At 41.2% G+C, this 223911-nt stretch overlaps 1 protein-coding gene across 1 annotated transcript; it reads left to right on the top strand.

The window, feature by feature from the left end:
* Window positions 1-37122: 37122 nt before the first annotated feature.
* LOC124556732 (molybdenum cofactor biosynthesis protein 1-like) lies at window positions 37123-174504 on the top strand. Its single transcript, XM_047130731.1, has 7 exons — window positions 37123-37230; window positions 115439-115659; window positions 119819-120074; window positions 133760-133984; window positions 143186-143331; window positions 152037-152122; window positions 174449-174504. Exons 1-7 carry the CDS (start codon window positions 37123-37125, stop codon window positions 174502-174504), a joined length of 1098 nt encoding a protein of 365 aa, XP_046986687.1.
* The last annotated feature ends 49407 nt before the right edge of the window (window positions 174505-223911 follow it).

The following is a 223911-nucleotide window of genomic DNA, read 5'->3' as shown; positions in this document are numbered from 1 at the left end:
CTCGTAACACTACCATTATGATATTAGTATGCTTTTATGTAAATAACAGAAACCCTGTCTCTATGTTGCCACGTATAACCCTCTTACTAAAATTTAGTTTAGTTTCCAAATAAAATACACTGTGGACGGATAGTCCTGTTTATAGGAAAAGATAATCAATAGAGTTATCCTTCTTACAGGATTTACCGTGTGTTCCGTCTAATGGATAAGTAAATTGGACTGTTCACTTCTTTTCCTAAGATCTTACCCAGTGGCTAGATAGAAACACAGTATGAATAATAATATACTGAAGCTAGGACAACTCATTTCCAAGTTCATTTAGTGGTTTAAAACATGTACTTAATGGTCACCAACCTATCCTGGCAATGAAATAGTGAAGTATTGGAGAAGCAGAAATGTGAATTTTGCCTACTTTCTTGCTACTGTTTAGTTTGGCTCTTCGAATAAATTACCCCACTTAAACAATTTTGGGCTACATCTTTATACATTATGATTTAAAAAAAGAAAAAGCCCAGTAGATAACTTCAAGGAAGGTAAAAAAATTAGCCGGGGATGGGGGGAACAACCTTTAGAAAAGCACTTTCCATAATCAAGAAACTTAAATACTTAGACACTAAAGCACACACTTTTTAACTGAACATTTCACTTAAAGAAAACCTCTTTCTTGGTGGAATTTACTTTCAAAAGCTATTATTCTTTGAACTAATTCTGTATAGCCATCTAACAGGTTCTAGTAACTTGGCTTCACTCTGATTGAATTTTATGTAAGCAAACTATAACACTTTGCAATAGTTAAGAAAACATTTTTATTATTTACACTGTCCGCCCTGGTAGCTGAGTGGTCAGTGTGACAGACTGTCAATCCTAAGGGCCCGGGTTCGATTCCCGGCTGGGTCGGAAATTTTCTCTGCTCAGGGACTGGGTGTTGTGTTGTCCTAATCATCATCATTTCATCCCCATCAACGCGCAGTTCGCCGAAGTGGCGTCAAATCGAAAGACCTGCACTAGGCGAACGGTCTACCCGACGGGAGGCCCTAGCCACACGACATTTCCATTATTTACACTAAAGCAATTTAAATGGTGCCTCTTTATATTAACTTGGCACTTCACTCTGATTGAATTTTATGTAAGCAAACTATAACACTTTGCAATAGTTAAGAAAACATTTTTATTATTTACACTAAAGCAATTTAAATGGTTCCTCTTTATATTAACTTGGCACTTCATAAGTCTGTAAAACAGGACACTCGGATCAATCAAACACCAGGAAGGAACCCTATACAGATGTATGATTAGGATGAAATGACAGGGTGAGCCAGTTTCCGTAAATTTCAAGAATGATTATTAAATCACAGTTTAAATTAATGGTTCATGCTGTACAAAGGTAAAAATAGAAAAAAATCTTATCTGGTGGCTACAGGCTTGGGTTTGGCGAACAGTTATGACGGCTACACTACCCACACTATGGCCTGCAAGTTTCTTGCTGTATGGGCTCAATTTCTCTTCTTGGCTTCATTCAGTTTTACATACAGTAGCTCAACAACTCGCAGCTATGCTGTAAGCTGTTTGCAGTCTTCAACCGAGGCATTTTTATGAAAATTTGCAGGCAAAGCTTCTGCTCCACAAAGGAGTTACCTCAATCACTGCTGCCTACAGACTGTGTGACTTACTTCCCACACTTGCTCAAGGTAGCACGCCAATTCGCCTTTCGCACCTTTTCCACTCCCCACAGCTATTTTCGTTTCAAACAAAAGCACACTGGCTTTTACATAACACCTATTTCTTACATTGTTCCTAAGCATGACCATTTCTTAAATTGTCAAATTTACATCAACATGAACAATTTATACACACAAATATTTTTAAATACAAAATGTTATCAAAACATTATTTAGACCCTTGGTATCCTTTGTAGAGGACTTGGGCAGGTTTGTCCCATCCTAGTACACATTATTTTGTTACCTCCCTTCAGATATTCCATTTAGCTACATCTACAATAATTCCCAATGTTCTGCCTTTTGAGGTGTCCAGTGCGGGTTGTTTTTATTTTTTATTTGATATGCGTATTCCATAGATCCGTACATGCGAGTGATTCGCCTGGATGTGGAACGTGTCAATACAATTGTACAAATACAATTAATGCTACAGAATAGTAATATAATTCAATGATATAGATATTACAAGCTGTCATTAAACTAGTATAGCAATTCTCAATATAACATTATAACTATAACATTAACACTATAACATTAACATAATATTGTATCATCCATCTAATAACTAAGAGACTAAATACATCTATTATTAAGGGAGGGCATTACTTCTGGAAAAGAATTCATCTAACGAGTACAGTGGATGGTCGAGCAGGTATTTTTTTAACATACCTTTGAACAGCGTTTCATTTTCTATTGTACATTTAATATAATTAGGCAATGCATTAAAAGTCTTTATAGCCGCATACTTTACTCCCTTCTGTACAAGTGTTAAATTTTTTAGTTCAACATGTAGATCATCTTTACCTCTAGTATTGTAGTTATAGTATGAACAATTTGTTTCATACTGAGCATAGTCTTTATTAACTACATTCATCAGAGAGTATATGTACTGACATGTTGTGGTCAGAATACCTAACTGTATAAAAAGTTTTCTACATGAGGTTCGTGGAGGAACCCCACACATGATTCTGACTGCTCTCTTCTGAGCATTTAAGATTTTTTTTGAGGCTGGTGAATTACCCCAGAATATTATTCCGTAACTCATTAATGAGTGAAAGTACCCAAAGTAAGACGATTTTAAAATGTTGATGTCCCCAAAATGAGTAATTATTCTTAGAGCAAAAGTTGCTGATGAAAGCCTTTTTAGAGTAAGGGACACATGCTGTTCCCAGTTGAGCCTACTGTCAATGTGAACCCCCAGGAATTTAGTGGATTGCACCTGTTCTAGTTCCTGGTTGTCATGAGCAATTACTATACTTTCTAGAGTTTTATTTTTGTGTGGAACTGTATAAAATTAGTTTTTTTAATATTAACTGAAAGAGAATTAATTGAAAACCAAGCTGTAACTTCTCTGAGTATATCATTAACATCAGTCTCCATATCAGCAGTAGACTGACCATCAACGACAATGCTTGTATCATCAGCAAACATTGTGAATTCACAATTTTTACTAATGGACAAGGGTAAATCATTAACATATATTAAAAACAGCAAGGGTCCAAGGACAGATCCCTGGGGAACTCCATGCTGAATTTTGCCCCATTCAGAATCCACTAGATTAGGAGATCCTTTGTTGCAGCCATGTAGAACCACCTTTTGTTTCCTGTCTTGAAGATATGATTTTAGCCAGTTACCTATAGGCCCTTTGATTCCGTAATGATAGACCTTCTCCAAGAGTATCTTGTGGTTTACACAATCAAAGGCCTTGGAAATATCACAGAAGGCACTAACTGGTGACTTCTTACTATTAATAGACTCCAAGACATCATTTGTGAGTGAATATATGGCACACTCTGTGGAAACCCCTTTTTGAAAACCAAACTGTCTGTGGTTAATAATATTAAGTTTATCAAGATGTGCCACAATCCTGTTATACACTGCCTTTTCAAGAACCTTTGAGAATGTTGTTAAGAGAGAGACAGGACGATAATTTTTTACATCTGTAGCATAGCCAGACTTGAAAAGAGGTCTCACAGTGGCATATTTCATTCTCTCTGGAACAACTCCCTCATAAAGAGACATGTTGCAAATGTGAGCAAGTACTACACTTACATCATTACTGCAGGCTTCCAACAGTTTATTAGAGATGTTATCTATACCTGAAGATCCTTTACATTTCAATGAGTGAATTATTTTTTTTATTTCATTAACAGTTATGGGTGTTACATTTATATCATTAAAACATTGTGGGAGGTTAAGTTTCAGAATATCTAAAGCTTCTCTTAGGTCACCACTGAACCTATTTGAGAGGTGACACTTAGAAAGTGGTTGTTAAATGTGTCTGCTATCTGTTTACTATCAGTTATTTCCAAATCGTTAATTTTTAGGACAGCAGATTTTTCATTGTCAGATGGTGAAGTACCTGTTTCCCTCTTTATTACATTCCAAATCGTTCTGATTTTATTGTTTGAACAGTTAATTTTAGATTGCATGCACATACTTTTAGATTTTTTAATGACTTTAGTTAAGATTTTGCAGTATGTCCTATAATATTTCATCTGCAGGGGATTATTGGATTGTCTAGATATTATATACAGTTCCCTTTTTCTCTGGCGTGATATTTTTATGCCCTTGGTGAGCCATGGTTTTTTGCTTGATTGCCTGTTCTGTAGTCTACAGACCTTTTTTGGAAAGACATTTTCAAATATACCTGATAATTCATCAGTAAATAAATTATATTTTGTATTAACATCATTTGCAAGATAAACATACATCCAGTCAGTCTCCCGAATGCATGATTTGAATTTTTGGATATTTTCCTCATTCATGTTTCTAATGGTTTTCCACTGTGCACTAGCTTTGTTCTGATTTGTATTAAAGTTGTCAATTGTGAGTATTTGCCCATCATGATCAGAGAGTCCATTTATGACTTTTTCAACTTTGATGTGATTAGTTTTACTCATATCTACAAAGATATTGTCTATTAGAGTGCTGGAAGTGGCAGTAGTTCTTGTGGGAAAACTGACAGTGGAGACAAGGTTGTAGGTATGCATTAAGTTTGCAAACTCTGTCTTAGAAGATGAGCTTCCTAGGAAATCTATATTAAAATCTCCAGTCACTATAATGTCCCTATTTTTTCTTGTGAGATACAATAGCACAGAATCTAATTGTTTCATGAATACTTTAAAATTACCAGATGGAGCCCTGTATACTGCTACGATTACCAGTTTCTTGTTACCTTCTACTATTTCTGTGACACATGCCTCAAAGTCTTTCTCTACACAATATTTCTCTACATCTATTGTATCAAAGGACAGGCTGTTTTTCACATAAATAACTGCCCCACCTTTGCACATATGCTTTCTACAAAATGAGGTAGCTAAAACATAATTTGGTATATTGAGCATTTCAATGCCAAAAGTGATATGGTGTTCTGTCAGACAGAGAATATGAGCACAATTTGCGCCTGTTGGTTCATCAATATTTACAATAAATTGGTCTAACTTACAGAGCAGGCTTTGAATATTTTGGTGAAAAATTTTGAGCTCATTTTTAATTACATGATTAGTTGTGGTGTTACCATTGCTAGGACTGAGTTTTATTACTTTTGACATACCAGTATTACAGGAACAGTTTTCTGCAGGGAAGAGGGAGCTGTTGTGCTGGTAACACCCACATTTGTTGTTATTAACTACATTACTTACATTCTGATTGGAACCTTCCCCCTTCTGCCCCAGTACCATAAAAAATCCCCATTTGCAGCTGAGGACTTTCTTGATCTCAGGCACATCCTATGTGGAGCAGCTGCAGTCACTACTGTGCTCCTTTTTGCCATAGAGGGTGGATCTCCTGTTGGTGAGGTTTCTACACTGTCGGCTTGTACACTTGATCCTGTGGGGGTTGGTGTTGCTGTTTCTGCTATTGATGACTGTTCTTCCTCCTTAAATGCTGCTGCTTCACAAGTTGGCGGTGGACTAACGTTTCCCACTTGAGTTGTAACTGCTGGTGCTGTCTTGCTTTTGTATAAAAGACCTGTTTGTGTTGATTCACATACAGGTGCTGCTGCATATGAAGTCTTCCCTTCAGCTGTTCCATTAGGTTTGAAGGAGTATTTTGATGACACTGTATGTATTTCTTCCAATGGTACAGTTTCAATGGGCACAGGTGCTTTTAGAATGATTGGAGGAGTGGTGTTTTCAAATAGTTTGAATGTTTCTGCTAATAATGCTTTAGCGAGTACACGTTTTCCTAGCCAGTTCCTGTGCATTCCATGCCGAGTAAAATGGTTTCTCTCTTCGGAATTACTGTCCAAAAACTTCACGTCCTTGAATGCTTTGCATACCTTTTGAAACATTCTGTTTGTGAATTTTATTTCATTATTTACACATGAACTGTTTATTAGGTCATGTCTATATGGGATGCTAATGATGATTGTTTTTCTTGGCGAGATTCTTTCCAGTGCATTTCGCAATGCTGTGATTGCATTTTTCGACTCATTTTTATAAACATCGTTAGCTCCAGCAATAATTACACAAACATCGTTTGGTTGAGGGCTTAAATCTTTAATTATTTGCTGGAAAGGAGCCCCGGGTTTTACTGTGGCAGTAACGGAAAATTTAGATTGCATATTCGTAAGAATAGTGGCTAAATCTTGTCCATGGCTGTCTGCAAAGATATAAACTTTTGGTTTTGTCTCGTCTTCTCTCAATAATTTCATTTGTCGGTGTTTCTCTTGTGCAATGGGCGCAAACGAGTTTTTCGTAACTATAGCAGATATTGGAGCACTTTAAATTTCAGTAACGGTTTCTTTGAGAGTGTTGTAGTTTTCACTTTGTACATTTTTCACAAAAGGATTAAAATCGACATTCAAAGAATTAATTAACGATTCGATGTCATTCATATATTTTTTAGCTATTGCGAGTTCTTCTTTCAGCACATCAGAGATGAGTTCTTCAGTACCAGCATTATACATCTTGACTGCACTTTTTCGACCACTGCACTGAACAAAGCCACATACACAATTCGGATTTATCACTTTTCTGTTGTTCATACACGATAGATGGATCCATATATGTGAAAAAGAGCACAAACAAATACCGCTATGAATACTGTTTTGGCAGACTATGCACTTTAAACTAAATGTAATACGATTTTCTACGGCACGATTTACTACTGCTTGCATACTCGACGCCACTTCCTGGGTGTATTGTATCGAGTTAGCTTTTTCAAATTTCCATGTGGGTTTATCAATGTATTTTGTAACTGATATTTCAGCACCAATGATAACTTTTGTGAGCCAATGTACACTCCTTGAAAAATGTTTCAGTACTACTATTGAGTGATTCAGTGGTAATTTGTTCTCATCAGTGGAAAAGATGGATGGGTAAGGTTTTGTATCAGTTTCCATCTGCCTGCCCAAAACGTTTTAAATTCCTTGGCATCAAACTTAGATAATTTCTTGTGTGTTGATCCATTCGAACAATGGTTCTCTATTTTTGTCTCTATTTATGTATCTCCGGGTTGTGTTTTGGAATTAAAATCTTAAACATATACGTGCTGTCTAGTTGCTGTGTGTAAGACTAGTGTCAGACACTTTCCGTTAGGTGATTTGTGGACTGATGTAATAACCAGGCCTTTGAGTTTTATTCTAATTACTTCTACATCACTAATTTTCTGACAGCTTAAGCCAGCATAATCCAAGAGCTGTTTCTTTTTTCATTTATTGTGGTAGCACCTAACAATTGAGAGGAGTATTGATATTGCTTTATATTGCGTAATCTTGCATGTAGCTGCTGAATTATCACCTAAATGCATTTCCTATAGAGCTATAATACTGATGGCATGCTCATCATCTAATTTGCTTTGGTAACTGCATTTGTAACTTGTTAATCCTACGTTAATTTGCATAATATGGACACCTTGCCTGATAATTTTTGACTGTAAGCTCTGAGAAGTGCTGGACCATCTTTTGTGTAGAGTTTTTGCTGTATGCTCCTGCAGTCACACTGCCTTGGTGGACCATCTCGGGGGTTGTCTACATGCCACACAACAGTCTTTTTGGTGTCCCGTGTGAATGATTCACTGGTAAATATCCTGTCCCATACACTTTTGTTTGTAGACAATACTTCTGTGTTAGCTGAAAATAGAGCCAGGAAGCAGTAGTCTCAGTACCTCAGAGAATTAGTTTCAGGTAAAGTATATGGATCTAACATATCTAAAATGCACATGGTTTAGTTTGGAAACCACACAAACACCCAAATGTACACACCCGCAGTAGCTGCACGGGGTGGGGTGGGGGGGTTGGGGGGGGGGGGGGGGAGGGGGGGGGCAGAGTGATTGGAGAAGACAGTACATTGTCTGAATGGGAAAAGATTGGTGGGTACAGAAGAGAGAAGGGAAAAGGTGAAGTGATACAGTGGGAAACAAATTAGCAGAGGTTTAGGTCAGGTGGATGGCACTAGATGTGCTGGAGAGACAATTTCCACCTGCGTAGGTCAGAGAAACTTGCACTGGAAGGGAATATCCAAATGGTATGTCTAGTGAAGCAGTTGTTGAAGTGGTGTACAGCCTCTTGGCAACTGCAATGTCAAGTCTGTGGTTTGCCACAGTTTGGTGCTGAACATTACTGCGAGTGAACAGTTGGTTACTTGTCATCCCTACATGGAAAATTGTATGGTAATTGCAGCATAGCTGATTTTTAACAGGTTGCTTTTGCACATGATCATGCCTTTTATATGGTGGGAGATTCCTGCGACTGGACTGCTGTAGGAGGTGGTGGGTGGATCTGTGGGACAGGTCTTGCACCTGGGTCACTCACAGGACTAGGGGCGGACAAGGATGTTCTCTAGATTGTGTGGGCAGTGGAACATTACTTTGCAGGAATAGGGTAGTATCTTGAGTACAGTATACCCCATCTGAGATAGCCAAAGCCCCAGTGAAGGATGTGGTTGAGCTTTTCAAGGCCTGGGTGATTAGGTGAGTGCTGACCATTGTCTGGTTAGCAGGGTTACAGGTGTGAAATGAGGAGATGGCACGGGAGATCTATTTATGAATGAGACGGATAGGATACTGTGGCTCTGGTAGTGCTATTGCCATATTTAGACAACTCCTGCTTTCCACTGGGGATAGTGAGTCCACGTGTGACAAGGCTGCATGGAAGAGACTTTTTGACATGGAATGGGTGACGGCTGTCAAAGTGGAGGGAGGTACTGTTGGTGGTTGGTCCACTTGACATGTATTTATGGATATCGATGTCTAGTGATATGGCGCATTGAGTTGAGAATAATCAGGTTAAGGTGATTTGGGAGTAGGTTTTTAGGTTATGGAAGAAGCAGTCTATACCATGAGTCCAGATCATGAAAATGTCTCAATTACTCTGAATCAGACAATGGGTTTTAGGTGTTGACAGGATAGGAAGGACTTCTCCTGATGGCCAATATAAAAGCTGGTATAGGATGGCACCATGCGAGTACCCATGGCAGTACTACAGATTTGTTTATACAGGGATAATCTCTTAAAACCTGCACCGCAAACATTGCAGAAATGGAAAGTGCTATTGATGTGTGGTTTTCACAGAATGGATTGGTAGTTGGGGGCTTATGCTAGTAACCAACCAACAGGTTGTAGTGATATTAGAAAGTGCATTTTTTGAGCAAACATAAACTATTTTAAATGAAACTATGCCTATCGTTATTAACTAAATGTAGGGTAAGTTAGTCTATCAGCGGTGTTTGTTGCAGGAGTCTAGTGTGAGCCATTCATGAGATATCATATTTTGAAAAGATCCCACGCCAACACTTGTACATTAGCTGTAAAGTTCCCACACCAACACTTGTACATTAGCTGCGGTAGCACACACCAAAGAACAGTGCAAGTCCATACACTAGTTATGTGGATTGTGACCAGTAATGAGACAATTGACCATCACAGGCTGTGTTCAAAATGACCACTGGCAGCACCAGTATATGCTCCCATTCTGGTATGGAAAGACTGCTGCACACATACCAGTATTTCAGCAGGGACAATCTGACAGGCTGCAGTAATACATCATTGCATATCATCAGATGTAGTTGGTATGCCCTTGTAGACAGTCTTTCAGCTTCCACCATAGAAAAAAAGTCTCCAGGCATGAAATTTGGCGAATGGATCAACCGAGATACAGGTCCTCTGCATCCAATCTAATGATTTGTAAACAGTTTGTGAAGCCATGTTGTACTTCGTGCACTGTGGGTTGTACAGCCATCGTATTGGTACCACAAGTTGCTCCTAGTCTGCAGAGGAATCTCTTCTAGCATCCGTGGAAGATGATTTGTTAGGAGGCTGTGATACTTGTGCGCATTCAGTGTTCTTTCTAAGAAAAACGGGCCTATGAGCTGATGGTTCACTGCCTCACACCACACGTTTACACTCCAAGGATGCTGAGATTCCACCTGCCACAGCCAAAGACAATTGTTAACAGACCAATTGTGCTTATTTCAGCACTTTACCAGGCCACGATTGTTAAAATTTCCTTCACCGCTAAACAAGATACATGATACATCTGGAGTATCCTGTCTTAATGCCCATGTATGGAAGTTAACACAATTCTCTTGATCAATTCCATGCAGCTCTTTATAGAAAGGGATAAACCTATATCAATGGAGAATGCATAGAACACTTGCCCGATTAATGCCATTTCCACATGCGATTGTGCAAGAGGTAACATGTGGATCAACTACTTGTTTCATCTGTTATGTTGCTAAGAGTTAGGCTATGACTTCCACATAACTGGTTGAAGAGGTTGCCTAGCAACTACCCACACACACAAACACACTGTAAGCAAACAACATCATACCTAGCAACTACCCACACACACACACAAACACACTGTAAGCAAACAACATCATACCTAGCAACTACCCAGATTGAGTGGCACAAACTAGTATTGGTGTGGAAACTTTTAAAAATACTGTATCTCATTGACAACTTGTACTAGAATCCTGCAACAAACCCCACTGACATTCTGATTTACCATATTTTTAGTTTGTTAATGTCAGTAAGCACAGTTTCATTTAAAAAGTGTACATCTGCACAAGAAAGGATTTTTACAATCTGTTGATTGGGTAACAGTAATGAGTCCCTGTCTACCAATCCATTCAGTCAAAGCCGCAAATCAATAGCACTTCATACTTGTGGTGCGAGCTTTAGGCATTTCACCCTGTGACTTGGTCTTCGAAAGTGAAATAATTGTGGGTCAGGATGTGTTTGGGGAAGGGGATTTGGAAAGAGGTGGTGGGTTTGGTATCAGGAGGATGTTTGGAAAGTGAGGCCATGGGCATGGGGGATGTTGTAAAATGATGTTGCATCCATAGTAACCAGCAAGGAGTCATGTGGTAGCAAAACAGGAACTGCAGAAAGGCGGTGAAGGAAGTAAGCATTGTCTTCACTGTAGGATGGGAGGTTACAGACAATGGTTTGCATGTGATGTTCAGTGGGAGGATTGTACCCAGCCACAGTTGGGCAAGTGGAGAGACCTGTGTAGTTGGGTTGGCGAATAGGTAAAAAGGAAGGAGTGGTGTGAGGAGGGAGATAGATCCAGGAGTCAGGTTATGGGATGGACTTAAGGTCTTGGAGAGCTGCTGGAGTCTTGTTGGAATTCACGGATGTGATCATGGTTGTAAGGTTTGTATGCAGAGGTGTTAGAAAGTTGGTGAAGACTCTCAGCCACATAGTCACTATGATTCATGAACACTGTGATGAAGCTTTTATCTGTAGGAAAGATGATAAGGCACGGATTGATTTTAAGGATATGGGTAGCTGTGTGTTACATAGGAGTGATGTTGGTCTCACTAGGGAGGATTTAGGAAAGGAAAGTAAGGCCGGGTTAGAAGTGATGAATTCCTGAAAGATAACCAAGAGATGACTGGCTGGAATGGGAGGTTCAGGGAGGGAGGGAGGCTGGAACTGTTTTAAGCAAGGTTCTATGTGAGGTTTTTGTTGGCTGTTATTAGTGGGATGCATCATCATCATCATTTAAGACTGATTATGCCTTTCCGCATTCAGTCTGGAGCATAGTCTTGATCTATTTCAACAGTTTTTATACCCCTTCCCTTCCAACACACACACACTAGCCACCGAGGAAGAGCCTACAGCTTTGATTCAACCCCCCACCCCTCTTCCAGTCATACCCTCATACCTCTCTAATGCACATTGAAGAAATTTCAGCTGCAGAGATTAGGTAAGGAAAGAAGGTCCTTTACAAGTCCAGCACACTTGAATTCAGGTTTTGGGCTAAAGGTGAGGCCTTTAGAAAGTACCAAGACTTCTGCAGGGCTAAGAGTTGTGGCAGAAAGGTTGACAACAGTTTTACAGGATTGGTGCTTAGGATGTATATATCTCGTGGAGGATGGAGGAATTCGTAGTGATTGTGGAAGATGGAGTAATGAACAAAGCATAGTTAGGGAGGTATGAGGGTATGACTGGGGGGAGGTTGAATCAAAGCTGTAGGCTCTTCCTTGGTGGCTAGTGTGTGTGTGTGTGTGTGTGTGTGTGTGTGTGTGTGTGTGTGTGTGTGTGTGTGTTGGAAGGGAAGGGGTATAAAAACTGTAGAAATAGATCAAGACTTCACGACAACTAGCAGGTTTAAATGGGTGGGTGTTGTAATAGATATGTAGAGGTGGAGGTGATGAGGCTTGCACAGGATAGATTAGTATTGAGAGCTGCAGCAATCCAATCTTCAGACTACCACAGCAACAACAAAAAGGTCATAAGATGGAAACAATTTTGCATCGTAGTATCTCCCTGTATCCACTCCATGTAGTTTTCACTTGTGGTAATGTGGCGTGTGTACAGAGATTTATCGGGTGTTGTTATTTTTATTGTACTGTATTAACAGGATTTATCAAGAGTGGTGATAACATCAATTTGTGACAATAAATCTTTGTCATGTGCAATCTATAATACTGTTGTTCCATTTGTAATAAACAATTTCTTTGGTGCTGTTTTCCCAAATAAGCCTAAATTTTACTGTTATTCACATGGACAGAGGCAGAGTAAGACATGGGAGATAACTTCAGCTGATCTTCGAAGATCAGTTTCTTGAGACAGAGACAGTGTCATTATTATTATTGTTTCTTTACTTTCTCAAACATTAAGTCCGGTTAAAAATGGAGTGACGCGGACCTTGATCAAGCGTCACTTCCTTTTAACTGTACGGTATGTGTTATATTGCATTTAGGAACTTTCGGGTAATTGAACATGTATCAGTAATTACGGATTTCTGTATTTGTATATATATGTTTGGATGTAGCTGTATTGCATTGATGTACTGGTGGATATTGTGTGGTATGACTCCTGTAGTTGATAGTATAATTGGTATGATGTCAACTTTATCCTGATGCCACATGTCTTTGACTTCCTCAGCCAGTTGGATGTATTTTTCAATTTTTTCTCCTATTTTCTTTTGTATATTTGTTGTATTGGGTATGGATATTTCGATCAGTTGTGTTAATTTCTTCTTTTTATTGGTGAGTATGATGTCAGGTTTGTTATGTGGCGTTTTTTTATCCGTTATAATGGTTCTGTTCCAGTATAATTTGTATTCATCATTCTCCAGTACATTTTGTGGTGTATACTTGTATGTAGGAACATGTTGTTTTAAAAGTTTATGTTGTAAGGCAAGCTGTTGATGTATTATTTTTGCGACATTGTCATGTCTTCTGGGGTATTCTGTATTTGCTAGTATTGTACATCTGCTTGTGATGTGATCTACTGTTTCTATTTGTTGTTTACAAAGTCTGCATTTATCCGTTGTGGTATTGGGATCTTTAATAATATGCTTGCTGTAATACCTGGTGTTTATTGTTTGATCCTGTATTGCAATCATGAATCCTTCTGTCTCACTGTATATATTGCCTTTTCTTAGCCATGTGTTGGATGCGTCTTGATCGATGTGTGGCTGTGTTAGATGATACGGGTGCTTGCCATGAAGTGTTTTCTTTTTCCAATTTACTTTCTTCGTATCTGTTGATGTTATGTGATCTAAAGGGTTGTAGAAGTGGTTATGAAGTTGCAGTGGTGTAGCCGATGTATTTATATGAGTGATTGCTTTGTGTATTTTGCTAGTTTCTGCTCATTCTAGAAAGAATTTTCTTAAATTGTCTACCTGTCCATAATGTAGTTTTTTTCTGTCGATAAATCCCCTTCCTGCTTTCTTTCTGCTTAATGTGAATCTTTCTGTTGCTGAATGTATGTGATGTATTCTATATTTGTGGCATTGTGATCGTGTAAGTGTATTGAGTGCTTCTAGGTCTGTGTTACTCCATTTCACTACTCCAAATGAGTAGGTCAATATTGGTATGGCATAAGTATTTATAGCTTTTGTCTTGTTTCTTGCTGTCAATTCTGTTTTCAGTATTTCTGTTAATCTCTGTCTATATTTTTCTTTTAGTTCTTCTTATTATTGTTATTGTTATTATTATTATTATTATTATATTGAATTATTGTTAATTAATACCCCCTTAAGGAGAGCACCATCAATTTTCAAGGCTTTTTTTCTGTCTCTTTCATTTGTCTTTCAAAAACTTCTCATATATTCATTGTGATTCCTCTCCCTCTCTTCTGTACCGTTCTTCCCCATTTTCTTCTCTTTCAATATCTGCTGAAATTTCTGTTTTCCAGTTTTTTACTCTGTATTTTTTCCTGTCTGTGATGTCTTCTGTGGAGAGGTTTTGTTTCTTGAGGTCCTCCATGGTTTCCTATACCCAGTTGGTTTTCACTTTATTAGTCATAACTATAAAAAAAAATATTCTTGGTAAGTCTGTTTTTGTGCATAATTTGTATGTGTCTCTAGAACCTTGTCCTTCTTTACCTGGTGTTGTTTTTAATCCTCTGTTTGTATTTGTACAGTTCTTTTGTCAATATGTTTATCCAGATCCCCTCTCTCTGAACTGGCCTGTAGATCTTTCCTTCTGTTTTTCCATCTCTTTGATTTTTGTTCTTCCCTTCATGGCTGTTGTTCTGAGGTGTACAAGGCCTGTGGTAACTACTGTACTACAGTGTCTTAATTTGGCATTGATGGAAAAACTTCTTTTGTTATAATTGTTCCATATAAGTCTGAATACCTTATGTAGTTTTGTGATTCTTTTTTCATTGGATGTTGAGTTCAGTCTTATTTTCTGTGTAATCTCTTCCAGGCACTGGAAACTTTCTTCATGTGATATCTTCCCATACTTTGTTACCAGTGGGTGTCTGTCTCTTTACATTGTGTCAATGTACAAGTTTTTTTCATTTGAGATTTGTAGTCCCGTTTTGATTGAGATTTGATAAAGAGTTTGTAGAGCTTTTTTGTCTTCTTTTCTGTTATTTGTTATGATAGCTATATCATCAGCAAAGGCCAGACATTTTATCTACATGTGCATATATATTTCGCAAGTCATGGTGTGGTGTGTGACATGATCTGACTACACGTAGAGTGCAGTCTTTGTTTGGCACGGCACTTGGAGGGCGACAGTTCAGTCTTCACCCATCTGTCTCTTTTGTCCCATGTCCTGATTATTTTCTCCAAAACTGAGTTAAATAGAGTGGGTGATGGCCATCCTCATGCCTCACTCCTGTCTTTACTTTGAACGGTTCATAGATCTCTCCCATGAACTTCACTTTCAATATTGCATTTTTCATGTTTCTTGTCATATTAACATCAAAGATAATGATAATGTGCAAGAATAATGTAAGGCTAGCATCTTTTTAGTCACATGTTTCTGCTGATACAGCTTATATTGTACACCTGGAAACACAATGTCAATTTTGTTCTGATGACAACACATGTCACCTGGGAATAGTAGCTGTACTTGCAATGGTTTCAGTGTCATCCGCCAACAGATAGTGTAATGGCATAGCTATCAGAGTGCTATATGTGTCTACCCTTTAATAGGAAATGCTCACAGCCAGTGTGATGCAGACATGTGAAGCAAGCAGGCAACCATGCCAGGAAGGCACACTCGTGATTCTTATAGCCAACGAGTGAGTTTAAAATGGGGTCAAATTGTGGGCTTCCGAGTGGCAGGATGGTCCTTTCGGGGGAATTGCCACACAAGTTGGATGTGCTGCGTCAGTTATGCAACATTGCTAGTATCAGTAGTCACGTGAACATTCTCACACACGTAGTCGAGGTTCTGGACATCCACACAGCACAGATGCTCACTAGGATTGTTGTACTGAAAGGGCAGCAGTTGCAGATCGTACGGCTACCACAGCACAGATAAAAGGTCTTGTGAGCCCCAGATGTGTCAACACAAACTATTGCGAAGCAGTTATTGCCAGTTGCGTTACGGACATGCACACATCTATCCTGTCTTCCAATCGTGCCTCAGCACTGACATGCATGGTTCGAGTGGTGCCATTAGAGGATCTCTTTGAGGATGGCATGGCACGCCATGGTTGTAAGTGATGAAAGCAGATTCCGCTCGCAGACAAGTGATGGTCGTATCAGCAAATGACATAAATCTGGTGAGCACTCTCTTGTAGAGTGCATTAGTCCAAGATACAGTGGCCCCACCCCAGGCCTTATGGTCTGGGGTGCGATAAACTACAACTCTCATTCGTCTGTGGTGTTTCTGCACTTGGTACATACAGAATGATGTTACACCCGTTATTTTTGCATTCTTGCAACTGGAAGGTAATGTACTGTTCCAACAGTACAGTGTTGACCCACACACTGCCCACGAAACTCAGTGTTCTCAGAAAGATGAACAGTGACTTCCCGGGCCACCATGTTCTACGAGTTTGTCTCCAACCGAGCACATGTGGGGACATGGGATGAGAAGTGACTCGTGCAACTTGTCAACCAACAACTCTTACATAACTATCTGAACAGATTGAGCATGTGTGACATAATTTATCTCAGGACAGTTTTTGCCATCTGTACTATCGACTGAATGCTATAGTCAGTGCCTGCATTGTCACCAGTGAGGGCTACACCACATACTAATGTGTGTGTTTTGGCATGGGTCGATACATGCTAGCTGAGAAGCATTTGCAGTATTGATCTGTAAATGTGATCATTTCATGTACTCCATATGCACTGTTGCAACATTAAATCTGGAGTGAATTTTCTTCTGGCAGTGGGCACAAACTTTTACCTCACAACTTTGATACATTTTACTTTTTCTTTTTCTTAGTCTTTATCCCCTGCTATCACAGTCTCAGCATGTTAATGTGGATTTGGCAGTATTAGTGGTAAATTGTGGCCAGATGCCCTTTCCATGCCACCTCCCCCCTCCCCCCCAACCTTCCAACCCACACCAGGGTGAAAGGTATGTACCCTGTATCTGTATGTATCTAATATTATCGTGTGTGAAAGTGTGAGAATGTTTTCAAAATGTTTGAGGATCATGTAACTGATGTGGGGTGTGCATACCAGTCTGCTATTCATCTAGTTGGATGTGGACAACAGCCTAAAAATCATGTCAACACTGGCTCTAGCTGCATGCTAATGTTGGCATCTACCCAGGAGTATTACAATTTCGATAGAGTACAGTAGAGTTTTAATGATTTATACAATACTTTTATGTCATGAATTTTAGAAAATTAATTGAAGATGTCTTTCTGTTGTTGTTTAATTTATGATATAGCCGCAACAGAAAATCCAACAGAATATGTTAATTATTCTGGTCTTGTTCATTTCTGTATTTGTTCTGTGTTAAAGTAATTGTTCAGACGCATACAACATAAAAGTTAAAGTAAGGTCTATGATGGCAGGCAGTGACTGGGCTGTTGTCCTGACAGCAGGTAGGGTGCAGCCTTTGTTCACCGTGGCACTAGGAGGGAGAGGGTTATGGCCGATCACCCCAGCTTCCTTTTACCCCTGGGAAACATCCCCAGGAGTCATCTGATAGCAGGTTGGTGTCACCTGGGGCGATCCTGCAGTCACTGGAACAAGGAAAAATCCCCACCTTTTATGTATTATGGGGAATCGAGCCCAGGACCTCCTGATTGGAGTCTAGTGCGCTACCCACTAGACCACCACAACCACCGTGCTTATGGGATATGAAATGTCTGCATCTATATGACTACTCTGCATTTCACAAATCAGTGCCTGACAGAGGATTTATCAAACCACTTTCATACTGTTTCTCTACCGTTCCACTCTTGAACAATGTGTGGGGAAAAGTAACACTTAAATTGCTTTGTGTGATCTCTGATTTGTTGTGTTTTATTATAACGATCATTTTTCCCTATGAAGGTGAGTGCTATGAAAATTAAAATGTTTTTGCATTTGGAGGATGAAGTTGGGACTGGAATTTTGTGAAAAGATCTTGCCACAGCAAAAAAGTATTTCTTTTTGTGATTACCATCTCAACTCGCATATCATGTCCGTGACTCTCTCTCTCCTAATATTTTACAATAATACAGACTGAGCTGCCCTCATTTAGACTTTGATTTCCTCCATCATTCATATCCCATGGTGTACTTGTGCATTGTCATCTTGAAACACAACCAATGATCATCCAAATGTCGACTATATGACAGGTCAGTAGTTTCGAGGATCCTGTCATCAAATTGCACAGCCCTCAAATAGCCTCATTAGAAATGATATGTGTCAGACATCTGTATACCATACTGGCCCAAAACATGACTGATCCATCTGCCTGCTAAACTTAAAAGACTGGACTGCAGGTCTGAAACTCATTTTTCACTGGAGCGGACACAAATGAACAAGAATTCTCTGTGGCTCTGAACAGTAGCTGAGCACAAGCAGACACCATTCTGTTGCATTTGGTTAGCATTCACAGGTGTTCACTCATGTTCTGCCCATTATCAGTCCTTCGATGAACTGTCAAACGAAGTCTCCATCATCTCTGCATTGGTGAGAGCAGGAGAGAAAGAGCTAAATTTTGGTGTTTCATGAGTGAACTTTTGTCTTCAACTCAAGATCTTTGAGCAGCAGAATGGTCTGAAGAGAATGTAATGTTTCTGATAACAGAATAGATGCTCGTGAATTCCAAGATGTCCACACCATAAATGCCAAATAAAAAGAAATGCAATTGACAGAGAGTTTCCGAGGTACTGGGAACATGAGAAAGATGATAATTACAATAGATACTTTCATCAGCCAGGAATGGAGTGAATAAGCACGAGCTTCATATTTGTTTTTATTAAAAAAGAACAGCACAACAAAGTTCCTTGAAAGTAAACATGTACAAAAATGTATCCATCATGCTGATTAAAATTATGTACATACCCCACATGAGCTTTGTATTTGTTTTTATTAAAAAAGAACAGCACAACAAAGTTCCTTGAAAGTAAACATGTACAAAAATGTATCTATCATGCTGATTAAAATTATGTACATACCCCACAAGCCACCTTAGTAATTTCTTGCCCTGTTCCACTGACAAATAGTGCTAGGAAAAATGATAGTCTATATACCTCTGTACAAGCCCTAATTTCTCTTGTCTTTGTGGCCTTTACATGAATTGTAAATTGGTCGCTGTAGGATCGACCTAAAGTCAGCTTCAAGTACGAGGTACCTAAATAGTTTAATGGTGTTTTGTGAAAAGAATATCATCTTCCCTCCAGGGGTTGCTATTTGAGTTCATGAAGCATCTCTATAATACTTATGTGCTGGTCAAACTTACTGGTGACAAATCTCTGAATTGGTTCAATGTCTTCCTTTAATCCAATGTCGTGCAGATTCCAAACACTCAAGCAATGCTAAAGAATGGGTCACACTAGTGTTGTGTCCTTTAGAGATAAGCTACACTTTCCTAAAATTCTTGCAATAAACCAATTTGTCCATTTGCCTTCCCTACAACCAATTTTGCTTGTTTCATGTTTTACTGCTTTGGAACATTATGCCTAGGTATTTAATTGACATGACTGTCAAGCAGCATACTACTGATGCTGTATTCAAACATCATGGGATTTTTTTTCCTTCTCATCTGCATTAACCTACATTTTTTTATATTTGCAGTAAGCTTCCATTCATCTCACCAATCACAAATTTTGTCCAAGTCATCTTATATCCTCCTATAGTCACTCAATGGCGACATTTGCTCATACACATTAGCATCATCAGCAAACAGCCTCATAGTGCTGGCCACGTTGGCTGTCAGATCCTTAATGTACACTTATTAGCCAAAACATTATGACCACTGCCCACTGCGAGTTGGATGCTGCCTGGTGGCATTGGGGGCATGTGATGCAGTAACAAAAATATGTAAATAGAGCAGACGCAGATGGGGGCTCACTTTAGGGAAGATATGGGCTGCAAATGGGGAAATCAGTTGAGATAAGTGATTTTGATAAATGGCAGATTATTATTATGCTGAGCCTGTGACACACATCTCAAAAGCGGCAGTGCTGGTCAAATGTTCATGAGCTATCTATCACTAGGTGCTAAATGGTTAGACATCCATGACTCTTCACAGTACTTGGGGTTTGGAGGCATGTCTGGCTGCAATGTGGATAGATGGTGATTTGTAGCACAATGCTGGTGCACACACAAGTGTTCCATAGCACACTGTTCATTGTAAATTCTGGAACACGGAGCTCCGCAGCAGACCACTCCTACATGTTCACATGTCTACCCAACAACATCATCAGTTGTGATTGCAGTGGGCACAGGACCATTCGGATTAAACCATCAATCAATGGAAATGTTGGCTCTTTGGGTGAATCCCATTTTTGCTACACTAGGTTGGTAGGTGTCTCCACAAAAACCATCATTGAGGTGAATGGCAGCTCCAAATGTGCAGCACACCACGGATGCTGGCCGGTGGGAGCAGCATTATGCTTGGGAGACATTCTCCTGCACTTGCATGTAGTAATCGAAGACATGCTGACAGCTGTGAATCACCTATGTCCCTTCATGCTTGATGTCTTCCCCGACAGCGATGTAATCTTTCAGCAGTGTAAATGTCTGTGTCTCAGAGCCAGAATCATGCTACAGAGGTTTGAAAAGCATTATAGTGACGTCATGTTGATGTCTTCGTGGCCAAATTTGCCTGATGTAAACCTAAAGAACCCATCTGGATCGCTATCAAGCATCATTACCACGTATGCAAATCAGTGATATGCTATTTACGTGAATTACAAGACCTGTGTGTAGACATCTAATGTTTCATACCTCCTCAAACCTAACAACAAGCTGTCTGATCCCTGATATGCAGAATCAGTGATGTATTTTGTCCCAAAGATGGACAAACAAGCTATTAAGCAGGTCATAATGTTTTGGACCACCAGTCTAAACAGGATATTACAAAAAGGTACAGCCAAACTTTCAGGAAACATTCCTCACACACAAAAAAAGAAAATATGTTATGTGGACATGTGTCCGAAAACGCTTACTTTCCGTGTTAGAGCTTATTTTATTACTTTTCTTCAAATCACATTAATCATGGAATGGAAACACACAGCAACAGAATGTACCAGCATGACTTCAAACACTTTGTTACAGGAAATGTTCAAAATGTCCTCCATTAGTGAGGATACATGCATCCACCCTCCGTCGCATGGAATCCCTGATGCGCTGATGCAGCCCTGGAGAATGGCGTATTGTATCACAGCCGTCCACAATATGAGCATGAAGAGTCTCTACATTTGGTACCGGGGTTGCGTAGACAAGAGTATTCAAATGCCCCCATAAATGAAAGTCAAGAGGGTTGAGGTTGGGAGTGTGTGGAGGCCATGCTATTGGTCGGCCTCTACCAATCCATCGGTCACTGAATCTGTTGTTGAGAAGCGTACGAACACTTCGACTGAAATGTGCAGGAGCTCCATCGTGCATGAACCACATGTTGTGTTGTACTTGTAAAGGCACATGTTCTAGCAGCACAGGTATGAAATCATGATAACATGCTCCATAGAGTGTAGGTGGAAGAACATGGGGCCCAATCAAGACATCACCAACAATGCCTGCCCAAACGTTCACAGAAAATATGTGTCGATGACGTGATTGCACAATTGCGTGCAGATTCTCGTCAGCCCACTCAAGTTGACTGTGAAAATTTACAATTTGATCACGTTGGAATGAAACCTCATCCATAAAGAGAACATTTGCACTGAAATGAGGATTGACACAATGTTGGAGAACCATTCGCACAAGTGTACCCGTGGAGGCCAATCAGCTGCTGATAGTGCCTGCACACGCTGTACATGGTATGGAAACTACTGGTTCTCCCGTAGCACTCTCCATACAGTGACGTGGTCAATGTTATCTTGTACAGCAGTAACTTCTCTGACACTGACATTAGGGTTATCGTCAACTGCACGAAGAATTGCCTCGTCCATTCAGGTGTCCTTGTCGTTCTAGGTCTTCCCAGTCGCTTAGTCATAGGCTGGAATGTTCCGTGCTCCATAAGATGCCGATCAATTTCTGCGAACGTCTTCCTGTCGGGACACCTTCGTTCTGGAAATTTGTCTCGATACAAACGTACCGCGCCATGGCTATTGCCCAGTGCTAATCCATACATCAAATGGGCATCTGCCAACTCTGCATTTGTAAACATTGCACTGACTGCAAAACCATGTTCCTGACAAACACTAACCTGTTGATGCTACGTATTGATGTGCTTGATGCTGTTACTGTAGAGCAATGAGTCGCATGTCAACACAAGCACCGAAGTCAACATTACCTTCCTTCAATTGGGCCAACTGGCGGTGAATCGAGGAAGTACAGTACATACTGACGAAACTAAAATGAGCTCTAACATGGAAATTAAGCATTTCCGGACACGTCCACATAACGTATTTTCTTTATTTGTGTGTGAGGAATGTTTCCTGAAAGTTTGGCCGTACATTTTTGTAACACCCTGTATAGAGAATGAGAGTGATCCTATCATACTTCCCCGGGGCACTCCTGAGAATAACCCCAATACCCCTGCCTCTGATGAACACTCACCATCAAGGACGACATTCTGGCTTCTACTACACAAGAAGTCATCTCGAGCGATTCACATATCTTGAAACCTAATCTGTAATTTCAGACCTTCATCAACAGTCTGCAGTGGCGCACTGTGGCAAACACTTTCTGGAAGCAGCAATGTGGAATCTGCCTGTTCCCTTCATCGCTGATTTGCAGGATATCTTGTGAGAAAGGGGCAAGTCGAGTTTCACACGAACGATGATTTCTAAATCTGTGCTGATTTGTGAACAGAAGCTTTTCTGTCTTGTGGAAATCAAAGTGAAAATACATTCAAGAATTCTGCAGCAAACCATTGTTAAGGATATTGGATTGTAATGTTGTGGGTCCATTTTTTTACTCTTCTTATATACAGGAATTACCGTGCTTTTTTCCAATTGCTTAGGACTTTGCATTAAGCAGGAAATTACAATAAATGCATGCTAAGAACAGGACCTATGCCATAGTGCACTATTAGTCGCGAGACCCATTGCTGAAATTTTGACATTATGTTGGCTAGACAGTAGGTTGGAGGATTCAGTTCTGATACTGCACAGCTCTCAAATTATACTTACTAGTTGTTAGAGGCATTTGATATCCATAGGTGACACCAGACCAAAACCAGACTGACTCAACTATGTGCTGAATCTGTGGGTCTTCACACTTGAGACATGCATTGGTACCTGGCCATTTCCGCACCCTTCTACAAGGATCATCAGGTATCAAAGAAATGCTTCACTTATTGTGAAAGGAATACAATACCACTGATCCAAGTTCCGCTGGAGGACACCCTGTATCACCACTAGTAATTTCCTTTCCTGTTGCACCACAAACAGAGTGAGGGCAAAATGACTTGTCTATATGCCTATTAGTCGCAGTAGATTGTTCTGCAGTCAGCGTCAACAGCCATTTCTCTAAATTTTCTCACTAGTGCTCCTTAAAAAGATTGTCGCTTGCCATCCACCGGTTTCCATGTACACCACGATTCTTTGTGCACTACATTCCTCGGGGGTTTGTACTGTAGTACATAATGGACACCTAGAGACCCCACTGAATGTGTCGAGATGGTTGTGTACCGTGTGAGTCAACACAGCTCTCCCCATTATCTGCAAAAAAAGTCACAGTGCAGTTACAGTAAGTTCCCGAGGTATTACCTGTCAGCTATAATTTGAAGTTAGCAGTCGTCAGTTGTTGTTGGCTCTGAGCAATCTCTGTAGTGCTGATTTTTAACATTTTGTTACTGCAAAGGCTGTGGAACGTTCATTTGATGTCGCTGTAGCGTTTGGCAATTGTGTGGTAACTTTCCATGCTGACAAGCATTCTTACTGTAAAGTAACAATGCCTGGGCAGTCTTTAAGCATTAACGCTTTAATCCCTTTGCAACGTCAAATTTTTTGATGTTATATTGGACATGTGATCAGTTTGTTTATTTATTTATTTTTGTAATTTTATTTTTGTGGTTTAGTACAAAAACTGTAGTGGTAGTGTATTTCTCCTAGAGCCCTTTTGTGAGCTGCTATTTTCCTCTGTGAAAATGAGGCAATTTTTTTTTCCAACTACACAAGTGACGATAGTAGTGATCTGACAATAAACAAAAACTGTTTGTTGTAGCAATTTTTATGCATCTGGTACAGTGTACTATCACAAGATACCAGGTACATCTACAGATGGTAATATATATTCCCAAAAGCTTTGTAAAACCACTAAGTGGTTGGCAAGTATGCTTCCCGAGATTCACAAAAGACATAATTGTGTTTACTCGAATCTAAGCTGCACTTTTTTCCGGTTTTTGTAATCCAAAATACTGCCTGCGGCTTAGAATCAAGTGCAAAGTAAGCGGAAGTTCTGAAAAATGTTGGTAGGTGCCGCCACAACTAACTTCTGCCGTCGAATATATGTAGCACTACACAGGCGTGCTTTGCAGGCACAAAGATAAATACTGGCGCCAAAACCTATGCGTCAGTAAACAAACTAAAATAAAACAGGGGTGGGGGTGGAAGACGAGCTTTTTTCTCTGCCCCAAGGTTCAACCACTGCATTTCCATACTTTATCCAACGAAGTAAATACAAATTCCGTATTCTTCATCTCCGAATGTTGCAGCCTTTCAATGTACTATGAAAATCCGACTGGAAGACTGTTTGGGATGTTTGTCAATATGGCCAAGTCTATGTTCTGAATTTTTGTCCTACCTGTGACAAGAGATGGTTGTTAATAGCAACTTTTATGAATTGTGAATCACATCCAGTATTCTCTTCACCATAAGAATAATTCGAATGTAAACATTTTGCCATGTATTCCTACATGTTTCCTGCTATCTCATTTAAATCCTGTCTTCCTAATAAACTACGAAACTAGAGTGAGACGACAGCAAACGCGGAAGAATATATATATCATGTCATGTTTATATTCGTATTATTCCTATGCTGAATAGTGATACAGTCAGAAATGAAGCACGGCAACTGACTAGATTTTTAAACCTAAGATGGCTCTAATTTCTGTGCAGAATGTAATGCACTAAAGAGGCGTCTGCAAAAATTTTCAAACGGAGAAAATTTTTCGCTAAACTTTCGTTTGGAACATCTATCATATGCAGTCTATTATATGGTTCTTGTTGATCATTATCAAAGAAACCAGCAGTGTAAGTAACAACAAATAGCAGTCTCTTGCCATTGTTTCACTGATGAGATGATTCCTCTCTCTTTTTTTTTTTTTTTAATTGTAAGCGGCAGTAGCGAACGCAAAAGCAAGCCATCACGCGAGCGGCGACAGGCCGTAAACACGCATAATCAGAATGCGACAAACAATGCATGGCACAGTATGATAATGCGTTTTGAGCTTAGAGTGACGGAAACACCTATAACAAAGAGAACGGCACTTATCAGATCAAAGAAAAATAAGCAATCAATTCAAACCAGACGACGCACGTGAAAAAGGCTCTCTAGTATAAATATGGATGGAGAGCCTGACGCATAGCAATGACTACGTGGTAAAGCTTAACGGCTATGTTTACCACACGCACCAAACTACTGTAGCTGTATCGTCATTCATTCGACCTACATTGTCTCAGGTTGAAAGGGCTACTCTGAGATGAACAGGTTGCCACAGGAGAGTAATGCATGGACTTTAACTGTTAGTTGCCCTGAATGTGAGTCCAGTGAGCTCACCACTGTGCCACCTCGCTCGATATATTTTGAGAGAAGTTCCCGATTTAACCATTTCACAGGATGTGGGAAGTGTACTTCCCATCAACTGTATTTCTTTACTGTATTCCTGAGAACACATCATACGAGCTCTGTATGCACCTGGCACCTGATGTTAGTTTGCTGCACCAGCTGAACTTTCTGTCTGTTATGAAATGTAGCTTTTAATTGTCATTAAATGTCACTTGTTCCTTTCAGAAGCAGTTGCAAATATACGTGCCACCAAATAATGTTGTTTTGAAGGCCACTGGGAAGTATGCTTACTACCAAAGTAATTTTTCCGTGATACAAGGGGAATATACTTACCACAAAATTAATTTCTTTTTTGGACTGCAGAAAAGATACTTACCACCAACTGACCATACTTACCACTAATTTAGTTGTTTTACTATGCTCTTGGGAAAATGTTGTACCTCCTCTGGATGTGGTTGACCTTTTGTGATAATATGCTAAACAACTGGTGTCTGTTTGTCATGACATCAGTGCTGTTGTCACTTGTTACAACAGAACACATTGTTTCATTCTGCAATATATGCTATTGTGACTTGTCTCAGCTCGTTTCTTTAAGCAGTGTTAAATGAAGTTTCTAGGATTGTAAAATAGATAGTCAAATAAAAACAGAAAATTCCTTTTTTTCACATGTAGTAGTAACTCATAACAGCTTACTAAAGACAGTGGGAAGTATACTTACTACTATAGTTTTTTGTTCCTAAATCACAAAAATAAAATAATCAAAAATTAAATTTAGTTGAAACTTCTAAAATGATACCAAAACAATTAACTTTACAGGGCTGCTACAAAAAATGTGCCTACAAATGGGTTACAAACAAAGTATGCAAGCTGTGGGGGCAGTGTGAAACTTTTTTAAGCACTGTATTTGAAAAATATTATTCATTTTGTTCCACTTCTAGAATGTTAGGTTTTGTGGATTTTTGCCTGTACATTAATGGGTGTGGATGCGTTCAGTGGAGGCAAGTGTGTCGTGTATGATTTTTCTCAGTAAATATGTCCTACTGACGTTGCAGTATATCTCCAATGTTCTGGATGCATCAAATGAAGTTTAAAAGACAGCTAACTGCTGCTGCTGGTATGCCTCTTCATGTAAATGTCAGAGTTACTATTATTATTCAATACAAAAAGGAAGATTACCAGCTTAGCAATTTGCTGAAAATGAGTTCATTAAAGGGAATATTACAATTAACATCCTGTTAACGACAAATTAATTAGAGATGGGAAGCAGCCACAGATTGGAGAAGGAAATTAATACATTTCATACTGTGCTCGAGCACAGGCAATAAAAAACAGTGTGCAAACATGATGCGTGTACTTTTTGCCTCAGGGTCTCCTGCGAAGCTGAGGTGCTTGAGTAAGCTACATCACACTGCTTCGTTGTGTGCTTGTTGTCAAGCCAGTTTATGAAGTACACATCCCTCTTCATTTTTATATAACTTTGTTTTGAATGCACTGTACAAGAATATTGAATACCTTGAAAATTATCGAGTTCAGCCATTCATTCACATGTAATATTCCAACAGCTCCATCACTGATGAGAGCCTTCAGGGGTGTAAAACGAGTAAGTGAGAAGTGCCACTGAACTACTAACAACCATTTTCATCTACTACTAATCTGCTCACATTAATAATTATTCAAGGGGATCAGTTCTACATCATTTTATTTTTATAAATATACAGAGAAGCAACTACTTGAAAAAAGCCAATGCTCTGCTACTTAAACTGCTCTGCCACTATTTTGATTTAATACTTCATGCTAAATGGGCATTTAATTTTACACAGGACACTGTCATCTAAACTTATTCTGATAAATTCATATACTTCCTTCCTGTGCAATGTCCTTTATGCTGTCAATGCCACGTTGGGACCAGTACAGTAGTTTCTGTTCCGTGGAGAACCAACCGTACCTGCACATAGGCTATTATTATGATGGAATCACCACTTCAAAAGGCATTCCAAAGCTGCTGCCAGCTTCCCTCTGTGGAGTAAACCATCTACCATTCCTGTCTGCTCCTAGAGAATATGTTGCATGGCTAAATATGGTTTTCTGTTAGAAAGTGTTTGTGCGTTGTGTATCTGAGGTGGGACAGGTAGGTAAATTCACATATCCAGGTAAATTATTGGTGGACTGGCTAATAAAACATTTTTTACTTTAAATTTGAATGTTTGGGGATTTCCAGATTGCTCCTAATTTCGGCTGGGAGATGTTAAAAGGGTGTTGCACCTGAATATAAAACAGTTTTCTTAACCCTAAGCTCTTTACGGGTGTCAGTCCTAATGAGGAGGGGTACTCCTGGGCTGTGCACCTGAGTTTCTCCTGGGCCACCTGCAGCATCTGTACTTGTAACATGCCAAGGTCATTATACGAGTGGTCAATTGGCCATAAAGAGGTTTGGTTGGATATGTTTATGTTTAGTGTGCAATACTGCTTTCCCGTATTGCCAGTTGGTCAGCTAGATATTTGCAGCTGGCAATGCCATTTAGTTTTGCTGTAATGCAGGGATTCACCAGTGTTTATTTTGTCTGTGAGCTTGTGCTGTCCACAGGTGATTAATTGTCCCTAGATAGAAGTGTTTTTCAGCAGTTGTGTTTTCACCCGTGGTTGTGGTCGTAGTTTCCCAGGTTAAGAATGAAGTGATTGTCAGAGTGTCTCAAGTTCCTGTACAGTCGTGTGGTGAGTTTTTTGAATATCTGTGTGTGAGTCTCAAGGCAGTATTCTCTGTGAAGGTCGACAGTGTGTGTGGACTGTGGTGCACTTCGTTGTGTATCACCTGTAGGCGGCACAGGCGGTCAGAGCCACGTAACCCCAGACTGCAGCTGCATGTATCATCATGGGTCTAATCAGTATCATGTACACGGACCTCGATATCCTCCTATTCAGTGTGCTTTACCTGTTGAGCTTAGAGTAACACTGTTTGAGCCTTGCATTTGCTCAGTTGGCCTGTCACTGAAGTATTTGACTTTCACACTGAAACGTATTGGGCGTGTGTGTAGTGTTATTTGTCTGCAGTCTTAATGTGGGGTCCTACCCACTCATCTCATGTAGGGTGCCTAAAGGATGCTGCATTCTCAAAATGCTATACAACAATTCAAGCAAACAACATTAATAGTTTTTATTACAAATAAGAAGCTTGACAATGCTTGACCTGGAATTTACAATGGTGTCGCAAGCAATAGGCGACATGCAGTATAAATCCGAGTCCTTTGCTATATACAATGTTCGTGCAAGTTTCACACACAGCTTGTGGATCACTAGTAACTGTTATTGTAGCATTCTGCGCTAGGCCTGTCCGTATACTGTCCTAATCCTGTCCAAATACTGAGTGGCCGAGGCTGGCAGGGGTGGCACTTATATTCTCTTTGTCTAGGGGCCTGCTCCCATTGTGGTGTGGTCCTTGCCAGTGGGCTATTCGCTGACGGTGTGTTCACTGCCTTCTTTGCTCTTGCGATCTTAATTTTCATTCCAGTGCTTGTGGGTATGCCAGAACACTTAATGATTGTGCAGTTGTTATGGTTTGTCAGTGAACAGAACTGCTTCACACTTGTCAGCATTTGCTTTAACACACTGTCGTTCCAGCTAGGCAGTTTTGTTTGCAGTTGCGAATTATGCCTGATGGTTTCCAGTCTTGCACTAGGATGGTAGTGTCATCTGCGTAGATGGTTGCCATTGTGTTTTGTTCAGTTGGAAAGTCATTGACGTAGAGATTAAACAAGAGGGGCCCTTGGATGCTGCCTTGAGGTACTCCCACTTGTATACTGTGTTGTGTTGACTGTTTGCCCTGAATGTCGGTGTTGAAGCTTCTGTGAGTGAGATATGTGTGTGTAAGGTGTACGAGCTCGTCGGAGAGACTAGCAGTGCAGAGTTTGTGAATGAGACGATTGTTCCGTAAATGACTGAAGACCAGGAACAGTGCTCCTGTAGCTTTATGGTGTTGGGGGTGTGTGTAATATGTTCTACTACACGGAGGAGTTGTTGTGTTGTGGAGTGGTGATTGCTGAATCCAAATTGCTCCAGTCTCAGCGAGTCATTGGTGTTGCAGTGCATAGTAAGATGTTTGAGAATCATCTTCTCAACAATCTTATTCAGGGAGCTCAGCAGGCTGATGGCTCCATAATTTTGTGGTAGGGAGTGGTATTTCCCTGGCTTCCTGAACATCAGGACAGGGAAGTGTTGATGTTGTAGAATGGTATTCGTCATATGTGCGAGATGCTCTATAGCTTTATTCGTGAACTCCTGGGTGACATGGTTTTGAAAGTGATTGGGACCAGGAGCTTTTCTAATTGTTTTGTGCTTAATAACCTGTGTAATTTCATGTGTAGCAGTATGTATTGTTACATTGCACTTGGGCTGGGTTACAGGCCATGTAACCTCCTGGTCCATTTCAAGTAGCAGTGCTGGATTGGAAGGAGCCAGATTCAGTGTGAATGATGTTGCTAGTGTTCTGGTCATCAGCTCATGCTTCCCCTCCATGGAGTATGCTGGTCTGTAAGGTATTTGTAAACTTGGTGTGTAGTATTTCTTCTTGGTGGAGTGGACAGCTATTTGCCACACTCCAGGTCATGTGGTGTGCAGCCCTGCGAGTGTATTGTCCCAGTTTGTGGTTTTAAAAGTTTTAATTTAGCCTGTATGATCCCCTGGAGCCTGCTAATATGCTGTTTGTACATCCAGTATCTCCCGAGATGATCTCTCATTGACATTGGCAACTGTATTTCTGGGAGCAGGGCCATTGAGCATTCTTGTGGTATAAGTACTGTAATGGTACCTGCTATTGCATCCTGAACTGCGGTGGTAAGGGCTTTGACAGCTTCAACAAGTTTCCTGCTTTGTGTAATTTTGGGAATTTGTGGGATACGACTTTTCAAGCATTTCCTTGAACAATGCCCAATTCACACGCTTGTAGCTCAGTATCCTGTGAGATTCATCATACTGCTGTGTTTCTTGCGAGTAAAGTATTACAGGTGTTTGATGAGGCCAAATCGTGTATAATTTCAATGTTGATTGTGACTATAATGCCTATCACATCTAATGTCTATCACATTTAGTCTCTGTTCCCTGTTTTAAGTGTCACCTCAGCTGGCACTAGTGTAATGTAGTTTGGGCGCAGTGCATGTTCGCATAGTTTTCTTGCTATTCGTGTTTGATCTTTGTTAGTTCCAAGCAGAGTGTTTAGCATTAAGATCACCAGTGGATATTAGTCACTATGCTATGTTGAGTATTGTGCTGATATCGCTTGTTATGATATTACCAGATCAATTGTATATCGATATCAATGTAGTGTTCACTCAGTTGACTTGACCCTAACAGCTTCTAGTCTTTCAGGTTCAGGGATCTTAATATTTGTGTATTCTTTGTCTCAATATATGAAGATTGCTGTTCCACCCACAGTTGTGCCTTCAGGTGGTCAGTACAGTAGATGTAATATCTTGAGAAGAGTAGTTGTTTGTGTGACTGGAGCTCAGCTTCGTTCATGAGAGCATTCCAGATTCCCTTCTCCTCCATAAATGCAGCTAGCTCTGCCCTTTTGTTGCCAATCCCATCTGCATTCCAGAATAGCATCTAGGTCAAAGTACTGTTGTTTGTGTTTTGTGGTGTATTATCTATGGAAGTGTGTGGGCAGTGTGGTGATAGCAGTTTGTATAGCAGCCATGCACTGGCTGTGTGTAGCCGTCATGAGTTTGTGCATGTGTTACGATGAAGAGCCTCAAGAGGATCTTAAGTCATGTGAGTGGGGTTTAGTGTCTCCACTATGCCTCTGATTGTGGTGAGAATGTTTGTTATGTCAGCCAAAGTGCTGGCGGTGGTGTTGGTGGCTGGTGGTCCTTATGTTGGTGTACTGGATGGGCTGGCTTGTGTGTTATTCATGGTTCGTATTTCATCTGGGGTCACCTGTGTTATTGCTGTGGTGAGGGGGGCAAGAGTGTGAGTTACGGTTACATTGTTCCTTTTAATGTGTTCCTATGTTTGACTGGTCTGTTGTTGGTGTATTTGTTGTGGTGTGATAGTGTCCCCTCTTTTGTTTTTTGGGTACCTCTGTTTTATTTCGTGTGTTTGTGGTTGCCCTAGTTTGGGTGTGTCTTCTGTGATATCACGAGTGTCACAATCTGGCCTAGACAGAGTTGACTTGGTGTTGTCTGGGACCGGCAGTGTTGTCATCAGTACAGGGGCAGTTTCTAGCATTGCAGGTGTGGGTTGTGGTTCTGTAGTTGTGGGAGTGTGCCGTGAGTTTGTGGAGCTCTGTGCATCCTCTGTTCATCCACTTCCACTGACAATGCCAGTAAAAGAGATTCCACACCTTACTGGTTGGGGGGTGGGGAATGTCTTGGAGCTGTTCTGGTTACCACTTGTCTGTCTTTGGCACTTTTGCACCTTAGAGCTTCTTTGTATGCTGCACACCATCTGTAGTTTGCACATGGACCCCTCCACATTTGGTACATTTGATAGTTGTGCCAAGTTTAAAGTGTCGTGCTACACGGTTACCAGTGCATTTGCGGCACCGTGTGCCAGATCACATCGGGTGCCGCATGGCCAAACTGCTGGCAGTGGTGGCACTGTTGGGGGACACACGGAAGTGTGTATATTTCTACTACGACCATGTGAAGCAGGAGCATCTGCATCAGAAAGTTGCAGGAGTAAGCTGTGTCATCGAACTCCACTAAATAGTTTGGCTGCAATCTGTGTGTCACGAATCCAAGAATTCATCTCATGCTCTCACAGTCCCAGCTGAGAGCTGTGATTATACCATGAAGAATGTCATTGAGGGTTGTGGTGTCAACTCCTTTCACGATGTACATTCGAGTTTTCCCCCCTTGGGTGTTATATTTATGATACTCAATTCCCCCAGCTTTGACGATTTTCAGGAGATTTGTGCAATCTGTTTTGTTGCATACATACAGTGATACATGGTCCCTTGTGAGTTTTGTGTTTGGTATATTGTGGGGAGTGACATTCTACAAATGTCTTGTTTAGCTCGCCGAGGCAAGTGTAATTGTGTATTATGACCAGTGGGAAGCCAGTCGGTGTAGTGTTCTGCGTAGCGGCTGGGGTAGTGTTGTGTAGTTGAGGTGCTGCAGAATTGTTTGTATGGTCCCTCATATTACCAATGCTCAGAACTGGTATTGGTAAAAGCACGCTGCATTTGCCGTGTGAGTCAGTAGGCTCAGTTGTTCGTGTATGTTGCTGCTGATTGCATTTTGGACCCACCAGCTTCGAAGGTCCATCTTTGTTCCACGGAGCTGTCACTTCCAGCTCGAGGACTACTGCGGTGATATTAAGGGCCTCTCTAGTATATTCACTGGTGGTGTGACTGGTGTTGGTGTTGCTGTTGCTGTTGCGTTGCTTCCACCCGTCAGTTGGACAATGAGCTCATGCTGTCTCCGAGCCATTGCTTCTTGATTTGTGGCAGCAAAGTCCAGATTTAGCTGGTTCATCACTTACTGATAGGTGGCAAAGCAAGACAGAAACGTCAAAGGGAACAGATGGCACTCCGGCCTCTTGTGCTGCAGTCTTGCTACGGGTCGTCGGGTGGGATCTGCTAGGTGGATCTGCGTCTCCCAGACATAAGGATACTTTTAAGGATAGAATGTGGATATGAGACAATTTTACTTTTTCGTCTGAAAAGACAATTTTGCTTTTTTAGTGTACATACAGAAGAGGGGAGTCCTTATGACTCACTTGTGCAAGATGCAATGCTCAGTGCAAGAGAGCACGGGTGGAAGACAGCAGCCTGTACTGGACAGTGTTGTCCAATGTGAACATGCCCCGGACACTGAAATACCCTATTAAAGAATGGGAGAGTCACACTGAGGAAGTTCCAACCACAGCTGCAGGAACTTTGAGCCAGAACTCATGGCCACCTAGCACTGTCAAGTGTGTAGCAGCGTGTGCTTGTAGGTGACACTCCAAAGAGTGTCCTGTGGCATCTACACCAGTTTTAGCGTATGTGTAACACAAATATCCTCTCGCAGCTACTGCAGGTACAGGGGAAAGGCAGCTGCTCAGCTGCGACTCACCCGTAGTACTGCCCGAGGTTTTCCTTGGTGGGAGGACTGGAACGAGGTGCACCAAGCCTTGTGATGCCCATTGAGGAACTGTTGGAGTGAGACGTAGTGACTCTGAGGTCAAGAAAGCTGGCAGTGACCAGAACAGGGTGTGCTGACTCCCACCCCTCCCCCTCCCACCATACTGCTTTCAGTGATGCCATTGCAGAGGATTACACTGTGGTTGGTCATCTGGTTTTTATGTGGGCCAGAACATGAAGCTTTCCTTTGCTTTTTTTTGCTAAATTGACTCATACTTCTGGACACAAACACCTATACAGAGCAAATGTATTGGCATCCAGGGTTGGGTTATTTGGGGGGGGGGGGGGGGAGTCACAGTTTGTTATTGTTTCCGCCCCCCCTCACCCAGCTTCCCTCAAAAATGCAACTCGCTAGCAACCTCGCTGTTAGCATACGACAGACATCTACAATTTTAATAACAATAATAAACACACAAAAATATATTAAATTATTCAATATAATAGTAACAATACAAATAGGTGGGTCAAAGAAGGAAGAAAACATAGAACAAACAAAAGAACTTCAGAAAGTGTACAAACTGACATGGACACACTGTAATAAAAGAAACATTTCAGTACAAGGCAAACACATGCGCTATAATACAGTTATAGTATCAGAAGCACTCTTCGCATCAGAAATGACCACAATCTGTGGACCAGGCACCACAAAGCAGAAAGAATACAATGCAAAATCCTCAGAAAATTTTTTGGAGCAGTGCACAGAGATGGCATATGGATGAAGAGATCAACCAGAGAATTATAAGAACACAGAGGCAGATTCAGTCACAATCAGAAAACACCGACTAACATTCTGTGGACACATACACACAATGAACAGCGACAGATTCACAAAGGGATGTAGGATGTAGTAAATGCCTTAATCAAAAAAACCAGTTGGTTTCAAGAGATAGAAGAATGCCAAAACGAGCAGGAATCAGAATGGAAATGATGAATGAAAGAGACAAATTCAGAATCAAAATTATGAACATAAAACTTGAAGTAAAGGGAAGGAAGAAAACAGAGAAAATATGTACATATCAAAGGAAACAGGAACACAGTCAAAGAATGAAAAGATTTTGGGAAGAGAAAAGGGAGGAGGAAAGAAGGAAAAAGCTGAACAACCATGTAACAACGAAGTTGAACTCTGTCAGATTGTGTGCTCACCATCATTATTTCAATAAACATTATGACTGAACAGAGGTCTGCAAACACATGTGAATGAGGGGAATACTGTTTCTATCAATGATTTCTAACTGTGTTCGGGAAGTCATTCTTTCTGTTGTTGTTGTATCGGATCTGTTGACAGCTGGTATGTTCAACCCAGTGGTGTGCAGCTTTACCCGGCTGGAATGTTGTCAATCAGACCAAAAGCATGTCCTTGTGGGCAGACCCTAGCACGAGCAACTGAAAAGTGTCCTTTATTAAATGTAGCTTGTCATTGCTGGAAGAACTTGGCATTTTTGACACACTTCTGTTTCCACGCTACCTCCTTCTCCAAAAGTTATGTGTGCATTTGGAAATTGGTGAAGTAAAAAATATAAAGACATCGTGTCATTCTGCCACATCTGTCTGTAGTGTGCATTTTGGGGTGCGTGTACGATACAAGGCATTTAGGTATGATGAGGTTACTTAGCCATTAATGCTCACAATGGCTGGCATAAAGGAAACATGACAAGTATTACATTAGAAAGCAACAGCGATAGCTTTCCGACCACATAAATTCTACTAGGCAGAGTCAGAAGCAGACACAGTGGCCTGTGCCAGATACGAGGGTTGGAAGTGGCTGAAATGTGAGTCGTGGGACAAAGAGAAAGAGAGAGAGAGAGAACACACAGACAGCACCATAAAGCATTCCCCATCTCTTTCTGCACAGAATGCACCACACTGCTGCCTTCTTAAGTGCACCCCAGTATAATATGTTGTTTGGGAAGTGGGTGGTAGTTATCACCATTGCCACGACCTCCCCTTATATCCACTCCTGCAAGATTGTGAAATCTACAGCCACTGAGGAGATTTATGTGAGATGTTCCTATCAACTTTGTGTAATATTCATATTGCACACTTCTGCAGACAAAACAGATTTTCGACCTTAGCTTAGGAAAGAAAATGATCATCACAGATCATTAAGGTTCAAAGAACTTGTCTTGAACACTGTAAGGGATCCGTGATCCCACAAACAAAGATGCTAGTATCTGACGCCCAGGTCGATAGCGGACAGGAGTAGATTGTCGAGCGCTGCAGTAGGCAGTGAGACTAGTGCTGAGTGTGCAGTAGTATGGTAGAGTGTCAAGTGAGAAGTAGAGCAGGAAAGACGGGCAAGAATGGTGGTCGAGTGAGTTGTAAATGGTAAAATTCACTGGAGTATGACGAGTGAGCACGTCCCCCTGATCGTCGTGGGGTTGACTCTCACTAATGCCGATTCGCAAGTGATAAGAAACAGAAAGTGACAAGTGCCGAATTACGTGTTTCACGTCAACTGTGTCGGCCAGCAACAACCATGGATTGCAGTGAGGATTGTTGTGAATGTTAACCATCAGCATTGCGTGTGACAAAGTACTGAAAATCAGCAATCAATAAAAAGAGATAACCACAATTAGACGTGTAAGGCAAAGGTAGCAACTGCCTCAGAATTTGTGTGTTAGTAGGAAATATATATCAGTTGTACATCACAACCTTTGTGATTCTTAACAATAGACAAACTTTCAATCATTAGCTATTCCATCCCAGAACAGCCGCATTCGGTTGAAATACTCCTGAAACCACACCAGAACAACCAATAGCCTTTCATCCATTAAGCACACGGTCATATATCATAATAATTAACTGTTTGGTGGCTTCGGTAAATTACCCAAAATCCAGTAAAGGAATTAATCGGGGGTGTTTCAACACGAATGCTTAAAAATTCTTTTGTAGTTAACCTATTTTCAGATTATGAAGAGTTGTTTGTTACAGCTTGTATTTTTGTTCCAGGTGGCCCTGAACTTGATGGTTGTAGTGATGTCGTGAAGACACAAAGTCGGAAGTTGTTAAACCTTCAGAAACAAGATTTTCAAAAGTACTTCTTCTCAGATACCAATATTTCGCCCCTGTTTGTGTCGGATACACAGATGTCTCAGTTGTTGTCACGTAATTTGAGTGTAGTGACTGAATCTAGAAAACAGTTTCTTTTGCTTCCCTGTGCCCCAAGCATTATGTGCAATGCAGGACTCCTAACAAAACAAAGACACAGAGCACAGCCCTTTGTCTTCTCTTGCCGTTTCTGCAGTTTGGGAGCACAGTCCGAAAGTCGGACTCATGTTGACCGGTCTGGCAGGGCGAAAATGGTCAACGTGGGTTCGAAGCTGGTGACAGAACGGACTGCTACAGCACGAGCAAAGGTTTTTGTGGGACCCGAACTGATGAAACTCATACGAGAAAATGGCCTGAAGGTACTTAGCGTTGCTCGCCTGGCGGGAATTGTGGGGTCCAAGCAGACGTCCAGCCTTATCCCTCTGTGTCATAACATATCTTTATCCTCTGTGGCTGTGGACATTGAACTGGACTCTGCTCTCAACTGTGTGATTATAACTGGCACGGCAAAGTGTAGAGGGCAGACGGGCATGAAGATGGAAGCTCTCACTGCTGTATCGGTGTCTGCCTTAACAGTGTACGATATGTGCAAAGCTGTGAGTCATGACATTGTGATATCTGAAATAATGCTTCTGGCCAAAAGTGGGGGAACTAGAGGAGACTTCCACCGGACATGAGCATCTGTGTGGGGCAGTGAAATAACTTAAGTATACCAGGTGTGATGTAGGCAAATTTCAAAGTCTGTTCATAGTTATCATAAATTATATACACATCGAATTGGCCTGAATATAAGTTGCACCTTTAATTTCGAAAAAGAGAGAAACTTAATTAAAAATAATTTGTCAAGTTGCCCATTTACAAAAGCTTTTCAAAATGTGATTTACCCTTAACCAGTTTTTTTGTAGTACACTATAGATAAATTACACACAAAAACAAAGCTTTCAGTTGCAGTTTTCATGTAAGACACTCTTAACTTCACTAACATTCATTGTTTTGTCACTGTCAGTATTTTTGTCACTCTCCTCCCAAAGTACAGTGGCATCGCTACAATCCCGGGCATTGCATGTGCAGCATTTCTTGAACCGTACCTTTAAAAAGCACATCTGTTAGATGAATAACTGTGAGTTTGAAATTTGCAACGTAACTGTACCGAATTCCAAAATTTTCTCTCAATGTTGTGCTTCATTGGTGAAGAATAAATTATATTCTTTAGTTAGAGAAAAACTGTGCCTGTTCCATTGTCTAAAATAGTGAAACTGTGAGAATGGGAATACAGAGGGGTCCAGAAAAATGTAGACTCTCTTTGATAGTCAATATTGATGGAACAAAATGGCATAGTGTCAAAATTCTTGCATGGGAGGAAGATCATTTTGTGTGTTCAAAGTGACACCTGTTAGCAGCCAAGCAACATCAATGTTGCTGAATTGTTGACTGAAGTACAGCTGTCAATGTTGCCAGTGTGGTAGCTGCACAGGATGTCTTGATGGTTTCTCATATCTCATTCAGTGTAGCTGGGTTCTGTTGGTAAACTTTGTTTGTCAAGGTCCCCCATTGGTAGAAGTCGAGAATTGTAAGGTGGGCACTTGATAGTTCCTCTTCGTTTTATCTGTCGTCCAGGTATATTTTCATCTAAGTAGAATCTGATATCTCTGTGGTGGTGAGGCGGAGTACAGTCTTGTAGGTAAAAATCTTTTGTTTCCAAACACCACTTGGATGGCTAATAAAATCAATGTTTGCAGCATATGATACACCTCACCAGTTATGTACCTTCAAAGAAGAATGGGTCAGAGAAACAATACTATGACGGACCACACCACACATTAACACCATGTGAAGTAACATGTTTGTCCATGTGAACATGAGAATTTTCAGCAGCCCAGTACATGCAGCTATGACAGTTTACATTACCATTCAGGTTGAATTGTGCCTCATTAGGCCAGATAACCTTCCCTGCAAACCATTCATCTTCGTGAAGCATGCCTTCAGACCATCCTTCGATTCGAGTTGTCCTCATTCATAGTGTGAAACAATCTTGGAATGTACACTTTCCACTTTGCAGTCTTCAGAATTTATCATGCACTTGATCAGCTTATCCCACTTCCCCATACACAATGCTTCATAGATTTTTGGGATGATCTAGAAAAATGTTGCAATACAGCAGTGCTGGAACCTGGAGGTTGATGTTGTTGTTCAGAGGACCTTTCCTTCTGCACATTTTAAACAGCATTGTCGGCTTAAAATTTATACCAAATACAATAAATTGTTGTTTCAGTACAGCCTTGCATTGCTCAAACAATAGTTGTACTTCATTCAGTGCTGCATTGTCATCTGCTGGAAACCCACACGACAAGATCTGTTGGGAAAACAGTGGTTTATGCTACCACTCAAAATTGCAGCCATATAACACTTTGTTCCAAAGGTAATAACTATCAGAGAATGTCTACATTTTTCTGGATCCCTCCCTTGCATTGCTCAAACAATAGTTGTACTTCATTCAGTGCTGCATTGTCATCTGCTGGAAACCCACACGACAAGATCTGTTGGGAAAACAGTGGTTTATGCTACCACTCAAAATTGCAGCCATATAACACTTTGTTCCAAAGGTAATAACTATCAGAGAATGTCTACATTTTTCTGGATCCCTCTGTAGTCACTACCTAAATGGGATAGCAACAAAGAGAATGTTTGCATTGCTACCTCATACACAACAATTGATTTACAAACTGTAGTGATATTTTTGTTTCATTTCAAACTTAAGAAAAAGCACTACAGTTGAGGTTTCTATGATTCATAAAAGTCCCAGTTTTTATGGGAGATTTTTTGTAGAAATGGTGTATCTTATATTCAGGCCAGTATGGTACCCGTTTCCATCCTGTTTTAAGTCTTAATTCAAAATATTTCTCTTTCTTTTTCCAATACCTGATCAGTTTGAGAGAGATATTTAAAACAAAAAATAAGCACTAGCAAGTACGTTAATTTGCTACTGTTAAAACTTTTTCTCGTGCATGTTCTCTACAATTTTGATATGACACCACCTGCACTCTTATCTTGTTGCCAGTAAAAAGTGAGTAAGTAGGTCATTAAACTCTCTCTCTCTCTCTGTGCCCTCCCCCAGCTGTGTGGTAGTGTCCTCTGTGTTGCTCTATTGTTTCAATTTTTGATGGTCCCGTGCTGTGAAAAGTTGAGGTGAAGTGTTCATTCTTAAATAAATAGTGTGTATCAGCTCTTTTCTCCTAGGATCAGGTTGTCATTGCTGTGTTCATTGATGTAAAATGACACTTTTTTAACAGTTCCTAAAAGGTGCACCACTTCATTGACACTTTTGCTCAGGTGTAGAGCATATTGGCCAAACTAATTTACATGTTTCAGCTTTACACTGTATGGTATCCTCTTTTTTAAAGGCCTATTATCTTTCTTGTGTGTGACTAGTCCAGAGGTTGAAAATGTTTTATTTTGTAAGTTACCAATCCAGAACAGGTTTCTGTCAATTTAATTCTTCAGGTTTTTCCAGAAGTTTGCTGAAATTCCTGAGTTGTCCTTTGCACAGTCGGACATCATTGTCTTCCTCGCATATTTCGGTGACATTAGTTGTTGCTTTTACAAAGTGCTACTTGAGACTGACCGTCAGATGGAGCAGGTCTGTAATTTGTTCCCTCTGCCTTCGTGCTTCATCTGCAATCTGCTCTGACAGACATCATCCTCGGGTATCCGTGTTGCGTGATATTCCGAGTGTCATCTACACTCACGGGCACGATTCTTGTGTGTTATGTTTTCAGTCCAAGCTGGTTGGTAGAATTCTGTTTGCGGGCTGTCCCCGTTTGGGGACAAGGATCGGCAGGGCATGAAACCCTAATCTTTCATCTTTCAGTTAACTCAAATGTCGAGTGTCACTTTTTTCATGTACTGCGGTTACAAATATAAGAAAATACAAAATGAAAATTTCTCAACATAGTCATGTTTCTTTTCAGTATGTTTCTCAGATCAGTACACTGCAATGTAAATATTCCATTAAAAGAATATATTTTTGATTGTTTCTTCAGTCAAAGATGCATTGCCTTTTTGACTTAACAATCAATGTCAAATCATTGTCCCTCAAACAATCCTGCAGGGGTTTGACAACGTGAGACCATGGCTTTATGGAGGATCACCTAGAATTAGCTGCCGTCTTTTCTGACATGATTTTAAATCAATGCTATCATCACTGTTTCTTTTGCTTAGGGTTTTGAGTCTAGGAATGATGCAAACAATCAGCAGTTTATTTCTTTCTTACGTGATCTTGTTTTCTCCACCCTAGCCCCCTTTCTTCTTTCATTTGGTAGCCTCGAGCAAATTGAATATTCCTGCTTTTGTTTGTATTTATTAATCTGTTTGTGCCTCTAATTCTTAAAAGACTTCATTATGACGGTAATACTCTGAAGCAGCAAATTTGGGGAAAAAGAGCTGCATTCATTTATGCTGTTGTAAAATGGAGGAATTGGTTGTAGTTGGAAAAAAATCTGCCTTTTACAGCTGCTGATTTTTGTCATTTATTTTACATAGCCCACCCATGATCTACAATCAGGTCTTCCTTTTTATGTTGTATTTTTTATAAGAATGTTGAAACATAGATGATTGTTATGCATCTTTGCAGCACCTAAACTTGAATATTGTACTTAAAATGTTATTTGTTGTCTTTTTTAAATTAAATTGTTATGTTTAAGAAGTGAATTAAATAATTGTTACCTGTGACACAATTTTGTAGCAGCTAAACTTAGATGCTGGTCTTCAATATTTTAATTTTTATAGTTTGGGGTATGATTGTTGTAATTAGAAAATGAATGTGTGCTTTGTGCACTATGTTGTTACAGTAATTTGGAGTTTATTTTGTACATCATCTGGTGTAAATTATAAGAATTTAAGCAAAAACTTCTGTCTCTCAACAGCTTTCTTAATAACACTATTCCAGTAACTGGATATGCATATTGAAATATCTGTGTTGTATATTAGATTCTATGACCTGTACCGAGGCAATATTTTGCGGTTGCAAATTTTCTTGACTATTATTAAGTGTGTGTGTGTGTTGCTTATGCCCTACATACGAGTCCTCCAAGCTACTGATGATCTGACCAATGTACGACATGCCAAAATGCTACGGCTGCATGGGGAGATACAATTAAATCCCATCCCCCCCCCCCCCTCTCTCTCTCTCTCTCTCTCTCTCTCTCTCACTCTCTCTCTCTCTCTCTCTCAAAGATCAGCAGGTTCAGGAATCTAACACAGAAAGAATTTAATCACGGTTTCTTTTTCATCTCTATCATACAATGTAGTCCAATTTTTTGCTAATACAGAAATAACATTTTGTGATTTATGTAGTGTACTCTTCAAAAGATCTAATGATGTCCTCATTCCTTTCTTATAAACAAAACAAGAAGAAACTGACAATAATTGTCATTAAAATGAAACACAGAACAGTGTCTCCATAGCATCAATGAGCACATCCTTTCAGCACCTTTGACCCAGGCAGTGAACACAGCAGCGGTCAGTCTATGACTTGCAGCAGGTGAATCCCAGTCAGCTGCATTGCTCATACACCCCACATAAATAATAATAAACAAAATCTAACAATACACATAACCAAGGCTTGATTTGTGACAGTATACCGCTGATGACAAAAAAAATTAGACCCAAAGATTTTGAGATGTGGTACAATAGAACTTTTGCTCTAGTTGAAGCGGTAAGATACAAATGTTGTATTCACACTGTTAAAAAGCTCAGACAAGTGTTATAACTTTTTCAGAAGTCTAAATCAAACTATGGAAACTCTCGGTAGGAACTTAGAAATATAGGAAATGATAGAGTGCTACTTACCATAAATACATGTTAAGAAGTCTATTTTTTTTTCTTTTAACAAATCTAGCACTGCATATTACTGCCAAATTAGTCATTACCTATGATTGCCCCAGTGGCAGAAGTATGTATAATAATGTCAAAACGTTTGTGACACTACACACTAGGAGAAGCTCAAGTTTCAGATACACGTTGATTGCGTTCTGGATGATGCTATCTACATGTTCATCCACACTCTGCAAACCACTATGAAGAGTATGACAGAGGGTACATCTCACTGTACCAGATATTAAAGCTTGTTCATGTTTCCTTTCCTCCATCTTGTACTTCAACTTTTCTTCCTTAAACTTATCCTGTTTCTAACTACTCTGATTTGCTTTTGTGGTTAGTGTGAATTTAAACTCAGTTGCCATAAATATCTAATATCTTTTATTGAACAGTGAATGGATTATTTTATATTTCATTTAATGCTGTTCTGCTCTTTGTTACGGCACAAATGGTGTTCCCTACTTTTGTGCAATTTTCACACAACTTGAAAAAATGGTGAGATAAACAACTAGCTTCATTATTTATTTATGTTTTGAATGTACCACTAATGTTTTGAATGTAACCAAAAATGCTTGTTGTTGTAAAATATACTTTCAACTTGCCTCCTTCACTAGCTGGAAACCTTTTTAGTTTCTCATGTTACCCCTGATGTCTTCTTTTTGGTTGATTCATTTATGATAACATTTTACTGTCCTGAGTAGTACCTGTGTATAAATATAATTTTATTTTTATTTTTAGTGATGTGTGTTTTTATGTGCATATTCTTTCAGTCCTGTGTAATGTGAGTCTCTGTTTAATGGTATGGTTATGTTGTCTTCAGACTTAAAGAATTGATGTAGAAATTTATAGTTTTCAGCATGTGGTTCAACAGATCCTTATTGTGTTCCTAAATTGGAAAAGTCCTAAAAACAGAAACTAGAAAATAACTGTATAGAAATTTTGGACCACCATTGGTTAAATATTTTATTACCAACCCAAGAAATAAATTGGGAACAATGTGCAGCATCTTATTCAGTGTAAAAGAAAACTCAAATTTAGTTAAAAGTGGACCACTTGAGTTTGCTAAAGGCATAGAATCGTGTGTTTCTAGTGTTCTTAAATCCATTCAAAACCCTCGAAAAGAACAAAAAAGTAAGAGAATATAATATTGAACTTACAGGCCTAAGTCTGGAAACAACATTTTAATTGTGTGTATTTGGTTTTGTTTCTATGCTGTTGACATCCTGTACTGTTGATTTGAAATTATATGTGAGAGTTGATGTTTGGAAGCTAAATGCAGGAAAGAAGACCATGAAGTGAAATCCACCCTTCATGTTCTCAGTTGGCGGAGAATGTGGGCAAAGAACTGGAAATCTTTGAGGTACCAAATTGTCAAGGGCTGTGATATTGCCCTTTTAACGTCACTTAGAGTAGACATAGTTCTCTTAGTCCCAAGTGTAAGACAACATTTTTGGTACCTTACAATTTCAGTGGTTTCCATTTACAATTTCTGTTTACAGTGCTCATCATCAAATGTTTTGGTGTTGTTATTTGATTTCATATAAATAACATAGAGGTAGTTATTTTACATACTATTATGTTTCTGATAGCTTTTTCTCACAAAGCATACTTTAGGCTCGTATTTTATTGTAAAATATTGAAACTGACAGATATAAAGACTTGCATTTTCTGCATGTCTTCTGTCACCAGTTTCGCCTCTAATATTGACTGCAAAGCAGAAGTGATCGGCATAGAAAATGATGGAGTGAGGGTGGAGAGGGGGAGAGGTGGGGGGGGGGGGGGGGGGAGAAATGTAATATTGAAACTAAAATCAAGAAAGAGAGCAGTCAATTGAGGATACAATGAAACATTTGGGACCTCATTAACTGCAGGATCATTCTAGTAGAATAGAATTGTATAAAAGATTACTGCCAAAGAGAAGTGTTAGAACTTCAAGTTTAACACATATATTTAGGAACAACACAACAACACATATAAGTCACTGAGTAAGTTGACCTGTGTACAAGTCGGCATTCGATTCAACACTGAGTCTCAGTCTAGCGGCCGCTGCTCGGCTGGCCGCTTAGGTGGCGCAGCTGCTGCATGGCTGGCAGACAGCGCCGCACGTAGAGGACGCGTGTAATTGCGTGGCAGCACTTTGAATAATCGGCGAGTCACAACATTTTTCCCCCCTTTGAAATTGTTGCACTGGTCTTGATGGAGGTGTCCTGGAGATGGCTAATGTAAAGTCTCGAGGAGGAGGCTTCCCGTACGGACGGAAGTGTCCCCGATGATAACGGGTCGAGATGACAGGAGACGTGGGTGATGTGTCGGCATCCATTGAAGGAGGAGGCGAGTAGATGTACTCTGACAGAGGATGATAATCCGGTTCCTGCATGGGCACGTCTCCTGGTGGCGTCCGTTCTGGTGCTGGCATCGCGATGACGGTGAGAGGGCTGCGTTGTGAGTATTGAGAGATGCCAAGATCCCGGGCATCAGGTAGAGCCAAAAGTGGTGTGGCAGCATTCGGAACAGGCGTTGCTGGCACCCGAAGCCGAAGCTGGTCCGAATGACGCACTGCAACACCCGTGTCCATCTGGATTTCATACAGGCGTCTACCACGGTGTCGTAAGATGCGGCCCGGGCTCCTTTTTGGCCGCCTGCCATATCCGCGTACCCAGACGAGGTCGGCGGCGGTGAACCAGCCAAGGGAAGGCACCCGCGGCCATGAGGAGGGAGGCCGCAGAAGATGAAGTAGCGTGCGGGGCTGTCGCCATGTAAGAGCTCAGCCAGGCTGTGATCGCCCATGGGGGTGAAACGGTAAGACGCCAGGAACTGGAGAAGCGCATCATCATCAGCAGAAGAAGTCAGAAGTTTCCGCATCTGAGCCTTAAATGTGCGGACCAGCCGTTCAGCCTCACCGTTGGATTGTGGATGGAACGGCGGGGCCGTGACATGAGTAACGCCGTGACGAGCACAAAAATCTGCAAAGTCGGAAGAGGCAAATTGCGGACCATTATCAGCAACAAAAGTAGAGGGGAGGCCTTCCAAAGAAAAAATGCGGGTGAGAGCACTGGTGGTTGCCGCGGTGGTAGGTGACGTGCAATGGACAATGAAAGGAAAGTTAGAGTAGGCGTCAATTACAAGGAGCCAATAAGTACCTAAAAAAGGTCCCGCAAAGTCAGCATGAATGCGCTCCCAGGGCTTCTCAGGCGAAGGCCACGGTGACAAAGATGACTTCGGGGCAGCGGCCTGTGACGCACAAGGGCCGCAGGCAGCCACCATGTGTGCAATTTCAGAGTCAGCACCAGGCCAGTACACATGACGGTGCGCCAGAGATTTTGTGCGAGACACACCCCAGTGCCCCTGGTGAAGGAGGCGCAAGACCGCAACACGCAAAGATGCAGGTACCACTACACGCGGTGAAGCATTGTCAGTGGAGAGGAGGATAATACCATCCCTAGCCGTAAGGCGGTAGCGCAAAGTGTAGTAGTTCCGCAACGGATCAGAAGTCTTAGCGGATGGGCGATCTGGCCAACCCTCCTGAATACAGCGTAAAACCCGGGAGAGGGTAGGGTCAGAACCCGTAGCAGCTGCCAGCCTGTCCCCAGTGATGGGGAACCCGTCCACAACCCGCTGCTCGGCAACATCCAGGTGGAAACACAAAAGTTCGTCCCTATTGAATGCCTGATCAGGACCCATGGGAAGGCGAGACAAAGCATCAGCATTCGCATGTTGAGCCATTGGCCAGAAATGAATCTCATAATTGAAACGGGACAAGTAAAGAGCCCAACGCTGGAGGCGGTGTGCAGCCTTGTCGGGAAGTGACGTTGATGGATGGAACAAGGAAACAAGTGGTTTGTGATCCGTAACAAGATGAAATTTTGAGCCATAGAGAAAAACACCAAACTTATGAAGAGCATAAATAATGGCCAAAGCTTCTTTCTCAATTTGGGAATACCTTTGTTGGGCATCCGTGAGCGTTTTGGAGGCATAAGCGATGGGTTGTTCTGAACCGTCAGAAAAATGGTGTGCAAGGACTGCACCGACCCCGTATTGAGAGGCATCTGTGGCAAGAACAAGATGTTGGCCAGGTCGATAAGTAGCCAGGCATAGTCTTTAATTTCCGGAAAGCCGCGTCACATGACGCGGACCAGTGAAAAGGCACGTTTTTATGCAACAGGGGATGCAACGGCTGAGCCACCGACGCCACAGATGGTAAAAACTTGTGATAGTATGCTATTTTCCCCAAGAAGGCCTGCAGTTCCTTAACAGATGTAGGGCGAGGAAGGGCATTGATCACAGCGACAGTGTGTTGAAACAGACGAATACCATCGCGAGAGAGTTGGAACCCAAAGTACGTTATAGATGCCTGAAAAAATTGTGATTTCTGAAGATTACATTTAAGACTGGCAGTCTGTAAGACATTAAAAAGTGTGCGGAGATTTTGAAGATGTTCGTCAGTGGTGGAGGCAGTGACAACAATGTCGTCCATGTAATTGATACACCCAGGGACAGGGAGCAATAATTGTTCCAAGAATCGCTGAAAGAGAGCAGGGGCACTAGCAACCCCGAATGGCAAGCGTTGGTATTGATAGAGGCCGAAAGGCGTGTTAAGGACCAGAAACTGCCAGGAAGCAGCATCGAGAGGAAGTTGATGATAAGCTTCTGACAGGTCAATTTTAGAAAAATACTGTCCTCCAGCGAGTTTAGTGAACAGTTCTTCAGGACGGGGCATAGGGTAAGTGTCAATGAGGCATTGAGCATTTACAGTGGCTTTGAAATCGCCACAGAGACAAATATCACCATTGGCCTTAGCAACTACAACAACAGGAGAGGACCACTCATTGGAAGTGACGCAGTGAGACGATCCAACTCCCGTTTTACCCGATCTTGAAGGGCCACAGGAATGGGCAGAGCCCGAAAAAACTTAGGCCGAGCAGTGGGTTTGAGCATGATATGAGCTTCAAAGTCGTTCGCACAGCCTAAACCGGGAGAAAAAAGGGACAAAAATGTAGTCGACAAGGAATCCAGTTGAGCATAAGGAATAGCGTCAGAGACAATATTGACAGAGTCAACTATGGAGAACCCAAAAACGCGAAAGGCATCGAAACCAAAAAGATTTTCTGCATTGGCAGAACTCCGGAGATGGGAACTTGCCCTTCAGTATATCCTCTCTTCTCGTTATCCGCCAGGCCTCAACCTCTGCTAATTTCAAGTTGCCGCTGCTCATAGCTCACCTGTCTTTCAACAACATCTTTGCCTCTGTACTTCTGCCTCGACTGACATCTCTGCCGAATCTCTTTGCCTTTACAAATGTCTGCTTGTGTCTGTGTATATGTGGTTGGATATGGGCGTGTGTGCAAGTGTATACCTGTTCTTTTTCCCCCTAAGGTAAGTCTTTCCGCTCCCGGGATTGGAATGACTCCTTACCCTCTCCCTTAAAACTCACGTCCTTTCGTCTTTCCCTCTTTCCTGATGTAGCAACCGTTGGTTGCGAAAGCTAGAATTTTGTGTGTATGATTGTGTTTGTTTGTGTGTCTATTGACCTGCCAGTGCTTTCGTATGGTAAGTCACATCATTTTTGTTTTTAGATATATTTTCCTGCATGGAATGTTTCCCTCTTATTATGCGTTCAGTTAACTAAGTAGAAATCAGTAATATCTTATCTCAGTGAGGAACTTGAAACTTTCAGCACAGGTCAGGAGCATGTAGAGGTGCTCTTCCTCTACTTGAAAAGAACAGTTGACCACGCACTGAGTAGATAGGTTCCTAGTAGAACAGTTCATAATGGGATGGAACCTCCGTGGTATACAGTCACTGTAAAGAAAACTTCTAAAGGAACAGAGATTACTGCATAATAGGTGTAAAACAAAGTGTAGGATTATAGACTGAGAGACGCTGGATGAAACATGTTTGGCTGTCAAGAGAGCAATGCATGAAGCCTTCAATGACTACTGTAGCAGAATATTGTCAAATGACATTTCACAAAATCCAAATAAATTCTGGTCGTATGTAAGGGCTGTTAGTGGCAAAAAAGTTAGTGTCCAGTCCCTAGCAAGTGAGACAGGAACTGAAATTGAGGGTAGCAAAGTAAAAGCTGAAATTCTGAACTCGATTTTCAAATGTTCCTTTGCAAATAAAAACCCAGGAGAACTGCCCCAATTCAATCCTCGTACACTGAAAAAATGAACAAAATAGGTATTAGTGTCAGTTGTGTTGAGAAACAGTTGAAATCATTAAACAAAGCTCCAGACCCCAATGGAATCACAGTCAGATTCTATATTGAATTTGTGGCTGAGTTATCCTCTCTTCTCACTGTAATCTATCCAAAAAACCTTACCTAGTTTTTGGAAAAAGTTACAGATCACACCCGTCTACAAGAAGGGTTGTAGGAGTGACAAAACTACCATCCAGTAGCCATGACATCAATTTGTTGTAGATTCTTAGAAAATATTTTGAGCTCAAACATAATGAGATATCTCGAACGGAACTACCTTCTCGAATCAACCAGCATGGTTTTCAAAAATATAGATGATATGTAATCCAACTCTCACTTTTCTCACATAACTTGCTGAAAGCGTTGGATCAAGGCAACAGGTAGATTGTGTTTCTTGATTTCCTAACAGTATTTGATTCTGTTCCACACCTACACTTACTGTGAAAAGTACGATCATATGGGGTATCAAGTGAAATTCGTGACTGGATTGAGGACTTTTTGATAAGAAGGACACAGCATGTTACCTTGGATGGAGAGTCATCATCAGATGTAGAAGTAACTTCAGGTGTGCCCCAGGGAAGTGTGTTGGGGACCTTGCAGTTCTTGTCCATTAATGACCTTGCTGTAAATCAGGATTTTTGCAGATGATGCAGCTATCTGTAATGAAGTGCTATTTCAGAGAAGCTGCATAAATATTCAGTCAGATCTTGATGAGATTGCAACATGGTGCAGTGATTGGCAACTTGCTCTGAATGTTTAGAAATGTATAAACTTAGTATCCTGTGACTATAATATTGGTGAGTCACTGTCGGAATCTGCCAACTCGTACAAATACCTGTGTGTAACACTTTTTAGGAATATGAAATGGCATGATCACATAGGTTCAGTTGTGGGTAAAGCAGGTTGCAGACCTTGGTGTATTGGTATAATAATGGGGAAGTGCAATCAGTCTACTAAAGAGATGCTTACAAGTCATTCGTGTGACCCCCCCCCCCCTCCCGCCCCCCCTAGACTATTGCTAAAGTGTGTGGGACTTGTACCAGATGAGACTAGCAGGAGACATTGAATGTATACAGAGAAAGGCAGCATGGTCACAGGTTTGCTTAATCCATGGGAGAGTGTCACAGAGATACTGATGGAACTGAAATGCAGACTGTTGAAGACAGGTGTAAACTATCCCAAGAAAGTGTATTAGCAAAGTTTCAAGAACTGTCTTTAAATGATTACTCTAGGGATATACCACAACCCCCCTCCCCCCCCCCCCCCCCCCCCCCCCCCGCCCCCACATATTGCTCTCACAGGGGTCGTGAAGATAAGATTAGAATGATTACTGCTCACACGGAGGCATTCAGACAAATTCAGACAATCATTCTTCCATGCTCCATACATGAATGAAACAGCAAGAAACCCTGATAACTGGTACAATGGGACTTACCCTGTACCATGCACCTCCTGGTGGATTGCAGATTATAAACGTAGATGTGAACTGACAGTCTTTTACATGTGCATAAGGGAAACATCTAATCACCTTTATTTGACCAAGACAAAATTTATGATTTTCTAAAGTTTCAAACCTTGACCGGAAATAATGGATTAGGCTGTCCGTAAATTATAAACTAACATTATTGTGATGATGGAAAATCTCATATAAAGACGTGAAACAAATACTAACAAAGAGATAGAGGGGCTGGCCAGTACAGCCAATAGATACACAAAACATAACAGAAAATTTACGTATCCTAGCTTTTGGAACTTTGTTCCTTCGTCAGGGAGGAGAGAGGGGAAAGAAGGGGAAGAAGAGAAAGTGGATTCAGTTACTCACAACCCAGGTTATGAAGCAACAGGGTAGAGGTAAACAGGGAGGCTAGCAAAGATGGAGGCATGGGTGTATACTCTACAGTATGTCAACATGTTGCCTTGACCTGTTTGATAACCAGGTCTGGCTCCAATTTAGTGCACACGGGATATCATCGAACAACTCCAGTGTCTCCCAAAAACAGCATTAACCATCCCTGTTTTGATGACAATGTGAAACAGGCATGGAACTTCATCCCACAAACTCATAACCAGCACAATGCATGCACGTTTGCATGCTTACATTCGGGCAGTTACACTGGATTTCAATGCATTAGTGTATCACATTTGCAATGGTGTATCTCGCACTTATATTATCCTGTGATCTTGCAATGTTAATCACTTAAATAAGTTACTTAGACATATATGTTCCTGAAATTTCATTACTCTACGTTAATTACTTTTTGGTGTTGCAAATTATTTTTTTTTTTCAGTGTACATGATGACTACAATAATACATTATAATGTTTCTCCAGTGGTTTCAACATTAACTTTTTAACAGAAAAGATTTTGCTTACAGTTCATTTTTAAGTTAACATTTCTAAACTTTTTAACAATCCATATTAAAGCTAGCAATAGTAACTATATTAATAATTGCTACTGTAAACAGTTACACATATGGACATCAGTTTTGAATAATGGGTTTTGAGTGTAAATAATGTTTTATGTAAGTGTTTGTATTGATACTTAAAATTAAATGTCATGTAATGAATGTCCACTGTTTTGTTGGATCAAGTTATTTACGAACGCGATGTACTGTGTTCTTCCATTAGAGAATGAGACTGTATTGTTTATCGGTTTCATTACAAAATGCTAATAAGCTTTTAGTTAGAAAACCTTCTATAACTAGAATTATTAATATGAGAAAAATAGGAACAATGAAGGAACGGAAGATCAGTTCCAGAAACAAGAGTAGCTCTGAGTTGCAAGAGTGGTTGCTTTTCCCACCCATGTAATTAACTGGCATTATCACCACTATTAACTTACCGTGGTTTCACATCTCATCTGTTCATTGTTCCCCATGTCCTGCCCTTGTGTTCACCCTTCCTATTAGACCATATATGCCTCTGTTACTGTAATCGATATGTAAACAATATTTATCACATGACCTTTTTTTTGTTACAGGTTGTAATATTTGACATTGCAGCTTTTGAAAATGGAGCAGGATGTTGTGCCCTCTTTCCTATTGGAGTGTTTCTCTGTGATCAGAATTGGAGGCAGACAATTCACTTGAACTTCCATTGCTGTTGTTGATGTCTTTGAATCATGTTGTTTCTTTGTGATTAATAGAAAAATTATACAATCCAATGGTTTCTTCACCTTGTCTTTAAAAATTCCAGACCTATTGTTCAAACACATATTTTGAGAGTTATGCATCTGAGCATTTTTGTGGAAAGTGCATTTCACACATACTTTCAAGATAAATTGAATAATGACCCCCATTTTGTGTGTTGGGGAAGATAATTTGATACAGCTAAATGCATATACAGGTACACACATTTGCTCGTGCCTGAGACAAAGTGAGAGTGATTCAAAGGAAGAATTCACTACTTTTTACCTACTTTCTGAATAACTCGTACTTTCGTCAGAAATGTCACAATGCAAAGTTGATTAGATAAAGGGACAAAAATGAGAGCAAAATATAATTTGAATATCAGAAAAAATAACCAATTAGTGTTTGTGTAATACTTTACGGCAAGCCTAAAATTAATTTTTAAGCATTGGGATATCTGGGATGGAATAACAATAATATGGAATAGGATAGCTTTCTGCTCCCCACCTAGAGGAGACACTGAGTGGCAGACTGGCACATTGAAGGAAGATTTTTAGATATTAGAAAGTATGGGACAGTCCTCATCTAGCAGGTGTGGTGGTGTGAGGCCGGGGTGGGAGCAGGTAAAGGCCTAGATATGTGAGACAGAGAGACTAGCAAAGGTTTAGGTAACGGGGTTTACAGGAGTGAAGAATATGTCGCAGCTAGAGTTTCTAGGCTTCGTTCCTGTGGCCCCACACCTCAATGCCCTCCCCTGCTCCCATTCCAACCTCACACACTATTACGTCCCCCTAGTACACCTCTCTCTGTCTGTCCACCTCCACACTCCCAACCAGCAGAGACTCCCTATGCTGAGGTGGGCTCTGTCCATTAGATTACACTCGTAAGATGAAAATAAACATTATGCAGCATGAAAGAATTATCTGTGTGGGATGGAAATATGTAGATGTGATGTACGTGCACAGACAAAAAAAAATAAAATAAAATAAAATAAAATAAAATAAAAATTACAATGTCAGAAAAATTGAATGATTTATTCAAGAGAAAGAGCTTCACAAATTGAGCAAGTTGGTCCACTTCTGACTCTTGAGCAAGTTTGGCATTGATAGATTTGTTGGATGTCCTACTGAGGGACATCAAGCCAAATTCTATCCAAGTGGCACATTGTATTGTCTAAATCATGAGCTGGTTGGGTGGCCCTGCCCATAATGCCGCAGACATACTCAGTTGGGGAGAGATCCCGTGACCTAGCTGGCGAAGATAAGGTGTGGCAAGTATGAAGACAAATTGTGTGTGGGCAGGCATTATCTTGCTGAAATGTAAGCAAATGATGGCTTGTCATGACGAGAAACAAAATGGGGTTTATAATATTGTCAACAGATGTCTGTGTTGTAATGGTGACACAGATGACAACCAAAGAGGTCCTGTTATGAAAAGAAATGGCACAGTAGACCATCAGTCCTCGTTTGGCTGTATGGCAGCCAGCAGCCGGGTTGGTATCGCACTGCTATCTGGTGTGTCCCCAGGCACGTCCCTGGTCTGGAATTGCATTGACTGGAATATAATTGGCTTCAGTGATGAGTCCCACTATGAACTGAGCCTCAATGATCATCACAGATGTGTCTGAAGACGCCCCAGATGGTGGGATACCACCGTGAATGCCACATCCCATACGGTCCAACTACCAGGACTGATGATCTGGGGTGCGATTTCTTTTCGTAACAGATCACTTTTGGTCAACAGACAACTATGCTGTAAGGGTGACATGGATGTCACCCCTACAGCATAGTTGTCTGTTGACAATACTATACATCCTATTTTGTTTCCCTTCTTGGCAAGCCATACATTGCTTACATTTCAGCAAGATAATGCCTGTCTGCACACAGCTTGTCCTCATGCTTGCCAAACCCTACCTTGGCCAGCAAAGTTGCTGGATCTCTCCCCAATTGAGAATGTAAGGAGCATTATGGGCAGGGCCGTTAGACCACCTCGGGATTTTGACTATCTACAGTGACATTTGAATAGAATTTGGCATGATGTCCCTCTGTTGGACATCCAACAACTCTATCAGCCAGAGCCAAGCTTGTATAAGGGCCAGAGGTGGACCATCTCATCCAATTTGTGATGCTCTTTCTCTTGAATAAATCATCCAGTTTTTTCTGAAACTGTAATTATTTTTCTGTTTTCACATGTATGTCACATTTACTGATTTCAGCCCTATTTGGAATTTCGATAATTCCTTCAGTACCTAAGTGTTTTTTTGAGTATATAGTATCTGACAGTTTCTTTTTTTTCAGTATGCTTGTCTGCTGCCCATTGCCTGCTCTAACTGGTGAGTAGCAATCTGTCCTATTTCATATTGTTAGAATTATCTTTTGACACTCAATATTTATGATGCAAGCAAACTGTTATTGCCACTTGACATGATGGTGAATGGTACTCTGTTAGCCATTGGCACAAATGGATTGACATGATAAAACAAGGGTCCACAGCTATTACAAACTTTTTGAATGTGATAAATACAGCTTACTGCTGTCAATACTTCTGTTAATTACATTTTTGATCGTTTGTTATTTTCAAGCATACATGTCAGGTGCTACGACACCTTTGAATTACTGCAAATGGACAAAGATGACCAGACTCATTTCTCTTCAGTAGAAACAACTATCGACAAGAGAAGAAACTTAATGTCATTCAAATCTACTTTTTCATTGGTAGAGATCTTTCACTCATGGGATTAGCAGCAGAGATTAAAAAGAAGCAGCAGCAAACAGATCCAAGGCATCCATTGTTTGGAACTCATGTTCTTCCATCACAACTCCTTATAATAGGATCAGCTCTGGAGAACTAAGTCCCAATTCATTTTCTTGTAAAAAATAGATTGCCATTACCTTGCAGTTAAAAATGGGAAGCTTTACATGAATGTCCTACATGCAGTTTTTTTATACTTGTGCTCTTTGAGTTCCTGTCCTAGAATACATTAAAATATTAAAAAATGTGTAAATTAATCTTTGAAACAATCCAAACCTTTCAATGGAAACCAGGAAAGACTTAGAAACATTATCATTAAAAAAAAAAAAAAAAAAATCAAGGAAAGATAATGTAAGGAACAATCAGGGAAAGTCTGCTGTACCCTTCCTGTTGTGTACTGTGTTATTGTTATTCTTAATTTTTTAAAATTTGATAATGGCCATTAAAGACCATGCAGAATAGCAATTGCACATTACTAGAAGCTGCCTTTGCATTCTTCCTCCAACAGCCCGTTGTATTTGCTCAGCGTAGAAGCCTTTAAAGTTGTAACTCTGGTCGGTCTGAGACGCCGCCTAGATTTAATCCAGCCTGTCAAAGATCCCTTTGTCATTCCCCTGAACTACGTCAGAAACTTAAAGGTTGTTTCCAAGAGTATTAAAAATCTGTTTTGTCAACCTGACCTTCAAACTTTCGTCTTCCTGGCTCGACTGGTGCAGGCAGTATTTCTCGATTTCTGAACAGCTTTTGACTTAGTGCCAGATTGATGCTTATTATCAAAATTGCTACTGTGAGGGGTATCGAGTGAAATTTGTCACTGGAATTGAGGATATTTTGGTAGGAATGACTTACATGTTATCTTGGCTGGGGAGTCATCATCTGATGTAGAAGTAACCTCAGATGTGTCATAGAGAGGTATGTTGTGACCATTGCTGTTCATGTTCATGTACATTAATGACTTTGCAGACAATATTAATAGTAAAGCACTCTTTTCACAGATAGTGCATTTATCTAGAATAAAGTACAGTCTGAAAGAAATTGTACAAACATTCGTCAGATCTTGATAATTTCAAACTTTCTTTTAAATGTTCAGACATGTAAAATTGTGCATTTTGCAAAATGAAGAAAACGCAGTGTGGTATGACTACAGTATCAGGGTGTCTTGCTTGGATTAAGTCTATTCATACAATTACCTGGGTGGAGCACTTTGTAGGGATATGAAATGGAACAGTCATATAGGCCCACTCAGGGGTAAGGCAGACGAAAGACTTAGATTTTTTTTGGTAGAATACCATAGAAATGCAGTCATTCTACAAATCATTTGTATGATCCATCCTAGAATATTGCTCAAATGTGTGGGACCCGTATCAAAATGGATTAATGGGTGATTTGAACGCATGCAGAGAAGGGCAGATCAAATGGTCACAGGTTTGTTTGACCCAAGGGAGAGTGTCACAGAGATGCTGAAATAACTGAATTGGCAGACGCTTCAAGATAAGATGTACACTATCCTAAGAAAGTATGCTTACCAAAAGACGACTCTAGAATATGTTACAACCTTGTAACTATTGCTCCCATAGGGACCGTGAGGACAATATTAGATTAATTACAGCATGCAGAGAAAGATATAAATGGTCTTGAAACATGAACAAGCTTTAATATCTGGTACAGTGAGATGTACCCTCTGTCATACTCTTCATAGTGGTTTGCAGAGTGTGGATGAACATGTAGATAGCATCATCCAGAACGCAATCAACGTGTATCTGAAACTTGAGCTTGTCCTAGTGTGTAGTGTCACAAACGTTTTGACATTATTATACATACTTCTGCCACTGGGGCAATCATAGGTAATGACTAATTTGGCAGTAATATGCAGTGCTAGATTTGTTAAAAGAAAAAAAAAATAGACTTCTTAACATGTATTTATGGTAAGTAGCACTCTATCATTTCCTATATTTCTAAGTTCCTACCGAGAGTTTCCATAGTTTGATTTAGACTTCTGAAAAAGTTATAACACTTTTCTGAGCTTTTTAAAAGTGTGAATACGACATTTGTGTCTTACCGCTTCAACTAGAGCAAAAGTTCTATTGTACCACATCTCAAAATCTTTGGGTCTAATTTTTTTCGTCATCAGCGGTATACTGTCACAAATCAAGACTTGGTTATGTGTATTGTTAGATTTTGTTTATTATTATTTACGTGGGGTGCATGAGCAATGCAGCTGACTGGGATTCACCTGCTGCAAGTCATAGACTGACCGCTGCTGTGTTCACTGCCTGGGTCAAAGGTGCTGAAAGGATGTGCTCATTGATGCTATGGAGACACTGTTCTGTGTTTTACTTTAATGACAATTATTGTCAGTTTCTTTTTGTTTTGTTTATAAGAAAGGAATGAGGACATCATTAGATCTTTTGAAGAGTACACAACATAAATCACAAAATGTTATATCTGTATTAGCAAAAAATTGGACTACATTGTATGATAGAGATGAAAAAGAAACTGTGATTAAATTCTTTCTGTGTTAGATTCCTGAACCTGCCGATCTTTGAGAGAGAGAGAGAGAGGGAGAGAGACAGAGAGAGAGAGAGAGAGAGAGAGGGGGGATGGGATTTAATTGTATCTCCCCATGCAGCTGTAGCATTTTGGCATGTCGTACATTGGTCAGATCATAAGAACCTTGGAGGACTCATATGTAGGGCATAAGCAACACACACACACACACAGACACACACTTAATAATAGTCAAGAAAATTTGCAACCGCAAAATATTGCCTCGGTACAGGTCATAGAATCTAATATACAACACAGATATTTCAATATGCATATCCAGTTACTGGAATAGTGTTATTAAGAAAGCTGTTGAGAGACAGAAGTTTTTGCTTAAATTCTTATAATTTACACCAGATGATGTACAAAATAAACTCCAAATTACTGTAACAACATAGTGCACAAGGCACATATTCATTTTCTAATTACAACAATCATACCCCAAACTATAACAATTAAAATATTGAAGACCAGCATTTAATTTTAGCTGCTACAAAATTACGTCACAGGCAACAATCATTTAATTCACTTCTTTAACATAACAATTTAATTTAAAAAAGACAACAAATAACATTTTTAAGTACAATATTCAAGTTTAGGTGCTGCAAAGATGCATAACAATCATCTATGTTTCAACATTCTCATAAAAAATACAACATAAAAAAGAAGACCTGATTGTAGATCATGGGTGGGCTACGTAAAATAAATGACAAAAATCAGCAGCTGTAAAAGGCAGATTTTTTTTCCAACTACAACCAATTCCTCCATTTTACAACAGCATAAATGAATGCAGCTCTTTTTCCCCAAATTTGCTGCTTCAGATTATTAGTGTCATAATGAAGTCTTTTAAGAATTAGAGGCACAAACAGATTAATAAATACAAACAAAAGCAGGAATATTCAATTTGCTCAAGGCTACCAAATGAAGGAAGAAAGGGGGCTAGGGAGGAGAAAAAAGATCACATAACAAAGAAATACACTGCTGATTGTTTGTATCATTCCTAGACTCAAAACCCTAAGCAAAAGAAACAGTGATGATAGCATTGATTTAAAATCATGTCAGAAAAGACGGCAGCTAATTCTAGGTGATCCTCCATAAAGCCATGGTCTCACGTTGTCAAATTCCTGCAGGATTGTTTGAGGGACAATGATTTGACATTGATTGTTGAGTCAAAAAGGCAATGCATCTTTGACTGAAGAAACAATCAAAAATATATTCTTTTAATGGAATATTTACATTGCAGTGTACTGATCTGAGAAACATACTGAAAAGAAACATGACTATGTTGAGAAATTTTCATTTTGTATTTTCTTATATTTGTAACCGCAGTACATGAAAAAAGTGACACTCGACATTTGAGTTAACTGAAAGATGAAAGATTAGGGTTTCATGCCCTGCCGATCCTTGTCCCCAAACAGGTACAGCCCGCAAACAGAAGTCTACCAACCAGCTTGGACTGAAAACATAACACACAAGAATCGTGCCCGTGAGTGTAGATGACACTCGGAATATCACGCAACACGGATACCCGAGGATGATGTCTGTCAGAGCAGATTGCAGATGAAGCACGAAGGCAGAGGGAACAAATTACAGACCTGCTCCATCTGACGGTCAGTCTCAAGTAGCACTTTGTGAAAGCAACAACTAATGTCACCGAAATATGCGAGGAAGACAATGATGTCCGACTGTGCAAAGGACAACTCGGGAATTTCAGCAAACTTCTGGAAAAACCTGAAGAATTAAATTGACAGAAACCTGTTCTGGATTGGTAACTTACAAAATAAAACATTTTCAATCTCTGGACAAGTCACACACAAGAAAGATAATAGGCCTTTAAAAAAGAGGATACCATACAGTGTAAAGCTGAAACATGTAAATTAGTCTGGCCAATATGCTCTACACCTGAGCAAAAGTGTCAATGAAGTGGTGCACCTTTTAGGAACTGTTAAAAAAGTGTCATTTTACATCAATGAACACAGCAATGACAACCTGATCCTAGGAGAAAAGAGCTGATACACACTATTTATTTAAGAATGATCACTTCACCTCAACTTTTCACAGCATGGGACCATCAAAAATTGAAACAATAGAGCAACACAGAGGACACTACCACACAGCTGGGGGAGGGCACAGAGAGAGAGAGAGATTTGGAATTCGGTACAGTTACGTTGCAAATTTCAAACTCACAGTTATTCATCTAACATATGTGCTCTTTAAAGGTATGGTTCAAGAAATGCTGCACATGCAATGCCCGGGATTGTAGCGATGCCACTGTACTTTGGGAGGAGAGTGACAAAAATACTGACAGTGACAAAACAATGAATGTTAGTGAAGTTAAGAGTGTCTTACATGAAAACTGCAACTGAAAGCTTTGTTTTTGTGTGTAATTTATCTACAGTGTACTACAAAAAAACTGGTTAAGGGTAAATCACATTTTGAAAAGCTTTTGTAAATGGGCAACTTGACAAATTATTTTTAATTAAGTTTCTCTCTTTTTCGAAATTAAAGGTTCAACTTATATTCAGGCCAATTCGATGTGTATATAATTTATGATAACTATGAACAGACTTTGAAATTTGCCTACATCACACCAGGTATACTTAACTTATTTCACTGCCCCACACAGATGCTCATGTCCGGTGGAAGTCTCCTCTAGTTCCCACACTTTTGGCCAGAAGCATTATTTCAGATATCACAATGTCATGACTCACAGCTTTGCACATATCGTACACTGTTAAGGCAGACACCGATACAGCAGTGAGAGCTTCCATCTCCACACCCGTCTGCCCTCTACACTTTGCCATGCCAGTTACAATCACACAGTTGAGAGCAGAGTCCAGTTCAATGTCCACAGCCACAGAGGATAAAGATATGTTATGACACAGAGGGATAAGGCTGGACGTCTGCTTGGACCCCACAATTCCCGCCAGGCGAGCAACGCTAAGTACGTCACCTTTCTTCAGGCCATTTTCTCGTACGAGTTTCATCAGTTCGGGTCCCACAAAAACCTTTGCTCGTGCTGCAGCAGTCCGTTCTATCACCAGCTTCAAACCCACGTTGACCATTTTCGCCCTGCCGGTCCGGTCAACATGAGTCAGACTTCCGGACTGTGCTCCCAAACTGCAGAAACGGCAAGAGAAGACAGAGGGCTGTGCTCTGTGTGTTTGTCTTGTTAGGAGTCCTGTATTGCACATAATGCTTGGGGTACAGGGAAGCAAAAGAAACTGTTTTCTAGATTCAGTCACTACACTCAAATTATGTGACAACAACTGAGACATCTGTGTATCCGACACAAACAGGGGCGAAATATTGGTATCTGAGAAGAAGTACTTTTGAAAATCTTGTTTCTGAAGGTTTAACAACTTCCGACTTTGTGCCTTCACAACATCACTACAGCCATCAAGTTCAGTGCCACCTGGAACAAAAATACAAGCTGTAACAAACAACTCTTCATAATCTGAAAATAGGTTAACTACAAAAGAATTTTTAAGCATTCGTGTTGAAACACCCCCGATTAATTCCTTTACTGGATTTTGGGTAATTTACCAAAGCCACAAAACAGTTAATTATTATGATATATGACCGTGTGCTTACTGGATGAAAGGCTATTGGTTATTCTGCGTTGTTCTGCTGTGGTTTCGGGAGTATTTCAACCGAATGCTGCTGTTCTGAGACGGAATAGCTAATGATTGAAAGTTTGTCTATTATTAAGTATCACAAAGGTTGCGATGTACAACTGATATATATTTCCTACTAACACACAAATTCTGAGGCTGTTGCTACCTTTGCCTTACACGTCTAATTGCGGTTATCTCTTTTTATTGATTGCTGATTTTCAGCACTTTGTCACAGGCAATGCTGATGGTTAACATTCACAACAATCCTCACTGCAATCCATGGTTGTTGCTGGCTGACGCGGTTGACACGAAACACGTAATTTGGCACTTGTCACTTTCTGTTTCATATCACTCGCGAATCGGCATTAGTGAGAGTCAACCCCACGACGATCAGGGGGACGTGCTCACTCGTCATACTCCAGTGAATTTTACCGTTTACAACTCACTAGACCACCATTCTTGGCCGTCTTTCCCACTATACTTCTCACTCGACACTCTACCATACTACTGCGCACTCAGCACTAGTCTCACTGCCTACTGCAGCGCTCGACAATCGACTCCTGTCCGCTATCGACCTGGGCGTCAGATACTAGAATCTATGTTTGTGGGATCACGGATCCCTTACAGTGTTCAAGACAAGTTCTTTGAACCTTAATGATCTGTGATGATCATTTTCTTTCCTAAGCTAAGGTCGAAAATCTGTTTTGTCTGCAGAAGTGTGCAATATGAATATTACACAAAGTTGATAGGAACATCTCACATAAATCTCCTCAGTGGCTGTAGATTTCACAATCTTGCAGGAGTGGATATAAGGGGAGGCCATTGCAATGATGATAACTACCACCCACTTCCCAAACAACATATTATACTGGGGTGCCCTTAAGAAGGCAGCAGTGTGGTGCATTCCGTGCAGAAAGAGATGGGGAATGCTTTATGGTGCTGTCTGTGTGTTCTCTCTCTCTCTCTCTTTCTCTCTGTCCCACGACTCACATTTCAGCCACTTCCAACCCTCGTATCTGGCACAGGCCACTGTGTCTGCTTCTGACTCTGCCTAGTAGAATTTATGCGGTCGGAAAGCTATCGCTGTTGCTTTCTAATGTAATACTTGTCATGTTTCCTTTATGCCAGCCATTGTGAACACTAATGGCTAAGTAACCTCACCATACCTAAATGCCTTGTATCGTACATGCACCCCAAAATGCACACTACAGACAGATGTGGCAGAACGACACGATGTCTTTATATTTTTTACTTCACCAATTTCCAAATGCACACATAACTTTTGGAGAAGGAGGTAGCATGGAAACAGAAGTGTGTCAAAAATGCCAAGTTCTTCCAGCAATGACAAGCTACATGTAATAAAGGACACTTTTCAGTTGCTCGTGCTAGGGTCTGCCCACAAGGACATGCTTTTGGTCTGATTGACAACATTCCAGCCGGGTAAAGCTGCACACCACTGGGTTGAACATACCAGGTGTCAACAACAGATCCAATACAACAACAACAGAAAGAATGACTTCCCGATCACAGTTAGAAATCATTGATAGAAACAGTATTCCCCTCATTCACATGTGTTTGCAGACCTCTGTTCAGTCATAATGTTTATTGAAATGATGATGGTGAGCACACACTTTGACAGATTCAACTTGGTTGTTACATGATTGTTCAGCTTTTTCCTTATTTCCTCCTCCCTTTTCTCTTCCCAAAATCGTTTCATTCATTGACTGTGTTCTTGTTTCCTTTGATATGTACATATTTTCTCTGTTTTCTTCCTTCCCTTTACTTCAAGTTTTATGTTCATAATTTTGTTTCTGAATTTGTCTCTTTCATTCATCATTTCCATTCTGATTCCTGCTCGTTTTAGCCTTCTTCTATTTCTTGAAACCAACTGGTTTTTTTTGATTTAGGCATTTACTACATCCTAAATCCTTTTGTGAATCTGTTGCTGTTCATTGTGTGTATGTGTCCACAGAATGTTAGTCGGTGTTTTCTGATTGTGACTGAGTCTGCCTCTGTGTTCTTATAATTCTCTGGTTGATCTCTTCATCCATATGCCATCTCTGTACCTCTGTACACTGCTCCAAAAAATTTTCTGAGGATTTTGCATTGTATTCTTTCTGCTTTGTGGTGCCTGGTCCTCAGATTGTGGTCATTTCTGATGCAAAGAGTGCTTCTGATACTATAACTGTATTGTAGCGCATGTGTTTGCCTTGTACTGAAATGTTTCTTTTATTATAGTGTGTCCATGTCAGTTTGTACACTTTCTGAAGTTCTTTTGTTTGTCCTATGTTTTCTTCCTTCTTTGATCCACCTATTTGTATTGTTACTATTATATTGAATAATTTAATATATTTTTGTGTGTTTATTATTGTTATTAAAATTGTAGATGTCTGTCGTATGCTAACAGTGAGGTTGCTAGCGAGTTGCATTTTTGAGGGAAGCTAGGTGAGGGGGGTGGAAACAATAACAAACCATCACTCCCCCCCCCAAATAACCAAACCCTGGGTGCCAATACATTTGCTCTGTATAGGTGTTTGTGCCCAGAAGTAAGAGTCAATTTAGCAAAAAAAGGCAAAGGAAAGCTTCATGTTCTGGCCCACATCAAAACCAGATGACCAACCACAGTGTAATCCTCTGCAATGGCATCACTGAAATCAGTATCGTGGTGGTGGGGGGGGGGGGGGGGTGAGTCAGCACACCCTGTTCTGGTCACTGCCAGCTTTCTTGACCTCAGAGTCACTACGCCTCAGTCCAACAGTTCCCCAATGGGCATCACAAGGCTTGGTGCACCTCGTTCCAGTCCTCCCACCAAGGAAAACCACGGGCAGTACTACGGGTGAGTCGCAGCTGAGCAGCTGCCTTCCCCCTGTACCTGCAGTAGCTGCGAGAGGATATTTGTGTTACACATATGCTAAAACTGGCGTAGATGCCACAGGACACTCTTTGGAGTGTCAGTAATAAGCACACGCTGCTACACACTTGACAGTGCTAGGTGGCTAAGAGTTCTGGCTCAAAGTTCCTGCAACTGTGGTTGGAACTTCTCCAGTGTGACTCTCCCATTCTTTAATAGGGTATTTCAGTGTCCGGGGCACGTTCACATTGGACAACACTGTCCAGTACAGGCCTGCTGTCTACCACCCGTGCTCTCTTGCACTGTGCATTGCATCTTGCACAAGTGAGTCATAAGGACTCCCCTCTTCTGTATGTACACTAAAAAAGCAAAATTGTCTTTTCAGACGAAAAAGTAAAATTGTCTCATATCCACATTCTATCCTTAAAAGTATCCTTATGTCTGGGAGACGCAGATCCACCTAGCAGATCCCACCCAACGACCCGTAGCAAGACTGCAGCACAAGAGGCAGGAGTGCCATCTGTTCCCTTTGACGTTTCTGTCTTGCTTTGCCACCTATCAGTAAGTGATGAACCAGCTAAATCTGGACTTTGCTGCCACAAATCAAGAAGCAATGGCTCGGAGACGGCATGAGCTCATTGTCCAACTGACGGGTGGAAGCAACGCAACAGCAACAGCAACACCAACACCAGTCACACCACCAGTGAATATACTAGAGAGGCCCTCAATATCACCGCAGTAGTCCTCGAGCTGGAAGTGACAGCTCCGTGGAACAAAGATGGACCTTCGAAGCTGGTGGGTCCAAAATGGAATCAGCAGCAACATACACGAACAACTGAGCCTACTGACTCACACGGCAAATGCAGCGTGCTTTTACCAACACCAGTTCTGAGCATCGGTAATATGAGGGACCATACAAACAATTCTGCAGCACCTCAACTACACAACACTAACCCAGCCGCTACGCAGAACACTACACCGACTGGCTTCCCACTGGTCATAATACACAATTACACTTGCCTCGGCAAGCTAAACAAGACATTTGTAGAATGTCACTCCCCACCATATACCAAACACAAAACTCACAAGGGACCATGTATCACTGTATGTATGCAACAAAACAGATTGCACAAATCTCCTGAAATTCGTTAAAGCTGGGGGAATTGAGTATCATAAATATAGCACCCAAGGGGGAAAAACTCGAATGTACATCATGAAAGGAGTTGACACCACAACCCTCAATGACATTCTTCATGGTATAATCACAGCTCTCAGCTGGGACTGTGAGAGCATGAGATGAATTCTGGGATTCGTGACACACAGACTGCAGCCAAACTATTTAGTGGATTTGGACGACACAGCTTACTCATGCAACTTTCTGACGCAGATGCTGCTGCTTCACATGGTCGTAGTAGAAATATACACAACTCCGTGTGTCCCCCAACAGTGCCACCACTGCCAGCAGATTGGCCGTGCGGCACCCGATGTGAACTGGCACACAGTGCTGCAAATGCACTGGTAACCATGTAGCACGACACTTTAAACTTGGTACAACTATCAAATGTACCAAATGTGGAGGGGTCCATGTGCAAACTACAGATGGTGTGCAGCATACAAAGAAGCTCTAAGGTGCAAAAGTGCCAAAGACAGACAAGTGGTAACCAGAACAGCTCCAACACACTCCCCACCCCCCAACCAGTAAGGTGTGGAATCTCTTTTACTGGCATTGTCAGTGGAAGTGGATGAACTGAGGATGCACAGAGCTCCACAAACTCATGGCACACTCCAACAACAACAGAACCACAACCCACACCTGCAATGCTAGAAACTGCCCCTGTACTGATGACAACACTGCCGGTCCCAGACAACACCAAGTCAACTCTGTCTAGGCCAGATTGTGACACTCGTGATATCACAGAAGACACACCCAAACTAGGGCAACCACAAACACACGAAATGAAACAGAGGTACCCAAAAAACAAAAGAGGGGACACTATCACACCACAACAAATACACCAACAACAGACCAGACAAACATAGGAACACACTAAAAGGAGCAATGTAACCGTAACTCACACTCTTGCCCCCCTCACCACAGCAATAACACAGGTGACCCCAGATGAAATACGAACCATGAATAACACACAAGCCAGCCCATCCAGTACACCAACATAAGGACCACCAGCCACCAACACCACCGCCAACACTTTGGCTGACATAACAAACATTCTCACCACAATCAGAGGCATAGTGGAGACACTATTCCCCACTCACGTGGCTTAAGATCCTCTTGAGGCTCTTCATCATAACGCATGCACAATCTCATGACGGCTACACCCAGCCATTGCATGGCTGCTATACAAACTGCTATCACCACACCGCCCACACTCTTCCATAGATAATACACCACAAAACACAAACAACAGTACTTTGACTCAGATGCTATTCTGGAATGCAGATGGGATTGGCAACAAAAGGGCAGAGCTAGCTGCATTTATGGAGGAGAAGGGAATCTGGAATGCTCTCATCAACAAAGCTTAACTCCAGTCACACAAACAACTACTCTTCCCAAGATATTACATCTACTGTACTGACCACCTGAAGGCACAACTGTGGGTGGAACAGCAATCTTCATATATTGAGACAAAGAATACACAAATATTAAGATCCCTGAACCTGCAAGACTAGAAGCCACAGCTGTTAGGGTCAAGTCAACTGAGTGAACACTACATTGATATCGATATACAGTTGATCTGGTAATATCATAACAAGCGATATCAGCACAATACTCAACATAGCATAGTGACTAATAGCCACTGGTGATCTTAATGCTAAACACTCTGCTTGGAACTAACAAAGATCAAACACCAATAGCAAAAAAACTATGCGAACATGCACTGCGCCCAAACTACATTACACTAGTGCCAGCTGAGGTGACACTTAAAACAGGGAACAGAGACTAAATGTGATAGACATTAGATGTGATAGGCATTATAGTCACAATCAACATTGAAATTATACATGATTTGGCCTCACCAAACACCTGTAATACTTTACTTGGAAGAAACACAGCAGTATGATGAATCTCACAGGATACTGAGCTACAAGCGTGTGAATTGGGCATTGTTCAAGGCAATGCTTGAAAAGTCATATCCCACAAATTCCCAAAATTACACAAAGCAGGAAACTTGTTGAAGCTGTCAAAGCCCTTACCACCGCCTTACAGACCAGCATACTCCATGGAGGAGAAGCATGAGCTGATGACCAGAACACTAGCAACATCATTCACACTGAATCTGGCTCCTTCCAATCCAGCACTGCTACTTCAAGTGAACCAGGAGGTTACATGGCTTGTAACCCAGCCCACGTGCAATGTAACAATACATACTGCTACACATGAAATTACATAGGTTATTAAGCACAAAACAGCTAGAAAAGCTCGTGGTCCCAATCACTTTGAAAACCGTGTCACCCAGGAGTTCACAAATAAAGCTATAGAGCATCTCACACATATGACGAATACCATTCTACAACATCAACACTTCCCTGTCCTGATGTTCAGGAAGCCAGGGAAATACCACTCCCTACCACAAAATTACGGAGCCATCAGCCTGCTGAGCTCCCTGAATAAGATTGTTGAGAAGATGATTCTCAAACATCTTACTATGCACTGCAACACCAATCACTCGCTGAGACTGGAGCAATTTGGATTCTGCAATCACCACTCCACAACACAACAACTCCTCGGTGTAGTGGAACATATTACACACACCCCCAACACCAACAAAGCTACAGGAGTGCTGTTCTTGGTCTTCAGTCATCTACGGCACAATCGTCTCATTCGCAAACTCTGCACTGCTAGTCTCTCCAACGAGTTCATGCATCTTACACACTCATATCTCACCCACAGAAGCTTCAACACCGACGTTCAGGGCAAACAGGCAACACAACACAGTATACAAGTGGGAGTACCCCAAGGCAGCATCCAAGGGCCCCTCTTGTTTAATCTCTACGTCAATGACTTTCCAACTGAACAAAACACAATGGCAACCATCTACGCAGATGACATTACCATCCTAGTGCAAGACTGGAAACCATCAGGCATAATTCGCAACTGCAAACAAAACTGCCTAGCTGGAACGACAGTGTGTTAAAGCAAATGCTGACAAGTGTGAATCAGTTCTGTTCACTGACAAACCATAACAACTGCACAAACATTAAGTGTTCTGGCATACCCACAAGCTCTGGAATGAAAATTAAGATTGCAAGAGCTAAGAAGGCAGTGAACACACCGTCAGCCAATAGCCCACTGGCAAGGACCACACCACGACGGGAGCAGGCCCCTAGACAAAGAGAATATAAGTGCCGCTCCTGCCAGCCTCGGCCACTCAATATTTGGACAGGATTAGGACAGTATACGGACAGGCCTAGCGCTGAATGCTACAATAACAGTTATTAGTGATCCACGAACTGTGTGTCAAACTTGCACGAACATTGTATATAGGAAAGGACTCGGATTTATACTGCATGTCGCCTATTGCTTGCGACACCATTGTAAATTCCAGGTCATTGTCAAACTTCTTATTTGTAATAAAAACTATTAATGTTGTTTGCTTGAATTGTTGTATAGCATTTTGAGAATGCAGCATCCTTTAGGCACCCTATATGAGATGAGTGGGCAGGACCCCACATTAAGACTGAAGACAAATAACACTACACACACGCCCAATACGTTTCAGTGTGAAAGTCAAATACTTCAGTGACAGGCCAACTGAGCAAATGCAAGGCTCAAACAGTGTTACTCTAAGCTCAACAGGTAAAGCACACTGAATAGGAGGGTATCGAGGTCTGTGTACATGATACTGATTAGATCCATGATGATACATGCAGCTGCAGTCTGGGGTTATGTGGCTCTGACCGCCTGTGCCGCCTACAGGTGATACACAACGAAGTGCACCACAGTCCACACACACTGTCGATCTTCACAGAGAATACTGCCTTGAGACTCACACACAGATATTTAAAAAACTCACCACATGACTGTAAAGGAACTTGAGACACTCTGACAATTATTTCATTCTTAACCTGGGAAACTACGACCACAACCACGGGTGAAAACACAACTGCTGAAAAACACTTCTATCTAGGGACAATTAATCACCTGTGGACAGCACAAGCTCACAGACAAAATAAACACTGGTGAATCCCTGCATTACAGCAAAACTAAATGGCATTGCCAGCTGCAAATATCTAGCTGACCAACTGGCAATACGGGAAAGCAGTATTGCACACTAAACATAAACATATCCAACCAAACCTCTTTATGGCCAATTGACCACTCGTATAACGACCTTGGCATGTTACAAGTACAGATGCTGCAGGTGGCCCAGGAGACACTCAGGTGCACAGCCCAGGAGTACCCCTCCCCAATAGGACTGACACTCGTAAAGAGTGTTTTAAGCTGCGACAATGGTATCGAGCATCGCATGATACCCAAAACTAACGACAACCTCACCCTTGCAGACAGAAAGAAACTGTTACTGCTCTTACTATCTGTCCAGACTATTGCAGAAGTTCTTTTCCTTTGGTGCTTGCCTCGGCTCTTTTCTCCCTCTGCCCTTAAAACTGCTACCTTCTGCTCACTTCTCGACCACTTCTATCGCCTCAAAGTGCCTGTATTAGTGGGTAATCCTACGGACAACATCATGACCCCACATCCTGTGCACTTCTCAATTGTAACGAAGCAAACGGAGGTGATGGTAGAACTTTGGTGATGGTCACCATGTCAGTGTGGGTGTGGAGTAGCTTCGCCCCTTAAAAAAAAAGGCATTACCACAAATTGGACCTGGGTCCTCCACATAGCAGCAAGATACGCTGACCTTGAGCTGCTGAAATGGACAAGAGAGAATTTAGCATTAATTGCAAAGTTTGCAACCATAACAATCACAATATAAATAATTTCCATAGAGAATATGCATTGAAGCTTAGGGTTAAGAAAACTGTTTTATATTCAGGTGCAACACCCTTTTAACATCTGCCAGCCGACATTAGGAGCAGTCGGGAAATCCCCAAATATTCAAAATTAAAGTAAAAAATGTTTTATTAGCCAGTACACCAATAATTTACCTGGATATGTGAATTTACCTACCTGTCCCACCTCAAATACACAACACACAAACACTTTCTAACAGAAGACCATATTTAGCCATGCAACATATTCTCTAGGAGCAGACAGGAATGCCTTTTGAAGTGGTGATTCCATCATAATAATAGCCTATGTGCAGGTACGGAACAGAAACTACTGTACCGGTCCCAACGTGGCATTGACAGCATAAAGGGCATTGCACAAGAAGGAAGTATATGAATTTATCAGAATAAGTTTAGATGACAGTGTCCTGTGTAAAATTAAATGCCCATTTAGCATGAAGTATTAAATCAAAATAGTGGCAGAGCAGTTTAAGTAGCAGAGCATTGGCTTTTTTCAAGTAGTTGCTTCTCTGTATATTTATAAAAATAAAATGATGTAGAACTGATCCCCTTGAATAATGATTAATGTGAGCAGATTAGTAGTAGATGAAAATGGTTGTTAGTAGTTCAGTGGCACTTCTCACTTACTCGTTTTACACCCCTGAAGGCTCTCATCGGTGATGGAGCTGTTGGAATATTACATGTGAATGAATGGCTGAACTCTATAATTTTCAAGGTATTCAATATTCTTGTACAGTGCATTCAAAACAAAGTTATATAAAAATGAAGAGGGATGTGTACTTCATAAACTGGCTTGACAACAAGCACACAACGAAGCAGTGTGATGTAGCTTACTCAAGGACCTCAGTTTCGCAGGAGACCCTGAGGCAACAAGTACACGCATCATGTTTGCTCACTGTTTTTTATTGCCTGTGCTCGAGCACAGTATGAAATGTATTAATTTTTATGGAGTCAGCTATCCGTCCAATTTCCTTCCCCAATCTGGGGCTGCTTCCCATCTCTAATTAATTTGTCGTTAACAATATGTTAATTGTAATATTCCCTTTATTGAACTCATTTTCAGCAAATTGCTAAGCTGGTAATCTTCCTTTCTGTATTGAATAATAATAGTAACTCTGACATTTACATGAAGAGACGTACCAGCAACAGCATTTAGCTGTCTTTTAAACTTCATTTGATGCATCCAGAACATTGGAGATATACTGCAACGTCAGTAGGACATATTTACTGAGAAAAATCATACACGACACACTTGCCTCCACTGAACGCATCCACACCCATTAATGTACAGGCAAAAATCCACAAAACCTAACATTCTAGAAGTGGAACAAAATGAATAATATTTTTCAAATACAGTGCTTAAAAAAGTTTCACACTGCCCCCACAGTTTGCAAACTTTGTTTTTAACCCATTTGTGGGCACATTTTTTGTAGCAGCCCTGTAAAGTTAATTGTTTTGGTATCATTTTAGAAGTTTCAACTAAATTTAATTTTTGATTATTTTATTTTTGTGATTTAGGAGCAAAAAACTATAGTAGTAAGTATACTTCCCACTGTCTTTAGTAAGCTGTTATGAGTTACTACTACATGTGAAAAAAAGGAATTTTCTGTTTTTATTTGACTATCTATTTTACAATCCTAGAAACTTCATTTAACACTACTTAAAGAAACGAGCTGAGGCAAGTCACAATAGCATATATTGCAGAATGAAACAATGTGTTCTGTTGTAACAAGTGACAACAGCACTGATGTCATGACAAACAGGCACCAGTGGTTTAGCATATTATCACAAAAGGTCAACCACGTCCAGAGGAGGTACAACATTTTCCCAAGAGCATAGTAAAACAACTAAATTAGTGGTAAGTATGGTCAGTTGGTGGTAAGTATCTTTTCTGCAGTCCAAAAAAGAAATTAATTTTGTGGTAAGTATATTCCCCTTGTATCATGGAAAAATTACTTTGGTAGTAAGCATACTTCCCAGTGGCCTTCAAAACAACATTATTTGGTGGCACATATATTTGCAACTGCTTCTGAAAGGAACAAGTGACATTTAATGACAATTAAAAGCTACATTTCATAACAGACAGAAAGTTCAGCTGGTGCAGCAAACTAACATCAGGTGCCAGGTGCATACAGAGCTCGTATGATGTGTTCTCAGGAATACAGTAAAGAAATACAGTTGATGGTAAGTACACGTCCCACATCCTGTGAAATGGTAAAATCAGGAACTTCTCTCAAAATATATCGAGCGAGGTGGCACAGTGGTGAGCTCACTGGACTCACATTCAGGGCGACTAACAGTTAAAGTCCATACATTACTCTCCTGTGGCAACCTGTTCATCTCAGAGTAGCCCTTTCAACCTACAGCCTCAATTATCTGCTGGATGTATTCCAATCTCTGTTTTCCTCTACAGTTTTTGCTCTCTACAGCTCCATCTAGTCCACCCAGACTTGGGATTCCTGAGCTTTCTCTAAATCAGTACAGGCAAATGCCGAGATGGTTTCTCTGAAAGGGCACAATAAATAGCCTTCCCATCCTTGAAACAATCAGAATTTGTGCTCAGACACTAAAGACCTCAGTGTTTATGGGACATTAAACACTTATCTTCCTTCATTTCTCCTTTCTCAATATTCTTTTGTCCACCAGAAATCACTAAGTACAACTGACTGTGTAATGTAGGTGAAAGCGAACCTGCACTCTCATTTACTTTAGCAGAGTGCACTGTGTCTCCATTCGTTAATGGGACAGTGTGACTCACGTGAGCTGTACAGTCTGTCGACCTGCTGCAAAGAGTCACTTAAGGCTTTTACTGGTCATGAGAGATATACTTAGCAGTAGCTGTGTTTCTTTACTGCATTTATGGGAATACATTGAACCACTTCTGCATGCTCCTGGCATCCAGTGATAGTCCGCTGCACCAGTTTACTTTCTTTTTGTTATGAAAAATAGCTTTTAGGGCTGTGAGAAGTATACAGCCCACCAAATAACAGTGTTTTAATGGCTCTTGGAAAATATGCTTTCCATGAAAATAGTTTCTCAAAATGGTTTGGGAAGTACACTTACTGTATTTACCCGAATCTAAGCCACACTGGAATCTAAGCCACACCTGAAAAATGAGACTCGAAATCAAGGAAAAAAATTTTTCCCGAATCTAAGCCCCACTTGAAATTTGTGACTCGAAATTCAAGGGGGAGAAACGTTTTAGACCACATCTCCAAACCGAAACAAAGTTGGTCCATTTAGGTCGAATGAATGACGATACAGCTACAGTAGTTTGGTGCGTGTGGTAAACTTAGCAGTTAAGCTTTACCACGTAGTCATTGCTATGCGTCAGGCTCTCCGTCCGCATTTATACTAGAGAGTCTTTTTCAAGTGCTTCGTCTGGTTTGAATTGATTGCTTATTTTTCTTTGATCTGATAAGTGCCATTCTCTTTGTTACATTACAAATGTAATGTATTGCGAATATATAGAAAGAAGGATCCTTTATTGTATGATTATATGATAGCGGAACAAACACTGGTAGCAGTTACTTCTGTAAAATATCTGGGAGTATGCGTGCGGAACGATTTGAAGTGGAATGATCATATAAAATTAATTGTTGGTAAGGCGGGTACCAGGTTGAGATTCATTGGGAGAGTGCTTAGAAAATGTAGTCCATCAACAAAGGAGGTGGCTTACAAAACACTCGTTCGACCTATACTTGAGTATTGCTCATCAGTGTGGGATCCGTACCAGATCGGTCTGACGGAGGAGATAGAGAAGATCCAAAGAAGAGCGGCGCGTTTCGTCACAGGCTTATTTGGTAACCGTGATAGCGTTACGGAGATGTTTAATAAACTCAAGTGGCAGACTCTGCAAGAGAGGCGCTCTGCATCGCGGTGTAGCTTGCTCGCCAGGTTTCGAGAGGGTGTGTTTCTGGATGAGGTATCGAATATATTGCTTCCCCCTACTTATACCCCCCGAGGAGATCACGAATGTAAAATTAGAGAGATTAGAGCGCGCACGGAGGCTTTCAGACAGTCGTTCTTCCCGCGAAACATACGCGACTGGAACAGGAAAGGGAGGTAATGACAGTGGCACGTAAAGTGCCCTCTGCCACACACCATTGGGTGGCTTGCGGAGTATCAATGTAGATGTAGATGTAGATGTATAGGTGTTTCCATCACTCTAAGCTCAAAATGCATTATAGTACTGTGCCATGCATTGTTTGTCGCATTCTGATTATGCGTGTTTACGGCCTGTCGCCGCTCGCGGGATGGCTTGCTTTTGTGCACGCTACTGCCGCTTACAATTAAAAAAAAAAAAAAAAGAGAGAGGAATCGTCTCATCAGTGAAACAATGGCAAGAGACTGCTATTTGTTGTTACTTACACTGCTGGTTTCTTTGATAATGATCAACAAGAACCATATAATAGACTGCATATGATAGATGTTCCAAACGAAAGTTTAGCGAAAAATTTTCTCTGTTTGAAAATTTTTGCAGACGCCTCTTTAGTGCATTACATTCTGCACAGAAATTAGAGCCATCTTAGGTTTAAAAATCTAGTCAGTTGCCGTGCTTCATTTCTGACTGTATCACTATTCAGCATAGGAATAATACGAATATAAACATGACATGATATATATATTCTTCCGCGTTTGCTGTTGTCTCACTCTAGTTTCGTAGTTTATTAGGAAGACAGGATTTAAATGAGATAGCAGGAATCACGTAGGAATACATGGCAAAATGTTTACATTCGAATTATTCTTATGGTGAAGAGAATACTGCATGTGATTCACAATTCATAAAAGTTGCTATTAACAACCATCTCTTGTCAGAGGTAGGACAAAAATTCAGAACGTAGACTTGGCCATATTGACAAACATCCCAAACAGTCTTCCAGTCGGATTTTTATAGTACATTGAAAGGCTGCAACATTCAGAGATGAAGAATATGGAATTTGTATTTACTTTGTTGGATAAAGTATGAAAATGCAGTGGTCAAAACTCGGGGCAGAGAAAAAAGCTCGTCTTCCACACCCCCCCCCCCCCCACCCTCCACCGTTTTTTTTTTTTAATTTGTTTACTGACCCAGAGGTTTTGGCGCCAATATTTATCTTTGTGCCTGCAAAGCATGCCTGTGTAGTGCTACATATATTCGACGGCAGAAGTTAGTTGTGGCGGCACCTACCAACATTTTTCAGAACTTCCGCTTACTTTGCACTTGATTCTAAGCTGCAGGTGGCGTTTTGGATTACAAAAACCGGAAAAAAGTGCAGCTTAGATTTGAGTAAATACGGTATTACACAATTATGTCTTTTGTGAATCTTGGGAAGCACACTTGCCAACCACTTAGTGGTTTTACAAAGCTTTTGGGAATATATATTACCATCTGTTGATGTACCTGGTATCTTGTGATAGTACACTGTACCAGATGCATAAAAATTGCTACAACAAACAGTTTTTGTTTGTTGTCAGATCACTACTATCGTCACTTGTGTAGTTGGAAAAAAAAATTGCCTCATTTTCACAGTGGAAAATAGCAGCCCACAAAAGGGCTCTAGGAGAAATACACTACCACTACAGTTTTTGTCCTAAACCACAAAAATAAAATTACAAAAATAAATAAATAAACAAACTGATCACATGTCAAATATAACATCAAAAAATTTGACTTTGCAATGGGATTAAAGTGTTAATGCTTAAAGACTGCCCAAGCATTGCTACTTTACAGTAAGAATGTTTGTCAGCATGCAAAGTTACCACACAATTGGCAAAAGCTACAGCGACGTCATATGAACATTCCACAGCCTTTGCAGTAACAAAATGTTAAAAATCGGCACTACAGAGATTGCTCAGAGCCAACAACAACTGACGACTGCTAACTTCAAATTATAGCTGACAGGTAGTACCTCAGGAACTTACTGTAACTGCACTGTGACTTTTTTGCAGATAATGGGGAGAGCTGTGTTGACTCACACGGTACACAACCATCTCGACACATTCAGTGGGGTCTCTAGGTGTCCATTATGTACTACAGCACAAACCCCCAGGGAATGTAGTGCACAAAGAATCGTGGTGTACATGGAAACCGGTGGATGGCAAGCGACAATCTTTTTAAGGAGCACTAGTGAGAAAATTTAGAGAAATGGCTGTTGACGCTGACTGCAGAACAATCTACTGCGACTAATGTACATTCCATGTAAGGGCCATGAAGACAAGTTTAGAGAGATTAGGGCTCATTCAGAGGCATATAGACAAGTCATTTTGCCCTCACTCTGTTTGTGGTGCAACAGGAAAGGAGATTACTAGTGGTGATACAGGGTGTCCTCCAGCGGAACTTGGATCAGTGGTATTGTATTCCTTTCACAATAAGTGAAGCATTTCTTTGATACCTGATGATCCTTGTAGAAGGGTGCGGAAATGGCCAGGTACCAATGCATGTCTCAAGTGTGAAGACCCACAGATTCAGCACATAGTTGAGTCAGTCTGGTTTTGGTCTTGTGTCACCTATGGATATCAAATGCCTCTAATAACTAGTAAGTATAATTTGAGAGCTGTGCAGTATCAGAACTGAATCCTCCAACCTACTGTTTAGCCAACAAAATGTCAAAATTTCAGCAATGGGTCTCTCGACAAATAGTGCACTATGGCATAGGTCCTGTTCTTAGCATGCATTTATTGTAATTTCCTGCTTAATGCAAAGTCATAAGCAATTGGAAAAAAGCATGGTAATTCCTGTATATAAGAAGAGTAAAAAAATGGACCCAAAACATTACAAACCAATATCCTTAACATTGGTTTGCTGCAGAATTCTTGAATGTATTTTCACTTTGATTTCCACGAGACAGAAAAGCCTCTGTTCACAAATCAGCACAGATTTAGAAATCATCGTTCGTGTGAAACTCGACTTGCTCCTTTCTCACAAGATATCCTGCAAATCAGCAATGAAGGGAACAGGCAGATTCCACATTGCTGTTTCCAGAAAGTGTTTGCCACAGTGCGCCACTGCATACTGTTGATGAAGGTCTGAAATTACAGATTAGGTTTCAAGATATGTAAATGGCTCGAGATGACTTCTTGTGTAGCAGAAGCCAGAATGTCGTCCTTGATGGTGAGTGTTCATCAGAGGCAGGGGTATTGGGGTTATTCTCAGGAGTGCCCCGGGGAAGTATGATAGCACCACTCTCATTCTCTATACAGGGTGTTACAAAAAGGTACGGCCAAACTTTCAGGAAACATTCCTCACACACAAATAAAGAAAATACGTTATGTGGACATGTGTCCAGAAATGCTTAATTTCCATGTTAGAGCTCATTTTAGTTTCGTCAGTATGTACTGTACTTCCTCGATTCACCGCCAGCTGGCCCAATTGAAGGAAGGTAATGTTGACTTCGGTGCTTGTGTTGACATGCGTCTCATTGCTCTACAGTAATAGCATCAAGCACATCAATACGTAGCATCAACAGGTTAGTGTTTGTCAGGAACGTGGTTTTGCAGTCAGTGCAATGTTTACAAATGCAGAGTTGGCAGATGCCCATTTGATGTATGGATTAGCACTGGGCAATAGCCATGGCGCGGTACGTTTGTATCGAGACAAATTTCCAGAACGAAGGTGTCCCGACAGGAAGACGTTCGAAGAAATTGATCGGCATCTTATGGAGCACGGAACATTCCAGCCTATGACTAAGCGACTGGGGAAGACCTAGAACGACGAGGACACCTGCAATGGACGAGGCAATTCTTCGTGCAGATGACGATAACCCTAATGTCAGCGTCAGAGAAGTTGCTGCTGTACAAGGTAACGTTGACCACGTCACTGTATGGAGAGTACTACGGGAGAACCAGTAGTTTCCGTACCATGTACAGCGTGTGCAGGCACTATCAGCAGCTGATTGGTCTCCACAGGCACACTTCTGCGAATGGTTCTCCAACATTGTGTCAATCCTCATTTCAGTGCAAATGTTCTCTTTACAGATGAGGTTTCATTCCAACGTGATCAAATTGTAAATTTTCACAGTCAACATGAGTGGGCTGATGAGAATCTGCACGTAATTGTGCAATCACGTCATTGACACATATTTTCTGTGAACGTTTGGGCAGGCATTGTTGGTGATGTCTTGATTGGGCCCCATGTTCTTCCACCTACGCTCTATGGAGCATGTTATCATGATTTCATACCTGTGCTGCTAGAACATGTGCCTTTACAAGTACAACACAACATGTGGTTCATGCACGATGGAGCTCCTGCACATTTCAGTTGAAGTGTTCGTACGCTTCTCAACAACAGATTCGGTGACTGATGGATTGGTAGAGGCTGACCAATACCATGGCCTCCACACACTCCTAACCTCAACCCTCTTCACTTTCATTTATGGGGGCATTTGAATGCTCTTGTCTACGTAACCCCGGTACCAAATGTAGAGACTCTTCGTGCTCATATTGTGGATGGCTGTGATGCAATACGCCATTCTCCAGGGCTGCAACAGCGCATCAGGGATTCCATGCGACGAAGGGTGGATGCATGTATCCTCGCTAACGGAGGACATTTTGAATATTTCCTGTAACAAAGTGTTTGAAGTCATGCTGGTACATTCTGTTGCTGTGTGTTTCCATTCCATGATTAATGTGATTTGAAGAAAAGTAATAAAATAAGCTCTAACATGGAAAGTAAGCGTTTTCGGACACATGTCCACATAACATATTTTCTTTCTTCGTGTGTGAGGAATGTTTCCTGAAAGTTTGGCAGTACCTTTTTGTAACATCCTGTATAGACTGGTGGTCCAAAACATTATGACCTGCTTAATAGCTTGTTTGTCCATCTTTGGGACAAAATACATCACTGATTCTGCGTATCAGGGATCAGACAGCTTGTTGTTAGGTTTGAGGAGGTATGAAGCATTAGATGTCTACACACAGGTCTTGTAATCCACTGATTTGCATACGTGGTAATGATGCCCGATAGTGATCCAGATGGGTTCTTTAGGTTTACATCAGGCAAATTTGGCCACCAAGACATCATCGTGACGTCACTATAATGCTTTTCAAACCTCTGTAGCATGATTCTGGCTCTGAGACACAGACATTTACACTGCTGAAAGATGACATCGCTGTCGGGGAAGACATCAAGCATGAAGGGACACAGGTGATTCACAGCTGTCGGCATGTCTTTGATTACTACATGCAAGTGCAGGAGAATGTCTCCCAAGCATAATGCTGCTCCCACCAGCCAGCATCCTTGGTGTGCTGCACATTTGGAGCTGCCATTCACCTCAATGATGGTTGTTGTGGAGACACCTATCAACCTAGTGTAGCAAAAATGGGATTCACCCAAAGAGCCAACATTTCCATTGATTGATGGTTTAATCCAAATGGTCCTGTGCCCACTGCAATCACAACTGATGATGTTGTTGGGTAGACATGAGAACATGTAGGAGTGGTCTGCTGCGGAGATCCGTGTTCCAGAATTTACAATGAACAGTGTGCTATGGAACACTTGTGCATGCACTAGCATTGTGCTCTTTCAGCAGAGTTGCTACAAATCACCGTCTATCCTACATTGCAGCCAGACATGCCACCAAACCCCAAGTACTGTGAAGAGTCATGGATGTCTAACCATTTAGCACCTAGTGATAGATAGCACATGAACATTTGACCAGCATTGCCGCTTTTGAGATGTGTGTCACAGGCTTAGCATAATAATAATCTGCCATTTATCAAAATCACTTATCTCAACTGATTTCCCCATTTGCAGCCCATATCTTACCTAAGTGAGCCCCCACCCCCCTCTGCTCTATTTACATATTTTTGTTACCGCATCACATGCCCGCAATGCCACCAGGCAGCATCCAACTTGCAGTGGGCAGTGGTCATAATGTTTTGGCTAATAAGTGTACATTAAGGATCTGACAGCCAATGTGGCCAGCACTATGAGGCTGTTTGCTGATGACGCTATTGTGTATGAGCAAATGTCGCCATTGAGTGACTATAGGAGGATATAAGATGACGTAGACAAAATTTGTGATTGGTGAGATGAATGGAAGCTTACTGTAAATATTAAAAAAATGTAGGTTAATGCAGATGAGAAGGAAAAAAAATCCCATGATGTTTGAATACAGCATCAGTAGTATGCTGCTTGACAGTCACGTCAATTAAATACCTAGGCATAATGTTGCAAAGCAGTAAGACATGAAACAAGCAAAATTGGTTGTTGGGAAGGCAAATGGCCAAATAGGTTTATTGCAAGAATTTTAGGAAAGTGTAGCTTATCTGTAAAGGACACAACACTAGTGTGACCCATTCTTTAGCATCGCTTGAGTGTTTGGGATCTGCATGACATTGGATTAAAGGAAGACATTGAACCAATTCAGAGATTTATCACCAGTAAGTTTGACCAGCACATAAGTATTATAGAGATGCTTCATGAACTCAAATAGGAACCCCTGGAGGGGAGATGATATTCATTTCACAAAACACTATTTAACTATTTAGGTACCTCGTACTTGAGGTTGACTGCAGGATGATCCTACAGCCACCAATTTACAATTAATGTAAAGGCCACAAGGATAAGAGAAATTAGGGCTTGTACAGAGGCATATAGACTATCGTTTTTCCTAGCACTATTTGTCAGTGGAACAGGACAAGAAATTACTAAGGTGGCTTGTGGGGTATGTACGTAATTTTAATCAGCATGATAGATACATTTTTGTACATGTTTACTTTCAAGGAACTTTGTTGTGCTGTTCTTTTTTAATAAAAACAAATACAAAGCTCGTGTGGGGTATGTACATAATTTTAATCAGCATGATAGATACATTTTTGTACATGTTTACTTTCAAGGAACTTTGTTGTGCTGTTCTTTTTTAATAAAAACAAATACAAAGCTCTTGCTTATTCACTCCATTCCTGGCTGATGAAAGTATCTAATGTAATTATCATCTTTCTCATGTTCCCAGTACCTCGGAAACTCTCTGTCAATTGTATTTCTTTTTATTTGGCATTTATGGCGTGGACATCTTGGAATTCATGAGCATCTATTCTGTTATCAGAAACATTACATTCTCTTCAGACCATTCTGCTGCTCAAAGATCTTGAGTTGAAGACAAAAGTTCACTGATGAAACACCAGAATTTAGCTCTTTCTCTCCTGCTCTCACCAATGCAGAGATGATGGAGACTTCGTTTGACAGTTCATCGAAGGACTGATAATGGGCAGAACATGAGTGAACACCTGTGAATGCTAACCAAATGCAACAGAATGGTGTCTGCTTGTGCTCAGCTACTGTTCAGAGCCATAGATAATTCTTGTTCATTTGTGTCCGCTCCAGTGAAAAATGTGTTTCAGACCTGCAGTCCAGTCTTTTAAGTTTAGCAGGCAGATGGATTGGTCATGTTTTGGGCCAGTATGGTATACAGATGTCTGACACATCTCATTTCTAATAAGGCTATTTGAGGGCTGTGCAATATGATGATAGGATCCTCGAACCTACTGTCCTGTCATATAGTCGACATTTGGATGATCATTGGTTGTGTTTCAAGATGACAATGCATAAGTACACCATGGGATACGAATGATGGAGGAAATCAAAGTCAAAATGAGGGCAGCTCAGTCTGTATTATTGTAAAATATTAGGAGAGAGAGAGTCACAGACATGATATGCGAGTTGAGATGGTAATCACAAAAAGAAATACTTTTTTGCTGTGGCAAGATCTTTTCACAAAATTCCAGTCTCCAACTTCATCCTCCAAATGCAAAAACATTTTAATTTTCATAGCACTCACCTTCATAGGGAAAAATGATCATTATAATAAAACACAACAAATCAGAGATCACACAGAGCAATTTAAGTGTTACTTTTCCCCACACATTGTTCAAGAGTGGAACGGTAGAGAAACAGTATGGAAGTGGTTTGATAAATCCTCTGTCAGGCACTGAGCTGTGAAATGCAGAATAGTCATATAGATGCAGACATTTCATATCCCATAAGCACGGTGGTTGTGGAGGTCTAGTGGGTAGCGCACTAGACTCCAATCAGGAGGTCCTGGGCTCGATTCCCCATAAAACATGAAAGGTGGGGATTTTTCCTTGTTCCAGTGACTGCAGGATGGCCCCCAGGTGACGCCAACCTGCTATCAGGTGACTCCTGGGGATATTTCCCAGGGGTAAAAGGAAGCTGGGGTGATAGGCCATTAACCCTCTCCCTCCTAGTGCCACAGTGAACAAAGGCTGCACCCTACCTGCTGTCAGGACAACAGCCCAGTCACTGCCTGTCATCATAGACCTTACTTTTACTTTTATGTTGTATGCATCTGAACAATTACTTTAACACAGAACAAATACGGAAATGAACAAGACCAGAATAATTAACATATTCTGTTGGATTTTCTGTTGCGGCTATATCATAAATTAAACAACAGCAGAAAGACATCTTCAATCAATTCTCTAAAATTCATGACATAAAAGTATTGTATAAATCATTAAAACTCTACTGTACTCTATCGAAATTGTAATACTCCTGGGTAGATGCCAACATTAGCATGCAGCTAGAGCCAGTGTGGACATGGTTTTTAGGCTGTTGTCCACATCCGACTAGATGAATAGCAGACTGGTATGCACACCCCACATCAGTTACATGATCCTCAAACATTTTGAAAACATTCTCACACTTTCACACACGATAATATTAGATACATACAGATACAGGGTACATAACTTTCACCCTGGTGTGGGTTGGAAGGGGGGGGGAGGGGGGGGGGAGGTGGCATGGAAAGGGCATCTGGCCACAATTTACCACTAATACTGCCAAATCCACATTAACATGCTGAGACTGTGATAGCAGGGGATAAAGACTAACAAAAAGAAAAAGTAAAATGTATCAAAGTTGTGAGGTAAAAGTCTGTGCCCACTGCCAGAAGAAAATTCACTCTAGATTTAATGTTGCAACAGTGCATATGGAGTACATGAAATGATCACATTTACAGATCAATACTCCAAATGCTTCACAGCTAGCATGTATCGACCCGTGCCAAAACACACACATTAGTACGTGGTGCAGCCCTCACTGGTGACAATGCAGGCACTGACTACGGCATTCAGTGGATAGTACAGATGGCAAAAACTGTCCTGAGATAAATTATGTCACACATGCTCAATCTGTTCAGATAGTTATGTAAGAGTTGTTGGTTGACAAGTTGCACGAGTCACTTCTCATCCCATGTTCCCACATGTGCTCGGTTGGAGACAAACTCGTAGAACATGCTGCTCATCTTTCTGAGAACACTGAGTTTCATGGGCAGCGTGTGGGTCCTCACTATACTGTTGGAACAGTACATTACCTTCCAGTTACAAGAATGCAAAAATAATGGGTGTAACATCATTCTGCATGTACCAAGTGCAGAAACACCACAGGTGAATGAGAGTTGTAGTTTATCGCACCCCAGACCATAAGGCCTGGGGTGGGGCCACTGTATCTTGGGCAAATGCACTCTACAAGAGAGTGCTCACCAGATTTATGTCATTTGCTGATACGACCATCACTTGTGTGTAAGCGGAATCTGCTTTCATCACTTACAACCATGGCGTGCCATGCCATCCTCAAAGAGATCCTCTAATGGCACCACTCGAACCATGCATGTCAGTGCTGAGGCACGATTGGAAGACAGGATAGATGTGTGCATGTCCGTAACGCAACTGGCAATAACTGCTTCGCAATAGTTTGTGTTGACACATCTGGGGCTCACAAGACCTTTTATCTGTGCTGTGGTAGCCGTACGATCTGCAACTGCTGCCCTTTCAGTACAACAATCCTAGTGAGCATCTGTGCTGTGTGGATGTCCAGAACCTCGATTACGTGTGTGAGAATGTTTACGTGACTACTGATACTAGCAGCGTTGCATAACTGATGCAGCACATCCAACTTGTGTGGAAATTCCCCCGAAAGGACCATCCTGCCACTCGGAAGCCCACAATTTTACCCCTTTTTAAACTCACTCGTTGGCTATAAGAATCACGAGTGTGCCTTCCTGGCATGGTTGCCTGCTTGCTTCACATGTCTGCATCACACTGGCTGTGAGCATTTCCTATTAAAGGGTAGACACATATAGCACTCTGATAGCTATGCCATTACACTATCTGTTGGCGGATGACACTGAAACCATTGCCAGTACATCTACTACTCCCAGGTGACATATGTTGTCATCGGAACAAAATTGACATTGTATTTCCAGGTGTACAATATAAGCTGTATCAGCAGAAATATGTGACTAAAAAGATGCTAGCCTTACATTATTCTTGCACATTATCATTATCTTTGATGTTAATATGACAAGAAACATGAAAAATGCAATATCGAAAGTGAAGTTCATGGGAGAGATCTATGAACTGTTCAAAGTAAAGACAGGAGTGAGGCATGAGGAGAAAATAATCAGGACATGGGACAAAAGAGACAGATGGGTGAAGACTGAACCGTCGCCCTCCAAGTGCCGTGCCAAACAAAGAAAGTTGATGATTGAAATTTTAAGAACCTGCTCCAGCAAAATGCTTTTGCTTTATTGACTGCCACCCTAATTCACATGCGATATCTGTGGCATGCACTTTCCTGTTTGCCAATAATACAAAATGAGCTGCCCTTCTTTGAACTTTTAAATGATGTCCTCTGTCAGTCCTATCTGGTAAGGATCCCACACCATGCAGAATACTCCAAAAGAGGACTGACAAGTATAGTTGTAGATAGTCTCTTTAGTAATTCTAATCTTCTAAATGTTTTACTATTAAATCACAGTCTTTTGTTTGCTTTCCCACCGCATTATCTATGTGAGCATTCCAATTTAACTTATTTGTAAATGTAATTCCTAAGTATTCAGTAGACTTCACAGCCTTTAGATCTGCGTGAATTATCGTGTAACCAAAATTTAGTAGATGCCTTTTACTACTCATGCGGATGACATAACAATTTTTATTATTTAAGGTCACTTACCACTTTTTGCATCATATGGATAGGTAGCCTAAATCATTTTGCAGTTCATTTTGATCATCTGATCGCTTTACAAGACAGTAAATGATTTGCAAGACTGTAAATGATAGCATCACCTAAGAGGACTGCTCAGATTCTCTCTTAAATTGTTAATGAATATCAGCAACAGCAGGTGGTCTATAACACTTCCTTGAGGAATGTCAGATATCACTTCTGTTTTACTTGACGATTTTCCATCAATTAATATGAACTGTGACCTTTCTGACAGGAAACCACACATCCAGTTGCACAACTGAGACAATACACCATAGGCACACAATATGATTAGAAAATGCTTGTGAGGAACTGTTTCAAAAAGTCTTCTGGAAATCTACAAATATGGAATCAATTTGAGATCCCCAGTCGACAGCACTTATTACTTTGTGTGACTAAAGAGCTAGCTGTGCTTTAAAAGGTCGATATTTCTGAATCTATCTTGGCTATTTATCAATGAATCATTATCTTTGAGATAATTCATAATATTCAAACACAATATATGTTCCAAAATCCTAATGCAAATCAACATTAGTGATATGAGTCTGTTATTTAGTAGATTACTCCTCTTTTCTTTCTTGAGCATTGGTGTACCTGAGCAACTTTTCAGTCTCTAGGTATGGATCTTTATCAAATGAGCGGCTATATATGATTTCTAATGGAGCTATTGTATCAGCATTCTCTGAAAGAAACATAATTGCTTTATGACACTGAGGAGAGCTACTACTAAGTTACTCACAGTTGCAGTTGTTCTTGATTTGAATACTGCAATATTTACTTTGTTGTCTTTGGTGAAGAAATTTCAGAAATCCGTGTTTAGTAACCCTGCTTTAGTAGCACTGTCATCAGTAACATTACCACAGCTATTGCACAGTGATGGTATTGGTTGTGTCTTGACATTGGTGTACTACACATTCAACCTGAACCTCTTTGGATTTTCTTCCAGATTTCAAAACGAAGTTTCACTATGGGAACTATTAAACACATCTTGCACTGAAACCCACCCTAAGTTTCGAGCTTCAGTAAAACATTGCTAATCTTGGAGATTTTGCATTCTTTTAAATTTTGACATGCTTTTTTTCATTGCTTCTGCAGCTGAGTTTTGACATATTTTGTGCACCACCCTTTTAATTTATTTGGTATCCTTTCAATTTATTTGGTATATATCTCTTAATTGATGTCGATACTATTTCTCTGAATTTAAACCATCTCTGGTCTACACTTACATAGTCAGACTTGAAGGAGTAGAGACTTAGTAGAGACCGTCTTCTTGGAAGGCATCAAGTTAATTTTTATCTGCTTTCTCATTAAATGCCTTATTGTGTAGGGCTGGAAATTAATAGAGATAAGGCAAACAGAATGTGCAAAGTAAGTGGAAATTACTCGTCTCTTCCCCGATTACAGTGCAATAGAAGATATTACAAGATGTTGACAGATTGCCATATCTCGGTAGCTTTATATGTAATAATGAGGTCACAGATGCAGAAATCACCAGCAGAACTGGAAAATCGGTCCATATGGCAATTAGGTCTGTAATATGTCAACAAAGCTTTGACTGTACTCCTTTATTGTTTATATGTGTGAGACTTGGAAAATGTCAGTAAAATCAGCACACAGTCTCCATATTTTTCACCAACAATGCTATAGATGAATTCTGAAGATGTTAACCCAACCAAGTTACATACGATGAAGTGCTGAGAATACGGGGTCTACACAGCCTGCACAAAATTAATGTTGAAAGAAGACTGAAGATTGCAGGTTATGTTCTACGCATGTAAGGTGGAAGAATCCCAAAATCAACACTGTTGTGGAAATCAATGGACAGATACAGATGTACAGGAAGACCTTTTAACACCTGGAACTTTTGCAATGAATCTTCAATGCATGGACACAAACTTGGAGGAAGGTGAGAACTTGGCAGCTGATCGAGTGAACTCTGTGAAACCAGTTCCTTGTATGGTACACAGCAAATCTGAGTAAGTTAGTAAGTAAGTAAGTAAGTAAGTAAAGTAAGTACAACTGGGGATTTTGCAAAACTGTTGGATGATCGATATTATTGTCTAGATTTGACACTGTTGGACTTCTACCTTTTCCTTGATGTGTATTCTTCAAATTGTGAGTTTTATGAGAAAGCTGATAGGTACTTACCAACCAACCTTCCCTCACATGAACTGACATTGTCTCTTTATAAATTCTACTGTGCTAACAATCATCCACTGAGAATCCTCGACTAGGTCTCCGCAGCTCAAATGAGCCAGTTTCTTTTAAATTTCTGTCTTTGGCTATAATTGTCTTCCAAGTATGGTGACACAACATCCTGTCATGAAACTTTTGGCTTTACACTTGTTTACTTTTCTGGACACTGCCTTTTTCTGCACTGTGCACTAAATACACTATGTGAGTAACGCCCAATCTCCAACAACCAATCGTGAACTGTAAACAGTTGTAAACTCTACCAGGGCACATAACAAACAATTAACATTTGTGTTTTAGTGTTCTAAGCTGTGAGGTCATCAGTGGACAAATAATTTAGTACTTATTCCTGGACAGCCAGATTGGCCGTGCGGTTCTAGGCGCTACAGTCTGGAACCGAGTGACCGCTACGTTCGCAGGTTTGAATCCTGCCTCGGGCATGGATGTGTGTGATGTCCTTAGGTTAGTTAGGTTTAATTAGTTCTAAGTTCTAGGCGACTGATTACCTCAGAAGTCGCATAGTGCTCAGAGCCATTCGAACCTATTCCTGACGTGCTGTTGTTTGGAACAACAACTGACATGATCCAAAATATTACTTTCTTTTATTATAGCTTCACTTTTATTTTGTCTAATGATTACTAATTTCAGTATCAAATTCCATCATCAAGCCACTATATGATCAGAAAGCATAGTGTATCGTTAAAATATTGTTTAATAAACAGATTACCATTATATCATCATTCCTTAAAATAATGTCCAAAGTGGAAGGACAGATGATTAAGTTTGAGTATATACAAAAGTCAGAGTACTGAACCGGATATGAAAGAAGGAAAACCAGAAGGGCAGTGAGAGACGGGTGCCTTCTATCACCTTACTTCCTTAATATGTTCATCAAGGAAGTAATAACAACAACAAAGAAAAGATGACCAGAATCAAAAGGTAATTTCTGGAATACGCCAAGGAAATGTGATAGGATCATTACATTTACAATGTATATAAATGATCCAGTAGAAAGTGTCAGAGGCTCCTTAATATTGTTCACAGGTACTACACTTGTCCATCAGAAAGTAGCAACAACAGATGGCAGTATCAATTTGCACAATGACCTGCAGAGGATTGGTGAATGATGCAGGCTCTGGCAGTTGACCCTGCACATAAATAAATGTAACATATCACACACACACACACACACACACACACACACACACACACACACACACAGGAAAAGAAATCCAATACTGTACAACTACACTATTAATGACAAATTGCTGGAAACAGAATCTACCATAAAATATCTAGAAGTAACTATCCAGAGCAACCTTAAAGTGGAATGACGACATAAAACAGCAATAGAAAAGCAGATGCCAGACTAAGATTCTCAGGAAGAATCTTAAGTGAATGTAAATTACCCCCGTGTCCTTACCCAGTAGGACTGACAGAAGAGAGAAAGAAGATCCAATGAAGTGCGGAGTGTTTTGTCACAGGATCATTTAGTCACTGTGAGATCATTACAGAGATGCTCAGCAACTCCAGTGGTAGATGCCATAAGAGAGCAGTTGTGCATCACGGAAAGATTTACTACCCAAATTTTGAGAGAGTAGTTTCCGAGAAGAGTCTGACAACATAATAGTTTCTCTCATATACAATTCACGAAATGATCACGAGAAGAAAATTTGAGAAGTTAGAGATAATACAGAAGCGTACTGACAGTCATTCTTCCCAAGCACTGTTCACAAGTGGAACAAGGCAGAGGGGATCAGTTGGTGGCATGAGACGTACCCCCTGCCACACACAGTTAGGTGGCTTTTGGAGCATGATGTCGATATGGAAATTTAATTGCATGCATATACACTGCAGATTGATGACATCACAATAGTAAATCAAAGTAGGAACTAAATAAAATGTTTCAGGCCTTAAATCAAGAAGTGGTAAAACTAAAGCTAAAAATGAATACAAAGAAGACAAAAGTTATGGCTACGGACAAGAAAGGAAGTGGAGGTAGAACTGACACAAGAACAGGCAATGAGCAACTCAAGAAAGGAACTGAAATTCAGTATCTCAGTAGCATTTTGCAAGAAAACAATCAATATTTCAAAGCATTCAAGAAAAGAATAGCACAGGTGAAGATTTCCTTCCAAAATAAGAAGAAGCTGCAACTGAATAAACATATCAGCTTCCACATTAAGAAAATATTTGTAAAGACCTTTGTGTGGAGTGTTCTGACACACAGATGCAAAATCTGTACATTAGAAAAGCCAAAGGAAGCTCGCCTCAAACCTGCTGAAATGTGGTTCTGGAGGAGAAATACAAGAACTAGCTGCATTGACAGAAAAATTAAAGGAAATAGGAGAGAAGAAAGAACCACTGAAAGTTATAATCCAGGGCAAAGCAAAATACACTGGACACTTAACTGGAGATGATAATCTTTTAAAAAACATTTCTGAAGGCAAGATCGTAGGTAAGAAAACAAGGGGATGACTGAGAACATCCTACTTAAACAATATGATCAATGAATGGGATTTTCTTCACGCATGGAGATGAAGACAACTGCTGGAGAGAGGAAGCTGTGGCTGCAGAGACAAGGTTTAACCTTTTGGAAGAGTAAGGACAAACTAATACAAAATATGAGTCTGCATGGTAGCTACATATGGAATAAATGACAACTTCTTGTGTGCAGTCATCTAGTCTCTTACCCCAGTAGGTGTCTTATCTACTAAAAGTAAAGGTCACTGTTGTGCTTTCAATAGATGTGAACTGCACCCTGAAAATGGTATGTCTAGTTTGCAGTTGTAGAGAAGCTTTTTATTTTGCAAAATGGTTCAAATGGCTCTAAGCACTATGGGACTTAACATCTGAGGTCATCAGTCCCCCAGACGTAGAACTACTTAAACCTAACTAACCTAAGGACATCCCTGCCTGAGGCAGGATTCGAACCCGCGACCATAGCAGCAGCACGGTTCCGGACTGAAGTGCCTAGAACCGCTCGGCCACAGTGGTCAGCTTTTATTTTGCAAAGAAATTTTTGATGATAAGATGAACTGATGCTGGTACTCGCTACTGAAACCAGTAGTACTTAGACACAACAAAAATGTGACTACAGAATTAAGAATAATTTTTCCAAACTATGGAGTATTTTTTTCAAATCAACACCACAATAGAGGAAACTTATTTTAAACTAAAGACACAAAAGAAAAAAAGAGAAACTGTAAAGATCTTGAGTCTCATAAGACTCTCTTGGGAGGAAAATATAAGATATTTAATTGGTAAACTTGCAAGGCATACTTTTTTATGTTGTATAAACTATGAAACTGTTAGCATCGTCGGCTAAAATTTACTTCTTCTGTCTTAATATACCTTCCTTCACTTACAGCTGCAGTGTGGAGACAGGGGTGAGGGTGGGAGCAGGGATGGGGGTGAGGGTGAGGGCGTACTGCTTTAAAATGGTGATTATTGTATTGATATTCTTAACAACAGATTTATATCTTTTGCTTGTGAAAGTCTGCATGCGATGACAGCTGCACTAGTAATACCTTCACAGGGTCGTATTCAAGTTGCAAGGCTAGATCTATGCCAGCCATGACACGCTCCCAGCCTTTCCTCCTCATGATCTGGTTGTAGTGTCGGGTCTGCAGGGTGTCTAAGCTGATGTTCAGACCGTCAAGCCCTGCCCTCTGCAAGGCAACCAGCTGTCTTGTCAACATGAGGCCATCGGTTGTCATTAAGACACTTTTGAGATCTTTCATTTCCTTCAAGGCACCTGTGAAACAGCAAATTATTCTAAAGAAACTGAAACAAATATTTTGTAACATTGCTGCTGCATATGAAACAAAACTCCAGTTGATAAATTGAAAATACAAATTCCTTAAAAGTTAACTGTACATTTGCCCTAATACCGAGAGATATGAAGGGTAAATAAACTGAAGTGAAGAATGCAAGTTAAGATAGCAATGAAAAAATAATTAGAGGCATAAGATCACCTACTGCAACAGGGAAATGGGAATCAATATGAACCATTACCCATCTACTGTCAACTCATTCCATGTCTCCATGCACACTGTATAAACCACTGTGGGTTGTACGACAAAGTACATTGTTGTACCACACATTACGGTTTTTCCCAATTCAATGCTCATATGGAGTGTGGGAAGAATGATTCTTTAAATGGTTCTGTGCATGCTGTAATTAATCTTGCCTTCATGGTCCCTATAGGAGTGATACATATGCAGTTATTGTATAATCCCTAAATACCTCACTTAATACATGTTCCTGAAATTTCATAAGTTAGGTTTTGTCATATATTTGGCGTCTATCTTCACTTGTCTGGCATTTCCAATTTTTAGTAGCTTCTTGATGCTCTCCCATGCATCAAATAAATCTATGATCAATCATGCTACACTATTTTGTATACATTCAATGTCTGCCATTAGCCTTATTTGTTATGGGTCATACTTAAGCAATATTCTAGAATGGGCCACACAAGTATTTTGTAAGCAATGTCCTCTATAGACTGATTGCATTTTCCAGTATCTTACCAATGAATTGAAGTCTGCATTCTGCTTTGCCTACAAGTGAGTCTATGTCACCATTTCATTTCATCCAGATATTTGTATGAGTTGACCAATTAAAACTGTGATTATTTGATAATGTAGTCATACAATACTGTCTTTTCTTTGTTTTGTGATGTGCTCCAATTTACATTTCTGAAAACTTAAACTCAGTTGCCTATCTTTGGACCAAATTGAAATGTTATGATCTGACTCAAATTTGTGCAGATTTTTTTCAGGCAATAATTCATTATAGACAACTCTATCATCCAGGAAAAGTATGAGGTTCCTTATAATATCGTCTTCCAGAACATTAAGGTACAACATAAATGTAATGGTATAAATTACTATAACTGTATAAATAAGTTTATAAGTGTGTAAAATACATTGAACTATTTGTTACAACAAAACATTGTACTGGTATACTCAGCAAGATGTTAAATCAGCAGATAGCTACATTTTATGTTCAACATTTTGTGTACAGCATATATGCTGGAAAGGATTTATACCCAAATTAAATAAATCTGAAGAAATGGTAGTGTGTGTCTGGAAAAAAAATCCGTAAAAACTCATACAGTCCAATTTGCTATTATGTCACTGTTACTGAAATATAATACAAAGTAACTGAATTTGATGGACATTCTCAGAGTGCAATATGCCTCAGAGTGAAATGCACAGTAATGTCAACATTATTTTTCAAGGCTATGTTTGTGAAATTGGATGAAAGCAAACCACACATTTTGTTCTCAATCTGCGGAAGCATTATGCACTGTGAAACACTGTACTGCTGTTCTACATAAAAGCTGTCTCATTGCCAACATCTTTCCCCTGCTGGCTGTTCTACACTTCTCATCACTGATTCAACACGTTGTAAGATATTTTATGCTGTATGACACCACAGTCCAGTCTGGTTAGGACAGCATAAAAATAATATATGAATTTCAATATTGAAACTGGAACAGCAGAACAGTTCTCATCACACTGGATATCAAATCGAGGTTGGATTACAGCCATGGGTACATCATTTCATGCTACTCAACTGTATGTCATATGTCAGAGTTCTTCAACTGTAGTGGCTGGCAACTGGTGGCTGGCGACTGGTGGCATACCCATCTCTTGGCATCCTGTGAACAGACGTTCTCCACAGGTGACAGATTTGAAGAAAATGCTGGATACGGCAACAGTGGAACACTCTCTGTATCGAGGTAGCTCAGTACAGCTCAGGTGATGTGTAGTCTTGCATTATCTTGTTAAAAGATAACATCACGGAGCCCTTGAAAATAGGGCACAGTGATAGGCCTTAACAAAACACAAATGCAATGGCTGCTGTCCAAATTACTGGCTATGTGAACCAGAGGTTGTGACATGTATCCAGTTGCACCCCATACCATCACATCACATGCTGGACCCGCATGAGAATGACAGGTACAATCTGGCCAGGTCTGTTAGCATCAGAGCCTCCACACACAAGGACATCAATTGTGACGATGTTGCAGAACCGAGACTCATCTGATACGATGACACAGTGCCATTCCTGTGTCAGGTATTGTTGTCAGTTGCACCGCTGTCAGTTCAACTCTCTCTAGAGCTGCATTAATGGCTTGACAGTCTGTGCTGCTCCAGATGCCATCACATTGTATGTGTGGATACTTGTCTCACTGTATACAAGCCCACTTCCTGACTAAATGTACACAACTTCACTGCAGGATCATGTACGCATGAGCGAACACTTGTCTGCCCTCTCAGGTGCTAGTTGGATGGCACTACGGAGGCCCTGCAAGGCATTTAGCATGGCCCTCCTGAACCTACCAATTCTATGTTCACACAAATTGAGATTCTGAGCAATGCAAGCAGCAATATAGTGAAACAATAAACCAGAGTCTCAGCCGACCATGAGCCTGCAACTGCCAAATCTGGAATGCTGATAAACATTTCTCCTTCTTCCATTATGCTTAACACGGTCATCGTGTAAACAACCAACACTGAAATAGAATTTCTGAATGAGAAACCTGCTGCATAAGCTTTTCTTGCATACAGAATATGCATGGGAGTGCTGAAAAGTAATGCCTCTGAATTTTTTATTCTGTTCTCAATATCGGTCGAGGTATGACACATCACGCATATTACTTGGTCAACTTTCCCACTTCACTGACTTGTGGCACACCTCCCTCCCGCAAACAGATGGTGTCGCAATAGGCAGCCCACTCTGACCAGAGATTGTGAATATGTTTACGGTGCGCTTCGAAGAAGAGGCTCTGATGTCATCCAAATGGAAATCCATCTTCTTCTTCTTCTTCTGTTATGTGGATAACACATTTGTCATCTGGCCTCATGGAAGAGACAAACTTCTTGACTTCTTTGTACATCTGAACTCCACACGCCACAAAATCAAATTCACAATGGAGACCAAAGAAGAAGCAAGACTACCATTCCTGCACATCATAGTCAGGAGAATAACGGATAGCACCTTGTGCCACAGCTTGTATCTGACTCTATACAACACATAAACTCAGTTCTCCCTATGGCACTGTGAATAATTTCAATAACAAAAAGTGAGATGAATGTTACAGCATACATTTAATTTCCACTTTGGCTTTGCATTCAAGATCAGTCTTACCTGAGAGTGCAACATTACATCTTTGGTTAATTTAATTATATGTTCATTAGATTTTGGTTATAAGGCACGTTTTGCTGCCTAATGTTTCATCTCCAAATGCTGGAAACAATCCATGGAGGAAGAGGAGTATGTAAGACATTGGTGGACAAGGTTGGAAGAATCTGTGGATTTCAATACTCTGTAGAAGAGCTCAATCATTTGAAAATAACTTTCAGACCTTGTGGCTATTCTAACAGATATACATAGGGCACTACATTCTAAAATATTTGCATCTTTCAGTGAGAAACAAGCAACTAGAGGAAAAGTTCTGTTGCCATTTGTAAAAACTGTCGCAGATAACGACCTCCGTGTGCTATGAAGAGAAGGTATTGACGCAGTGCTTAAACCAAACTGAAGACCACAACAGCAGCCATACTCAAGTAAATTGCTATGCAGTAGTTTCAGTGAATTTGACAATGATGTGGCTGCTTTCATTGTGGCCCAGTCATATTGTGGGGTAGGGAATGCCAGTGACTGGGCTGGATTTGTAGGTGACAGATGGATTTTTGGCAAAGCCTTGTATCAATACCTCCTTAATTATTGAGCTGAAAAACTGTAAAAAACATTCATACAGTAAAATCGCACAAAAAAATTTCCTATTTCCGCAGGTATTGTGCCTTCTGTTTCTTTTTCATTACAAAAACATATTGATTCAAGTTTATAGAGTCACAACTATGTCACTGTGATTTGTGTAACACACATTCTGGAACATGTTCCAGGAATGTCATGAAACAAACAGCTTTAAATACTTACTCTTGCTCATCTTTCAAGACGTGCATGCCAACAACAACACCATCTATCCAATCTGTTTTTATTTCACTTTCAAGTTAAGATTTCTCCACAAAGGATGTCATCTGCCATGTAGGCAGTGCAAGAGGAAATTCCACACTCACATTTGGGTAATCAAGTGGATTCTGTGTCTTGGCAGAACCAAGTACAGTCAACCCAATATCATCTTTACCACTGGTAAATATCTGGAAACATATTAAATGGTAAAAATAAGTTTTGTTTATAACAAGTTGTATACCAATAGAAACATCACACACAGATACTCTTTATAAAATTATTTAATTGGATAGATAAAGAATCTACTCACCAAGCAGTGGCAGAACACACACATAAAAGACTGTTGTGATAGTCAAGCGTTTGGAACCAGTGACTCCTTCTTCAGGCTGAATGGTTGCAGGGGAAGCAAGAAGGGTGAAGGAAAAGGACTGGAGAGGTCTAAGAAAAGGGTTAGATTTTGGGAAAGTTACCCAGAACCATGGCTCATGGGTGACTTACCGTACAGGATGAGAAGGAAAGACTAATTGTTGGGGACTGCATCGGGCAAGATTCGGAAACCTGAGAGCTTAAAGGTGGAAGACAGGGTAATATGCAAGACAGAGATTACTACTAAAACTGTACATGAGTTAATAAGAGTGAGAAGCTAAGTGTATTGTATGCAACAGTTGTGGGAGGGGGCAGTGAAAATAGACGGAAAAGACAATGAAAGATGTAGAAAGCTAAAACGGAGTGAAGCAAAGAGTAATTACAGTGAAGAATAGCTGAGACAGGAGAAATTAACGTAAATTAAGGCGAGGTGGGTGGTGAGAACCAAGGACATGTTTTAGTGCTAGTTCCCACCTGCGGAGTTCTGAGAAACTGGTGTCTGGCGGAAGAATACAGGTGGCATGTGTGGTGAAACAAGTGCCGAGGTCACGTATGCCATGTTGAAGAGCATGCTCTGCAACAGGATATTGCAAGTTCCCAGTATATACACTACGCCTATGCCCATTTATCCTAACAGATAATTTGGTGGTAGTCATGCAGATGTAGAAAGCTTAAAAGTGGTTACATAATAGCTGGTATATGACATGTGTCGTATCTATTTCTCGCCTGATCCGCAGTTCTGTGTGACTTTCCCAAAATCTACACCTTTTCCTGGAACTCTCCCGGCCTTTTCCTTTACCCTTCTTCCTTCCCCTTCAATGCTTCTGTCTGGAAGAGCCACTGTCTTTTATGTGTATGTTCTGCTGCCGCTTGGTGAGTAGATTTTTTATCTATTCAATTAAATAAATTTATCAATAATTTATTGTTTTTGTTGTTATAGTTACTCTTTATAACCTACTTAAAATACATCACGTACCCTCCTCTCCACAATTCTTCGAACACATAGTTTTGCCTTTTGTAAAAAATCACTGCGCTTCTGTATAACATACTTGGGGTCAAAGTGTCCAACATCTATTACAATTATAAACAGATGAAAGAAAGTCATTGTATTTATTGGCAGTATTACGCATTCAAATATTTTGAAAGAGTTCCAGTGGTATAAATTTACAATATCTTACAATTAAATATATACGTTTATTCTTTATATCAATTCTTAGCAATAATATAATAGTATAAATTGCAGAATCAATATAGCCAATTTTAATGTAATGACTGCAATACAAATACAAAATAACAGCGGTAAGTTATAACAAATGAGAGAGAGAGAGAGAGAGAGAGAGAGAGAGAGAGAGAGAGAGAGAGGCATTTAGACAATGTTTCATTACAGTGTGAAACTTATTAGAATTAAAATGAAGCCATAGTGAATTATTACATTCCAAAAATAATAATTATTGTGTTCTTTCACCCCAAAATAACACATTCATTAGGCAATGTATACTTTTAATATCAGAAATTTTTACAACAGCTCTGAACTTCACTGTTTCGATGAATTTATTACATGTGTCAATGAATGAGGGTTGATAACATTGCTTTAGTCATTCAATTGTTCATCATGTGATATTCGCAATGTTCTTAATAACTTCTTATGTAAAGTTCTATCATCAAAAAGATAATCTACGTAAGTTTTAAAAGTCACGAATCTTTAAACAACAACTTGAAAATGGGTATATCAGTATTTTGTATACATTCTAGCATTGCTAGATTTACTTTTAAATTTTAAAGTATATGAGCAGATTGAGCGACTTTCCATCCAGAAAACTGCTGTTGGCAAGACCTCACTACAAAGAAAAATGGTCTTTCCGGAGTCAAATGCTAAAAAATTCATAAATACCAGCATTGTAAGTGATACAAACAGGTATTAAGAACTGGGCATAAATATTGTTCTGCTTGGCGAGAAAAAAAGTATGTAGATGAAAGAGTAAATAGGGTGCAAGGATTGAACATAAACTCACCCAAATTGCAAAGGTTAAAAAAAAAAAAAAACAAGAGGGTCACTGCTCAAGAATTGAGAACTGCCCCCCCCCCCCCCCCCTTTTCTTTTACAGGCTTGCTTTCACTTTTCAGATGAGACCATGTCCCCCATATGTGAAGAAAATAGCCAATATGTAAAGAGAATTACAGATAAAGCGTTTTCTAGAATGAGATTTTCACTCTGCAGCATAGTGTGCACTGATTTGAAACTTCCTGGCAGATTAAAACTGTGTGCTGGACCAAGACTCAAACATGGTGATCGTAAACACAGACCTGTGTTGCCGTTTTGGGAGGTAGATCTCGTATCTGGAAAGAGGAGATGACAGTTAGGGTACTATGGGTGACAAGCTGCCATCAATTTTTGATGGTGCAGAACCCACAATAGTGGAACTGCTGCCTAGTCCAAAGGCACCTTTTACCAGTCTTACCCCACAATAGTGTATCGAATCCAGATGTAATGTCGAAGCTGATAAAAAGTCATATGAGAGATTCCTGTAATCTAGGTGTGACTGCACCAGTGCTGCATACAGCCATATCAAAGTGGAGTGGACCACACCGTGGTCGGTGTCGCTGAGGCATAGAAGAGCATTCAGGTGTGACATACATGTCTGCTTTAGTTGACAAAGACGGGGAAGCCATGTCACCTAGGCATCAAAGACCGGTCCTAAAAAACACAATGACAGAAATGCATAACGTAGGTCATGGCAGCCAAAAAATGGATGCTATGAGTGAAAGCCCAGGATTGTGCTTGGTGTATTGCTAGCTGCATTCTGCCTCCAGCAATAGCCGTCGCGGACGAACAGAAAAGATGGGGACACCATATGTCATGCAGCTGCCGCCAGATCATTGATAGCCACAAAAAGGAGAGTGACACTCAAAACAGAACCTTGTGCAAGCCCCTTCTCCTGCAGGGGGGGGGAGGGGATGCTACAGGAGGCACCAACCTGTACCCAAAAAGTGTGACATGGAAGTAAGTTCTGGATAAAAATCAGGAGTGGGCCATGGAGGCCCCACTCCTTTAAGGTGGCAAGGATGTTATGGCACCATGTTGTATCATAAAATATATATGCAGATCAATGAAAACTGCAACAAGGAACTGATGCTGAGCAAAAGCTGTTCAGATAGCACACTTCAAGTGGACTAAATTATCTTCAGTAGAGCGCCCTTGGCGAAAAGCACCCTGGATCGAAGCCAAAAGATCCGGGGATTCAAGGACACAATACAGCCTTCGACTAACCATATGTTCAAGTAACTTGCAGGACACTGAGTAAACAATCTGGACGACAGCTGTCCGTTTGAAGAGGTAATTTATCTGATTTCAAAATTGGAGTATCGGCATTTTCTCGCTACTGGGAAGAGAATTCTGCATTGCACCAGGGATGGTTAAAGAAAGGCCAGGTACACTGATGGAAAAATTTGCAACACCAAATAATAATTTATGTAGAGTAATGAAATACCAGGAATATGTGGTGTCACCGCCAGACACCACACTTGCTAGGTGGTAGCTTTAAATCGGCCGCGGTCCATTAGTACATGTCGGACCCGCGTGTTGCCACTGTCAGGGATCGCAGACCGAGCGCCACCACAAGGCAGGTCTCGAGATGCGGACTAGCACTCGCCCCAGTTGTACGGACGACGTAGCTAGGGACTAGCAAGTGTGGTGTCTGGCGGTGATACCACATAAAGAAGTTTTGGCTCTCGTGTTTGGTGTTACTAAGTTCCATGATTTCTTGTATGGTCGTCACTTTACCATCATCACCGACGCACAAACAGTTTGTAAATATTGCTGAAACAATGCAGGGGCGGATGCACACCCAAATGGCAGTCTTTTGAATCGGTACAAGCCAAGATGCGTGTTAACCACCAAGACGCGCTAGGATTCGGCGTCCACTGGGATTTGCAAGTACGCATCTGCTAGGTCCAACTTCGAAAAGTATTTACCCCATCCTCCGGGCGCACTGCACGGCCCAGTAAACTGCCCTCGCACGCGTCCGCGCAGCTGCCGCCTCGCTCTAAACCAGGTGTGCCGTGACAGCATACAACTGCAGTGAAATCATGCCCGCGGTGTGCTACTAGACATTTGCATGAAAATTGCCCGTCACGCCAAGCTATTTGTTTTTAGTGTAATAAGAAAGGACATGTTCCAAGTGTTTGCCAGAAAAAGCTCAGATCAGACACTCTTAATCATTCCAACCCCTTTGCTTCGCGCCGGAATCGAACCAAGAATACTCAGGCTCGTGCACCTTCGCCCATGGACATTCATGTAGTTAATTCCACTTCGTCCAGTGCCACTGTCTCTAACAGTGACTGTGTTCGTCCCACAAATGCTGTGCGTCGACGTTGCCGGAACTCGCGTCAAGTCGCAAGTGCTTCTGTACCAGTGTCAGTTCAAATTGCACGAGACAGTCGCTCTTGTCGTCACCAGGACAATAAACTTTTTGTAGATTTGGACTTAAATGGCAAGGTCATACCATTCCAGCTCGATACCGGAGCTGCAGTTTCATTGCTCAATCATGACACGTACAAACAACTGGGCAAACCTCTGTTGCGTGCCGCAAATGTTAAGTTAAATAGTTATTCAGGTCAGAATATCCCTGTGTTAGGACAGTGCACCCTTCTTGCAACATACAAGGGACAAACAAAACTTGTGTCATTTTACGTTCTTCGTTCTTCTACTGCAGTGAACTTGTTTGGTTTAGATTTATTTCAGTTGTTTAACATGTCTATAGTAAATCAGGACCTATCAGTGAACCAGCCTGTACCTCCGTGTACAGCACAGAAATTCATTCGCTGGTCTATTTTCCTCTCGGATTACCGCTACGATATCTTTTATCGGTCCACTGCTAAGCACGGAAACGCCGATGCGTTGTCCTGTTTGCCTGTTGCTGAGGATAGAGCATTCGACTCTTCCGAACTTGCTTGTATGCTCATTGATTCGGAAACCGATGACGTGGTCAAATCGTTTCCGATTGATTTTCGTCGTGTAGCTACAGCCACAGCTGCTGACCCGGTCCTTGCTACCGTTTTGCGTTTTGTTGCTACGCAATGGCCTTTGTCAAAGTCTCGGATCGAGGATCCGTTGGTTCGCCGATTTTTTGCTCACAAGGAGAGACTTTTTGTTCGACGTGCTGTTTTGTTGTTGCGTTCTGATAATGATCAGTCCAGAGTCGTGGTCCCACGTTCGTTACAGTCCTCTGTTTTACGGCTTCTTCACCAAGGACATTGGGGTATAGTGCGAACGAAACAACTTGCTCGTCAGCACTGTACTTGGTTCGGCATCGATGCTGCGATTACGAATATGTGTTCTTCTTGCATGGCGTGTGCCGAACAACAATCAGCACCGCCGCGGAAAATATTTGCATGGCCAAAAGCCACTTCCCCTTGGCAACGCTTGCACATCGATTTTGCTGGTCCATTCTGGAATGCTCGGTGGTTTATTCTGGTAGATGCCTTCAGTAATTTTCCTTTTGTTGTCCGGATGTCTTCCATGACTCAACTACCACCGTCCAAGCGTTGTCTGCTATCTTTTGCATTGAAGGTCTTCCGCAGACTATTGTTTCTGACAATGGCCCACAATTCATGTCCGCAGAATTTCAGTCATTCTGCCAGGCCAATGGTATTCAACATCTGACATCAGCGCCGTTTTCGCCTCAGTCAAACGGTGACGCTGAACGATTGGTCCGGACTTTCAAGTCACAGATGTTGAAGTTGAAAGAGTCGCATTCTCGGGAGGACGCGTTGTTGCTCTTTTTGTCTTCGTATTGCTCTCAGCCCCGAGATGGTCGCTCGCCGGCTGAGTTGCTCCACGGTCGTCCTCATCGAACCTTGATGTCTTTGCTTCACCCGCCGCATCAGGTTCCTGTGCAGCGGCAGACTTCTGCTTTTGCTCCAGGCGACGTTGTATTTTATCGCAACTATCGAGGTTCACGGCGTTGGCTCGCAGGGCGCATTCTTCGCTGCCTCGGCCGCACGATGTATTTGGTTTTGGGGGCCTCTGGTGAGGTGCGTCGGCATCTCAATCAGCTGCGCCTCTGTCGTCGCACGGGTTCTGCCGCTCCCCGTCTGCTTTCAGCGACGGTGCCATCCGGTCAGCGCCCTGGGGACCCATCTACTGGCTCGCCTCATCCCCAGGTGTTACCGACGATGCCTTCCATTTTGCCCCATGGCGACGCGCCGCTGCCGCCTCCGCCGCCGCCGCCTGTCCTCCAGCCGGCGCCGCCCACAGTGGACGCTTCGCTGCAGCCGCCAAGCGCCTCCCTGGGTCACGCGCCGCCGATTGCTTCCCGTGACCAGCTGTCCTCCACCATGGAACTCTTGCCCGCTCCGGACCACATGGCGTCTTCGCGGTCGACCCTTCGGCCCCTCCTGTCTCTTTACGGGCGCATACACCGCATGTTGACGTGCACCCTGGACTAGGTTTTCAGGCGTTTCCTAGATCCCCTCGCACCGAATGGCTGGGTGTGGGTGGCACAGCCTCGCCTGTTGTTAGTTTCCCCACCTCATCGCATACGTCAACATGGGGTCCTCCCCACGGCGGGCGGAAGCCTTATAACACGACCGTTCGCCAATTTGTGGGGGAGGAATGTGGTGTCACCGCCAGACACCACACTCGCTAGGTGGTAGCTTTAAATCGGCCGCGGTCCATTAGTACATATCGGACCCGCGTGTTGCCACTGTCAGGGATTGCAGACCGAGCACCACCACAAGGCAGGTATCGAGATACGGACTAGCACTCGCCCCAGTTGTACGGACGACATAGCTAGCGACTATACTGATGAAGCCTCGCTCCTTTGTCGAGCCGATAGTTAGAATAGCCTTCAGCTAAGTCAATGGCTATGACCTAGCAAGGCGCCATTAGTAACATTGCATGTATCTAAAGAGTCTCACTTGTATCACCACATTCTCCAGATGTACCAAAAGGATGGATTAAAGTTAAGTATTACAGAAGCTACGTACTTTTCTGTATAGCATTCATTACGTATCCTGTTTCAGACCTCACGCCCATCTGCGTGAGCGTAGCGCATGCCTTTCGGCTTCCTCTCATTGTGTCTAGGCTGTCTTGTCTACACACAACAGAATATATTTGTTGAGTCAACGTATGTAAAGTGATTAACGTTGCAGGATCAGAGATCAATGTGAGTGTGAGATAAGCCACTGCAAATGTAAATGCAAATGCTGGTACGCTGTTGTACACTGTCATGTGTCAGTTTGTGGGATGGAGTTCCATGCCTGTTGCACTTGGTTGGCCAATATAAGGACAGTTAATGATGTTTGTGGATGGGTTGAAGCTGTCATCAGATGATGTCCAATATGTGCTCGATTGGAGGTAGAGCTGGTTATCGAGCAAGCCAAGGCAATATGTTGACACACTATAGCATGTTGGCTTACAACAGCAGTATGTGAGCAAGTGTTATCCTGTAGGAAAACACCTCCTGGAATGCTGTTTGTGAATGGCAGCACAACAGGTCAAATAACCAGACGGATATACAAATTTGCAGTCAGCGTTCGTGGGATTCATACAGACAGTTTTGTCAGTGGAAAAGCGAAAGCCATTGTTGATGCTCCAGGAGTAAAGACAATCAAGACATTGCTGAAGGTGCCACTAAGTGAGACAGGTTCATAGAGAACTGCAATAGAAGGCAAAATCGTCAAAAAAAAAAGGGAGCCGGAGATGCCCAGTGGGAGACAAGCCATTATAGGGTTAATGGCGATAGCAAAGAGAATGACACTCAGAATGGAACCCTGAGACACACCATTTTCTTGGATAAAGGTGTCCGACAAGGCAGACCCTTCATGCACCTCGAAAACTCAGTCTTTTAAAAATGTCTGAAGGAAACAGGGTAGGTGGCCATGGAAGCCCCACATGTGAAGAGTATGGAGGGTACTAGCTCTCTAGCAGGTGTCATAGGCCTTCTCCAAATCGAGAAACACGGCGACAATCTGGGATTTCTGCAGAAATCCATTCATGACTTGGGTGGGCAAAATAATGAGACGGTCCACTGCAGAATGCCGTGTTGAAAGCCACACTGTGCATTCATCAAAAATTGTGAGACTCGAGCCACCATATCATCCGGGCATGAATCATATGTCCCATCACCTTGCGAACACACTGGTAAGAGAGATGGAGTGGTAGCTAGAAGGAAGAGTGTGTGTGTGTGTGTGTGTGTGTGTGTGTGTGTGTGTGTCAGAGAGAGAGAGAGAGAGAGAGAGAGAGAGAGAGAGTGAGAGAGGGAGACAGAGAGCTAATTTCGGCAAGAGCTGGATTTCCATCAATAAATTGAGTTGAAGTCTGCTGTTGTGGTCTTCATCCAACTACTGGTTTGGTGCATCTCACCAGCCTATTCCACCCTTTGTAAGCCTCTTCATCTCTGCATAGTATTTCAACCTAAATCCACTTAGAATGGTGAACCACCATTCAGAGAATAACTTTTTAACAACACAGTTTGACTTCTGTAAAGGCTTCTATACTGAGAATCAAACATAATATCTCACAAATTCAATTCCAGTAGAATTAAATAGTGGAAATTATCCCCTCTGTAATCTTGCCAAAGCCTTTGACTGTTTAGATTAAAAAATTCTGTGAGGGGAAGCTAAAATAGTATGGCATTAAAAGTCTTCCCCTTGCATGGATTGAGTTGTACTTTAACTACAGAAAATGGAAGGTCACATTAACAAATGATAAGACAGGAATAAGATTAAACTCAAAAAGGGAGAACATAAAATATGGTGTGGCACACAGTGTTTGCTGCCAAGTCCACAAAAATGATTTACTTGCGGCATTGGAGGGCTTAGGAAAAACTCTAATGTTTTGCAGTGCCACAAACTTATTGATGCAAGATCTAAACTCATCCATACCAGAAACATCCAGGAGAATAACAGAACATGCGTGTACTGATCCACAGGTACCAGCTTAATGCCTAAAAACTTGTATTGTGCAGTTCTAAAGAAATAAAAGTGACTTACAGATACGAATATCAAAAGTAGGGATAAATGGGCAATTAGGCTCCCGTGTTCTAAGTTCTTGGGTATGCAGATACCACTCACGTGTGAGTTTAGGATGAACTCAGCAATTCAGAACTGCAATACTAGAAGCAAAAATAATTTCCATATATAAAAACCTAAAATCAGGGTTGCCACAAGTTTCTCCAAGTGAAATTCCTTGATATCTCTGATTCCACAGACACATTTTAGAATTTTTCCCCGACAAATTTTGAGGTCTCAAGGGGAGGTAAAGACATAAGTCGACAAAAGAATGTAAGGGCTTTGTATTTCCCCCAATTTTGTTTCAGGGTGCAAAAACAACTAGGGTCATATGTGTCCATGCCAAAACTGTGAAACACAAAGATGAAGATAGGAGTTAAAAATGATTACATGTCAACGTTTAATGACAGAATAGAGGACAGCTACAAACAGGGGACATGGAGAAAGGTCTATGAAGTACGCAATAGGGAAATGGAGGCCCAGAACTAAAAATTAAATGGCCTTCACCATATTGCTACAACTGATAAAAAGTAAAACAAGGTCGACAGCCCACGCATTGTTCACTAAAACGGCCAATAACTCAGATGGCAAACCCAAACGGGAACGTAAACCGTAAAAAAAAGGGCATCCCCTCAGGAAACAGCAGACATTTAAAAGTTGTGTGCAATGTCCACAAAGTAGTGGGGGATCACCACTTAACAAATGGTGATGGCTAAAAAGGCAGTGCCCAATATGCAACCTAGTTAAAATGACCTCATCGCCGCAGGAGGACTGAGTGGAGGTTGTCCAAGCCACTGGAAGAGGCTTAATAACCCAGAGCTTATTCCTATGAATGGAGGACCAGTGGCGATGCCACAGTGACACCACCTCCTGACAGAAAGCAACAAGAGATCATCAGAGGGAATGCAAGAATTATTGGGCTGAAGTACGAGGAATGCAGCTTTGGCAGCAGTGTCAGCAACCTCTTGGACCGATATGACCTGGAACCGACGTAAACATCACAGTGGCTCCATAAAAAGTGAGCAAGTGGAAGCTTTCCTGGAACCGGTGCACTAAGGGATGGACAGTCTACAGTGCACAGAGGCTTTGAAGGATGCCGAGAGAGTCTGAGCAGTGACACAGTTGAAAAGAGTATGTCACCAGATGTACTCCATGATCTGATACAGGGTGAAGAGCTCTGCTGTAAATACTGAGCAATGTGCCGGAAGTCAGTACCAAAAAATGTTGGTTGACGTTGAAGCCACACCTGACACCATGGTCGGTCAAAGAGCCATCAGTGTACACAAAGATACTGTTGCGAAATTCCATGCATAGGTCGTGAAACTGAAGGCAATAGAGCAAGCCTGGTCCAGTGTCTTTAGAAAGTGAATGAAGGTCAAGGTGAAGATGGGCTGCCGCACGAAGCCAAGATGGTGAAGGGTTCACACCCATCGAAAAAGCTACAGGGACCAAGATAGTTTTGTATAAAGCAGGAGCCTCAGGAATTTTGTAGTTTCAATGAATGGAAGAGCAACAGGCCCAAGATGTAAAAATGGTGGGAGAAACCAGCTGTGCTGCCAGAAATTCATACAAATGTTTTTGTCAGTAGAAAAACGAAAGCCACTGTCGATGCTCCGTGAGTAAAGACGATCGAGACATTGCTGAAGACACCACTCAACGAGACAGGTTCATGAAGAGCAGCAGTAGACAGCAAAATTATCAACAAAAAGAGAGCCAGAAATGCCTGGCAGGAGACAGGCCATTGTAGGGTTAATGGTGACAGCAAAGACGACGACACTCAGGACAGAACCCTGAGGTACACCATTTTCCTGGATAAAGGTGTCCGAGGAGGCAGACCCCATACGTACTTCGAAAACTTGTCTTTTAAAAATTCCTCAAGGAGATGGGGCAGTGGGCGCCATGTGTAGAGAGTACAAACGATACTAGTCCCCAACAAATGTCGTAGGCTTTCTCCAAATTGAAAAACACAGCCAGTGTGGGATTTCCACAGAAAACCATTCATGACATGGGTAAACAAAGTGGGTGATAGCCAGAAGGAAGTTGTTTGTCCTTACCGGGCTTAGGTGTGGGTATAACAGTGGCTTCACAACAGTGGCTTAATAACATGCCCTCTGCCCAGGTCCGGTTGTACGTATTAAGCAAAAAGTGCTTGCCCACAAGAGAAAGGTGCTGCAACATTTGAAAATTAACAGTGTCTGGTCCAGGGCAGAGGATTGAGATGAAGTGAGAACGTGAGCTAGCTTCCTCATAGTAAAGGCAGCACAGTAACACACACGATTCTGAGAAGAGAAGGGTATTGCCTGAGTCTTCTCTGCCCATTTCCAATAGAGGTAGGCAGGATGATAGTGGGAGGAGCTCAAAATTTCTGCAAAATGGCGACCCAAGGTGTTGGAGATAGCAATATGGTACACGATGATACTGTCTGCTACTGTCAGGATGAAAATTGGGGAATGGATCTTGCTCCCAGAGAACCATCGGAAGTTGGTGCACACGATGTAAGAGGGGGGTGAAACTGTTAAAAGAACTAGTGAATGAAGTTCAGCTACCTTTTTGGTTACCCTGAAGAATGCGAATTCCATCGCAGCAGGCTTCAGTCCACCAAAGGATTGGGACACAGCATGGTAAAGAGGAAGTGTGAGGAATGGAATGTTCTGCGACGGTAAGGATAATGTTTGTAAGAAATTCCACCTGTGACAACTGTGGAAATCATGTTCGTTGAAGGTCGCCAGGGCGGGGTAAAGTCTCCAGTCAGCCTTAGTGTGCTGCCATTTCGATGTGCACGGAGGTGGGGTAGGAGTCAGCAAATGGATAGCACAAAGGAAATGGTCACTCGAGTAGGTGTCAGAAAGAACGGACCGTTCAAGATGATGTGCAGGACGGGCAGTGAAGAAGGAAAGGTCCAAATGGGAATAGGAGTGCGACGAGTCTGAAAGCAACATGGGTGCTTCTGTGTTAAAGATGAAAAGGTTAAGTTGATTAAGAATGGCAGCGAAGAGGGCACCTCTCGGATAGGTTCTGGAAGAGCCCCAAATGGGATGGTGTGCATTAAAGTCCCCAAGCAGCAGAAATCGGCGAGGAAGCTGTCCAATAAGCTGGAGGAAGTCGAACCTGGTGACATCAAATGATTGAGGGATGTAAATGGTAGAAAAGGAAAAGTTCAAGTGAGGAAGGAAAAGACAGACTGCAACAGCTTGATGACAGGTAGTCAGGGAGATGGATGGGTTGACTATGAATGTCATCCCATATGAGCAGCATGACTCCTTCATGAGACAGAATGCCAACCTCGAGCGGAAGGTCAAAACAGACCAGGAAGAAATACAAAAGCTCAAAGCAGTCGTGAGGATGCAATTTTGTTTCCTGAAGGCAGAGTACAAGTAGAAGCTGCGATTCTAAAAGCAGTCATAAATCCTCTTTGTTGGATCAAAGTCTGCAAAAGTTCCATTGGAGGACAGTCACGATGAGGACAATAGGAAGGGGTGTCACCTCGGCAGCTGCCAAGTGTCAGTCTGCGAAAACTCACTGCTACAGGGCACAGAGGCAAGAGGATCCTGCTCCATGAGGTCCTACAGAAGTGTCGGCTTTCTTCTGCTGTCGACATGAGGAATCCAGGGCATGTTGTCAGTAGTTCAACAATGCCTAGATGATCCTTACTGCAGTTCGATTGCATCTGCATTATTACACTTTGCCAAGAAGGGCTCTCAGCAAGGGTAGTGTCCAGACATCGTGGAGTGAACCGTGGCAATGTTGTTCAGACATGGAAGAGATAGAGAGGGACAGGAACTATCAGTAACATACCTTGCTCAGGCCACCCGAGGGCTACTACTGCAGTGGGTGCCTGCTACCAACGGATTATGGCTCTGAGGAAGCCTGACAGCAATGCCACTGTGTCGAATAATGCTTTTCGTGCAGCCACCGGACGTCTTAGGCCTGTTGCTCTTCCATTCATTGAAACTACAAAATTCCTGAGGCTCCTGCTTTATACAAAACTATCTTGGTCCTCCCACTTCATGCTACCTGCAGCTTTTTCGATGGGTGTGAACCCTTCACCATCTTGGCTTCATGCGGCAGCCCATCTTCACCTTGACCTTCATTCACTTTCTAAAGACACTGCACCAGGCTCACTCAATTGCCTTCAGTTTCACGACCAATTCATGGATTTTTGCAACAGTATCTTTGTGTACACTGATGGCTCTTGGACTGACCATGGTGTCAGGTGTGCCTTCAACGTCAACCAACATTTTTTGGTACTGACTTCCGGCACATTGCTCAGTATTTACAGCAGAGCTCTTCACCCTGTATCAGATCATGGAGTACATCTGGTGACATACTCTTTTCAACTGTGTCACTGCTCAGACTCTCTCAGCACCCTTCAAAGCCTCTGTGCACTGTAGACTGTCCATCCCCTAGTGCACCGGTTCCAGGAAAGCTTCCACTTGCTCACTTTTTATGGAGCCACTGTGATGTTTACGTCGGTTCCAGGTCATATCGGTCCAAGAGGTTGCTGACACTGCTGCCAAAGCTGCATTCCTCGTACTTCAGCCCAATAATTCTTGCATTCCCTCTGATGATCTCTTGTTGCTTTCTGTCAGGAGGTGGTGCCACTTTGGCATCGCCACTGGTCCTCCATTCATAGGAATAAGCTCTGGGTTATTAAGCCTCTTCCAGTGGCTTGGACAACCTCCTCTCAGTCGTCCTGCGGCGAGGAGGTCATTTTAACTAGGTTGCATATTGGGCACTGCCTTTTTAGCCATCACCATTTGTTAAGTGGTGATCCCCCACTACTTTTTGTACATTGCACCCAACTTTTAACTGTCTGCTGTTTCCTGAGAGGGTGCCCTTTTTTTTTACCGTTTACGTTCCCGTTTGGGTTTGCCATCTGAGTTATTGGCCGTTTTAGTGAACAATGCGTGGGCTGTCGACCTTGTTTTACTTTTTATCAGTTGTAGCAATATGGCGAAGGCCATTTAACTTTTAGTTCTGGGCCTCCATTTACCTATTGCGTACTTCATAGACCTTTCTCCACATCCCTGATTGTAGCTGTCCTCTCTCCTGTCATTAAACGTTGACATGTAATCATTTTTAACTCCTCTCCTCACCTTTGTGTTTCACAGTTTTGGCATGGACACATATGACCCTAGTTGTTTTTGCACCCTAAAACAAAATGGGGGAGAAATACAAAGCCCTTACATTCTTTTGTCAACTTATGTCTTTACCTCCCCTTGAGACCTCAGAATTTGTCGGGGAAAAATTCTAAAATGTGTCTGTGGAATCAGAGAAATGTCAGGGAATTTCACTTGGAGAAACTTGTGGCAACCCTGATTTTAGGTTTTTATATATGGAAATTATTTTTGCTTCTAGTATTGCAGTTTTGAATTGCTGAGTTCATCTTAAACTAAATCTTGTTATTAATCACAAATACCATTAGGGAATATAACTTCTACAGGCATGTAAGTGTGAGAATCCATGGGTCCCTGAAGAAGCTTTTTCAAGATGTAGAATAAATATTTTTTTCCACTTAGCTGAAGTACCTCAGAAGATTATGCCATATGAGTAAACTGAGTGAAAGTGTGTTAGCAATCCTTTGTCCAGTTTCATTCAGTAAGAGATTTCTAAGCACAAATTTGGCAGAACTGAGCTTCTCGGTTTACTGACCCACATGCTGGTCTCACACGTGAGTAGTATCTGCATACCCAGGCACTTAGAACACAGGGGCCTAATTGCCCATTTATCCTTACTTTTGATATTCTTATCTGTAAGTCACTTTTATTTCTTTAGAACTGCACAATACAAGTTTTTAGGCATTAAGCTGGTACCTGTGGATCAGTAAACGCCTGTTCTGTTATTCTCCTGAATGTTTCTGGTATGGATGGGTTTAGATCTTGCATCAATAGGTTTGTGACACTGCAAAACATTAGAGTTTTTCCAAAGCCCTCCAGTGCTCCAAGTAAATCATTTTTGTGGACTTGGCAGCAAACACTGTGTGCCACACCATATTTTATGTTCTCCCTTTTTGAGTTTAATCTTATTCCTGTCTTATCATTTGTTAATGTGACCTTCCATTTTCTGTAGTTAAAGTACAACTCAATCCATGCAAGGGGAAGACTTTCAATGCCATACTATTTTAGCTTCCCCTCACAGAATTTTTTAATCTAAACAGTCAAAGGCTTTGGCAAGATGACAGAGGGATTAATTTCCACTATTTAATTCTACTGGAATTGAATTTGTGAGATATTATGTTGGATTCTCAGTATAGAAGCCTTTAGAGAAGTCAAACTGTGTTGTTAAAAAGTTATTATCTGAATGGTGGTTCACCATTCTAAGTGGATTTAGGTTGAAATACTATGCAGATGAAGAGGCTTACAAAGGCTGGAATAGGCTGGTGAGATGCACCAAACCAGTAGCTGGATGAAGACCACAACAGCAGACTTCAACTCAGTTGATTGATTGAAATCCAGCTCTTGCCGAAATTAGCTCTCTGACTCTCTCTCTCACTCTCTCTCTCTCTCTCTCTCTCTCTCTCTCTCTGACACACACACACACACACACACACACACACACACACACACACACACACACACACACTTCCTTCTAGCTACCACTCCATCTCTCTTACCAGTGTCTTCGCAAGGTGATGGGACATATGATTCATGCCCGGATGATATGGTGGCTCGAGTCTCACAATTTTTGATGAATGCACAGTGTGGCTTTCAACACGGCATTCTGCAGTGGACCGTCTCATTATTTTGCCCATCCATGTCATGAATGGTTTTCTGCAGAAATCCCATATTGTCGCTGTGTTTTTCGATTTGTGAGAAGGCCTATGACACCTGCTAGAGAGCTAGTACCCTCCATACTCTTCACATGTGGGGCTTCCATGGCCACCTACCCTGTTTCCTTCAGACATTTTTAAAAGACCGAGTTTTCGAGGTTCATGAAAGGTCTGCCTTGTCGGACACCTTTATCCAGGAAAATGGTGTGTCTCAGGGTTCCATTCTGAGTGTCATTCTCTTTGCTATCACCATTAACCCTATAATGGCATGTCTCCCACTGGGCATCTCCAGCTCCCTTTTTTTTGACGATTTTGCCTTCTATTGCAGTTCTCTATGAACCTGTTTCACTTAGTGGCACCTTCAGCAATCTCTTGATTGTCTTTACTCCTGGAGCATCAACAATGGCTTTCGCTTTTCCAGTGACAAAACTGTCTGTATGAATCCCACGAACGCTGACTGCAAATTTGTATGTCCGTCTGGTTATTTGACCTGTTGTGCTGCCATTCACAAACAGCATTCCAGGAGGTGTTTTCCTACAGGATAACACTTGCTCACATACTGCTATTGTAAGCCAACATGCTATAGTGTCTCAACATATTGCCTTGGCTTGCTCGATAACCAGCTCTACCTCCAATCGAGCACATATTGGACGTCATATGATGACAGCTTCAACCCATCCACAAACATCATTAACTGTCCTTATATTGACCAACCAAGTGCAACAGGCATGGAACTACATCCCACAAACACACACACATGACACATGTACAACAGCGTATCAGCATTTACATTTACATTTCCAGTGGCTTATCTCACACTCACATTGATCTCTGATCCTGCAACGTTAATCACTTTACATACATTGTCTCAACAAATATATTCCTGGTATTTCATTACTCTACATTAATTATTTTTGGGTGTTGCAAATTTTTCCGTCAGTGTACCTGGCCTTTCTTTAACCGTCCCTGGTGCAATGCAGAATTCTCTTCCCAGTAGCGAGAAAATGCCGTTTTTCCAGTTCTTAAATCAGATAAATTGCCTCTTCAAACGGACAGCTGTCGTCCAGATTGTTTACTCAGTGTCCTGCAAGTTACTTGAACATATGGTTAGTCGAAGGCTGTATTGTGTCCTTGAATCCCCGGATCTTTTGGCTTCGATCCAGGGTGCTTTTCGCCAAGGGCGCTCTACTGAAGATAATTTAGTCCACTTGAAGTGTGCTATCTGAACAGCTTTTGCTCAGCATCAGTTCCTTGTTGCGGTTTTCATTGATCTGCGTGTATATCTTATGATACCACATGGTGCCATAACGCCCTTGCCACCTTAAAGGAGTGGGGCCTCCATGGCCCACTCCTGATTTTTATCCAGAACTTTCTTCCATGTCACACTTTTTGGGTACAGGTTGGTGCCTCCTGTAGCATCCCCCCCTGCAGGAGAAGGGGCTTGCACAAGGTTCTGTTTTGAGTGCCACTCTCCTTTTTGTGGCTATCAATGATCTGGCGGCAGCTGCATGGCATATGGTGTCCCCATCTTTTCTGTTCATCCACGACGGCTATTGCTGGAGGCAGAATGCAGGGAGCAATACACCAAGCACAATCCTGGGCTTTCACTCATAGCATCCATTTTTTGGCTGCCATGACCTATGTTATGCATTTCTGTCATTGTGTTTTTTAGGACCGGTCTTAGATGCCTAGTTGACATGGGTTCCCCGTCTTTGTCAACTAAAGCAGACATGTAGGTCGCACCTGAATGCTCTTCTATGCCTCAGCGACACTGACCACGGTGTGGTCCACTCTACTTTGATATGGCTGTATGCAGCATTGGTGAAGTCACACCTAGATTACAGGAATCTCTCATATGACTTTTCATCAGCTTCGACATTACGTCTGGATTCGATACACTATTGTGGGGTAAGACTGGTAACAGGTGCCTTTGGACTAGGCAGCAGTTCCACTATTGTGGGTTCTGCACCATCAAAAATTGATGGCAGCTGCTCACCCATAGTATCCTAACTGTCATCTCCTCTTTCCAGATACGAGATCTACCTCCCAAATCGGCAACACAGATCTGGGGTTAAGATCACCAAGTTAGAGTCTTGGTCCAGCACACAGTTTTAATCTGCCAGGAAGTTTCATATCAGTGCACACTATGCTGCAGAGTGAAAATCTCATTCTAGAAAACGCTTTATCTGTAATTCTCTTTACGTATTGGCTATTTTCTTCACATATGGGGGACATGGTCTCATCTGAAAAGTGAAAGCAAGCCTGTAAAAGAAAGGGGGGTGGGGGCAGTTCTCAATTCTTGAGCAGTGACCCTCTTGGTCTTTTTTTTTTTTTTTTTTTTTTTTTAAACCTTTGCAATTTGGGTGAGTTTATGTTCAATCCTTGCACCCAATTTACTCTTTCATCTACCTACTTTTTTTCAAATCAAGCAGAACGATATTTATGCCCATTGCTTAATACCTGTTTGCATAACTTACAATGCTGGAATTTATGAATTTTTTAGCATTTGACTCCGGAAAGACCATTTTTCTTTGTAGTGAGGTCTTGCCAACAGCAAATTTTCTGGATGGAAAGTCGCTCAGTCTGCTCATATACTTTAAAATTTAAAAGTAAATCTAGCAATGCTAGAATGTATACAAAATACTGATATATCCATTTTCAAGTTGTTGTTTAAAGATTCGCGACTTTTAAAACTTAATTCACTATGGCTTCATTTTAATTCTAATAAGTTTCACACTGTAATGAAACATTGTCTAAATGCCTGCCTCTCTCTCTCTCTCTCTCTCTCTCTCTCTCTCTCTCTCTCTCTCTCCTCTCATTTGTAATAACTTACCGCTGTTATTTTGTATTGGTATTGCAGTCATTACATTAAAATTGGCTATATTGATTCTGCAATTTATACTATTATGTTATTGCTAAGAATTGATTTAAAGAATAAACGTATATATTTATTTGTAAGATGTAAATTTATACCACTGGAATTCTTTCAAAATATTTGATTGCGTAATACTGCCAATAAATACAATGACTTTCTTTCATCTGTTTATAATTGTAATAGATGTTGGACACTTTGACTCCAAGTATGTTATACAGAAACGCAGTGATTTTTTACAAAAGGCAAAACTATGTGTTCGAAGAATTGTGGAGAGGAGGGTACGTGATGTATTTTAAGTAGGTTATAAAGAGTAACTATAACAACAAAAACAATAAATTATTGATAAATTTATTTAATTGAATAGATAAAAAATCTACTCACCAAGCAGCAGCAGAACATACACATAAAAGACAGTGGCTCTTCCAGACAGAAGCATTGAAGGGGAAGGAAGAAGGGTAAAGGAAAAGGCCGGGAGAGTTCCAGGAAAAGGTGTAGATTTTGGGAAAGTCACACAGAACTGCGGATCAGGCGAGAAATAGATACGACACATGTCATATACCAGCTATTATGTAACCACTTTTAAGCTTTCTACATCTGCATGACTACCACCAAATTATCAGTTAGGATAAATGGGCATAGGCGTAGTGTATATACTGGGAACTTGCAATATCCTGTTGCAGAGCATGCTCTTCAACATGGCATACGTGACCTCGGCACTTGTTTCACCACACATGCCACCTGTATTCTTCCGCCAGACACCAGTTTCTCAGAACTCCGCAGGTGGGAACTAGCACTAAAACATGTCCTCGGTTCTCACCACCCACCTCGCCTTAATTTACGTTAATTTCTCCTGTCTCAGCTATTCTTCACTGTAATTACTCTTTGCTTCACTCCGTTTTAGCTTTCTACATCTTTCATTGTCTTTCCCGTCTGTTTTCACTGAACCCTCCCACAGCTGTTGCATACAATACACTTAGCTTCTCACTCTTATTAACTCATGTACAGTTTTAGTAGTAATCTCTGTCTTGCATATTACCCTGTCTTCCACCTTTAAGCTCTCAGGTTTCCGAATCTTGCCCGATGCAGTCCCCAACAATTAGTCTTTCCTTCTCATCCTGTACGGTAAGTCACCCATGACCCATGTTTCTGGGTAACTTTACCAAAATCTACCCCTTTTTTTAGACCTCTCCAGTCCTTTTCCTTCACCCTTCTTGCTTCCCCTGCAACCCTTCAGCCTGAAGAAGGAGTCACTGGCTCCAAACTCTTGCCTATCACAACAGTGTTTTATGTGTGTGTTCTGCCATTGCTTGGTGAGTAGATTTTTTATCTATCGAATTAAATGATTTTATAAAGAGTACCTGTGTGTGATGTTTTTATTGGTATACAACTTGTTATAAACAAAACTTATTTTTACCATTTAATATGTTTCCAGATATTTACCAGTGGTAAAGATGATATTGGGTTGATTGTACTTGGTTCTGACAAGACACAGAATCCACTTGGTTACCCAAATGTGAGTGTGGAATTTCCTCTTGCACTGCCTACATGGCAGATGATATCCTTTGTGGAGAAAGCTTTACATGAAAGTGAAATAAAAACAGATTGGATAGATGGTGTTGTTGTTGGCATGCAAGTCTTGAAAGATGAGCTAGAGTAAGTATTTAAAGCTGTCTGTTTCATGGCATTCCTGGAACATGTTCCAGAATGTGTGTTACACAAATCACAGTGACATAGTTGTGACTTTATAAACTTGAATCAATATGTTTTTGTAATGAAAAAGAAACAGAAGGCACAATACCTGCAGAAATAGGATTTTTTTTTTGTGTGATTTTACTGTATGATGTATTTTACAGTTTTTCAGCTCAATAATTAAGGAGGTATTGATACAAGGCTTTGCCAAAAACCCATCTGTCACCTACAATTCCAGCCCTGTCACTGGCATTCCGTACCCCACAATATGACTGGGCCACTATGAAAGCAGCCACATCATTGTCAAATTCACTGAAACTACTGCATAGCAATTTGCTTGAGTATGGCTGCAGTTGTGGTCTTCTGTTTGGTTTAAGCACTGCATCAATACCTTCTCTTTATAGCACTCAGAGGTCGCGATCTGCGACTGTTTTTACAAGTGGCAAGAGAACTTTTCCTCTAGTTGCTTGTTTTGTCACTGAAAGATGCAAATATTTTAGAATGTAGTGCCCTATGTATATCTGTTAGAATAGCCACAAGGTCTGAAAGTTATTTTCAAATGATTGAGCTTTTCTACAGAGTATTGAAATTCACAGATACTTCCAACCTGGTCCACCAATGTCTTACATACTCCTCTTCCTCCATGGATTGTTTCCAGCATTTGGAGATGAAACATTAGGAAGCAAAACGTGCCTTATAACCAAAATCTAATGAACATATAATTAAATTAAACAAAGATGTAATGTTGCACTCTCAGGTAAGACTGATCTTGAATGCAAAGCCAAAGTGGAAATTAAATGTACGCTGCAACATTCATCTCAGTTTTTGTTATTGAAATCATTCACAGCGCCATAGGGAAAACTGAGTTTATGTGTTTTATAGAGTCAGATACACACTGTGGCACAGGGTGCTGTCCGTTATTCTCCTGACTATGATGTCCAGGAATGGTAGTCTTCCTTCTTCTTTGGTCTCCATAGTGAATTTGATTTTGTGGCGTGTGGAGTTCAGATGTACAAAGAAGTCAAGAAGTTTGTCTCTTCCATGAGGCCAGATGACAAGTGTGTTATCCACATAACAGAAGAAGAAGAAGAAGATGGATTTCCATTTGGATGACATCAGGGCCTCTTCTTCGAAGTGCACCGTAAACATATTCACAATCTCTGGTCAGAGTGGGCTGCCTATTGCGACTCCATCTGTTAGCGGGAGGGGGATGTGCCACGAGTCAGTGAAGTGGGACAGTTGACCAAGTAATATGCGTAACACGTCATACCTTGACCGATATTGAGAACAGAATAAAAAATTCAGAGGCATTACTTTTCAGCACTCCCATGCATATTCTGTATGCAAGAAAGCAGGTTTCTCATTCAGAAATTCTATTTCAGTGTTGGTTGTGTACACAAAGACCGTGTTAAGCATAATGGAAGAAGGAGAAATGTTTATCAGCATTCCAGATTTGGCAGTGGCAGGCTCATGGTCTGGTGAGACTCTGGTTTATTGTTTCACTATATTGCTGCTTGCATTGCTCAGAATCTCATTTTGTGCGAACATAGAATTGGTAGGTTCAGGAGGGCCATGCTAAATGCCTTGCAGGGCCTCCGTAGTGCCATCCAACTAGCACCTGAGAGGGCAGACAAGTGTTCGCTCATGCGTACATGATCCTGCAGTGAAGTTGTGTACATTTAGTCAGGAAGTGGGCTTGTATACAGTGAGACAAGTATCCACACATACAATGTGATGGCATCTGGAGCAGCACAGACTGTCAAGCCATTAATGCAGCTCTAGAGAGAGTTGAACTGACAGCGGTGCAACAGACAACAATGCCAGACACAGGAATGGCACTGTGTCATTGTATCAGATGAGTCTCGGTTCTGCAACATCGTCACAATTGATGTACTTGTGTGTGGAGGCTCTGATGCCAACAGACCTGGCCAGATTGTACCTGTCATTCACATGCAGGTCCAGCATGTGATGTGATGGTATGGGGTGCAACTGGATACATGTCACAACCTCTGGTTCACATAGCCAGTAATTTGGACAGCAGCCATTGCATTTGTGTTTTGTTAAGGCCTATCGCTGTACCCTATTTTCAAGGGCTCCGTGATGTTATCTTTTAACAAGATAATGCAAGACTTTACATCACCTGAGCTGTACTGAGCTACCTCGATACAGAGAGTGTTCCACTGTTGCCGTATCCAGCATTTTCTTCAAATCTGTCACCTGTGGAGAACGTCTGTCCACAGGATGCCAGGAGATGGGTATGTCACCAGTCGCCAGCCACCAGTCGCCAGCCACTACAGTTGAAGAACTCTGACATATGACATACAGTTGAGTAGCATGAAATGATGTACCCATGGCTGTAATCCAACCTCGATTTGATATCCAGTGTGATGAGAGCTGTTCTGCTGTTCCAGTTTCAATACTGAAATTCATATATTATTTTTATGCTATCCTTACCAGATTGGACTGTGGTGTCATACAGCATAAAATATCTTACAACGTGTTGAATCAATGATGAGAAGTGTAGAACAGCCAGCAGGGGAAAGATGTTGGCAATGAGACAGCTTTTATGTAGAACAGCAGTACAGTGTTTTACAGTGCATAATGCTTCCGCAGATTGAGAACAAAATGTGTGGTTTGCTGTCATCCATTTTCACAAACATAGCCTTGAAAAATAATGTTGACATTACTGTGCATTTCACTCTGAGGCATATTGCACTCTGAGAATGTTCATCGAATTCAGTTACTTTGTATTATATTTCAGCAACAGTGACATAATAGCAAATTGGACTGTATGAGTTTTTATGGATTATTTTTCCAGAGACACACTACCATTTCTTCAGATTTATTTAATTTGGGTATAAATCCTTTCCAGCATATATGCTGTACACAAAATGTTGAACATAAAATGTAGCTATCTGCTGATTTAACATCTTGCTGAGTATACCAGTACAATGTTTTGTTGTAACAAATAGTTCAATGTATTTTACACACTTATAAACTTATTTATACAGTTATAGTAATTTATACTATTACATTAATGTTGTACCTTAATGTTCTGGAAGATGATATTATAAGGAATGTCATACTTTTCCTGGATGATAGAGTTGTCTATAATGAATTATTGCCTGAAAAAAATCTGCACAAATTTGAGTCAGATCATAACATTTCAAATTGCTCCAAAGATAGGCAACTGAGTTTAAGTTTTCAGAAATGTAAATTGGAGCACATCACAAAACAAATAAAAGACAGTATTGTATGACTACATTATCAAATAATCACAGTTTTAATTGGTCAACTCATACAAATATCTGGATGAAATGAAATGGTGACATAGACTCACTTGTAGGCAAAGCAGAATGCAGACTTCAATTCATTGGTAAGATACTGGAAAATGCAATCAGTCTATAGAGGACATTGCTTACAAAATACTTGTGTGGCCCATTCTAGAATATTGCTTAAGTACGACCCATAACAAATAAGGCTAATGGCAGACATTGAATGTATACAAAATAGTGTAGCATGATTGATCATAGATTTATTTGATGCATGGGAGAGCATCAAGAAGCTACTAAAAGTTGGAAATGCCAGACAAGTGAAGATAGACGCTAAATATATGACAAAACCCAACTTATGAAATTTCAGGAACCTGTATTAAGCGAGGTATTTAGGGATTATACAATAACTACATATGTATCACTCCTATAGGGACCATGAAGGCAAGATTAATTACAGCATGCACAGAACCATTTAAAGAATCATTCTTCCCACACTCCACATGAGCATTGAATGGGGATAAACCATAATGTGTGGTACAACAATGTACTTTGTCGGACAAACCCACAGTGGTTTATACAGTGTGCATGGAGACATGGAATCAGTTGACAGTAGCTGGGTAATGGTTCATATTGATTCCCATTTCCCTGTTGTTGTAGGTGATCTTATGCCTCTAATTATTTTTTCATTGCTATCTTAACTTGCTTTCTCCAATTCAGTTTATTAACCCTTCTTATCTCTTTGTATTAGGGCAAATGTACAGTTAACTTTTAAGGAATTTGTATTTTCAATTTATCAACTGGAGTTTTGTTTCATATGCAGCAACAATGTTACAAATTATTTGTTTCAGTTTCTTTAGAATAATTTGGTGTTTCACAGGTGCCTTGAAGAAAATAAAAGATCTCGAAAATGTCTTAATGACAACCGATGGCCTCATGTTGACAAGACAGCTGGTTGCCTTGCAGAGGGCAGGGCTTGACGGTCTGAACATCAGCTTAGACACCCTGCAGTCCCAACGCTACAACCAGATCATGGGGAGGAAAGGCTGGGAGCGTGTCATGGCTGGCATAGATCTAGCCTTGCAACTTGAATACAAACCTGTGAAGGTATTACTAGTGCAGCTGTCATCGCATGCAGACTTTCATAAACAAAAGATATAAATCTTTTGTTAAGAATATCAATACAAGAATCACCATTTTAAAGCAGTACGCCCTCACCTTCACCCCCATCCCCGCTCCCACCCTCACCGCTGTCTCCACACTGCAGCTGTAAGTGAAGGAAGGTATATTAAGACAGAAGAAGTAAATTTTAGCTGACGATGCTAACAGTTTTGTAGTTTATACAACATAAAAAAGTATGGCTTGCAAGTTTACCAATTATTGTCAACATGAGGCCATCGGTTGTCATTAAGACACTTTTGAGATCTTTTATTTTCTTCAAGGCACCTGTGAAACAGGAAATTATTCTAAAGGAACTGAAACAAATAATTTGTAATTGGTATCTTATATTTTCCTCCCAAGAGAGCATTATGAAACTCAAGATCTTTACAGTTTCTCTTTTTGTCTTTTGTGTCTTTAGTTTAAAATAAGTATCCTCTATTGTGGTGCCATTTTGAAAAAAATACTCGATTGTTTGGAAAAATTATTCTTAATTCTATAGTCACACTTTTGTTGTATCTAAGTACTACTGGTTTCAGTAGCAAGTACCAGCATCAGTTCATCTTATTATCAAAAATTTCTTTGCAAAATAAAAGCTGACCACTGTGGCCAAGCGGTTCTAGGCACTTCAGTCCGGAACCGTGCTGCTGCTACGGTCGCAGGTTCGAATCCTGCCTCAGGCAGGGATGTCCTTAGGTTAGTTAGGTTTAAGTAGTTCTAAGTTTGGGGGACTGATGACCTCAGATGTTAAGTCCCATAGTGCTTAGAGCCATTTTAACCATTTTGCAAAATAAAAAGCTTCTGTACAACTGCAAACTAGACATACCATTTTCAGGGTGCAGTTCACATCTATTGAAAGCACAACAGTGTCCTTTACTTTTAGTAGATAAGACACCTACTGGGGTAAGTGACTTGATGACTGCACACAAGAAGTTGTCATTTATTCCATATGTAGCTACCATGTAGACTCATATTTTGTATTTGTTTGTCCTTACTCTTCCAAAAGGTTAAACCTTGTCTCTGCAGCCACAGCTTCCTCTCTTCAGCAGTTGTCTTCATCTCCATGTGTGAAGAAAATCCCATTCATTGATCACATTGTTTACGTAGGATGTTCCCAGTCATCCCCTTGTTTTCTTACCTACGATCTTGCCTTCAGAAATGTTTTTTAAAAGATTATCGTCTCCAGTTAAGTGTCCAGTGTATTTTGCTTTGCCCTGGCCTATAACTTTCAGTGGTTTTTTCTTCTCTCCTATTTCCTTTAATTTTTCTGTCAATGCAGCTAGTTCTTGTACTTCTCCTCCAGAACCACATTTCAGCAGGTTTGAGGCGAGCTTCCTTTGGCTTTTCTAATGTACAGATTTTGCATCTGTGTGTCAGAACACTCCACACAAAGGTCTTTACAAATATTTTGTTAATGTGGAAGCTGATATGTTTATTCAGTTGCAGCTTCTTCTTATTTTGGAAGGAACTCTTCACATGTGCTATTCTTTTCTGGAATGCCTTGAAATATTGATTGTTTTCTTGCAAAAAGCTACTGAGATATTGAATTTCAGTTGCTTTCTTGAGTTGCTCATTGCCTGTTCTTGTGTCAGTCCTAGCTCCACCTCCTTTCTTGTCTGTAGCCATAACTTTTGTCTTCTTTGTATTCATTTTTAGCTTTAGTTTTACCATTTCTAGATTTAAGGCCTGAAACATTTTATTTAGTTCCTACTTTGATTTACTATTGTGATGTCATCAATCTGCAGTGTATATGCATGCAATTAAGTTTCCATATCGACATAATGCTCCAAAAACCACCTAACTGTGTGTGGCAGGGGGTACGTCTCATGCCACCAACTGATCCCCTCTGCCTTGTTCCACTTGTGAACAGTGCTTGAGAAGAATGACTGTCAGTACACTTCTGTATTATCTCTAACTTCTCAAATTTTCTTCACGTGATCATTTCGTGAATTGTACATGAGAGAAACTATTATGTTGTCAGACTCTTCTCGGAAACTACTCTCTCGAAATTTGGGTAGTAAATCTTTCCGTGATGCACAACTGCTCTCTTATGGCATCTACCACTGGAGTTGCTGAGCATCTCTGTAATGATCTCACAGTGACTAAATGATCCTGTGACAAAACACTCCGCACTTCGTTGGATCTTCTTTCTCTCTTCTGTCAGTCCTACTGGGTAAGGACACAGGGGTAATTTACATTCACTTAAGATTCTTCCTGTGGATGTTAGTCTGGCATCTGCTTTTCTATTGCAGTTTTATGTGGTCATTCCACTTTAAGGTTGCTCTGGATAGTTACTTCTAGATATTTTATGGTAGATTCTGTTTCCAGCAATTTGTCATTAATAGTGTAGTTGTACAGTATTGGATTTCTTTTCCTGTGTGTGTGTGTGTGTGTGTGTGTGTGTGTGTGTGTGTGTGTGAGTGATATGTTACATTTATTTATGTGCAGGGTCAACTGCCAGAGCCTGCATCATTCACCAATCCTCTGCAGGTCATTGTGCAAATTGATACTGCCTTCTGTTTTTGCTACTTTCTGATGGACAAGTGAGAGTACCTGTGAACAATATTAAGGAGCCTCTGACACTTTCTACTGGATTATTTATATTCATTGTAAATGTAATGGTCCTATCACATTTCCTTGGAGTATTCCAGAAATTACCTTTTGATTCTTGTCATCTTTTCTTTGTTGTTGTTATTACTTCCTTGATGAAAATATTAAGGAAGTAAGGTGATAGAAGGCACCCGTCTCTCACTGCCCTTCTGGTTTTCCTTCTTTCATATCCGGTTCAGTACTCTGACTTTAGTATATACTCAAAATTAATCATCTGTCCTTCCACTTTGGACATTACTTTAAGGAATGATGATATAATGGTAATCTGTTTAATAAACAATATTTTAACGATACACTATGCTTTCCAATCATATAGTGGCTTGATGATGGAATTTGGTACTGAAATTAGTAATCATTAGACAAAATAAAAGTAATATTTTGGATCATGTCAGTTGTTGTTCCAAACAACAGCATGTCAGGAATAGGTTAAAATGGCTCTGAGCACTATGCGACTTAACTTCTGAGGTCATCAGTCACCTAGAACTTAGAACTAATTAAACCTAACTAACCTAAGGACATCACACACATCCATGCCCGAGGCAGGATTCGAACCTGCGAACGTAGCGGTCACTCAGTTCCAGACTGTAGCGCCTAGAACCACACGGCCACTCCAGCTGTCCAGGAATAGGTACTAAATTATTTGTCCGCTGATGACTTCACAGCTTAGAACACTAAAACGCAAATGTTAATTGTTTGTTATGTGCCCTGGTAGAGTTCACAACTGTTTACAGTTCATGATTGGTTGTTGGAGATTGGGCGTTACTCACATAGTGTATTTAGTGCACAGTGCAGAAAAAGGCAGTGTCCAGAAAAAAAAAAACAAGTGTAAAGGCAAAAGTTTCATGACAGGATGTTGTGTCACCATACTTGGAAGACAATTATAGCCAAAGACAGAAATTTAAAAGAAACTGGCTCATTTGAGCTGCGGAGACCTAGTTGAGGATTCTCAGTAGATAATTGTTAGCACAGTAGAATTTATAAAGAGACAATGTCAGTTCATGAGAGGGAAGGTTGATTGGTAAGTACCTATCAGCTTTCTCATAAAACTCACAATTTGAAGAATACACATCAAGGAAAAGGTAGAAGTCCAACAGTGTCAAATCTAGACAATAATATCGATCATCCAGCAGTTTTGCAAAATCCCCAGTTGTACTTACTTTACTTACTTAGTTACTTACTAACTTACTCAGATTTGCTGTGTACCATACAAGGAACTGGTTTCACAGAGTTCACTCGATCAGCTGCCAAGTTCTCACCTTCCTCCAAGTTTGTGTCCATGCATTGAAGATTCATTGCAAAAGTTCCAGGTGTTAAAAGGTCTTCCTGTACATCTGTATCTGTCCATTGATTTCCACAACAGTGTTGATTTTGGGATTCTTCCACCTTACATGCGTAGAACATAACCTGCAATCTTCAGTCTTCTTTCAACAATAATTACGTGCAGGCTGTGTAGACCTCGTATTCTCAGCACTTCATCGTTTGTAACTTGGTTGGGTTAACATCTTCAGAATTTATCTCTAGCATTGTTGGTGAAAAATATGGAGACTGTGTGCTGATTTTACTGATATTTTCCAAGTCTCACACATATAAATGATAAAGGAGTACAGTCAAAGCTTTGTTGACATATTACAGACCTAATTACCATATGGACTGATTTTCCAGTTCTGCTGGTGATTTCTGCATCTGTGACCTCATTATTACGTATAAAGCTACCGAGATATGGCAATCTATCAACATCTTGTAGTATCTTCCATTGCACTGTAATCAGGGAAGAGACGAGTAATTTCCACTTACTTTGCACATTCTGTTTGTGCAATTGAAAGGATACCAAATAAATTAAAAGGGTGGTGCACAAAATATGTCAAAACTCAGCTGCAGAAGCAATGAAAAAAAGCATGTCAAAATTTAAAAGAATGCAAAATCTCCAAGATTAGCGATGTTTTACTGAAGCTCGAAACTTAGGGTGGGTTTCAGTGCAAGATGTGTTTAATAGTTCCCATAGTGAAACTTCATTTTGAAATCTGGAAGAAAATCCAAAGAGGTTCTGGTTGCATGTGTAGTACACCAATGGCAAAACACAACCAATACCTTCACTGTGCAATAGCTGTGGTAATGTTACTGATGACAGTGCTACTAAAGCAGGGTTACTAAACACGGATTTCTGAAATTTCTTCACCAAAGACAACAAAGTAAATATTGCAGTATTCAAATCAAGAACAACTGCAACTGTGAGTAACTTAGTAGTAGCTCTCCTCAGTGTAATAAAGCAGTTATGTTTCTTTCAGAGAATGCTGATACAATAGCTCCATTAGAAATCATATATAGCCGCTCATTTGATAAAGATCCATACCTAGAGACTGAAAAGTTGCACAGGTCACACCAAAGCTCAAGAAAGAAAAGAGGAGTAATCTATTAAATAACAGACTCATATCACTAATGTTGATTTGCATTAGGATTTTGGAACATATATTGTGTTTGAATATTATGAATTATCTCAAAGATAATGATTCATTGATAAATAGCCAAGATAGATTCAGAAATATCGACCTTTTAAAACACAGCTAGCTCTTTAGTCACACAAAGTAATAAGTGCTGTCGACTGGGGATCTCAAATTTATTCCATATTTGTAGATTTCCGGAAGACTTTTTGAAACAGTTCCGCACAAGCATTTTCTAATCATATTGTGTGCCTATGGCGTATTGTCTCAGTTGTGCAACTGGATGTGTGGTTTCCTGTCAGAAAGGTCACAGTTCATAGTAATTGATGGAAAATCATCAAGTAAAACAGAAGTGATATCTGACATTCCTCAAGGAAGTGTTATAGACCACCTGCTGTTGCCGATCTACATTAACAATTTAAGAGAGAATCTGAGCAGTAGTCTTAGATGATGCTATCATTTACAGTCTTGCAAATCATTTACTGTCTTGTAAAGTGATCAGATGATCAAAATGAACTGCAAAATGATTTAGGCTACGTATCCATATGATGCAAAAAGTGGTAACTGACCTTAAATAATAAAAATTGTTATGTCATCCGCATGAGTAGTAAAAGGCATCTACTAAATTTTGGTTACATGATAATTCACGCAGATCTAAAGGCTGTGAAGTCTACTGAATACTTAGGAATTACATTTACAAATAACTTAAATTGGAATGCTCACATAGATAATGCGGTGGGAAAGCAAACAAAAGACTGTGATTTAATAGTAAAACATTTAGAAGATTAGGATTACTAAAGAGACTATCTACAACTATACTTGTCTGTCCTCTTTTGGAGTATTCTGCATGGTGTGGGATCCTTACCAGATAGGACTGACAGAGGACATCATTTAAAAGTTCAAAGAAGGGCAGCTCATTTTGTATTATTGGCAAACAGGAAAGTGCATGCCACAGATATCGCATGTGAATTGGGGTAGCAGTCATTAAAGCAAAAGCATTTTGCTGGAGCAGGTTCTTAAAATTTCAATCATCAACTTTCTCCTCCGAATGTGAAAATATTTTGTTAGAGCCCTCTTACATAGGGAGAAATGATCATTGTAATAAAATAGAGAAATCAGAGCTTGTACGGAAATATTGAAGTGTTTGTTTTTCCTCAAATGCTGTAGGGGAGTGGAATGGTAGATAAAGAGGTTGAGGGTGGTTCTCTGAACCCTCTGCCAGCATTTAATTGTGAATTACAGACTAGTCATGCAGATATAGATTATGTAGATAGGCTTTCAATATTGTGCACTCATTCTCTAATTTTATACATTGCTCAAATACTTTCGTGGCGCTTTGGAGTGACCCCTTTAAAATAACACTTTACCAGTGTTCTTAATATGTATTTTGGTAACCAGGTTGATAAGAAGTTACAACAATACTCTCTTATTACTCCCCAGTTTTGGGTTTTATTAATGAACAAAATCGCCGCAGTGTTCCATAACAATTACGGGCTGAAGTTTCCTGCTGATGGAACCAATATGATTTTCTGTGTTTCTGAGCATACAGGTTGTGTACGCTGTTTGGAGTCTGGTGTATGCTGAATCAAATGTGTTGTGATCTTCCATCTGAAGATTGGTTTCATGGAGTTGACCATGCTAGCCTATCCTGTGTGACCCTCTTCACCTCTGCATAACTACTGCAGCGTACAATAACTTGAACTTGCTTACTGCAGTCAGTTTTTGGTCTCCTACAGTTGTTACCCCCATTATATTCACAGAGGACCGCATATTGTGGAAATTGCATATTGTAATGTAGGATGCAATAATAACGTACGGAAAGTTTCTGTTGAAAATTACGAATTATTTAGGAATAAAGTAGATGGCTCACCAAAAGGCAGAAGCACTGTCTCATCGATAGGCACATGAACAAAAGGTATGTAGAATGAGATTTTCACTGTGCAGTGGAGTGTGCACTGATATGAAAATTTCCTGGCAGATTAAAACTGTGTGCCGGACCAAGAGTCGAACTTGGGACCTTTGCCTTTCATGGGCAAGTGCTCTACCATCTGAGCTATCCATGCACGACTCACGACCCGTACTCACAGCTTTACTTCCACCAGTACCTCGTCTTCTACATTCCAAACTAAAAGGTACGTTGCTTGGTGAGCTTCCAGAATGCACTTTCTTTTTCTAGCTGTAGGGAAAACATGCGCACGCGCACACACACACACACACACACACACACACACTCACACACACACACTCACATGCGCATGCACGTCTCCTTATTTTGTGGTCGCTCAACTGCCAGCTCTTTACTGGCCCACGGTGAGTGTTCTGGAGTGAGGTGGGGCTTTAGAGTGGGGTAGGATGGGGTGGGTTGAGGCAATGTGAGGGATGGAGAGAGATGGGAGGGGTTTGGAGGGAAGCATTTAGTGGCTCGTGGGAGAGTGGGGAGCCATCTGTGGGCTAGCTAGGGGTGCAGGTAGAGGGGTCAGGTGACAGACAGCTGGGTACTCATAGACTAGGGTGTGACGTGAGATAACAGCACACAACTAGCTGATTGGGAGGGGGGGGGGGGGAGTGGGTGGGGAGGGGTGTGTGGGGGGGGGGGGGAGGGGGCTGGGAGTTAACTTGGATTTAGACCAGGAAGCAAAGGATGTGCTGTAAGTATGGCTATGAAAGTTGAGTATTCTTAAATAAGATCAGCTGGTGCCAATGTATTGGAAAGTAACTGGCACACAAAGTGCAATTGTGGCTCCTTTTTCTTTATGTATTTTAAATAGTCTGCAGAGCAAATTGAATTAGGAGGATCAGGCATTTGTGTGGGTCTAGGAAATTAAATTGTAGGGCCAGATAAAAGGCGCGCAAGACAGGAGGGGTACTACTACTCATCACTGCTGTATCGTGCTACTAGTACGTGTCTGTGTGAGTGCACCGAGAGTGGTGTTGCCGTACTTGCGTCTTTAAATTGGTCACCGACTGATCATTGCAGGCTGGCTGCTGGAGGCCGTCTCTGGGAGCCAAGCGTGCCGTGCGGTCCCTGCCATGCCATCTGCTGGCGACTTGCACATATGTAAGTGTGGAACAGTGCTGACTGACTCTCTGTGTGATTCTAGTTTGTAATGTGCACATCAGCGTTCTGTGTCTTGTTGAGTCCTTAGAGGCATATTGTTCGGAGGTTATTATTAAAGCCATATTTGTGCGACTTGGATCACACTTCAGTATTACTTGGTTAGTACATCACCACAAACATAAGGACCGGGGATGTACATGCTTTGACAGTTTGCTACGTCTCTTTCTTCTAGGACTGACGTGGTAGCTGCCTTGCATTTCTTAATGACTCTGACCTTGTCAACCACAAACCGAATCTTAGTACAGTCATGATTTCCCTGAAGAGATTACATGACAGCAGAGACTTGTAAAATTGTGTTACCCATTTCTCTAGCCAGTGAAGATTCATTCTATACCTTCAGATACAGTGTCATGTAGGAGTAGAACAGCAAGAAATACGTAGCTCCTCTAACAGTAATGACAGTTTATCACCTCCCAACACTACATGTGCCAATGTTTCAGTGCACTTTTGAATATGTTTGTTAACAGATTCATCAACACAAGAAAAATTTATGATCTCAGTAGCATCTTATTTCTTAACTCATACTTTACTATTCATCAGAATCTTCATCGCTGCTCTTTGATTCATCAGAGCTCCCTGCTGTACTTTGTTTTATTTCATAGTCAGAATTAGTTGAAATACCACCTATCGTATTTACTCAAATCTAAGCCGCACTCAAACCTGAAAAATGAGACTCGAAATAAAGGAAGGAAAAAAAAAAATTCCCGAATCGAAGCCGCACCTGAAATTTGAGACTCGAAGTTCAAGAGGAGAGAAAAGTTTTAGGCCGCACCTCCAAATCAAAACAAAGTCAGTCCATTGTAATATGAGACACAATTTAGTTCGAGTGAATGACGATACAGCTACAGTAGTTTGGTTCGAGTCGTAAGCGTAGCACTTAAGCTTTACCAGGTAGCCATTGCTATGCGTCAGGCGCTCCGTCCGTATTTATACTGGTACCCTTCCTTTTTCACGTGCTTCATCTGGTTGGAATCGATTGCTTATTTTGCTTTGATCTGATAAGTGCCATTTTCCTTGTTATAGGCGTTTATGTCACTCTAAGCTGAAAATGCATTACTGTACTGTGTCATGCATTGTTTGTCGCATTCTGATAGTGCGTGTTTGCAGCCTTTCGTCACTCGCGGCATGGCTTGCTTTTGTGCACGCTACCGCCGCTTACAATTAAAAAAAAAAAAAAAAAAAAAAAAGAGAGAGAGAGAGAGAGAGAGAAATTGTCTCATTAGCGGAACAATGGCAAGAGACTACTATTTCTTGTTACTTACACTGCTGCTTTCTTTGATAATGATCAACAAGAACCAAATAATAGACAGCGTATGATAGAACATGTTCTGAACGAGAGTTAGGCGAAAATTTTTCTCCATTTGAAAATCTTTGCGGCCGCTTCTTTAGTACATCAAATTCTGCACAGAAATTAGAGTCATCTTAGATATAAAAATCTAGTCAGTTGCCATGCTTCATTTCTGACTGTATCACTATTAGGCATAAGAATAATACGAATATAAACATGACACGATACGTATATTCTTCCGCATTTGCTGTTGTCTCACTCTAGTTTCGTAGTTTATTAGGCAGACAGGATTTAAATAAGATAGCAGCAAACACGAAAGAATATGTGGCAAAATGTTTATATTCGTATTACTCTTATGATGAAGAGAATACTGCATGTGATTCACATTTCATCAGGTTCCTATTAGCAACCATCTCTTCTCACAGGTAGGAAAACATTCAGAACGTAGAGTTGGCCATATTGACAAACATCCCAAACAGTCTTGCCAGTCGGATTTTCGTAATACATTGAAGTTCTGCTACATTCGAAGATGAACAATACGGAATTTGTATTTACTTCTTTGGATAATGTATGAAAATTGTCTTCCACCTTTTTTTTTTTAATTTATTTACTGACGCAGAGGTTTTGGCGCCAGTATTTATCTTTGTGCCTATGAAGCATGCCTGTGTAGCGCTACATATATTCGATGGCAGAAGTTAGTTGTTTCAGCACCTACTGACATTTTTCAGAACTTCCACTTGCTTTGCACTCGATTCTAAGCCGCAGGCGGTTTTTTGGATTACAAAAACCGGAAAAAAAGTGCGGCTTGGATTTGAGTAAATACTTCTTAAGTATTATCTTTCAAGTCAACACCTGCTAATCTGTGAGACCGAAATGATGAGCCATACCTCTATTTCACTGTGCCTGTTTGTTTCATTTGTATAACATTTTATTCCATCATAGATGCTGCACTTACAGTTTCATATATGCATTGCAGCAGCAGACACAATAAAAGTAGCAATCAGCAGTGCTTAGTTTGTTGAATGGGTAAAAAATATGCCATTGTCCCAGTTCCACATATCCCCAAAATTTGATTCTGCCAAATTCTGCACTCTCTGAAATCGAATGTTTAATCCAAAGATGAAAGTGAACAAGTTTGATGCAGTATTGCTAATATTGTTTATTACACATCTTGCTGAATGAAGAGCATACCGTGTCTTTTCTGAAAGGTTTGGAGAAGTAATGCACATACCAGTTTTCTAAAAACTTACATTGAGATTGTGCTCTCCTTCCTCTTGTACAAATTAGTAGAGCCCTTCGGATTACTCCACAATATGCCTCTTGGCAAGGTGGTAACGACAGTATTATGAAAAGGATAGATTGGCACTCACTGTATAGTGTAGATGTTGTGTTGCTGGCAGGGGGGGGGGGGGGGGGGGGGAACACCACCTATTAAACACGTAAGCTTTTGGTGCAAACCCCCCCCCCCCCCCCCATTCCCACACACACACACACACACACACACACACACACACACACACACACGCGCGCAAATGCAGATCACACATACATGACCACTGTCTCTGGCTGCTAGGGCCAGACTGGGAGCAACTGCGCATAATGGGAGAAACAACGGTCATGGGTGTGTGTGTGTGTGTGTGTGTGTGTGTGTGTGTGTGTGTGTGTGTGTGTGTGTGTGTGTGCGTGTGTGTGTGTGTTTTGTCCACTTTGGAAGAAGACTTTCTGATCGAAAGCTTACTTGTTTAGTAGTCTTTTTGTTGTGCTTGTCTGTGACCTAACATTTCCTGTATACAGTGAATAGCAATGTATCTTTTTTATAATATGGTCATTATTCCAGCCTAGATTTTCTATTGTTTGTTTCCTTTTAAGACCTTATAAAGACAGTTACTGACAATTTCTTTTTTTCTTATTGGAGAAAAGTAAAACCATATGGGGGCCAGACGTAGATTGTAAATGAATATGGAATAGAGTATTTTTATTCTCCCTGTATGCAGTGTCAATAACGTCACCTCACACACTTCATTTCTGGCAGCACCTCCTTCTCAACACATGACTGTCCCCCACCACCTCACCATAGTCTTCAAGTTATAACCTATAGCACTTCTGGGTGGACAAATAGATGAAGGATGTAGTTTAAAACAGTATAACTAAACTTAAAAGTCAAACTGCCCTTTTATAGAGACTGCCATCATTATTTAAACATACTAAACAACATCAAAACAGTCAAAAGAAATTTTTTTTCAAAAGAGCAGAAAATTGTAGTGAAATTCATGAAAGGATTGCTTTAAATTGTTATATCTTAAATCTGTCAGCATTTCCCAAGATTTTCTGGCTTAATTAAGACTAGGTCATGCCACCACAGTGGTCAGACAGTGGACTTGCCTTCGAGAGGACAACGGACCCGAGACCCATCGGGCCACCAAAATTTGGGTTTCCCTTGATTTCCCTAATTGATTTAAGGCAAATGCTGGGATGGTTCCTTTGAAAAAGATGACATTCGGTTGAGGAAGCTAATTTCTGTGGCAGGTCTGATGACACAGTGCTGGTGGAAGCACGAGTATTTCAGAGCACACCATTCATTGCACATTGTTAAACATAGGGCTCTGCTGTAGACAACCCCTGTATGTTCCCATGTTGACAACACTGTTGAATTACAATTTCTGTGGCTCAGGAGCATTGAGATTGGGCAGTGAATCATTAGAAATGTGTCATCTGGTTGAATCATTCGTGTTTCGCATTACACCTGCTTGACGGTTTTGTGCACATACACTGTCAACAGAGTGAATTGGTGCTTGAAAGGTGCACTTTGCTACAGACTTAGGCCAGTGGGAGCAATATTATGCTATGGAGGACATTCACCTGGTCTTCTATGGGTCCTGTGGTAGTAACTGAAGGCTCCATAACAGCTTTGTTCTGTGTGAACATTGTTGTGCACTGTCCGCACCCTGTCCCTAATGAAGGTGACATGTTTCAACAATATGACTTTCAGTGTCACGAGGCCAGAATCAAATTCACCCCTTCTGAATCTGATGGAATACATCTGCGATGCTATCCGATATCAGTTCTGCACCCAGAAACCACTGATCTCCAATTTATGGGAATTACATGACCTGTGCTTAGACATGCGGTGCTGCATAATGCTGGGAACATACCTCACATAATGCTGGGAACATACCTGAAATTTATTGAACTTGTCCCACACAAAATCACTGCTGTATTGTGTTCCAACAGTGGACAAACACATTATCAAACAGGAGGTCATAGTGTTTTGTCTCATCAGTTTATATATTCAATGCTTGAATGAAAGGTGTGCTCTTTTTCTTTTTTCTGCCATTGCGTGTATGTGTAAAGCAGGATGTTCTACCATATGGGCTTGTTTATATGAAGGCTGTCAGTGTTACTACCTGCACAGATACTAAATGCTCCTTTTGTGAAGACCTTTTATCTTGAGAACACTTTTAACTTTGTTTCACAAATGGCAGCACAGTTTCAAGAAAGCTTCATAATTTAATGTAATAGTTAAAATAATACCTTCAGCAAAAGATGTGTGCGTTGGAGTGGGAAAAAGGATTGGAGATGTATGTAGTTTAATTTTCTTAAATTGTTAAGAAGGTTAACAGTTTGGCATGCTAAGATAAATTCCCACATTCTCTAAAAAGAGAGAAAAAGATTAATTTAACAGAATCAGTGAGGTATACAAATATAACAACAGACTTGTAGAACCATTATTTTGTAGGTTAGATTAGATTAGATTCAGCTTTTGTTCCAAGACCCAAAACATGAGATGATTCTCATGGGTGAGTAACATGCCAGAAAGTATAACATAAAAAATATAAAACATTTGAATACCCTGATCATTTGTCAGGAGATGGTCAAACTAGGTGAATACAATACAAACTGTAACAGCTAATATTTTCAGAATTGATACGCTGTCAGACTGAAACATTGTTATGCACTATTCATAAATTTATCAAACAAAAAGTACATAATCTTGACTGTTATGACAAAGTGCTCTCAGAACTGAAATCTAACAGACATTCTTATTTAAGCTGGCCTAACAGCCACTGTTAAGATATTCATGTATAGAGTAGGATGAGTTGCCTATCAAAAAGTCTTTCAAACTCTGTTTAAACCATGCTTTATCTGATACCAAGTTTTTAATGGTGTCTTTCTTCCACAGATAATTTGTGTTGTAATGCGAGGTTTTAATGAAGATGAAGTGTGCAGTTTTGTGGAGTTAACAAAAGAGAAAAATGTTGATGTAAGATTTATCGAGTACATGCCTTTCAGCGGCAACAAATGGAATGATGGGAAGATGGTCTCCTTTAGTGAAATGCTCCAAATAATTAGAAAGCAGTGGCCTGATTTTGATCCTCTTTCCAATGGGCCCAATGATACCTCAAAGGTACGTGCAGTATTACATATGAACATACATTGAAAATAATTTAATGTCTATGACTTACTACCGATCACAAGAATACTTCACATCTGCTGGTGGTATGAGAGATGGACTGGTTTAGTTACATATTTCTCATCCCATTCAGTAAGTCTGTCCTGGCCTGGGTTTCTCTGCAGCTTCTCCGCAACTCTCCCCATTTCCTAAACCTTGACAATCCTTTTATTTCTTCCCTTTTCCTTCCCCTTCATTGTTTCTGCCAGAAGAAGAAGCCACTGACTCCAAAAGCTTGCACATTTCCATAACTTTAAGGGGAGTTAGAAGGGGAAAACATTCTTTTTCACTTTTTTGGGTTTTTATCTGATTATAAAATTTGCAATTCTCCAACTAAAATGATATGTATATTACTTATAAACTTGTGTGGGAAGTATTTTATTTTATTTTCTAAACTATAATCTACACCAGTTGAAAATGTTAAAATTTTTACATGCATTACGTCAAGACCTAATAAAATCGGTAATTTCTTATATACAGGGTAGTCCATTGATTGTGACCGGGCCAAATATCTCACGAAATAAGTGTCAAATGAAAAAACTACAAAGAAAGAAATTTGTCTAGCTCGAAGGGGGAAACCAGCTGGCGCAATGGTTGGCCTGCTATAAGGCGCTGCCATAGCTCAAACTGATATCATCTGTGTTTTTTTAAAATAGGAACCCCATTTTTTATTACATATTCGTGTAATACGTAAAGAAATATGAATGTTTTAGTTGGACCACTTTCTTCGCTTTGTGATAGATGTCGCTGTAATAGTCACAAACATATGTTTCATAATTTTAGACGAACAGTTGATAACAGGTAGGTTTTTTAAATTAAAATACAGAATGTAGGTACATTTGAACATTTTATTTTGGTTGTTCCAATGTGATACATGTACCTTTGTGAACTTATCATTTCTGAGAACGCATGCTGTTATGGCGTGATTACCTGTGAATACATTAATGCAATAAATGCTCAAAATGATTTCTGTCAACCTCAATGCCTTTGGCAATACGTGTAATGACATTCCTCTCAACAGTGAGTAGCTCGCCTTCCGTAATGTTCGCACATGCATTGACAATGCACTGACGCATGTTGTCAGGCATTGTCGGTGGATCACGATATCAAATATCCTTCAACTTTCCCCACAGAAAGAAATCCGGGGACGTCAGATCCAGTGAATGTGCGGGCCATGGTATGGTGCTTTGACGACCAATCCACCTTTCATGAAATATGCTATTCAATACTGCTTCAACCGCACGCAAACTATGTGCCGGACATCCATCATGTTGGAAGTACATCGCCATTCTGTCAAGCAGTGAAACATCTTGTAGTAACATTGGTAGAACATTACGCAGAAAATCAGCATACATTGCACCATTTAGATTGCCATCGATAAAATGGGGGCCAATTATCCTTCCTCTCTTAATGCCACACCATACATTAACCTGCCAAGGTCGCTGCTGTTCCACTTGTCGCTGGCATCGTAGATTTTCCGTTGCCCAATAGTGCATATTATGGCGGTTTAGGTTACCGCTGTTGGTGAATGATGCTTCATCGCTAAATAGAACGCATGCAAAAAATCTTTCATCGTCCCGTAATTTCTCTTGTGCCCTGTGGCAGAACTGTACATGACGTTCAAAGTCATCGTCATGCAATTCATAGTGCATAGAAATATGGTACGGGTGCAATCGATGTTGATGTAGCATTCTCAACACCGACGTTTTTGAGATTCCCAATTCTCGTGCAATTTGTCTGCTACTGATGTGAGGATTAGCTGCCCCAGCAGCTAAGACATCTACTAGGGCGTCATCATTTGTTGCAGGTTGTGGTTGGTGTTCCACATGTGGCTGGACACTTCCTGTTTCCTTAAATAATGTAACTGTCCGGCGAATGGTTCGGACACTTCGATGATGTCATCCAGGATACCGAGCAGCATACATAGCACACGCCCCTTGGGCATTTTGATCACAATAGCCATACATCAACATGATATCGACCTTTTCCGCAATTGGTAAACGGTCCATTTTAAAACGGGTAATGTATCATGAAGCAAATACCGTCCGCACTGGCGGAATGTTATGTGATACCACATACTTATATGTTTGTGACTATTACAGCAGCTGGCCGGAGTTTCCGAGCGGTGCTAGGCGCTACAGTCTGGAAACGTGCGACCGCTACGTTCGCAGGTTCGAATCCTGCCTCGGGCATGGATGTGTGTGATGTCCTTAGGTTAGTTAGGTTTAAGTAGTTCTAAGTTCTAGGGGACTGATGACCTCAGAAGTTAAGTCCCATAGTGCTCAGAGCCATTTGAACCATTTTTGACTATTACAGCCCCATTTATCACAAAGCGAAAAAAGTGGTCCAGCTAAAACATTCATATTTCTTTACGTACTACATGAATATGTAATAAAAAATGGGGGTTCCTATTTTTAAAAAATGCAGTTGATATGAGTTTGACCCATGGCAGTGCCATCTAGCAGGCCAACCATAGCGCTATCTGGTTTCTCCCTTCAAGCTAGACGAATTTCATTCTTTGTAGTTTTTTCATTTGATGCTTATTTCGTGAGATATTTGGCCCGGTCACTATCAATGGACCACCCTGTAGAAAGCTGTGGATTACTGTGTTATAAATGTTAAATTATGTGTTTGTATTGGTAGCACTGTCAAAAATAGTATCGTATCTTTTCTTAGCATAAACATGCTTTGTATATCGAAGTGCTAACATTTTTCCGAGGAATAGTGACGAATAGACTGGTAAATCTCTCAAAAAGTATGACTCCAAAATGAAGTGTTCTTAAGAAATGTGGGTTTCATGGTAATAAATTTTTGTATAAAGAGAAACTTTGCGTTCAGCATGTGGTGTGTGAAGTTACAGACAACGAAATACTGGCAAACTCATGAGTATCTAGCGAAACACCCATTAGTGCTTCGAAGATTAAAATGAAACATAGTGATAACACAGTTATCTCAAAACAAAACTCATGTAAACGGTAGGTTAGGTTATATTCTGATACATTTACACAACCTAACAGGGGTGTTATGTGAATGTGTGTGCTGTATGTATGTGGAGGGCCAGTTAGTTTACATGAAGACATTGAGGTATCAAATGGACTAGCCAGGAAACGTATCATTAATTCTGCCAGTTGTAAATATACTCATTCATTTTGGAATTCTGATAAGTGTAAAGATAATTATTTTGAAATAAATGTTAGGTGGTTTTATGGATTGAGAGCTATTGGCAAAGGTTACACTGCAGCAGAAACAATGTGTGTCATGATGTATATGCCACGCCCACTTTGTAAAATGGACAAGTATGCAGGATTTATTGGAGCTGCTGTGAAATCTGCTGCATGTGAGTCAATTAAGGGTGCTGCAAATGAAGCTGCTGAAATAAACGATGGTATGATTGACATATCCGTAGCTTTTGGGGCACTTGGTAGAAGCGCAGCTGCATTTCTAAGAATTCTGTTGCTACAGTGACCAGTGTGGATACTGGAAAGCTAATAGATTTCCAGATTTTAACCAAACATTGTTATAAGTATAAATCAGGGCATGAAGAAGGGCATATCTGTGACAGAAATTATGAAGGACAACTAGTCGTATGGAGGCCTGTGCAGCTGTTGAAATTTATAATCGATCTGTAAACTAAAGGCGAGTGTGTTACACTAAGTTCTTAGGTTATGCAGACTCAAATGCATATAACAGTGTAGTAGCCACTCAGCCTTATGGTGAGAAGCTTATCACAGAACTGGAATGTGTTGGTCATGTCCAGAAGAGGATGGGTACCAGATTGAGGAAGTTGAAACAAAGTTTGAGAGACAAGAAACTTTCAGGTGGTAAGACCATAAGAAGCAGGCTGACAGACAAAATGATTGATCAACTACAACAGTATTATGAGATTGCCATTAGAAATAATACTGAGGATTTGTTGAAATTGAAGCAGGCAGTATGGGCTACCTTCTTCCAGAGACTGTCAGCTGATGATAAACCAGTACACCATCTTTGCCCTCCTGGATCTGGTTCATGGTGCAATTACCGCAATGCCCAGTACTCAAACAGGTCATACAGCCATAAACATTCTATCCCAGCAGCAGTTGTGGATATCATAAAACCTGTTTACAGAGACCTGGCAATCTTGAATTATTGAAGAAGTGTCTGCATTGTCAGACTCAAAATCCCAATGAGTCGTTCAATAATCTTATAGTGTCAGTGTTGTCATAACTGCCGTCTGCGTCATGTCTGCTGTGCAGCGAGCTACGCTAATTTAAGTATTGACTCTATTTTTCTTACTTGTCACTTCTTCTTCCATGTGTTTTTGCTTTTAGGAAGCTTTTTATTGTCGAGTGCTAGTAATAGTGTTCCATAGATTTTGTGTTTGTTTTGAATACAGTCAGAGAGAGTCCGTTTAGTAAGCCATAGTGCCAGTAGTGCTAGTGTTTGTTTTCAATACAGTCCAGAGACAGGTAGGGCTATTTTCATTGTTTTCTACAGGAAGTGTCTAGTAACCACAGTTTAGTCAACTATCAGCCACCTTTAGTGAATTAGCAGTCTAGTTATAAGTTGATTAACTCTCTACAGTAAATTGATTTCTTAGGATGGATAGGATGTGTGACTGCTGTGTATGGACACAGGTGGAGCTGGCCACTGTTCGCGAACAGCTGAACGTGTTGATGGCTGCGGTTACCCGTCTTCAGGCTGCTGCCTTGGAGTGTAGCGGCAGTGGGGAGTCTGGTGCTTTGCATGGTACACCCCAGGTGATACATGCTTCACCCACTGACCCTTCTGTCGACACATCTTTGCGGGTACCGGGCGCGGTTGGGCCACCCTCTTCCCAAGGGGAGTGGCGGGTTCAGCAGCATTCGCGGCGCACGAGGCGGAGGGTCAGTGTGGAGGCTGGCTGTGTGGCATCGCCCGTTCTGCCTGTGAGTGGACATGTGGCCACTCCTTCAGCAAGTTCTGAGCAGGCACATGGGGGGAGGGGTTTATTAGTTATTGGGAGCTCCAACGTTAGGCGGGTGATGGAGCACCTTAGGGAAATAGCGGAAAGGTCGGGGAAGAAGGACAGTGTTCACTCTGTCTGCTTGCCGGGGGTCTCATCCGAGATGTGGAGGAGGCCGTGCCGGCAGTGATAGAGAGCACTGGGTGCACCCGACTGCAAATTGTTGCTCATGTCGGCACCAATGACTCCTGCCGTCTGGGTTCAGAGGTCATCCTCAGTTCATACAGGCGGTTAGTGGAGTTGGTGAAGGCAGAAAGCCTCGCGGGGTGGAATCTGAGCTAGCTATTTGTAGTATCATTCCGAGAACCGATAGTGGTCCTCTGGTTTGGAGCCGAGTGGAAGGCTTAAACCAGGGGCTCAGACGATTCTGCGGAGATCTGGGGTGCAAATTTCTCGACATCCGCTATCGGGTGGAGAAATGTAGGGTCCCCCTGAATAGGTCACGCGTGCACTACATGCAGGAAGTGGCTACAAGTGTAGCGGAGTATGTGTGGAGTGCACATGTGGGTTTTTTAGGTTAGAGAATTCCCTCCCTAGGCCCGACAAGACACCTCCTGAGATGCGGCAAGGTAGGAGTAGACAAAATGCAACAGGGAATAACAATATTAATGTGCTAATAGTAAACTGCAGGAGCGTCTATAGAAAGGTCCCAGAACTGCTCTCATTAATAAACGGTCACAATGCCCACATAGTACTAGGGACAGAAAGTTGGCTGAAACCCGATGTAAACAGTAATAAATTCTAAACTCAGATTGGAATGTATACCGCAGAGACAGGCTGGAAAGTGAAGGGGGAGGCATGTTTAAAGTGATAAGAAGTGCAATAGTATCAAAGGAAATTGACTGAGATCCGAAATGTGAAATAATTTAGGTGAAGGTCACGGTTAAACCAGGCTCAGACATGGTAATTGGATGTCTCTATAGGCCCCCTGGCTCAGCAGCTGTTGTGACTGAGCACCTGAAGGATAATTTGGAAAATATTTCGATTAGATTTGCCCAACACGTTATAGTTCTGGGTGGAGATTTTAATTTGCCCGATATTGACTGGGAGACTCAAACTTTCATAATGGGTGGCAGGGACAAAGAATCCAGTGAAATTTTTTAAGAGCTTTATCTGAAAACTACCTTGAGCAGTTAAACAGAGAACTGACTCATGGCAATAACATATTAGTGACAAACAGACCCGAACTATTTGAAACGGTTAACGCAGAACAGGTAATCAGTGATCATAAAGCGGTTACTGCATCGATGATTTCAGCCATAAATAGAAATATTAAAAAAGGTACGAAAATCTTTCTGGTTAGCAAAAGTGACGAAAATCTGATTTCAGAGTACCTGATGGCTCAACACAAAAGTTTTGTTTTAAGTACAGATAGTGTTGAGGATCAGTGGACAAAGTTCAAAACCATCGTACAATATGCGTTAGATGAGTATGTGCCAATCAAGATCATAAGAGATGGAAAAGAGCCAGCGTGGTACAACAACCGAGTTAGAAAACTGCTGAGGAAGCAAAGGGAACTTCACAGCAAACATAAACATAGCCAACACCTTGCAGACAAACAAAAATTACGCGAAGCGAAATGTAATGTGAGGAGGGCCATGCGAGAGGCGTTAAATGAATTCGAAAGTAAAGTTCTATGTACTGACTTGGCAGAAAATCCTAAGAAATTTTGCTCTTATGTCAAAGCGGTAGGTGGATCAAAACAAAATGTCCAGACACTCTGTGACCAGAAAGGTACTGAAACAGAGGATGATGGACTAAAGCCGAAATACTAAATGTCTTTTTCCAAAGCTGTTTCACAGAGGAAGACTGCACTGTAGTTCCTTCTCTAGATTGTCGCACAGATGACAAAATGGTAGATATTGAAATAGAGGGATAGAGAAACAATTAAAATCACTCAAAAGAGGAAAGGCCGCTGGACCTGATGGGATACCAGTTCAGTTTTACACAGAGTATGTGAAGGAACTTGCCCCCCTTCTTGCAGTAATGTGCCGTAGGTCTCTACAAGAGTGTAGCGTTCCAAAGAATTGGAAAAGGGCACAGGTCATCCCCGTTTTCAAGAAGGGACGTCGAACAGATGTGCAGAACTGTAGACCTATATCTCTAACATCGATCAGTTGTAGAATTTTAGAACATGTATTATGTTTGAATATTATGACTTTTCTGTAAACTAGAAATCTACTCTGTAGGAATCAGCATGGGTTTCAAAAAAGACGATCGTGTGAAACCCAGCTCGCGCTATTCGTCCACGAGAATCAGAGGGCCATGGACACGGGTTCCCAGGTAGATGCTGTGTTTCTTGACTTCCACAAGGCGTTCGATACAGTTCTCCGCAATCGTTTAATGAACAAAATAAGAGCATATGGACTATCAGACCAATTATGTGATTGGATTGAAGAGTTGCTAGATAACAGAACGTAGCACGTCATTCTCAATGGAGAGAAGTCTTCCGAAGTAAGAGTGATTTCAGGTGTGCTGCAGGGGAGTGTCGTAGGACCGTTGCTATTCACAATATACATAAATGACCTTGTGAATGACATCGGAAGTTCATTGAGGCTTTTTGCGGATGATGCTGTGGTATATCGAGAGGTTGCAACAATGGAAAATGGTACTGAAAAGCAGGATGATCTGCAGCGAATTGATGCATGGTTTAGGGAATGGCAATTGAATCTCAATGTAGACAAGTGTAATGTGCTGCGAATACATAGAAAGAAAGATCCCATATCATTTAGCTACAATATAGCAGGTCAGCAATTGGAAGCAGTTAATTCCATAAATTATCTGGGAGTATGCATTAGGAGTGATTTAAAATGGAATGATCATATAAAGTTGATCGTGGGTAAATCAGATGCCAGACTGAGATTCATTGGAAGAATCCTAAGGAAATGCAATCCGAAAACAAAGGAATTAGGTTACAGTACACTTGTTCGCCCACTGTTTGAATACTGCTCAGCAGTGTGGGATCCGTACCAGATAGGGTTGATAGAAGAGATAGAGAAGATCCAACAGAGAGCAGCATGCTTCGTTATAGGATCATTTAGTAATCGCGAAAGAGTTACAGAGATGTTAGATAAACTCCAGTGGAAGACTCTGCAGGGGGGATGCTCAGTAGCTCAGTACGGGCTTTTGTTGAAGTTTCAGGAACATACTTTCACCGAGGAGTCAAGCAGTATATTGCTCCCTCCTACGTATATCTTGCAAAGAGACCATGAGGATAAAATGAGAGAGATTAGAGCCCGCACATAGGCATACCGACAATGCTTCTTTCCACGAACAATACGAGACTGGAATAGAAGGGAGAACCAATAGAGGTACTCAAGGTACCCTACACCATCAGGTGGCTTGAGGAGTATGGATGTAGATGTAGATGTAGACCAAAAAATGTTTTTCTTGTAATGAAGACACTAAAGTGGGGGTCAGTCATGCTGTTATTGCTTTTAATGATGGCAACATTGGTAGCGTGAAAGTGCTACAACATATGGGAATTAATTCTGGAGCAAACTGCATCAGAGAATTTGAATGGAAGGACAAGGTTTGCACTGGTAAAGCAGAGTATGCAGCACAGTTGGCCACTACGGAGTCCAGAAAGAAGAAAACAAGAAAAAACTTAAAAAAGATCAAGAGGATAATATACAGTATGGTGCAGGGTGCTTCTGAGTGACTAAAAATAAAATGTTAAGCATATATTGAGTTACAGTCTATTAAAACTTTAAAAACTCTTCCTGAAAATTTACATTTTGTCTTGCATTTTTCCCTAAATCTCAGTAACTAATTCGAATAGCGAATTCAAATTTTCAGTATGTATCCTGAGCCTTCTGAACTAAAAGAAGAACATAATGTTATGTATAAATAAAATTATTTAGAATAACATACAAAAAAGTACACAAAATTTTAACTGTGTAATTAAAAAATTGTATTTCCAAAAGCAGTGGCTGAAATGCAATTATTGTAAGACTCAGAACATATAGTTTAATGTCCTGTAAAAGTTTCTTGTCAATGGCTACAGTTGTTCCTGAAATACGGGGAAGTTAAGTCACTAAATGTAACATTGTCAGGATATGGCGTTCAAACTCCCCTTAATGCACATTTTCTCCTTCCTCCACTTGGTGAGCAACACATTTATAGTATTTTCACAACAGCAGTAGCTATTTTCTTACAATTTCTTTTTGCAGGCATACCATGTGCCGGGCTTCAAGGGACATGTGGGATTTATTACCTCAATGAGTGAACACTTCTGTGGCACGTGCAACCGTTTACGGATAACAGCTGATGGCAATTTGAAGGTGTGTCTCTTTGGGAATTCAGAGATATCTCTCAGGTGAGTGATGAAACATAGAATAATCGTGTCCAAGTGAAAATTCATGTGAGGAAACCATAAAATTACTAGAAGACTGACAGACTGATCAGTATTTTACCTCCAGGAGGTGAAATTCCAAAACTTCTTATAGACACATTTGTTCCTCTTGTCCTCACATTAGTCATGGAGTCCAAGTGACCTTTGAGACCTTCAGAAACTTATCCCTCTTTCCTCTCTCATTAAGGAACTGATAGTTCCAAATGCTGAGTATAGAATAATACTTTCAAACTGTTTGCCATGCACATTAGGTATGTGGTTGGTATATGGAAGAGATAAACTGCAGTTAAATCCAGCAGGTATGAAATGAGTAATCTTTTCTTGAAGTTTTCAGCTTGCACCCTCCTCCCTCCCAGACATACAAACCAGATACCTCTAGCTAAATAATTTGTGAGTATATATAATTTGCCTCTGTCAACATCATGTTACACTAACCTATTTGTGAGATTAAATTAAAGGAAAGTAATCAGAACTGGAAATTATGTAAAGACATTTTTAGTTATGTCCCTATGTTGTAATAAAGTTAACACAATATTTCTGTCCATGTGATGGTAACTATGATTCGTCAGCCACTGTTGCCGAGCGGTTCTAGGCGCTTCAGTCCAGAACTGCGCGACTGCTACGGTCGCAGGTTTGAATCCTGCCTTGGCTCAGATGTTAAGTCCTATAGTGCCCAGAGCCATTTGAACTGTGATTCATGATTATCAGAGTCTATATGTTCCAAATAAAAATTGGAACTTCATGTGTATAAATGTACAAATTATTAGACAATGGGACCAACAACTGACACTTTTAAATTGATGACTAGACTAAGAGATTAATAATAGGAAAAAAACTGCAAGATACTTGGCGATAAGTTTGCTTCAGGACAAGGTAAGGGGGGTGAGGGTTGGGAAGAATCAGCTCTCTCTTTGTGAGCATACCAGAAATCCTTTATCAACCGAAGGTAAAATAAGATATAAAAATACAGGGTCAAACAATTAATTTAAGTATCTTAAAAACCAAATGACTAATAAAATTGGAAGCTAAGAAAAGTAAGTTCGTAGTAAGTAGGGTGAAACACAAGGGGCTGCAACATATTGCCATTGTTGTTTGACTTGTCTATCAAAGAAAAAAGAAATGGATCAAAACAAAATAAAAGTGAGAATGGAAATGTATCAGAAGCAAATAGGAATAAGCAAGGAACATATTCTTTAATAAAAAAAAAATAAAAAAAAAGTGACATGTGAGGCAGATGTTCCTACAATTTTATGTTCATAGCACAGCAGTCTGTGAAAGCAAAATATTTATGACATTGAAAAAAGAAAATCAGTGAGTGAAAAGTGTGTGTAGGTGAATTGTGGTGAAAGACTGGATATTGGAACTTCTGTTAGGCTGCCCAGTATTAGTTAACTTGGTAGTAAAGGAGCAAGTTTGCAAGGGCAGATAACTGTTTGACTACGTAAAATAGAGTGGGAGTATGGAAAAGCTAGTCCAAGATAGGATGAAAAAGATAACAGCAACTTAAAAAATGAATTGATAAGTTACCATGAACCCCATTCCAATCTAGTGAATGCAGTGGTTGACAATATCTTGTGACATATGCCTATAAGGCTCAAACAATAATTGCTAAATAAAAATACAAAATGTTGACAAGACTGTATCGAAGCTGTCACTCTCTTTTGAAACAAGGGTGTTTAAACCAACAAACACGCAGGAAAGCAGGGACAACTCGGACACTAGAGGAGGATAGGAAGTATCATTGAAGGAGTGAGCATGAACCGTGTGGAATATGTGTGGTACAAGTAAAAAAAAAAAGAGAAGAAGAAGAAGAAGAAGAAGAAGAAGAGGAAGTGGAAAAATCTTGATCTGGAAACAAGGGAATAAAAATTTGCCACGCGAAGAGACAATATGGTACTGTGCTGATGAGTGTGTACAAGTGGTGATATACAATATACATTGATAAAGGAACTCTGCATTGGGCCCAGAAGACCACGCAATGCCCTTCGAGAGATGTCCTCTACTATATATCTATGGAGAGTTAGGGGGTCAGTATACAACTCTCCAGGCTGTTATCAACTTCCAGAAGTTGAAGACACTGCTTCTCACTTGAGTAGCTCCTCAGCTGGAACTACAAGCAGAGTGTACCCTATTCCAGTCCGCCCACCGAGCAGAATTTCCCGGCTCTACAAGGAATTGAACCTGATCCCTTTCTATGGCACCCCTGTGGCATACTGACTGCATAGCTGTGGCAAGAGTCATAATATACACTTGTGAACAATTGAGTTATAACTATTCTGTTTATTGGGGAGAGAGTATGTATATTGCACCGTGAATGAAACAGTTTAGTGTATCGTAAATGGAATGTATTCAGACCTTGTACTTGTTGTGTGAGAGCGCGGTGTCTTAGACACTTGTAGTGTTTGTCTTAGCATGTACGGACCAGTGAGCCTTACTTTCTAGTATTTTTAATTATATATCATTACTGGTGCCTCTGGCACTTTTGTGCTGCAATAGCAATAGCTTGCAATAGCAAACATTGAGTCAAACATGGTTTTTGGATTAGAAGAAGAGGTCAACTGGGTTGACATTGGGAATAGAGTTATGGGAAGTGGACAATAAGCAGTTATATTGAAGGGTGCATTATTTGATATGTTAAGGTTAATTATAAAATGTGGATTGGAGAATTTTTCACGTTGAGCAGAAGTAAGTTTACAGGACCAGATGTCAAATTACACATGATCAGTGTGAATCCCTATAGTCAGCATGAACACTGGCACACAGAATAATTTATAGGTAGCCTTGCTGTATATAAAAAATCAGATTTGTGCTGAACTGTCATGAACAAACTGTCACTTCTCTGGAATAAATAGACTCTGATTTGTTAATTACATCTGTGTAAATGAAAAATATAGGAAAACATAGATTGCTGCTTACTGTAAAGGAGACATGTTACATTGTAGACAGGCACAATTAAAAAGGCACTTACACAAAGCTTTCGGTCACAGCCTTCATCAGCAAAAGAGATACAGAGAAACACACACATTCATACACACAGGCAAGCACATGTCACACACATATGACTGACAACTCCAGCAGCTTGCCCCTAGCTGCTGGACTTGGCAGTTTTTTTTTCTCTGTGTGTGTGTGCGTGCGTGCACGCGTGGAGTGCTTGCTTGTGTGTTGTGCCTGTGTGCAACTTTGTTTTCTTTACGGTAAATAGTGATCTATCTTTCCCTGCACTGTTGATATTCCTACCTGGAATTTCCATTGTTTAATCAGTGTAAATAAGAAGGACACAGTTACATATATTCTGTCACTTGAAGACTAATACATGAAGTAAGTGGACATTATTTTTTATTGCAGAGGATCTTTGTCACCACTAATTATTAATTTTGTGTTCCAGTTAATTAGACATGGTTTCATCCTTTCGTGGATGTGCTCTTTTTGTTAAATCTTCCTGCAAAAGATCTGATTTACTTCAAATTAATAAACCTGAGTATTCTGAAAAAGGAGGTGCAGCTTACAGCTGCAGTGTGACAGTTGATCACAGGGTGATTTTATCACTGCCATATCGTGGGTAACCATGGCTCGAGACACTTATTCTATAAGGGTGTGTAGTCATTGGGCTTTCTTGTACCACAGTGTCAAAGGTGTACTGTGAGCAGATTTATTCAAGGAAAATACTACCACAATCAGCAGAGTGAACTGCTATGGGCAACAGGATATCATTGACAGGGGTTACCACTGACTAGCATGGCTTTAGCAGCGAACAGGTGGGCCACAATGTAGCAAATGACTCACCAACTCAGTGACAGTCAATAAACAGTAACCATTCATGCCACTGGGAACTGTCACCTCTTTGTGGGATACAAAGATGCAATCTGCACACTGCTCGTCACAGTTACAAAGATTAGCATTGGTTTGGAACAGCACCAGGGGATGCTCGAAGCATGCAGGAAGGTCGTCTGTCTGATGATTTGCGGTACATACTGGCAAGGTGGCAGGGTGCAAAATAAGGAGTGATCAAAAAACTTCCATTTGAAGGCTGCATAGTTCAGACCAGTATGCCACACACACACACACACACACACACACACACACACACACACACATATCTCCATCCGCACATATACCCTGCTTGTGTCTGTATATGTGCGGATGGATATATGTGTGTGTGTGTGTGAGTGTGTGCGAGTGTATACCTGTCCTTTTTCCCCCCTAAGGTAAGTCTTTCCACTCCCAGGGTTGGAATGACTCCTTACCCTCTCCCTTAAAACCCACATCCTTTTGTCTTTCCCTCTCCTTCCCTCTTTCCTGATGAAGCAACTGTGTGTTGCGAAAGCTTGAATTTTGTGTGTGTGTTTGTTTGTGTGTCTATCAACATACCAACGCTTTCGTTTGGTAAGTTACATCATCTTTGTTTTTAGATATATTTTTCCCATTTGGAATGTTTCCCTGTATTATATTATATATCAGTGCTTTCCTCTCCCACAACTATCCTGCAGACCTTGTCCACAAACAGATCTCCCAAACAATACATTCCTCCCCACCCAACAACAATGTTACTACCCCCAGACCACACAGAAGCATCCCCCTTGTCACCCAATATTATCCTGGCCTCGAATACATCAACTAATTACTCCGCCACGGATATGAATTTCTCAAGTCAAGCCCTGAAGTGAGATCATCCCTTGACAATATTCTCCCCACACCACCCAGAGTTGCCTTTTGCCGAACCCCTAACCTCCGTAACATCCTTGTCAAACCCTACAATATTCCCAGACCACCTTCTCTACCCAGCGGTTCCTACCCCTGTAACCGACCCCGATGCAAAACCTGCCCCATGCATCCCCCCACAACCAACTACTCCAGCCCCGCTACTGGTATAACATACACAACTCAAGGCAGGGCCACATGTAAGACAACACGTCATTTATCAGCTGACATGCCTGCACTGCACAGCCTTTTACATTGGTATGATGACAACTAAACTGGCTGAGTGCATGAATGGGCACAGATGAACTGTCCACCTAGGAGATGTCCAATACCCAGTAGCGGAGCATGCCCTCCAGCATAATTCTAGGGACCTAGGAACCTGCTACACCATATGTGCCATTTGGCTTCTCCCACCCAACACCAGTACCTCGGAACTGTGGAGATGGGAACTTGCACTCCAACACATCCTTTCATCCCGCCATCCCCCTGGACTGAACCTGTGTTAACCAACCTCACTCCCATTTACTCTTTAGTCTTCTCCTCTTTCCCTTTCCTCTTTAGCCATTCACGCATCTTTTTATCCTACATAGTTGTGTTTATTTTTATACTATGTACCTCTTTACTTCTGTATTCATCCTCCTTGGTTTGAAGCTGGCACAGTAATTACAGTAGAATATCTTTGGCTTCCCTCTGACATCCATGCCTCCATCTTTGCTACCCTCCCTGTTTACCTTTCCCCTGTTGCTTCATAACCTGGGTTGTGAATAACTGAATCCACTTTAACCTTCTTCCCCTTTTTTCCCCTCTCTCCTCCCTGATGAAGGAACAAGGTTCTGAAAGCTAGGATACGTCAATTTTCTGTTCTGTTTTGTGTATCTATCGGCTGTACTGAGCTGAGGTAAGTACTCGCCAGGCCCTCTATCTCTTTGTTAGTATTTGTTTCATATATATAAACACACACATACACACACACACACACACACACACACACACACACACACACACACACAGGGTGATGCGTATTAACATTTAAAAACCTCCAAAGCACTGTAGATGACCCTGAGACAAGTAATTTAATACAAGACACATGGGATCACAAATGTTGGATACGATACAAATGTTGGGAAATGTGTCAAAAGCGAATGACAAATGTCACCAGATGATGTACCTTGCCATGCTTGCAGTGGTTGAGCCTCTTGGTCTGTCACACTTGATCATCCCAACCCAAGTCAAGTATTCATATCGTTGTGGCTACGGATACATGTGTGCGACTTTAGTGATGGCGTTCAGGATTTGCGTCTTGCATCTGGCAGGCAGTATTTTTTCATTGTGTTAAACAATTATATATTTATATTGAAGTTTATTATTTTATTTACCGGTCTTGCAGTTTCCTTGATTTCTTGCAAAGTACAGTACAATGAAAACCTACCATATTGCATAACAAGTAGATGAGTGTAAACTTCAGAATAGCATCATCCCCATTAAATGACCTTTGTTTTCTTTACTAACTAATGTCTGTAAACAAAAAGAGAAGTGACAGAAGCAAAAAACACAAAATCAGAACTGCTTTTGCTTGATTACAGCAGGGACAGTAATTTTGTAACATCTACATTTACAACAGATCATATTTACAAAATGTTTTCGAAATTTACTCTGTTTTCTCAAATGAAAGTATTGCACTGCTGAATCATTCCTTTACACTCAACCCCGACTGCTGCACATGCTGTGGGGTATGTCATCTGGTTACGTCATATGTTCAGTGTTTCTCACCAATTTTTGGGGTATTTTGAACTTTACAAAAAGGCAAATGCAGAAAGTTATCACATTTTGCTGCACAATACCTGCGTCACAGAAAAATAATGTATACAAATCTTCTCAGATTGGCCACTGAATAACTTTGTGCAAGCCTCGCAATATTTCACCAACACAACTGTTCGTCATCTTCAGGTAGTGGTGGGTCCTGTCATCACTGCTGCAAGATGTGACTGGTGATATTCGCACAGCAGAATTGAAATTTGTCAGGCTAGAAGCAGGAGTACGAATGTGTGGACAGGCACTCCCAGTTGGATGGAAATGCCATTCATAGTAGCCTTCTGCTTATGTGTTGTGGGCAATGACTGCACTTCTGGACACTCGTGTGGTTAAAAGCTGAATTAACTCTCTGCAAGGTGCTGCATCAGGTCATACATCGGAGGATCTGGTTTCTACTGTTTTAATTTCATGGCAGTCAGTGCTGGATTCTGGGCAGTGCTTAGTCAAAATTCCATATTCCTGTTGGTAAGATTGCCCACCGTATGGCCTCTTGGGAAACGTGTGGTGCCCTGTATTCAGGCAGTGCTCTGCTACCACTAATTTACTGGGTGGCATTTTTGTCAGTGCTGTTGAACACAGTGTTCTTGCACAATGTGAGGTGTCTGCCCTATATAAGATTTCCCATAATGGCATCAGATTTTATATATGATCTGTGTTTTCTAGGGTCAAGATTGTCTTTAACTGAACACAAACACTTCCTTAGTTTCGCTGGTAGACGAAAAACACACTTGATTCTGTTTCTCCTAGCGATTCTTTCTATTTTTGAAAACATGCCACTGAAATATGGCAAGAAAGCCATTTGCAGTGCTTGTCTAAGTATCTTCATTTACATCCCTACACTGAACTTGCTTTGCTCAGAACACATTGCAAATCTGTTTACAAGAATAAACATTCTGCTGCAACACTGTTCTTAGGTTTTACAGTTCACCAGGCAGACTGTTGGTATCTGAGATCACGTGTGCTCTATGTGCCAGGGAGTGTAAGACACTACCACATTGTGCAGGGTGATGGCAACTTTTGGACCGCAAATATAACTCTGCGTGTATCAGTTTGCAGTAGAGACTATGCCCCAGTGTTCTGTCAGCTTTTCTTCTAACTGTGACATCCAGGAATGGTAAGCTGCTATCTTTTTGTACTTCCACAGTGAACTGAATATTCAGATGGAGCGAGTGCAAATGCTGCAGGGACATAGGTAGTGTCTGTATTATGTGGGCCACACCACAAATGTCTCTTCAGCATTCTGCCAGAAGGAGGAATGTTGGATATTTACTAAGGGAAATAGAGGATCTCCCATGGGAACACTGTCCACTTGATTAAAGTAGTTGGTGTTACATAAGAAATAGGATGAGGTATGCACATGTTTAAACAGCACCACAATTTCTTTCTCAAACTTGCTGTTAATAACCTCTAATGAGGGCTGCAGGGGCACTTTTGTAAGTAATGATATAACATTTGAGCTAACTAAAAGATCTGAAAGTTCTAGTTTAAGCATCTTCAGGTATTCTATGAAATCCTCTGAATTCTAAATATGATGGTCATAGTCATCCACATGATAAATTTCAAAGCTGTCATGTGGAAATTGCCAGTTGCATCTTGCAGCAGTGATGGTGGAAATCACCACCACCTGTAGATGCCAAAACGTTGTGTCACTGAAATATTGAGGGAGGGACTTGCATAATGTTATCTGGTGGGGAACCCAAAGTGTTTTTGCAACAGATCTATCAGGCAAGCCTGAAAAGTCACATATACTCCAAGCAGTAAGTACCTGTCGTAAAATGGTCACATTAGTGAGCTTGGCAATTAATTAAGAGTTTATCAATAAATTTGGCTTCATTTTGCAAGAAATTGTGCTGTGTTCCAGTACTCTCTCTTCAACAAAACTAATGTCAGTTTCTGCTCCACCTCTTCAGCCCAAGATCCTATGTACACTCTTGAGCATTTGTGTAAGATACCTGTTTATTTATAAAAATAAAAGTAACTTCTATCATGACTTTCCCATTCTTGTCCAGTGGGTTTGTTATCCTGCTGTTGCCTACTGCAGACTACAAGATTACTGTTGAAGATTTCTGCAAAGTTTTTCTTCCTTTTTAGTGTACCAACATTTCACTGTGTGGTAATTGCCTGGTACTGTTTAACGGGTGTTTTAACAGTTGTTTCAGAGATGCAATACGAAGCAAATGCAGTGAGGATGACTTGCTTGCCATGATTGGGGCAGCAGTGAGAAGAAGGAAGAAACAACATCGAGGTAAGATACATTACAGCAAATGTAACTCTATAGATAGAAAGAAAATTTCTGTTTAACAAGTCATAGCAAACATAAGAGCAAAATAGAACGAAAAACAACAGTGATAGAACCTGTGTTTTTTGTGCAAACTTGGATTTAATTTTTATTTAGTATTCATTCTGATTAATGCCCATTGGTCAACAAGATATTTCAGCCCTAGAATTTGGTTCTGCAAGGTCCATCAGATAACCGTATATGGCTGTTGTAACTCCTTTATTGGACTTCAGAAGTTTTCCAGCAACAAATCTTTTTTTTTTCTTTCTTTCTTTCTTTTTTTTCTTTTTTTAAAAAAAAGCTAAAATGCAGAAAACATCATAAAGCAAACACTCACAGAAAAGCATCAGTGTCCTTGAAACAATGGAAACACCAGTAGGAATATCAACAATATTGGAAAAGGCAGATTACTACTTACTGGTGAAGGCTGTGGCTGAAAGCTTTATGTAAGTGTCTTTTAATTCTGCCCATCTGCAGCCTAAAGTATCTTCTTTATGGTAAGTAACAGTCTGTCTTTTCCTTCATTATTCATTAGTGTTCTTTGTTTTTATTGCTGTTTAGCAAGCATCATCTGGTATATAAGGGATGCGAATAGCGTCAGATGAATCATCACTCTGGAGGATATGAAGGTGCTGCATATTGGTGTGAGACAGCATTATCTGATGAGAGTTTGAAAGAAACCTCATTGTGGATGTCCATTTGGTCGCCTGGTTAAACCTTGCAACATCTGTATTTTTGGAGTATTTGGATCTGACAGTGGCCTGATGTTGGAAAGTAAGGGCATACTCATCATCAATGTTCCAGTTGACTACATGAGACCACTACAAGGGAGCATCACTGTGTAGTGTACTGAGTACATTGTAACCTGTTCACATCTGTGACTGCCATCTGAGAACAAGTACAGTAAACTCTCGTGCAGCTACACTTTTGGCTAGCTAGATTGACACTTGACAAGTTTCAATTTGCGTGCACCTGGAGCCAAGCGTTTGCTGGTGTTTTTTGGCAATCTACTGCTAATCAGTGCACTGGTGCGTGTCAAAAGTCCAAGTATCGTCAATTCGTGCGTGTGTTGGTTGAAGCTCTAGTGTGTTTCTTATTCGTATTGCATGGTTTCATGCCACTGCCATCTATTGGAACTCCTTGGTAGTACAGTACATACAGTATTGTTCTATGCAGCGCAACGTAGCCCTGTCAAAACCGACAATTAGAGTGCGCCGCCTAACACTTTCCACTTGTTGTCGGAACATCAAAGCTGAGTGTTTAACAGTGAATGTACAACACCCTGTTGTGTTGCCACGTGGGCTTGGGTAGAACAGAGGAAATGGCATAGATGTATCGAATGCTTTCATTTGATGGCTGCCACAGCCTGGTTTCAAAAGTCAAAAGTTTGTCTAGTGCATCTCGAGTGTTGTCAAGTTGTGCATCTGTGTGTTTCTGATTTGAGGTTTTGTGCTCCCACTATGTGCCTTAAAGTGTCCAGAGATAAAAGGGGCCAAAAACCATAAAGGACTCAGTCGAGTGTCTGTAGAAAGAACACTGAACGTGACTACAGGCACGAAACATAAAATGAATGTGATCTTGTTGGAAAAAGAGCTTCACACTTTGCAGAGAATTGATGCTGGTGAGCCACCCGCAAAAGTTGCTGCAGAGTAGGAGTACAATTACTGATCGGAAGACAAATTGATCAGGAATTGAAAAATTTTGTTCCATCCAAGCATTGGGCAGCGCAGTGAAATCTTGAAAAACAATGAGAAAAGGTGCACATCCTCAGTTAGAAGAGGCATTATTTTTGTGGCACGAATAAATAAGAGCCAAAGGTGTGTCAGTTTCAGGTCCTCTACTTTGTCAAAATGAGCTGATGAGCTGATAGAAGGAAAGAAGCAAGAATTGCTCGGAAGTAATGGCCAGCAGGATCGTTTCAAGAAGCAGCATGGCATTCATGAAATTGCCATCAGTGCCAAATCATTATCTGGGGATGAAGCTGCTACACTGATTTTAAGAAGAAACTGCACACAATCATTGACAAAGGAGGTTATACTGGCAATCAACTTTACAAATGTGATGAAACTGGGTTGAATTACAAAATGCTGCCAATGAAAACCCTTGCCTCTAAAGAAGAAGAAATGGCTTCAGGATACAAAAAAATCAAAGAAAGATTTACTGTCCTTGCTTGCAGTAATGCCACTGGCAATCATAAACTGTGTCTTACTTTAACTGGCAAATCCAAAACACCAAGAGCATTTAGACACCAACCAACCAGTTTGCCACTGAGGTACACGAGTCAGTCTTAAGGCATGTATGAACAGTGCCATCTTCAGAGAGTGGTTCCAGGCAGAGTTTGTTCCAACTGTAGTAAATTACATGGAAGGAAAAGGACTTCCTTGAAAAGTGCTACTTCTTGTGGACAATGCTCCTTCTCACCCAGGTGATCTGCAAGATGGGGATATCAAAGTTGTATTTCTCCCACAAAATGTCACATCTCTATGTCAACCGATGGACCAAGGTATTCTTGAGGCGATGGAAAAACATTACAGACGCAAGATGCTGGAATAATTAATAGGTGTGATTGATGCTGCAGATGATTTTGTGGAAGCTCTTAAAAAAATCGATGTTTTAAGTGTCATTCATTGACTGCTGAAGCTTGGAATCTAATTCCTCCAGTTCCTCTTGTTAGGTCTTGGAAAAAACTCTTAGATCGTAAGGCAACCTAAGTGGTGGGAAGGAGGAGGCAACACCGAAACTCAAGCTGACATAATTTTGGTGAATTTACTGGAGAAGCTGGTTGTAAAGACACACACTTCGAAGACATTGAAGAGTGGATAGAAAATGGCATTTTTTCATGTGACTGAGGATGAAATCGTCCAAATTGTGACCGATCATAAAGTGTCAGAAGACTATGTTTCTGATGATGAATCAGAGAAAAATATTCCTCACACATTCTGTTACGAAGTGATCCAAACTGCCCTGGAGTACATCAGCCAACAGGCGGAGACGATTTATCGTGAAATAGTTTGATTTCAACGTTGGAGATGTATTGTTGCAGCAATAGTTTTTCAAGCAAAAAAACAAAAAAAAAAAAAAAAGACGTTTGTGACTTCGTTACCAAAAAATAAACTCTAATGAAGCATCCTAGAACTTCTATGTCCATAACTTAAAAAGTTTTTTTTTTTTAAATTTTCTTGAAAGTTCCTCTAGACAGACTTTTTGTTCCTTTGAGTAATCTCTAGATTTGTTTCATAATTTTGTTCAGTAGTTTATTTTTTACTCAAAAGAGTAGGTAATAAAATTAAAACTCCTGTTATTTCCTGCTGCCAAATAAGGGAGATTTTTTCTGTAAGAATGCAAAATAAACGAGCTTTGTTATACAGCACTTAAAAACTTTGAGTTTTCAATCATAGTTTGGTGCCTTTTTAACATGTCAACACAATTTTTTCAGTAAAAAAGTGCAGGGTTATTTGCAACCATATCAGTAACGTTTTACATACCCTACGCACATTTTACGATCGTATTTCGCAATATTGATGCAATTTGGAGTGTTCACATGTGAAAACAGGGGGACTTTGATTTATCTGAAATTTTTGTTATCGGAACCGGCCACCGTCCCGATCATTTAGGATAAACAGGAGTTCACTGTAATAGACTCCTTGCAACATGCTGTGTCATACAGCTAGGAGCAGCCAGACTATGGAATTGCCGTCCTGCACATAGGCTGCCATTAACACCCAAGCAAATGACTGCATGTGAAGTGGTGCCATGATCGAGAAGTACGGACTGCTAATGAATGGTGTCACATTATGTTCACTAATGAGTCCCAGTCCTGCACTGCTCCAAATGACTATCGTGGAGAAGTTTGACAGTGACCCGGGGAGATGGGGAGAGGTCCCATTCTTCCATATTTTGGGGGGGGGGGGCGTCACAAAGCAGTCCCATGGTGTGGGGAGCCATTGGGTATGACTTCAGGTCATGGCTTGTAATGGCCGAGGGAACTCTGATGGTACAGCAGTGTGTAATAGTATTGTGGTGCTATTTTTCAACAGGCCAGTGCTTGTCCACATGTAGTGTGTGTCTCTTTAAGTTGTCTGCGTGATGTTGATATACTCCTGTGGCCAGCAAAATCCCCATATCTGTCCCCGATAGAACATTATGGGACCAACATGGACGTCAACTCCATCCCACTGCCTGAATCCATGATTGCAATGTCCAGTTACAACAGTTGTGGATCACCTTTCTCAGGAGGGTATGCAGCAGCTTTACGACATCCTCCCGCACTGTCCAGGCCAGACAGGGTGCATTGCTGTATTGATAAGTGTGCTCAAACTGATAAGTTCTGTGTAAATTTGACTCTGTTTTGTTATCACTGAAATAACATCACATACCCTCTAAATTAGCTATGTTTCAATTTGTTTTCTCCCCACCTTCTGAGTGTCTCACTTTTTTTCAAGCAGTGTAATTTAAGACAGACATAAGTATATGAAAATGGGATGGCATAACACATTGCTATTCAACTATGCCCCTAAGAAAATTGTAAGATAATGGAGAAGAGCAGGTGCACTATTACACTGACTAGAACGTAAACTTAAAGATGGAATTATATTGTGTAACCTATACCGATGATGTAATACTAATTGACAAAAACATCACTGATGTGCTAAAGCAATTTGAAATATTAAGGGAGCAATCTAGGAAAATTGGACTAATAATTTCACCTGGATAAAAAATTAATGGACGATACCAAAATGGCACTGGGTGAACTTATATAGGCAACAACATAGTATTCGGTGATAAAGAGTTTAAATAATTAGGTGAAAAAGACCACTGAACATCATAATGAAAAGAAGGCATAGAATCCAGACTTCAGAAAATACAAACTGTCTCTCAGTTAACTAAAAGTATTTTTCCTGGAACTCTAAAATCTAACATTGCACAACAGTGATCAAATTAGAATTTCTTTATGCATGAGAGAGACTCTTTGTCCAACACAAGACATGAAAACAGCAAACTGAATTAGAAGAATGTAAAATTGTAGTAAAAATCTTAGGTCCAAGAATAAAAGATGGAATACATCACACAGAACCCAGTGTGAAATCTCCAGGCAAATTCCTAAAAACTCTTGTTACAATGTGTCTCCAAAGAATCCAACTTGTGGGACATACAGAAAGAATGTATCCAAACAGGCAGCTCATTGGATTCCCACATACTTGAAAAATAAGATCCAACTGATGAAAACAAACAGGAAGAGACCTTACGAAATTGGAATCACCACATTTACAGTATTCTGATGTAGTGATGAGTCACACAGAGTGCAGTTTCACAGTAGCTTGATCAATGCTTGTACTTGTGTATGTAGTATATGCAAGTGTGTACAGCGTCTCTTCTGGTGTACTCACAATATGCTAATTTAGTGGCCGAGCAGTAAACCGGATCCCTACTCAGTTCCAGTGTGCTGTGCTAATTATTCTTCTTCACTGTACATTTATGCTTGGAGCTGCAAGAGAGGCCATTTTCCGGATAGTGCCACAAAAACAACAAATTCTCAGATATCAGTTTAACTTAAACTCTTCAACATCATAGACAACATTTCACATTAATATGTTGCAGAACACTAGATTAGTGTTAAAATTGCCAGAGTAATCATTGTTCTCCATGTGACAGATTGTCACCCGATGTCCAAAATCGATAAATTTTATATCTCTGCACAGAGAAGCAGCTGGTTGCTCATTGTCATCTGTGGTGCTAATCAATGGGTCGAGCTCGTTGCTGGCACAGCGCCACCTCAGAGTAAGTGGCCCCTCATCCCAGCAGGTGGCGATGTTTAAACACCCGTATAGCTCCCAAGACTTACTGCGTCTGTGGATAACTCCGTCTCTGCACAGAACTTCCCACATTTCCCACACAGTGGGCCCTCGTGTCTCTTACACACAATAAATCTTCAAACTTATTTCATTGGCTAAGTTAAATTTCGAGTGTGACGTGCTATTTCGTAAAAAATAGCAAACGGTAGACATGGATGTTATTGTGACACTTTCCGAAGGCAACATTTGTGTATTACACTTGTAGAAGTGCACTGCAACATAAAACAGTAGACCGTAAGTTCAAACAATGGAAGCTACAGGTTGGAATATCAGCAGTGTAGGAAAAGATAGAGTGCTAATTACCATAAAGATGGCACGTTAAAATGCAGACAGGCACAGTTAAGACACTTACACATAAGCTTTTGGCCACAACCTTCATCAGAAAAAGAAATAGAAATACACACCATTCATTCACACAAGCAAGCACACCACACACACACATGACCACCAACTCAGACAGCTCAGGCCAGAATGCTAGCCTGTAAGTTTGCTACACAATAAAATAATTATTCTGAGCTACAAGAAAAATGGATTCAAAGAACTAAACTGCTTGAAGAAAAAAAAGGGAAGCTCCCTGAAGCAACGTAGTTTCACGAGTGTGCATACCAGTGGTAAATTATGAGAGTCACAACTCTCTGAAATGGATAAAAAGGTCACCAGATTGCATTAGCTTTGTTTGTGTCTCGGATTGTTACCGTGAATGGTAGGAGCTATAAGAGATGTGAAGAGCGTAAGATGTTGAGTGATCCCTGTTAAGGACACAGATGCCCTGTACTTCTGTGAGTCAGCATTATCAGCACGTAACAAAATTTGAAGGGGCCTAATTGTGTGTCTCCATTTGCCAGGCTGATTGAATTATGCAGTATGCAGATTTGTGAGACATTCAGATGTGGTAGTGTCCCCATGTTGGACTGCTTGGGTACGTAAGGGCGGCTTGCTTTTCAGCAAGCTTCCGGTTGACCGTGTCTGACGAGCCCATGGGAGAATTGCTGCAAGTACGCCGAGCACATTGTAACCCTTTCACACCTGCACCTGTCATGTGATCAGCAGTGAGTCACATTCTGCAAGACCCGCGATGACAGTTGTCAGTGAGTATGACAACGACATAGGGAGAGGGCGTTTGGGGCAGCATCGGATATGACTTCAGGTCACTCTGACAGCACAGCAGTATGTCATGGACATCCTACATCCTCATTTGCTACCTCCATGTCCAACGGAGTTACAAGAGACAGAGCAGTGAAAACATATCCAGTTGTTGACTCACAAAACGGTTTTGAGCTGTGACGCATGTAGTCTTAAGTGAATCATTCATACAAAAAGAAAAGAAGAGGAAGCTAAAGTCAGAATGTGAAAAAATTGGAGAATGGAATAGATATTTGAAGACTTCACACTTGAAACTCCCAGTTTTCCTATTGTGAAAGTGCCTTTGTGACCATATGCATTTCACTGATGATAAACTTTTTTTTTCCCCCTGGGTCTTGGCTCCATATTTTTTAATCCAGTTGAGTCAGAATACTTGCATAGTATTTGTGAGGTATTGTTTCAGTCTTGCAAGCTAATCTAAAATACAATCCCTTTTGCATCCTAGAAAACAATGACCACTCTTTCTCTCCGATTAAGTCACCTTGGCTATTTTTGTGCAACTGCTGTTTCATTTCATCCACGGGAACAGATTGGTGCATAGAATCAGTTGTGTGTCAGATTGTCCCAAATTGTTTTTCACATTAGGTTGTAGTCAGGCTTCAACAGACATGCCACTCATTTTCTGGTATGGCCACGGCATCAACTGTTTTGCACATCTTTTTAATTACTGATCTTGCAATATCACACTGTGTTCTTTCTCAGCATTTTCATATTTGATTGTAATTCTAGGAAGTAGTTCATGAGTCATCTTACAGAGACATATGCCACATATGAATTCAGCCACCCATTCCTTAACTGTTGACTATGAAGGAACTCCCCCCATGAACCATGGACCTTACCGTTGGTGGGGAGGCTTGCGTGCCTCAGCGATACAGATGGCCGTACCGTAGGTGCAACCACAACGGAGGGGTTTCTGTTGAGAGGCCAGATAAACATGTGGTTCCTGAAGAGGGGCAGCAGCCTTTTCAGTAGTTGCAGGGGCAACAGTCTGGATGATTGACTGATCTGGCCATGTAACATTAACCAAAACACCTTGCTGTGCTGGTACTGTGCACGGCTGAAAGCAAGGGGAAACTGCAGCCATAATTTTTCCCGAGGACATGCAGCTCTTCAACTTGACTAGAAGAAGAGATCGGTTGGTAGGACATGTTTTGAGGCATCAAGGGATCACAAATTTAGCATTGGAGGGCAGCGTGGAGGGTAAAAATCGTAGAGGGAGACCAAGAGATGAATACACTAAGCAGATTCAGAAGGATGTAGGTTGCAGTAGGTACTGGGAGATGAAGAAGCTTGCACAGGATAGAGTAGCATGGAGAGCTGCATCAAACCAGTCTCAGGACTGAAGACCACAACAACAACAACAACATGAAGGAACTGACTCCTAATAAGTAAGATGATGCCTGTAGAAAAGTACAACAAAACAGTAATCTCAAAAAAGGACAGGATAGACAGTACATTCTGTAGGACATATTAAAAGTGATTGGTAAAAGAGACTTGGTGTGTTAAATGCAGCTTTTGATTACATGATAATTGAATTGGATAGATAAACAACCTACTTGCTAAGTGGCGGCAGAACACACACATAAAAGAAGATTATAATTAGGCGAGCTTCAGAGCTAGTAGCTCATTCTTCAGGCAGAAGGGTTGAAGTGGAAGGAAGAGGGGTGAAGGATAGGTCTAGGAAAAAGGGTAGATTTTGAGAAAGTTACCCAGAACTGCAGATCAAGTGCTGACTTTCCAGATGGGATGTGATTCCACATCTACATACATACTCCACTAGCCACCATATGGTGCATGGCAGAAGGTACCCTGTCTCACTACAATAGTCTGAATAAAATTATTTGATAGTTGACATCAATCACTTGCTGCAACAATGTTGCCACATTGGCTACCAGCTACCGTTTGGTTACAGGTGACAACAAACAAGCAGCTCACTTCACAAATTATGTTAAGTGTTTAACACAGAGCAATTTTTCTAGTGGCTGGTGCAAGGTATGTCAGAAATGTTGGATACTCTGTCGACTATTGATTTAAAGTGACCAGTGACTGAACTGGGGCAGACGACCCGTTTTGTATCCCTGACTGTAAACTTATGTCCTAACCCAGCCGAGAAAATTGTGGTCAACAGTCTGCAGCAGTACTAATATCATGATCGCTTTGTTCATGGCAATTAAAGCTAACCCTTAAGGGTAAACTCACGACAACAAAAACTCAATTTCAGGGCTGAAAGCAAATTGAAATTTCTCCATGTCATTTGTTACCTGTAACTATCCTTACACTAGCTGCACATGCTGCCATGTTAGAAACCAGTGAACAGTCCATGTGGGCACTTGGTCGTGGATTATAGATGACTGAGGCAGATTCCAAATGAAGAAATAATGACAGGAAGAAAAATAAGACCAAATAGAACAGTCAAAACAATGATGAAAAATGATGCAGCAAATTATTAAAAATAAAAAAAAAATATATTTAAACCAATTAATTGAATGAAAATAATAATCACACTCTTTTGGTTAGATTTAAAAATAAAAATTTTGCTACATTGATGAGATTCAAACCTACAACATGCTACATATTAGATTAATCTGCCAACCATTGTGCTATGCCACAGCACTGCATGAAGTATTTATATATGTGAATGTAGTGACCCAGTTGCAACTATGAATTGCAACCTTAAAAATTTCAGTTTCACGCAGTGTAGTGAAAAGCTTATCTAATGTAAGATGATCTCTGTGAATATGATAACTATATGTATGATACTGAATTACACCTTGTGCTGAGTTATTCAGTAGTGTTTGGTTAGTGCTATGAATGAAATGTGTGTCTTTCATTAGCATTGTTAATGTGTGTTGTTTTTGGTGTAGCTATTGCGTGTCATGAAATACATAATAAAAGTGTCGGGCTCGTAATTTGGGATACAAATACATCAAGAAAGAATGCTGAACCAGGAATTGGAAGTGACTGGCCAATTTTGGTGGAGTTTGGCAACAGCAGACAGTTCAAGTGTGACGCTGACTACTCTTACTGGCGTTTGAAGTGCCAACTATCAAGTAATTTTATTTCAACTGTAGTCAGTTCCTTTCCCGTTCCATCTGCCAATTGAGTGAGGAAAAAGTGAATGTCTATATGCCTCTCTATGACTCCTAATTTGTTGTCTCTTATCTTTGTGGTCCTTACGCATAATGTATGTTGGTGCAAGCAGAATTGTTCTGCAGTCAGCACAGTGTTCCTCAAAATCCCTCCAGGGATTCCCATTTGAGTTCCAGAAACATCTCCATAATACTTGTATGTTGTTGTTTCAACCTACTGTTAACAAATCTAGTATCCTGCCTCTGAATTACCTCAATGTCTGCTTTAATTCGACCCCTTGCGGATACCAGACACTCAAACTGTACTCAAGAAGAGATCACACTAGCATCCTATATGTGATGTCCATCACAGCTGAGCCACACTGTAGTAAAATCCACCCAACAAACAAAAGATGATTATTCGCCTTCCCTACCATGACCCTCACACGTTTGTTCCATTTCATATCACATTGCAATGTTACGTCCAGATATTGAAACAATGTGACTTCTTCATTCATGACACTACTAATGGTGGATTCTGGCATTATGGATTTGTTTTTCCAACTCATCTGCAGTAACTTATATTTTTCTACATTTAGGGTTAGCTGTCATTTATCACACCAACTGGGAACTTTGTCCAGGTCATCTTTTATCCTCCTAAATCACTCAACGATGACACCTTCCATACACCACAACATCATCAGCAAACAACCACAGATTACTGTCCACTTTGTCCATCAAATCAGTTATGCACATAGAAAATATGAGTAATAGTGCTCCTATCACACATCCCTGGAACGATCCTAATGATACCCCAGTCACTGATGGACACTCACCGTCGGGATAATGTAGTGGGTTCTATTACTTCAGAAGTCTTTGAGCCACTCACATGTCTGGGAATGTATTCCATGTGCTTGTACCTTTGTTAAAAGTCTGCAGTGAGGCATTATGTCAAATGCTTCTCGGAAATCAAGAAATATGGAATCTGGGTTTGTGAATTTTGTGATGGCAAAGTTAGAGGAGCAATGCATCTGCATTAAATTTTGTGTGAAACTCAAGAAAACCTTTACAGAGACACACCAAATGATGCTGGGAGCCTATAGCGATGAGTACTTAAGCCATACTCGGTGTTACATATTATTCACACGTTTTAAAAATGGCTTTACAAAAGTCAAACATGATCCTTGTTCAGGACGCTCTTAGATGTCCACTGATGATGCTTGTGTCAGGAACGTCAACGAAATTGTGTGTGCCAGTCGAAGATTCACTGTCCGAGAGATTGTAGAAGAATGTAACATTTCAATTGGATCATGTTATGAAATGACACAGCATCTTGGAATGCATTGTGTTGCCGTCAAGTTCATTCCACGCTCATGAGTCAAGACCAAAAAAACTTTTTGGATCTTACAAATGAGACTGAGATGTTCCTTGTGAGAATAGTATGACCCCTGCAGACTTCTTTTTATTTCCAAAGGTGAAAAGGATGAAGTTTTGCAATGGTAGATGAGATAGAAGAAAATTCGCAGACGGCACTTTATGTGACCCAGCAAGATGTGTGTCAAGACTGCTCCTGGAAGTGGAAATGATATTGGGAGCAGTGTATCAATTTTGGAGTAGAGTAACTAAAAGATAAGCATAGAAAATTTTGTGGACAAAGTTCTGGAATTTTTTGAACAGACATTGTATGACAAAAGGGCATGCTGAGTTGCCCATGAGTGATGCTTTGTACTGATTTGTGGACATAAACTTATTGCTCTCTATGAAACTGATTAGATTCAAACCCAGAATATGTTCAAGAATTCTGCAGCAAACTGATGTTACGGGTATTGGTCTGTAATTTCGCGGGTCTGTTCTTTCGCCCTTCATATATACAGGAGACGCCTCTGTATTTTTTCCCCAGTTGCTTAGGTCTTTCTGCTGGGTGAGAGATTCACAATAAATACAAGCTAAGTAAGGGTCCAGTGCCATATAGCACTCTTTGTAAAACCAAATTGAAATTCCATCTGCAACTGGTGACTTATTTGTTTTTAATTATTTCAGGTGTCAGGGATGCTTACGAGGGTGGTTTGAAAAGTTCTTGAAACAGAATAGAAAAAAAGTACTTATGTCACTGAAACTTTTTTGTTTTTCAATGTACCCTGCTTGTAGATTAATTCACTTGGTCCAACAGTGTTCCAATACCTTGATCCCATCTCGACAATGATTTTCCTCCAGGCCTACAAAATAGTTGTCAAACTCAGGCTATCAATTCTTAATTTAAGTGAATCTTCATCCACAAAGAAAAATTTTCAGTTTAGGGAAGAGGCACGTGTGGCAACAATTCATACCTTAGTTTGTGTAATTTTACCATGGCGATGGCACATGCGTGTGAGCGTGCATTGGCTTGATGCTAGATGACTTTCTTCCTTATTAAACCTGGCCTTTTTCTCATATCTTTTGTTGCAATTTGTCCAGAAGGTTAGCATAGTATTCTCCAGTAATTGTTTGCCCAGTGGGGAGATAAAGTACAAACAGAATCCCCTTCCCATCCCAGAACACTGATGCCATGATCTTCCCCGCTGAAGGAATTTGGTGGCGCATCCCAGAACACTGACGCCATGTCCTTCCCCGCTGAAGGAGTTTGGCGGCGGAGATTCAGCATGTTTCCAATGCTTTGATTGTTGCTTTGTCTCTGCAGTATAGTAGTAAACCAAAGTTTCCTCGTGGTCACAAACCAGCACAAAAGTTCTTGTTTGTTTCTCCTAAAACAGGCCAAACATTGTTGTGATATGTCCATTCTCATGTGTTTTTGACCCAGCATCAAGAGTCGCGGCACCCATCTTGTGAATACCTTTCAGATGACATCTGGCAAGCGTGAGCAATTTCATGCACTCTAAATTGGTGATCCTCCTTGATCATTATGTGCACTTTTGCAATGATTTCTAGAGTAGTGACGCATCTTGGCTGACCTATTCATGGATGATCATCATCTAAGCTCTCCTGACCAAATTTAAATTCATTTATCCACTTGGCAACAGTTGAAGACAAAGGAGCAGAGCCCCTGGTGTATTCTGGAAATCGGCATGAATGTCCTTTGCTTTCATACCTATCTTTATGAAGTACTTCATCACTGCTTGAATCTCTACCCGTCCCCCCCCCCCCCCCCCCCCCCCCCCCCGCCCCGTCTTTGCAGATCACTACACAGGAACAACAACAGAGCCGTGTCACTGCCACAGCTCTCTTCCAAGAGCACTGACATGGCACATGTTTACAGGTGATTGTTGTTAGGTGTCTTTGTGCTATTGTCAAATGACGGTGTGTTTATATGATTCTCTTGCATGAATTATTTCTTAAATGTAAAATTTAAAACATTTATCTCCTACTGCCACACCAGACTGGTCAAGTGACATGATGGAAACCTTTGACTCACTTAGTGATTTTACATAGGACAATAATTTCCCCTGCTTCTCAGCCAGATCTTTTGCTGAGGTATGACAGTGGTAGTAACCTTTCCTTGTTGCCATTTGGCATTCTCTTTTGAACCAAGAGTGCAGTAGCTTTTCCTTCCTCAGTATTTTCCGAATTTCATTGTTAAACCACAGTGGCTCTTTTGCATCCTTAATTCGTTTACTAGGTACAGACTTGTTGAGAGTGCAATTCACGATCTGCTTAAGCTTTGACCATAATCTCTCTACGTCCATCTTAATGGAACTAAGTGATGTCAGTTCTGTCTAAGTGAGATGCTAACATCTGCTTATCTGCTCTTTCTGGCATGAACGTTTTCCTAGCCTTCTTGACTGATTTATTAATTTTTGTAACCTTAGTTATTATGATGTTATCATGATTATTAATCCCCATCTCTATGCTGAAGTCATTGATGATATCTGGCCTGTTTGTAACTACAAGGTCTAAGATATTTCCATTGCATGTGGCATGCCAAACTAGGTGCTCAAGACAATTTTTGAAAACCACATTCAAAAGTGCTTCACAAGATTGACTGCACCCCCTGCAATGAAGCCATAGGCTACCATCTATACTCAGTAGGCTAAATTAACCTCCAACTAGTATTGCATGATCTAGGTATTGACGTGCTACTGTCTGTAGACTTTCTGTGAATGGCTCCAAAACTGTCATAGCAGAACCGGGTGGCTGATTAAAACATTCATTAATTAACGTGATTTCACGTAGACTTGTTATATGCAACCAGATAACTTCACTGTCACAATCAGCTTTGACCTCAATAGAGACAATGGACACTCCCTCTCGTACAGTGTCTAACCTGCCTTTCCGATATATATTCCATTAATCAGTAAATATGTCAGAGCTTTCTACTCTGGGTTTCAGCCAGCTCTCAGTCTCTGAGAATAATTTGAGTGCGAGACTTTCCTGGATGGCAGTAAATTCGAAAACTGTGTTACAAGTACTTTGACAACTGATAAAATTTTGACAGTCTACACTGGAGTGAATTCAAAAGATAAACCTCAACCAACATTGAATGTATCTTGGTGATAAAGAGCCCAAATAAATAAATAGATGATTTTATTCCATTTCATCTGATTGAATGAAACACACACAGCATAACTACTCAGAAAACAACTATAGTGCTGATTACATTTACTATCATACATGTAGCACTCTGAGAACATTTCACCTTGTCATAGTAGTCCTGTGTTTTGGAACTAGGCAGTGCTTCATTTCACAAAGCGAAAGGAATGGCTTGTGTGTAAGGAAAAAAAAAAAAAAAAAAAAAAAAAAAAAAAAAAAAAAAAAAAAAAAAAAAGAGAAAAAGAAGAAGAAGAAGAAGAAGAAGAAGAGGAAATAGTGGTTGCTGGTGTTTTTAACACTATCATTCAATTTAGTTCCTATTGTGAACTTTGCAGCTAGGATATGTAAATGCTCTGAGACTGCTATTGATAATATCTTTATGAACAAATCTAGGGGAAAAAAGTCATATCACAAAACCAATAGTAAATAGACTATCTGATCACAACGTGCAGCATCCTGTGTTAAATGTTGAAACTTGTCAGGATAAAAAAAATATTAAATCTGAGTACAGGAGGATAATAAATAAGCCAGAAATTGAGGAATTCAGGAAATTGCTCAAAGACATGAACTGGAGAGATGTTTACCTGACTCAAATGGAAAATACAAAGCATTTATTAATAAAGTTACCTCCTCTTTTGGAAATTGTTTTCCCCTAAAGGTAACTCAGATCACACAGAAGTCAAAAGATAAACCATGGATTACACAAGGAATAAAGATATCATGTGGGGCAAAAAGGAGACTGTATCTACTATCTAGGAACATTTCTGATATTAGCATTGTAATGCATTACAAAGAATACTGCAAAATATTGAATCAAGTAATCCAGAAATTGAAGTAGCTTTATTAAGAGAAAAAGATAATTGTATCAACAAAATAAGAACTGTATGGGATATAGTGAAGACAGAGAGAAGTGGGGCCAAAAAGGAAGTGGAACAGATAGCTCTAAAAGTAAATGAGGCTTTGGTAACAAGTGCATGTAGTGTTGTAAATCTCTTAAGCAAGACTTAATTTTTGTTACTGATGGCTCGGGGTTATCAGGTACGGTGAATGGTGCAATGGAGTATCTGGGACCAGTCTTTGAAGAACATTGTGTAGAACCTATTCGAGGAACTTTGAATTCCGACCATTGCTTCTCAGTATACTTACTCCTTAATGAAATTTGTTGCAAGTTACATATCTATATTTCCAACAAATAGCTCAATACATATTATCAATACTAGGAATAAGAACAATCTACATAAAGACCTAAAATCACTTATGTTGGTCCAAAAGGGGGTCCAATATTCAGGAACACACATTTTCAATAAATTACCAGCACCCATTAAAAACTTGGTTTCAGATAAAGCACAGTTTAAACAGAGTTTGAATGACTTTTTGATAGGCAATGCCTTCTACTCTATAGATGAATATCGTAACAGAGACTGAAAGGCCAGCTTAAGTAAAAATATGTTAGATTTAAGTTTTGACAGCACTTGGTTGCAACAGTCAATATTAAGTATTTTGTGTATGATAAATTTATTAATAGTGCATAACAATGTTTCATTCTGACAGCGTATTAATTCTGTAAATATTAGCTTTTCCAGTTTACTGTATTGTATTCACCTATTTTGACAATCTCGTGACAAATGATCAGGGAAGTATTCATTATATTAAAATGTTTTGTGTTATACATTCTGACATGTTCCACACCCTCGAGAATCATCTCATTTTTTCGGTGTATGTAACAAAAACTGAATCAAATCAAATCCAATCACCATCTCTCGTCATGTAATAACTTCACTTCTTCTTCTTCCCTTGTCGTCTCCTGTTTTTCCAGTACTCGTCCATCTCCTCCTCATGTTTTTCCCCCTTTATTCTATTCGTGTTGTTCTCAATCCCCTATTTCTTCTGCATTGAAAGCCTTTTATTTTTATTTACTTATTCTTTTATTGAGGTGAGTCTCTATGGACTGCGAGGTAACAACCGAATTCACTCTAGTGTCCAGGTCTTGTTCTTGCTCCAGCTTTGACTTCCTGCCAGTATATTCTGAGCCCCTCCAAGAAGTGCCTTTTTATGCTCTTCAGATAATGGTCCTCACTGTCTTTCGGATGTTGATGCCATGTTAAAACCTTGGTAGTTGGTCACCAGTCTTCTAAATTTGTTCCTTTCAGGAATTTCTCTCTGAGATACCAATCTGCTTAAGATCTTTTTCACATTCTTTGAACCATCTCGGCCTCGTTTTCTTAGATAGGATGAAACTCCGTATTCTTTTTGTTAGTCAATCACCGTCCATTTTCATGAGATGACCATAAAATAACAATCATTTCTTTGTAATGGATGCTGTGATAGGTTCTGTCTCACTGCACGTGTCCTCATTTGCTCTCATTCGTCATTGTCCATCGACCCATCTATTACCTTAGGATTTTCCTTAATATCCTACACTCACGCTTTTCCAGCCACTCAGCTTGACCTTGTCTATTCGTGGTCAAAGTTTTGGATGCTTATAAGCCCTCAGGTTGTACAACTGTATTATAATGTTGGAATTTGGCCCATATACTCATAGACTTGTTGTTATAAGTATTCTTTGTCAGTTGGTATGCTTGGTCTAACTTCCTCATCCCGACAATTGCTTCTTCTTTTAATCCATTCTCCTGGTGGATGACTTCACCGAGATACCTGAAATTCTTAACTCATCCGATTTTTTCCCAGGTTGGTTATCTTCCATTCAGGTCCGTCACAGATGTTCGTCATATATTTTGTCTTTTGAATAGAGATCTGGAGTCTAACTTTTTTCATCAATTTCTGACAGCCTATTTATCTTGTTGATTGCTGACTCTATGTTGTTAGCAAAAATGGCCAGGTCAGCCTCAAAATCTAAGCAGTCAATGCACACCCCTTTGTTCTTAGGACCAAGTCTGAACCACTCTTCATTTGTTTCTTCTTGGGCTAATAACTTTCTCCACTCTCGAATGACCTTTTCCAAGACACAATTGAAAAGGAGAGGGATAGTCTATCTCCTCGTCTTATGTCCGTTCTGATTGTAAAGGGTTCAGATACCTCACCCATAAGTTTAATTTTCGACACTGTGTTAGCAAGAGTTTGTTTGATCAGCTTTCTTGATGTATTATCCACCCCAAACTTTTCCAAAATATTCATTAATGCATGTCAGTCGATGGAGTCATATACTTTCTGAAAATCAACACGCATGACCACATAGTTATTTCTTCCAATTTTTTTTTGTACCTCATGATGTTCTTCAGGTTAAAGATCTGTTCTGCGCAAGAATCACCCTTTTGGAAACCAGCTTGATAGTCCCCAATCAGTTGGTTACAATGATCTTCTATTCTATTCTGTATCACTTTCGAGAGAATCTTATATGGAACAGATACTAATGAGGTACCCCTATAGTTATTGACATTCTATTTATCACCTTTTTTGTGTAGACGATGGATTAAAGCTGACTGCCATTCAGTTGGTATCATCCTAGCTCTCCAGATCTCCTCAAAAAGTTGGACTAGTATATCTAGAGTTTCATTATTTGCCAGCTTCAGTAGTTCCACCACTATTGAATCCTCTCCAGCTGCCTTATTATTCTTAAAGTTGTTGATGATCTCTTTGGTCTCCTCTTTACTAGATGGAGATGAGGGGTAGTTTGTGGATTGGGGCACATACAGGGAATCTTTCTTTCGGTTCATCACAATTAAGTAGGTTTTCAAAGTAACGAGACATTATCTTGCAGTTTTTTTGTTGGTCAGGCCGAGTGTGGTGTGCGTACTGTAAGACCTTCAGTGCACACACCATCAGATTATTTGACTTGTTGCTCTAACAAAGTAAGCGAGTGTCAGCAATATGTCTCGTGGTCTTATCATGGCGTATTTATCTTCTGCCATTAGGTCAGACGATAGAAATGCCACTTGCACGCTGAGAGTAGCAGATTGACGGTGACCAACTTTAAACAGAACTTGATTAATTTTCACATACATTTATTAAAATAATAACAAATATAAAAATTACTTAACTTGGTTCTGGATGCTATTTACAATTGACAATCTGAAGTTCCTTTGGTATTGATACATTAATCTTATTCTCACATATATCTCGGGTACTTGACGAAAGTGTCTATACATTTATCTTCATGGTAATGTACAGGAATATGGTAATCTTATTAGGCGCAGACTGAATCTTGACTATGGACTGGTACAGACAATTGTAGAACTCGTACAGACTGGTACAGACTATGCAGACTGGTACAGACTAATGCAGACTGGTGCAGACAAATGCAGACTGACTGGTCGAAGGTCTTTACACTCGTTATAATACCTCGCTCGTTCATGTATCACTGCGCGAGTGTGATGCGCGAGGAGAAAGTGTTCTATCTTAGCAGCAATCTCATTGGCTGTGTTACATATTAATACGCGGATCGGCGGAAGCAGAATTTGGTCCGTCTCTATGGCAGCGCCATCTCGTAGTGCGGAGATGGACGAGTGCTGCGCCTGCGCTGTTGTGCTTAGCGGGGCTCACTCTAGTGGGAAATTTGTGTACGCGCTGAATACGCGGAACTATGTACACAACACTGAGCTTTCCATTTTAGTCTCTAAAACAAAAACTAGGGGCTTGGTATCCTTTCAAATTCGATTTGAACGTCTGATAGAAGTCTCTGACATTGTTTATCTGGAAATGCTGATCGATCTGTTATAACTGCTGTTTCTCATGCAACTGCTTAGCCCTTCGTAGAGTTCTGGCTGCATATTTTCGAACTTCATGGAATACATCAAAATCATCAGGTCTCCTGGTAGAGTTCCACTTTTTCCATGCACTTGCTGTTTGGGCCACCACCTCACCACAAACCTCATTCCACCATGTATGATTCCTCTTTTTAGCTGTCAGGATTGTAGTATTAGCTGCTTGTTGGATCATGGAGTCAATGTCTGCCCATTTATGGGATTCAACTGTCAGTTACTGGTGGCATTGTTCCAATATGTTTTGATTGATTTTGAGCTTCGTAATATCATATTTATGAATTTTATTTCCGGTTTTCACGGTCTTATTGAGAGGGGTGAAATTAATTTTGATCTTGGAGAGGTGATGATCCTTTTAAATTCAGTATTTTATCTGTAAAAAGGTTTCTTTCTATTATTTCTGATTGTTTGATGTTGTTTCTTTCTTATTTCTGTAATCCATGCTATCATTGATTCCTTCTTCCAGAACTACTCATTCAGTAGAGGTCTCTAAAAAAGATTAATCTTCTTTTAGCCATTACTTCTGATATTTTCTCAAAATTTTTGTAGATATCCTCATTACTTCTCATTTTCCAACCGTCTGTAGCTTGTATTGCAACCATTATTTTCTAATAATGGTCCTTTGAGGAACCTCTGTTCTGTCCAGCTTATAGTTCATCATTAGGCATCCTCATCCATATAAACATCCTGGTCATACCACTGTGGGATAGTGTCTTAGTTTTGTTTTTTTAGTTGTACATTTCTTGTTGTAAATATCCTTTGTCAAACGATTTGCTCTCTCCAGTTTGCTGACTCTTGCATCTACTGTTAATTCTTCTAGTCCATTTTGTTGTACAGTTTGTCCAATATATTTAAATTTACTTCCTAATGCTATTTTACATTTTTGTTTTTCTAAGAGTGTTGATGCATTGTTTGAAATTGTCATCAATGTTGTTTTTTCGGCTGAAATTTTGGGACCAGCTTCCTTTGCTATTTCTTCCAAAAGATTTCTTTCAATAACTGTCTGCCAGATTTTTTGAAAGTATATCAGAATCATCTGCAGAAGCCAGGCAGTTTACCTTAATTCCATTTGTTTTTCATCCTAAAATTATTGGTTCAATTTTGTGATTTTTTTTTCTCCAAATTCCAGATACTTTCTATTTTTTCTAGAATGCAGTGTACAGTAAAGGTGATAAACTGTCCCCTTGTCTAACATCAGTTTTTATTTCAAATGGTTGAGATACTTCTCCCATAAATTTAGCTTCTGCCATCCTATTTGCTAGTGTTTTGAGGATTATGTTTGCTTTAACACAAAATTCTTTGATGATTTTACCTATAATTTCTCTGCCTACCAAATCAAATGTTTTCTTGAAACCAATACATGATACTATTATAGGTTTGGTGATTAACAGTATGTGGAGAATTATCGATTTTCTAATAAACATCTGTTCTGTGCAGGGTATTCCCTTTATAGAGCTCCTCGAGATTCTCCCAGTTATTTGTCTAAAGTTTCTACAACTCTGTCCAGAGAATTTTTGAAAATATTTTGTATACCACTGGCAGAAGTGAGGCATCTCTGCAATTGTTGACATTTTGTGTGTCCCCTTTTTTTCATAGCTGTGGATTAATGCTTTCCATAATCTCTTCAGCTTTCCAAATGTTCTCAAACAGCAGTTGTAGATCATTTGTGTGTTCTGACTATTTCAATAATTTTGCTGTAGTGGAGTCTTCATTTGTTGCTTTGAAGTGTTGGAATGATTTGATGGCTTCATGAATTTATTGTTCTGTTAGTGGAAAATCTTCCTCCAGATGTTGTGGGACTGCTATTATATATTGCTACAATGTGCTGTTATTATTATTGTTGTTGTTGTTGTGGTTGTTTGGTTGCCTGTTCTTCAGCACTATCTTTCTGTTTTGTTTATCTATTTGCCGCCATTTTAGCCCATTTAACGGTATTTTTACCTTGTTTTTCACTTATTTGACCTTTTGGTGGCTCCTCTTGAAGAGATCTTATTTCTCAGCATTTAAAATTACATCATCTGCTGCTCTTTCGCAACTCAATTTCATCATGTCCAGTCTAGTTTTTTCATTCATTTAACCATCCATCTTCCTTGACTCAAGATCCTGAATTTTCATCCTTAATTCTTGAACAGTCTCATTTCTCTTTTTACATTTTCCAGATGAAGAAACTTTTGGTCCTCAAAGCTAAGATTAGTATCAGTTTTTTTATTTGTTTCTGCTTATGGCTGCTATATCTCTTTAGTTAGAATATTTTCTCTCTCTGTATTTGATTATAGTCTAAGTCTGAATATTTTTATAAGTACATTTATTGCTGTAGCAATGAGTAAAATAAATTGTATTGCACTGCCTGTAGCATGTAGCACCATTTTGACTGTTAGTCCTCTTGCTGTACAAAAAGTAGCTTTGATGATTACTTAATGCAAGTATTTTGTAAGAGCTGTGGAATGGTTAGTATCTGTTTATATTTTTCTGATTAATTCAAGCTCGTCAATGCACATCCTCTGTTAAGGAAATATTTGAACTGAATTTACTGTGTGTTAAATATAAGCGGTGGATCCATTGGGGTAGTCTTTTTGATAGAAATATGTCAAGGTGAACAAAACAGGAGATGAAACTTCCTGGCAGATTAAAACTGTGTGCCCGACCGAGACTCGAACTCGGGACCTTTGCCTTTCGCAGGCAAGTGCTCTACCAAAGCACGACTCACGTCCGTTACTCACAGCTTTACTTCTGCCAGTACCTCGTTTCCGCTGCAGAGTGAAAATCTCATTCTGAAAACAGGAGATGGTGAAGGAAGAGAGGGAAAAGATCAACATTTGCTTCTCATCAGCAATATAACTGGGTTGCAACATTCAGTGAAAATTATCTGTGACAGGAAGTTGTCAGAAATACATTTTTTGAAGAAACTTTATGTTTGTATAAGCATTTATTAAATTTAAAAAGTTGGATTTCATCTGTTAATACAAAAGATAATGTTTTGCATTGCAGGCATGCTGAACCTGTCAAAGATGAAGAATCGGCCAATGATTCATATTGGAGGATAACAGTATGTATAACTTAAACTTGAGATTCTTGAAAATAAAGCTAGTCAGTATTTCTTAACAGTACTGATTTAAATACATCTAAAGATCGCTGTTACCTAAATGAAAGTTGACGAGCAAAGTCTTAGTGGACATTTGTATAAAATTGTCATAGGTGTTATTTACAAGAAGAGTAAATAGTTTCAATAGGAATGTGGTGAGACATTTAACAAATGTCATGACCACACATTAATAGGACCTTATAACACTACCATTATGATATTAGTATGCTTTTACGTAAATAACAGAAACCCTGTCTCTATGTTGCCACGTATAACCCTCTTACTAAAATTTAATTTAGTTTCCAAATAAAATACACTATGGAAGGATAGTCCTGTTTATAGGAAAAGATAATCAATAGAGTTATCCTTCTTACAGCATTTACCATGTGTTGCATCTAATGGATAAGAAAATTTGACTATTCACTTCTTTTCCTAAGATCTTACCCAGTGGCTAGATAGAAACACAGTATGAATAATAATATACTGAAGCTAGGACAACTCATTTCCAAGTTCATTTAGTGGTATGAAACATGTACTTAATGGTCACCAACCTATCCTGGCAATGAAATAGTGAAGTATTGGAGAAGCAGAAATGTGAATTTTGCCTACTTTCTTGCTACTGTTTAGTTTGGCTCTTCAAATAAATTACCCCACTTAAACAATTTTGGGCTACATCTTTATGCATTATGTTTGTAAAAAAGAAAAAGCCCAGTAGATAACTTCGAGGAAGGTAAAAAAAATTAGCCGGGGTGGGGGGGACAACCTTTAGAAAAGCACTTTCCATAATCAAGGAACTTAAATACTTAGACACTAAAGCACACACTTTTTAACTGAACATTTCACTTAAAGAAAACCTCTTTCTTGGTGGAATTAACTTTCAAAAGCTATTATTTTTTGAACTAATTCTGTATAGCCATCTAACAGGTTTTAGTAACTTGGCTTCACTCTGATTGAATTTTATGTAACCAAACTACAACACTTTGCAATAGTTAAGAAAACATTTTTATTATTTACACTAAAGCTATTTAAATGGTGCCTCTTTATATTAACTTGGAACTTCATAAGTCTGTAAAACAGGACACTCGGATTAATCAAACACCAGGAAGGAACCCTATACAGATGTATGATTAGGATGAAATAACAGGGTGAGCCAGTTTCCGTAAAGTTCAAGAATGATTATTAAAACACAGTTTAAATTATTGGTTCATGCCCTACAAAGGTAAAAATAGAAAAAAATCTTATCTGTGGGCTGTAGGCTTGGGTGTGGCGAACAGTTATGGCGGCTAAACTACCCACACTACAGCCTGCAAGTTACTTGCTGTATGGGCTCAATTTCTCTACTTGGCTTCAATCAGTTTTACATACAGTAGCTCAACAACTCGCAGCTATGCTGCAAGCTGTTTGCAGTCTTCAACCGAGGCATTTTTATGAAAATTTGCAGGCAAAGCTTCTGCTCCACAAAGGAGTTACCTCAATCACTGCTGCCTACAGACTGTGTGACTTACTTCCCGCACTTGCTCAAGGTAGCACGCCAATTCGCCTTTCGAACCTTTTCCACTCTCCATAGCCATTTTCGTTTCAAACAAAAGCAGACTGGCTTTTACATAACGCCTATTTCTTATATTGTTCCTAAGCATGATCATTTCTTAAATTGTCAAATTTACATCAACATGAACAATTTATACACACAAATATTTTTAAATACAAAATGTTATCAAAAAATTAGTTAGACCCGTGGTATCCTTTGAAGAGGACTTGGGCAGGTTTATCATATCCTAGTACACATTATTTTGTTACTTCCCTTCAGATATTCCATTTAGCTACATCTACAATTATTCCCAATGTTCTGCCTTTTGAGGTGTCCAGTGCGGGATCCTCTGCACTTCCTGGGTGTATTGTAACGAGTTAGCTCCCAGGAGCCTCTCAAACCACAAACTCTTAGAAGATTCACTCTTCTTGTACTTACGTCAGCATTGTCACTTTTGTATTCAACCCCAATGCAATTTCTGTGTTTCATAGTCAATGTGAAGGACCAAGGGATACAGAAAACCTGCACTGGTGCATCAGAATCCAATACTGGTCTCCCAGGAGCCACTGAAAGCACAAACTATAAGAAGATTCACTCTTCTTGTACTTAAGGCGGCATTGTCTCATTTGTATTCAATCCCGATGCAATTACTGTGTTTCATGGTCAATGTGAAGATCCAAGTAATACAGTAAACCAGCACTGGTGCATCGGAATCTAATACTGGTCTCCCAGGAGCCGCTCAAAGCACAAACTCTTAGAAGATTCAATCTTCTTGTACGTAAGTCAGCATTGTGCATTAAGTATTCAATCCCGATGCGATTTCTGTGTTTCATGGTCAATGTGAAGGTCAAAGGGATACATTTAACGTGCACTGGTGCATCGGAATCTAATACTGGTCTCCCAGGAGCCGCTCAAACCACAAACGCTTAGAAGATTCACTCTCCTTGTACTTAAGTTGGCATTGTGCCTTTTGTACACAATCCCGATGCAATTTCTGTGTTTCATGGTCAATGTGAGGATCCATGGGATACAGTAAACTTGCACTGGTGCATCGGAATCTAATACTATTCTCCCAGGAGCCGCTGAAAGCACAAATTCCTAGAAGATTCATTCTTCTTGTACTTAAATTGGCATTGTCCATTTTGTATTCAATCTCGATGCAATTACTGTGTTTCAAGGTCAATGTGAAGATCCAAATGATACAGTGAACCTGCACTGGTGCATCGGAATGTAATACCGGCCTCCCAGGAGCCGCTCAAAGCACAAACTCTCAGACGATCACTCTTCATGTACTTAAGTCGTCATTGTGCCTTTTGTATTTAATCCCGTTGCGATTTCTGTGATTCATGGTCAATGAGAAGGTCCAAGGGATACAGTAAACCTGCGCTGGTGCATCCGAATCCAATACTGGTCTCCCAGGAGCCGCTGAAAGCACAAACTCCTAGAGGATACATTCTTCTTGTACTTAAGTCATCATTGTCCTATTTGTATTCAATCCCGATGCAATATCTGTATTTCATGGTCAATGTGAAGGTCCAAATGATAGAGTCAACCTGCACTGGTGAATGGGAATGTAATACTGGTTTCCCAGGAGCCGCTCAAAGCACAAACTCTTAGAAGATTCACTCTTCTTGTACTTAAGTTGGCATTGTGCATTTGATTTCAATCCCGATGCAATTTCTGTGTTTCATGGTCAATGTGAAGGTCCAAGAGATGCAGTAAACCTGCACTGGAGCATCGGAATCTAATACTGGTCTCCCAGGGGCCACCCAGAACACAAACTCTTAGATGATTAAGTCTTCTTGTACTTAAGTCGGCAGTCCCTTTTGTATTCAATCCCGGTGCAATTTTTGTGTTTCATGGTAATGTGAAGATCCAAGGGATACAGTAAACCCGCACTGCTGCATTGGAATTTGATACTGGTCTCCCAAGAGCGGCTCAAAGCACTAACTCTTAGAAGATTCACTCTTCTTGTACTTAAGTCGGCATTGTCCCTCTTGTATTCAATCCCGATGCAATTTCTGTGTTTCATGGTCAATGTGAAGGTCCAAGGGATACAGTAAACCTGCACTGGTGAATCAGAATCTAATACTGGTCTCCCAGGAGCCGCTCAAAGCACAAACAGTTAGAAGATTCACTATTCTTGTACTTAAGTCGGCATTGTCCCTTTTGTATTCAATCCCGATGAAATTTCTGTGTTTCATGGGCAATGTAAAGGTCCAAGGGATACAGTAAACCAGTACTGGTGCATCAGAATGTAATACTGGTCTCCCTGAAGCTGCTCAACCCACAACCTCTTAGAAAATTCACTCTTCTTGTACTTAAGTCGGCTTTGTCCCGTTTCTATTCAATCTCGATGCAATTTCTGTGTTTCATCTTCAATGTGAAGGTCGAAGGGATACAGTGAACCTGCGCTGGTGCATCGGAAACTATTACTGGTCTCCCAGGAGCCGCTCTAAGCACAAACTCTTAGAAGAATCACTCTCCTTGTTCTTATGTAGGCATTGTGCCTTTTGTATTCAATCCCGATGCAATTTCGGTGTTTCATGATCAATGTGAAGCTCCAAGGGATACAGTAAACCTGCACTGGTGCATTGGAATCTAATACTGGTCTCCCATGAGCCGCTCAAATAACAAACTCTTAGAAGATTTACTCTTCTTGTACGTAAGTCGGCATTGTGCATTTGGTATTCAATCCCGATCCATTTTCTGCGTTTCATGGTCAATGTGAAGGTCCAAGGGATACAGTACACCTGCACTGGAGCATCAGAATCCAATACTGGTCTCCAAGGAGCCGCTCAAATCAATTTCTTAAATGATTAACTCTTCTTGTACTTAAGTTGGTAGTCCCTTTTCTATTCAATCCCGATGCAATATCTGTGTTTCATGGTCAATGTGAATGTCCAAGGGATACAGTAAACCTGCACTGGTGCATTGGAATCTAATACTGGTCTCCCAGGAATCGCTCAAAGCACAAACTCTTACAAGATTCACTCTTCTTGTACTTAAGTCGGCATTGTGGTTTTTGTTTTCAATCCCGATGCAATTTCTGTGTTTGATGGTCCATGTGAAGGTCCGACGGATACAGTAAACCCGCATTGGGTCATCGGAATCTAATACTGGTCTCCTAGGAGCCGCTCATATCACAAACTCTATAAGATTCACTCTTCTTGTACTTAATTTGGCTTTGTGCCTTTTGTACTCAATCCCGATGAAATTTCTGTGTTTCATGGTCAATGTGAAGGTCCAAGGGATACAGTATACCTGCACTGGTGCATCGGAATCGCATACTGGCCCCCAGGTGCCGTTCAAAACACAAACTCTTAGACGATCACTCTTCCTGTACTTAAGTCGTCATTGTGCCTTTTGTATCCAATGCCGCTGCAATTTCTGTGATTCATGGTTAATGAGAAGGTCCAAGGGATACAGTAAACCTGCGCTGGTGCACCGGAATCTAATACTGGTCTCCCAGGAGCCGCTGAAACCCCAAACTCCTAGGGGATTTATTCTTCTCGTACTTAAGTCGTCATTGTCCTATTTGTATTCAATCCCGATGCAATTTCTGTGTTTCATGGTCAATGTGAAGGTCCAAATGATACAGTCAACCTGCACTGGTGAATTGGAATCTAATACTGGCGTCCCAGGAGCCGCTCAAAGCACATACTCTTAGAAGATTCGCTCTTCTTGTACTTCAGTTGGCATTGTGCATTTGTATTCAATGCCGATGCAATTTCTGTGTTTCATGGTCATTGAGAAGTTCCAAGGGATACAGTAAACCTGCACTGGTTCATCGGAATCTAATACTGGTCTCCCATGAGCCGCTCAAACCACAAACTCTTAGAAGATTCACTCTTCTTGTACTTACGTCGGCATTGTGCATTTAGTATTCAATCCCGATGCGATTTCTGTGTTTCATGGTCAATGTGTAGGTCCAAGGGGTACAGTAAACCTGCACTGGTGCATCGGAATCTAATACTCGTCTCGCAGGAGCCGCTCAAACCACAATCTCTTAGAAAACTCACTCTTCTTATACTTAAGTCGGAATTGTCCCTTTTGTATTCAATCCCCATGCAATATCTGTGTTTCATGGTCAGTGTGAAGGTCAAAAGGGATGCAGTAAACGTGCACTGGTGCATCGGAATCTAATACTGGTCTCCCAGGAGACGCTCAAATCACAAACTCTTCGAAGATCCACTCTTCTTGTACTTAAGATGGCATTGTGAGTTTTGTATTCACCCCGATGCAATTTCTGTGGTTCATGGTCAATGTGAAGGTCCAAGGAATACAGTAAACCTGCACTGGTGCATCGGAATCTAATACTGGTCTCCCAGGAGCAGCTCAAACCGCAAACTCTTAGAAAATTCACTCTTCTTGTACTTAAGTCGGCTTTGTCCCGTTTCTATTCAATCTCGATGCAATTTCTGTGTTTCATCTTCAATGTGAAGGTCGAAGGGATACAGTGAACCTGCGCTGGTGCATCGGAAACTATTACTGGTCTCCCATGAGCCGCTGAAACCCCAAACTCCTAGGGGATTTATTCTTCTCGTACTTAAGTCGTCATTGTCCTATTTGTATTCAATCCCGATGCAATTTCTGTGTTTCATGGGCAATGTAAAGGTCCAAGGGATACAGTAAACCAGTACTGGTGCATCAGAATGTAATACTGGTCTCCCTGGAGCTGCTCAACCCACAACCTCTTAGAAAATTCACTCTTCTTGTACTTAAGTCGGCTTTGTCCCGTTTCTATTCAATCTCGATGCAATTTCTGTGTTTCATCTTCAATGTGAAGGTCGAAGGGATACAGTGAACCTGCGCTGGTGCATCGGAAACTATTACTGGTCTCCCAGGAGCCGCTCTAAGCACAAACTCTTAGAAGAATCACTCTCCTTGTTCTTATGTAGGCATTGTGCCTTTTGTATTCAATCCCGATGCAATTTCGGTGTTTCATGATCAATGTGAAGCTCCAAGGGATACAGTAAACCTGCACTGGTGCATTGGAATCTAATACTGGTCTCCCATGAGCCGCTCAAATAACAAACTCTTAGATGATTTACTCTTCTTGTACGTAAGTCGGCATTGTGCATTTGGTATTCAATCCCGATCCGTTTTCTGCGTTTCATGGTCAATGTGAAGGTCCAAGGGATACAGTACACCTGCACTGGAGCATCAGAATCCAATACTGGTCTCCAAGGAGCCGCTCAAATCAATTTCTTAAATGATTAACTCTTCTTGTACTTAAGTTGGTAGTCCCTTTTCTATTCAATCCCGATGCAATTTCTGTGTTTCATGGTCAATGTGAATGTCCAAGGGATACAGTAAACCTTCACTGGTGCATTGGAATCTAATACTGGTCTCCCAGGAATCGCTCAAAGCACAAACTCTTACAAGATTCACTCTTCTTGTACTTAAGTCGGCATTGTGGTTTTTGTTTTCAATCCCGATGCAATTTCTGTGTTTGATGGTCCATGTGAAGGTCCGACGGATACAGTAAACCCGCATTGGGTCATCGGAATCTAATACTGGTCTCCTAGGAGCCGCTCATATCACAAACTCTATAAGATTCACTCTTCTTGTACTTAATTTGGCTTTGTGCCTTTTGTACTCAATCCCGATGAAATTTCTGTGTTTCATGGTCAATGTGAAGGTCCAAGGGATACAGTATACCTGCACTGGTGCATCGGAATCGCATACTGGCCCCCAGGTGCCGTTCAAAACACAAACTCTTAGACGATCACTCTTCCTGTACTTAAGTCGTCATTGTGCCTTTTGTATCCAATGCCGCTGCAATTTCTGTGATTCATGGTTAATGAGAAGGTCCAAGGGATACAGTAAACCTGCGCTGGTGCACCGGAATCTAATACTGGTCTCCCAGGAGCCGCTGAAACCCCAAACTCCTAGGGGATTTATTCTTCTCGTACTTAAGTCGTCATTGTCCTATTTGTATTCAATCCCGATGCAATTTCTGTGTTTCATGGTCAATGTGAAGGTCCAAATGATACAGTCAACCTGCACTGGTGAATTGGAATCTAATACTGGTGTCCCAGGAGCCGCTCAAAGCACATACTCTTAGAAGATTCGCTCTTCTTGTACTTCAGTTGGCATTGTGCATTTGTATTCAATGCCGATGCAATTTCTGTGTTTCATGGTCATTGAGAAGTTCCAAGGGATACAGTAAACCTGCACTGGTTCATCGGAATCTAATACTGGTCTCCCATGAGCCGCTCAAACCACAAACTCTTAGAAGATTCACTCTTCTTGTACTTACGTCGGCATTGTGCATTTAGTATTCAATCCCGATGCGATTTCTGTGTTTCATGGTCAATGTGTAGGTCCAAGGGGTACAGTAAACCTGCACTGGTGCATCGGAATCTAATACTCGTCTCGCAGGAGCCGCTCAAACCACAATCTCTTAGAAAACTCACTCTTCTTATACTTAAGTCGGAATTGTCCCTTTTGTATTCAATCCCCATGCAATATCTGTGTTTCATGGTCAGTGTGAAGGTCAAAAGGGATGCAGTAAACGTGCACTGGTGCATCGGAATCTAATACTGGTCTCCCAGGAGACGCTCAAATCACAAACTCTTCGAAGATCCACTCTTCTTGTACTTAAGATGGCATTGTGAGTTTTGTATTCACCCCGATGCAATTTCTGTGGTTCATGGTCAATGTGAAGGTCCAAGGAATACAGTAAACCTGCACTGGTGCATCGGAATCTAATACTGGTCTCCCAGGAGCAGCTCAAACCGCAAACTCTTAGAAAATTCTCTCATCTTGTACTTCAGTCGGCATTGTCCATTTTGTATTCAATCCCGATGAAATTTCTGTGTTTCATGGTCAATATGATCGTCCAAGGGATACAGTAAACCGGCACTGGTTCATGGGAATCTAATACTGGTCTCCCATGAGCCGCTCAAACCACAAACTCTTAGAAGATTCACTCTTCTTGTACTTAAGTCGGCATTGTGCATTTAGTATTCAATCCCGATGCGATTTCTGTGTTTCATGGTCAATGTGAAGGTCGAAGGGATACAGTAAACCTGCACTGGTGCATCGGAATCTAATACTGGTCTCGCAGGAGCCGCTCAAACCACAATCTCTTAGAAAACTCACTCTTCTTATACTTAAGTCGGCATTGTCCCGTTTGTATCCAATCCCGATGCGATTTCTGCGTTTCATGGTCAATGTGAAGGTCCAAGGGATACAGTAAACCTGCACTGGTGCATCGGATTCTAATACTTGTCTCGCAGGTGCCGCTCAAACCACAATCTCTTAGAAAACTCACTGTTCTTGTACTTTAGTCGGAAATGTCCTTTTTGTATACAATGTCGGTCCGCAGGGGGCTCCCGTCTTGGGAGTATGTGGGTGGCATCCACACGGGCCCTTAGCTAAGCCTGGCATTACTTCCACTTACTTGTGTCAGGCTTCTCCTGTTTCCTTTCCTATCCGGCCCCCCTCGGCCAACTCTTGGTTTCTTCGACCCCAACGGTATTAGGTTTCCGAGGCCCAAGGGTGTCTTTCACTTTCCTCTCTAGTATCTATTATCTACCCTCCGACCCAACGGCGAAGCGAGCGGAAGAGGAATCTTATATCCCAGGTTCTCAAAGATCGTGGAGGCGGAAGAGGTCATGCCAGACGAACTGGCTGTAAAGGCGCCGCTCAGCCATCATTGAGCTCGCGGCAGTTCGTTGCAGTTCTGGTACCGGAAGTCACATGTCACATACATATGTGCCGTGATGAATTGTTCCAGAATCATAGTGTGTGGGTCACTTCCTCGCAAGCTGTAATCCACCTTAAACAAATTCACGCAAATGGCAATTTCTCCTGTCATTTTCTCTAAAGACCATGGCGATGGGATAAGGACGATGGTAGCAGGCTCCGAGTGAAGCTGGAAGCTACTAGTCTGGACCTGCACACTGGCGGCAGGTGTGTGATGGTCGCCTTCCTGAGAACCCGTGTGACTACTCGGGAATCCGGTCCTGCACCTGCGACTGGGCAGGCCTATTTAGGATGACCGCTGCCCACCCTGAATGGGGAAGGCCCTAGAAAATGTGGGCTAAACATCGGAAGTCACACTTGAACCGGGCTGGGAATCCGCACCCAGTAGGTCACTCCTTATACTGCGGACGTAAACAAAAGAAGAATGAAATGATTATGACAATAGGGACATGGAATGTCAGGACCCTCCTGGACGTGAACAATTACAGACCAGAGAGAAGAACTGCTCTTATCACCCAAGAACTAGCCCGTCTAGATATAGACATTGCTGCCTTGAGTGAGACAAGACTCTCAGGTGAGGGACACATTAGTGAGGTACGTTCAGGGTACACCATCTTCTGGAAGGGAAAGGATGCAGGAGAACCACGCATCCATGGTGCAGGATTTGCCGTAAAAACGAAAATAGTGAAAGATCTTCGACTTACACCTGTCTCAATTAATGAAAGACTGATGACTCTTAGAGTACCCATTGGTTCAGACAGATTCATCACCTTCGTCTCTGCATATGCTCCTACTTTAGACAGTGATGAAGACACAAAGAATCAGTTCTACCACCAACTGAACAGTACTCTCTCTAAAATACCCATTCAAGATAAATTAATTTTACTTGGTGATTTCAATGCCAGAGTGGGAAGGGGCAACCGTTTTTGGAGAGATGTCATGGGTAAACAAGGGGTGGGAAACTGCAATGCAAATGGGTTGCTACTTCTTGGTCTGTGTGCTGAGCACGAGCTTTTCATCTCCAATACCCAATTCCGTTTGCGTAACCGCTATAAGACCACATGGATGCACCCACGCTCCAAACATTGGCATCTTATAGACTACGTTATTACGCGACAGCGTGACAAGAAAGACATTCTCATCACAAAAGCAGCACTAAACATCGATGAGTGCTGGACGGACCATAGACTTTTAGTCAGCCGTTTGAGAGTACCAAAGTATCGCAAGCCACGATCCCACTTTTCAAACCCACCACGCAGAAAATTCAACATAAGCAACCTGAACAACAAAAATGTTCGCTCACACTTCCAAGACATACTGTCCGAACAACTTAACAAAGCTCCAGCAACCACAGATGACGTCGAACAAGAATGGACCACATTAAAGAACATCATCAAAGAAACTGCTGAGAATGTTGTTGGTTGTAGTGCACGGAAAAGAAGTGACTGGTTTGATGACAACCACGGAGAAATCCAAGCCATCATCAATGCAAAGCGGGATGCTTACCTATCCCTTGCTCAAGATCCATCCTGCGCAGAAAAGAAAGCACACTTTCTAGAACTCAAGCAGAAATGTCAAAGTGAAATACGAGTAATCAAGAACAAATGGTGGCAACAGAAAGCCACAGAACTCCAAAATCTTTCTGATGCAAGGAACCTGCGTGGCTTTTATGCTGGTATTAAAGAGCTGTATGGACCTATCCGCTCATCATCAGGAGCACTTAAAGCTGCTGACAACTCCACCATTCTTACTGAAAGTCAGGACATCTTAAATCGTTGGAAAGAGCACTTCAGCTCACTGTTAAACAGCCCTTCTACTGCCGCTGGAGATTTTCTCAAAAATGTCCCACAGCACCCTCCAAAACCCTGTCTGGCTGATCCTCCAACTTTTCAAGAATTTTGCAAGGCACTCAAGAGTGTGAAACCTGGGAAGGCTCCTGGACCTGACAGCATCCCGATGGAGCTTATTGAGGGTGGCGGCTTGCCTCTAAAAACTAGACTCTTCTCACTTATTATATTAATGTGGGAAACCCGCAAGGTACCAGCTGACTTGAAGAACTCCACAATTGTCACCATCTTCAAAAAGGGCGACAAAAGCGTCTGTGGTAACTACCGGGGAATATCTCTACTCTCTGTCACTGGAAAAATTTTTGCAAGAATCCTTTTAAATCGCCTCCAGACACTTTCAGAGACTATACTACCTGAGTCTCAATACAGGTTTCGACCTTCAAGAGGGACAATTGACATGATCTTCTGTGCACGACAACTACAGGAGAAGTGCAGAGAACAGCAAAAGCCTTTACTACTTGTTTTCTACGATCTAGAAAAGGCCTTTGATACAGTTCCCAGAGAAGCCATGTGGATGGTCTTAAAACGCTTCGGCTGCCCTGAACATTTTGTTGACCTGATTGAAGCTCTCCACGTTGATATGACTGGACAGGTCCTCTGCCAGAATGAAATGACTGGTGAATTCCCAATAACAAGTGGGCTTAAACAAGGATGCGTTCTTGCACCCACATTATTTGCATTGTATCTGGCAGCTATGCTTTATGAGACAACCGTAAACAATGCAGGAATAGAACTAAAGTACAGGTTTGATGGAGGATTATTCAACCAGTCCAGACTCCATTCAAAAAGGTTCACCAATACCACTCGTGTGACAGAGCTGCAGTATGCTGATGACAATGCCTCTCCAGCTCATTCACCTGCAGAGTTGCAGCTGTCAGTTGATTCCTTCAGCAGGGCGTACGAACGATTTGGTCTCTCCATCAATATTTCAAAGACAAAGGTGATGGCGCAGCCAACTCCTGGCTCCTCCGTTCCTGACTTCAGCATATCCATCTATGATACACTCCTGGAACAAGTGGACCATTTCCTCTACCTGGGAAGCATACTGTCATCCAACTGCTCATCTGGAAAAGAAGTGGAGAATAGAATACGTGCTGCACATGTAGCATTTGGTCGTCTTACAAAGCGTGTCTTCCTGAATAAAGACCTAACACTGTACACCAAACTGGTGGTGTACAAAGCTGTAGTCATTTCCACCCTGCTATATGGTTGCGAAACCTGGACGTTGTATCGCTGCGATCTGAAGAAACTAGAACGCTTCAACCAACAGAAGCTAAGATATATCAAGAACCTAAAATGGGATGACTTCATATCCAACACGGCTGTTCTAGAGAGAGCAAAAATGCATAGCATGGAAGCTCTTATCATTGGGCATCAACTCAGATGGGTCGGACATGTCCAGCGGATGAAAAATGACAGACTTCCAGGCCAAATGCTGTACAGCGAAGTGAGCACAGGTAAAAGGCCAGGAGGTGCCCCTCTCAAACGTTATAAGGATCAGTACAAGAAAAATCTGAAAAACTTGAACATCGATCCGAGTAACTGGTCCACAATAGCAGAAGACCGAAGTCGCTGGCGTTCAGTTACCTCAAATGCTCTTCAAAACTTTGAGCTGGAACGTCGAAGAATGGAGAATGACAAACGCCAGAGACGTAAACTCCTCCAGGCTCAGCCACGTCCTCCACCTTCCATCAGCTGTAATGTCTGTGGCCGCCTGTTCCACGCTAGGATTGGATTGCTAAGCCATCAACGAAACTTCCACGCCTGAACCGTGACAAAGGAAATCTCAGGAGAGAAATGAAAACTCGTATACGAGTATCAGCCGACGACGACGACGACGACGATACAATGTCTATGCAATTTCTGTGTTTCCGGGTCAATGTGAAGGTCCAAGGGATACAGTAAACCTGCACTGGTGCATCGGAATCTAATACTGTTATCCCAGGAGTTGCTCAAAGCACAAAATCTTAGAAGATTCGCTCTTCTGGTACTTAAGTCGGCATTGTGCCTATTGTATTCAATCCCGATGCGATATCTGTCTTTCATGGTCAATGTGGAAGTCCAAGGGATACAGTAATCCTGCACTAGTGCATCGGAATCTAACACTAGACTCCCAGGAGCCGCTCAGAGCACAAACTGTTAGATGATTATCTCTTCTTGTACTTAAGATCGGATTGTCCCTTTGTATTCAATCCCGATGCAATTTCTATGTTTCATGGTCAATGTTAAGGTCCAAGGGATACAGTAAACCCACACTGGTGCATTGGAATCTAATACTTGTCTCCCAGGAGCTACTCAAAGCACTAACTCTTAGAAGATTCACTCTTCTTGTACTTAAGTCGGCATTGTCCCACTTGTATTCAATCCCGATGCAATTTCTGTGTTTCATGGTCAATGTGAAGGTCCAAGGGATTCAGTAAACCAGCACTGGTGCATCGGAATCAGATACTGGTCTCCCTGGAGCTGCTCAACCCACAACCTCTTAGAAAATTCACTCTTCTTGTACTTAATTTGGCATTGTGCCGTTTGTATTCAATCCCGATGCAATTTCTGTGTTTCATGGTCAATGTGAAGGTCCAAGGGATACAGTAAACCTACACTGGGGCATCGGAATCTCACACTGGCCCCCAGGTGCCGTTCAAAGCACAAACTCTTAGATGAATCACTCTTCTTGTACTTAGGTCGACATTGTCCCTTTTGTATTCAATCCTGATGCAATTTCTGTGTTTCATGGTCAATGTGAAGGTCAAAGGGATACAGTAAACGCGCATTGGTGCATCGGAATCTCATACAGGTCTCCCAGGAGACGCTCAAGGCACAAACTCTTAGAAGATTCACTCTTCTTGTACTTACGTCGGCATTGTGCCTTTTGTATTCAATCCCAATGCAATTTCTGTGTGACATGGTCAATGTGAAGGTCCAAGGGATACAGTACACCTGCACTGGAGCATCGGAATCTAATACTGGTCTCCCAGGGGCCACTCAAAACACAAACACTTAGATGATTAACTCTTCTTGTACTTAAGTCGGCAATGACCCTCTTGTATTCAATCCCGATGCAATTTCTGTATTTCATGGTCAATATGAAAGTCCAAGGGATACAGCAAACCTGCACTGGTGTATCGGAATCTAATACTGGTCTCCCAGGAGCCGCTCAAAGCACAAACTGTTAGAAGATTCACTCTTCTTGTACTTAAGTGGGCATTGTCCCTTTTGTATTCAATCCTGATGAAATTTCTGTGTTTCATGGGCAATGTAAAGGTCCAAGGGATACAGTAAACCAGCACTGGTGCATCGGAATCTAATACTGGTCTCCCAGGAGCCACTCAAAGGACAAATTCTTAGAAGATTCACTCTTTTTACTTAAGTCAGCATTGTTCCCTTTGTATTCAATCCCGATTCGATTTCTGTGTTTCATGGTCAATGTGGATGTCCAACGAATACAGTAAACCTGCACTGGTGCATCGGACTTCAATACTGGTCTCCCAGGAGCCGCTCAATTCACAAGTTACTAGAAGATTCACTCTTCTTGTACTTAAGTCGACATTGTATCTTTTGTATTGGTCCGAATGCAATTTGTGTGTTTCATGGTCAATGTGAAGGTCCAAGGGATACAGTAAACCTGTACTGGTGCATCCGAATCTAATACTGGTCTCCCAGGAGCCGCTGAAAGCACAACTCTTAGAAGATTCACTCTTTTTGTACTCAAGTCGGCATTGTGCGTTTTTTATTCAATCCCGACGTGATTTCTGTGTTTCATGGTCAATGTGAAGGTCAAGGGATACAATAAACCTGCACTGGTTCAACGGAATCTACTACTGGTCTCCCAGGAGCAGCTCAAACCACAAACGCTAGGAAAATTCTCTCATCCTGTACTTATGTCGGCATTGTCCATTTTGTACTCAATCCCGATGAAATTTCTGTGTTTCATGGTCAATGTGAAGGTCCAAGGGAAACAGTAAACCTGCGCTGGTGCATCGGAATCTAATACTGGTCTTCCAGGAGCCGCTCAAATCACAAACTCTTAAAAGATTCACTCTTCTTGTACTTACGTAGGCATTGTGCCTTTTGTATTCAATCCCGATGCAATTTCTGTGTTTCATGATCAATGTGAAATTCCAAGGAATACAGTAAACCTGCACTTGTGCATCGGAATCTAATACTGGTCTCCCATGAGCCGCTCAAAGCACAGACTCTTAGAAGATTTTCTCGTCTCGTACGTAAGTTGGCATTGTGCATTTTGTATTTAATCCCGATGCGATTTCAGCGTTTCATGGCCAATGTGAAGGTCCAAGGGATACAGTACACCTGCACTGGAGCATCGGATCTAATACTGGTCTCTCAGGAGCCGTACAAAGGACAAACTCTTAGATGATTAACTCTTCTTGTACTTGAGTCGGTAGTCCGTTTTGTATTCAATCCCGATGCAATTACTGTGTTTCATGGTCAATGAGAAGGTCCAAGGGATACAGTAATTCTGCACAGGTGCATCGGAATCTAATACTGGTATCCCATGAGCCGCTCAATGCACAAACTCTGAAGTGATTCACTATTCTTGTACTTAAGTCGGCATTGTCCTTTTTGTATTCAATCCCGATGCAATATCTGTGTTTCATGGTCAATGTGAAGGACCAAGGGGTACAGTAAACCTGCACTGGTGCATCGGAACCTAATACTGGTCTCCCAGGTGCCGCTCAAAGCACAATCGCTTATAAGATTCACCCTTCTTGTACTTAAGTCGGGATTGTCCCTTTTGTATCCAATCCCGATGCAATTTCTGTGTTTCATGGTCAATGTGAAGGTCCAAGCGATAGAGCAAACCTGCACTGGTGCAACGGAATCGAATACTGGTCTCCCAGGAGCCGCTCAGAGCAGAAACACTTAGAAGATTCACTCTTCTTGTACTTAAGTCGGCATTGTGCCTTATGAAATAATCCCGATGCAATTTCTGTGTTTCATGGTCAATGTTGGGGGCCAAGGGATAATGTAAACCTGCACTGGTGCATCAGAATCTAATACTGGTCTCGCATGAGACGCTCAAAGCACAAACTCATAGAAGTGTCACTCTTCTTGTTCTTAAGTCGGAATTGTCCATTTTGTATTGAATGCCGATGCGATTTCTGTGTTTCTTGGTCAATGAGAAGGTCCAAGGCATACAGTAAATCTGCACTGGTACATCGAAATTTAATACTGGTCTCCCAGGAGCCGCTCAAAGCACAAACTCTTAAAAATTCACTCTTCTTCTACTTGAGTTGGCATTGTCCCTTATGTATTCCCTCCCGAAGCAATTTCGGTGTTTCATTGTCAATGTGAAGGTCCAAAGGATACGGTAAACCTGCACTAGTGCGTCGGAATCTAATACAGGTCTCCCATGAGCCGCTCAAAGCACAAACTCTTAGAAGATTTACTCTTCTTGTACGTAATCGGCATTGTGCATTTTGTAATCAATCCCGATGCAATTTCTGTGTTTCATGGTCAATGTGAAGGTCCAAGGGATACAGTAAACCTGCACTGGTACATCGGAATGTAATACTGGTCTCCCAGGAGCCGCTCAAAGCACAAACCCTTACAAGATTCACTCTTCTTGTACTTATGTAGTTATTGATCCCTTTGTATTCAATCCCAATGCAATTTCTGTGTTTCATGGTCAATGCGAATGTCGAAGGGATACAGTAAACCTGCACTGGTGCATCGGAATCTAATACTGGTCTCCCATGAGCCGCTCAAAGCACAAACTCTAGATGATTTACTCTTCTTGTACGTAAGATGGCATTGTGCATTCTGTATTCAATCCCGATGCAATTTCTGCGTTTCATGGTCAATGTGAAGGTCCAAGGGATACAACAAATCAGCACAGGTGCATCGGAATCTAATACAGGTCTCCTAGGAGCCGCTCAAAGCACAATATCTTAGAAGATTCACTCTTCTTGTACTAAAGACGGCATTGTGCCTATTGTATTAAATCCCGATGCAATTTCTGTGTTTCATGGTCTATGTGAAGGTCCAAGGGATACAGTAAACCTGCACTGGAGCATCGGAATCTAATACTGGTGTCCCAGGCGCCGCTGAAAGCTCAAACTGTTAGAAGATTAACTCCTCTTGTACTTAAGGCGGAATTGTGCCTTTTGTATTCTATCCCGATGCAATATCTGAGTTTGATGGTCATTGTGAAGGTCCGAGGGATACAGTAAACCTGCACTGGTGCATCGAAATCTAATACTGGTCTCCCAGGAGCCGCTCAAATCACAAACTCTTAGAAGATTTACTCTTCTAAAACTTAAGACGATATTGTTCCCCTTGTATTCATTCCTGATTCGAATTCTGAATTTCATGGTGAATGTGGCGGTCCAAGGGATACAGTAAACCTTCACTGGTGCATTGGAATTTAATACTAGTCTCCCAGGAGCCGCTCAAATCGCAAACTATTAGAAGATTCACTCTTCTTGTACTTAAGTCGGCATTGTCCCTTTTGTATTCAATCCCGATGCAATTTCTGTTTTTCTTGGTCAATGTGAAGGTCCAAGGGATACAGTAAACCTGCACTGGTGCCGTGGAATCTACCACTGGCCCCCCACGAGCCGCTCTAACCACAAACTCTTAGAAAAAACACTCTTATTGTACTTAGGTCGGCATTGTCCCTTTTGTATTCAATCCCGATGCAGTTTCTGTGTTTCATGGTCAATGTGAAGGTCCAAGGGATACAATAAACCTGCACTGGTTCATCGGAATCTAATACTGGTCTCCCAGGAGCAGCTCAAACCACAAACTCTTAGAAAATTCTCTCATCTTGTACTTATGTCGGCATTGTCCATTTTGTATGCAATTCCGACGAAATTTCTGTGTTTCATGGTCAATGTGAAGGTCCAAGGGATAGAGTAAACCTGCACTGTTGCATCGGAATCAAGTCCTGGTCTCTCAGGAGCCGCTCAGAGCACAAACTCTTAGATGATTAACTCTTCTTGTACTTAAGTCGGTAGTCCCTTTTGTATTCAATGCCGTTACAATTAATGTGTTTCATGGTCATTGTGAAGGTCCAAGGGATACAGTACACCTGCACTGGTACATCGGAATGTAATACTGGTCTCCCAGGAGCCGCTCAATGCACAAACCCTTAGAAGATTCACTCTTCTTGTACTTATGTAGTTATTGTCCCTTTTGAATTCAATCCCGATGCAATTTCTGTGTTTTATGGTCAATGTGAAGGTTGAAGGGATGCAGTAAACCTGCTCTGGTGCATCGGAATCAAATACTGGTCTCCCATGAGCCGCTCAAAGCACAAACTCTTACAAGATTTACTCTTCGTGTACGTAAGTCGGCATTGTGCATTTTGTATTCAATCCCGATGCAATTTCTGCGTTTCATGGTCAATGCGAAGGTCAAAGGGATACAGTACACCTGCACTGGAGCATCGGAATCTAATACTGGTCTCCCAGGAGCCGCTCAAAGCACAAACTCTGAAGAGATTCACACTTCTTGTACTTAAGTTGGCATTGTCTCTTTTGTATTCAATCTCGACGCAATATCTGTGTTTCATGGCCAATGTGAAGGACCACGGGATACAGTAAACCTGTACTGGTGCATCGGACCCTAATACTGGTCTCCCAGGAGCTGCTCAAAGCACAAACTCTTAGAAGATTCACTGTTCTTGTACTTAAGTCGGCATTGTGCATTTTGTATTTAATGCCGATGCAATTTCTGCGTTTCATGGTCAATGTGAAGGGCCAAGGGATGCAGTAAACCTGCACTGGTGCATCGGAATCTAATACTGGTCTCCCAGGTGCCACCCAAATCCTAAACTCTTAGATGATTAACTGTTCTTGTACTTACGTCGGCAGTCCCTTTTGTATTCAATCCCGATGCAATTTCTGCGTTTCATGGTCAATGTGAAGGTCCAAGGGATACAGTAAGCCTCCATTGGAGCATCGGAATCTAATACTGGTCTCCCAGGGGCCACTCAAAACACAACCTCTTAGATGATTAACTCTTCATGTACTTAAGTCGGCAATCCCTTTTGAATTCAATCCCGATGCAATTTCTGTGTTTCATTGTCAATGTGAAAGTCCAAGGGATACAGTAAACGTGCACTGGAGCATCGGAATCTAATACTGGTCTCCCAGGCGCCGCTCAAAACACGAACTGTTAGAAGATTAGCTCTTCTTGTACTTATGATGGCATTGTGCCTTTTGTATTCAATCCCGATGCAATATCTGTGTTTCATGGTCAATGTGAAGGTCCGAGGTTCACAGTAAACCTGCACTGGTGCATCAGAATCTAATACTGGTCTCCCAGGAGCCGCTCAAAGCACAAAGTCTTAGAAGATTCACTATTCTTGTACTTAAGACGGCATTGTTCCTTTTGTATTCAATCCCGATTCGATTTCTGAATTTCATGGTGAATGTGGCGGTCCATGGGATACAGTAAACCTGCAATGGTGCATTGGAATTTAATAGTGGTCTCCCAGGAGCCGCTTAAATCACAAACTACTAGAAGATTCACTCTTCTTGTACTTAAGTCGACATTGTATCTTTTGTATTGGTCCCCATGCAATATCTGTGATTCATGGTCAATGTTAAGGTCCAAGGGATACAGTAAACCTGCACTGGTGGATCGGAATCTAATACTGGTCTCCCAGGAGCCGCTGAAAGCACAAACTCCTAGAAGAATCATTCTTCTTGTACTTAAGTCAGCATTGTCCCTTTTGTATTCAATCCCGATGCAATTTCTGTGTTTCGTGGTCAATGCGAAGGTCAAAATGATACAGTCAGTCAGCACTGGTGCATCGGAATCTAATACTGGTCTCCCAGGAGCCGCTCAAAGCACACATTCTTAGAAGATTCACTCTTCTTGAACTTAAGTCGGTATTGTGCGTTTTGTAATCAATCCCGAAGCAAACTCTATGTTGCATGGTCAATGAGAATGTCCAAGGCATACAGAAAACCTGCACTGGTTCGTCGGAATCGAATACTAGCCTGCCTTGAGCCGCTCAAACCACAAACTCTTAGAAGATTCACTCTTGTACTTAAGTCGGCATTGTGCCTCTTCTATTCAATCCCGATGCGATTTCTGTGTTTCATGGTCAATGTGATGGTCCAAGGGATATAGTAAACCTGCATTGGTGCATCGGAATCTAATACTGGTCTCCCAGCACCCGCGCAAACCACAAACACTTAGAAAATTCAACTTCTTGTACTTAAGTCGGCATTGTCCCTTTTGTATTCAATCCTGATGCAATTTCTGTGTTTCATTGTCAATGTTTAGGTCAAAGGGATACAGTAATCGTGCACTGGTGCTTCGGAATCTAATACAGGTCTCCCACGAGACGCTCAAAGCACAAACTCTTCGAAGATTCACTCATCTTGTATTTAAGTTGGCATTGTGTGTTTTGTATCCAATCCCGATGCAATTTCTGTTTATCATAGTCAAATTGAAGGTCCAAGGGATACAGTAAACGTGCACTGGTGCATCGGAATTTAATACTGGTCTCCCAGGAGCCGCTCAAAGCACAAACTCTTAGAAGATTCACTCTTCTTGTACTTACGTCGGCATTGTGCCTTTTGTATTCAATCCCAATGCAATATCTGTGTTTCATTGTCAATGTGAATGCCCAAGGGATACAGTAAATCTGCACTGGAGCATCGGAATCTAATACTGGTCTCCCAGGGGCCACTCAAAACACAGCCTCTTAGATGATTAACTCTTCTTGTACTTAAGTCGGCAGTCCCTTTTGAATTGAATCCCGATGCAATTTCTGTGTTTCATGGTCAATGTGAAGGTCCAAGGGATACAGTAAACCTGCACTGGAGCATCGGAATCTAATACTGGTCTCCCAGGACCCGCTCAAAGCACAAACTCTTAGATGATTAACTCCTCTTACACCTAAGTCTCCATTGTCCTTTTGTATTCAATCCCGATGCGGTTTCTGTGTTTCATGGTCAATTTGAGGGTCCAAGGTATAGAGTAAACCTGCACTGGTGCATCGGTATCTAATGCTGGTCTCCCAGGAACCGCTCAAAGCACAATCACGAAGAAGATTCACTCTTCTTGTACTTAAGACGGCATTGTGCCTTTTGTATTCAATCCCGATGCAATTTCTGTGATTCATGGTCATTGTGAAGGTCCAAGGGATACAGTAAACCTGCACAGGTGTATCAGAATCTAATACTGGTATCCCAGGAGCCGCTCACAGCACAAACTCTGAAGTGATTCACTAATCTTGTACTTAAGTCGGCATTGTTCTCTTTGAATTCAATCCCGATGCAATATCTGTGTTTCATGGTCAATGTGAAGGACCAAGGGATACAGTAAACCTGCACTGGTGCATCGGAATCTAATACTGGTCTCCCATGAGCCGCTCAAAGCTCAAACTCTTAGAAGTTTTACTCTTCTTGTACGTAAGTCGGCATTGTGCATTTTGTAATCAATCCCGTTGCAATTTCTGCTTTTCGCGGTCAATGTGAAGGTCCAAGGGATACAGTGAACCTGCACTGGAGCATCGGAATGTAATACTGGTCTCTCAGGGGCCACTCAAAACACGAACTCTTAGATAATTAACTCTTCTTGTACTTAACTCGGCAGTCCCTTTTGTATTCAATCCCGATGCAATTTCTGTAGTTTCATGGTGAATGTGAAGGGCCAAGGGATACAGTAAAATTGCACTGGAGCATCGGAATCTAATACTGCTCTCCCAGGAGCCGCTCAAAGCACAAATTCTTAGATGATTAACTCTTCACTGTACTTAGGTCGGCATTGACCCTCTTGTATTTAATCCCGATGCAATTCCTGTATTTCATGGTCAATGTGAAAGTCCAAGGGATACAGTAAACCTGCACTGGTGTATCGGAATCTAATACTGGTCTCCCAGGAGCCGCTCAAAGCACAAACTGTTAGAAGATTAACCCTTCTTGTACTTAAGTCGGCATTGTCACTTTTGTATTCAATCCTGATGAAATTTCTGTATTTCATGGGCAATGTGAAGGTTCAAGGGATACAGTAATCCAGCACTGGTTCATCGGAATCTAATACTGGTCTCCCAGGAGCCACTCAAAGCACAACCTCTTTGAAGATTCACTCTTCTTGTACTTACGTAGGCATTGAGCCTTTTGTATTCAATCCCGATGCAATATCTGTGTTTCATGATCAATGTGAAGTTCCAAGGGATACAGTAACCTGCACTGGTGCATCGGAATCTAATACTGGTCTCCCAGGAGCAGCTCAAACGACAAACTCTTAGAAAATTCCCTCATCATGTACTTATGTCGGCATTGTCCATTTTGCATTCAATCCCGATGCAATTTCTGTGTTTCATGGTCAATGTTAAGGTCCAAGGGATACAGTAAACCTGCGCAGGTGCATCGGAATCTGTTACTGGACACCCAGGAGCCGCTCAAAGCTGAAACTCTTGAAAGATACACTCTTCCTGTACTTCAGTCGGCATTGTCCCTTATGTATTCCATCCCGATGCAATTTCTGTGTTTCATGGTCAATGTGAAGGTCCAAGGGATACAGTAAACCTGCACTGGTGCATCGGAATCGAACACTGGTCTCTGAGGAGCCGCTCAAAGCACAAACTCTTAGAAAATTCACTCTTCCTGTACTTAAGTTGGCATTGTATATTTTGTATTCAATCCCGATGCAATTTCTGTGTTTCATGGTCAAATTGAAGGTCCAGGGGATACAGTAAACCTCCACTGGTAAACCGGAATCTAATACTGGTCTCCCAGGAGCCGCTCAAAGCACAAACCCTTCGAAAATTCACTCTTCTTGTACGTATGTCGTTATCGACACTTTTGTATTCACTCCCGATGCAATGTCTGTGTTACATGGTCAAATTGAAGGTCCAGGGGATACAGTAAACCTCCACTGGTAAACCGGAATGTAATACTGGTCTCTTAGGAGCAGCTCAAACCACAAACCCTTCGAAAATTCAATCATCTTGTACTAATGTCAGAATTCTCCATTTTGTATTGAATCCCGAAGAAATATCTGTGTTTCATGGTCAATGTGCAGGTCCAAGGAATACAGTAAACCTGCACTGGTGCATCGGAATCTAATACTTGTCCCCCAGGAACCGCTCAAAACACAAACCCTTAGACGATTCACTACTCTTGTACTCAAGTCGGCATTGTGCCTTCAGTATTCAATCACGATGCGATTTCTGTGTTTCATGGTCAATGGGAAAGTCCAAGGGATACAATAAACCTGCACTGGTTCATCGGAATCTGATACTGGTCTCGCAGGAGCAGCTCACTCCACAAACCTTTAAAAAATTCTCTCATCTTGTACTTATGTCGGCATTGTCCATGTTGTATTGAATCCCGATGCAATTTCTGTGTTTCATGGTCAATGTGAAGGTCCAAGGGATACTGTAAACCTGCACTGGTGCATCGGAGTCTATTACTGGTCTCCCAGGAGCCGCTAAAAGCACAAACTCTTAGAAGATTCACTTTTCTTGTACTTACGTCGGCATTGTACCCTTCGTATTCAATCCCAATGCAATTTCTGATTTTCATGGTCAATGGGAAGGTCCAAGGGATACAGTAAACCTGCACTGGTGCATCGGAATCTTAAAGTGGTCTACCAGGAGCCGCTCAAAGCACAAACCCGTCGAAGATTCACTCTTCTTGTACTTAAGTCAGCATTGTCCGTCTTGTATTCAATCCCGAGCAATTTCTGTGTTTCATGGTCAATGTGAAGGTCCAAGGGATACAGTAAACCTGCACAGGTGCATCGGAATCTAATACTGGACTCCCAGGAGCCGCTCAATGCTCAAACTCTTGAAAGATTCACTCTTCTTGTACTTCAGTCGGCATTGTCCCTTATGTATTCCATCCCGATGCAATTTCTGTGTTTCCTGGTCAATGTGATGGTCGAAGGGATACAGTAAACCTGCACTGGTGCATCGGAATCTAATTCAGGTCTCCCAGGAGCCGCTCAAAGAACAAACTCATAGAAGATAAACTCTTCTTGTACTAAAGTCGGCAGTCCCTTTTGTATTCAATCCCGATGCAATTTCTGAGTTTAATGGTCAATGTGAAGGTCCAAGGGATACAGTAAACCTGCACTGGTGCATCGGAATCTACTAATGGTCTGCGAGGAGGCGCTCATAGCACAAACCATTCGAAGATTCACTCTTCTTGTTCTTAAGTCGGCGTTGTCCCTCTTGTATTCAATCCCGAGCAATTTCTGTGTTTCATGGTCAATGTGAAGGTCCAAGGGATATAGTAAACCCGCACTGGTGCATCGGAATCGAACACTGGTCTCCGAAGAGCCGCTCAAAGCACAAACTCTTAGAAGATTCGCTCTTCTGGTACTTAAGTCGGCATTGTCCCTCTTGTATTCAATCCCGATGCAATTTCTGTGTGTCATGGGCAATGTGAAGCTCCAAGGGATATAGTAAACTAGCACTGGTGCATCGGAATCTAATACTGGTCTCCCTGGAGCTCCTCAACATTCAACTTCTCAGAAAATTCACTCTTCTTGTACTAAAATCGGCATTGTCCCGTTTGTATTCATTCTCGATGCAATTTCTGTGTTTCACGGTCAATGTGAACGTCGAACGGATACAGTAAACCTACGCTGGTGCATCGGAATCTAACACTGGTCTCCCAGGAGCCGCTCAAAGCACAAACTCTTATAAGATTCACTCTTCTTGTACTTAAGTCAACATTGTATCTTTTGTATTGGTCCCCATGCAATTTCTGTGTTTCATGCTCAATACGAAGATCTAAGGGGTACAGTGAACCTGTACTGGTGCATCGGAATCTAATACTGGTCTCCCAGGAGCCGCTAAAAGCACAAACTCTTAGAAGATTCACTTTTCTTGTACTTACGTCAGCATTGTCCCTTTCGTATTCAATCCCAATGCAATTTCTGTGTTTCATGATCAATGTGAAGATACAATGGCTACAGTAAACCTGCACTGGTGCATCAGAATTTAATAGCGGTATCCCAGGAGCCGCTCAAAACACTAACTCAGGGAAGATTCACTCTTCTCGTACTTAAGTCGACATTGTATCTTTCGTATTGGTCCCCATGCAATTTCTGTGTTTCATTGTCAATGTGAAAGTCCAAGGGATACAGTGAACCTGCACAGGTGCATCGGAATCTAATACTGGACTCCCAGGAGCCGCTCAATGCTCAAACTCTTGAAATATTCACTCTTCTTGTACTTCAGTCGGCATTGTCCCTTATGTATTCCATCCCAATGCAATTTCTGTGTTTCCTGGTCAATGTGAAGAAGGGATACAGTAAACCTGCACTGGTGCATCGGAATCGAACACAGTTCTACGAGGAGCCGCTCAAAGCACAAACTCTTAGAAAATTCACTTTTTTTGTACTTAAGTGGGCATTGTGCAATTTGTATTATATCCCGATGGAATTTCTGTGTCTCATGGTCAAATTGAAGTTCCAAGGGATTCAGTAAACCTGCAATGGTGCATCGGAATCTAATACTGGTCTCCCAGGAGCTGCTCAACCCACAAACCCTTAGAAAATTCACTCTTCTTGTACTTACGTCGGCATTGTCCCTCTTGAATTCAATCGCGAGCAATTACTGTGTTTCATGGTCAACGTGAAAGTCCAAGGGATACAGTAACTCCTGCACAGGTGCATCAGAATCTAATACTGGACACCCAGGAGCCGCTCAAAGCTCAAACATCCTGAAAGATTCACTCTTCTTGTACTTCAGACGGTATTGTCCTTTATGTATTACATCATGATGCAATTTCTGTGTTTCATGGTGAATGTGAAGGTCCAAGGGATACAGTAAACCTGCACTGGTGCATCGGAATCGAACACAGGTCTCTGAGGAGCCGCTCAAAGCACAAACTCTTAGAAGATTCGCTCTTCTGGTACTTAAATCGGCATTGTGCATTTTGTATTTAATCCCAATGCAATTTCTGCGTTTCATGGTCAATGTGAAGGGCCAAGGGATGCAGTAAACCTGCTCTGGTGCATCGGAATATAATACTGGTCTCCCAGGGGCAACTCAAAACACAATCTCTTAGAAGATTAACTCTTCTTGTAATTAAGTCGGCAGTCCCTTTTGTATTCAATCCCGATGCAATTTCTGTGTTTCATGGTCAATGTGAAGGTCCGAGGGATACAGTAAACCTGCACTGGTGCATCGGAATCTAATACTGGTCTCCCAGGAGCCGCTCAAAGCACAAACTCTTAGAAGATTCACTCCTCTTGTACTAAAGTCGGAAGTCCCTGTTGTATTCAATCCCGATGCAATTTCTGATTTTGATGGTCAATGGGAAGGTCCAAGGGATACAGTAAACCTGCACTGGTGCATCGGAATCTTAAACTGGTCTCCCAGTAACCGCTCAAAGCACAAACCCGTCGAAGATTCATTCTTCTTGTACTTAAGTCAGCATTGTCCGTCTTGTATTCAATCCCGAGTAATTTCTGTGTTTCATGGTCAATGTGAAGGTCCAAGGGATACAGTAAACCTGCACAGGTGCATCGGAATCTAATACTGACACCCAGGAGCCAATTAATGCTCAAACTCTTGAAAGATTCACTCTTCTTGTACTTCAGTCGGCATTGTCCGATATGTATTCCATCCCGATGCAATTACTGTGTTTCCTGGTCAATGTGAAGGTCCAAGGGATACAGTAAACCTGCACTGGGGCATCGGAATCTAATACTGGTCTCCCAGGAGCCGCTCAAAGCACAACCCCGTCGATGATTCACTCTTCTTGTACTTACGTCGGCATTGTCCATCTTGAATTCAATCGCGAGCAATTACTGTGTTTCATGGTCAACGTGAAATTCCAAGGGGTACAGTAACTCCTGCACAGGTGCATCGGAATCTAATACTGGACACCCAGGAGCCGCTCAAAGCTCAAACATCCTGAAAGATTCACTCTTCTTGTACTTCAGACGGTATTGTCCCTTATGTAATAAATCATGATGCAATTTCTGTGTTTCATGGTGAATGTGAAGGTCCAAGGGATACAGTAAACCAGCACAGGTGCTTCGGAAACTAATACTGGACACCCAGGAGCCGCTCAAACCTCAAACTCTTAGAAGATTCACTCTTCTTGTACATAAATCGGCATTATCCCGTTTGTATTCAATCCGGATGCAAATTATGTGTTTCATGGTCAATGTGAAGGTCGAAGGGATACAGTAAACCTGCACTGGTGCATCAGAATCTAATACTGGTCTGCGAGGAGGCGCTCAAAGCACAATCTCTTAGATGATTACCTCTTCTTGTACTTAAGACGGCAGTCCATTTTGTATTGAATACCGATGAAATTTTTGTGTTTCATGGTCAATGTGAAGGTCCAAGGGATACAGTAAACCTGCACTGGTGCATCGGAATCCAATACTGGTCTCCCAGGAGCTGTTGAAAGCACAAACCATTCGAAGATTCACTTCATGTTCTTAAGTCGGCGTTGTCCCTCTTGTATTCAATCCCGAGCAATTTCTGTGCTTCATGGTCAATGTGAAGGTGCAAGGGATACAGTAAACCCGCACTGGTGCATCAGAATCGAACACTGGTCTCTGAAGAGCCGCTCAAAGCACAAACTCTTAGAAGATTCGTTCTTCTGGCACTTAAGTCGGCATTGTCCCTCTTGTATACAATCCCGATGCAATTTCTGTGGTTCATGGGCAATGTGAAGCTCCAAGGGATATAGTAAACTAGCACTGGTGCATCGGAATCCAATACTGGTCTCCCTGGAGCCCCTCAACAAACAACTTCTCAGAAAATTCCCAGTTCTTATACTAAAGTCGGCATTGTCCCGTTTGTATTCAATCTCGATGCAATTTCTGCGTTTCACGGTCAATGTGAACGCCGAACGGATACAGTAAACCTACGCTGGTGCATCGGAATGTAATACTGGTCTCCCAGGAGCCGCTCAAAGCACAAACTCTTATAAGATTCACTCTTCTTGTACTTAAGTCGACATTGTATCTTTTGTATTGGTCCCCATGCAATTTCTGTGTTTCATGGTCAATGTGAAGGTCCAAGTGATACAATAAACCTGCACTGGTTCACCGGAATGTATTACTGGTCTCTTAGGAGCAGCTCAAACCACAAACCCTTCGAAAATTCCCTCGTCTTGTACTAATGTCAGCATTCTCCATTTTGTATTCAATCCCGATGAAATTTCTGTGTTTCATGGTCAATGTGCAGGTCCAAGGGATACAGTAAACCTGCACTGGTGCATCGGAATCCAATACTTGTCCCCCAGGAGCCGCTCAAAACACAAACCCTTAGAAGATTCACTACTCTTGTACTCAAGTCGGCATTGTGCCTTTAGTATTCAAACACGATGCGATTTCTGTGTTTCATGGTGAATGGGAAAGTACAAGGAATACAATAAACCTGCACTGGTTCATCGGAATCTGATACTGGTCTCGCAGGAGCAGCTCAATCCACAAACTTTTAAAAAATTCTCTCATCTTGTACTTATGTCGGCATTGTCCATTTTGTATTCAATCCCGATGCAATTTCTGTGTTTCATGGTCAATGTGAAGGTCCAAGGGATACTGTAAACCTGCACTGGTGCATCGGAGTCTATTACTGGTCTCCCAGGAGCCGCTAAAAGCACAAACTCTTAGAAGATTCACTTTTCTTGTACTTACGTCGGCATTGTCCCTTTCGTATTCAATTCCAATTCAATTTCAGTGTTTCATGATCAATGTGAAAATACAATGGCTACAGTAAACCAGCACTGGTGCCTCAGAATTCAATACTGGTCTCCCAGGAGCCGCTCAAAACACTAACTCAGGGAAGATTCACTCTTCTTGTACTTAAGTCGACATTGTATCTTTCGTATTGGTCCCCATGCAATTTCTGTGTTTCATTGTCAATGTGAAGGTCCAAGGGATACAGTAAACCTGTACTGGTGCATCGGAATCTAATACTGGTCTCCCAGGAGCCGTTCAAAGCACAAACTCTTAGAAGATTCACTCCTCTTGTACTAAAGTCGGCAGTCGCTTTTGTATTCAATCCCGATGCAGTTTCTGATTTTCATGGTCAATGGGAAGGTCCAAGGGATACAGTAAACCTGCATTGGTGCATCGGAATCTTAAACTTATCTCCCAGGAACCGCTCAAAGCACAAACCCGTCGAAGATTCACTCTTCTTGTACTTAAGTCAGCATTGTCCGTCTTGTATTCAATCCCCAGCAATTTCTGTGTTTCATGGCCAATGTGAAGGTCCAAGGGATACAGTGAACCTGCACAGGTGCATCGGAATCTAATACTGGACTCCCAGGAGCCGCTCAATGCTCAAACTCTTGAAATATTCACTCTTCTTGTACTTCAGTCGGCATTGTCCCTTATGTATTCCATCCCAATGCAATTTCTGTGTTTCCTGGTCAATGTGAAGAAGGGATACAGTAAACCTGCACTGGTGCATCGGAATCGAACACAGGTCTACGAGGAGCCGCTCAAAGCACAAACTCTTAGAAAATTCACTTTTTTTGTACTTACGTCGGCATTGTCCCTCTTGAATTCAATCGCGAGCAATTACTGTGTTTCATGGTCAACGTGAAAGTCCAAGGGATACAGTATCTCCTGCACAGGTGCATCAGAATCTAATACTGGACACCCAGGAGCCGCTCAAAGCTCAAACATCCTGAAAGATTCACTCTTCTTGTACTTCAGACGGTATTGTCCTTTATGTATTAAATCATGATGCAATTTCTGTGTTTCATGGTGATTGTGAACTTCCAAGGGATACAGTAAACCTGCACTGGTGCATCGGAATCGAACACAGGTCTCTGAGGAGCCGCTCAAAGCACAAACTCTTAGAAGATTCGCTCTTCTGGTACTTAAATCGGCATTGTTTATTTTGTATTTAATCCCAATGCAATTTCTGCGTTTCATGGTCAATGTGAAGGGCCAAGGGATGCAGTAAACATGCTCTGGTGCATCGGAATCTAATACTGGTCTCCCAGGGGCAACTCAAAACACAATCTCTTAGAAGATTAACTCTTCTTGTACTTAAGTCGGCAGTCCCTTTTGTATTCAATCCCGATGCAATTTCTGTGTTTCATGGTCAATGTGAAGGTCCGAGGGATACAGTAAACCTGCACTGGTGCATCGGAATCTAATACTGGTCTCCCAGGAGCCGCTCAAAGCACAAACTCTTAGAAGATTCACTATTCTTGTACTTAAGACGGCATTGTTCCCTTTGTGTTCTATCCCGATTCGATTTCTTAGTTTCATGGTGAATGTGTCAGTCCAAGGGATACAGTGAACCTGCACTGGTGAATTGGAATTTAATACTGGTCTCCGAGGAGCCGCTCAAATCACAAACTATTAGAAGATTCACTCTTCTTGTACTTAAGTCGACATTGTATCTTTTGTATTGATCCCCATGCAATATCTGTGTTTCATGGTCTATGTGAATGTCCAAGGGATACAGTAAACCTGCACTGTTGCATCGGAATGTAATACTGGTCTCCCAGGAGCCGCTCAAACCAGAAACTCTATAAGGTTCACTCTTCTTGTACTTAGTTTGGCATTGTGCCTTTATATTCAATCCCGATGCAATTTCTGTGTTTCATGGTCAATGTGAAGGTCCAAAAGATACAGTAAACCTGCACTAGTGCATCGGAATCTAATACCGGTTTCCCAGGAACCGCTCAAACACAAACTTGTAGATGATTCACTCTTCTTGTACTTAAGTCGGCATTGTATCTTTTGTATTGGTCCCCATTCAATGTCTGTGTTTCATGGTCAATGTGAAGGTCCAAGGGATACAGTAAACCTGCACTGGTGCATCGGAATCTTATACTGGTCTCCCATGTGCCGCTCAACGCACAAACTCTTAGGAGACTCACACTTCTTGTTATTAAGTCGGCATTTTCCATTTTGTATTCAATCCCGATGCGATATCTGTGTGTCTTGGTCAATGTGAAGGTCCAAGGGATACAGTAAAACTGCACTGGTGCATCGGAATCTAATACTGGTCTCCCTGGAGCCGCTCAAAGCACAAAACCTTAGAAGATTCACTCTTCTTGCACTCAAGTCTGCATTGCGCCTTTAGTATTCAATCCCGATGCGATTTCTGTGTTTTATGGTCATTGTGAATGCCCAAGAGATACAATAAACCAGCACTGGTTCATCGGGATCTAATACTGGTCTCCCAGGAGCAGCTCAAACCACAGACTCTTAGAAAATTCTCTCATCTTGTACTTATGTCAGCATTCTCCATTTTGTATTTAATCCCGATGAATTTTCTGTGTTTCATCGTCAATGTGATGGTCCAAGGGATACAGTAAACCTGCACTGGTGCATCAGAATCTAATACTGGTCTCCAAGGAGCCGCTCAAAGCACAAATCCTTAGAAGATTAACTCTTCTTGTACTTTAGTCGGCATTGTCCCATTTGTATTCAATCCCGATGCAATATCTGTGTTTCATGGTCAATGTGAAGGTCGAAGGGGTACATTAAACCTGTACTGGTTCATCGGAATCTAATACTAATCTCCCAATAGCCGCTCAAAGCACAAACTCTTGAAAGATTAACTCTTCTTGTACTTAAGTCGGCAGTCCCTTTTGTCTTCAATCCCAATGCAATTTCTGAGTTTCATGGTCAATGTGAAGATCCAAGGGATACAGTAAACCTGCGCAGGTGCATCAGAATCTGTTACTGGACACCCAGGAGCTGCTCAAAGCTCAATCTCTTGAATGATACAGTCTTCCTGTACTTCAGTCGGCATTGTCCCTTATGTATTCCATCCCGATGCAATTTCTGTGTTTCAAGGTCAATGTGAAGGTCCAAGGGATACAGTAAATCTGCACTGGTGCATCGGAATCGAACACTGGTCTCTGAGGAGCCGCTCAAAGCACAAACTCTTAGAAAATTCATTCTTCCAGTACTTAAGTTGGCATTGTATATTTTGTATTCAATCCCGATGCAATTTCTGTGTTTCATGGTCAAATTGAAGGTCCAGTGGATACAGTAAACCTGCACTGTTGCATCGAAATCTAATACTGGTCTCCCTGGAGCTCCTCAACAAACAACTTCTCAGAAAATTCACTCTTCTTGTACTAAAGTCGGCATTGTCCCGTTTGTATTCAATCTCGATGCAATTTCTGTGTTTCACGGTCAATGTGAACGTCGAACGGATACAGTAAACCTACGCTGGTGCATCGGAATCTAATACTGGTCTCCCAGGAGCCGCTCAAATCACAAACTCTTATAAGATTCACTCTTCTTGTACTTAAGTCGACATTGTATCTTTTGTATTGGTCCCCATTCAATTTCTGTGTTTCATGGTCAATAAGAAGATCTAAGGGGTACAGTGAACCTGTACTGGTGCATCGGAATCTAATACTGGTCTCCCAGGTGCCGCTCAAAGCACAAACTTTTAGAACATTCACTCTTATTGTACTCAAGCTGGCAATGTGCGTTTTTATTCAATCCCGATGCGATATCTGTGTTTCATGGTCAATGTGAAGGTCCAAGTGATACAATAAACCTGCACTGGTTCATCGGAATGTAATACTGGTCTCTTAGGAGGAGCTCAAACCACAAACCCTTCGAAAATTCCCTCATCTTGTACTAATGTCAGCATTCTCCATTTTGTATTCAATCCCGTTGAAATTTCTGTGTTTCATGGTCAATGTGCAGGTCCAAGGGTTACAGTAAACCTGCACTGGTACATCGGAATCTAATACTTGTTCCCCAGGAGCCGCTCAAAGCACAAACTCTTAGAAGATTCGCTCTTCTGGTACTTAAGTCGGCATTATCCCTTTCGTATTCAATCCAAATGCAATTTCTGTGTTTCATGATCAATGCGAAGATACAATGGCTACAGTAAACCTGTACTGGTGCATCAGAATTTAATACTGGTCTCCCAGGAGCCGCTCAAAACACTAACTCAGGGAAGATTCACTCTTCTTGTACTTAAGTCGACATTGTATCTTTCGTATTGGTCCCCATGCAATTTCTGTGTTAAATTGTCAATGTGAAGGTCCAAGGGATACAGTAAACCTGTACTGGTGCATCGGAAACTAATACCGGTCTCCCAGGAGCCACTCAAAGCACAAACTCTTAGAAGATTCACTCCTCTTGTACTAAAGTCGGCAGTCCCTCTTGTATTCAATCCCGATGCAATTTCTGATTTTCATGGTCAATAAGAAGGTCCAAGGGATACAGTAAACATGCACTGGTGCATCGGAATCTTAAAGTGGTCTACCAGGAACCGCTCAAAGCACAAACCCGTCGAAGATTCACTCTTCTTGTACTTAAGTCAGCATTGTCCGACTTGTATTCAATCCCGAGTAATTTCTGTGTTTCATGGTCAATGTGAAGGTCCAAGGGATACAGTAAACCTGCACAGGTGCATCGGAATCTAATACTGGACTCCCAGGAGCCGCTCAATTCTCAAACTCTTGAAAGTTTCACTCTTCTTGTACTTCAGTCGGCATTGTCTCTTATGTATTCCATCCCGATGCAATTTCTGTGTTTCCTGGTCAATGTGAAGGTCGAAGGGATACAGTAAACCTGCACTGGTGCATCGGAATCTAATTCAGGTCTCCCAGGAGCCGCTCAAAGCACAAACTCATAGAAGATTAACTCTTCTTGTACTAAAGTCGGCAATCCCCTTTGTATTCAATCCCGATGCAATTTCTGAGTTTCATGGTCAATGGGAAGGTCCAAGGGATACAGTAAACCTGCACTGGTGCATCGGAATCTTAAACTGGTCTCCCAGGAACCGCTCAAAGCACAAACTTGTCGAAGATTCACTCTTCTTGTACTTAAGTCGGCAGTCCCTATTGTATTCATCCCGATGCAATTTCTGTGTTTCATGGTCAATGTGAAGGTCCAAGGGATACAGTAAACCTGCACTGGGGCATCGGAATCTAATACTGGTCTCCCAGGAGCCGCTCAAAGCAACACCCCGTCGAAGATTCACTCTTCTTGTTCTTACGTTGGCATTGTCCCTCTTGAATTCAATCGCGAGGAATTACTGTGTTTCAAGGTAAAGTGAAAGTCCAAGGGATACAGTAACTCCTGCACAGGTGCATCGGAATCTAATACTGGACACCCAGGAGCCGCTCAGAGCTCAAACATCCTGAAAGATTCACTCTTCTTGTACTTCAGACGGTATTGTCCCTTATGTATTAAATCATGATGCAATTTCTGTGTTTGATGGTGAATGTGAAGGTCCAAGGGATACAGTAAACCTGCACTGGTGCATCGGAAACCAACACAGGTCTCTGAGGAGCCGCTCAAAGCACAAACTCTTAGAAAATTCACTCATCTTGTATTTAAGTTGGCATAGTGTATTTTGTATTCAATACCGATGCAATTTCTGTGTTTCATGGTCAAATTGATGGTCCAGGGGATACAGTAAACGCGCACTGGTGCATCGGAATCGAACACTGGTCCCTGAGGAGCCGCTCAAAGCACAAACTCTTAGAAAATTCACTCTTCCTGTACTTCAGTTGCATTGTATATTTTGTATTCAATCCCGATGCAATTTCTGTGTTTCATGGTCAAATTGAAGGTCCAGGGGATACAGTAAACCTGCACTGGTACATCGGAATCTAATACTGGTCTCCCAGGAGCCGCTCAAAGCACAAACCCTTAGAAAATTCACTCTTCTTGTACGTATGTCGTAATTGACACTTTTGTATTCACTCCCGATGCAATTTCTGTGTTTCATGGTCAATGTGAAGGTCCAAGGGATACAGTAAACCAGCACAAGTGCATCGGAAACTAATACTGGACACCCAGGAGCCGCTCAAAGCTCAAACTCTTAGAAGATTCACTCTTCTTGTACATAAATCGGCATTATCCCTTTTGTATTCGATCTGGATGCAAATTATGTGTTTCATGGTCAATGTGAAGGTCGCAGGGATACAGTAAACCTGCACTGGTGCATCGGAATCTAATACTGGTCAGCGAGGAGGCGCTCAAAGCACAATTTCTTAGATGATTACCTCTTCATGTACTTCAGAAGGCAGTCCCTTTTGTATTGAATACTGATGCAATTTTTGTGTTTCATGGTCAATGTGTAGGTCCAAGGGATACAGTACACCCCAACTGGTGCATCGGAATCCAATACTGGTCTCCCAGGAGTGGCTGAAAGCACAAACCATTCGAAGATTCACTCTTCTTGTTCTTAAGTCGGCGTTGTCCCTCTTGTATTCAATCCCGAGCAATTTCTGTGTTTCATGGTCAATGTGAAGATCCAAGGGATACAGTAAACCAGCACAGGTGCATCGGAAACTAATACTGGACACCCAGGAGCCGCTCAAAGCTCAAACTCTTAGAAGATTCACTCTTCTTGTACATAAATCGGCATTATCCCTTTTGTATTCAATCCGGATGCAAATTATGTGTTTCATGGGCAATGTGAAGCTCCAAGGGAAATAGTAAACTAGCACTGGTGCATCGGAATCTAATACTGGTCTCCCTGGAGCTCCTCAACAAACAACTTCTCACAAAATTCACTCTTCTTGTACTAATGTCGGCATTGTCCCGTTTGTATTCAATCTCGATGCAATATTTGTGTTTCACGGTCAATGTGAACGTCGAACGGATACAGTAAACCTACGCTGGTGCATCGGAATCTAATACTGGTCTCCCAGGAGCCGCTCAAAGCGCAAACTCTTATAAGATTCACTCTTCTTGTACTTAAGTCGACATTGTATCTTTTGTATTGGTCCCCATGCAATTTCTTTTTTTCATGGTCAATAAGAAGATCTAAGGGGTACAGTGAACCTGTACTGGTGCATCGGAATCTAATACTGGTCTCCCAGGTGCCGCTCAAAGCACAAACTTTTAGAACAATCTCTCTTCTTATACTCAAGCCGGCATTGTGGGTTTTTATTCAATCCCGATGCGATATCTGTGTTTCATGGTCAATGTGAAGGTCCAAGGGATACTGTAAACCTGCACTAATGCATAGGAGTCTATTACTGGTCTCCCAGGAGCCGCTACAAGCACAAACTCTTTGAAGATTCACTTTTCTTGTACTTACGTCGGCATTGTCCCTTTCGTATTCAATCCCAATGCAATTTCTGTGTTTCATGATCAATGTGAAAATACAATGGCTACAGTAAACCTGCACTGGTGCATCAGAATTTAATACTGGTCTCCCAGGAGCCGCTCAAAACACTAACTCAGGGAAGATTCACTCTTCTTGCACATAAGTCGACATTGTATCTTTCGTATTAGTCCCCATGCAATTTCTGTGTTTCATTGTCAATGTGAAGGTCCAAGGGATACAGTAAACCTGTACTGGTGCATCAGAATCTAATACTGGTCTCCCAGGAGCCGCTCAAAGCACAAACTCTTAGAAGATTCACTCCTCTTGTACTAAAGTCGGCAGTCCCTTTTGTATTCAATCCCGATGCAGTATCTGATTTTCATGGTCAATGGGAAGGTCCAAGGGATACAGTAAACCTGCACTGGTGCATCGGAATCTTAAACTAGTCTCCCAGGAACCATTCAAAGCACAAACCCGTCGAAGATTCACTCTTCTTGTACTTAAGTCTGCATTGTCCGTCTTGTATTCAATCCCGAGCAATTTCTGTGTTTAATGGTCAATGTGAAGGTCCAAGGGATACAGTGAGCCTGCACAGGTGCATCGGAATCTAATACTGGACTCCCAGGAGCCGCTCAATGCTCAAACTCTTGAAAGATTCACTCTTCTTGTACTTCAGTCGGCATTGTCCCTTACGTATTCCATCCCGATGCAATTTCTGTGTTTCCTGGTCAATGTGAAGGTCGAAGGGATACAGTAAACCTGCACTGGTGCATCGGAATCAAATTCAGGTCTCCCAGGAGCCGCTCAAAACACAAACTCTTAGAAAATACACTTTTTTTGTACTTAAGAGGGCATTGTGTAATTTGTAATTAATTCCGATGCAATTTCTGTGTTTCATGGTCAAATTGAAGGTCCAAGGGATTCAGTAAACCTGCACTGGTGCATCGGAATCTAATACTGGTCTCCCAGGAGCTGCTCAGCCCACAAACCCTTAGAAAATTCACTCTTCTTGTACTTACGTCGGCATTGTACCTCTTGAATTCAATTCCGAGCAATTACGGTGTTTCATGGTCAATGTGAAAGTCCAAGGGATACAGTAAACCTGCACAGGTGCATCGGAATCTAATACTGGACACTCAGGAGCCGCTCAAAGCCCAAACATCCTGAAAGATTCACTCTTCTTGTACTTCAGTCGGTATTGTCCCTTAATTATTAAATCATGATGCAATTTCAGTGTTTCATGGTGAATGTGAAGGTCCAAGGGATACAGTAAACCTCCACTGGTGCATCGGAATCGAACACAGGTCTCTGAGGAGCCGCTCAAAGCACAAACTCGTAGAAAATACACTCTTCTTGTACTTAAGTTGGCATAGTGTATTTTGTATTCAATTCCGATGCAATTTCTGTGTTTCATGGTCAAATTGAAGGTCCAAGGGATTCAGTAAACCTGCACTAGTGCATCGGATTCTAATACTTGTCTCCCAGGAGCTGCTCAACCCATAAACTCTTAGAAAATTCACTCGTCTTGTACTTAAGTCGGCATTGCCACGTTTGTATTCAATCTCGATGCAATTTCTGTGATTCATGGTCAATGTGAAGGTCGAAGGGATACTGTAAACCTGCACTGGTGCATCGGAATCTAATACTGGTCTTCCTGGAGCCGCTCAAAGCACAAACTCTTGGAAGATTCGCTCTTCTGGTACTTAAATCGGAATTGTCCCTCTTGTATTCTATCCCGAAGCAATTTCTGTGTTTCATGGACAATGTGAAGGTCCAAAAGATACAGTAAACCTGCACTAGTGCATCGGAATCTAATACCGGTTTCCCAGGAACCGCTCAAACACAAACTTGTAGATGATTCACTCTTCTTGTACTTAAGTCGGCATTGTATCTTTTGTATTGGTCCCCATGCAATTTCTGTTTTTCATGGACAATGTGAAGGTCCAAAAGATACAGTAAACCTGCACTGGTGCATCGGAATCTTATACTGGTCTCCCATGTGCCGCTCAACGCACAAACTCTTCGGAGTCTCACACTTCTTGTTATTAAGTCGGCATTTTTCATTTTGTATTCAATCCCGATTCGATTTCTGTGAGTCTTGGTCAATGTGAAGGTCAAAGGGATACAGTTATCCTGCACTGGTGAATCGGAATTTAATACTGGTCTCCCTGGAGCCGCTCAAAGCACATACTCTTACAAAATTCACTCTTCTTGTACTTGAGTCGGCATTGTCCCTTATGAATTCCATCCTGATGCAATTACTGTGTTTCATGGTCAATGTGAAGGTGCAAGGGATACGGTAAACCTGCACTGGTGCATCGGAATCTAATACTGGTCTCCGAGGAGCCGCTGACAGCACAAACCCTTAGAAAATTCACTCTTCTTGCACTTAAGTTGGCATTGTGCATTTTATATTCAATCCCGATGCAATTTCTGTGTTTCATGGTCAATGTAAAGGTCCAAGGGATACAGTAAACCTGCACTGGTGCATCGGAATATAATACTGGTCTCCCATGAGCCGCTCAACGCACAAACTCTTAGAAAATTCACTCTTCTTGGACTTAAGTCGTCATTGTTCCCTTTGTATTCAATCCGGATGCGATTTCTGTGTTTCATGGTCAATGTGGAGGTCCAAGCGATAGAGTTATCCTGCACTGGTGCATCGGAATTAAATACTGGTCTCCCAGGAGCCGCTCAAATCACAAACTAATAGAAGAATCATTCTACTTAAGTCAACATTGGATTATTTATATTGGTCCCCATGCAATATCTGTGTTTCATGGTCAATGTGAAGGTCCAAGGGATACAGTAAACCAGTACTGGTACATCGGAATCTAATAGTGGTATCCCAGGAGCCGCTCAAAGCACAAACTCTTAGATGATTAACTCTTCTTGTCCTTAAGTCGGTATTGTCCCTTTTGTATTCAATCCCGATGCAATTTCTGTCTTTCATGGTCAATGTGAAGGTCGATGGATACAGTAAACCTGCACTGGTGCATCGAAATCTAATACTGGCCTCCCAGGAGCCGCTCAAAGCACAAACCCTTAGAAGATCCCCTCTTTTTGTACTTAAGCCGGCACTGTCTCTTTTGTATTCAATCCCGATGCAATTTTTGTGTTTCATGGTCAATGTGAAGGCCGAAGGGATACAGTAAACCTGCACTGGTAATCGGAGTCTAATACTGGTCTCCCAGGAGCCGCGGAAAACACAAATTCTTAGAAGACTGGCTCTTATGGTACTTATGTCGGCATTGTCCCTTTTGTGTTCATTCCCGGTGCAATTTCTGAGTTTCATGGGCAATTTGAAAGTCCAAGGGATACAGTAAACCAGCACTGGATCATCGGAATCTAATACTGGTCTCCCTGGAGCTGCTTAACCCACAACCTATTAGAAATATCACTCTCCTTGTACTGAAGTCGGCATATTCCCGTTTGTTTTCAATATCGATGCAATTTCTGTGTTTCATGATCAATGTGAAGGTCCAAGGGATACAGTAAACTTGCGCTGATGCATCGGAATCTAATACAGGTCTCCTGAGAGCCGCTCAAAGCGCAAACTCTTAGAAGATTCACTTTTCTCGAACTTAAGTCCTCATTGTTCCCTTTGTACTCAATCCGAATTCGATTTCTGTGTTTCATGGTCAATGTGGTGGTCCGAGGGTACAGTTATCCTGCACTGGTGCATCGAAATTAAATACTGGTCTCCCCGGAGCCGCTCAAATCACAAACTATTAGAAGAATTACTCTTCTTGTACTTAAGTCAACATTGTATCATTTGTATTGGTCCCAATGCAATATCTGTTTTTCATGGTCAATATGAAGGTCCAAGGGATACAATAAACCTGCACTGGTGCATCGGAATCTAATACTCGACTCCCAGGAGCCGCTCAATGAACAAACCCTTCGAAGATTCACTCTTCTTGTACTTAAGTCGGCATTGTCCCTCTTGTATTCAATCCCGATGCAATTTCTGTGTTTCATGGTCAATGTGATGGTCCAACAGATACAGTACACCTGCACTGGTGCATCGGAATCTAATACTGGTCTGCCAGGAGCCGTTCAAAGGACAAGCCCTTCGAAGGTTCACTGTTCTTGTACTTAAGTCGGCATTGTCCATCTTGTATTCAATCCCGAGCAATGTCTGTGTCTCATGGTCAATGTGAAGGTCCAAGGGATACAGTAAACCTGCACTGATGCATCGGAATCGAACAGTGGTCTCCAAGGAGTCGCTCAAAGCACAAATTCTTAGAAAATTCACTCTTCTTGTACCTAAGTTGGCATTGTGTATTTTGTAATCAATCCCGATGAAAATTCTGTGTTTCATTGTCAAATTGAAGGTCCAACGGATACAGTAAACCTGCACTGGTGCATCGGAATCTAATACTGATCACCAGGAGCCGCTAAAACACAAACTCCTAGAAGATTCGCTGTTCTAGTACTTAAGTCGGCATTGTCCCGTTTGTATTCAATCTCGATGCAATTTCTGTGTTTCATGGTCAATGTGAAGGTCCAAGGGATACAGTAAACCTGCGCTGGTGCATCGGATTCAAACACTGGCCTCCGAGGAGCCGCTCAAAGCACAAACTCTTAGAGAATTCACTCTTCTTGTACTAATTTTGGCATTGTGTATTTTGTATTCAATCCCGATGTAATTTCTGTGTTTCATGGTCAATGTGAAGGTCCAATGCCTACAGTAAACCAGCACTAGTGCATCGAAATCTAATACTGGTCTCCCAGGAGCCGCTCAAAGCACAAATTCTTAGAAGAATAACTCTTTTTGTACTTAAGTCGGTATTGTCCCTTTTGTATTCAATCCCGATGCAATTTCTGTGTTTCATGGTCAATGTGAAAGTCGAAGGGATCCAGTAAACCTGCACTGGTGCATCGATATCTAGTACTGGTCTCCCACGGGCCGCTCAAAGCACAAGCCCTTCGAAGATTCACTGTTGTTGTACTTAAGTCGGCATTGTCCATCTTGTATTCAATCCCGAGCAATTTCTGTGTTTCATGGTCAATGTGAAGGTCCAAGGGATACAGTAAACCTGCACAGGATCATCGGAATCTAATACTGGTCTCCCAGGAGCCGCTCAAAGCACAAACCCTTCGAAGATTCACTCTTCTTGTACTTAAGTCGGCATTGTCCCTCTTGTATTCAATCCCAAGCTATTTCTGTGTTTCATGGTCAATGTGAAGATCCAGGGGATACAGTAAACCTGCGCTGGTGCATCGGAATCTAATACAGGTCTCATAGGAGCCGCTCAAAGCATAAACTCTTAGAAGATTCACTCTTCTTGTACTTAAGTCGTCATTGTTCCCTTTGTATTCAATCCAGATTCGATTTCTGTGTTTCATGGTCAATGTGGAGGTCCGAGGGATACAGTTATCCTGCACTGGTGCATCGGAATGAAATACCGGTCTCCCAGGAGCCGCTCAAATCACAAACTAATAGAAGAATCATTCTACTTGTACTTAAGTCAACATTGGATCATTTGTATTGGTCCCCATGCAATATCTGTGTTTCATGGTCAATGTGAAGGTCCAAGGGATACAGTAAACCTGTGCTGGTGCATCGGAATCTAATAGTGGTATCCCAGGAGCCGCTCAAAGCACAAACTCTTAGATGATTAACTCTTCTTGTACTTAAGTCGGCAGGCCCTTTTGTATTCAATCCCGATGCAATTTCTGTGTTTCATGGTCAATGTGATGGTCCAACAGATACAGTACACCTGCACTGGTGCATCGGAATCTAATACTGGTCTGCCAAGAGCCGTTCAAAGGACAAGCCCTTCGAAGGTTCACTGTTCTTGTACTTAAGTCGGCATTGTCCATCTTGTATTCAATCCCGAGCAATGTCTGTGTCTCATGGTCAATGTGAAGGTCCAAGGGATACAGTAAACCTGCACTGATGCATCGGAATCGAACAGTGGTCTCCAAGGAGTCGCTCAAAGCACAAATTCTTAGAAAATTCACTCTTCTTGTACCTAAGTTGGCATTGTGTATTTTGTAATCAATCCCGATGAAAATTCTGTGTTTCATTGTCAAATTGAAGGTCCAACGGATACAGTAAACCTGCACTGGTGCATCGGAATCTAATACTGATCACCAGGAGCCGCTAAAACACAAACTCCTAGAAGATTCGCTGTTCTAGTACTTAAGTCGGCATTGTCCCGTTTGTATTCAATCTCGATGCAATTTCTGTGTTTCATGGTCAACGTGAAGGTCCAAGGGATACAGTAAACCTGCGCTGGTGCATCGGATTCAAACACTGGCTTCCGAGGAGCCGCTCAAAGCACAAACTCTTAGAGAATTCACTCTTCTTGTACTTATTTTGGCATTGTGTATTTTGTATTCAATCCCGATGTAATTTCTGTGTTTCATGGTCAATGTGAAAGTCGAAGGGATCCAGTAAACCTGCACTGGTGCATCGATATCTAGTACTGGTCTCCCACGGGCCGCTCAAAGCACAAGCCCTTCGAAGATTCGTTGTTGTTGTACTTAAGTCGGCATTGTCCATCTTGTATTCAATCCCGAGCAATTTCTGTGTTTCATGGTCAATGTGAAGGTCCAAGGGATACAGTAAACCTGCACAGGATCAACGGAATCTAATACTGGTCTCCCAGGAGCCGCTCAAAGCACAAACCCTTCGAAGATTCACTCTTCTTGTACTTAAGTCGGCATTGTCCCTCTTGTATTCAATCCCAAGCTATTTCTGTGTTTCATGGTCAATGTGAAGATCCAGGGGATACAGTAAACCTGCGCTGGTGCATCGGAATCTAATACAGGTCTCATAGGAGCCGCTCAAAGCACAAACTCTTAGAAGATTCACTCTTCTTGTACTTAAGTCGTCATTGTTCCCTTTGTATTCAATCCGGATTCGTTTTCTGTGTTTCATGGTCAATGTGGAGGTCCGAGGGATACAGTTATCCTGCATAGGTGCATCGGAATGAAATACTGGTCTCCCAGGAGCCGCTCAAATCACAAACTAATAGAAGAATCACTCTACTTGTACTTAAGTCTACATTGGATCATTTGTATTGGTCCCCATGCAATATCTGTGTTTCATGGTCAATTTGAAGGTCCAAGGGATACAGTAAACCTGTGCTGGTGCATCGGAATCTAATAGTGGTATCCCAGGAGCCGCTCAAAGCACAAACTCTTAGATGATTAACTCTTCTTGTACTTAAGTCGGCAGTCCCTTTTGTATTCAATCCCGATGCAATTTCTGTGTTTCATGGTCAATGTGATGGTCCAACAGATACAGTACACCTGCACTGGTGCATCGGAATCTAATACTGGTCTGCCAGGAGCCGTTCAAAGCACAAGCCCTTCGAAGGTTCACTGTTCTTGTACTTAAGTCGGCGTTGTCCATCTTGTATTCAATCCCGAGCAAAGTCTGTGTCTCATGGTCAATGTGAAGGTCCAAGGGATACAGTAAACCTGCACTGATGCATCGGAATCGAACAGTGGTCTCCAAGGAGTCGCTCAAAGCACAAATTCTTAGAAAATTCACTCTTCTTGTACCTAAGTTGGCATTGTGTATTTTGTAATCAATCCCGATGAAAATTCTGTGTTTCATTGTCAAATTGAAGGTCCAACGGATACAGTAAACCTGCACAGGATCATCGGAATCTAATACTGGTGTCCCTGGAGCTGCTCAACCCACAACCTCTTAGAATTATCACTCTCCTTGTACTGAAGTCGGCATATTCCCGTTTGTTATCAATATCGATGCAATTTCTGTGTTTCATGGTCAATGTGAAGGTCCAACGGATACAGTAAACCTGCACTGGTGCATCGGAATCTAATACTGGTCTCCCAGGAGCCGCTCAAAGCACAAGCCCTTCGAAGATTCACCGTTCTTGTACTTAAGTCGGCATTGTCCATCTTGTATTCAATCCCGAGCAATTTCTGTGTTTCATGGTCAATGTGAAGGTCCAAGGCATACAGTAAACCTGCACAGGTGCATCGGAATCTAATACTGGACACCCAGGAGCCGCTTAAAGCTCAAACACTTAGAAAATTCGCTCTTCTGGTACTTAAGTCGGAATTGTCCCATTTGTATTCAATCTCGATGCAATTTCTGTGTTTCATGGTCAATGTGAAGGTCGAAGGAATACAGTGAACGTGCGCTGGTGCATCGGAATCTAATACTGGTCTCCCAGGAGCCGCTCAAATCACAAACACTGAGAAGATTCACTCTTCTTGTACTTAAGTCGGCATTGTGCCTTATGTATTCAATCCCGATGCAATCTCTGTGTTTCATGGTCAATGTGAAGGGCCAAGGGACACAGTAAACCTGCACTGGTGCATCGGAATCTAATACTGGTCTCCCATGAGCCGCTCAAAGCACACACTCTTAGAAGACTCACTCTTCTTGTTCTTAAGTCGGCATTGTCCCCTTTGTGTTCAATCCCGATGCGATTTCTGTGTTTCTTGGTCAAAGTGAAGGTTAAAGGGATACAGTTAACCAGCACTGGTGCATCGGAATCTAATACTGGTCTCCTAGGAGCCGCTCAAGGCACAAACTCTAAGAAGATTCACTCATCTTGTACTTAAGTCGGCATTGTTCCCTATGTATTCAATCCCGATTCGATTTCTATGTTTCATGGTCAATGTGGAGGTCCAAGGGATACAATAAACCTGCACTGGTGCATCGACATCTAATACTGGTCTCCCAGGAGCCGCTCAAAGCACAAACTCTTAGAAGATTCACTCTTCATGCACTTAAGTCGGCATCGTGCATTTTGTATTCAATCCCGATGCAATTTCTGCGTTTCATGGTCAAAGTGAAGGTCCAACAGGTACAGTAAACCTGCACTGGTGCATCGGAATCTAATACTGGTCTCCCAGGAGCCGCTCAAAGCACAAGCCCTTCGAAGATTCACTGTTCTTGTACTTAAGTCGGCATTGTCCATCTTGTATTCAATCCCCAGCAATTTCTGTGTTACATGGTCAATGTGAAGGTCGAAGGGATACAGTAAACCTGCACAGGTGCATCGGAATCTAATACTGGACACCCAGGAGCCGCTCAAAGCTCAAACTCTTAGAAGATTCACTCTTCTTGTACTTCAGACGGCATTGTCCCTTATGAATTCCATCCCGATGCAATTTCTGTGTTTCATGGTCAATATGAAGGTCCAAAAGATGCAGTGAACCTGCACTGGTGCATCGGAATCGAACAGTGGTCTCCAATGAGTCGCTCAAAGCACAAATTCTTAGAAAATTCACTCTTCTTGTACTTAAGTTGGCATTGTGTATTTTGTAATCAATTCCGATGAAAATTCTGTGTTTCATGGTCAAATTGAAGGTCCAACGGATACAGTAAACCTGCACTGGTGCATCGGAAACTAATACTGATCTCCCAGGAGTCGCTCAAACACAAACACTTAGAAGGTTCGCTATTCTGGTACTTATGTGGTTATTGTCACTTTTGTATTCAATCCCGATGCAATTTCTGTATTTCATGGTGAATGTGAAGGTCGAAGGGATACAGTGAAACTGCGCTGGTGCATCGGAATCTAATACTGGTCTTCCTGGAGCCGCTCAAAACACAAACTCTCACAAAATTCACTCTGCTTGTACTTCGGTCGGCATTGTCCCATATGCATTCCATCCTGACGCAATTTCTGTGTTTCATGGCCAATGTGAAGTTCCAAGGGATGCGGTAAACCTGCACTGGTGCATCGGAAACTAAAACTGGTCTCCGAGGAGCCGCTCAAAGCACAAACTCTTAGAAAATTCACTCTTCTTGCACTTAAGTTGGCATTGTGCGTTTTATATTCAATCCCGATGCAATTTCTGTGTTTCATGATCAAATTGAAGGTCCAAGGTATACAGTAACCTGCACAGGTGCATCGGAATGTAAAACCGGTCTTCCAGGAGCCGCTCAAAGCACAAACCCTTAGAAGATTCACTCTTCTTGTACTTATGTGGTTATTGTCTCTTTTGTATTCAATCCCGATGCAATTTCTGTGTTTCATGGTCAATATGAAGGTCCAAGGGATACAGTAGACCTGCACAGGTGCATCGGAATCTAATACTGGACACCCAGGAGCCGCTCAAAGCTCAAACTCTTAGAAGATTCACTCTTCTTGTACTTCAGACGGCGTATCCCTTATCAATTCAATCCCGATTCGATTTCTGCCTTTCATGGGCAATGTGGAGGTCCAAGGGTCCAAGGGATACAGTTAACCTGCTCTGGTGCATCGGAATCTAATACTGGACACCCAGGAGCCGCTCAAAACTCAAACTCTTAGAAGATTCACTCTTCTTGTACTTCAGTCGGCGTGTCCCTTATAAATTCAATCCCGATTCGATTTCTGCATTTCATGGGCAATGTGGAGGTCCAAGGGTCCAAGGGATACAGTTAAACTGCACTGGTGCATCGAAATTTAATTCTGGTCTCCCAGGAGCCACTCAAATCACAACCTATTAGAAGAATCACTCCTCTTGTACTTAAGTCATCATTGTATCTTTTGTATTGGTCCCCATGCAATTTCTGTGTTGCATGGTCAATCTGAAGATCCAAGGGATACAGTAAACTTGCACTGGTGCATCGGAATCTAATAGTGGCCTCCTAGGAGCCGCTCAAAACACAAACGCTTCGAAGAATCACTCTTCTTGTACTTAAGTCGGCATTTTCCCTCTTGCATTCAATCCCGAGCAATTTCTGTGTTTCATGGTCAATGCGAAGGTCCAAGGGATACAGTAACCTGCACAGGAGCATCAGAGTCTAATACTGGACAACCAGGAGTCGCTCAAAGCTCAAACTCTTAGATGATTGACTCTTCTTGTAGTTAAGTCGGCAGCCCGTTTGTATTCATTCCCGATGCATTTACTGTGTTTCATGGTCCATGTGAAGGTCCAAGTTATACAGTATACTAGCATTGGTGCATCGGAATCTAATACTGGTCTCCCAGGAACCGCCGAAAGCACAAACCATTCGAGGATTCAGTCTTCTTGTAGTTAAGTCGGCATTGTCCCTCTTGTATCAATCCCGTGCAATTTCTGTGTCTCATGGTCAATGTGAAGCTCCAAGGGATACAGTAAACCTGCACTGGTGCACCATAATCTAATACTGGTATCCCAGGCGCCGCTTATAGCACAACCTCTGAGGAGATCACTCTTCTTGTACTTAAGTCGACATTGTCCCTCTTGTATTCAATCCCGTCGCAATATCTGTGTTTCATGGTCAATGTGAAGGACCAACAGATGCAGTTAACCTGCACTGGTGCATCGGATCCTAATACTGGTCTCCCAGGAGCCGCTCAAAGCACAAACTCTTAGAAGATTCACTCTTCTTGTACTTAGGTTGGGATTGTCTCTTTTGCATTCAATCCCGAAGCAATTTCTGTGTTTCATGGTCAATAGGTAGGTCCAAGGGATACAGTAAACCTGCACTGGTGCATCGAAATCAAATACTGATCTCCCATGAGCCGCTCAAAGCACCAACTCTTAGAAGATTCACTCTTCTTGTACGTAAGTCGGCATTGTGCATTTTGTATTCAATCCCGATGCAATTTCTGCATTTCATGATCAAAGTGAAGGTGCAAATGATACACTAAACTTGCACTGGTGCATCGGAATGTAATACTGGTCTCCCAGGAGCCCCTCCAATCACAAACTATTGGAAGATTCTCTCTTCTTGTACTGAAGTCGACATTGTATCGTTTGTAATGGTCCGCAAGCAATTTCTGTGTTTCATAGTCAATGTCAAGCTCCAAGGAATACAGTAAACCTCTTCTGGTGCATCGGAATCTAATAATGGTCACCCAAAAGCCTCTCAAAGCACAAACTCTTAGAAGATTCACTCTTCTTGTACTCAAGTCGGCATTGTGCTTTTGTATTTGATCCCGTTGCGATTTCTGTGTTTCATGGTCAATGTGAAGGGCCAAGGGATACAGTAAACCTGCACTGGTGGATCGGGATTTAATAGTGGTCTCCCATGAGCCGCTCAAAGCACAAACTCTTAGAAGACTCACTCTTCTTGTTCTTAAGTCGGCATTATCCGTTTTGAATTCATTCCCGATGCGATTTCTGTGTTTCTTGGGCAATGTGAGGGTCAAAGGGATACAGTAAACCTCCACTGGTGCATCGGAATATAATACTGGTCTTTCTGGAGCCGCTCAAAGCACAAAATCTTACAAAATTCACTCTTCTTGCACTTGGGTCGGATTTTCACTTTAGTATTCCATCCTGATGCAATTTCTGTGTTTCATGGCCAATGTGTAGGTCCAAGGGATACGGTAAACCTGCACTGATGCATCGGAATCTAAAACTGGTCTCCGAGGTGCCGCTCAAAGCACAAACTCTTAGAAAATTCACTCTTCTTGCACTTAAGTTGGCATTGTGCATTTTGTATTCAATCCCGATGCAATTTCTGTATTTCATGGTCAATGTAAAGGTCCAAGGGATACAGTAACCTGCACACGTGCATCGGAATCTAAAACCGGTCTCCCAGGAGACGCTCAAAGCACAAACCCTTAGAAGATTCACTCTTCTTGTACTTATGTGGTTATTGTCACTTTTGTATTCAATCCCGATGCGATTTCTGTGTTTCATGGTCAATGTGAAGGTACAAGATATACAGTAGACTTGCACAGGTGCATCGGAATCAAATACTGGAGACCCAGGAGCCGCTCAAAGCACAATCTCTTAGAAGATTAACTCCTTTTCTACTTAAGTCGCCATTTTCCCTTTTGTATTCAATCCCGATGCAATTTATGTGTTTCATGGTCAATGTGAAGGTCCAAGGGATACAGAAAACCTGCACTAATGCATCGGAATCTAATACTGGTCTCCCAGGAGCCGCTCAAAGCACAAACTCTTAGTTGATTAACTCTTCTTGCACTTAAGTCGGCAGTCCTTTTGTATTCAATCCCGATGCAATTTCTGTGTTTCATGGTCAATGTATAGGTCGAAGGGATACAGTAAACCTGCACTGGTGCATCGGAATCTAATAGTGGTGTCCCAGGAGCCGCCCAAAGCACAAATCCTTCGAAGATTCATTCTTGCTGACTTAAGTCGGCATTGTCCCTCTTGTATTCAGTCCCGAGCAATTTCTGTGTATCATGGTCAATGTGAATGTCCAAGGGATACAGTAAACCAAGGGATACAGTAAATATAATACTGGACACCCAGGACCCGCTCAAAGCTCAAACTCCTAAAAGATTCACTCATCGTGTACTTCAGTCGGCATTGTTCCTTATGTATTCCATCCCGATTCAATTTCTGTGTTTCATGGTCAATGTGAAGGTCCAAGGGATACAGTAAACTTGCACTGGTGCATCGGAATCTAATAGTGGTGTC

This window comes from Schistocerca americana, chromosome X, assembly GCF_021461395.2.
Source record: "Schistocerca americana isolate TAMUIC-IGC-003095 chromosome X, iqSchAmer2.1, whole genome shotgun sequence".
NCBI lineage: Eukaryota > Metazoa > Arthropoda > Insecta > Orthoptera > Acrididae > Schistocerca > Schistocerca americana.
This window is presented reverse-complemented; position numbering and strand designations above follow the sequence as displayed.

Coding starts and splice junctions, on each gene's coding strand:
- LOC124556732 (XM_047130731.1), top strand. CDS start 37,123: ATGGTCAACGTGGGTTCGAAGCTGGTGACAGAACGGACTGCTACAGCA. Junction 115,660..119,818: donor GTCTTGAAAGATGAGCTAGA/GTAAGTATTTAA, acceptor TATTTGTTTCAG/TTTCTTTAGAATAATTTGGT. Junction 133,985..143,185: donor GGCCCAATGATACCTCAAAG/GTACGTGCAGTA, acceptor TTCTTTTTGCAG/GCATACCATGTGCCGGGCTT.